This window comes from Ursus americanus, chromosome 1 (genome assembly GCF_024610735.1).
Source record: "Ursus americanus isolate L20-20 chromosome 1, mUrsAme1.1.p, whole genome shotgun sequence".
In the NCBI taxonomy this organism is placed as follows: domain Eukaryota; kingdom Metazoa; phylum Chordata; class Mammalia; order Carnivora; family Ursidae; genus Ursus; species Ursus americanus.
Genome location: NC_142127.1, coordinates 66,754,296 through 67,042,653, shown reverse-complemented (window position 1 = coordinate 67,042,653; position 288,358 = coordinate 66,754,296). Strand labels below are relative to the sequence as shown.

The window sequence follows — 288,358 nt, the reverse complement described above, 5'->3', positions numbered from 1 at the left end:
TTCCAGGATCCTGGGATCGAGTCTTGCATTGGGCTCCCTGTTCAGCAGGGAGTCTGCTTCTCCCTCTGCCCGCTGCTCTCCCTGCTTGTGCTGCTCACGTTCTCTCTCTCTCTCTTTCTCTCTCTCTGACAAATAAATGGATAAAGTCTTAAAAAAAAAAAAAAAGAATCATGCCTCCTGCTTTAACATGTGTTAGACTGATTATATAATTTCCAAAGGATCTACTGATAATATCCAGAAGGGACTGTCCCTCCTGTAGAACATTTTATTAGTTCATAAAAGAGTGGAATTTAATAGAGGCACCTGGGTGGCACAGCGGTTAGGCATCTGCCTTTGGCTCAGGGCGTGATCCCGGCGTTATGGGATCGAGCCCCACATCAGGCTCCTCCGCTATGGGCCTGCTTCTTCCTCTCCCACTCCCCCTGCTTATGTTCCCTCTCTCTCTGGCTGTCTCTATCTCTGTCAAATAAATAAATAAAATCTTTAAAAAAAAAAGAGTGGAATTTAATAAACTACTAATTGTATATATGTATCAGTCCACAGAATACTGATATTTGCAATTACAGAAACTTCCACAAAATGACTAAAAATAATGCTTAACTACTTTTTACACCATGAAACAACTTTTAGAAAATCCTACAATTAAGATTTTGCTTATCATTTTATTATGAAGGAGAATTTTTGGATGCTTACATCAGGTCTTGTTATTCTTTTACTGTGTCTGGTGTTATGGGATCATATTAGAAAAAGCCATGTGAGAAATCTGGCTTCTACATTCCAGCAACCATGCACAAATGGGAATACAAGAGGAGGACAAAAGCCTAATGAGGTGAATGTAGTTGAAATAGTTATTGATAAAATTCAATCAGTCATAAATTTATCAATTGATAAAATTCAATAAAATTGATAAAAGCAGTGTAAACCACATTTTTATCTGATGAAGTTCAGCAGAATATAAACCCCATGTGGGCAAAAGCTTTGAATTTTTTTTAATGACTCTCTTGTTAATACCTAAGTCAATACCTGGCCCAAGGCTCAATATATATTTTTAAATACATGTTGAATAATGAATGTGCCAATAATTTTTCCTGTTTACATGCATTAGTCTATGGTTACTTTAGTTATGACATAAATGCCAAAGGCTGAACATTTTTTTTCCTAATTGGGGAATCAGTTTCCCTATCCCTCTCCTCTTTATTTAGTTTGGAATGATTGTTGGCTGCTTGTCTTCCAAGCCTACTTCTCCAGACCTCCAAAGAATTCAGAGAGATTCTCTGAGCTGGCCAGTATTCATTCTTTCTTTCTTTTCTTTCTTTCTTTTTTTTTAGATTTATTTGTTTATTTGTCAGAGAAAGACTGAGAGAGCACAAGCAGGGGGAGCTGTAGGCAGAGGGAGAGGGAGAGGCAGACTCCCTGCTGAGCAGGGACCCCCCCCCATCCCCATGCAGGACTCAATCCCAGACCCCATCGTGATCTGAGCCAAAGGCAGATGCTTAACTGACTGAGCCACCCAGGCGCCCCTGCCCAGTATTCTTTTAACAAATGCCTTTTTCTTCTTAAATTTGTCAGAGACAATTTTTTTTTTTTGTTGAAAACTAAGAATCCTGACAGAAGATCCCTGTGCTCCTTGGAGCCCAGACGACATTTCATCCCAGCAACGTAGCTAGACTTACCAGCTGGGGCACCTAACTGTTCTTTATTGGAACTTTCTTCTCTTAGGGCAGACGAAAGTATTTTTGAAGAGAATTGCAATAAATTGTGAATCTGATGCTAATAATAATTTGTACTTTCCTTGCAACTTTTGTTCCCCACAGAGCTCAAAATGTTTTACAAACCCAGCATTTTGTTCTGTGGCTATTATTCCCAAGGATATTACACTTGAGGAGAACACGTATTTCTAGAAAAATTGCCAGTGAATTGTTACATGTGAATAGAAACTGAAGAGCGTCTTGCTTCTGACCCACAGTTAAAAGAACATTCTTTTGCTCGCTTGATGATATTAATAATCATGAGGGTGATATTTTAATACTACATGTATGTATTACCCAAGAAAAAGCTCTGGAATCAGACCTTTAGTTATCTCAGCTCTTAGACGAAGAGCCAAGGCAGGCCTATTCTTGCTATGTACACTATTGTTTTGACATTCTGGACTGTTAATAGTCATTATTTCGGTTTTTCTTTCTTTGAAAGTATGCAGTATCATAATACATAATGAAAATGGCCATCTATTTTATGCCTCTGAATATTTTTAGAAAAAATAAGCAATTTTTAAAACAAAATAGAAAAAAAGGATCACATCAATGTAAGCTATAGGATTTGATCCATGTAGACAACTAAGCTAGAAAATTCATTTGGCCTCCCCCTTCCTGCGGTCACAGTTTTCAAGCCCCCACTTTCAACTGTGATAAATCATAGTGTTCATAAGTAATGAACACATTTTTGATTGAATGATTTCTATGGTGGGCAGCTTCCAAGACGGTCCCCAATGATTCCTTTCTCCTGTTATTCATACTCTTACATAGGTCCGCTCTCTCCCACACTGTGGTAGGAATGGCTTGTGAGATCACAATATGTATTGTAATACTCATAATGGTATAAGTATTCCACTTCTGGGATTAGGTTATAAAAGACTCTGGCTTCTTTCTTGAATAGTCTACCTGCCCCCCTCAAAGCCCATGGGGTGAGGACTGCCACCTCTGACCAACAAGCAGCACAGAACAGAGAAACTGAGGCCTGCCAAGAACCACATGAAAATTTTGAGCCCTAACCGCAGTTTCAGCTAACAGTTTGACCGCAACCTCGTAAAGCAGAACTGCCCAACTAAGCCAGTCCTGCGCTCCTTGTCATCAGAAACTGTGTACGAGAATATGCTTTTGCTCTTTTCAGTCGCTAAATTTTGCAATAATTTGTCACAAACATCAGAGAGCTAATATCATTTCCATGGTGCTAATCTGATAGAAAAAACTTGTTGTAAATATTAAAATTGTCCACATACTCATTCGGTTTGCATACAGGGCATGAAAAAGGAGATGCTTACTCACCATCATCAATGATCAATGCCTCTATTCTGAATTTCATTTATAATTCATGTTTAGCTGTTGGTGATATTAACTAAAATTAAATCAAAGGAGAGTGAAAGCAACTTTGAACATTACTTAAACAAAGTCCTCCATATAGATAGACAGATGATAGATAGCTGGATAGATGATAGGTGATAGAGATAGATAGATGATAGATGATAGATAGATAGATAGATAGATAGATAGATAGATAGAGATAGAGATATACACCTTAAAAACATCTTTTGGTTTTAAAGTATAACCAAAATTATTTTAATTTTCTATTGAAGTCTGTGCTTATAAGCAAAGACATTGAGTATAAAGAGGCTATCTCGGGGAAATCTAAAAGATGTTTTACCACAATCTTCAGAAGCCTTAATTCTTGAGATTATCATTATGGGACAAATTAAGCATCTACCATGAGGCAGATTCTGTTCTAGGCAAATGGAGTAAGACAGCAGTATACGCGAAACAAAGCAAAACAAAGCAATCTCTGCCCACAAGATGTTTACATTCTGGTAAATTCTACAAAGTATTTTGTAGGACAGATGGGCAACAAACTCTTCAGTCAACGTCAGGATTATTAGCCCATATAAAGTCATTTTCTTCATAGGACTAAATATTTGTTTATATGGTGCAGCTGTCTGCCTTCCTCTGAGTGACATTCCCTAGTTTCAACTGTTTCCTCTAAATGGTGCACTGCGTCCCTGCACCCTCTTTGGTACTGCTGCCCTTCAAATATCTGAAAGGTGGCTCTTATATTTCCTTGCAGTAGCTCACCTACTCCCTCATTTTTTTTAACCAAGCTAAAACTGCAGTAAATTTATCTATGCTTTGAAAATCCAAATATCTGAAATTTAAAGAACAGCAGTTGCTTCAGCCTAAGCAGATTTCTATGTTTGTACATTTTTGCTCTATGATGAACTCTAAACTATGCTAATACCTCATTGTGAAGGTCTTCCTCTCACACACGTTAATATGGCATGAGCTATCCAGACAGTATCTGCTTTTAAACGTTTCACTGTTGGAAAATGGAATTTTCAAATTACCTGCATTTTGAAGATGCAGAAAAGATGCGCTCTTTTAGCTTGGGTGGGCACAAAGTTCAAGTGTGGTTCTCATGAACCTGTGAAGAGGTTGTTTGGAAATCTGGCACAGACGACCCAATGTTGTGAGAAGGACTCATTCCCTCTGCCACGAATACATAGACTCAATAAAGAGCTGCCCATCTGTATGCCTTGTCAAAGGTAATGTACTGCACCTGGAGGATGGAAAAAGATGTTCAGCTTATACAGTAAAAAACGGTTAGTGGTGAGAGATGAACAGGACGGAAGGAAAAAGAATGGCTTGGATTTAAGACATATTTATCATTGTGAATGGAATACCTGTTCTTGATGGCTGCATTCTTTGACAAGGAAGTAAAACCTTGCGTATTTGGAAGCTGTTGCCAGGCAGAAAAAAAAAAAAAAAGAAAAGAAGAAGAAGAAAGAAAGAAAGAAAAAAAAGGACACTGATCACTTTTCTTCAAAATGCAAAGTAGCTCTGAGTGCATCATCTCAGAGCTTTCCATTGTCTGTCAGTGACTCACGCCATATTCAGCTGCAGCTTTGCATTTTCTCCAAATTTGAGAAGACGGTATATGACTCATTGACAGACAATAGCAAATTCTTCGTAAGATAGCAGGGGCATGAGAAACAAACATCTGGGAACGAAGTTGTAAAGAACTAATTTAAGAGTTAAGATGCTGCTGTCCACCTCCATCTGTACATTTCTTCTGCAACATGTTTATTTGTTCTTTAAGTAGAGAGAGAAAAAATATATATATGTGTATATATATATCATGCCACAATGGAAATAATAGCTTTAGAATGTTAGCACTCCTTTCTCAACGATGTATCACTGGGTTCATATATTTCCCTATCACAGGCAAAGTTGAAATACACTGATTTGTTATTGTTGTTTTTAAGTCATGCATTTATGTTATACATCTTTTTAAATTTTGGGATAAAATAGAACACTGGCAGAGAATTAAAATATAGCAGACATTTGGCCATATTGAAATACTGCTCTGTAACAAAATCAAATTTTGAACTTTATCTAAATCTTAAATATATAGCCTTCTACGTCTTATATTTTATGCAATTCTCTTTATGCTTATATGATAGTGTTTATCTTAATACATGTTGCTTTCATTTGATCTCAATTGAAACCAGATATTAATGTAGTCTGCTTCGCCTGTTAATTTCAAACATATTTTATATGTTTCTGAGAGTTTCTTTTTTTCTATCTAGTTATCATTCAGAAGATATTATATATATACACACACATCATCATATTGATAAAATGCAATTAAAGAGCCATAATTAATTAGCTTAGTTTTTTTAGAGAATTTGAAGATAATCTACATGCATAATATTTCTCTAATTCTAAATAAATTACTTGGATTTGTAATTAAGCTCCTCAGTGTCTTCAGTTATACAGAGGCAGAAAATATACAGAGGAAGAAAATAACTTGGAACTTAATGATTCAAAGCTTCCAGTCAATACTTTCAAAAGTAAAAGATGCAGCTAATATATTAAATGTTTCATTTTAACTTAAAGTGACCCAGTTTACATAGATAGATAGATAGATAGATAGATGATAGATAGATAGATAGATATGTGTGTGTATATATTTAAATATAATATATTTAATTATTAAATATAATTATTAAATAATTATATTTAAATATTTATTTACATATATATCTATAGATAGATACATACAAGTCTTTTACAAATGTCCCATTTTTTAAAGCAGTATATAATAGGACTTATTTTCTATTCAATAATGTGTACTAATAGAGCAAAAAATAAATCTCATTTATTGGTAAAGAAGTTGTTCCAATTCTTGAAACTTTCCATTTTACCATACCAGGTTAGTCGAAAGTGTCTAATGAAGACTACGTTCCATATCACATGATGCTTATCTTCTCTTTCAATGACTTCTCCACACACTAGGCAGAAAGCAATTGTCTCCAGTACAGATGACTTCATGAAAATTGTTGATCCTAATGACTTTCTATGTAGAGACCCTTTTGCTGTTGCTGTAGTTGTGCGTATAAGTTTATGTGTGTGTTAGTGCATATGTAATCTGATTTTCCGAAATTACTCTGAAAACATAAAATCTTAGTGTTTTGCTGACATTCTTGGGAGATTCCACATCCAGACTCATGTCAACATAGCTAATTCCTCTTAGATCCCTGAAAAACCAACAACCGCTTCCTGCACATATATTTTTACACTTAAAAAAAGATGTGGCATCAGCTATGCTCTAGGCATCATCTTATTGTTGGAGTTATCAATATGAATACTGTGTGTGTTGGTTCCCAGAGAACTTGCTCTCTCCTTGGAGAAATTAACCAATAAACAAATAACTAGATAATAGTATCACATGTATCAAAATGGAATCAAATCAATAGAAGGTAAGGAAAGACTATCTCTTCTTTTAAAGTCAGAAAAGATTTTATAGAAGAAATAATATTTGAGGTAGACTCCAAACAATTTTTGCTAAGTGATTGAAAAATAAAGGAGAAAGTGTAGTTCACGTATGCATGGGAGAGGTAGTAAATGCTTAGAAGTGTGAGTATGTATGACAATCCAAATAAATCGAGTTTCCAGAACGTATATGTAAGATGCATGGAATAACTGGCAGAATAAAAGAAGACACTTGAATTGTATTTCTCTCTGGATTGTGAAGGGTTTCAATGTATTTCAGGGTTTGAATGTTATCCTCTAAGTAAAAGGAAACCACTGAAGGGAAACCAAAGGGAAAGACATGCTCATATTTATATTTCAGAAAGTTCTTTTGACAGCAAATAAAGGATTAACATTAGAGTTGGCAAACATGAAGCATGGATGTCAGTATGCAAGCTATTAAAATAGTCCAAGTGAGGGGCGCCTGGGTGGCACAGTAGCTTGAGCAACCAACTTTTGATTTTGACTCAGATCATGATCTCAGGGCCCTGATCTCAGTGTCCTGAGATGAAGCCCTGGGTCAGGCTGCACGCTCAGCGGGGAGTCTGCTGGGATTTTCTCCCTCACCCTCTGCCCCTCCCCGCACTCACGTGCTGGTGCTCTCTCTCTCTGTTTCTCTCTAAAAATAAATAAATCTATATGAAAAAAAAGAAAGAATAGGCCAAATGAGAGATCAATAGGGTCTGTCTTAAACCTGGAGTGGAGGTGGAGGGAGAAGTGGGCAATAAAAAGAAACATAAACAAATCAAAGAAGTAAAAGCAACTTTTAAAACATTATATTTTATGAAGAGTCAAAAATTGCCTCACTATATATTAGTTATTCTGTGCTAGCTGGGATTTCTGCTCTGGGATTCCTACATAAAAATTATATGTATATAATACATATATATGCATATGTATCTTATAGATAAAATTGAGATATATATATCAATATGAATTATTTTTCTTTTAAATCTATAATTTTCCAAGCCAGATATATTTATTCTCTTTAATTATCATATGTCATAATTTTTCCCTTATCATCTTGATGGCTGTCCTCCAGATATGCTCAAATTTTCAAGGTTCTTCTTAAAATCTTATACTCAAGTTTTTATTTTATTGATTCATGCATCCTATTTATAGTGATAGTTTTATATCATATATTTTGATGTCCCATTGTGAGAAAATAATACCCCCTTTGCCTGTTTCAAATACACGCAATGCTAACTTGTCTATTTTCTCTCATTTTCCTCAGATTGTAAACCAGAGAATTAATATCACGAAAGCAATTATGAAAAGAGTAGTTGTAGCAAATGAAATAGTCCATCTAAATAAAAGTTAACATACCTCATCATATTGACAAAATGCAATTAAAGAGCTATAATTAATAATATTTTTAAAGAGCTATCATTAATTAGATAAGTTCTTTTAGAGAATATGAACATAATCAACATGCATATTTCCGTAATTCTAAATAAATTATTTTGATTTTAATAAGTAAGCTCCTTAACCCCTTCAGTTATACAGAGGCAGAAAATAGCTTAGAATTTAATAATTCAATGCTTCCAGTTAATACTTTTAAAAGTAAAAGATGCAGCTAATATATTAAATGTTTCATTTTAACTTAAAGCAACCCAGTTAAACCATCACAAAGTAGCATTTTTGCGGATCACTGACTATGTAGTGATCGGATGAATTTTTATAAATGAATTTTAACCAAGTTTTCCTCTGTATTTCTACATTTTATCATCCTCCTTCCTAGGCCAAGACTACTCTACTTGGTATGCTTTTCTGCTGCTCAATGACTGAAGCTGTGTTTATTGTATCTCCTCCTGACTTTTAAAAATTGATTCCTTAGTTGCAAAATTGGAGTGACTACTGATAATTAGCCAAGAGCACTGTTTCCTCTACATGCATCTGCAGTCCCTTGGCGAGTGGGAAAATGTAGCTGCAAATTTCAGAGTTTCACTTAGTATGGGCAGCTGACACTTTCGGGGAGAAAATATAATTGCTATCCTCATACGCATTCATCATTAAACTAATAATACTGTTATCTCTCAATCTTTGTTGATAAAGATGACCGTACTAACATAGATGTGTAGTTTTTGTCTTTGATTATGGTTGCGAGAAAGGCACAGAAGTTTTCATTTCAAGGGAGCAATTAGAGAAATGCATGGAATCTTAATTTCTCAATGTGCTCAATAGCAAAGGAGGACATCTGGCTGTAAGCAGACCAACATGCAATCAAATTAACATTATAAGAATACCATTGGCGATTCCTATTTTCTTCCCAACATAAACTATTTCTGAATTCTTTGTAGTTTAAAATATGATCATTTTATATAGTTTCTCAGCCAAGAATTCATTTCCAAAGAGCATTAAAGTCATAATGGTTTTGAAAAGTGACTGTCTTTATTTCCCTCAGCAGATCCGGGTAGGGTTGGCCTAGCAAAGTGAAGTTGTCATGATGAGGCTTACATTGCACGGTCTCTGGCCCTGTTTTCCCCTGAGGGAACACAGCCTGCTTGTCTTTAAGGGGGTAAGAGCAAGATTAATCTTTCAAAGGGAGTGAGGCCTTCAGCCTCCATGTGTTAGTGATGCCCTACCATATTTCTGGCATGTACTATCTCTGCATGGGATTGGACTAGCTGGATTTGAGACTAGTCCCTGACGAGGGAAAATAATAGCCGGTCAGAAATGTGATCAACATTGGAAACAAATGTATACAATCACACTTCAAAAAGATTAGTATATTTTTCTCAATAGTGATCACTGATGTCCACGATTCAGAATTTTGAGTATATATATAAAATATATAATATATGCACACACACACATATATATACCAAATCTTTTAACTTTACAATTCATCAATTTGTTAGCAAATATTTGAACAATAAGTAACTGAGTGTGTGCACAACGTAAATATATCTGGAAAACGTGGTTTACTCAGCAAACAAATGTGCTTTACGGCTATCTTGGTAGTTTTGTTATTGTTTAAGACACAAACTTGTATTTCTCATGTCATGTGCTATTCAGTGATCTTCATCATTCATTATTCAGAAATAAAAACCAATTGTTTGCTTTATTATAACCAAATCACTTACATGAAACAATTAATGCCATAATAAATCTCTGAGTCTAGACTCCAAGTCCCCTTCTCAAGAAAGTAGCATTCTTAATACTTTATTGTTTATTCTTCCAGAAATTTTCTATATGGTTTTAATTAGATACGGTATACTATTTTTCTGTTTTTTTAATTTTAATTATTAATAATGCATCTAACATTTTAAAGATATTTTACTTTTATTGTTAATATGATGAAAAAAGTAGATTATTCTATGGAAAATGATAACAATTAACTTAGTCACATTTTGTTTTTGAAAAGCATTGTTGGATACAGTGCCAAGATATACAATGAACATTAGGATTTCAAAGAGAAAGGGAGAACAAAATTAGATTAATTTAATTTTGATGACATGTTCTTGGTATATCATATAAAAAATACAGGTCTTATTTTAGAAAATTTTGTATTAGGAAACTCAAAATCAAGGTGAACCCTCCATCTTAAGGGTGAATTGTCCTACATGTAAAGAAATACTGACATAAATCACGGGAAAAACCAATCTCTGTATAAGTTTATTATTTCCCAGGGGAGGAAAAATGAACAGTTCTAAGACTTAGTACGGGCAGCTGTTACTCCAAAGAACTGAATTTTAAGGGATGCCTGGGTGGCTCAGTTGGTTAAGCATCTGCCTTTGGCTCAGGTCATCATCCTAGGGTCCTGGGATCAAGCCCTGCAACAGGCTCCCTACTCAATGGGGAATCTGTTTTTCCCTCTCCCTCTGTCCCTCCCCCTGCTCACTCACTCCCTCTCTCAAATGAATAAATAAAATCTTAAAAAAAAAAAAAAGAACTGAATTTTAAGTATAAACGTGGTCATGTATAGAAACAGTCTTCTTGTTGGACATGGGGTAAGTTTATAATCATTTGTGCCAAGATATTCTTTCAAACATTTACATTACTTCTTAGAAAATTCCAAATCAGGATCACAGGAAAAGGGTAGGGGAGAGGAAAAGAAATGCAGGAGACAGAGGTATTTTCAGAGCTGAAAACATCAGATACTCAAAATGAAATAGTGGGAGGCACAGAAAAAAGGTAAGAATAATAAAGTGCCTTTCTTCCATTGCCATACTCAAAGCAAGTTGGAAAACAAGCATTGTCTCTTCACTGTTCACCTAAAGCCCAAAGGATAAAAGCCTCATCCCTTGATATTCTTTCCCAGCTACTCCCAATCCTCTACTACCCCGAAGAGCTAACAATTGTTCTCTGTCGTAATATCTTATCCATCCCATCCAATATAATAATAATAAACTGCACCAACACGTAAATGATTTATATTCTAGCCTGTTAGGACTCTTGTTTTAGGCTGAAAATATTCTTGAAAAGGCTGATAGAAAATTTGATAACCATTTCATGTTGACAGGGTTTTGATGAGGGAACAGAAGGCAAGCTGAGGATAAAACAGAAGCTGACACCCCAACCCCCCCCCCCCCCCCATGGGATATGTGTGACCTTCCTCAGGCACTCCTGGCTGCCCTAAAGCTAAGGGAAGGAAAAACAAATAGTTAACTTACAGAGATCACAGTCCTGCAAGACTGGAGTCTCCCTCAGTTTACAAATGTCTTAGCAATTTACAAGAATAAAGCATCTCTATCAATAACCTAGCTTCCAGAAGGAAATGTAGATACAATTAAATGTCCTTATAACCTGCAGCCCATTGACAGATATTTGAAGTGGGCCGAGTATAACGTTCCTCCAGGAAGCTCCCAACTATCTTACTGTTAATGCCTTGCTGGAGGGAAAAACAACCTTGCCTTGACAATGGCAAGGCCTCAGGTATCCTGTGAGTCTTCTTTAACATATGAAACTACTTTCCCTGAAACCTTCCTTTTTCCTTACCTCCCCCAACCCCATAGTATATAATCAGCCACCCCTCACAACCCCAGCACAGCAGCTCTTTCTGCCCATGAGTCCTGTCTCCCTGCTTTAATAAACCACCATTTTGCACCAAAGACGTCTCAAGAATTCTTTCTTGATTGTCAGCTCCAGCTCCACCCCACTGAACCTCACCTATATTCCAAAACTACATCAGTTTCATAATTCATTAACAGTCAAAATTATAGCCACTGAATCAGCCAGTAAAAGAGAAACACCCCTATAATATTTCTCATATAATACCTGTGGTATGAGCCACTATTCAATTTTTAATCCATTAAATATGTCAGGAAGTAGGAATCCTAAAATGTCAAGCAGCATTCATTCATAGTTGCAAGGGAGATGAGTATAAGAGAAATTCTGACTTATTAAGGAATTGTTAATAACGATATGAAAATATAACTATAAAATGTTAAATATTTCAGGAATTAAAACGTAATTAAAATATCAAGTAATTAGTTTGGAGTATCAGTAAAGGGAAAAGGGATTATGTTTTTGTGGTTACAGCTGAGGAAAAGTCATATTATATTACATTTAGCATTGTCTTTTACTTGTTCAATGTATTAGGATAAATACTTCAGATAATGGAAATAAACACACTCTTATACAGGACTGAGTGTCAGGTAAAATCAAGAGCCAGTTTGAACAATGGCACAACAAAGAGTAAAATGAAAAAAAAAAAAAAGAAGAAGAAGAAAGTTCCTTGTTAGGTTGGGAAGATTTTAAATTACAAGAAAAACCTGAAAGCCAGATTGGTAAAAAGAAAGAGCCAAGGAAAATGAAATAACAGGATATAATGAGATAAGAAAGTGTTATAAGGAAGAGAAAGCATGACATTCTACCAAAAAAAAAAAAAAAAAAAAAGACCCATAATATAACGAAATTCACAGGCAGATTTGCAATTTTGCTCCTGAAAATTGGAAGTATCTTCAAAGCTTAGGCAATCAATCAATCAGTGTATGTCAATAATATCCAAACTTTGAAATGTCAACGGAAATAATGTATTTTCATGTTTGCCCATTCTTGGCTAACGAGGTACTTGCATAAAGCTTGTATTTGGAATGAATTGAATACATGAAAATGCATTTCAATTAGAGTCTACTTCAACTGGTACTGATGTTACTGGTTTAAAAGAAGCAATTTTAGCACATCTATTGTCACACTCTTCCCTGTTCATTTAAATGATGGTCGACTTGATAGATTTTAGTCTGAATATATTTGCTGTTTAGCAATAAAGCTTTTAAACTAAACAATCAAGAAAGTTCTTTTAGTGTTTCGTGCCCTCACAAAACATATGGGATATGTAATTAGGATTTGCAAAATACCAAAGAAGTATAAAAACTAAAACAACTTGATTTTGATACTATGCCACATTTGCTAATTTTCTTTCTCAATTTCATATTTAAGGCACTATATTAAAGGTCAGTAGTAGTAGAAAAAGGTTAATTTAGAAGTGGCTCCTTAGGACAACTGCAATAAACATTTATTGAGTCCTTTGGCCTAAAGCAGAATGGCTGTTAAATTGCTTATGGTAGAACTGGTAGTTCTTATTTGAAATAAGTAAGGAAAAATCCACATCTGTTCATGCTTAAACTAAAAATAATGAGCATATTGTTCAGTGATAGGACCTCTGGAAGAGAGCTCAGCAATCTTCATTTTTTCTTTTCTTTTTTTCTGAAACAAAATGTTAAATAACCTCCTATGTAAAGAATTTGACGAATTCACAAATCCTTTAGAGGATTGAAAAGAAAGAAGCAAAATGTATATGCTTAATAAAAAATCTTTGTGTTTTAAAAAAATATTTTCAACGGGAGAGATCCCAATTGATTTGGTAAAGAATGGGGCACTAAGTACAAAGCACATTTTTGAGTGCTGTTAACTACACACAGTAGCAAATTTTAAGATGTGGAATAGCCCATGAGATTCCTGTGAATTCCTGATGGCTCCAGTCTGGCAGTCAATGAATTCTTATTAATATAAATGTGCACAATCATTTTTTTTTGTCAAATGAAAATATAGTTATGGCTGAGTTTGATGCTTGGGAAAGCATACTTAGGTTGGCCCTACCCACATAAAATAGCCAGACTCCAAGTTAGCATTTTTTTGTCTCTGTCGTACACAAAACTACAATATTAAGCATTAAGGAGGGCAAAAAGATTTTGAACAATATTAGGGAGTTCACAAACAGGTGGGTTATGGAAAAGCAAAATTTAAGGGCCTCTCATGGTTTCACTGACCCTCACATCATTTCTGGATCATGACAAGCAGCTTTGGATCTGAGAATGTTCAGCTTTTTTTTTTTTTCCCCCTGATAGAAAGACTCTGACTCATTAGCCTCTTCTTGTTGCTTCAGATTCCAACTTAAATGCTTCTTCGTCAGATGTGGCTTCATTTATCCTTGAGATTAGGCCAGGTCCCAGAAAAAGCTGCCATCCTGGCCCTATTTGCCTCTTCTTAATAGCACCCATCACAAATGTAATAATTTATAATTATATGATTAATGTATTTTTGCCAAAAAGACATGCAGAGGATGAAAAGCATGACTGTCTTATATTCTCATATATGCTATATCTCCACACATGGCATATTCTAAAAAAATAAATATTCTATGTTGGGTGAATAGTTTATTCATGAGAATTTTTACATTTATTTCACTTAATTATATGAAGGGATGTTATTACCACTTATACTAGGAAGAAAGAAATTCTACAGAGTGATTTGTTCATGATCATGCAATTATTAAGTGGCATTGCATGTAGTTTGATCCCAAACCATCCTTTTTTCACCACACAGGTTGACTAAGTTTCTGCTAGCTTGATAATTCTATAATAAATATATTCATAAAGTAAACAGGTCCCAGTTTTCGGTCCAGCATTTTTGTACATTACCTCTTATTTACTTCGTGGGTAATGTCAATTTTGCTACACACTAACCTTCAGCACTTTTAGAACTGCAATAACGCCTCTTTCTTTTTTAAGAATCAGTTTTAGGGGCACCTGGGTAGCTCAGTCGGCTAAGCCTCTGACTCTTGACCTCAGCTCAGGTCATGATCTCAGGGTCATGATCTCAGGGTCCTTAGATCAATCCTTGCAAAAAGCCCCACAAAGGGCCCTGTGTAGGGCCCCACACTGGGCATTGGGCCTGCTTAAGATTGTCTCTCTCTCTCTCTGGCCCCACCCTTCTCTTTCTCCCTCTAAAAAAAGAAAGAAAGAAAGAAAGAAAGAAAGAAAGAAAGAAAGAAAGAAAGAAAGAAAGAAAGAAAGAAAAAGAAAAGAATCAATCTAATCGTCTGGTTGAATAATGCATTTACACTAGTCCCATAGAAAAACTAACAATGGAAATTTACATATCTGAACTACATGTAAAATATTATTGCTATTTAATTAGATCAATTCTTGTTACTATAGTATATGCTGTTATCCATAGTTACCTAATATTAGGTATTAATGATTGCCACTATAAAAGGGTGTAGCTGCTGATAAGGACATTAACTAAAATGAAAGTGATTACCCATCTCATTTTTTTATGGTAAAGTATTTGTTTCTGAAGTAAATTTATGTACTTAGCATTTTCAATTGCAATCCAAAACTCTTTTGAGAGGACATGATGATGTACATTCTCAAAAATGCATAAATTTTGTTTCATTAGAAGACATTGTGTTGATTCTAAGAAAACTAGTAAGCCTAAATTTAACTCTGGATACAACGGATCTCCTAACAAGAATAATGAATTATAACAATTGTACTAAAATAGGTGAAAATTGTCAGCATTCCAGAGCTTGAAGTGAAAATTACTCAAGAAATTGTGAAGTTAAAAGACCTCGAACTTTCATTGTGGAAGACATGCCTTGACAACACATAGTATGTTGCACAGATCAACTCCTTTTTTAAAGTAGTATTTTTTAGTGTGATCTTATGGTCATCAAACGTAAGCTATTGAACGCATCACAATTGAATGCTTAATTTGCAAATATAAAGAAAACTAACCAGCAATAACCTCAGTTATTCCATAGAAAAATACAAATTAAGTGAGAATTTGTAACTCATTACACCATATTCATAAGAGGGAAGATAGAAGCACAAATACAAAGTAACATTTAGATACAGCCGTGCTCACTCCCGAATCTTTCCTTACAGCGCTTGTACTCAGTTCTCTAAATTCAATAATTTTTCCCAGTTGAGATGAAATAGTTACTTGAGTCCAGTTAATACCCATTCTATATTTAAAAGCTTCAGTCTATTCATGATTTCACTACCTCTTTGTACAACTCTAAGAAAGTAAAATAGATTTGCCTGTGAAATGCTAGGGAAACAGTAGGATAACTGACAAAGTAATAATTTGAAGAAAAATAAATAGAGCCATAAACGTCGGAGGTGAACAGAGGCATGAAAGGTATACATCCATACACCATGTCAAGTTATTTTCTCAAGGCTCGAAAAAGAAAATAGCGATACGCAAGGAAAATGCAGGAAATCAGGTATTCTAATCTATTTGTTAGGGTTTTCAGAGAACAACACAGGGGGAAACTTTAAAGCACAGCCACCAAGCTGTATACATAACAGTCAGATCTCAGCAATTTACCCTTTAAGAACACAAAAAATAAAAAGGAAAAAAAATCAAGTGAGAAAGGTAAATACTGGAAAGACCGTTTTTACCTACGGATCTACAAATATCACTAAAGTGGCGTCAGATGCTTGGCATTTCTGTTCACACTTGACTCCACTCCAGTGTAGTATATTAAGACAATACGAAGCCCGGGCGCAGAGCAGTTAAGCATAATGGCAGGGCACGTATGGCAGCCAAGCCTCGCTGTGGAGCCGTGCACCATGCCCTTGGCATACAGAGTCACAATCTAGGAGAATGACTGAGAGGCTCATCAACTTAAAAGAACGCAGAGAATTTAGACAGAGTTCAGGGTAGAATGACAACAATAATGGAGACCTCTAAGGAAACATTAAATAGAGTCATTAGCCTGGAGAAATCTGAGAAGCTTCATATTCATCGATCTTTAAACAAATTATGGCTTATCCCTCAAAGGAAAGTAGTCTATAGTTTTTACTCCATTGAGTATCACAAAAAGGAAATGAATTTAAATTGCACCATGAGATATTTAAGTTAGACATAAATAGATATTTCCAGGTAGAGAGAGAGAGTGGTTTAAAAAATTAACTTTCTCCGGAGGTCATTAAATGTATGCCATCTTAATTGGGTTAAGCCTAATGCTGTCTCTAATTTTCTATCCCATGTTTCCTTCAGTGCTGCGAAATCATTGCCCCTGTGATTTTGGCAATATAACAAATTGTATTTTTATTATGATGGCATCTATTCCTTTCACTGAATGACTTTCATTCTCTAGTTTTAATATGTGCAAAAAAATACAAGGAATAAAATCAAAATGTCTTTGTTCTTATCTGAAGAGATATTTTAGGGAATAGTCTTATCTCGACGTGGATTTCACTTTTAGAAAAGGTTAGGACAGGAGCGCCTGGGTGGCGCAGTCGTTAAGCGTCTGCCTTCGGCTCAGGGCGTGATCCCAACGTTCCGCGATCAAGCCCCACATCAGGCTCCTCCACTGGGAGCCTGCTGCTTCCTCTCCCACTCCTCCTGCTTGTGTTCTCTCCCTCGCTGGCTGTCTCTCTCTCTGTCAAATAAATAAATGAAATCTTTAAAAAAAAAAAAAAAGAAAAGGTTAGGACAGCTTGGCTGCTTCTAGGAAGACTGAAATCTGGAAGGAAATGAAGAGTATTCCAAGTATTCATCAACCTTAGAGTTCTGTAGAGTTAAAACCATTCCTCTAGCCCCTGATTGGTGGTATCGGGAGCAGGTTTGGGGAAGGCTCACTTCACTGTGCCCTCCCATGACGGGTATGCCTGTGGTTTCTTTCCCTCAGGAGTCTACTCCTAGCAAGCCCTGTCACCAAGCTGTCTGGGCAGAAACCGAAGCAGGTATCTTCAATTTAAGGAAGACTTTTGGGGGAAGGAAAAAACACATCTTTCCCCACCCCCCCCCCCCAAGAAAGATGCTTTTTTTTTTTTTTTTTTAAGTTTAAGAATTTTAGGGGGTGCCTGGGTGGCACAGTCGTTAAGCGTCTGCCTTCGGCTCAGGGCATGATCCCAACGTTCCGCGATCAAGCCCCACATCAGGCTCCTCCACTGGGAGCCTGCTTCTTCCTTTCCCACTCCCCCTGCTTGTGTTCCCTCTCTCGCTGGCTGTCTCTCTCTCTGTCAAATAAATAAATAAAATCTTAAAAAAACAAAAAAGAATTTTAAACTCCATTTTCAGGAACTTTGTCCTAGTCTTATTTGTCCTGAGTCCAATCAAGAATCCAGGGAGAAAATAGAAAGCCTTAGGCTATTCAGACAAATTTTGTGTTTATAAAATGTGCTGGTTGGGCAATTTATCACTATTTACAAAAATCTGAGGCTCTTCTATATTATTCACACATATGAATCCTGTGTATAAGATTACATCCAATGTTTATTATCTTTTTCATTTATGCTTTCTTCTGCTTTTACAATTTTTTAATTTTACATGAGGGTATCTTATGGAGTCTTAGTAGCATTTTTCATAAAATGATTGATAAGTTTTAAACTGGTTACTGCTCTTATACAGCTACTTTTTTGAAATTTAAGTGAGATTTTTTTCCCTCTCTCTCTGACCTAATAGGCCAGGATTTTTCAAGTCTTTGTGGGCATCTTCATCCCCTGGAAACTCTCCTAAATGCCTATATTTTGTCCCCATCCAAGATATTGTTTCAGTTGGTCTGGGAGGAAGCCCCACAATCTGTACTTTTCACCAGTATGAGAAGCTGCCTGTTGATGCCTGGCCCACATTTTTTAATTTGAATTTTTAAATTTTCTATTGCTTTCAGTGTTCATTGGATGATGAAAAACTCAGTTTATCCATGCCACTTATTAACATTTTCATCACAGTTGGCCCAATATTCTCCTGTAAAATATTGGTGATATGTTGAACACATTTTAGATATAATTATATTATATAAATGTAGTTTTATTGATGTTTATAAAAACTTCTGTTATTAATAAAATTTAATTTAAGTTCTCCAAAATGCATGTGATGTTATTTTAATATTCTTTACTTGCTTCAATATTACTCAACAAATAAGAAATTTGATGATTCCACATATGGATTAAGAATGGTTGGGAGTCCAGGGTGTTCCTCCATTGTCATTCCTACATTTCAGTCCCCAGACTCTCCAGCAACCTTCTCACTAACTGGTGATCATGCACTAAATTACATTTCTCTGGAAGTAGTTTTTATTTGTTTGCTCTTATGTTTTAGTAGAAAGTCCTAATGAATCACACAGAAACCAAGAAAGAATAAATTCCACAACTGAAAGAGAAAGAAAGTGATGAGGGCATAATGAACAGTTAGGATTATAAGGGGAAAAAAATTATTTTACTGTATGGCCTGATGTGATATTTCAACAAATCAAGACATAGGAGGCTAATGTAGCAAGTGTGTGGATATTAGTAAACCTCAGATTTACTATAAAGACAGAGCCTGAGTCAAAGGTTACATTACCAGTTCTATCGGAACACTGCACTAATTTCACACTACCCTTCCCATTGCAATCCTCTTAGCTTTAGAAGTGATTGCTTGTAAGTTTTGATAAATTAATTCTTGATATTGGTTCCCTCTTGTTCTCTAAGTCACAAAAAAACCTGCAATTCCTGCCAATGAAAACCAATTTCTCGTTTTAATAGGTGTTTCAATTGGTCTTAATCAAGGAAAAGAGGGAAGCGTAATACTTCAGAAGAAGAATGAAGCAAATGCTATATAATCAAAGGATTAGTCCTAAAAGACTAGAAGGACGTATTTATTTTGTATTGGAAAAATAATTTTTATCCCAAAGACAGTTTCTTATTGAAGATAATCAATTTGGGGATGTATTTCTGTTGCTGTTCTACTCCTATCTCTGGGTAATACGCTTTTATCTTATATAAAACAGAAGTCAAAGTTCTCAGTAATATTAAATTAGGTCAAAAATAAAATAATCATCATAATAACTTGGCTTAAAATTTATATTTTAAACTAAACCAAAGATGCACATTTTTATCTGACATTTAGGATCCCTTGGTATCTAGTAGAGAAAGATTACTATTTCTACGTAAATAATTTTCCCCAGTGGAGAGTGAAATGTTCTATTTATTTTATCAAGTCTAAGTTCTTTGTGTTTCAGTAGAATTACCAGCAGACCACTGCTCTCTCCCTGATGCCGACAATAATCTTAACGCCTTCTTCTCTTTTGGTTCAGATAACCTAAGTTGAGTACTCTCTTTTTTTTTTTACGAACACCCCAGGTCTTTCTTACTAGATCACTTCTGTCTTCTCAGGTCATACTAATCCTGGTATCTTCAGAAAACAAGCATACGGGCTTCTTTGCAGGCATCGCATCATCTATGACAAAGGAAAAGAGTAACCACACAGAAAACTCTAAAGAGAGAGAAATTGGCAATGTGCTCTGAAGCGGAAACATGAAGAGGGAACAAAAATCATAGCGTTTCCCAAGGAACTGACCTTGCTTGATTGGATTTGTACAGGGTTCCCACCAAACTAACCAGCTCACTGTCCCCAGGCACATTCAAACCTGCACTTCTCCATGCTGGTGCTCCCAGTTTTGTGCTGTTACCCCACCGGATGGCATCCAGTCTTTGGCTATTGGATCATGCTTTACTTGTTCAGCAGCTGTGGTTGCTCATTTTATTCCCCGAATGAGCTTATTAGCTATTTTTACTGGTAGCTATTTTTCAGTTTCCCCGTACTCCTCTTCTAGTGCAAGCTCCTTCCTTGTTTCTCCTGAACCTCGCAGTTCAAGTCGCACCTGGCTTCATTTCACAGATCCCGCTGTCACTTGGCCAATATGGAGCAACCAGTGTCAGCACCTGACCAACACCAGGCCAATCATCTTATTACACTCCCGTGCCTGGCCAATTTGCTTCCTTCTTGGTGTTTTGTTAGTTGGTACGTTTGTTTTATTTTGTTTTGTTTTTAACTTGGGACAAAAAATCTCATTTGTAACCCATCATTATAGTAAATCTAAGAAATGTGAACTTGGGACCCATCTTTTAGTATCCACCTTAAAGTGGCTAATACCAGAGAATAAAACTGACATGCAGAGAAGAGGAGCGCACACGCAGGCTAAGAGAGACAGAGATTGGGAGTTTTGGAGTACAGTGATTATAATCTCGGTTTTAATCACGTATGAGATCTAGCTATCCCCTTACACCCTTGTGGGTTCTCCAAAATAGATTTCTGTACTAGAAATTACAAGGTAGCAAATTGATATGCCAGTATCATTCTTTAAAGTTACAGGATATCATGCATTTATTGTTCCTTCATATATGGGGGATTTCAAATTCTTTGGGAGCAGCAACTATAGATCATGCAGTTTTTTTGCAACAAAAGGAACTCAGTCATCACTTGTTGGTTGATCTTAGAGGACACAGTTGTAAGGTTGCTTCCAGTCTTTTGAAGTTATACCTCGTCATTCTAATCAAATTCTGGCACTAGTATTAACAAGCTAAGGGGGAAGACATAAGCTACCTCATATTCATTAAAAGCAATGTATTTGGTATTTGGATAGAGCATTAACTTTTATATAAAGAGATCATAAAGGCCAACTCTTCCATCTTCCAAATATGGAAAGTGAGATCCAGGAATATTAAGCAACTTGCTCAGGTACATGCAGAGATGATCAGAATAAGGATTAAAAATCCAGTTCACCCAAACTAGGATTCCTCTGAATCACATCTTTATACTCTCATAATAGTTAAATGAGTTATTAAAATGAACTATTTGAAAGCTGTATCAAATGGCTTTTCAGATAAGTGTCTTCATCACTGACATATATTTAGGTGGGTCAAACATAGTGCCATAAATCAGATAACATAAGCTAGTGGATTTCTGTAATTTTTTATTTCCTACACAAAAAATAACTTGGTGTCTAATGCATCTAAACTCTTATTTATTTTATTTCTTAATCAGCCTTAAAGAAACCTTTATCTTCCTACCAATAAAATAAAATAGAAAATGAGACACCAAATGAGACAAAGAGAACACGGATAATAGCAATAGACCTAGAAACATAAAAATTAGGGACAGCACAAATCCATTTGTTTAGTTTTTCTTATTGTGATTTCTTTAGAATAGAATCACATAGTCAAGTTCACTTTTATCAAGTCAAAATACGAAGGCATATTGATTACTGTTACTAGGATAGAAAGCTTATCTCTGATTGCACACCTGGTCTTCTACAAAGTGTTATGACATTTCAGGATATATGAAGTATACACAAAATTGGCTGATATTCTAATTTGCACATCAAAAAAGATTGCTTTTCATTTGCTTCTTGATGGCAATTGTGTAGTCTGAGATCGGAAATAAAATTTTTGAGTTTGGAAGTGATTTTAATAATCTGAATCACTTTTTTGCAAAGATAATAAGAAGTTGGAAAGGACTAGAAATTAAAAACTTTCATTGTCAGGTTAAAAATAAGAAAATCAACAAAACACTCAAGCTACTAGGTAGATAAGTGTCTGTTCTACTATGTATTTCACCACCGGGAGTCAATTACCCTTGGCTGTGTTTCCTCACAGGTGATTTTCAGATTTCTCCAGGAAATCTATCTTTATCTGAATTTCACTTTTTCTTCTCAATATCCCATTCTGACCTACTTAAGATTAACGAGTACTTAATAATCACTTGTTCATTTCTTTGAAATCGAGGTTAAAACCACCCCTGAAACTCCATGTTGTCTTACCTATAGATGTGGACTTAGTCACTTTCGTGATCATTACCAGTCCTTGAAACTATGCATCGGGGCGCCTGGGTGGTTCAGTTGGTTAAGCATCTGCGTTTGGTTCAGGTCATGATCTCGGGGTCCTGGGACTGAGCCCCATTGTCAGACTCCCTGCTCTCATGGGAGTCTGCTTCTCCCTCTCTCTCTCTCCCTCCCCCACCTCTCGTGCACGCGCTCTCGCTCTCTCTCTCCCTCAAATGAATGAATAAAATCTTTAAAAGAAAAAAAGGTATGCATGAAATTTCATTAGATATATTATTTTAAGACTTCAGAGTGATTCATACATTTGTAAATGCATATGCATATATCTCTCTCCATTATTTTGTCCCTCATGGTTGCATCAAACCCAATCCTGTCGCTTTCACCAGAATCCTAAAACAATGACCTCACTCCTAAGCAAACCCAATAGATAAAATCTACAGGATAGTTTCAATATATAAATAAATAATTAGAAAGAAACAACTAATTGGGCCAGATTAGATAGGGTAGCATTATTGTAATCTAATAGGATTGGATTTAGAAACAAAACAATAAAAGAAACTGAGAAGAACCAGCTACTGACGTAGAGGAAAAACCAGGCACATCATAAAAAATTAATGTTAGTTTTCTTTTCTTCATAAATAATTGCTTTACAACATTTACCATTCATGTACAATATAATAATCTCAAGTAATGCTGCCAATCACTTCTCTTTGTGATTTATAAATCCATTTTGATATTGTCATAAGAGACATCAAAAAATATATAAAATCATATTAGCTTTTCTACTATGATCCTTTGAGCCTTGATTTTAAGGTTTTTAGGGAAGGTATTTTAGGGTGGAATGTGTCACCATCAGTTATATGAGAGATAAATGTTTAGGAGACAAGCTATGACATCATTAATGTCAGAAATATTTATTTAATGGAATATCATGCAACTTTTAATAATTATACACCTACTTGAGATAATGCACTGGAATAAAAAATAAAGTATATTTGGGGACAGTAGATTGAAGTCCCAGTTATTACACTTCAAGTATTGTTACATTTTTGAGCCTCCCTGGCCCAAAGTATAAATTTAGCAAAGAATAGTAGTGACCACACAGCTTTTTGTGAATGATTTTATTGTTTATTGAGATGAAGTTTTGAAAAGCTCTTGGTAAGTGATGATAAGCTATAAGTTGTATTGTTTGCTTTTATATGAAAGTGTCCACAACATGTGGTATTTATATATATTCTAGTGACAGTAGAATTATAGCTATTAATTTAATAATTGAATTCTTACCTTTTTTTTTTTTTGAAGTTTATTTATCTAAGTAATCTCTACACCCAATTGAGGCTCGAACTCACAGTCCTGAGGTTAGGAGTCACATGTTTTTCTGACTGAGCCAGCCAGGCAGCCCTGAACTCCTATTTTTGACTAACTGAAATTGAAGAAGCTTAAAATTTATATTTGGAGTTGATTTGCATTTTTCTGTTTCTTTGTTACCTAGTAATTTTTTATTACATTACAGACACTATGAATGAATGTTGAGTGCTATGTTTTTTGGTATTCTTTTAAGTGATTAATTTTTTCTGGCAGGCACTAAATTACTTGCAGATTACTATGATTTTTGGATCCTTTCTTTTATTATATTTTAGGGTAGATCTAGAGTGACCCTTATTCTAGGGTTGAGTAAACATTTTGTGTAAGACCTGGTCCTTCTAGGATGGCTACTGAATGCCCACGTATTTAACAAGTTACAAGGTAAAATACCCAACCCTGTGTGAGTTCTGGGATTGTCTATCTTACAGTCCCATGGTAATTTTTCTTTCATCAGAAGTTGTGTCTGACTGGCTTCATGGAGTTTCTCCCTATGAATATACAGATTGCTATTCAGCCAAAAGCTCAGGGAAACCTCTTTGCAGATTTCTATAATGCTCTCTGTGTCCTTCTCTTCTTTCCTCTTAGGTATTTCACACTGCAAATTTGAGCTGTCTTCACCTCCACAAACTCTGATCTCTGTCTTTTCAGCTGTTTACCACCAAATTCAAACATGAGATTTCATTTCTTTTAGTTAATGAAGAGATTGAAATATCAGATAACTAAATTATAAACATCAGCTTATTTTAATGTCAGTATTTTATTTTATTTATTTTTTGTTAGGATTTATTATTTTAGAGACAGAAAGTACGCACGTGTGTGAGTGAGTGCAGAGGGAGAGAATCTTCAAGCTGACTTCCCACTGAGCGCAGAGCCCCATGCAGTGCTCAGTCTCATGACCCATGAGATCATGACCTGAGCCAAAATCACGAGTCTGCCACTCAACCAACTGAGCCACTGAGGCGTCCCATTTTAATGTCAATATTTTAAAATAAATACAACTAAATACATTAAAATTTTAAAATAATAGTTGCATAAAAGATTTTTCTTAATGTAAGGAGTAAACATTTTGAAGGTATTAGAATAATTTTTGGCATGTTATTCCAAGAACAAGACAGAATCGAAGAGGAATTTTTTCAGGAAAACTGTAGTTCTGATGGTATTTATGGATTAATAATTTTATCTTATTTATGATATATAAAATAAAACACTGTAAATGTGGTCAGGGACCAATAGTAAAATAAAATGATTCTAAACTAATAAGTCATACTTAAGCCTTTTCTATACAAAAATTCAAAATTATTTTGGAATTAAAATGTAATTTTGGAAATCCGATGGTCATTACAAACCTTACATTATTAGATCCAGGTTTTATGCCACCATTTATCATCTATACATGTTTTTTTTTCCTTCCCCTTTGAAGTTCCTGCAGTTTCTATTTAATTATATAAGTACTACAATATTGATTTATTAAGTAATGTGTACTACTCGTTATTTTAATATCAGCAAAAAGTTGTTAAGTGACTACTATATTCCAGGCAATATGATGAACAATAGAAATATGATTGGGGTCCATAACTGAAGAGTTCAAGACCAGATTAAATTTAAGAAAAGTAAGTAGGTAATTATAATTGAGCATCTTGCTGTCAGGATACAGCAAAGAGAACAATTAAGCTGGCTTTGGAGAGGGGGCTGGATAATATTCTTCTTAAAAGGAACATGCAGATAGGATTTTGAAGAATGAATAGAGGTGATATACATTTGTATATGTCATATATATGTATGTATGTGTTCGTATATTCTCATATGTTAAATATGTATATATTATGTATGCATTTATACAAATGTATGTATATGTTATATGTATGTGTGTATATTTGTATATAAATACAAATATATATATGTTATATATGTGCTATATATAATAAATATCAGAGAGGGAGAGAGATCTATATAGACAGTTATCTATTTCTATATAGATATGCGATAATGCTTGCTGAACACATCTTGATAAAGTGACAATACAAACACATAAGGATCCTTTAGAATTCAGTGTTTCACCTTAAGTATTCCAGACTTCAAAACCCATTTACTACCTAGTGTTGTGGTTCTACCCGTTGCAACATTTTCATTGTTACAGTAAAGAATGTGCTGTTTTCATAGAGGCGAGACTTAAAAATAAAAATTTCTTTACTAAAACATTTGGGTCAGTGACAAGTTTGGAAGTAGCTTCCTGAATTAATAAATCTCATTAGATGAATTCACGTTTGTTTTTCTTAACTGACATGTAAAGGAAATACAGAATTACATCAAAAAGTCTAGATAAGTGATTAAGACTATAAAGAACTAAAGACTACCAGTAGTATGTAAAAAGAATAACAAAACCAATTGACAGCAAGTATTATCAAGAATTTCACAGTATTTTCATGAATCTCATATTTTTTGAGAAACATTATTTCTGGGTTTGAGAGGTACACGTGAGCTTAGCTCACAGGATATGAAAGTTTTAATGTCTTTATTCACAAAACACAATAAAATGCATTGTCCAAGTGTGCTTCAACCTTGGCGTGCATGAATGGCTTTATTCTGCTTTCATGCAATGGATGAATTGTAGTTTATATAATTAACATAACTAGAGTGTCAAACGATGAATGAGTGTAACTGTATATCACGGCAGAAAGCAACAACAATGGGATCAAACCCACTGAAAACACTCATGAGGTATCACAAAGGAGATTGTATTGCCCCTCAGGAATCTCACCTGGGCTTGTCACTGGGCAGGTATGGGACCTGTCACTTAACTTACCTGAAAAAGTGTTGCCTCATCTGAAAATCAAGGGGGTAGGTCTACATCAGCTCTGTATTTCCTTTGGGCTCTAAATTCTATAATGCAACCATTTTTATTGCCTGATGAGTGAATATACGATCATTGCTCAGAAAAGTACTGTGTGAAGTAACACAGAACATATTTTTAATCTCTAATTAATGCCCTAACTATCTTGAGATATACTGAGAAAGACTCTCAAAGTGTAAGGATATAAAATACATTTTTGGTAAATGAGAACCCAAGAGATTCTAAGTTATATCACACCTAATACAAGAGACATTCTGAGACTTAATTATAATGATTTACCCAGTAAGGAAGGAAATAACAGAAATCTTTTACAACCCACTAGTTAATAACAGGACAGAAGTTTACAAAGAGTTGCCAATAAATATAATCATAAATTTAAACAACATATAATCTTTCTCCCTTCTTAAGGAAGTAAGAGATAGCCAAGAATTAATTCAAGTTTAATTCCAAAATAGTTTATCGAAGTATGCCTGTTATTACTGACGCTAGCTTTTAACAAATTAAGTTTTTTGTTGAAAGAGCATATGCAAATAAAAAGGGGGAAAAGCCCTAAATCAAAAAAGAGTGCCTATTAACTGCACCCTAAAAAATAAAACAAAGCCCAAGTTACTGCAGTTAACACTCCATCATTGAGCTATGACGGACAATACTGGGGCTGTACAGATTCGGGCGACATTCGTGCTGTTCGTTTTGTTTCCGAAGACAAAAAAAAGAAAAAGTGCATGAAACAACTTCAGTTCTCACTAAGCCGGGTCTGCGATCCCATCTGTTCAGATTTCATGCTTTCAGAAGAAAAAAGAAATCAACCTCAGAAACAAACCTTCTTCATCCTAATACTATTAAGATATTCAGCAGAAGGACTAGATAAAATCCTTGGGTTTTTATTCAATTGGAACAACTGTGTATAGTGAAGCCGCCTTGGAATATCCGGGGCAACTTGCTGCTAAGGAAGAGTGAGGATGAAGCAGTGAGCTGCACCTGGAAAAAGCAGTGTCACCTCCCCTCCCCGGCACAATCTCAGCGCTGAACTACACAGTTGAAGGGTGATAGCTAGGAATCCTGTTAAGTTCTTCCATCTTACTAAAGGCAAAGAGGTGATCTATTTGAAACCGTAAGAGAGAAGCATTGCGTTAATTTTTTCCTTTTAATTTTTTTCCTTTACTTTTTAAGTAACTTTGAAAAGAATAAATAAATGCCCATCAAAAAGTTTAAGTGTTTGTCCTTTGTTTCTTAGCAGGGAAGAAATTTGATATAAACACAAAATGTTATTTCCTAATGAAATGCTTGCTAAAGAATAACTGATGGGCTAAAAATAGTTTAACTGCAGACTCAATTATTATTATTATTTTTTTTTAGTCTGCCTTTGTATTGGCTTCCCGGGCGCAATCAGTATTGCATTTCTTTAGGATTTATGATATTTGTAAATAATCTGCTCCAAAATATAAAACACAGTCAATGACACATTGTTCAACTTTGGGAAAAAGCTTTAGATTCTATCATTTCTCAGAATTAATATCATTATCGATTATGATAATTTTACATGTTCCAGTAAAGCTTCAAAACAGTGATATATTGATGACTTTACACTTTATTAAATACAGTTAATTTTATGATACTCTTTTTGTATTAAGCTGGGTAGAAGAACTTATTAACTTAATGTTCTTATTATCATGACTTAGATATATTTTCCTTTGCAAATGAAAATATAGAGAGGAGACTGAAGGCCTAAAAGCTCCATATTGGATACAGGAATTGGGTAAAGGAGGAATCTGAAAACACCTGTAATGGATTAAGAAACCGATGCAGGGGCACCTGGGTGGCACAGCGGTTAAGCGTCTGCCTTTGGCTCAGGGCGTGATCCTGGTGTTCTGGGATCAAGCCCCACATCAGGCTCCTCCGCTGGGAGCCTGCTTCTTCCTCTCCCACTCCCCCTGCTTGTGTTCCCTCTCTCGCTGGCTGTCTCTATCTCTGTCGAATAAATAAATAAAATCTATAAAAAAAAAAAAAAAGAAACCGATGCAGTCTCATTTAAAAAATGTGCTGAGTACATTGATCTTCCACTCTTCACGCTAGTTAATAAAACAATATGGCATTCTGTGATATGAATGAAATTAGAGAATTTCGTTTTTAAAATGTTCCTAAGTCTTTGCCCTTCAGTATTTTCTTTAGGATAAGAATAGCAGTTAACATTTAGTGAACACTTATTATGTGCCAGACACCAAAGTCCTTTGGTGTTGTCTGTTATATGTTATTCATTGTGATTTTCTTCACAACCTTCATATTATCCCCATTATTCACATATGAGAAATCAAAAATAGAGAGATTAAGTAGTTTGCACAAAGTCATATAGCTACTAAGTGGTGGAACTTGAAATTCAAACCCAGTCTATATAGAATTTGGTGTTTATCCAAGAATAGTAGAGTGGTTAAAGATTTTTCTTTTCAAAAGGTTTTTCATTAAAGAGAGAACAAAATCAGAAACATTGAAGTATATTGTATGTTACTTATTCCTCAATTTACTGTTTAACTGATATTTAGATGATGTAGAGATTGGAGTCAATGGTCTTTATAATTCTCCAATTAAAAAAAAATCTGTATTTCTACAATTATGTTTGGGTAACTTTCCTTGACTATAAAGGATCAATGAAAAATTGAAAACTAGAATTTGAAGACAGCTACTACAGAAGTCTTCTGTTTGGGGAAAAGCTCAATAAATTTGTTACTCATTAAATATTTATATTTTTCTTTAAGGCAATTTAATATGTAATAAATGTAAGCAGAGAAAAAAGTTATGTACTTATGTTATGCATTATAATCCTTAAAATAGAACATGGGATTGTTTGTAAAAGAACAAAAATAAATAATTCAGGGAACAAAGCAAATAGAAGAAACTAAATTTACCTATTGCCATAGATATTACCTATAGCAATAGTTTAACTTGGAATATTTGCAGTTTTGCTGTTTCACCTCGGCAGCGTTCTATGTGGGTTCAACAAGCCTAATAATAAGATATAAAAAATTATAATAATACAACACATAAAATATGTTTCAGCCTCTCTTTAGAATTTTGTTTTTTCTGTACTTGGTTATAACCTCAAACCTCATATTGGTACTTTGAAACAGATAGTAATATGGAAATTAAACTTATGATGGTGGAGAATTGGTATGTGAAGGGGTGGGCATAATTCTGCAACACAATTGGTATAATAAAAGCTACTTTTTATCATTCCCTTGGATGGATGAATATTTTGACCAAGACACATAAACAACTTGGCATTAGGGGTAAAGATATATTTATGGAGAGAACTTAGGAGCCTGGATGTGTTCTCCTGAGATATAAAGGACACACTAGGAAGGGCCACTTTCCCAACGGAAAGAATGCTGAATTAGGAGAGCTGCCTAAATCTTTGTCCAGACTCTGTTGCTATCAATATGGAAAGTAACTTGACCTCCTTGAGTTTAAATGTCTTCATCTTTTATATTAAAGAATTAGATTAGATTATCTTTGTGAATAATTCCATTTACTTCTCATAAGTTATAACTGCTCTATACAGAGGTTAGAGTGCTAATTTTATTACAGGATAAAAAACATAGTCTATGTAAATAGTCATTCACCAAAATTCATCTTAGGTAGAGAACCATATTGTTTGGAAAAATGTATTGATAGGTGTTTAATTATAGAAGAAAAGACACTGAGTTATTATTACGAGTGAAATGTTTCTAAATAAGACGTGGGAAAACATTACTTTGGCTCCTTGAAAGAGGAAAGATGAGAAAAATGAGATTAAACAAGGAAAATGGCAAAGGGAACTTATTTTGAGATGAGTTTCTTCCTAGCAACCTCCTAGTGCCATGGGAAAGCCACTAGAACCATGTAATGCTTACTGCGTAGATCGCTTATGGAATAGATTCAGGGGTTGAATTGTAAATCCCTGCACTATGTCGGGGAAGAGCAGATACAATCCTCCAGCAGCCTGGAGCACAGAATCAGAGAGAAGCATAAAATAGTAAGCTTTTGAAATTCACAGAGACTGTGGGGAAGGATTTGAATTCCATCACAGATGGAGGAATTGGAACTCAGGCCAAGCCAAACAAAATCTTCAAGAGCAAGAAACTATGATATGACATCTGGCTTACAATTTAAATTGCGAGTTGCATCACTGCCTGCTTGAAACTTCTTCATTTACCCATTGTCCTGAAAATAACATCCAAAATTGTTGACATGAATTATAAGACTACTTCATTTAACCCTAGTCTATCAAAACGACATCATTGTTCACATTGTTCTAGTGATTAAATTCTTTTTAGTAAGCCAGCGTCTGTATAAAATTTCACCTTTTCTTTACAAAAAAGCTACTCCTCCCCCATTTCCATTTGACCCTGGACAGCAAAGTCTCAGCTTAAATTTTTTTTCTCTAGTTGGGCTTTCCTGACCTTCTAGACTAGGTTTAATCTCCATGTTTTATGATGTTCCAAAACATCTTCTGGTTCTAACTCTTTCATATTACTCCTCGTACTTGATTTATTTCATCTTGTCCTTCCTTCTAAACCATGAAGGCAGAGACCATTTTTCTTTTTTTTACCATTTTATCCACAATACTTAAAATAGTGCTTAGAATATGGTAGGAGCTAAATAAATTAGTACAGAATTACTGATTTATGGAAATAGTGAATGATTTCACATTCTAGGACAGGTTTGAAATAGTCCTTACAAGTTCAGAGTTATACTGTGACAGTGCTAGGCCTCAGTCACGGACTGGTCAATATGCTAAATGATAAAAGCATCAGGCATTATGCCACCTGTAAATATCAGTAATTCAAGAGTGGAGATACCACATTCTATCATTATATGCATGATATTATTAATCTGGTTGTTACCCAAAACAGATTCAAACATACCACTTTCTAACCTCCCTTTCTCTGGTCATTTGCCATAGATTGCTTGACCAATCACTCCAGATTCTCTTGTTCAATTAAGAAAACTAAGGAAGCCCTTATAACTGGTGTGCCTACTCCCTTAAAATCCATTTCACACCCACGAGCCACAGGGATCATTTTAAAACATAAATCTAGTCTGGCAAGGCTCTGAATTAAATCTTTGAAAGCATTATACTCAGAAATCAGCAAGCCAAAATCCTTAACGTGATTTACAAGACCATGCATAATCTATAAGATTTGGCTTACACTTAAACTCCATAACTCCTGTCGGTCATTTATTTGACAAATATTTATGACAGCAATATATGCTAGACATTGTTTCAGTTGCTGCAGATGCAGAATTCCTGCCCTCATAGAGTTTGCTTTGCTGGTCAGATGAAGCTAAATCAATCTCTTTATACTACCTCCCAACCCAACGTCTCCTCCCTGAATTCCATCCCATTAATACTGCCCTTAATAAGTCACCAATGAACATCACAATGAAAAATCAAGTGTTATATTTTTAACCCTCATCTTACCTACCATCTCCAAAATCTTTGGCAAGTTGTCCCCTTGCTCCCCCTATAAACACTCTTGTGTCATGAGTTTTCCCTACTTAAACAATGACCTATTCTCCAACTCCTGTAACAATTCACCCAAGGCAGAAGATGAGAAAAGGTTGGAGAGAGAGAGAAGCCCCCAGAAACTTTAACATTTAAGTGAGTGGAATAGGAAAGAATAGATCACTGCCTGAGCTCCCAGATCAGATCAGTTTTCTCTATTGTACATCTCTACAGACTCAAGTGCAGTAGTCTACTACTACTCTTCCATGGAAATTTTCAGAGTTTCTTACCAGTGTCATTACTTATATAATCTTTATCTTTCCCACTAAACCCATTTCCCAATTAAACCCCCTAAAGTTGTCCATCTTGTTCCCTGTGGCATTCTCAGAGTTAGCTTGGGGTCTGATTCATAGTAAACACTTAATATTGTGGAATAAATGAATGCACAGTCCCACCATGTTTGTACATTCATCTGCATACTTTTCAGTGCCTGTTGTGTGCCTGTGTGTATAACATCCAGGTGGTGAAAAAGGTAGATTAATGCCCTTAAATTACTAACAATAAGTCAATATACTGATATTGGAGGAGGTCATCAAGAGGATGTATTCTCTGGTTGACCCTTGAGCTGGATCTGGGTAATTAGAGACTCTTCCTCCTTCCCCTCTCTTTGGAATATATGTTTTGCGCACTGTTCCCACAGTAGGAACTGGTTTCAAGGATGCAGCCTTGAGAATACTATGTGTTGTTGAGGCCACCTTAATGTGACTGAACCCCATTAAGGCCTTTCTATAAACTTTTAAGATTCTGCCTATTTCTTAGGTCTATCTTCGCCCTCCACACATGGAGGCATCTTGGGAACCAAAACTTGGTGAGCCAGCATGGAGACCAAAGAAATAGGCCTTGGCAAAGGAGCATCCACAAGGGAGATCCCGAGTTGACCATCAGCTTCGATGTGGGGAGGGTAGCCCAAGTGTTAGATGCTTGTGGACCACCATAAGTACAGAGATGTCCCCAAAAAGCTGTCTGGTTTCATGCACATCATCTCTATCGATCTGGAGGAAATAGACAAATCCCAGGAATGGGTACAAGCTGTGGGAAAGACTCAAGACAGAAAAGAAACTTGAGAAGTCAAAAGACTCCCCCAATCAGCTGTCAAGTGTCCAGTAACAGTAACTTGGATATAGATGTGATTTGACCTCATTGCTGTCAGGAGGCCATTTAAAAAGATAGACTGGCAACCCAATGTCGTGTTGGTAAGCCTGTGGAAAGCCTAAACACCTGAACAACAGTTAACATCTACCCCACCTGCTTCTACCATCCCTGATGCCCTGCCTGCTCCAGAGTAGGCCTTAGGGATACAGTCCCATTCAGGGTGGGTCCCTCTCATGCTCAGGGCATAGCATATAGGCCAAGATTGCCTCCAGGTGAGGCACTGGAAATCATCGTTCAGTCTCATGTTAAGTTTAGTGTTCACTGGTCCCCCAGAAATAAACAAGAAGTGATAGCTCTGGTTGATACTAGAGCTGAATATACCCTAATACACAGTAATCTCAAAAGTTTTCTGGCCTCCTCGGTGCCATCAGTGGTTACAGAGGACAAACTGTCATGGTCAGGATAGTCCCTTTGATGCTGCATTGGGTGTTCTCTCCCATGAGAATATGAGGTTTTGATCTGTGCAGTACTAGAGAATATTTTAGGCACTGACATCCTACAATGTCAAACTCTGCAAAGTTCTTTTTTTTAAAGTTTTTATTTAATTTCATTTAGCTAACATACAGTGTAATGTCAGTTTCAGGGGTACAATATAGAGATTCAACACTTCCATAGGACACCTGGTGCTCATCACAGCAGGTGCCCTCCTTAATCTCCATCACCTATTTTACCCTTCCTCCCACCTCCCCTCTGATAACCACCAATTTGTTCTCTATAGTTAAAAGGCTGTTTTTTTTGGTTTGCCTCCCTCTCTCTCCTTTTTCAAAATAATTTTTAAAAGATTTATTTATTTGAGAGAGAGACTTCACAAGTGGGGGGAGGGGCAGAGGGAGAGAGAGAGGATGCAGGCTCCCTGCTTAGGAGATGCTTGTGGGGATGCTTAGCAGGGAGCCTGATCAGGGGCTCCATCTCAGGACCCTGAGATCATGACCTGAGCCAAAACCAAGAGTCGGTTGCTTAACTGACTGAGCCACTCAGGCCCCTCTACCTCTCTCTTTTTTTCCCCTTTGCTCATTTGTTATGTTTCTTAAAGTCCACATATGAGTGAAAATATGTGGTATTTGTTGTTCTCTGATTGACTTATTTCCCTTAGCATGATATTCTCTAGCTCCATCCATGTCATTACAAATGCCAAGATTTCATTCTTTTTTATGGATGAGTAATATTCCATTGTATTTATGTACCACCTCTTCTTTATCCATTCATCTGTCTGTGGACATTTGGGCTGTTTCCATAATTTGGCTATTGTAGATAATGTTGCTATAAATATCGGGGTGCATGTATCCCTTCGAATTAGTATTTTTGTATTCTTTGGGTAAATGGCTAGTAGTGCAATTGCTGGATCCTAAGGTAGCTCTATGTTTAACTTTTTGAGGAAACTCTATGCTGTTTTCCAGAGTGGATGTACCACTTTTCATTCCCACCAACCGTGCAAGAAGGTTCTATCAGCGAGTTCTATCTCTGGGTTAGTGTAATCACACCAGCGCTGAGAGGAAACACCAACTAGGAACCAGTAAGTCTACTGGCCCCTCAAAGAGTTGTAACCATCGAATAATACAAACTGCCTGGGAGCATAAGGAGAGGAGAAACTATCCAAGAATTGCATGAGTGGGTATTATACACCCTGCACATAATGTTTTCAGCAGCTCAGTATGGCCAGTAAAAAAGCCAGATGACTCATGGCAGACCACCATGGACTACTGAGGATTGAATAAGGAGGTGTCCCCTCATCTATGTAGCCATGTCCAAAGTTGTCACCATCTTAGACACCTTGTCCATGATCCTAGGAGTGTACTCTGCTGTATTGAACTTAGCATTTTCTTTTTCTTTCTTTCTTTCTTTCTTTCTTTCTTTCTTTCTTTCTTTCTTTCTTTTTGTTCCAGTATATCGTTGAGTATGACCTCTGAATCACAGGATCAATATGCCTTCACAAAAGAAAGGCAAAAAAGGATCTTTCAAATGGTCCCCCAAGGCTACCTGCACAGGCCCACAATATGTCATGGGATGGTAGCCCAAGACCTGTCCCTGTTCTCTCTCCCCACTTCGGTAAAATGGGCCCAGTGTTGATGGTATATGTTAACATGTGAAGATTTGCCTCTATTGCAGAACGCTCTGCAGACTTTCCTGGAACATCTATGAGGGAGAAGATGAGCAGTCAACCACAAAAATTCAAGGCCCAGGCACTGCTGCAGAGGTTGTAGGAGTTGTCTGCTTGGGTAAAATAGCTGCAAGCCGAAAGTGTTGAAAGGCACTACCTGAAACGGAACACACACCAATGAAAGAAGGGAGCAGCTGGGGATCCTATCTCTCCCCCAGTCCATTTCATGCCTGACAGTGCTGCTTCCCCCAGCCAACATGTATGGTGTGCACAACCAGCTCAAATTCCTAAAGCTGCAGCCCCATTCTCTAACAATCAGGGCACAGTTGTAATTTTTTTATAGAAGGAGAATACCTTCCCATACAAGTCTCTACTAAATATCTGTTGTTTGGACTTTAAACTTCCATTGCATCTTATAGTACATATAGAAGTTCTTACTAAATTTACCCACTGAGACTTAAATGATAGCCAATAAAACCTAGGTTTAGCTAATACTGAAATGTCTCTAATGAGAAAAGCTATCCTCCAAAATAGAATGGCATTGGACATTATTATGGGCTTGCAAAGAGGCACCTGTGCCATTTCCCAAACAAAATGTTGTGGGTTCATACCTGATGAGTCTGCTAATTTGTCATATTTGTTAAATCACATGAAGACACAGGTGAATGCCTTGTTTGACCTGACCCTCAGCCTACGGATTGAATAAATCAGCGGTTCAGATCATAGTGTTCTTAGTAAAAAAAAAAAAAAAAAAAGTTACTTATTTTGGGAATCATTATCTTAATCTGTGTTTTCTCTTGCATGTGCCTATACTGTTGCTACGGTATCTGCCTCCAGTGCAGCCGAATAGCCACCAAACCAGCCCCCTCCCTGCTAAATAAACAAACAAACAAACAAAACCCTCTTGCTGACAGTTCAGGGCACATCACAGAAAAGGGGAGCATAAGAATGAAAGAGCCAGTCACAAGGAGTGGAGTGTTGGAGGAGGTCATCTAGAGAATGTAACCACTAGTTGACCCTTGAGCTGCACCTGAGCAGTGGGAGGGTCCTCACCCCCTTGCTAGTCCACAGAAAGTATGTTCTGCCCATTGTTCCCAAAGGGGGCTCTGATTCCAAGTATGCAGTCTTGAGAGAGCAATATGTTATTGAGACCATTTGGACAGTTAAGGTCCCTACATGAACTTCCAAGTTTGTGATGGGCCAATGTGGAGATTTACTCAACTTGAAGCCACCCAAGACAAGCCAAGACAAGCCTTTCTTTGTAGGTTCCCTTGTCCATCATCTGGAGTGGTCTGTCTGCCTGTTTTACTGGTCTGTCTTTGTTTTGGATCTTACTGAGGGAATTCTCAAGGTTGTTACCCAAAAGCTGAAAATAAAAAGTATTCATAAGTTATGGTTACTCCCGCAGCAAAATGGTCTTTCCGAATGCTACCAAAGATCATTGATAAGGGATTTAAGTGTTTGTTATTTTACTATTCTAATAATGTTTCCCAATTAAACCTTAACCTAGAAAGTAAAAACAGATAGTGATTCAAATGTTGCAGAGGTGAGTATATAGAAGAGAAACGAGGCCAAAACTTGAGAAAATTAAATACAAGACTCTGATAAGAGATCCAAAGTGCATTCTCACCTCCCTCTTGTTATAGGAGGTGTTTCTTGGCTTTGCTTAAAAATAAGCAACTCATCATAAATTCACTGGATGTTTTTACAACAAGTAATGTGAATCAAGAAAAAACATGCAGAGTCATATATTATATTTTATCATTGTATATAACAACGGGAGTGAATTTTATGTCTGTGTCCTTGTCATTAATAACTAATTCCAGATTCTGAGATGTAATTTATTCAAAGATACAGAGATATTTTTCAAAGTCACCATAATTTTTTATTTTTTTATTTATTTTATTTTTTTTTTAAAGATTTTATTTATTTATTCGACAGAGATAGAGACAGCCAGTGAGAGAGGGAACACAAGCAGGGGGAGTGGGAGAGGAAGAAGTAGGCTCATAGCGGAGGAGCCTGATGTGGGGCTTGATCCCACAACGCTGGGATCACGCCCTGAGCCGAAGGCAGACTCTTAACCACTGTGCCACCCAGGGGCCCCTCACCATAATTTTTTAAATGGTCTACAAATCCTTTTGGTAACAACATTTTTTTGTTTTTAGTTAGAAATTTTACTTCTAAAGAGAGCACTAGATAATGAAAGAAGTGGGATAATGCTATCAATAGACATGCTTTATAAGCTATACCAGTGTATATATATTTGAAATACATTTGTCCTATTACCTAAGTTTAGATTGATATATACAAAAACATTGAAACAATCATGGACATGTATACAAATATGTTCTTTGGTAATAAGATATGCATTCAACATAGTATTTCTTCATATTTTATTTCTCCTATGTTCCCCAATTTGAAATCTTATGCAATTTAGGGGCGCCTGGGTGGCTCAGTCTTTCAGCATCTGCCTTCAGCTCGGGTCATGATCCCAGCATTCTGGGATTGAGCCCTGAGTTGGGCTCCCTGCTCAGCGGGAAGCCTGCTTCTCTCTCTCCCACACCCCCTGCTTGTGTTCCCTCTCTCGCTGCCTCTCTGTCAAATAAATAAATAAAATGTTAAAAAAAAAAACAAATCTTATGCAACTTAATATCATACCATACATTATATAATAATATAATATATATTGTATATTACTATATTATGTATTTTATATAATATAAATATAATATTATATAATATAATATAAATATATTATATATAAATTATATATAAATATATAATAATATAAAATATAATATAATGCTAAGTAGTTCATTAATCATATGCAACCAACTTTCTCAGGTGAATTTCTTATAAAAGGGCTACTTTTTTTTTTTAATCAAAGAGTAGATGTATATAATAGAAACAAAAAGTGAACCAAGTAATTTGGAAGTAACCTATTAGGTTTCCATACCAAATTGCTTCTTTTTTATGAAAATGGTTTATATAATTTGGTGATATTATTTTCCCCGTAAGTAACAAAAATGACTCGTATAAAATAGAACGTTTATAGTAAGGGTCATGAATGGACTTTGGAAGGATTTTTTATTTCCTGAAAATACATTTAAAAATATTGTGGTGTAAGCTCATGAGTATTTTTTCTGGAAGAAGAACCTTATTTTCAAACCACTTCTCAGTTATGTGATTGTCTAAAATATAAGCACCAATACTATATAGACAATGATCTACGAGTCCACAGTGAAATAGGTAGTGAAATTAATGAGATTTCAGAAGACTTCTTATACACAGCTGTCATCATAATACTAAAATGGGAAAAACAATGAATTTAAAATTTATTTCATCTGTGAATTAACATTATTTAGACTTTCGTGTGTTTAAAATTCATGCTAAATTATTTTAAGGTCAGGAATCTATGACCAAAATAACTTTAGGTGTGTCTATAGAAATCAGATTTTAAAATGGTTGAAATGATTGATTGCTACCTCATGTGCACAATTTCAGAGATATCAAAATGACAAATCAACTGGCTTAAATTGTCTTAAATCTTCTGTGACAGAAGTGGAGTAAAAATAAATAACATTTAAAAATTGAACTGATGTTATATGGAGATGACCTATGTCTCCAGATAGATAACTTAATGTTTCTTAAATGTGCATTTTCATGAAATGTAACTTTCTACAAAACGGTAATGCTCTTAATATGTTTACATATAATACAAATATATACTGTATGCCAAGATGAGGGCATTTTGTTGCAAGTCAATAAAAGCATCAGCATCTAACCCTGTACCTTTCAATCAGATGACACTGGCAAGACAATATTTTATTAGAGAAATAGAACTTGTTAGAGAAATAGGTTATTGTTATGGAATGTAAGTCTATTAATGCTGTAAATTTATCTTCACATATGTCATGTAAGATGCATTAGTACCCATTAGATGCAGGTATAAGCTAAACATTAATGGAGCTATTGTTGAATCTTTTCACCACAATATCCTCCCGGTCATGTGTGCAATGCCTCTGAACAGAGCTTTCTTCTAAATGGTAGACCATTTTAAGTGATATGCAATTAAGAAATGTGCTATTCTACTGCATTAAAGCACAAGCCAAATGCAAGTTATCAGCATCCATTTCCAGTACAACTTGGCAAGTGAGAGAATGCATGCCACAAGGAAGTGATCACTTACCTTATAATAACAGTTTAAAAAACTGATACTTGTGATCTATGTAGACTGGCTAGAGTAGCTTTCTGCCAGTTCTTTGTGGTTATCTTGACAACTCAAAAAGTAAGTTTATTCTTAAAGAACATTGAATCTTAGGCTAGAAAACATTGGATAAATTTTTAGTATTAATTTCCAGTCCACTAACATAGAAATAAAAAATACCTATGTTGTATGGACGATGGGAATTATTTAAAAAGTTTTGTAAGAAGCAAGTGCTGTGTAGATATTATTAACATTAGTACTAATACATAATTAAACAGTTGACCTACAAAAAGTATATTTGGTCATAAAATTAACATTGGCTTTTCCCACATTCACCAATGACATTTTTTCCTCATCGATTCACGGCATCATATATCACAAATATATTAAAGATGCAAAAGTCAAATACAAAACTCTTACCTAAAAAATATTAAAAACCTCTAAATTATTACGTTTGATTACTTAAGGAAAAATCACGGATCAAACTTTCAAAACAATGATGGATTTATGAAGAAAACCCATTATTTTCTGCTTTAGACAAAATGACTTAGTTGTGTTTAAAGTACATAAAGTCCTATCTTATAAAATTTCCTAGTTTTCTAGAATTAGTGGATTTAGTTCACATACAAAAAATGGGAAATATCATTTATAAGATGATTTACAATATACTTAACCAACAGTTCCAAATATGTACATTTCCTTTGATGTACCCTGCTCTGCAATTAGGAGTAAAAGCAGAGTGCTGGGGACTAAGATGTCACCAGTCATTGTCACGGTTTCTGACTCAGACTTCAGCAGCAAAGACCAAATCACATAAACTGCCTCTGTTTTATATACACTTCAGGTATAATACCTGCCCTATTACAGAGAGCTTTGCAGATTACAGATCTCATTTAATCCTCATACTGTAACTGTCAAGTTACATACATAAAAAGGATATAAAGAGAATCAGTGAGATGAGGCTTCACATGGCTTCAAGGGTCAGAGCCAGAATTTGAAATCAGATTCCAACTCAAATTCAGAGTCCTTGCCATTACCCTAAAGCGGCTTGTGTCATTGCTAATCCCTGGGCAATTGTCCACGCAAGGGGAAAGGTGCCATTTTTAAAGATTCTGTAACTCAGACAAAGAAAGACTTAGCTTTATGAGAGGAAAGAGCTAATTCACTCTGTCTACACTGGTGTATCATGTTAAACACTGTCCTTTGTATGTCTCCCAGATGCAACTATCTTTGTATGATATAATTAAACTTCCTTGGAAAGAGTTCAAGACCAACTCACATTACATTGAATTTTATAATATGGCAACTGGTATTACATTAGATTTCAGCAGTGTCATTATGTACTATGACAGCAAATGGAAGAAAATCAGCTGGTAAAAAATTATGTTCTAACTGTAACATTTGTGTGCAAGAATATCAGAATTAAATTTGAAAGATATTTCTAATATTTCCAATATTATACTCAGGTTAAATACATTCTTCACTGAAAGTAGTTAAGAACCAAAATGTGAGGCTTTGTTTCACCTCAGCATTTCCCTCTAAAAACATAGCTGTGCTGTCAGTGTATCCTTTAGTCTCTTTCTTGGGGGAAAGGGGCAGATACCCTTATTGAAAAGACAGTGTATCATATAACATTGCTGCACTAATTTTTATTTGAAAATAAAATAAGTTAAATGTCCATAAACAAGGCCCTGAATAAATTATGAGACATCCAACGTGAAATTCTACCAAGCCACATGAATTAGATCTTGTGTTTATTAAATGAATAAAGCAAGAAATAGAACAGTGTATATGGTTGAGAGACCATTTGGAAATCAAAAGAATACATATTTATCTGTATTTATATCTGTGTGTATTCTTTTGATTCCTCTCTCTGCTATATATCTCTATGTCTGTCTGTCTATCTATCTATCTCTCTATCCGAGGCATTTCAATTTGCTCAGCACATTTTTAAATATGTCTCTACACATTTTATCTGTGAGAGATAGAGAAAATATTCCTGGACAAATCTAGAAGGATTCTAAAAGACTAGTGGCAGCAAGTACCTTTATATAATGAAAAGACCTAGAAGTTACAATGCCAGGATGACTCTGTATAATCTGTTTATGATTTGAATTATCATGTGTAGAGGCCTATGCATGCACACAAACGTATATACACATATATGTATATATTATATACATGCATGCATATGCATGTGTATATATATATATATATACATATATATGGTATGTGTGTAAGAGAGAGGTCCCCAAATACCACCTGATGCCTACCTTCTTCTCTCTTTATTCGTATCACTTGAAAACCTCAAATTTCACATCAAGTAATTGTTATTTGTTTCATGGTCTGATGAATTGAGTGGCTGATCTCCTGACTTGAGCAATGGGAAATACAAAGGTGGTAAAAAAAATAAAGACACAATTACAGGCTGGGACCAGAATAAATTGCTGCCCACAGGGGTACCTGGGTGGCTCAGTTGTTAAGCATCTGCCTTCATCTCAGGGCGTGATCCCAGAGTCCTGGGATCAGCCCCACATCAGGCTCCTCTGCTGGGAGCCTGCTTCTTCCTCTCCCACTCCCCCTGCTTGTGTTCCCTCTCTCGCTGGCTGTCTCTCTCTCTGTCAAATAAATAAATAAAATCTTAAAAAAAACCCTGCTGCCCTCAGGAGGCGCTGAGACTAAGAGCGACTTAGTAGGGAACACCTGGGTAGAAGTGAGAAGTTCAACACCACTGTCCATGGCTGAGGCACTCCCTGTTGTGCTCTAAAGGTCACCTTCTTAGTGCCGGCTGTTTACACCAAAATAAGCCCTGCCTTTTAAAAGAAGGTTTACTAAGAACTTCCAGGTTATTCCAAAGGGATTTCACTATCTTTCTTGGTAAAAGTGTCGGTAGGTTCACTCTTTGTGGAGTGTGTTGATTAATGTGCTTAGCTTTAACATTTTAACTTAATTTAGTATCATCTGTTGATTGCCAACTATGTATAAAGCATTTTGCTACATCCTTAGAATATACATAGACAACGTATGATGTCCCTGAGCTGAAGTTAAAGTTCTTTGAAATTCAATATTATTTGACTAGTTATTGTGCATGGAAAGTAAATCTTACATATAAAAGTCAGAATTTATAAAAAGTAAATAGGGAAGATCGCTCTCTAACGCCAGCGCCGCCTCTAGCTCACCAGGCTCCAGCTTAAGAAGAAGGGGGTTAAGTAAGGAAATCTCTATTCCATGAAAGTCAAAACTGTCTGCAAATCCACCTGTGGTAAAGCACCCAGGAAGCAACCAGCTACAAAACCCGCTCTCAAGACTGCGCCCTCTACTGGAAGAGTGGAGAAACCGCATCGTTACAAGCTTGGTACTGTAGCACCTCCGTGAAATTAGACCTTATCAAAAGTTGACGGGACTTCTGATTCGCTAACTTCTTTTCCAGAGTCTGATGTGAGAATTTGCTCGGGACTTCAAACAGATCTGCGCTTCCGGAGTGCAGTTGTTGGTGCTTTGCGGGAGGCAAGTGAGGCCTATCTGGTGGCTTTATTTGAACACACCAACCTGTGTGCTATCCGTGTCAAATTTCTAACAATTATGCCAAAGACATCTAGCTAGCATGCCACATAGGTGGAGAATGTGCGTACGAAACCACTATGATGAAATACATTTCATTCTTTAAACAAAATTTCTTTTCTTCCTGTTATTGGTAATTCTGAACGTTAGATTTTTTTCCTCCCATGGGAATAAAAAAAATACCTAAATATATGATTGCAAATGGAAAAATAGGGGACAGAAATCAGGTCTTGACAGTTTTTACATTTTCATTTGTGTGTGAATTTTTAATATAAATGTGGGGACATAAAGCATTAATGCAAGTCAAAAATGCAAGTCAAAATGTTCCAGTGAACAGGTCTCAGCAGTTCAACTTTATAACAATTATAAATAAACCTGTTAAATGTTTATGGACAATGCCAGCATTTGGATTTTTTTAAAACAAGTAAATTCCTTATTGACAACAACTAAAAAAAAGAAAGTAAGTAAGTAAATGGGAGAACTTATATAAACTATAAATAAACTAGTTTTATAGTTATTAAATAATTTAAATAATTTGGCATGGAAGCATCTCTTCTCCATTATCAGATGTACTAAAATTTAAAATATATACAATATCACAGTAACAGATAATGTTCAGCAGACATGTAACGCAGGTGAATGAAGTTTATAAACATCTCTGAGATGGGGATGTTCGGATTGCAGAGAAAACTATAGGGAAAAAGAATAATGGAAATAGCTAAAGAAAAGCTAAAAAAAAAAAAAAAAAAAAAAAGATGCTGCTGCCCCAGAAAGATGAAATGAATGTCTGCCTTAACTCTCTGGATGGCTTTCTATTTATAGACTTTAGTCCTTCCTATAACTTGCCTTCTACCTCCTCTAGAGCCCCACCCTGATTCTCCATTTTCTTACAACAAGCTTTCTTGTTACTCAAGTAATAAAAATAACCCTGGACAGGAGAAAACTGAGACTCAGAGAAACAAAGTAACTTGCCCATGAATGCCCAGCTTGTAAGTGTCAGGGCAAGGATTCCAACTCATGCATGCACTTTGGCCCTGCCAGATAGCCTTGCCTTGCCATTATATCAGAAGCTCTAATAATAGTCAGTGAGTGGCTAAGTGTCCAGATTTATGCTGCAAAGCAAAGAGGTAAGTATAGAAGTGTAAAGAAGTCAAACTCTCTTTAAAATCTTGCGAAATTCTCTATTTAAACACTTTTAGCATGTTCAACAATGTAAAATACAGCTTTTCAGAAAGTAGTGTTATTAGATACAATCTGTATCTGATCCTGTGTGACAATCACTGCTCTGTAGGATAAAACATTGTAAATGTTTATAATGCCAGACAAAGTTGTATCAGAAGATAAGAGTTGTAGACTATTTACCCTACTGTGAGCGGGCTTTGCTCCTGTTTCTGTGAAACAGAAGTCAGAGGAAATGACCAGCCTTATCTAGCATGCGGACACAATTTTTTTTAAAGCCTCATTCTTTTAAACTATTGTTACTAATGGTGTAATAAATGAAAATCCATTGCCATAGTTTATTGCAGTGTTCTCTTGCTAAAAGGGATTCCATGATCAAATAATATTGGAAAACCTGAGTTCAATAAACTTAAGTAGGTGTTTAGTTTTATTTGATGCTGTTTTGGTTTGATTTTACTGCAGGGCTCCTCAGCGCCTTTAATATGCAAATGTGAATTGTGAGGCTAAGTAGAGTTTATATGAAGCGTTTCCAAATTTATTTTATGACAGAAGACTTTCCACTTCAATTTTTCTTTTTCTTCTTTTTGGGGGAGTGAAGTAGAGGAGGGAGAAACACTTGGGTAGAAGAAGGATCAAAATAGTTGAGAATGTTAGTTCCTAAGAGACCCAGTCTGCTACTGACAAGTAAGTTGGGCAAAAAACAAACAAAACAAAACAAAAATAAAACCCAAATAAAAAAAACAAACAAACAAAACCCAAAAACCCCACTAAATTAAAACAAAGAGGGACTTGAAAAGCAAATTTCATTCCAAACTGTTTCAAATTTCTGGTTCTAACTGAAAAAAATAAAGTTTCATAATGATTTGAAGAGTCTTAGGCTCTAAGATAAGGCTATGATTAAATTAAATAGCAATTGAACACTGTCTGAATTTGTAAATAAACAGACACCAAATTGTATTGAGATGCCTAATGCTTTTTATATCTAGCTTTTTCAAAATAATAGTGTTTCCCCCCCTCCCCAAACTATTGGCAAGCTAGTGGCAAACATTAACTGCATGTTGCATATTGTTTGGTTAAATATCTTAATCACACAACATCTCTTGTGAGATGTTTATTTTAAAGGTTTAAGTGAAGAACAATGCTGAAACTTGGATACTTGGATAAGGAGGAAATACCCACTCATTTACTTTCCCTATGGCAGTGGCTATCAACCAAAGCTATGCATTGCAGGCATCATGAAATTTGGAAAAACCCAGTGCCTCTAACTCACCTCCAGAGATTCAAAGCCTTGGAGTAAAGACTCCACATCAATATTTTTTAATCCCCCAAGTGATTACAATGTACAGTCATGACTGGGACCCACTGCCTTAATAGGAAATAAACTATTTCTCTAGCACTGAAATTATAAATCTACACATAAACTATCAGAAATAATTAAAGGCACAGGAATAAATTAGGCATTGGAACTTACATTATAAAATGATTTCTTTAAATCATGGCTCGTTATTTACGCATCATTAAATAATTACAGCGAAGAGTGGAAAAATAGCAAATTTATTCTCAGTTAAAAAAAAAATCAACTGGAATGAAGATGACTTCTTAGAGACATTATCAATAGCATTTGATCTACAAATTAAACACTTGATGTACCAATATATTTGTTATGATAATATAATATATACTTCTTATATTAATAAATTATAAATGAAAACTGATGAAATAATGATTTGTGTCTATATATCTTAGGTAGGCTTGAAATTATGAGATAAAATATTAAGGTTTTGGGTTAGATATGTAAATGATACCATATTTCATTATTAGTAATCAACATATTGTGCACTTTAATGTCACACACTTATAACTTGTGTATCCTCAATTATTTTTGATTATATATTTATATATAATATATATAATTATTTATATAAATAATATATATAATTCATATATAAATATATAGCTGACTGAATGCACACATAATTATGTATTCACTCATTCATTTATATAGGGATTCACCCCAAGGCCATTGTCATTAAAGCATATCTCTCCCTTAATCTTTAAAAGAGCCCTTGGAGTTTGATATTATTATTACCTCTATTTTACAAATGAGGAAACTGTCCATGGTCACAAAGCTAGTAAGTCAGACATAATAGAAGCTTACTACATATTTAGTAAACATATTCATAGGGAAATTCAATACTTAATGGTAGTTATAGAGATAGATGCGTATAACAGCTCATTTACACACGAAGTATAAGCCTTATCTTTTTTTTTTTTTTTTTTTTTTAAGTAACCTGTACAGCCAACATGGTGCTCAAACACATGAACTCATGACCTGGAGATTAAGAGTCACATGCTCTACTGACTGAGCCAGCCAGGCATCCCGCCCACCTTTTTTTTTTTTTTTTTTTTTAAGGTATAAACCTTTATCTTGTCTTAGAAACTTCTGCCAAGAGTTCTGTGACAACTGGGCAAGAATCCAGATATTCTTTAATTTGTCATATAGGTAGAGGTAGTACCCTTGTTCTGTATTAAAATACAGATTCCAGGGGCGCCTGGGTGGCTCAGTCGTTAAGCATCTGCCTTCTGCTCAGGGCGTGATCCCCGTGTTCTGGGATCGAGTCCCACATCAGGCTCCTCTGCTGGAAGCCTGCTTCTTCCTCTCCCACTCCCCCTGCTTGTGTTCCCTCTCTCACTGGCTGTCTCTCTCTCTGTCAAATGAACTAATAAAATCTTTAAAAAAAAATAAAATACAGATTCTATAGTCAACCCGAAACTTTCTGAGTTAGCATCCGTCCTAGTGAGACCTGGAATTTGTCTATCTTTGAAAAAGCTTCTTAAGTAATTCATATGAATTAATTCATAAAAATTGCAAGTGTGGAAACCACTGGATCTCATTGCTCATGGTTGGGATTTAGTGTTTGGGTCTTACTGGTACTCCACAGAAAGGACAAAAGGCTGCACGGACAGAATGAGTATGTCCCAGTTCATTTTCTTTTTCAGAGGCTAAGAGGTAGTCATACAGCAGAAAATGGTGATTTAGGTTTTGGGCTCTCACATCAGACAAAATTGTGCTGAGTCCCAACTGTGCCACCGACTCGATTTGTTACATTGGGCAAGTCCCTTGATGTTTTAAAAGTTATATGTCTTTTCTATAAAATGGAGATAAGGAATTCCTTGTCTCATAGGGGTTTTGTGAGAATTAAAAATGTGTTTCCCCTTGCATGACACAAAGTCTGACACGTAAGAAGCACATGATATAGCTTACCATTATCAACATATCAGAAAGTAGTAGAGATCAGAAAGGAGATAGAGTTCTGATTGGCAGTGTCTTATTTTCTCGGGTTCATTTGTTTATCTTAAATTATTTTTGTTCTAGAACAACTTTTTCTCCCTTCTCCCAACTGCACCCCCATTAAAGCTCTGAGAAATCTCAGTTCTTAACAATGCCTTTTCCATGTAGAGGGGAAAAAATGTTTTTAAAAAGTTATATAGAAAGAATTTCTGTGCTGTTTCTCCTTAAAAATATGACAACTTGACTCTACACCCTCTGAGTCAATTCTAGAGTGTGTATGCCACAAATAAACTGTTTTAGCTTAGGAATATTGAAAGAAAATATTCTGTACTCTTTTAAAATAAGAAATTTTGCAAATGCATGATACAATTGGATTGTATAACTAGTATTCATATAATGCACAATGCAAAGTGCGATTTGTAGACCTAGTTTTAAATTCAGTCCTAATAAGTAAACTGATTTGACCCTGTTGGGGGAAAAGTTGAAGCACTCATCCAATCACTAATCTAATCTTCATTGCCATAAAATGAAATTCCTGTCTATTTCTGTGGTACTAATAATGAGGCTAAATAATGTATATATTTTTATTTACGTGTTCGATGATACTAGCTCTGTTCAGTGAGTGATGTTCTTCTGCCACTTGGTGGTGCTTGCCAGTTTCAGAATTTGTTTCTTGGTGGCACTGTAACACTAAGTACAAAGCAAGCTGAACAAAATCACAGCATTCCTATTGGAAAGGTTTTGCTTGAAACTGTTTAATAATTTAAAGAACCTCTGTGGAAGTAACTGCATTTGTTAACCAGTCACAACCAGTAATTAACTCCTTTGGAGTTTTAAGTTACTTTGGGCAAAATGTCTTAGGAAGAGTACATATTATTAGAAAGCATGCCAAAAATTTACTTAGCAGAGAATTCAATAACAGTTCGACTCTGCTAAGAGGTTCTGTAAAATTCTACTTATATAGCCAAGTGCTGAAATCCTAGCAGGTCCTGTCTCATTATCATAATTACTGCATAAACACTTTTAAGGACTTTGCCTTTAGTTTCAAGCATGACTTATTTTCATAAGCCTGATTAGTTACCACACCAGCCTTGCTATGGAAAATGACATGTTCTCACTCTGAACTGGGAGTTGTTAAATCTAGATCTACATTAAGCGAATATTTATGTTGCCGCTTCTGCTGAAAGGGTGCAGCGAAAGACATCTCTGATTCCTTGTTTTTGCAATATCGGCTGGCAGCTCTATCTAACAAGCATTCCGTTTCCTTAAAGAATTTAGCTCCGCTGTCTAGAAGCCGATTTTCTGATGCCTCCAACGTCTGGTCTAATTGATCTGTTTTAATGGAGTCTTTGTTGGTGAGGAGCGAGATGCCACCGACTAGAATGCTGGGATCTGCTGCTTAATTGCCGGAGTGAGAGACACTGAGGTTCAGAAATCTTTGGAAGTGGGCGGGGGTTGGGGGGTAATCTTGGGGCGGAGGCGGAGATGTAAGATAAAGGGTTGGGTTTCACACAGGAAAAAAAGATGAGATTTCTTTGAGGCTCTGAGGTGCTGCACGATCACATCTCTCAAAGGAGAAGTTAAAAAGCAAGGAAGTGGGAGGAGGTTGGAGGTTAAAGTACTTAAAAGGATAGCTCGGGCACAATTTGTTTTTCTGGTGGTGCCTGAGAAAGATAGATAGTCCCTGCTGTCAAAGTGTACTGGTGCCTCTTTTAAGTGATTGGGGATGGACGCTAATTGCCTGTGAGATTCTATCAAACACGCTCTTCTAAATTCGGGGGACCAGAAGAAGAGAAGGAAAGACGAGACTTAAAAAGAGAGAAACAGAGATGAGACCTCTTGAAATAAAGAAAAGAAAAAGGAAAAGAAAAGAAGGAAGGGAGGGAAGAAAGAAGGAAAGAGAGGGGGTAGAGAGAAAGAGAGAGAAGCAGGGAGTTAGGAAGAAAGAGGGAGGGAGGGAGAGAGGGAGGAAGGAAGGAAGGAAGGAAGGAAGGAAGGAAGGAAGGAAGGAAGAGGGAGGGAGAGAGGAAGGAAGGATACAAGGAAGGAAGGGAGGTAGGAGGGAAGGAGGGAGGAAGCAGAAGGGCGAAAGAGGGAAGAAGGAGGGAAAAAGAGATTTAGAAGGAGGGTGTTGAGGGAAAAGAGAGGAAAAAAAATCTTGAATCACTGAGTAATCACACAGAAAAGAAAATTCTTCCTTGTCGGTCATCCAAAACACTATGACCGCAATAACGACCCGGGTCACTACAGAAAGATGCTCCTCTCCATCCGTGTCCCGGGAAGCTCTTGGACCAGTTACTAGCGACTAAAATACCATTAGGCTAAAGAGTGTCTAACTGCGTGAAGAATGCAGCAGGCGGAAGGCGGGTCCCGCTACGCCTTTGCTCAGCGCCGGCAGGAGCGAAAGAAAGAAGGGCACTGAGCGACACACTCCTGTGGAGTTAGACCTTCTCGCCTCCCCAGGTCACTGGCGATCCGGCAGAGGGATCCGCTAAAGCTCCCAGGGCCGCCACCCGCACCGCCAAAGTGAGCCGTTCTTCTTGGAAGCCGTTTCCTGGAGGCTGCGCCTGCGACCCACCCGTTGCCAGTGCCGAGGAGCCCTCCCTGCCTCTCTCTAACCACTTGTCCGGACAAAATCTGACCTCCGAAACATTTACCCGCACCTCCCAGGCAGCCGCCCTGATAGGCTCCCGGCTGGAGAGGAGCGTGTGATGAGAAGGCTCCAAACCTTCGGCTCCTCAGGCAGGGTAGGAGCTGCAGGAGGCCAGGGAAGGGAGGAGAGAGAGCGAGAAGGAAGAGGAGAGAGCCTGGAAGGCTGGCTGAGTCAGCTTGGCGAGCAGCCTCAGGGTCGCAGGCTCCTGTGGGAACTGCTGCTGCTTCCAGGCCGGCCAGAGCGGTTCTCACACCACCGCGTCTCACCCTCTCCTAGTCTCTGCACCTCCCTCAAGAAAGGTCCCTGGGCTCTCGCCGCGGTATTCCCATCTTGAATCCGGTTACAGGCGGCGTGTCCGGTAGGGGCTCCGACAGGACACCCTCTCTGGGCCCGCTCTCCCCTCTTAGCCCTGCTGCTACCGCTTCTCTTCCACCTCCGCCCTCACCAGCTCCAGCTCGGAGAGACGCCACCCAGCCGCGGCGGGTACTCGAGGCCCGGGGTCACGCACCGAAGAGGGGAGCTAGATCGGGGCCCAAGACCCGACCCAGAGCTCGGTAGGGGGCGTCCTGGGGCGGAAAGTGAAAGGGCAGGTGGTATATAAAGGTGTGGGAGTCTCCCACTCTGAAGCCCGCGCTTCTCCCCTAAGCCATCCCCGCGTAGCCCCACTCGGGCCAGCGCCTGGCGAGCTAGCCCATCTGTGGCATCCGCCGTCGCCTCCTCCTTGCACCTCCTCGCCGACCCCTCCCTCCGGGGACCTGCATCCCGCTCCGCCAATCAGCGCCCGATTGCCTCTTCCCACGTGATCTCGGGCGGGCTAAGGACCTGCTGCTTCCCAAACGCCAGAGGGATGCGGGCGGCAGAGCGCGAGAGGCGGCTGCTGGGCTGTGGGGCGCTTTGACTCTCCTTCCACCCAGCCTCCTTGGACTCCTCTCCTCTGCCCTCTGGACTCCGCTCTCCTCGTGATTCCCTGGCTTCCCAGAGCCCCCTCCTTATGGCAGCAGCCCCCCGAGTCTGCGGCTCAGCTTGTCAGCGGACGACCCTCTCGCTCCCGGGGCTGGGCCGGGTCACTGGATGTTTCTGAAACTCTGGAGATCATGCGCGGGTTTGGCTGCTGCTTCCCCGTCGGGTGCCACTGCCACCGCCGCCGCCTGTGCTGCCGCCGTCCGCGGGATGCTCAGTAGCCCGCTGCCCGGCCCCCGCGATCGTGTGTTCTTCGGAAGCCGTTTGCTACTGCAGAGTTGCGCGAACTAGTCATGGTGCTGTGGGAGTCCCCGCGGCAGTGCAGCAGCTGGACACTTTGCGAGGGCTTTTGCTGGCTGCTGCTGCTGCCGGTGATGCTACTTATCGTAGCCCGCCCGGTGAAGCTCGCGGCTTTCCCTACCTCCTTAAGTGACTGCCAAACGCCCACCGGCTGGAATTGCTCCGGTAAGTCCAGAACCCCAGCTGCCGACCCCCTTTAGCTCCGCAGAGGAAACGTGTTTCCAGCACAGACCAGCCTACCTTAGTGCGTCTCGTTAGCCCCTCGATTCCTACTGCCCCAAACCTCTGAGACGACCGACCTCCACCCAGAGGAGCGCAGGGAACCATTCCAGGCCGCTGAGGAAGCTGGGGGCTGAGGGGGTCTGGGGTGGGCAGAAAGTGCAGGTGTAGGGACTTTTGCATCCTTGCACTTAGAACTGCGGATATTTTAAGAAATATTAAACGGGATGTTTTTGTGGATCCATCTAAAAGAGCACCAGTCCTGGGGGGAAACACTAAAACAGAACCCTTCCCATCGTTAAAGAAAAAAGTCTAGCTAAAACGATCGAGAAATAACTTTATGAGAAAGAACAAGCGAGAAAGCAATAAATCAAATAGTGACTGCAGGGGAAACACTGATTCCTGACAAAAGTGCTATGAGGTGCACTGGTCTCGCTTTCAAGACCAGGTCACACGGATTCTAAAGGAGCTTAGGTTTCAAGAGATTCGTCCACCCCTACCTCCCACCCCACACCCCCCCCCCCCCCCGCCGCCAGTCACTCCCTCCCTCCCTCTCTTCTCTCTCACATCCTCCTAGTCTACTTGGCTGCAAAAGACGTTGTTTTTGCAGCCCAGAGATGCTTCTCTCTTGCCTCCCTAAGCTCCTAGATGGTGAAGGGAAGTTGAGAAAAGATTCATTCGTCGGTCTCCCAGGCCTGGGTGGCATAACCGAGCCAGGCAGGCTGATGCGCAGGCGGGTGGAACCGACCCGGGTGGACGCTGACTCCATTTCTGGGCAGGCTTCCTTGGACTGGGTCAGGCGCTCTTCTTGCTCGCTGGGGTCCCTTCCGAGTCTGAACGCGAGAGCTTGGCAGACTTTGCTCTGCTGAAGCCTCCTAATTAAATAGGGCCCGAGGATGGGAGTTGCTGTACTCTGAGCTGGCTTCACATTTCAGTATGACAGCCCATAGTATACCCTGGCGGGATTGTGGTGTGATTTCATTGGCATTTTAAATTGCATTAACATGCCTGGGTATTGTCCCCTAGGTCTGGTCTGTTCTAGTTTTAGCAAGTGTGCATGTAATTTTTCATCTTCTGTAAATACAATTCTGCGGTAGTTAAATCTGGCTCTGAATAAAGTGGCTTCCAGGGATATATGTAAGCTGAAGTGTATGTAACTTTGGAGAGGTGGGAATGACCAACTGTAACTCATAGCATGAAAGAACATGTAGTCCTAGGTTGTTACAGATGTAAATTCCATGAGGAAAATTGTTATGCCTCATTGTAGTTTGTGCTGTTTAAAGACAGGTTGGAATTTGCAATCCTATTCGATTTGGGTCAATACATTGCCTTTGTTCTGTTTTTGGCAATATCTAAATTTGGTATTTTTATAAAATTTAATGTGTTTACTTAACTTATTCGTGGTTCATGGGAGCATATACATTATTTTTGTAAAGCTAAGTTCCACTTTGCAGGTGTCTAATCACTTTTTAGGTGCTTTATCATAAGCGTGTTAAACAACCTGCAAAATCACTTGTTCGAAATGGTCACAGCGTTGTAGTCCAACATGACTGGTTTGCTTCATCCCAAGTATTGTATTGTTTTAAGAAATAACTAACTTAAATGTGAAATTGAGGTTGGCAATTAAGAAATTTATTATTAACCAGATATCTTAAGGAGATCTGCGGAAACTAAAGAGAATAAACTTGTTTTCCAAGCAGATTTTCAAGAACCTGGCACACTCCTCCACCCCTGTTAACTTAGAGGTGATCAATCTTCATTTGACCCAGACAGACCATCACAGAAAACACTGTGCCTGTTTATCTTTATTATTGGGGCTTTGTTTCCTCTTTGTCTGGAGAAATTCCAAATAAGAGGTTGTTCCAGACCTTAAAGCAAAAGAATGATTAAGAATGGAGAAATGGTAAAATGACAACACTCAGAGACTATCACCAGCTCTTTTCTAAAATGTGGAGTTTGGCGATCATAAACTATAGTCTACTTAATAAGAAAAAAAATAAGGAAGCTAGGAAGCAAGTGTTAAACCTTCATTCACTGCAGCCAGTATTAACCCTGGTTAAAATAAAATAACAATATAAAAAAAAAGAATATTAAAAGAGAATTGACTAGAAAAGAATTGTGAAAAAAGAAATGAATATTGATCACTTAACTAGATTTTGGAGGTTATCAGTAGAGAATGACCTTGCAGTTCAACCGCGGTTATTGGAATTAAAATTTAGAGCAGTTCCTTTAAAGCTTCAAGATAGTGCTTTTTTTTTTTTTTTTTTTTTTTGCTATAGTCTATAACATTTTTTTAATGACTGGAGTATTCTTTTTAAATTTGAGGTTATGATGACAGAGAAAATGATCTCTTCCTCTGTGACACCAACACCTGTAAATTTGATGGGGAATGTTTAAGAATTGGAGACACTGTGACTTGCGTCTGTCAGTTCAAGGTAAGAAATCTGATTTTTGCATCTTCTTATTCATTAATGAGACTACAAAGGAGGGATCTCCCTTTACAACCCATCACCTGGCAATTTATAGCTATGCAAGCTAAGAGGAGAGCTGGCACCAAGCAAAAGTACTGTACTGCCAAGAGAGCCAACGGATGTCAAAAAGACATAGTTTTTTGGAGAAATGTGTATGCCAGAGTTACAAATGACACTGGAGGTAGAAAGCTTCAGGTTGTTCTTTTGGTGTGTCAGAGGTAAATTATGTTTATGTGTCCCATCTAGTGTGCATTTTATAAGTCAACTGCTGGGGTTAATAGCCAAAATAATCAATGGATAGGAAGTGTGGATTTGTACTTTCATTCTTTTTGTTTGGGGCTATCATTTTTTGATCATATTGCTCTGTTTTAATGGCTTTGGGTTTTATTATTCGGGCAAGCTGGTTAAGTATTTAAATAAACTCCTTATTAGTGTGACTTCAAAACTGCTGTGCTAGTTTTTGAAATCATGGAACTTATTAATATATATCAACTTTTCATGGGTACCACATTCAATTGCAGCTGACTCTCCCAGGAATCCAAAAGAGCGCAAATAGCTGCAAGTCATTTCATAAATCTTAGAAAAATGTACTTTGCTGCATGTTAGAAAAATAAATAAAACTTAAATAAATATTTTTTTAAAAAGAGAGGGACATTGCAGCACTGGCATCATCAAAACTAGGTTATGAGTATCTACTGTAGATAGAACTCTTCATGTCATTATTATAATCATCATCTAAGAAATGCTTTATACCATATAAATTATAAACCTTCTTTTCTCTCAAAATGTTTATACAAGCATACGTACCTTCACCTATCATAGGTTTCATACTAATGGCTTTTATTCGCCTTTGAGTGTTGCTGAATTTTTTAAATACACATGAAATCTAACACAAGGTTCAACCAAAAAATATGTGCATATACAAAACTATGTAAGTGGGATCAGGGAAAACTTTCCAAGATCGTAAGGAAGACAAGAAAGAAAGAAAGAAAGAAAGAAAGAAAGAAAGAAAGAAAGAAAGAAAGAAAGAAAGAAAGAAAGAAAAGTAAAGAACAAATGAAAACATTAAACTCGAATTCAGGTCTAAACAATTGTTATAGTATGTAGTACTTAGAATATTTGATGAAATTAAATATTTTAAATTGAATTCAACCTCCCAGTGAGAGAGATAAGGGAATTCTTATTTAAATATAGTTTGAATTGTTTGTAGATAAGCTCAAAGCTGCTTGCACATTATTCTTTCTAAGAGAAGCAGTAATACAACTGATATTTGCGAAGTGCACCACCTCCTGGTGGGTGAGTATTGCTATGACCGTGCTACAGTCCTTCAGACCATACTATGGTGTTAGAAACATATTTGTGCATACTTAATATGCATGTGATACCAACCTCTAATGGCTCCAGCCACACTGAACAATGTAATTATGTTCTTTCAATGAACTACACGGGAGAGATGGAGCATGTAAACTCTCCAATTCATACTTTCCCCAAATGTTAACTAAAGAGGAAATACAGGTGGATAAATCATTATTAATTAAAGCTCCAAAGGATTTTGTGGATTTTCCCCCCTTGGAGTTTGTGATTCCCAAAAATTTGTCTTACTTTCCTAATGAAGCGTAGACAAAAGAAGTGAATTCATAAACAGTATAAAATGAACCAAAAAGAATGTTCTTCAGGTGGAAAGCCATAATTCTAACAAGACTGAAACAAGAGAAAAATAACGGAGTTCACAAAATTCTAAATGGATGCATGCTATTAAAAGGGATGTATAGTTTTCTTATTAAAGAAATTGTGTTTGTTTTCCTGTTCCACAAAGGGTTTTGGTAAAACTTTTATCAACAAAAATATTTGTGTTTTTCATGCTTTTGTCAGCCAGTTACATACGTCACTAATTTAAATACTTTTTGAGTGGAGTAGATCCGGGAGTGGGCAATGAATGCAAGTTTGAATAAGAAACTAAAATAAATTTTTTTTCTAATGCCTATAGCATTTAAATTTACTATGAGATTACTACTGCCATTAGCTTGTGCTTTGTGATAGTTGTCAGTCTGTCAAGAGAAAATAAACATTTCCTTCACGGAAAATTTAAACTCTGCACGTAGCAAGAATATAGAGTGGCTGGATTAAGTTGAAGATCAAAGAAAATGTGCAAGTTGTACAAAGAATAATAGGATATTTTATAGGCTAAGAGCATCTTGATTCAGTCCTTTCTAGTACATTCCAATGAATTCGAGGTTTGTTTGTTTGTTTCCTCTGTATCTGATGAAAAGGGAGATGTCCTGATAATCTATTTTCCCATATACTATTCTAAATTAGGTATTCTAAATTATTCCTATATACTATTCTAAAGTAGATCTTCTACTCTCTGTTTCTCCTGTGTTTAGAGATACAGTCCCAAATTCTTTCATTCAAATTAGGATGCAAACTATGGTCATCCTAGCTGAGAGGTAAATTTCAAAGAGAGGTGTGTATGTGATCTATAGTTTTCCAACTTGGAGCACTATAGCGAACATATATTTGCCTTCACTTCTCTTAGAGGATTGAAAATAAACATATTCTCCCCTTTATTTGTTACAACTGAGTGAGGTAATTATTTTCTCCTCCTTTTACAGATGAGAAAATTAAGGCCCAGAAATACAAATAACCATCATTAAGTGGTGATCTTAAAGTAAGAACCTGGGTCCTTTGACACCAAATCTAATTTTCTCCCAAAACATTATGCATGCAAATGAAAATACGAGTAACAGCAACAACAATACCAAGTTATTGTAGACAACTCAATATCAAAGGTAGTACAACTGATTTTTAGGTGATGGTATGAGTTCCAGAAACGGCAGAACCTGGTTCCTATCTGAATATCAGATGGCATGCTGGTCAATCTGATAAATCAGTTGTGGAGAGGGAAATTTAAAGACAATTAGATGGATGGATGGATGGATGATGGATGGAGGAAGGAAGGAAGGAAGGAAGGAAGGAAGGAAGGAAGGAAGGAAGAAAGAAAGGAGCATAGTAGTTATTCGTAGATAGCATTGGTCATACAATGACCAAATATCAGTTTGTAATTTAAAAATGTGATGAAGCCTTATGTTTTTAAGATATTATTTATTTCAAATATTCAATATTTGCATTTAATAATCATGCTTTAGATCTACAGTTGTTCCACTTGCTAAGACTGCATAACAAGTTGCCCATAACTTAGTGGCTCAAAAATAATGAACATTTCTTTTGCTCATGAATCTGCAATTGGACAGGGCTTAGTGGAAACATCTCGTATCTACTTCCCTTGGCATTAGTTGAGGGAGGGAGAGAACTCAAAGGCTTGGTTCTGTACTCTTCTCAGGGCTCCCACTCATATGTCTGACTGTCAGCTGGACACCATGGTCCTTAATGTGGATCTCTCCCTCTGTGCTAGTTTGAGCTTCCTCATACCACAATGGCTGGGTGTCAAGGGCAAGCATCCAGAAAGAGAGAAAGAACCAGATAGAAGCTATACCCTTTAATGACCTATCCTGAGAAGTCACACGGAGTCACTTTCACCATAGCCACAGGCTTGCCCACTCTTCAAGTCATATTTTCTTTCATTTAAAGAAATGTGGTTACAGAGGAGGAAAAGTTACTTATGGAATGATCAAAGGATTGGGACATGTGCAGGTTTTTTATCTTTTTCTTTTTTGGAAAAGAAACATACCATATCCTAAGCCATTATTCTTAAGTCTTTGACAACTGGGAATATAACAAGAATTCACTTAACATCTGTGGAGTACCTTCTACATGCCAGACTCTATGGAAGGTGCCGACAATCTATAAAATATGTTATACATAGCTTTGAGATGCTGAAATCTCAGCTAAAAGAAATCTTTATTAACCAAACAAGCAATAAATCATATGAAAAAACTTCTCACATATATTTTTTTGTTCATTTGTAGTAAAATGAATTCCATATATCCTAGAGTGTCAAGTCATTGAATCCACTAGTGTGATATGTAGCTACTTTCTTAAGCAATGTGGACACTTCGTAGCAAAATCATTCCACTGGAAAAACACATATTTGGAAAATAAACTTAAGATTTTTATAACATCTTAAGAAAAATAGAATCACTTTTCCCCTGAGAGGGAGTTTGTACAACACATACATTTATGGGTCTAACCATCTGGGCCTGAGTCTTGTTTTTTCTCTTACCAGCCAACTATGTGGCCTTTAGCAAGTCACTTAACATCTGAATCTGTCCCTTCATCTGAAACTGAGCAGTATCATGATTACCACTAAAAACTATTTCCAATAATTTGGCATGTTTTAACGTAGTACTTAGCTTATTTTTATGTGCAGGGTTATTCTATTTTGCTTTATTTCTCTAATTTTAGATATGTGTGATCAGTGTCAGTGTTAGACGGTGTGTCAACTACATTCAAATAAAAAAATGTTTATCACGAGAGACAAATAATTTATATTTCTTTTTATAAATGAATATTCCAAAGTATTTTAAAAACATTACTCAGTTAATCCTCCCAAATGCCATAGTTAACCATTTCAAATGGGGAAACTGAGCTATAAACTTGTTAAATGTTTAATAGTTGAGTGATGTACACGAGGCCCCATACCAGAGCAGTGAGAGAAATTGGAGAAACTAGGACCAGGCTTCCATTCCTGAGCCGTAATGATTTAGAGTATGCGTCCTCCTTGTATTATTCATATTAATGCGTGCGAGTCATGGTACCAAAGGCCAAAAACATTGTGCTGATAATCTACAGTTAAGCTCTTTTCAGCTCCATACAAATCTCCCTTTTGGCTTGTGCATGGAACTTGGCAGCTCTGTTTTTCGCACTGTTCACATTTGGCTTACTGCATCCCTCAGAAGTGGCATATGAGCGCTTTATCAGTTTATTCCATATTTTAAGATTCATATCAGCATTGTGTACTAGCACTTGACAGAGATAATAAATACTTCCCACCCCTCACCCCCTGTCCACTGACTACATCTGAGTATTCTGCAGGAGTAGATACGAAAGAAAAATAGAGAGGTTCCAGGGATTGGAGAGAAGAAAACGAGGACCCAAATAATCTACAAAGTGTTGTAGGCAGGTTTGAAGATGGAGATTAAAAGGTAGCCAAAGACAAGAATGCTAGGACCTGAACATGAGAAGCTAACTAGTCCAGCCACCACACTAATTTTGACTATCTTCTGCCTACTGAAAGTGTCAACAAATCTATTGACTATGATATGTTACCAGTTGTTCACTTCTTTCTGATCTCTTCTCCATTAGCTCAGATACCATTTTAGTGTTAGTGGGTCCTCATAAATACTCCCTGGTCCTGAACACAGCACATTTATCAAGCACCTGTCCATCCACCTGCCCCTCAGGCTATGGTTCTGGCATGAGCACCAGTCCCATTTAGCTGGTGTTTCCTCTGTACTGCTCACTGGAGAATTTGACTCCTCACTGACATTTTGCCATTGCCTTTTTTCGTCAGTAGTGATAATGATTTTGGGTCCTATGGTAGGTCAATTCTCAAATGTAAGTTAAAAAATACACGTATATTTAGAAAGTTTGTGGAAGGTAGCCCTTATACAGGTATCACCTGATCAGAAATGAATGTCTATTGAGTTAAAGATCCTCATTAATAAAAGGTTCAATCAAAACAGTTTTAAGACATAGTAACATAGATACGCTGAGTCTGGGAGCTAATAGTGTAACTGTGGAAAGGAAATACTGCATAGCAATTTCCAGAATATCTAGATTAGAAATTGTAGAAATAAAGAAGATTTCTAAAATATGTCATATTTAAAATATTTAAATCATTTTAATTACACGTAACTAACTTCTAAATAGATATGATTAATATCTAAATCATCGTGTTAGCAATTATGGAGATCATAATATGAGTGTCATACAATTTGGATTTACTATTGCAAGAAAAGTGTATCACTATTACTAAGCTATATTTCAGTTTGTCAATAACAGATACAAAGTAAGATTCATAAAATAAGACTTTCATTTCAGAGAACATTGGCTTATCCCATTTCATGTATAAATTACCAGGGTGATTAAGCCATTGTTACATTACATTGTGCAAAGATCAAGAGTTAAATGGTTGATGGAGGAGAAAGTACAGATATTCTAAGGAAGTAGAGTAAAAAAAGTAAATTTCAGATTTTTATTATAAGATTATAACCTTATTGGGAATTTGTTCTTTTTTTTTTTTGGCATATATCTTTGCATTGAATTTAACTTAGGATAGAGTTTTAGGTTTATTATCATATATGTTAAAACTTTCTTTCCCATCTCACTAGATCATTGGTTTATTTTGTATGTGTTATAAATTTACAGCCATCAAAAAATCCAAATATTTTATAAGAACTGGAAAACAAAAAAGTTTTTTCACATGCATGTATATGTATGATTTGCTTCACTTAGTTTCTGGCATAGGTGGATATTTTTAAATAATCATCTTGGTTATTACATTTGTTCCAATTAAATAATGAAACACATAAGTAGTAGTAATCATGAGATAATCACATCTCTAGTGTAATTAGCAGGTATAGGACATAGCCAAGTCTCTCTAATGCCTTTGAGTGTGATTATATTATGATGAGTATACCCTGTAGGTTGCCTAATTTCCGTTGTAAAATGAGTACTTCTTTGTAATGAGGCTGTTTTAAAAATGAACTTTTCTCTTTATGAAATATATATTAATAGTCATACTTTTCAATATTCAATAAAGTTTACATATACTTCAATAATTGTTGATTTCTCCCCTGTATTCTCTATTTTATTGTTTTTTCTTGCACTATATCTGCCAGTATCTAAAGATATATGACAAATTAATTAGTAATCCAAATGTCTTACCCAAATATTTAGAAGTTTGTAAAGACTAAAATGAAACAAAAAAAACCATACTAAGGAGTAACTGGTTTCATTGGCATCTCAGCTATATACTTCCACTCTAGACACAGATAGGCAGTACCTATTTTTAATAACTTGAATATTATAGCATGTTTTGATTTTTTCCACCAAGCCAGATGGGTGTATATCTGAAAAACAGTATTAAATAATGTTGATACATTTGTTGCTATACCTTTTCAGTATTGCTTGCCCGGATCACTTTGTTGGAATTACTGATCAATTTAGAAGCTTTTTTTTCCTCCTGTCTGAATCAAATGAATGATTAGCTGACTTGACATTACTTTTGTGTATCTTTGAAAGATGCCTTTGCAAGGTCAAAGACTTTAATGGATACAATGGAGATTGCTGAAAATGAAAACAAGTGCTTTCTTTGGTAATCATTATTTCTGGTCAGGTGTCAAAGGTATGCAGACTCCAGTACTAACCATAAGCTTCCATCTCTGTGCCCCCCAGTGCAACAGTGACTATGTGCCTGTGTGTGGTTCCAATGGGGAGAGCTACCAGAATGAGTGCTACCTGCGGCAGGCTGCCTGCAAACAGCAGAGTGAGATACTTGTGGTGTCTGAGGGATCGTGTGCCACAGGTATGTGTGTCATCCTAAAGACGCCCTGAAACCTTTGGAAACCATGTCTTGTTTTTTTTTTTTTGTTATCTCCAAATAAATAATTCATACTATATACTGACTGGATAAGTCTCTCACTCTTTTGTACAAAGCATACATTATTCTTATTTTGTCTTTTTTACATTTACATTTCAAATCACTTCTGCCATAAGGATGTTGATTTTAATACATATGTTATTTAATGGAGTGCAGACAGTTGAATAATAAAATTAGAAATCTAGATTTCCTGCTTCGGTGCCAAATATAGAGAAACCTATCTACGCACACACAAAGTTGGTTGGTTTGTTTTGAACAATAGCATCGTCTGCTGGAGGGCAGTTTTGCGGATCTGGGAAGTGAAACTGTGGGTAACCTCAGTAGTGCTATAAAATGTTCTTCTTACCATGTAGCTGATTATATTGAAGAATGTATTTCTGAAGGACATCTATCCTTTCTAACACAGTCAGCCTGGGATTCCACAAAGCTTTGTAGTTGTCTTTACCAAGAATGCTCTGAAGGAAGTGAGGAGGAAGAGTGGCTTCATATGCTCTTCACTTTTTCAGGTTTCCCTTTCTTGTACAGTGATTGTTAGAGCTGAATAGCATTACAGGAAGAAAAATAAACAAAAACCCAACTTGATAGAGCAATTCTTTAAAATAAAGCTGAGTTTACAGGTTAGGCTTGACATATTAAAATCATATATATTAAAGAAACTTTAGTGTCTATGATAGTTGTCTTGAATGACATATAAGCATCTTTCTACAAAGTCATAATTTCCGAGGAATTGGATGGTATAAGTATATCAGGGAAAAATGATAATGACACAAAGTATGAACTTCCTTCAAAAGTGAAAATATAGAATAGTGCCAGGAAAAATCTATTTTATTGGAAAGATAACAAGTATTAGATAACAACTATTTCTTCGATAACAAGTATTTCCATTCTAGGGAAAAGTTACATGTAGTTGGGGCAGGATGGTAAATGAGCAAGGAGAAAGGCTTGTATTCTTTAAAAGATTATCTTAAGTCTATTGATTGTTAGTAATTGATAGTGTTCCAAATTATACTGGTGACTACTAAAATTCCTAGGAATTAGCAGTAGAGAATATTAGTACTCACAGATGATGATGTAGGCTTTTGTGTTTTGCTTTTGGTTTTTCAGTAGTCTTTTCTTTTATATGATTCTTTGCCATATGAAGTAAATGTCCTTTCTGGTTCCCCACTTGCTTCTTATTTGCCAAAGCAAACAGATCATTGCAACTCCATCTGTCTGAGAAGTAATGAGTGAAAGTGACAGCAATGGGTGAGAGTCAGTGGACTTGCTTCCCCAGTAAGGAGGGAGGAGGACCAGCATCCTACTCTCATAGTAAAGATGGGGGAAACAGAAAGAAAAACAAGGAGCAAACTAATTATGAAAAATCAATCTGCCATACCTATGGAGAAAATTTAAAGTGATGTGTTAAGACAAATTGCATTGGGGAAAAAATATGGAAACTCTGACTCTTAGAACTCCAAGAATGTTTGGAGGCAAACACCAGGGAGTACTGAGAAAAGTGTTTGTCTACTCAAGATCATATAGGTACCAATCTGTCTCTGACAGTAGTCAAATGAGAATCAGTGGGCAGTTGTTATAATAGAGTCCTGAAGGTATGGTATGGCTAACACTTGGTACCAAAATTTCTCTTACTTGCCAACCTCCAAGTTCTTGTAGGCTCAGGCAATCATATTCTCCTGATTCATTCAAGTTTTTACATGCTAGTCCTTAATGTTTTGTTTATACTATGAAAATAAATACTTAGCCAAGTAGAACATTTAATCACAATTGAGTAATCCACACCTAGCTGATTCACATACTAGATTTCTGTAGGATTTAATTAGTAAGCCAGTCTTGCTGAATGTGTCTCCCATTGACTTGTAAATCTAAAAGGTTTTTGATCTGAATAATGATGGAGGAACCAAAGTAATTTTGATTAACCAGGTCTGACTGTAAATAAATTAGAGTTCTGACTTTTGATCTAAAATAAATTCTCATTCTTTTCTTTGTAGATTTTCCATTTATTTTTTAATGCTATTTGACACTGAATAGAGATGGCAAATTCTGATCTCTAGGAATAAAAGGCAATAGAAGATATAACTTTATTATATTTCATTGAACTTACAATTTTTTTTTTTTTTTAGTTCAAAAGTGATTTCCTATTGGGCAGCCTGCTCAATTGCCTTGCTGTCAGTTTCACTTTTTTGTGTTATAAGAAATGCATTGACTAGGAGTTCAGACTTTCAGGTTCAAGAGAATGACTTCTTAGGTGTTTCTGTCCCACCAGTAAGACTTCAGTAGGCTACTTATTTATCTTACACTAGAGAAACCATTAAAGCTTCCCATCACTATTTCATAATGATGCAGTGGACTTATGATTATTTTTTCCACCTATTCCTCCTTTCTTTCCTACTTACCTAATCGGGGTCAAATCAAACACAAGTTGCTTTAAGAACCATGCCACTTGATTTTTATTTTTTTTATTTTTTTTATTTTTTAAAGATTTTATTTATTCATTCGACAGAGATAGAGACAGCCAGCGAGAGAGGGAACACAAGCAGGGGGAGTGGGAGAGGAAGAAGCAGGCTCATAGCAGAAGAGCCTGATGTGGGGCTCGATCCCATAACGCCGGGATCACGCCCTGAGCCGAAGGCAGACGCTTAACCGCTGTGCCACCCAGGAGCCCCAATGCCACTTGATTTTTAGAAAGATGCATAAGAAATACAAACCAATATACTACTGCTACTTTTTTTTTTGGCTTTTCCCAAGCCGTATGTATTTATTAGAAAACATATAGATGAATAAGCAAGATGTTTAATCAAAATCTTAGTTTTTATGTTCCAGACACAGTGATAAGCATTTAAAATTTGCTATTGTGCAGTAAGCCTCAAAATCACCCAATGAGATAGACATTACTATACTCATTGAATAGAGGACAAATAAGCTTAGGAAGGTTAGATAACATTCCTTATGCTATCAAACGAGTAATATTTGGAGGTTTGAATCTATAAGCTTTTATGTGTTTCCTCTTATGTGCATATAAGTATAAAAAGCTGAACAAGACATGGTTCTTGATTTAAAGAAGTTTACAGTCATAATGAGGAAGAAAAAAGAAACTGTATACATTCAACTAAAACACATAGAATATATATATTAGTGCTATAATATATAATGTACAACCTATTAGCTTCTGATGGTTTTAAGTAATAGTGAATTAAACTTTCTAATTAATTGAAATAAATTTAGTTAAAATTTTAGCTGTGAAAGTATACAGACATTGACCATTCAAGCATTGTCCCATCCATTCATGGTGCCATGAGTTATGATTAGCAGTTAAGTTGACAGGACTATTCTATGATGGCGACAAATGCTTCAGCCTTTCTTGATTTGTTATCATTAAACAGTCAAGGCATATGATCAAATCCTTATTTGATTTTGTATTTACTAAGAAAGGTTTTTATTATAAATTGTTTTACCAATTAGCTTGCCTTAAGGAAGAAATCTGCTGGCCTAAAAACATATGTCTTAGTCACATCAGCAGTTCATAAATAACTTGGCTTTCTGATTTAACACAGTGTTAGACTCTGTCAATTTAGTTAATATGAGTCTCCACCAAGGCTTATTATTTAAACCGCTGCTCCTTCATGACACTGCTAATGCCTAACATGGTGACAAGCATGACTTCTTCCATATGTCAGCCTTCTGTGGATTTTCATATACCATATCATTTTTTATGCCGTGCCTCTCATAAACTGTCATGGAGGCAAACAAGTAGAAGTAATGGGGTTTTTGGGTTTTGCTTTGTTTTATTTTTTAAATTGGACTAAAGTGTTAAACACAAATTCATAGAAGTGGCATTTGGTGTAGTTCTTGAATCCTGGTTGAGATTTCAGTGTGTGATGAGGGCATTTCAGACAGAAAAATACCAATATTAGTCTTATTCCCCAGTATTAACATTAAAAAAATATGTAGCCAAATGAATTTCAAATGAAAAGAAGTGGGGAGGCAGAAGGAAGATGATGTCTACACTTAATAAGTGGAACCAGACGGAAACCCAATGGTCTTGACTCCCAACTAGAAAACTGGGTATCTCTGGGAACTAAGTTGTCAGAAATAGACAACTTTGACCAACTGCAATTATGTAGGAAGGACAGGAGAGAAGAAATAAAGGGAAATGCAGAAGGAGGGTATCGTTTTTTTTTCTGCCAGCATCGCTTAGTGTGTATCCAATTTTAAGCACAAAGACAAAAGTTAATCTCCCTCTTCTATTGATTTCAAAAACAAAGGATGTTGCAAGTGGCAGATAAACTCATCCACAATTGTGGTATTTGGAACATATTAACAATTATATAAAAAGATAATCATCTATATACTGCTTTTCTTTTTGTGTATATGCGATTTACAATAATATAAGCCTTAATTATGAATTTATTTGCCACATGTCTTAGCCTGCTTAATTTCTGAATCTCACTGTTATAAGCATTTCATTTTCTTTCTTTTTTTTTCTTTTTTTTTTTTTTTTTTTTTTTTTGGTTAATGGCACCAAATTCATCCTGGTTGAAGTGAAAATATGAGAGATTTTACATGGTCAATTTTAGAATATAATAATCAAAATAGTATACAACATCAAAGCTAGATAATAGTTTTTTACAAAGTTTAAGAATGAAGAAGAGAATTTATTTTATAAATTATATTATACAAATTAAATTTGTGTGAATATACACTTTCAGATTAAAAATTAGTAATTTTCTCCATTATATCACTGTATTAATAAAGGAAGTAAACATGAACTAAATAAAGTCATAAATAGTTTTTGAATATGTTTTTCAAACAAAACCAAAGTATTTCTTTTCTCCCTCCAGACGCAGGATCAGGATCTGGAGATGGAGGTAAGATTTGTCTTTTTATATATTTGAAGACTTACATGTGGATATTATTTCTGGATGTTTACTTACGTATTTACCATTACAGATATCTGAGACAAATTCACGTTTTTCATTTGAGGAAAGAGGCAAATGAAAAAGTATCATTCTACTTATTAAGCAAATGTATATATCATGCAAGTGTATTTACTATATTTATGAAACTTGCTTAAGAACTTTATCCCATCTAATCTTTCCTGTTCATTTATTTGTTTGTGCCCGACTTATCCTTGAGATACATATGCATGTCAAAACTTCCTAACAGAAACTTCCAAGATCATTCAGCAGGGCAGAAAGAATTCATGAAGAAATCACTTAAATATTGAGATTTTAAAATATATACTATTACCCTAAATTGCCAGGCATTGATATTAACACATACATAACTATTGTGTAAACAAGGTCTTAATTATCAAATCAATAATTTGAAACTGAAAACTTTCTTTTCATAAAAGAAAGTAAAAATGATAAACAATTTAAGCCAATGAAAATAATATAGTATCTTTACTTCTTTGATTAAATTAATGTATTTTTACTGAGTAAGACATGTTTTCATTATTAAATTATCTGTTTAAGGAAGTACATAAGATAAAAGACAGGCAGAAGCTTTTAAAATTTGATCTGATGTACTGCCTGCCAAATAAGACTTTATTTATGAATTGATTCTTCATTATAAATTTCCTAAAATGCTTTTTCAAATGAAATCCAAACAAAATTCCACCTTTATACACAGCAAGAAAAAAAAATTAGATAAAATTTCAAGAAGAAAAATAAAAAGAGAATGAACAAAAACACATTTTTAAGGCCTTGCTTACGTTGTATAAAATGATCAAATGTATGATTCTAAGTAAATTTTAGTTTTTAAATGCAGAATTTGATAAAAGATAAAGAAAAGAAGGTTTTGAGTTGAGGAAATATCTGATTTATCATACTTTGTCTAGTTTGGGCAATACTTCAAAGATTTATCAAGGTGCTTTATCCAATGAAAGGCTTAACTAGTTTAAATAAGCAATACCCAGAAAACACAATTACAGCAAAACATTGAAGCACAGTTTTTTCCCATAAAGACTAAAACTGAACAGGAGTCAAGATTTAATACCATGAGAGCATAAAATTTGTTTCAATGTCACATGACATTGGATAGTCATTTGATGTTAGAACAGTCTTTCACTACTTCTAAGAAATTGTTTTCCTGCCAACCCCTCTGGCTGATTAACATAGTATTCCTAAGAAAGTTTCTCTAGCTGTTTGAAAAGAAGAGCTTAAAAGAACAGATTAAATCTTAAAAAGAAAAAGAAAGGTAAAAGATAGTTGCCTGAGTAGATATTTCATCATTGGAATATAAAGTAACTATAACTTAAAAACCTAGTTTAGAGTAACCTGCAGAATTCCAATTCACATTTCCATTGGATTGTACATAAAATATATTTGACTCACTACCTCTGCTATGTAGAAGATGGACTTGCCTCTGTATTCTGACAGTTCCTATTACCAAGGTATCAGAGGAGCCAGAATCAGTTTCCCTTGAATTAACCAGAAGTGATTAAATTACCTGTGATTGTTTGGTTAACACATCAATCCTAGCTTGTGATTGTTCTAACTGGTCTCCGTAGAATATATTCTCAATAATGTGTATTTAGTTAATAACTGGGACATCTTTGCAAGCACTTGGCATGGTTAATGATTATTTTTCTAATTTATTTTAACAAAAGTTAATATAATTCCCAACTGGAAAGAACTGATCTGAATAGTGAAGTGAACAAATTTATTTGCAAAACACATTGTATGCATGGCTATTCGATATCATTAAATCTCCAAATCTAAAATTACTTCAAAATACATAAATTTTTTACTTTTTAAAAATTGTCTTGTGTTCTTTAAATGAATGAATTTTATATAAGCAATGAAGATTAGACCTGATTACTTTAAAATAATTTAAGTTTAACCCATATGTACAAGGGCATATCTGTCATTTACTATATTTGATGGAACATTTTTACTACAATAAGAAAGGGATATAAAGGTTTCATAACATTATACATATTTGATAGGGAGTTTAAAAATTTTTAACTATTGATCTATTTATTCAGATGAAACAATTCAAGGGGCTAACTTTATTTAGGTAAAACATGATTACTATGTCTCCAGCATGAACTACAAATGTGTGTTCACTTATAAAGGTGATCTGTAGTGTAATAAGAAATACTGCATACAAATCTTAAAGGTTGGCTTTCCCCATGTCAGTGACTGTATCTTCTTAGTGTTTAAGGAAACTTATTAATACAAAGAATAATTTTGTATTATTAGTTTTGAACATAAGACTTGCTGTTTTCAGACAAGGAGTGTTGGAATTCTGTTTTCAGACAAAAAGTTGGAAAGGCATCCACTTCAAACACCCTTTTTGGATAGACTCACACTTGAAAAAAAATCAGGATAAACTGTAATTAACTATAAATGTGTCCTATAGGAAAGTAATGTGTGATAATATGTGGACCAAATTCCAAAGAATTTCAGAACATAGTTGAAAGAAAAGGGTTGGTGTTTCAAGTACTTATATATATGGAGATTTAATGTTGTAAATAAGAAAACGGGTGTGTGTGGGAGGGATAATAACATCTTATCCACCCACAGACTTCCTTAAGCAACAAATACTGCAGTAAGAAAAAAGTATTAAAGAAACCTCCTCTCAAAATCCAGGGGTGTGTGGGTGGTTAAAGATAATTTTTAACCCCTGATCTTCTCTCAGTCTCTTAGTCATATTATGAAGACAAAGCTATGAGTATTTTCCATTATGCTCTTTTAAAAATATTTCTGGATTGATTAGATTTTTGATAGATTCCTAAAAATAAAAAAAATAAGTCCAGTAAAGTGAAAACTATATTTTAACTATTAAAATAATTGCAAATGTTTTTTCCTGCTATGGGTCTGTGAAAATCCACAATTAAATTTTAATAACATCTTATAGGAAGTTGTATGATAATGTCTATAGAAATGAAATGTCTCCAAGGTATACAGCTTAGATACCATGGGTATATTTTCATTTCATGAGGTTAAAGGAAGCACTGGGCCTTATTATAGAATTTATATAATCACATAGTTTTAAGAGAATTATTTAATAGATGAATGTCAGATATGTATAGTAAATCAATCTTATATCCATTATTAGTATAAAGACTGATTTTTAATATCCAGGTAATTGTGATAACTTCACTGTGAGAAATCATTTATGATATATTCTTATTTAATGCAAAATTGTCCTGTGCAAATTAACTGTATATGGTATTACTCAGATATCCATAATTAAGACATTTACTTTGTATACATTGTGGATAGAGCAAGACGTGTTTACATTACAACGAATTTTAGACCCTAAGCTGCTATTTCTGATCTGTGGCTTGCTAAAAACTAGCAAACGGTATCGTAAGAAGTTTGAGAACTTAAAAATTATTTTTTAAAAATCCTTATGTTTCTAAGCTGAATTTGACTATATTCAGGAATTCAGTTGAACTGAACAAACCTAATATAACCTAGGTATTGTGGCAAGGTTTCTGCGGCTGTAACAATGAATATGACACAGTGTTTTACTCTCGAGGAGATTACATGTAAATTCTCTTCTCAGCACACAATGGGAAAAATTATGATTCTAATTATCAAAAGAAAAATAATCCCCTGCAGAAATAAAATGTTAAATATACTGTAAATAACAAGAAACTGAATATTCATTCCATAAAGTATTCTTATGTAAGGCTAAATAATTTTTCTCTTCCATGTTGCTGTATACATTCCCTTTCCTAACCTTGATTTGTACCTTCTCTACTTTACTGTCATGGTCAAGTTCTAGCAAGCACAATATGCCTCACCATGCATTTTCTCCATGACAGCCAAAGTCTGACAGGCATCAGTTGTAAGCAGCTTCTGCTGAAATACTGATTCGATAAAGAAATTCTACCATGTATGCAAAGTCTGAGATTCTTCCAGGGCAATACACATGGGGAGAAAGTGGAAACTATCCTTGCTTTTGCTGTCCTACACCTGAGAGCTGCTCTTTTGCCTGGAGATGGGCAGACAGCAATCAGAGGTGCAACTGAAATCTTATCCCAGCTTTTCCTGGGTTGCAATCCATTTTACTTTCTCTTTAGCTCAAAGAAAAGCAATATTGCAATGGAGTAATGAAATAAGGCTAGAATGAATGAGGAACATGTAATGGATAATGAAATTGAAAAGAATACAAAAAGCAAACAGAAGTGGGGAAACAGTGAGAAAAAGGAGGAGAAAGGAACCATTGTTATCAACGTGGTTATACTTTGTTTTCACACATGACTACCATCTTAAAAATAAAAATATCTTTTCCCCCTAGTAGAATAGTAATAGTTATCTGAATTTCTAGAGAAGATTGCTTGAGAATGTCAAATGGATGCTACAAACTTTTGTCTGAATCATCTATTTGGGTTTTTTAAAACCATATCTAGGAAAAGAAATTGAATCATTGTGTGCAGTGTGATAGAAATGGCTTTGGATTACGAATCAGAAGATATGTATTCTAAATTTTTAATTGGCTTGAAGGTTGCCTATTTGATCTTAACTCTCGGTCTCCTTGGAGAGTCATTTATCTTATCAGTAAAAAAGAATAATATCTGCTTATAGGAAAGATGATTATAACAAACTAATGCAAGAAACTTTGAACTCCAAAAAATTAAAAATGAAATTAAAATAATTTATATTACCTTTACTCTTTATTCCCATTTATTCTAAGAATATAATTTCTCTGAAGAGTTTAATTAGAAGTTTGAATCTTTTAATCAGTTATTTTTAAGTCCATGGTTTAAAGTATTGATGCTGAGATAATAAGAACTCTACGAATCCAATCACAGTGTTCAGTATTTAGAGGAGACAGCTTGCTCTGCATCTTGCAGGGAAGTGTAATCAGTGTTGATATCAGAGGAATCGCATTTACACAAGATAGGCAAGAAATAAGGAATAATGTTTAAAATTTCAGAAGAGTAAATAATTACTCTTGAAACTATAATGGCAGGCATATTGCCTCCACAGAAAACAAAAAAAGAAGAAATGGGCTGCATTCACATTATGAGGGGTTCGCTACACCTTCTAAGAAGAATTTCCATTAGGATTCTAAGCATTGCATAGGTTTTGAAGGGGGCTTGAGCTTCTTAGAAAGAAATTCTTTCAGAATAGATGGAAAGTTTTTATTATAGTTCCACTTGACGTCAGAGCATGATTAGATAAATCTGTAAGGATGTCTATTCTCATTTATAACTATTTGTAAAACACTATGATTTATAAAAAGCACTATCATAACATTAATTTATTTATACACAACAATAGCCTTTGCATGTGTGAATGATGACCATGAAGGATGAACAGCTTACCCGCAAACCCAGCAACAATGAATATGACAACTAAATCAGTCCTTGTACTCCAAGAATGAAGGAAACTATAGGGCACAAGTTTACCCTGCCTCTTTCAGGAGCAGTTTACCACAACTACACCAGACCCCATATTCTGTGATTTATATAAATCACAAACCCTATCAACAACCATATGAGATTTCATTATCCCATCTCCTTGCCCCCTTCCCACTCTCATTTTTTAATTTCTGAAATCATCTGGTCTACTCAACGTAGTACTCAAACCACTATGGGTTTTGTTGTTGTCTGTTGTCTAAGTTAATCATACTCCTCAGTCCATGGCACATAATGATTGCCATTTATTCTCTTCTGTTAATTTTTCCGCTCATCCTCCATCTTTAGTCCCATTCCTAAGTATTCACTCCAAGGTATTCAATATATTTTAAATTATTGGTATTGGGAAGAGGAAGTATGGTTATGTGTGTAGCAGCAGGCAGTAATGATTAAAAACACAAGCTGTGTAGTGAGAATCTGTTGGTTTGATCCTGGCTCCACCACTTACTAGCAACATGACCACGGGCAGGTTACTTAGATTCTCTGTTTTTGTTTCCTTCATCTGTGATCCTGTCAGAGTTTCCCAGGAAGTAGACCTTGAGGTTGAAATTTGTGCATTCAAGTGTACTGAGTAGTAGTCTCAAGATAAGCATCTGTAGAAGGGTAGAAAGTAAGACTGGGCAGAGGGAGAAGCTGAACAGGTGCAAGTAAAAAACAGCCACAGCAGGGTTGGTATGGAGCTCTCAGGAGGGGAGGGGCCCTATGAGTTGTGCTGAATCAGAACAATGGGGCTGGCCTTCTCATCCCACCATTGATCACCACTGATGTGGGCAACCCCAGAAAGGGAGTGTTACCTTGGGCCAGGTGGTTCTCTTTAGCTGCACACTAGACCTAGGGAGAGATTCAGCTATGAACTGTCTGTATACAGCACTCCCAGTAGGTGAGAAGTGGAAATGTGAACATCTTTTATAACCTGTAAAATTTGAAACAAGGAAAAAAACAGACAACATTTCTGATCTTATAGAGCTTATTTCTTGTGAAGAGACCCAAGCAATAAACAAATAAGCAAGGGAAAATATAGATCGTCATATGGTAATGATTTCTCTGTAGGAGGGAAAAAGCGGGACAAGGAAAGGTTGAGTGTGGTGGGGAGTGGGGGGAGGCTACTAATTAGTTTGGGATGATCGGGAAGGCTTGGACAAAGATAAGGAGGAAATGAAGGAGCAAACCTTGCAGATAATCAAAGAGAGGGCATTCCAGGATTACTGTGAGTGCAAAATCATAGCTGGGTGATCCAAGGGTGTTAGTTGGACTAAAGTGAGGGGAGACGGTGCTTGGAGATGAGAAAGAGAGGTGGGGGTGATCCTGTAGACCTTCATGCAAGCCTTGGTTCTTCCTGTCAGAGAGCTGGAAGCTATTGGGGTTCCGGAGCAGAAGAGGCTGTTGTGATCCCACTGGTGATTTTACAAGATCTGGGTTGAGAACGCACTGCACTGTATTGAAGTAAGGGAGGAAGAAATGAGAGAAAGTTTCTTTTGTCTGGTGGTTGTTGATTTTCAGGAGTTTGTGGTATATTCTCTGGAATATCCCTTGTTTATTTTAGATATATCAGTCTGTTACTCATCTGAGGGACATTGTCTGCAGTCCTTTATTGAACAGATATTCTAAGTTTTACCACAGTCAAATCCATTTTTTCTCTTAAAATACTTCTTATTTGGGGTTTTATTTAAGATGCCCTTCTTCTGTTTTGATATTTTTAAGCAAGCAGAAAATTTCACTTGTTACCAATACATAGGAATTTCTCTGTATGCTGCAGCGCATGCCAAATTGCACTGAACTGGTTTCAAATTTGGATTTGAAAATACAGCTTTTCTTTTTTTTTTTACTATACTAAATGTACAATACGTATTGTAGCATGTGATTTTCAATGTGTACTTAACAAAGAGCAATTTCATTTTCTCTGGTAAATTACACAGTTGTTATAGCTTTAGAATTAAAAAACAAATCCAGGAATAAATAGAAAACAATGTTTAAATAATGTTAGCATCCTGGCTCAATGAGTCAAACCAAAAGAATCATTTCAGAGCCTGTCAGTTAGTAAACTGGTTCTGAAAAATCTTATAGTTTTATATTCCTTACTGATCTCTTTGAGAAGAATAAAAGGGGAACTAACTCGATTTTAAATAAGGTCTGATGCTTCCAAGAACCTGTTCTTTGGATGGATCATTTAAACTGAATCCTTTCTTAATTAAATATGTCTTACACCCTTAATCTTTTCCCCCATTTTCTCATTTTCCAGATGCTTTTCTCACTCCTTAGTCCCATAGTTTGGCTGAATGGGTAACTGTATTTCTATTACCTTCTTTTTGATAAAAGCCACAAACAGAAAGATCATTATTATGAAATCAGTTATAAAGGAAACCCATCTTTATGATGACTTCTAGGTAAAGTTGATGTGCTCTACACATATTTGTCCCTGGCAAAATTGAGAAATTTCTCATGATCTTGTAAGCACTAAATTAGGACAAGAGTCGTTCCAGATACACTGACAGTCCTCTCCAGAGACCGTAGTGCTAACAGAAATGCATGGCCTTCGGCAAGTAGAGTTTCTGACGCATTGATTTAAAGGGTATTGGTTGGAAACTTGGTGAAAAGACACGTTGAGTTAGAGAGCATTATCTTTCCTCAACCCTTCGAGCTTTGTGATGCTTTTTGAGATTTTAAGGGTTGGAGAGTGTACAATGTTGAAGACTTTATTCAGTTACTCAAAAGACAACCATAATAGCAGCTTGAATGTGGTTGTCTTTGAAAGTAGGTGTTATTTTTAAATATAATTAAAGAGAAACACAGCTGGCAGTTTAGAAAAAGAAGGGAATTAGTAGTAGAGTTATTATACTGCATCTTAAATGGTAGGATGATATGGAATGGTTATACTCTGGAAGCTCGCACTCTCACTGCTTTTGAGGTCCATATTGTCCAATGTTCAGGCATTGATTCAGGAAACTCCCTTGGCCTTTGACTAAGACAGAGCTCCCGTATGCCAGGCTGTGCTTTGAAATAGGATGTGGCAAAGTTATAAAGTGAGTCTGATCCTATAAATCAGCACACACTGTGGATTTTTCCATTGTGGATAGTTCTCAAATCTATATCTCCAAACCATCCACCAATCCCCTATCTCAGTCCCTAGTCATTCCTTGTCTATAATGTTGAAAAAAAGCCTCCTAACAGGTCTCCCTGCTTTGTCTTCTTATCCTAAAATTTTTCTTACTCACACGGTCAGAATGATTTATATAAAACACTTACCTGAACATATCATTGCCCTGCTTACACCCCAACAATGGCTGTCCATCATCCTTAGGATTAAAGTCAGTCTTCCAGTAGGAGAAACAAAGACCTCCAGAATTATTCCAGTACCTGGCTCTCCATCCTCATCATTACTCTTCTTCATCTCGGACTCGACACTCCAGCATACCTTTTCATTAACAGTATTTCACTGGGATACAATGCAGTTGATTTCATGCCTCTTTGCTTTGCCAATCCTCTTCCTTCTTCCTGAAACTCTTCCCATGCTTTTGCTTAAATATTATTAATCTTCCAAGACTAAATCAGGGATTATATTCTACAGGAAGATTTCCTTCTATCCCCTCATTGGTCTAAATACCTCTCATCAATTCTACTTTGTATCATCAACCTGATTCATTGAAATAATCTGTTTGTATATTTGCCTGGAGATAATTGTAATTAATACCCCTATACAGAGGCCAAAAGACCTGGTGCTTAGTAGGATCTCATTAAGTATTTGTTCAGCTGAAATAGGCTCTGACACTAACAGCAAAAAAGTGTGCTTGAATTTCAAAATGTTTCTATTCACATTTACAAACTACAGATTAAATTATTTGAAATCTGAAATAAAAGTTGAATGTGAAGGGTTTTGTGTACTAAAATAACCTTAGAGTTATTTTAATTTCATAGAAGAGGACTGAAAAACCACAAACAAAAAAATTAGAGCATAACCCATCCCACCAAGAGTAGGCAAGAAGATGATATTTACAAACCTAAACCAGCTTCAAAAATAAGCACCTGCTTATATATCCAAGACCCAAAGAAAATCAAGATAATCAAAGAGGAGTCTAGCGAAAATAGGCTGCAAGCTTATTTTTTATTTTTTATGGAAGCTTTTTTCCTTTGCATTTTCTTTAGTTTTGAAAAGCATGATCTGATACTAGTATATCAACTTGTTCACTTGTGATTTACTTCATTCTCCTAAAAGTGGTGTGCAGAGAAAAAAAAATTGAAGTTATTTTAAAATTCTAGTTAGTTAGTTGGTAGGTAATTGAGGTAATTTTACCCTATGTGAATACTTTATTTCACATCCAAATTACTTATTAAAATACCAAATGACTTTGGCCATAGAATAGAATCAATTGGAAATCTATTTGATGCCTTCATTTATTTGACATTGAACCAGTGAAAAAATCCTCTGTTTTCTGAGTTTTCAAGGAATTACAATGATTACCCCATATAAAATGTACTTTAGCATCAAAGAATATTACTTGCAAAATAAAACACTGGATGTTAGTTCCTTCCATCTAGAATTTTTTCTTGAGCTAATGAAATAAGGGAACAGAACTCTGAACTTCAGCTGTTATGAAATATGCAACAATCTAGGGAACGGGAAGATGGAGCCTCCATGTGATGCCATGGGGATTCTAGAGCAATGATTTTAGAGTATAAAGAAAAGATGCAACCAGCAGAATTTCATAGAACTGTGCCTGGCATGTAGTAGGTGCTTGATAAATATTGGATAAAATAATGGACAGATGAATGAACTGACAGGGCAATGATATCAACTCCTACAATAGCAATTAATTGATGCATATGTGAATATGGAGTCCACTCTTCTCCTTCACAGTAACTGCTAAGTATGCCCTCAACTTACTTAGATAAGGCATTGGAAATGCCAGGAGAGACATGATTCCTTAAGAAATGAAGAGAGAGTGATTCTATTTCTTTTACCAACTCTGAGTCACAGCTCTCACCCCATCCTTTTCTATCCCATCTATTTCCCCCCATAAATGAAATTGGAGCAATGTGGGAACGCTGTGCTCGGACATAAAAGAAGGTATTTATGGGAGATAAAAAGAGAAATAAGTTAGGGGAGCAATCTGATGAGAGCAAAAAGGATGTTTCAATGCAAAATGTCAGAAGAAGAAAGGAGAAAGCAATGATGTTTAATATTTTGTAGAAACAGAGTTTTAGTGTCCAAGTAGGAAACAAAACGGAATTTTAAGTAGCTTCAGGCTTGGGTAGCTGTATTGTTTTTGTATATTCCAACTCTTAACATTTCTTTCTATTATTAACCCATATAATATTTACTCATTTAATGCACTTCCCCTCTCAATTGTTTCTACACCCCTAACACATTTGTTTTAAGAAAACCAAGAAAAATGTGGCCCAGCTATAGATTTTCTTCTTAATTCTACCACATACACATTTTCTCCACAATCTAAAATAGCATTTAATGCTGCCAGAACATATTTCATTAGGAAAAAATCGGTTTCATTCTTGCCAGACAAGACAAAGATTGAAATCAATGTTTAATACTGCTGAGTAGGAGGTTGTCCCTCCCCTGGCACTTTTGAAAACGTGTTCTGTGGAACTTGAATGCTTCAGGATGCTATTAAACAGGAGGGTATCCAGGTAAGTGAGACTGGGAAATGCAGTATATTTTCACCCCTTTGGAAGAGTGACATGTAGGATGACCAACTTGTTTCCGTTTGCCCAAGACTTTTCCAATTTATAACACAGAAAATTCAGCAAACTCCTCAGTTCTGCTAAAACTGAAGTCATTGCTTACCTTAGTCACATGAGAAAGACGGAAAAATCTTCCAGTAAGAAGCACGTTACATTTTGTTTAAACAGTGTTTACTGGGGCGCCTGGGTGGCTCAGTCGTTAAGCGTCTGCCTTTGGCTCAGGGTGTGATCCCAGCATTCTGGGATCGAGCCCCACATCAGGCTTCTCCACTGGGAGCATGCTTCTTCCTCTCCCACTCCCCCTGCTTGTGTTCCCTCTCTTACTGGCTGTCTCTCTCTCTCTGTCAAATAAATAAAATAAAATCTTCAAAATAAATAAATAAACAAACAGTGTTTTCCAAGAACACCTGACCATGAAACATTTTTCTTAAATAAAGTTATTAAAAATCAGGAGAGCCTGGTGGCTCAGTCAATTAAGCATCTGACTCTGTTTCGGCTCAGGTAATGATCTCAGGGTTGTGGGATCCAGCTCCGAAGGGGTCCACGCTAAGGGTGAAGCCTGCTTTAGATTCTCTCCCTCTGCTCTTCCCCCCACTCAAAGGAGGAGTGCCTGGGTGGCTCAGTGGGTTAAGCATCTGACTTTGGCTCATGTCATTGTTCTTGGGGTCCTGGCATCGAGCTCCGGTTTGGGATCCCAGCTTAGCAAGGAGTCTGTTTATCCCTCTCCCTTTTCCCCTCCCCCTGCTCATGCTGTCTCTTTCTCTCTCAAATAAATAAAAAATCTTTTTTAAAAAATCAAAGGAATTCACAATCTATAATGCATACTTCGAACTCCAAATCATTGGCTGAATGAATTTATGAAAGGGACATCATTCTATTTAATGATGTATTTGGTTCATCAAAGACTAATTTTTTTCTGAATTCAGAGATATTTTTCTAGCTTTTTCTAAGTAGGTTTTAGCTCTAAATATCTGAGAATTAAAAAGTACTATTACTGACATTTCTAGCACACAGTATTTACTAATAATGCTGAGGGAGCATTTCTTTTGACAAAGTTTCTAATTTTTGTATGTGGGACAAGGCCAAGCAGAAGAAAAATGCAATAGTTGCATACTACTCCCTGAGCTTACTGGGAATGATAAGAAATAGATGGAAAAGTGCTTCAAGTAGAGCATTACTTTTAGGTATGCTGCTTCAAATTGAGTAATTACAGAAACGCTGATAAAGACACATCACTGCTAATTTACAAATATGTATGTAGATATAATTACATGAACCACTAACATTCATAGAGCTAATCTTCTCCAGTAATTGATAAGCCCAGTGTAACACTCCAAAGACTAATTCATACTTTTATTAAGAAACTTATAATGAGGGGGCGCCTGGGTGGCACAGCGGTTAAGCATCTGCCTTCGGCTCAGGGCGTGATCCCGGCGTTATGGGATCGAGCCCCACATCAGGCTCCTCTGCTGTGAGCCTGCTTCTTCCTCTCCCACTCCCCCTGCTTGTGTTCCCTCTCTCACTGGCTGTCTCTATCTCTGTCAAATAAATAAATAAAAATCTTAAAAAAAAAAAAAGGAAAAAGAAAAAAAAAAAGAAACTTATAATGAGGGGCGCCTGGGTGGTTCAGTTATTAAGCGTCTCCCTTCGGCTCCGGGTGTGATCCCAGGGTCCTGGGATCGAGCCCCACATCAGGCTCCTCCACTGGGAGCCTGCTTCTTCCTCTCCCACTACCCCTGCTTGTGTTCCCTCTCTCGCTGTCTCTCTCTGTCAAATAAATAAATAAAATCTTAAAAAAAAAAAAAGAAACTTATAATGAATACCTACTATGTGTCAGGTATTTTATAGCCATACAATAAATACTTGCTATACCTCTTTAAGAAAGACATATCACCTCTATTTTTCCGATGAAGAAAATAAAAGACACAAAGATTGAGTTACTTGTCAAGGACCATGTAGTTAGTGGCACAGCCAGCGTTTCAACTCAAGCCCCTGGTGGTCCGATTTTTCCAATTTGTCCATTGTTTCATGTGCAGTCTGCCATATATTTTAAAGTCAGGGATTTAAATTTAAAAATTGCAATCTTTTATGTGGAAATATATTAAACATTTATTATTTTGATTGAAAGGAAAGTGTTGCTATTAAGTAGGAATTTTGCACTCATCAGAGGAACATCTGTGCTATTTGTTTCGTGTGATGTGACGTTGGCTTATTAGTCCCCTACGCATGTGTGTGTGCACACGTGCGTGCACACACACATAGATTTTTTTATTCAAAGCATTTATTCCATGTGTTTTTGATAACATAGTGCTTATCCCTGTGTTATACCGTATATTCTCTTGGTATTGATAATATAGCATAATGCTATTAGACTTTGTGCCAGCTGTGCTTTAGATGCTTGAGATACAGAAAAAGTCCCTGTCCCATGCAGCTTAATTTGAAAGAGAAGAAGGAGACGTAAAGTAAGCAAATAAATAGATAAGAACATTCCATCCAGTGATCATTTCTTTTAATAAAATAAAACAAAGGGATGTAGTCCAAAGAGACTGGGTTCTGTGGGAAGAGAGAGATTTGCACTGAACTTCTGAATTACAGAAAAGGAAGGTGCTCTAAGATCCAGAGGCAGGGCATTTGGAGCAAAGAAGGAGAGAATGTCCATGCTCTGAGGGAGATCTTAGTGCAATCCAGAAACAGAAAGAAACTAAGTGTAGTTTGAGCACAGTGATTGAGCAGGAAAATGGTAGAAGCAGAAAGTGGAGAAGTGATAAGAAATTGGATTTTACTCATAGTGTCAGGGGAAGCCTTAGACGGGGAGTAATATAATCTGGTTTATATTTTTAAAAGACTACTCTCTGCTGTGTGGAGAATATGTTGCAGATGAAATAAAAGAGGAAGCAAAGAAACCAGTGAAAAGGATTATTGTGGTAGGACAAGTAGATATGACCTTGACCTGGCCAGGGGAGTGGCAACAGAGATGGTAAGAAGATGACAGATGTACTAGTGTCCCAGATCTACTCCAATTACTTTCCACTCCTTTCCATATTGACATTGGGATGAACAAAAATGTTACATGGCCAATGTAAAGAAGGAACTGGAAAGGGGAAGGAGAAAAGATAATTGAATTATCTCATTTTGTAGTCCTCAAATTCTCCATTCACATTCAGTATGAATGGATGTGGAACTTTACTTTTAGGACATGAAAATGTTTCATAAAAAGTATCACTAAAAAAATAAAAATAAAAAAAAATAATGAAAAATAAGCCCATGCATTGGGCCTGTTATACTCATTTAAGGTGATTTTCTCAGACTTCAAGAGTGAAATGATTGATGTATTTTTGGGATTTCAACCAGTGGCTTTTCAATAAAGCCTTCATATATTCATGCTTTTGTTTTTCATTTACCATTTTTAATTTATACCCCTTAAGCATCACCACTGGTATGGCAGTAAAAGGTAAAATATAAAAATAGACAACTCTGTAATTTGGCCTTTAAATGGCTTTATGTATTTATATTCTATGTAGGATATGTAACAGATTGTGATAACAGAATCCAATATAATCAAATTGCAGCCTTACGAATATAGCAAATATCATGAAACAGCTCCCTTCTGCTGACTCAAAGAGTGGGAGTTCCATTTCTTTCATTATATTTTTTTCTGTAACAGCTTATCACTAGCAACACCTTTGTAGCAGTTCTCCTGCTTTGTCAGTGCCACTGTCCCCACAATAGCACTTTTACCTATATTTGCCATGATTCTCACATTGAATTTTTTTTCTCTGGGGACAACTAATTTGAGTGGCTTGAAATATAAAACTTACGACTTCCACCTTTAGCTTCCCAGGTCACACAGCTATATATTAGAAATCACTTTCAAATTCAAAAAACCTAAGGCCCTCAGATAGACTTTGTTGAACCTCCATGGTGCTACCCTATTTTTCTCTAAAGCCTGTAATCTTTCACATGTGCTGTTGGAGGGGAAAATCTTACATGTGCTGTTGGAGGGATATATAAACACCTCTACAATTAAACTCTGCTTGCTAGGGACGCCTGAGTGGCTCAGTCAGTTAAGCGTCTGCCTTTAGCTCAGGTCATGATCCTGGGATTGAGTCCCACATGTAGCTCCCTGCTCAGGGGAGCCTGTTTCTCCCTCCCCCTCTGCCTCTCCCACTGGTTGTGCTCTCTTGCTCTCTCTCTCTCTGTGTTAAATAAAAATAAATAAAATCTTAAAAAAACAACAACAACAACTCTGCTTGTTGATATTTCAGAAGGCAGATGGGGACACCAGAACATCCTAAGAGTGACAGTCATTTCATTCACTCTCCTTCCCCTGTCCTGTCTTGAGTGGGGACTTAAAAGGTTCTGTCAAGTATTTGTAAAGATGTCTTTTGCGTGTTTCTTTCACAGAGACTATTTTAGAAGGAGTATAGTTGTTTTTCTGTTTTGTTTTGTTTTGTTTTGTTTTGTTTGGAGTTGTTACTTGGTTCTTTAAAACTTGTTTAGCTCCTCCTCCTCTTTAACATTTGATTGCAATTCTGTTTTACCCTGAACTCACAGACGTGATCCTTAAACTAGATTCATGAAGTGGGAATAGTGTTGTACCAGTAGGGGGAGCTCATACCATGCCTATTTTGTGGGTTGTAGAAAAGTTACTTTGTAGATTTGTATACTTAGGGTGGAGCTATTTTAATTCTAAAGCCAACAAAGATTATGGATTGGGATAAAAAGTTATTTGTTCCAGTTGAAAAGTTAAAACTTGCTAAATTTGTAAATCTCAACTACAGTAAAAGTTTAGGTGGCTTTGGTTAATGAAATTGCATTTAGTGGCTGAATTTTTTCAAATAGCTGAAATGTGCATCCTTTAAAACATGTTAAAAGATTTCTTTCCTGGTGCGTATTATGAAATTACTTTCCTCCATAAATAACAGGCACAGCACCTGATTTTAAGGGTTTGTGTTTGTTTGTTTGTTTGTTTGTTGATGACTATAGGTCAATATAAACATGGCAGGTCACAGATGAAGTGGCAATGGACATAGGGTTGAATGGATACTGCTTACACTCTTAAACTTGTTTTTCCTCATAAATGTCTCTTAAATAAGTTTACTTTTGGGCTATTTGCCTTTCTCACTAAATTAGTATCAAATATTATCTGACAGACAATGGGATCATTATTAGCTAACTTTTACCCAAATCAGTAAGGATGCAGGGACTGAATCATCCTTCTCCCATTTTTTTTTTTCTTCTTCAAGGTTGTTATGTCCTTCGAGTTATCAGCACCCTTCAAATTACCCTCTGTAATTTTAGAATCTCTAATAGGGTGGACATTGAGTATCTCGTGCTGAATGTGGTTTTTTCTTCTCTCCTGGCATTTAATGTGTTCACAGGAAACGTTCATTTCTTACACTTTATTGAGCACCCATTAATGCCACACTGAATGAGGGACCTGAGATTAAAAAATAAAAATGAACAAGACTGGTTTCTACCCCCAACAAGCTCATGATCTAGGCAATTCACTACCTGGTGTGCTGGGGAAAGAATGGCTCCAAAGCCTTTCTTCTTCATCAGAAGGAAAAGGCATAACTGTCTCCAAGCTAGTCTGAATGTTTGACTTTCAAATCATTTCTCAGGCCACTTGACTAATTGCTTACATTATGTATAACAAATTTGGAAGTCTTTGAATTTGAAAGTGTACAATGCCTGCATCTGGATGGACTTTACCAATGTAACCACTTCTGTCATATAATTTTCATCCAAAGGAATGTGCTATTTCATAGGTGGAATCCGTGTGGAAACATTGGTGTGGAAGTGGCAGGACAGGAGAAAGAGCAGAGAGGAATGTGAGGTGAAATGGACGGTGGAAAAATGTTCCTAAGCATTGGCTCTTGTTTCCTCAGGGTGAGCACCGCAATTGTCTAGCAATTTTCTAGCAATAAAATAGCTGTCCTATGGTTGATAAGACTTTAGCATGACAGAGGGATGACCCTAGACTGGATTCTCAGATTTAAATAGCTCTTTGGCTCCCACAAAGCAAAGCTCTTTTTTCCTGTCTCCCCTCAAAATAGACTTTCTTCTGCTGTCAGAATTACTACTGTGTATTGTTCCCGCTTCAGTGCTTAATTACCATGGCATCATTGCTGCTACAATGCCTCTTTCCCTATTCTTCCCACATTTCCTTTTCCATGTGTATTATTTTTCCTGACTTGAATTTACCTGAAAAAGCTATTCTATAAACATTGTCAGTCTTGCATGAGCAGACTGACCATGGCAATGTGCAAGGCTATTACGTCGTGAAATGGGCGTAGCTTCAACTTCCGGGCCCCTTCCAGTCCTCCATGCATAATTGTGTATTTGTAATATTGTTTTGTTTTGTTTCTAAAGAGGTTCCACTAAATGATATATGCTCAGGCTGTACAGAAACTTGGATCTGTCTCTGCCCGTGAGTTTTAATATTCAGATCTTTGGTTCACTTTTCGGTTGCTTTGTGGTTTTGTTTTTGTTGTTGTTTTGTGGTTCTGTAGGTGGCTTGTGGTGGTGCTGGTTCTTTTCTTAATGAATATTTTTAATTTATTTATTTTTCTCCCAAACAACTTTTTAGTCCAGAGTTGTGTCAGAAGCTAGGTTTTCTAATGAAATTTAATGGATTTTTCAACTATTCTTATAAAATGTGGTATTTAAATCTCTAACACTAGATCTTATAATATAGGCAGTTCCAACAAGGTGCACACTTCCTAGGCGGTAATATCGCAGTGGAAAATGTCCTCAGAATACTAAGCCTCTGGCAACCATAAAGCTTGTCTAACTCTTTGCTAAAGCAAATGGTGACCCATTATTTCTCACTGCCCCTGTTACTTTTCAACGTTAGCTCTGGTCTCAGATAAAACTGAAGTTCAAGTCCTTGGTTTAGACTTTCAGGTCTAGAACTGATCTAGCAAATGATTTTTATTCATTAATTCAACATTGTATGTATCGGGCACTTGTTCTGGGGATATAGATGTGAAAAACAAACAATAATCGTGTTAACGTGGCAGTGATGTTTAGTGGGATAGGGCAATGTGGTAGGAGATATTGAAGGATGGGGAAAGACTTTTTAATTACCTACAGTATTTCCTTGAGGCAGATCTACAAACTTTCAATACCAAGCAGTTACAGTAGGCCATTGCTCAAAGGGACTGCTACGACAGGTCTTTGTATTACCAAATTTTATTACATGTTGGGTCCATACAGAGGTTGTGCTATACAATGGCAGTAAACTGAATATGAAGTCATTAAAAATTAAGTTTTATGTTATTCTTCTGTGTGACATGAGAGTAACAAAATTAGCGCATTCAGTTCCCAGAATCACAGCTTCATCATAAAGATGAGTCATGGGGAACTAAAGGGACCATATTTTAATGAACCAATCTGGTTACTGTAGCTCATCTATGCTCAGCAGCAGACTGCCTAGGGAACAGAAGACAATCTATTTTTCAAATGATGAATTAGTCCCTGATGCTATTCTTTCTTGACTCCCCTCACAAGACTATCTGCTCTGTTCCTCCTTGAATACACTCTTGCCTTGGGGGTTTTCCTTAACGACAAATAATAGTAGTACAAAACAATCTCAATTATTGTGGTTGCAATTCCCCATTTGGCATTTGTTAACAAATAGGAACCACCAAATATTTATTATGTACTTACTGTGTTTACAGCATAGTGGGGTTAGGAAGGAATCTTTATAAGATAATCTCTTCTCCTTGAGGAGGAGCTTATAGTCCTCTAGGAGAGCGAAAACATACATATGAGAAATAATCAGACTGAAAGGCATGATGTGTATGTAGTCATTTAGAAAGGAATGATTGATCAGATGGTAGGGATAACCTCAGAAAAGAGATGGGACATGAGTTAAACTTTGAAGAGGAGTTTGGGTTTTGAATAATTTGGCATTTTTTGTCATTTTCCAATTTGCTTTTTTTTTTTTTAATTCACAAACTAACCATTTCCTATTGGCAAATGGATAATGAAAAATTATTTTTCTTCCTGGTTTCAGCTGATCATTTTATGAATAGTTTTAGTTATTTTTCTTTTTTTAAGATTTTATTTTTTTATTCTAGAGAGAGGAAGTGAATGTGGGTGGGGGGAGGGGAAGGGGGGAAGGAGAGGGAAAGAATCTCCAGCAGACTCTGCACTGAGCGCGAAACCCAGCCTGGGGCTCCATCTCACCACCCTGAGATCATGACCTGAGCCAAAACAAAGAGTCGGATGCTTAACCAGCTGAGCCACCCAGGCACCCCAGTTTTATATTTTTAGCTCTAGGAGAAAATTTATACTAGAGGTACTACCGTGCTGAGTAATAAATTCTAACATCAGGGAACCTTACTGAGACAAAAAGGTAAATTAGCAATTTCTAGTCTCATCATTGTAACCATAGGTAATTTTTATGACTTGTGATATTCTGATATAAATACTTTAAGATAGATTTTGAATATATTATCTTCCATTGAGTAACATGTAGTAGTATTTTTAAACTATATTAATAGTGCCAACTATGTGCCATGTAATGTACTTTATTGATGGTTAAAATGCTTGGCTAGTATTAGATCTGTCTAGTTTTCACATTAAAAATAATGACTCTAGATTTAAAATTTTTGACACACAATATGTTAGAGGTTTAATCATCAAAACATATGCAAATAAGGATTGTCCTTCAAATTTGATCCTTCATGAAAATATAATTAACAGTTGAACAATAATTCTTCCATCGGCCATTGGATTTTCTGAGTCTGTGTTTCTTTCTTTTGTAGAGAGCCATTTTACAACTGCACAAATTCCCTTACATTATTATGAAATCTATTAAAAACAAAAATGGTATTGCCCTGCTTGACTATCTTCCTCATTCATTCCTGTGACAAACATTTGCATGGTCCTCATACTCTCTATGTTCCAGGCACTGTGCCAGAAAGGCATGGATCCTGCCTCTTGTCAGCTTTGTTAGTACAGGGGACAGGCAAGAGTTTGGCAAATGAACAGGAAGAAAAGGGCCATTTGAGACAAAGGAAATGGCATGTAAATACACGGAAGTATGGAACACCATGGTATTTTCAGGGAACAACAAATGGTTTGGCATAACTCAAACATAAAATGCAAGGAGAGGAAGGGTGAGCATAATGCTAAAAATGTTATTTTAGGCCAGACCATGAAATATTTTTTTAAGCTTAAAAAGACTTTGCATTATCAAAGATTTTATCTGTCTTTTTTGCCGTAGTCTAGAAGAAAGTTCTAATAAGCTGCTCAGAGATACTTTTACTAAAATTTGAGAGATTTAGGACAGGAAGAACCAATGGTACAGATAGGCCTAGAAGTGCAGCATATGTGGCATCAAAGTGACGTCTACTTTTTGTGAGCTAATTATTTCTCTTTTTTAACCACAGAAGCTACTGAAACTCAATTTTTGTGTATTTTTATTGTTTTAGTACTTAAAATGCATGTCCTATTTAATTTGTATAGCAACCTGAGTAATAGACATTCATCTCTCCATTTTACAGATGGGAAAACTAAGGCTAGGGAAGAAAAATTGCCCAAGATTTCCAGGTTACCGAGAGACAAAATCAAGATTCAAGCATAGTTCTGTTTGACACCAAGTTTAACGATTTATACTGTGCTGCCATTTTCCCTTGCTCAGGCCTCATCTATGTCGGATCTGAATGTGAACGTTATCTGTTCTGAAGAAAACTTAAATCCTTCATTAAACTGTCCCAAGAGTCAGATAGGAAATGTTGGCATTGACTTCCCTAAGTCACCATATTCATATTAAACATTCTGGAAATTATCAGAGAGAGAATTTCATAGCTATCTTATCTTCAGCTTTCTATACAAACTTTATCTTGGTCCATTAATTCTCCAACTTGTTTAAAGAACAAGTGGGATGTCTCTCCATGGAATGAAGCTCTCAAGTGTGACCTTAAGAAACCTCTCTCGATCTCAGTTTCTCATCTCTGAAATGAAGGGTTTGGACTAATAATCCCAATGGTCCCTTTGCTTGGCCTCAGGATTTTGCACACACTCCAAAATAAATGGCATTTAATTCTATAGATACAGTAAAAGCTGGCATAGAGGTGAGAGAACACTTTAAGTGTAATTATTTATAAATGCCAAAATCAGAATCAGATTTGAGAACTGTGATTTTTGTGTTTATTTTTAAGTACTCTCATGGCCTGCATATATTTCTGGCATATGTAGGATTTGTTACTGTTGACACATGCAGTTTATAAACAGAAAGTTGTTCTTTAAAAACAAAGTACCAATGTGTTTACTATTTAAATCAATAGAAACAAATAATCAGGAATACCTACTAATAACACTGAAAACTCTTTATTGTCACGAGAGGCAGTAGGGTGGAGGGGTTAAGGATGCGGACTCGTTCTGTGACCAGACTGTGGCTTTAAACCCTTTAAAGTGCTGCTACTTCCTAACTGTGGAAGGTTAAGCAAGTGAATTCCACACTCTGGGTCTTCATTTTCTCACCTGTAAAATAGTTTCTGCCTTGTAGGTTTGCCGTGAGGAATAAATGTACCAATGTACGTGTAGTATGTAGAACAGTGCCTGGCCCATATGGACATTCATGAGATGTTACCTGTTGTTAGCATTTTGGATGAGACATCATTCATTTGAACTAAAGAAACTATAGGATTAGTGTATGAAATAAAAACACCGAAGGTAAGCTCCAAGAGGGCAGGGGTTCTCTTTCTTTCTTTCCTAGCTGTACCTTCAGTGCCAGCCTAAGTGCCTGGCTCAGATTAGGTGTTCAGTAGATATTTGTTGAATGAAAGAATGGGCCAAGAGTAAATGGTGCTGAAGATTCTATTGTTCTGTTTATTCTCAACTTTCCTCTGTATCTTAATGTTTCTTATATTCAAATGCATTATCCTGTATGTTATAAATCCTATAATATAATGAGTGCTAATGGCTTTGGTCTCTAGCCCAATGTCTGTTCCGGTTTCTTTGTGATATTGCAAGCAGAGATATCTGAAAATCTTAGATATCATAGAAACACTTATTAGGCTTCATCTTAAAAAAAAAAAAAATCAGACCTCTTCTTATTTAGACATTTCCTGGGTCTTGGCCGTCCTCTGTGTTACAACAGTAGCTGTATGGATCCAGCTGCTGCAGTTGCTACTTGGGCAGCTGCTGGGCAGCATGGCCAACTACCTCAGATGGTTTTAAACTGATTTCAGAGAGAAAAACAGCATAGGAATTCCAGAAATCCTGGGAAGCCTCCCGTCCCTTGCTCAATTAGAAGCTATGCCCTAGAACATAGATTCCAAATTTAAGAATCCTGCCCCTCCCCATACAAATCCATGCCTATCTTAAATCCTCTAAGTTTGAGAAAAACCTTACACACAGTCTCAGTTTTAGCAAAAAAAATTTCAGAATTACAGTTATGTATCCAAGTGTTTGTAGGATTTTCACAATTTTTATGTTATTTTATTTAAAAACCTATGTTTTCTGGGCATCAGAGTGGCTCAGTCGGTTGTGCGTCTAACTGTTGGTCTCGGCTTGGGTCTTGACCTCAGGGTTTTAAGTTCAAGCCCTGCACTGGGTTCCACACTGGGCATGGAGCCTTCTTTAAAAAAAAAAAAAAGGGGGGTTTCTCCTCTTTATTCTTTCGTACACAGACATTGTTCCCAAGTCACTGTTGATCTGCCAGAATGACAAGGACAGTCACTTTAGTTAATGAAACTAAATTACTCCTCCCAACAGACTCAAAGTCAAAAAAACTTGCTGATATTTAAGGTGTCTTCCAGTGTTATACTATTTTAGTATTTTATTGTTGTCTAAATGATTTTATTGGAAGCAGAAACTTTGAAAACAAAGAGTTACATATAATACCAAAATCTAATGGTTGTCATCGAGTGGGGTACATTAACCAATGAAAGAAACTTCACTTTTTGTTACAGGAAGAGCTATAGATACCCAATTTAATGTTTTTGGGAAGGCTGTGGAAGACTTTACATTAGGATCTCATGGGCTTTCTGGGAGGAAAAGGACAAAAAAAAAAAAAAAAAAAACCCAAAACCAAAAAACTCTCTTCCAAAGCCATTCTTTTAAGATGCAATATTAGAGAACCCTGTCAGACTGGAGGAAGATGCTTTCCAAAGAGGAAAGTGGCAAGAGCAGGGGAGGCGAGGCTTTAAAATCAGCTGTAAGCAGAAGGTAGTGCACTGTCCCCAGCCTCATGAGGGTATCCCTATGTTTCACTAGACTGTGGAGGTGGAATCCAAGCAGAGCCAAGCCTCTAGAGACTGCTGGAACAGTCTCCAGACAAAACAGAGAAGAGAACATAACTGCTATCAGCAATATGGAGGCACACACAATTTAGATAGATTATTCAAAAGAGATACTACTTTACTCATTGCCGCAAAACAATAAATACATGATGAAAGTAAAATGATAAAATTTATTAAAGTTGATGTAAAGCTCTATCTGTGGTTCTCACAGGAAACAGAAGCACAACGTAGTTTCTAAATAGAAACTCTCCACTATTCTTGATCTGTAGAATTTGAGGAGTGAATATTAGTCATGTCTAAGTCAGAAATTTAAATTAGCATGCTCATCGTGTTAATGTGTGAAGTGTTCATATTACTGTTATGTCCTCAAGCCATATCCTCAATCAGAGCCATCTCTTTCCACAAAGCTCCAACCAGTTCTGCCCTGTTCATCAGAGATAGCTGATACGGGGTCATATTACTTGGTACCTCCCCATCCTCACCCACACGCACCTACCACTTCTCTGTGAGACAAGTCACTGCAGTGTGACACGGCCAATTCAGATCTCTTTTCCTTATAGTCTTAGACTTCTCTAATCAAAGGAACCCAAGAGAGCCACTGGAAGCACCCAGAAAATCTTCCCCATTTTCAAAAGCAACCATATCTCCAATCAAAAACCAGCTAATGGAATTAGCGTTACATTTAATTTCTTCTGCCTTCAAATTTAAGATACAAGCACTGTTTTGTATTCATCCCTCCCTCCGCCACCATGAACGAATATAAGCTGGTTTTGATAAAATTGTATCTAAAAATGAAAAAGCTGTTTTATGTTTATTTACCGATTGAACCCGTGCCAGCAGTCCTGCTGCATTCCCAAGTAGGCACCAGCCACCTCATGCATATTTGAGCAGCATCAGCACTTTTACCTCTAGTCGGGTGTACAGTATTTCAAGTATTACAATGTACATCAGCGTCTGTGGCAGATCAGCATCTTTCAAAACAGAAAACAAACACCATAGACAGTCCATAGTATGCATTTTTCATACCACAGGTGTTGATTTCTCCCCTAGGAAATATAAGAATAGTAAATCAACAGACACTAGCCCTCATGAGTTATGATCTGTCTTCTGAATGTCAATTTTAAATAGTCTAATTAGAATGTCATATGGTTGGCAAAATACATGGTGGTCAGTCTGCTCAGTAGTTGTTAGTCTATCACGGTCAGAGTAAGAGTGGACACGGGCACCTCACCATTGGCCCACATCAGTGAGTGCACACAAGTGGTGATGCATCAGCACATTATGCAATGGAAAATTGACAATGCATCCATACACGAGCAGATATGAAATGAATGTATACCAGGAAAACGTATACTGGAAAAATGGATGCAGAATCATCTGTGAAAATTCTTATTTTTTAAAAACTTACCATTATCCAGGAATACCCTGTTGTATAAAATGCTTTCAAATTATTTATAAGTGTTAGCATTAACAATTATATGAACACAGGGGCACCTAGGTGGCTTGGTTGGTTAAGTATCTGACGTTTGGTTTCTATTCAGGTCATGATCTCAGGTTCATGAGGTCAGGCTCCGTGCTCAACATGGAGTCTGCTTGAAACTCTTTCCCCCTCTCTCTCCCTCCTCCCCTGCTCCTCCCCCTGCACACATTCTCTCTATGTGTGAAAGAAAGAAGAAAGAAGAAAGAATGAAAGAAAGAAAGAAAGAAAGAAAGAAAGAAAGAAAGAAAGAAAGAAAGAAAGAGAGAGAGAGAGAGAAAGAAAGAAAGAAAGAAAGAAAGAAAGAAAGAAAGAAAGAAAGAAAGAAAGAAAATCTTTTAAAAAATATATATGAAAACATAATTTGGTTTAGTCTCCACTTTTTTCTCATATCTAAAATGTTAATTAATATTTTTAAGCATAAGATTCTAAATTGTAGGGTTCTAATGAATACTGACATATGACTAGTTCATTCTTACTGTGCATTCTAATTAATTCACTGAAATAAGGTTTTGATTAACTATTTTCTAAGGATAGTTGTCTCTGCTTATAGCAATAATTAGACAACAATTTTCTGCATTTCTCAACTTTTAATATTTGTGGCTTGTAGGTTATTCTGACATAGTTCTTTTGTACATATCAGACAAATGCAATAGTTAAATAAATCAGATATCATAAAGGATCAAATGATTTTAAATTTATTAAAAAATTTTTCTTTTTACTCATTCATGTTCACTTCTAATAAAATATTTGCTATCTACTATGTGCAAGCACTATACTAGCTACCTTCATAGATGTTATATTTTGCAATCTTTACAACAACCCTCAAATAAGAAATTGATAAATAAGCAATTGATAAGTGTGACTGTATTCCCTGAGGCCATTCATTACTTTTACAGCAGCATCAAATCTTTTTTGCATGACTTCCGTATTATATGATATCTTGGTCTCTTTCTTGCTTAACTATCTTCCATGAGGTTAGAAATAATTATAACAGCAATGATGCCAAATAATGTATTGCCTGTACAACAAAGTGGAAGGAGGTCTCTGACTGTAATGCCTACTTTAGTCCTTTGAAAATGGTATAGATATGGAAGTGAAGGGACCCTATGGCTGATTATCTTATCTTACTCCAAGCTTGCATTAGTATTTAACAATACAAAAGATGGCTCTTCACAGTCACTCACAGTCACCTCAGTGTAGTCCTTAGCTGGACAGTACGGATTACTGAGTTATGTATGAGATAAAAATTGGCAGACATCCTAGTGCACTCAGTTCGTGATTATGCATGAATGCATTCATTATTCTTTTGCGGGTAACACATGTTTCTTTGGATTACCACCCCCTAATTGCTATTATGGGACCTCCAGCCCTCTTCCTCCCTGAACAAATCTTTCCCAACTACTCTAGTGTCCCCTAAGGACATGACTCACAACATTCCTGAACAATTACCCTCAGCCAATGTGGAACATCTACCAATTTTCATCCTCTTGTGCCTCTCATTGGTCATAAGGCTCAGAATACCCGCTGCAGGCTGGCTAGGAATACAGCTTCATCCCACTGGTATTGTCACTTGTTCATGCTACCCCAAGGTCAGACTTTGTACAAACACATCACTGAAGTCCCTCTGCAGGAGTGGGGAGAATAAGGAGGCCATGACATGATGCTCCCTAACAAGTAGCATTTCCAAGCGTCAAAGTTTGTGTGAAAACAACTTACTCTTTAGTTTCTAGGTATACCTCTAGTCTAGGCACTGATCTTTGAAATTAACCTCCAAACTCCAATCATCTCTTCCTTGATTTTCACTAAAAAAAAATCTCACCTTTCCCAGTTTTCCCCTTAGTTCCTTAATAGTTGTGGACTAGGGTTTCAGATATCTCACAATTAGCATGTAAAAACAGAATGCTTGGTTTCTCTAAATAGTTCTCCATACAATAGCCATTGTGATCATCTTAAAATGCCACTTGGGTCAGTGGTTCTTAAATTTTGCTGGACATTGGAATCACCCAGAGAGCTTTTAAAAAAATACCTGATGCCTGTGTTCTTAACCTAAGTAATAAGATATCTTTAAAGGAGAAAAACTCAAAGGATATAATGAATGACCCACCCCATCCATAAAGTTTTAGAACTTTCTAAAGAGAATTAAAATGTAAACTCAAGTGATGAGCGCTGGTGTTGTATGTAAGTGATGAATCACTAAATCCTACACGTGAAACTAATATTACACTGTATGTTAACTAACCATAATTTAAATAAGAACTTGGGGAAAAAATGTAAACTGCATGTACTAAATTCAGCATTTTCTCTAAGGCTATGGAACAGGAGCTAGAAAGTGTACCTGAAGACAAAAGAGAGGCTGATGAGGAGAGGCATGTTGAGTGGGAGGTTCTCCCCCCCAGCTCCACTTGCTCCCTAGGGAGGACTGAATAGGACTGATTGTAAAAGGAAGGTATGAGGTATCTGCTGCTTGGACCATAGTGTATGGTGCCCAGGGATTACTCTCAGTGGCTTGAATGTGATACACATTAGGGAGAGTGACCCAAATAATAATGAGAATGGCGCAAAGAATTTAGGATGCAATGCAAAGGTGGAATATACCCTTTGGGCATATCTCTGGGGAATAATTATGCATTGTAGGCTATATCAGAATCACCCTCTAAATGATAATTTTGGTTTCTGCTACTTAGATTTGTTTCTTAAACATTGCAAAGAGCCTTGACCTAGACAGTGTTGGGCTGAGCAAGTGAGGGTTTTTCCAAGATGCTGAGTCAAAGCTTAATTAAGACAAATGACACTTCCCACAGTGGCCCTTATTCTCAGGGGCATGGTGACACTTGGCTACTCCTTTTATCCTTTGGTCAGTGTAGGTTGACATTTCATTGCCAATAATAATAATTCCTAAGCATCACTGTCCTTGTTTGTCTATTTTTTTTTAGAGATACAATTTGGTAGCTGAGTTTCCATTGAGACAAAAACATAAATTTATAAAAATCAAAAAGGCAGTATAGTTGGTTGATCTGCTCACTAATTAATTTTTTTAAAGATTTTATTTATTTTAGAGAGAGAGAAGGGGAAGGGGCAAAGGGAGAGGGAAAGAGAGAGAATCCCAAGGAGACTCCATGCTGAGTGCAGAGCCTGATGGGGGGCTCCATCCCAGGACCCTGAGATCATGAGCTGAACCAAAATCAAGAGTTTGATGCTCAACCGACTAAACTGCTAAGATGCCCCACTATTAATTTTTTAAAATTAATTTTGCGGCCGTATAGAGATGAGCAAAATATGTCTCAAAAATCACACATGGAACTTACTAATATCAGCTTTACATAGTGTATGGCAACAAAACATTGGTTTCCTGAGCTTTACTTTTTGGGGGGGCTTTTTAAGTTTTTATCTTAATTCCAGTTAGTTAACATACAGTGTTACATTAGTTTCAGATGTACAATATAGTGATTCAACAATTTGGTTTCCAGAGCTTTAAGTGGGATTGTTCTATAATGGGTTTTCTGGAGCAGTCAATACTAGGTAGAGGTTGTGTTTCATAAAGGCACCAAAATACTACTTTGTTGTAGTTGAATGCTAGTCATGCGGTTATACAGTATTTTGTTTTTGGATTTTGTGTTTAGTCACTTCCTTCACCAAGAAATTAAATAAAAACACATGATGGTAAGGATAAGATATACTTACTTTCTCATTGGAATGTGTGATTACAACACAATTCACCTCCGGTTACTCACTGTTCTTCAGGGTATAGCAGTGTAACCATCACTATCATGACTGTAAGCATTAATTTTGAGTCCAATTACATGGTGCAAGTGTAGAAAGAACTTTACCAACTAAGCTCCTATTCTGAACTTCATATTTGGACAGTTTTTCAGCCATCAAAAAAAAAAAAATGAAATCTTGCTATTTGCGATGATGTGGATGGAGTTAGAAGGCATTATGCTAAAGGAAATAAGTCAGAGAAAGACAGATACCATGTGATTTCACTCATATGTGGAATTTAAGAAACAAAACAGATGACTATAAGGGAAAGGGAAAAAAGAGAGAGAGGGAAGCAAACCATAAGAGACTCTTAACTATAGAGAACAAACTGAGGACTGATGGAGGGAGGAGGGTGGGGGTTGGGCTAAATGGGTGATGGGGATTAAGGAGGCCACTTGTGATGAGCACTGGGTGTTACACGTAAGTGATGAATCACTAAACTCTATTCCTGAAACCGGTATTACACTATATGTTAACTAAGTAGAATTTAAATAAAAATCTGAAACAAAAAAAAATAAAGAGAAATAGGAACAGATAAAAAAAAATAGATTCAATGTGCCTCCAATACTTCCTTCCCATCTTCTCAGTTCAAAGCTCCATTTCTTCAAATATTAAAACCTCCCAGGAGAGTCTTTAATAAGCACTGCTTTCTAATAAAGAAAAAGCCCAAATGAAGCTTGAAAGATGGAACAAGCATAATTTGAGCTTTTTCTTCAATTCCTCCTTCCTCTCCCTTCACTATGCTTGTCTCTCTCGCTCTTGTATACACACCCACTCATACATATTTTTGGAGGCAGAAGATCACTGCTTGCTTTTTGTGCAAATTAAATTGAAAAAGAAAAAAAAATGTTGATGTGAAGCTGAAATTCACCCATCAGACTAACAAGTACTTCTGGAAAAGCTTTCACTGAATGCCATTCCGAGGAACGCAGCTCCCTTCCTCTCGAGGCCCTCCACAGGAACCACGGGACCTCCCAATCCCCCAAAACCCGTTAGACAATAAACAGGATTTGAAGGCAAAATTAAAGGCCTGAAAATTGTAGTCACAAAGTGATTGGTGGGTTGTGATTGTGGGGAAATAGGAGAAAAAAATAAGCCATTCTCTGTTCCTTCTCTCTTCTCTTTGTGGTTTTCTTGTCATTCTAAAAAAGCTGGCAATGCTGTGAGACTTAGGGACCTCCTGGACATAGAAGATAGTCTAAAAATACATTTGTTTGAAAATTTTTTTTTAAATCCACTCTAGAATTTGTCTTCTTTTGAGGTAATCTGTTACACAAGGCTGCTATAATTTGGCTTTCAACCGTAACGACTAGTTATGCCAAAAACGGATCATAAATAAAGTCTAGACAAATGCAGTGTTTTTATTCCAGAGGCAGCCAGCAGACGCTTTGTGTACCCCGTGCTCTTGCCGATGAGATTAATTTTGCACCATGCTTTTACTCTATAATGCCTTGGAACAAAACAAATTAAAAATGTGTCCTTTGGCCATTTGGACCTCCTCAGATCACTCACTCACTATGGAGAGTAAACTGTCTTTTTAAAGGCTCCTCTGATAGTCAGTGACTTACTACACGGCTCCACATAGGCAAGGAGATCTCAGGCAGAGTAATCAGTACTCTAGAGATGTTCTTCAATTGTCAAAATTCTGTAACATGTCAAGTGTGGGAAGAAGGACAAGGCAAGGAAACAGAAACCTAGGGGAACAGAAATCTCAAGTTTCTCCATGGACTGTCGATCAAGTCTATGATTATAATTTCTGATAACCTCAGCTTCCCCTTCTATGACATTCATATTATAGTGGAAGCTGAAACCTTTCAGATCTAGCACCTTCTCCCCAGAATACATGTTCTATTTGGACAAATAACATGGCTGCTTTTCCAAATGGAATAGTAACAGGATCTCAAAAATCAGGCTTTTTTCTTTTCGACTGAACCAAAGCATCACTGCTGATGAAAGGAACAAAAAGGTCAGTGGAACTTGTCCTTGAAATATAGCCCAAACTGATAACTCTATGCAATGTAAGCATTAGCTGCAGTGATTGTGGGAAACATGATGGAGCTTTTCACTCATTACAAGCAATTCTCCTAAGCTCGATAGACAGACTTTCCTTAATTGAGGAACAGGCATTACCAATGAATTTTTATGAGTTTATTCGTTCTGGAATTTTTTTTCATAATGCAGTCAGTTTATTATATTAAAAATGTATATCACAACTGAAGCAGTTTTATAAAACAGGCATTAATACAGTACTGTATCTATTTATTTGCACCTTAGGGATGTAAGGCAAAAAAAGCAAACTGCTTACTGCTTGAAAAACATAGGCATTCAATAACTAATGGCTGTTGTTCTGGAAGTCCAAAAAAAATGCTTCCATTGGACCTCAGTCAAGTGGTTGGAATTGGTTATAATGAGATAGAAGGGTTAGTTGAAATGGAATCGAGATATAAGCACAATTGGATATTAATTCTCTTTAACGTTAGTCGAAAACATGAAGGAAGAGAACTGAAGTGCATTATTTGTCATTATAAGCCTTTTAAACTACTGTATGCTACTTCTAGCCCCACCGTGTATACCTGAGTATATGTATACCCACTGTGATTTAGTCTTTACCATGCCATTAGATATCAATGCATATTTTTAATATATATACAAGAATTTCTACTTGTTTCTATGACTATTGATACCAATGATACTAGAAAGAGAAATCTTAAAGTTATTTAAAGATGAAGGGTGCCCCCCAACAGCAGTAGCCTAAAGCAGAATCCAATAGTGATCTTTATATCCCCACAGTATCTTAATGATGTCTCTTAATATATTACTCTGGTTAAAAATAAAACCTGCATGTTAGGTCTTGAAAATTAAAACTGAAATGCTTATGTTTTCTTTATTGCGATTAAGGTTCTTCCTTTGTGCTTTCCAAATAAAAAACTTCCATGCAGGCTCATAGAGTATCAGCACTACCTAGCATTCACTAACCTATAGATAGGGACACAGTAGTTCAAGGTTAATCACCAAGCCATTAATATAGTATTGGGTGCTCTTATGCGAGTTTCTGTAGCCAGTATTATCCAATACTTTATCGGAAGATTTTTTTTTTTTTATTTGAAAGAGTTGCTGGAAAATCTGCAATTGGAAAATAATTTACACAGACAGACACACACACAAATTACAGGCTGTCGCTACGGGGCTCTATAAAGCTTACAAATTCAGAAAATAGGATATTCACATTCTCTCAATGAATCAGAAATGTAACAGTCCACATGACTAAGCAGACACTCGGGAGAAGAGCTTGCAAATCGGGCTGTAGGGAGAATGCTGTCATCAGACTCTAAAAATCTAACATAATTATCACTTAAGGAAAGTCAATGTGGAAAATTAATTAAAATATTTTTAGGCCATTAATTTTTCTAGTTCTCATACTCCTTCCCCCTTCCACACCCACCCCCTATAGTGTTGTAATCTAACCCAGTACAAAAAAACAATATATCAAATGTCAGACTCTTTAAAAACCAAATCTGGAGTTTGTTATTTTTTTTCTTCACAGTATTTTTATTGGCCAGTAGCCTACCTTCTGAGAATAATCTAGTTTTTCCTAACAATAAAGATTTTTAAATTTTCCTTAGTTGCTATAAGGATGGCACCTTGTAAAATGGCAAGGTTTCAGTTTTTGTCTTGTGTGGTATTTACATTTTTGCAAAGATTCTTTATGGTTATTTTTATATCTTGCCTTAATGAGCTCATTCTTCTGGATGTCCCAGGATAGTAAACACAGAAGTAAATGTACTTTATTTCATTCACCTGCTACCATTGGATGTGAGGGCTTTTCACTTATCAGTTCACTTACACCACTGAATTACTTTTCAGTTTTTTCTCTTCTTCAAAAGGATTCCAATTTTTAGAAGTGCCACATTGACATTTATATGGTACTTGCTATATCCTGCTCTCTATTGTAAATTCTATAGTTAAAATAAAACATTTAATCATTGCAGCAACTCTAAAACATAGATGAGAACCGAGGCATAAAGACGTTTTCCAAGACTGTACATCTGGTAATTGGACAAGTCAGGGAGTGAACTTAAGCATTAAATTGTTATTAATTGTAGTTGTTCTGATCTCTAGCATAATATAGATTTTAAAAATGTTACTATCAAGTTCATATAAAAATAAATATCTTATTTTAAATGAAAATTATCTTAAGAGTTGGTACTATGGGCTATCACATTCTTCTCTATTGCTTCCCTTTTCAGCTAAAAATTTTATAGTAAGAAATGCATATGTATTTAAAGGTTCATATGTACAATGATAATAGAAGACATTCATTAGGAATTTTATAGAATACACCAGCAGAATCATAGATACACAATTACACACTTTTTAGTGAAAATTGTTGGTTAAATTAAAATACTGGGTAACTTGCAAAAAAACACAAACTCAGATTCCTTGCATTAAATGATGTTAATGTTAAATATTGTTAAATAATTTAATGTTCTACGTACTATGGCTAGCACTATATAACATATTCTTTTACATCCTTAGAAAATGGGTTTTGCTCTGTTAAAAATGTTTTTCCAGGGTTGCCTGGGTGGCACAGTTGGTTAAGTGATCGACTCATGGTTTTGGCTCAGTTAGCGATCTCAGGGGCCTGAGATAGAGCCCTGGGGGTTGGGCTCCAGGCTTAGCGCCGGAGTCTGTTTAAGACTTTCTCTCTCCCTTTTCCTCTGCCCTCTCCCCTCAAATAAATAAATAAAATCTTTTAAAAAAATGTTTTCCAATTTTCCTTAGAGAAAGGGAAAATATTCCAGAAAATAATATCCATTTATTTCAAGTGTATCAACTCATAATGATGACTTATGTATGTTATTGTTTTAACTCATTAAAATTAGTATTTTTTTGAAACTTCCAGAAACTTCCGAATCTTAAATTAGTCATCATTTGGCCTTTAATTACTTTAATCTTTACACTAGAAGAGTTGACATTCATAAAGTCAAGTTGGAAATAATCACACAAGTGAATATGAAATTTAATAGAGAAACCATACGTGTTAAACCACCATTTTCAACATGTACACGATCACTATTTTGTCTTTGAATAAGGTAACATAAAAGCTGAATGACAGCAAAACAATTCTGCATTTGACCTTATTACATTTAAATAAGCTGTTTAACCTGCTGTCATTCACTTTTTCTCACTTTGGAATGAGACTCAAAGTATCAAATCAACTTTAAAATACACACACACACACACACACACACACACATATTTATTTAGCTATCTAATGGTTGTTTACAAAACAAAGGACAGAATCAAAATAAAAGAAGTATGAGAAACAATTCAGTAAAAATAGTGCTGGCTGAGGGATGGGTAAACAAGAGCTGAGAGTGACCTCTGTCTCTGTTCCACTATTAGTGAACAAAGAGAGTGGGACACTCAGAGGAAACAAAATGGAGTGGGAATAGAAAGATGGAAATGTGTAGAGTCAATTTTTAAAAATAAATCTACTTACTTATTCTCCATCATATAAATATCATTATCTTATTATCATTCACCCTTGAGAGGAAAAATTAATTTTTCATACCAATCTTTCAAAAAATATATATTTTTTTTAAAAAAAGGAGGAATGGGGCTCCCGGGTGGCTCAGTCAGTTATGCATCGGACTCTTGATTTCAGCTCAGCTCATGATCTCAGGGTTGTGAGGTGAAGCCCCAGGTCTGGCTCCGTGCTCAGCAGGAAATCTGCTTAAGCTTCTTGCTCTCCCTCTCCCTCTGCCCCTCCCCCTGCCACACGGGCATGCGCTCTCTCTAAAATAAATAAGTAAATCTTTTAAAAAACAAAAATAAAATAAAATACAGAAAAAGGAGGGGAAGTTTTCCCAAGTGATACTTAACAAATGAAATCAGACAACGAGGAGGGCGATGATGATGGTGACAATTTGGGAAGGAATACAAGCCTTGAATGTGTTTTCTTTGTTCTCCTCAGTATACTTGAACAGAAATTTAAAACAAACAGGAATTATATGTTTTTCATATCAAATAACTCATGATTTATAATTTTGTAAGTGTTTTTATATCAGTTGAAGTTTCAAAATAACCCAGTAACACAGGCAGTGTTATTTTTTAATGTAACTGCTTATATAAACACACAGCTAATAAATGTTTAAATGGAATTCAGACTGGCTCAACTAAGAACAGGATATTATGCAGAACTCAAGAGAAATAAACAGTTGTAATGCACGTATGATCATTCATTCTAAATTAAGGGTGACTATTAAAGAAATATCACTAAGAAGAGACTATAGATAGTTCTTATGTCTTTCAAAGAAACAACTTGATAAATGCAGAGAATACTATAGGAAGATGCACCTACTACTCAGAAATTAGCAAAAAAAATGTCATTGTCATGGAGGTACTTAAATTACAAAAAGAAATAAATCAGGAAATGATGAATGTAATTAATTTTTCTTGAAGTTCAACTGATGCAAGGTAAAAGCATATTTATTATGTGAATGTCTAGCCACCCGTGAGATTAAAAAAATGAATAAATACCATATTTGCAATAAATGTAAATTAGGCAAATTTTGTCACTGAAGTTCATAGCAAATACAATAAAGTGTAGTTATTCACTGATGACTTTAATTTTCTCATGTGAGTTTGCATAAATACATATATAAGTTACTTATAAAAACAAAAGTCTAAATTTTTGTTACTTTTTACATTTTTTAATAGGAACAAAATAAATCAAAGTGAATATAATAGCCACATACAACACAAGTCATCTGATGTGTAAAAAATCGCTACAATGCTGAGCTCTAGACCACAACTTCAGATGGAATTAGAGCAGCTTTCAAATGCCCAACTTTGCTGCTAATGTAAGAGAGAAAAACAACAATATTAGAAAAATAGATCAGGCAAATAAGTGAATACTGTGGGAGTTTTTCAAAAAAAAACAAAGAAATAATAGAGATTGGTAGAGCCCACAGTAAACTAGAGTTTGTGCCTTGACCAAATGAGCAAGTTAATTTTCTCTTATAGTTGTTCTGTGTGAATTTGTACCCATACATGCCAGCTCTGATTTTTTTTTTTAAGATTTTATTTATATATTTGACAGAGAGAGGGAGAGAGCACAAGTAAGGGAAGCAGCAGGCAGAGGGACAGGGAGAAGCCCTACACGGGGTGGGGGCGGGGGGTGCTCGATCCCAGGACTCTGGATCATGACCTGAGCTGAAGGCAGACACTTAACCCACTGAGCCACTCAGGCACACCTGCCAGCTCTGATTTTTCATGGGAAGCCAGAGACCAAGGTTTTTATTCAAAACCTAATTTTTGTATGTGGGCAAGTAATATAAAACATTGAAATCATCTAATGGGTCACAAAAGAACAGCTGCCAGTAACTACTCTGTGCCCTTCTCAGAGGTCTTTATGTACAGTTGTCCTAAGTAATATGTTAACATCTGATAGAGAATTTGTTGGTTGGAATCTGGTTGGAGTCTTGTTGCATTTTCTCAGCCGTAGGTTTATGAATATGAAATAGCTCACTGTGTTTTATCAGTACAGGCTTTTAATAAATGATAACTGTTGCAGTCTATAGGTATAAGTGTGCATTTATGAGGACACTGGCTCTCAGATGCATACCAGATAAACCCTATCTCTTAGTTCTTGTACTCCAGACCATGGATTTTTTTTTTTAGTTATCAATCAATTGTGGTTCACAACAGAAATTTAAATAGATTCCAATCAAAGAATTTACTAATTGTTACTTTTATTGTCAATCTTCGGACAGAATTTTTGCCTCAATAACAGCAGGGAACCACTATCTTTGTGATACAAATTAATGTAAATTCACTCATTCATGGCTTTAGAATAAAGAAAAAATAAAGGTGCTGTCTTCAATATTGTAAAGTATATATGATTTTAAACCAAAGGGTACCATATCTGGCCCTCTCAGAAGTAATTCATTCACTAGTGATCTCTATATGCCAGGTTAAGTTCATCGTTTCTAGGAAAACCTGTTTTCAATCTATATATAACAAATGCACGGTATCCAACATTTAGATCATGTTCAAAATTTAAATTTGCAAACGTACATTCTCATATAAGATCCTAAATATGATATTTTGATCCTAGATATAATAAAAACACACATGAATCTCTTCCTTTTCCTCTTTGACTCCCCAAAGAGGGTCTTTCAAAAGTACCCTAATGAATTGCTTTCTTACGTTTCCTGAGAAGACTTCATTGCCTGAAAGTTACAGCTGTGTTTCTGGTTTATATTATCACAGTGTGATAACATATACTTGATTCTATACCATTTTTTTCAGTTATATTTGCTCATATAAACTTTTGGGGATTAAGAGAGATGTTTTTATGTGAAGGATCTTAGTGCCCTAGAATATAGAAGATATTCGATAAATACAAGTATCTATAGTTACCTTTATTTTGGCTGCCTTTTTTCCGCATGCACCCATTGTATTCATCTTGTCCACATATGCCAATTCCTAAAATAAAATTCCAATCGTGATAATCCCATACTCTAACATGTTAGTGGATGATTCCTGCCTCTGGAAGATAGGACATATCTTTCAAGGCCCTCTCTGAGCTTATCTTTCATTCCTTCCCTTTTACCATCATGCTTTATCCAAACTAAACAACTTTCTCTTTAGCTTCTCTCTCAGGTTGATATCTTTACTACAATTTTCCATCTACTTGAAATTATTTTACTACCTCTTTCCCACACCAATTACAGCCTATAAAAATCTTACACATCCTTGGGTGCAGTTCAATGGGATACTTCTACACCACTTCCCCTTCTCTACTTCGAGTACTGTGTGGTTTTAAAATCACTTATCTCTAAGTATTACCACCTTAAAATTAATGAAGTACACACCTCAGCTCTATTACAAGATCACAGGTATGTTTAGGATAAAGTCTTTATCCCGTTCATTTTTGTATACTTCCAAAGGGAGAGGTTGCCTTCCACATAGTAAATGTTCAATAAATATTTATTGAATTGATTTGGTAGAAACCATGGGAGCTGTTAAGATCAGCTTCCTAAACCAATTTAGAAATCCCCTCTACGCCTTCCCCACTGCTCAGCCCCTGGCGGAAACATGTGGAATCTCATTACTTCATTACATAGTATTTTTCCTTGTTGGAAAATTGAAATCATTAGACAGTCTTTCTTGTTTTGAACTGAAATATTTTTCTTTTCTTACTTTGCTCTCAGCTCTTCCTGTAGAATTTACATATTGAAAATTTCCCTTTTCCACATGGCAAGGCTTTAAATATTAATATTGTGCTTATCCTAGTCATGCTCTTCTTCTGTTAAACCTCACCCACCCCTCACCCCCACATTCTGTTTTCCTAATATGATAACATTTCAGCCACCCCTTCTAAAATATTACTTATTTTATCAGTTTACTTCTTTTAATGAGGAACTCAGAACTGGGCAAAATGCTCTGTGAATGATAATGACCAGTCCAGGATGCAATAGAAATATTCTCTCCCCCATTGTGGACACCTCACTTCTGCAATTTAGCCGACAGCTTCAGCAGCCAAGTCATGTGGTTGCCTCAAAGTGAGATTCAACAAAAAATGACTATTTAGTGAGTGCCTGCTATCTGCCAGGCATCATAAAGCCCTTCCATATACGTTGTCTCGGTAAATTTATAGCTGATTAAAACTCTGAAGTCATTGTCACCCGAATTGCTGTTAAGAAAAGATCTTCTGTCTTCAGCACATATAATTGCTATCCCAACACAAATCTAGGACTTTTCATTTATCCCAGTTAAATTTCATTATGTTGGATTTGCCTCATCTCTTTAGCCTGTCGAGACTGATTTATATCCTGTTTCTGGTGTCAAAGATAGTAGTTTCCCTAGCTTTGAGTCAACTATGTATTTGATAAGGACACCATTTAGTTTTCAGCTAAGGTATTGATAGAAAAAAGTTGAACTGAGTGGAGCAGAGACCTAAGGAGGGAAACTAGCTCTCTAGAGTTCATTCTTCTGATTCGTAACTAGAATCCCTAAGGAGAGCTCTTCTGTAGCAACAAATTCACCTAAATGGTCTGGCATTTGTTGTACATTCTCTGTCATAGCCACAGGGGCATCAGGAAACTATTTTAAGTGTCTTAATTAGAGTCTGATAGAAATCCCATGAAATATGAAGTTGGCTTGGTGTGCCTTAGTCTGAGTGCATTCTTGATGTTGTTTATGTACTTATTTATTCATTCATTTATTCATTTGCATGTTCACCACCTACTAGAGGTTCTGAACTAATAGTTTGACAATATTTTATGAAATTTTTTTAGCTTTAGTAATTATCTGACAACGCTGTGAATTCCATACTTTGACTTCTATCCATTTTTGAAAATTGGATTATTTGCTCATCTCTAATCTTATGGGATTTCCTCTATTCACCCTCATTTCCTACTGATTACTCAGAATGATTTGTTTCACAACCTTTCAAATGAAATTCATCTGTATCTGGACTTGAACATTCATTTAAAGAGGCTAAATGCTCTCATAATCTTTGCTTTTATTTTGTGCTTCAATTACCTCTTTATGATGCTATCATTCCTAATGTGAAGATAATTCTCCCAGTGGAGGGAAATTGAAGGAAACCACCATTTTATCACATTTAACAGTATATCATTTTTCCTAAGCAGTGATTGTATCCATCATTTAAAAAATATTTTTAGTCTGATCCTGTATTTATCTCATATATACACATATTCTATGCACATTTAAGAGAAAACTCTTCAGTGTACTTAGCATAGGTAAGAAATATCAGATATTTTAGCCTCTTGGTCCTATTCTTAAAGATTATTGCTTCTCTTTTGTATTCATCTTTGGTTATATGTTCTTCCCTTCATATTTTACACACGTCTCATTTAAATTGGAGCTCATCAGAAAGAGAGCCCTAAGCAACCACACTGGTTTCCTTGGATACTGATTCTTTATTTTCCTCATCAGTATCATTTGTGATTGTATTATCAGATTTTCAATTTTTATTCTCTACCTCCTTTAAATTTTCTGGCCATGGAACCCCCAGGGGAACTATAATAGCTATTTCTTCTTAAATTGTTTTTTGATATAATTTCCTAAAAATTAAGATATGCTTAGTAGCCTTTTCTCGACTACTAAAATATCAATGTATGCTTTCTCTAAAAGTTTCCATTATTTTAGATTCAAGACTAAGCTCTTCATTGCCAGTAAAAATTAAATCAGGAATAGAAACTATCTTCATTGTTTTGTTTTCAACCTGAAGAATGCTATTTCAGCAAGACAGCACAATTTTCTCATGTTCTTTATTAGGAGAAAGGGATTTCTAGTAAATGTCTGGGTGTTTTAAGTTCCCATAAGTTGCCTTTTTTAACACCTGTGTGACCTTTGTAATAAAACATCAACATTATTATTAGAAATATTAATAGAAATTATTAGAAATGTAAATTCTGATGCCTGTATCAGAAACTGTGGGCATGGATCTCAGCAATCTGCATTTCAACAAGCCCTTGGGTTAATCCTTCTGCCCCCTGAAGTTTGAGAAGCACTGTTGTTAAGCATCATCCATATCTTCTGACTGAGGAGCAAGGCAGAGTACTAACCCTTAACCACTTATGCTGGCTCAGGTATTGTCTATTAACCTCACAGGTTTTAAGCAGAGGTACTTATTACCACATAGGAGAATGTTTCTGCCTTTCCTATTGACTTACTTCTTTTGAATAAAGAGTCTTCTATATCACAGATATAATTGCATCACCCAAAATATTGTGATACTTGTAAGATAATTCAACTTCTAATGTTAAATTGCCAGTGTTTCCAAAAATATGTTACCCATCAGACTCAGTGTATAAGTATGTAACTGAGGCCTTTCAGTTCATCTGACTCATTCAGATTATTTCTTCCCGAGAACTTCTTGTACCCTCTCCCCTATTGGTCTTGCTCAGACTATAACAGCCACTCTATACCTACTCTCTCTACTCCCAGACTCCTTTCGCTCTGATCTGTTGCACTACAAAAACACAGCCCTAATTATGTCATCTCCTCGCTGAAAATTCTTTGTTGATTTTGGGCTCCTCAAACTGGCATTTGAGGCTCTCCATAATATAACTTCAACCATTTTCTCCAGAATTTCATTTCATGACTCCCTTCTTTATAGCCAATATTCCAATTCAGTGGGACTAGGTATTGTTCCTGGGACTTCCCTGCCTACAGGCCTTTGTTTATGATTGTCCTTCCTCTTGGCATGGTATGTACCATCCTCTTATTTCATATCCCCCTGGGGACCCCACCTTGTGAATCCTTTGCTATGTAACTTGGTCAGATGTCATCTCTCCTCCTCTCCCTCTGGTGAATACCAATAGAACACAAAATGTCACACTTTCTGTTCCTGATGAACTACTACCTTGTACAATATATGATTGGGGACTTATATATACTTCTATTAAGAAGACATTTCTGATACATGCTTCCTCCTTAACCATATTTATGGAATTGAAGTAAATATCATGCTGTAGCAATACTGTCATTTTTTCTATGCATCTTTTTCTTTCCTTTTTATTCTTCTTCGAAAATTTTCTCAAATGATGTAGTTAATGTGTCTAAATAGGAAATCCAGGGCTTTGCTTCTAAATTATTTCAACTTAGTGATTCAAAACAATAACGTATTATCTTTTTGATGAAAGTATAATGAGCGTAATGTTCTTTTGATAAGTCTAAAGTTAATTGTTCACCTTTGAATGACTTGCTTCTGGTGGAAATAGATGAAAAATAGTAACTTTAAAAACTTGATGTTAAAAAATGACATAATAAATGTATATGTGTGTGTGGGTAGGGGAGTAGAAGAGGAAGAAAGGAAGGCAGGGAAGGAGAAAGAGAAGAAAAAAGAAAGAATTCACAAAGACTGAATTGGCCACAGAGGTCTTCGATCTTTCTGTCCCCTCCTGTCAGTAGTATAACTATTACACACTTAATTTAAATATAAATATAACCTATTGAATATAGGGACAGAATTATTTTATTCCACATTGGCATATAGGTAAGTGGTGGTTATAAGAGTTATAAATTATAAAAAATTATTTGTTGAAGAGACCATGTATTTGGACAGTATGTTGTAGAGTGGAAAGGTTTTATGAACCGTAAAAAAAGCACAAGATAAGGAAGTTGGCTTAATGAAAATAGGGGAAAAGGCTTAGCAATTAACCTAGGTTGAAGTATCTTTATCTTTCCTTTCTTACCATGATCAACTCACATTTAAGTCTTTAAATGGAAAATGACTTGTATTTAACCTTTTATGATTCAGAGAGCCATTTAATTGTAATTATAGCTAATCCAATTAAAGATGGATTATAATAACTGCTGAATTAATAGGTCATGAAATACTGAGTTTAATTAGTAGATTCCTATGTATTTTGAAAGAATGAAAAAATACTTCTTGAAATATGTGAAAACTTGAAAATTTTGGTATAAACTTAAAATTGTGGAGGTTGTATTATTTAAAAACAAACAAAAAAATAGAAGAATCCCAGGAAAGAATGGCATAACATAAAATTTGGGGAAAAAAATCTAAGTTCCTAATTTTATATTATTGAATTTAAATTATTATATTATACCCTCAATCTTAAAAAAAGTATAGGAATTTTTAATTTCTCCTTTCCTTGGATAAATTAAGATTATTAATATATATAATACAGTAATAATTGAAAATAATAGTAATAACAGTATTAAATGACAACTTTACTTTTAAGATTACAAATCACAATGCAATACAATCTAAGTCAACAATAGACATTTTGTATCTGTTTGTTGCATATTTATCAAAATCATGCAGTTTCAGTTAAATTAGGCCAAGTGACCTGTGTTAGCATCAGATGTAATACTTTAATGTTAACGTGTGTTTTTTAGAAAAGCTGTGGAAACATATGAATAAGAGGGATGTTTAAAAAAATTAATGACTCTTGGTATGACAAATAATTACACAACTAAAATTAAATGACTATTTTATTATGTGCATAAGGTAGATTATACAGTGTGGTGTGCCTCAATCTTTCCAGCTACTTCTACGAGCATATCAAAAAGGACTGCCTTCCCATAGATGTACACATTAAGGCCAAGTCCTCAGATGGTGCAGTTCTGGAGCAATACGGGCAAATCCTTAATCATAAAATCATATTTCCTTAAATCAATGCTACAGTAGTTTCATATTTTTACATTTTAAAAATCAGGATGACATGTAAGAACAAATACGAGGTTTTCAAACTCTTATCCCACCACATGGGGGTTTTTCAGGGTGACAAGAGCTAAAAGTACTAAATAAAATGTTTCCCTCTAAAAGTGTCCTTTTTCCTTGAATAGCCCAAGGACTCCCTACTTCATGACCAGAGAGCATTGCTCTGAGGATAATGCTATTGATATAAAATAACAGGTTGGTAAGAAGTGTCAGGATATTTCACTTTTTCCCCTTACAAATCTACCACTGGGTTAAGTTTTCAAGATGATTAGAGGTCCAGATGAGAGAATTTGTAGACCTGAAAAATTATCCAGAATGTACAGTTGGGGAACTCTCAAAGAGCTGATTCTCAGACCTGCAGGAGGATTGCAGGAGTCCTAGTAGTTTAGTCAGCCTTGCCCATCTAGCTACACAGAAATATAAACTGGCACCAGAGCTAACTTACCTAATTTAGGAGCCCTAGGCCAGAACAGGTTACGATTACTCTGCTCTCAACACACAGAAGGGGTACCCAGGAATGTCCCAGAGGAAATATATGGCTCCTGAAAGATATACAATGGCAATATCGATCAGATACACAAATTATCCGGAATGCACAGCCTGTGCTGCACACTAGAGTCCCACTAGCTCCTGGGGGTTTCCAGAATGTGCTGCTGCAGCCCTCGGAATGGAAACGCATTTTCTGTGAGCAGCAACCTCCTATGAAGAAATTGCCTTCTCCTGTAGCATTTGGAAGCTGTTGAGAAACCCATAATCAAGGTTTTCTTAATGTTGTTTTAAACAGGCCCATTATCAAAGCTACATCTCCCCGAAAGCTTCAGACTTCATTATACTATTAGAAAAAAATTAACATATTTTACCTGATAAGCTTCTGGCATATTCAAAATATTGCAGCCTTACTAATGCTGACTACCCAGCACTTTCTTTCTTATTGAAAGTGAGTTTCACAAGAACTAAAATAGATGCTGTTTGTCTACTTTTTTCTTGAGATAAAGCGGCAACAGTTCACTTGTTCTAAGTTAATTTTCTACTTGTAAATTCAAGTATTCATTTTTAGCATACCCTTTCTTTTGTCAGAATATAATATCTGCGTGAGAATTTATAAAGGAAAACTAATTTGGGCATATTTAGAATAGGTGATATTAAAAGTAAATTTGAAGGTTAAAGTGATTTAGGATATTTGTCAGTAATCTAAATAAAAACTAGGAATATCATCATATTATGCTGATGCTGGGTTGCTTTTTCATATGTCAGTTCTTAGATATTTTTAAAATTGAGAGATTTGGAAAAAATGAAAAATACATGTATAGGCATTGAGTAAAATAAAATTTTTAGCTCTTTGAAAATAGGCTTTATCTGAAATGCTAAATTAAAAAAATGTGACAGATGCAATTTATTTGGACTTAAGTTTAATCAGTGAAAGGCTAACTTTATATAAAAGACTAAAAATAGCACTGATCTGAAACCTAAGGTTTCAGTGGCAAATCACGGCCGCAAACATGAATCATATCAATACTCTGCCCAGTAGAATTGTGCAACTTTGCACTAAGAAATACTACAAAGTAGCTCAGAGGTATGTATCTCAAAACTTTAAACTAATGGGCTGTCAAAGAGTATGTACCTATGATATCATCATTAGAATTAAGAGTTGATGGATGTAAGTTGTATTGGGCAACTTTTCTTATAGTTTTAAGGATTTTTGCTAAGTTTCTTCAGGAGAAAGAATTTTCGGGAGATTATCTTCAGGAGAAAGAATAATATACAAATATAAAGAGATTATTACTTAAAATGCCCCAGATTTCTCAAACTAGCAGATTTAAGATTTTTAAAGGATTGAGGTTTTCAATTAGTGTAAAATAAAATTAAGATTATAAAGTTGAACTGCTGACCCTTTTTTTTTTTTTTTTCACTTTAGACATAGCTCTGTTCTTGTCAGGCCTTAGCACAGGCTTCAACATTTGCCCCAAATAACTGTTCCATGCCAGCAAGTCACCGATTTCTCTAAAATAAATAGAAGGACTTCTAAGCTAGTTTAAATAAACAAAAACTGCTTTATTGATTTCTCAAATGTTCCCCAAAGGAATAATTTTTTACATTTTGGATTTAGGAAAGAAAGAGGTAGGCGAGAAAGCAGGAGGGGCAGCACTTAAAGACAGAAGGGGAACTATTCTAACACCATCAAGAATTCACAGAGATAACAGCTGTGAATCAGGTGGCTTGTGATATTTAATGAACCCTGCATAATTTGCTCTATTGTTAGTCAATATGTGGCGTTCTGTAAGCATTTACAAAATTATACCTTGATGAGCAATAAGGTCCGGTAAATTTTTCTTTCTCCTTGCTGATAGAACATCATATGGAAATGGTCTGAGGCCATCGGGACGCCATCAGTGTGCCAGATTCTCTCAAGACTGAGGGAGGAGGCTCACGCTCATCTGTCAGAAAGCTTGGTGGAGGGAAGAGTTGCTTGGCGATAATAACCTCATTCATGTACTTAGCATTATAGCGGTCAGAGTAAGAATGCTTTGTTGACATAACATATCACTAAATACAGTAGTTCTAAATTATTTAGCAAAACAACAAAATTTTAAAACCCAAAGCAAGAATTACTCTTTTACTTATAAAAATAAATCCATAAATACCCCAGAAAAAGGGAATGAATTGCCTAAGTGAAAAAAGGAGGCATTCTTTTAAAGCAGCCAAAGCAAGTATTTCTATGTCGTTGGGAGATAGCCCCACATAGTGAAAGAGGGTGGGTTTTAGGTGTAAGCAACATGGCATTTACTACCCTGGAGAACGTACACAGCCTCTATGAGCCTCAGTTTCCGTAATATGACTGTGAGGAGAAGATACCAAGGTCTTAAGAAACACCAAATAATTGAGTAAGTGTTAGTTAGTTTCCCTTCCTTCCAGTTGCAAGTGTGTCTTTTCCTTTATCTCAAATGCGTTTAGCATGACAGTATCTAGAGTGCATCAAGTTGTGACACGAGACCTGAAAAATGTAGTTAGTATCTGCAGATCACGACTGGCAGTTTTAGTTGTCACCTTTTGTTCTCATACAAATCCTGGTGATTTTTTTTTTCCTGAAATATATCATATAGATCATCATACAAATAATTGAATGTATTTGAGATACTTGAATAATTTATAGGATGTTCTCTGTTACCCAACCTGTCATATAGACTTGGCAAATGTATTCACAATGAGAACATTTCCATAGAAAAGAAATGGTGAATTATTCAGATTGTACTTTTTCCCCATCACCTAATTAATTAGCACAGCATATTAAGGATTTATATTATGCATAAAGCAGTATCCAACTAGATGTAATGAATGAAGATAAAAATGTCTCAGAAAATGCTCTACAAATACCTCACCTTTTTTGTTTGCTTCTTTCTCAGATATTTGAATAATAGACAGAATTTTTCCATTTCCATCTGGATTTTAGGTAGATATGTCTATGTTTATTGGTATTTTCTAAAGCAAAAATTATATTAAACTTTCTCTAAAATATTTTACTTTTGTCTGAACTTAAGTGAAATTAATACCTTACTTCAATTGTAAGGATATTCTCAGTGAATTTAAAAATTAATCCTTTAGAACGATGTCTAAATGAAACATTCAATACAATGTAATATTGATTATAGTACAAGAACATTTATATATCTATAACTTTTTTTTAATTACAGATATACTTTATAAGTTGAAGTTGTGGTGAATTTTTCTTCTTGCTGCATAAGTAGACTCTCCTTGTGTAATAGCTGAAGAATAATTTTATCTGTTTTACTTATTTATCTCTTCTGCATATATTTTAAGACCAACTTCTACTTTAAGATAATATTCAGTTAGAGCTAAGACAAGGAAGGTAATTTCTCAAACCTTAGAGACACACTGGTTTCTAAAAGTGTTCCTTCCAAATAAGAAAACTGAATAAAAAAATTTCTGTAGTATATAACTTCATTCAAGTGATGTTGTTTGGGATAATAAATGGGAATGGCTCTTTTATGGTATGCTTTCCCAATTAATTAATGCCTCGTCTGTGAGAAGTTTGGTCATTACAGCTTTTGAGAGAATATAAGGCCCTACTAGCTAATGGGAAAGACTTAATTCTGGGTATATTATGGATAAAAAAATTTAAAATGTCACTACTATGCAAGAAGCAAAATAGTTCTAGAGTGACTAATATCTAGTCTTCAGAAGGCATGAGTTTTTTTGGGCAATGAGAATGGATGTTGGGAAATAAGGAGGTACCCATGACTTGTGACAAAATTTGAAATACTGGAAGACTATATTCGTGTTTCCTCTTAGTTTTACAATCAATAAGAATTACTCTCCTGTCCTTACATGTTTAAACTTCATTTGCCAGATGTCAGCCAAGAAACCCATTTTCTACCTGCTTATTCCTGTTTTCTGTCATCTGGAAAGTTTTATGTGTTCTGTCTAGTTCTCTGAGGTTGACTACATAAATTTGAAATACTTGCTGATCTTACCCATTCAGAAGATCATGACATTTCACAACTGTGTACGGGATACAGATATTATTCTCAGGAGTTCTAATTTGACCCAGGGAAGGTGGAAAGCATCCAGACCTACAGAAGGAAGAATACAGCATCCATCACTTCCCCCGGCTTTTGTCAGGTGACCCACAGAGCCCCATTAGAACGTCTTCAATAGGGAAAAGCTTGACTGCATTCTCAGGTTAAGGAAAGGGGATGCATTTTGTAACTGCTGAGACAGGGGAGATGAGAAAGAGCTGCATAAACCCGTTCAGATGAAGCCACAAATAGAAAAGAGCATGAGCTCTTGCCCCTGTGGTACGTACTCCACAACCCCTCCAATCTGCAGACTAGACATTCATTTTCATGATTGCATTCATGTATGTTTATCTTAAAGTGGTGGAAGTCAGGTGATTCCACTAAATGCTGCTGGATGAGACTCATTACCCAGTAGCACTGTAGGCTCAGACTGCTTCAGTTAGGAAAGAGTGAAAGGTACATTTAGAGGAGCAGCTGATCAGATCTTGGCAGGCAGGGTACCGCTGAAGTAACAATTTGCAGTAGTTTTACACTCCTGTCAGTGCCAGTTGGCAAACTAATGGAGATGATGGAATGAAAGAACAAAATGTCACAACAGAAAGAAGTGAGTTGAAAATTCAAACATTTTCTTCCTTCTCATAATCTTCCTGAATCAAAATTAAATCAGTCTACAAATGAACCAACTCGGTATTGAATAAAAGGCAGCTATCTGCACAGTTTTTTTCCAAGCAGGAAAATCGATTAACATTCTTGTGACCATTAGCTTGTTCAAAACATCATCATGATTTGTAATAACTCAGAGAACTAGTTTATAAACAAGAATATTGATTTTAAGAGAATAAGATTTAGTTGGGAATAGCAGTTGATACAGATTTTGAAACCTTACATTAAGGATTCCCATGTAGCGGTGTAGTAGGAAATCAGTGCCATGGAAGGAAGGTCCATTTTAAACCATGATTTTCTGGGGCGCCTGGGTGGCACAGCGGTTAAGCCTCTGCCTTCGGCTCAGGGCGTGATCCCGGCGTTCTGGGATCGAGCCCCACATCAGGCTCCTCCGCTAGGAGCCTGCTTCTTCCTCTCCCACTCCCCCTGCTTGTGTTCCCTCTCTCGCTGGGTGCTGTCTTTATCTCTGTCAAATAAATAAATAAAACCTTTAAAAAAATAAATAAACTATGATTTTCTAACAGCAGATATAATACGTCTCCTAGTTGTCATCCTAATAATGCGCATGTGGATTTACTACATGTTCGCCTGTCACTACAGCCTACACTCGGGAAACCAATTCTGTATGCACACTGTAGGTCATGTTTCTAAACTTCAAAGGTTTAATAAGTGGTGTTGACTCCCATGAGTCACTCAATTAAAGTGTTTTTGTAACCCAGAGAAATTACCTCAGCTTTTGACTCTAGAAAAAAAAAAGTAAATTTATTTATCAAAACAAGTAAGAGAAAATCAAATTAGCGCATCATATCTGAAGTTCAGCACAGGATAACTAAATGTGAAATAAAGACGCTGCCAAATATCACAAATATTGCCTCAGTAAATCTGCTAAAGAGCAAATCTTTACTCCAGAACTACAAAACAGTAGCCGTTAGCACATCAAGAATGAGCTACACGTAACTTGCCAAAGGTTGAAAAGTCATTTTCTCCTTTAATATAATTTTACAGTGAAGCTATAGGGTAGCTTAGTCACTTTTCTCCCATTTGGCATAAAGGAGAAGTTGTTTTAACATTCACATAGAAAAACAGATAAATAGCTTTATCTATTGCATCGCTGCTATAAAGCTCAGAGCCCAATCTGTGTGCCTTGTTATTACATATATATCTTAAAATAATATGCATTCCTTAATTTCATTTCTGGATTCCAATCTGTTTCTTATACCCTCACTTTACATTTTTGCCATTCTGTTATGTTTTTCTGTATTTGTAAATGATTAAATTACATTGAGTAAGGCAAGCATATAGCTCTATTTATTAATACCTGATAGTATTCTTTTAAAAGGTATATAAAAGAAAGGATAGTTTTATTTATACGTAGTGTTTATATGCATATTCATTCCGTAAGGGTAATCTTCTGATCTCATTATTCTTCACTAAATTAGTCTTTGTACCAAACAGATGTATACAGATAATTTCATAAACAAGCTTGATTTCATTGCCTATTGATCACTACAGAAGCCCTACAGTGAAGTACCATGCACTGTATTTAAAAGGACGGTAAAAATCACACAGTTCTTTGGCAGAACTAAGCCACTCCAAAAAGAGAAACGCCTGTCCCATTCTTAAGAAAATCCACATAATTTACCATCTGAATTTTTTTTCTGAAACCTTAAAATAAAGCTCCTACTTTGGCAGAGTCTAAGTTCCTCTGACATCACTTTTAGCAGAGTGGAGGTTAGCTATTATATGCCAAAATATTTTTCTTGTATATATCCTGTTGGAATGAGTCCTGTTACTAAGTACTTTTTTTTAGCGCTGAGGAAATCAAATCCTGCTTTTGCTTTTTCACTGGAGAATAGAGGGGTTGGCATGGAGTGAGGCCAGATTTTATTATGGCTGCCTGATGAATATTTTTCAGGGAACACTGCTATTGCTACTTCACTATTTTTATCAACCCATTCCACATCATTTGCATGTTTACCTGTTGAATGTTTTTACAATTTGTATCATCATTATCACATTTTACCGTGGGCTCTCAGGATTTCTCTCTTGAACAAGTTTCTCTCAGCAGCTCTACCTTATCCTCATTCTTTTCCTGCATGTGTCCTTACTCCTTCTAGCTACAGTTTTATCTTTGAAATTCTAGAGTTTGATTGTGTTACTTCCCCGCTTAAAATATCCACAGCATTGCATTCGCTAGCAAAGGGGGAAAACTCAAACCTTAGCGTTGTATAGGGTCTAGCTATTCAAGTGTGTGGTATGCTCCTCCAGCCGGCAGCATCACCACCACCTGGAATCTTGCTAGAAAGGCAGAGTGGAGGCCCCACCAACTGGATTGGAAATTACATTTTATCCAGATAGTCCAGGTGATTTGTTTACACATCAAAGCTTGTGAAACCTTGGTTCCCCAGACCACCTCAGTGACCTCTCTTGCCTCACCAGCCACAACTTTCACCCACTCTCTTCCTCTCCTTCCACGTGGCTTCTACTGGCTCTCATTTCTCTGGCATCTTTTCATGCCTCTAGCCCTGTATATACAAAGTGGTCTCTTTGTCTAGAGTTCCCTTTCTTGACTTCTCAACTTAAGAAATTACTACATTTGTATGTCTTCTTTGGAGAAGTGTCTGTTCATGTCTTCTGCCCATTTTTTCACTGGATTATTTGTTCTTTGGGTGTTGAGTTTCAGTTCTTTATAGATCTTGGATACCAGCCCTTTATCTGTCGTGTCATTTGCAAATATCTTCTCCCATTCTGTGGGTTGCCTCTTTGTTTTGTTGACTGTTTCCTTTGCTGTGCAGAAGGTTTTTATCTTGATAAAGTCCCAAAAGTTCATTTTTGCTTTTGTTTCCCTTGCCTTTGGAGACATGTCTTGAAAGAAGTTGCTGAGGCCAATGTCGAAGAGGTTACTGCCGATACACAACTAATGAATCATTGAACACTACGTCAAAAACTAATGGTGTACTATATGTTGGCTAACTGAACATAATTAAAAAATTTAAAAATAAATTAAAAAAAGAAATTGCTACAGATGCTTTATGACCAAGACCTGATATCTTCTCATTTGGCATTTGATTCAAAGTATAGACTGATAAATCTGATAAATCACAATTAATTGGCTTTCTCCTCTTTGCTCCTATAGTACATTTGCCTATTTCTTTTTAACACTTACTATATTATATGGGAATGCCTGCTGCCATGTCTCCAACAATGGACTGTGTTTTTAGTTCCCTGACATCTAGTAGACTTCAAATAACATGGTAGGCCCTTAACAAATGATTGTTCAAGAAATTCATGAAATAATGGCCATTATAAGCGTTCTCTGCATCTTGCTCAAGGCAAATAAAAAATAATAAATATTTACAGTGGAACAATGCAAACCATTGCCTTTGGTATCCTTTAGAACAGGGGTCTAAAACCAACAACCTCAAGGTTAAGTCTAAACTTCAGCCACTGTGATTTATGCCAAGTTGGCCTTAGAAATTTTTGTTTGCTGCAGATTTGATAATGTTTCTTAATAAATTCAACCTAAAATTACAAAGCAAACAGCGTCCACATATGACACATACACTGCTATAAAGTAATTTTGAGAACACTGATGTTGTTTGAATCACAAGTAATGTCAAGGTGCTTTAGCCACTCTTGCTATAAAGTTAAATCAACAAGTGAGATCTCCATTTTCACACAAATTTGTAGCAGATATATTTTCTGAACTCAAACTATAGTCCCACAGCACTTTTCAAGCCTCTATGCCAGTGCAAGGGAAATTTGCATTTTTCAAAATGCATTTTACTTTGCAATTGAGGAGTTTCCACCTAACCTTCAAGTGGAAGTCATTAATCTACAATTTAAAGACAAGCTAAAAGGCAAATATGAAGATGATCTAATAGAATTCCATAAATTCCTTCCAAGAGATAAATATACTCAATTAAAACAGTGTGTTCATGCATTTATATCAGCATTTGGCATTACCTACCTGGGTGAAAAAATATATTCAAAGAATTAATACATGAAATCACATTACAGAAGAACATTTACAATTAATTTTGATGATAGGGAACACTAAGTTTGGACCACAATTAAGCAAATGTTATCTTCCTCCCAAAGAAAAATTACATTTTCTCAAGAGTAGATCTGTATTACACAAAACTGTACTCAATTTTTATTACATTTTGAGTTTCATCAATAAAAAATTGTGGAAACTTAGTTTCTGTCTTGTCATGTAAGTGCCTATATAATGTCCTTGATTTTGCCTTGTGGCCCATGATTCTAAAGTACTGACTCTCCGGCACCTTACAGAAAAAAAATTGCTGACCTTTGCTCTAGAACCAAAGACAAAGAGATTAGACATTTAAAAGTGGGTAACATATTTAATAAATCTGGGAATAGTGTGTAGACATTCTCACCAATTTAGAAGTTATATTACCACGTATTCCCTAAATAATCTTGGTAAAATATGTAACAATAAAAATAGTATGTTTTTAAAGATGTATTTGAATTATTTTCTGAGAATAGTCATCAAAAGAAAGGGCTATAAAAACTGTATGGGAAGCAAACATGGAAATAAACATAAAGAATTTCCATATCTGAACAACTCAGGTCTAGATGAAACTGACTTTCCAAACATTTTAAATCTGCTATATAAAGGAAACCTGTCTTCAGAGAATTTATCTTTTTCAGGCATAAATTGTTATAATTTTTTAAAAGCAGAAAACAGTCTTCAGATTTAGTTGTGCTGAATAAGCTCCCAGTTCCTGAAACAGCTTATATAATTAAACTCAGCAAGTATCTCTTCACTGTTTACTGAGCATCTCGTCATATGGAGGCATTATGGAACACACGCTGAGGGCTCTTCAGAGCTGGAGAAAGAGGAAAGGTGTTTTGTTTCACTATAACTTGCATATATCCCTTAAACATAAAACAATTTTCTGTGTTGAAACTTTGATTCTTTTAGAGCTCTCATAGTGGATTAGCTGAGTCGTTCCTGAACTTTTCACCACAAAGTGATGGCCCATTAGACACAGGATTCTCAGAGAACCTGCTCAAAAACTAGTAGCCTCTCGAGGTAGACAACTGAGGAGGATCCAAGGCATCTGTTGGCACATGACTTCTGTCACGAAGTAGCTCTAGTCTAAAATTCTTGGTACGCGCCTTCCAGTTTGATTAGAACATCTGAGTTTGTAGAGTTGAAAGTGAAAAGGCTCGTAGTCTTTCAGATGTAAATCATAGAGGCATAAACGCAAAGTATTCTCTAGTGGCTTGGATTTAATCCAATTCTGTCAATTTTATCAATGGAAACCAAGGGCCTTCCATTTATTTAAGCCCTTTTAACTCATTTTTTCTTTCCTAATATTCAATTTGCATCCCTAGCTTTCTTTTTTTTAAAAAATTGCCATTCCTCCCCGCTTCAAGTGTCTATCACTTCTACTTAGTAGTCAACCTATTACCAATATTTTTATTTTTCTTATGACAAGTTTATAGGAGTATATACCAATTTGATGTTAGATCATTTTTAGGTCTGCTTATCATTGAGTTGATTATAGTTCTCAGATGATATTCCATATCATCTATAGTTTATGAAAAATATCTCTAAATGTAGCTTTCCAAGACTTTGAGAGAATACCACACTTACATAAGATTTCTGAAACAAATAATCCTTTTGCCACCTTAGATTACAGCTATTCTCTAGTAGCCCCCATCTATTGGTAATTATATTTTAAAGTGTCATTTGTCATAAAAATAGTTGGTTAAAAAAATCACAAATATCAGAGCTAAGAAAAAGAAGGACTGTTCTTAACCACAAACCATCTATTGGGAATATATATAGCAGCACTTTTTAAAATGGAGCTGTTAGATAGTGATGAAAGTAAGAAAAAAATACTTTTTCAATAAAATAACTACGTAAATAAAATGTTATTGTTCTGAATGATTATAGAGCAATAAATGTTTGATCTCTTGCTTAAAAGTTTTACAAATGTATATCAGCAATTGTAAATAACATGCTGCAATGAGATTTAACATTTTTCAGAATTCTGGTTTTCATGTGAGAACTGATTTCTCCATTTCTTACGTCACAGTATTAGCAATAATGTTAGCTTATATCAAAATATTTCTAAAGATGAGTCTCCCACAGATGCAGATCAGCTCTCAGGGAGTACTTTCTTTGATATAAGTTGTTCCATTTGAATAAGATCATGCAGCTCTTTTTTCAAACTGTTCAGATTGTTAACATCAGCAACAAGAATTACAAAATGATTTCCTTTATGGTTATTCCCAATAACTAATAATATCAACATATAATATTCTTTTGGTAAAATATAGAAACTTCACTGTATATGCATTGAATTGATTCATTTCTTTACTTTCATTTTGCTTATTGAATAACATTCAGACTTCTATCAGGCAAGTCTTGTGATTTACCTTATTAAACATAATTATTAAATTAAGATTACATGTATCATTATATTTTTAATTTTCATTTTATTTACTCCAAATATATTTTCAAAATTCAAGATTAAATATTACATGATAATGTAAAATTATCTTCTACAAAAACAGATAATTGTATGTGATTTTTATTTTCATATACCTTAATATAACTCTTTTGGACTAAGGACCATTTTCATGTTGTCCATAATGTGAGCTGTTAGTTTGATATTTGCTTTTGTGTTTTTTGCTTTTTAATGAAAAATACCCCCAAACTTAGCATTGATTAAGGTCTATAATACACACACACACACACACACATACACACAAATACACACACACATACACACACACTTTCGAAGCTTAATTCTTTCCTGTTCTCAGGGAAAAGAGTAATTCTAAGAAGAAGCCCTGTATCAGCTTTGGTTGTGAATGTTACTAAAGCATCGAGGATAACAGCCAAGCTTTGAAGTCAGATCTAAGTCCAAGTGCCTGCTCTACTGCTTATCAGTGATGTCCCCTTCTCCAAGCTTCAGTTGATGTCAATGTATAGGGATAATAATAATACCTACCTCATTAGGAAGTTGTACATAAACAATGAGATAAAGTATCTGGTGAAAACTAAGTACTCAGCAACTGTTAGCTACTCTTAATGTCACTTACTTTTGAGCAACTGCCCATATTAAAATCACTATTTCAGAACTTGTATTATGTTCATTTTATAAGTTTATTATTTATTGAAAAATGTCTTTCATTTTATTCTACTATTCTTAGAGATGTTAATTGTATTTGCCATCATATATATTCAAAACAAAAATAGCTTGTTAGAATTAATTTAATGTGGTTAAATGCCATATACTTATTTTATATCATTTCTATTAAGACAAAAGAAATTTCTTAATGAAGAAATACCCAAAACAAAAACATGTTTTATAACCTGTGCATCCATTTACTTTTCATAATCATAAGACTAGTATTAGTTCATATAAATTAGCTTTCTTGTTTCATATTAATATATGATATATGATAACTAAGACATTCAAAAATATATTTAAAAAGTCATCTTTTCTATAGAACATTGTAATTTACCTGAAAAATAGCAACATGATGACTTGCCTATTCAAACTACCCAATGATTAATCTTTTCATTATTAGCAATCACTGGTAGAAATAAGAAAACAATTGGAATAATCTTTCTAACATTTGTCGCAGTGCTGATATTTTTTCAAACATACATAAGCCTAAACATTTTGAAATCAACAAATACCTTTAATAAATGGTAATATTAATTTTAAGTGCTGTTGTACAACTTTTAGCATTAGTGAAAGCAAATTAAAACACATGAAATTATGAAATATGTATTTACAGTTATTATCCAAGAAAAGCTATATGTATACAGAATAACAGACAAAGCATCTTCAAAAAATTGATTCAGCTATGCTAGAAAGAAAAGGAGTAAGTTCTCAATGAATGAGAAATTAATACAAAGGGGTGTGCCAGAATTGCAACAAATCTTAAAATTTTTTGTTTATAATGAATTAGCATATAGTAAATACTTAATAAATGCTATATTTCCTGGAAAAGGTAGAAGGGTTGGGCAAGGGTTTAAGAAGAGATTTGTTGTTTAGACAGAAAAGAAGATATAAGTATAGTTAGCTTTTGGTGGCATCTGGGTGGCTCAGTTGGTTAAGCAGCTGACTCTTGATTTCGGCTCAGGTCATGATCTCAGGGTCTAGATTGAACCCCACATCAGGTTCCACACTCATCAGGGAGTCTGCTTAAGAGTCTCTCTCTTCTCCCTCTCCCGGTGCTCTCTCTGTCTCTATCTCAAGTAAATAAATAAATCTTTTTAAAAAAGTATAGTTAGATTTTTATTCTAAAGATGAAGGACACCAGCTAAAAACAACCAGCAAAATCTCCTTCCACCTCTAGGTACCAATCCCTTTTCTCTCCCTTTTTAATAGTGTTTATACTCCCTAACTCAATTACTTCACCTCCTACTCAACATGCAACCCACCGCAACTTGGTTTTCTACCTCATCTTGCCACACAAACAGCTCTCTATAAAGTTACCAGTGATTTATGGGTTATGGAAGACAAAGGACATTTTTCAGTTCTCAATTTGAGTGCTAACAAGGAGGTGACTCCACTGGCCTCTTAGCTTTTGAAAACCCTCTGTTTCTTCAGTTTCCACGGCTTGCTGGGCCAAGTTTCCTCCTGCAGCTCCGATAGCAACTTCTCTGTCTCTTTTGCTGGCTCATCCTTATCATCCAGGCATTAAATATTAAAGTTCCTCAATGGAAGGTTGACGATGCTCTACTGTTCTTTCCTCTGTTTTTTTTTTTGTTTGTTTGTTTCATCTCCATGTTTATTCTAAAATTTCCTCCTGAGCTGTATCATCTATGCCTATGACTTTAATTGTGATCTATATGCTACTGGCTTCTTAATTTTTGTCTCTAGTACAAAATTCTTTTGAGTTTTAAACTTGGAAATGCAACTGCCTACACAAGATGGCCGTTAGATATATCTCAAAATTTCTTTAAAAACACCTGCAACTTAGTATTTCCAAATCCAAATTTATCTCCCCCACACATACACACAAACATATTACACATATCAAAATCTGGTTTTCCAGAATTTCCTATTTCAACTCAATTCTGTAAGCCAGAAACCTAGTAGTCATTATGATTATCTGTCCCTCCCTCATATCTCCTTACCATGTACATTGTAATGTTGTGTCATATGGACCTGGCACTCAAATTCTATCTTGAAGCTGTATACTTCTTCCCTTCTTCATCATCCATAATAGAGATAATAAGGAGAGTGTTCATTAAGTCCAGAGGCATCTTCAATAATTAACCATTTATTATTGGTTAACAATTTAACATGTCCTGTTCAAATAGAAGTGGTTAGAATTAAATGCAATGAGGATCAGTGCACTAGGAAAAAAAAATATCTTGAGGAGATGGAAAAATTGGTAAAACGGCAACCAGCAATGCGTCAATATAGCAGAAAGGGATTTGTAGATATTAGCCTGCAGAAGATTATATATGAACCAACTGTATGGCTCTATTGATTTTTTAAAAGTACACTCTAGGATCCATAAATAAAAATACAGTGCATGGGCTCATACAAATTATTTATTACACATAGCTTTCATTGATGCCTTTGTGTGTAAATGTAAACTATGTGTAACATAAAATTTGCCATTTTAACCATTGCTAAGTGTACAACCAGTGCCATTAATTACATTCACAAAACTGTGCAGCCATCACTACTTTCTATTTCAAAAACATTCCCGTCACCCTAAACAGAAACTCTATCAATTAACAATAACTCCCCGCTGATAAACGCTAATCTGCTTAGTGCTGTAAGAATTTGCCTAGATATTCTAAGTATTTCTCGTAAGTGGAATCATGTAATATTTGTCCTTTTGTGTCTGGCTTATTTCACTTGGCATGATGTTTTCAAAGATTCATCCATGTTGTAACATGTATCAGAGCTTTATCGCTTTTGTATAGCTGAATAATATTCTATCTGTACATATATGCTACATTGTGTTTATTCATCATTTGATGAACAATTGGATTGTTTACACCTTTTGACCTTCGAGACTAATGTTGCAATGAACATGGTATCCAAGTGTCTGTTTGAGTTCCCATTTTCAATTATTTCAGGTGTATACCGAAGAGTCAAAGTACCGAGGCATATGATAATTAGGCTTAAGTTTCTAAGGATTTGCCAAACTATTTTCCACAGCAGCTGCACCATTTTACATTTGCACCTGTAATGTACAGTATCCTTCTCACTGATACTTTTTCAAGAATAGTATTAGTTTAATGCTTAACAATTTAGGATTGCCATAGAGAATTTGTTGCAATGGATTAACAAAGATTATTCAAGAATTTAAAAATGAAAGTTATAAGGTATAGCACAATGACCTGGAAAATTCTTTTAGTCTAGAGAAGGCTACGGAATTGTCTAACATTCATTTTTATTACAAACAGATTTATGTTTAAATAAAGTCCTGTCCTTCCTAGAAGTAGATTATACTAACAACCTTTATGAGTATGGTATTCAATTCAAGTTGTTGTTAGGGTTATCGAAAAATTGTTTTGATTTAGCTGTTTATTTTATTTGTTGTATCCAAGCTCTATTTAACCAAAAGTACTCATTTTGATCTTGCTGGCCAGATTAGTAACCTGTTTGTGGAAATGAGCAGTTAATCGCCTGCCTGGAAAATCAATTTAAAAGGCTGACCTGCTTGAATTAACTAAAATAATGGATCACCTTTATTAGAGGATTGGCTAACTATTTTCATTTCCTCACTCAATTCCAGAATAACAAGTGAACTTATTTTATAACACATAGTCATTATAATATTATTAAACAGAAATGATCTGTTTTGATTATTTTCTTAAAAAGAGGTCACATGGTTTCTTTGGTATAGCACCCAAGAAGATATTGATAAAGCAAACAGAAGATGAGCAAGATGATCTGTTAATTTCCCTTGTTGCCTTGTGATTTCTTCGCTATCCAACACTACTTATATATTGAGGTAATTCTCCTTGAGATACAGAAATGTTTACTGCAGGATATGCACTCATAATGACATATGTGGAGAAGTCACTTGAATTATTTTATTTGGGAAATTAACAGATCTCGGTGTCTTATAAACATAGAATAAATACCTTTTGAATGCATGCACATTTTCCAGGTCCACAAAAAATACTGACCCTTGTTTTAATAGACTGTTTTATCAGCACATAATATCATACCCTTTGGGCAGTTCTGCTTTAGAAAACCTATTTTTTTCCTTATTATGGTTCTTAATTATCCACAAATGATTGTGGCTAGCATGAGTATTTGCACTGATATTCATGGTAAGGTTAGAATATTGTTTAAGTCAGTTTCAGAATCTTTAAAAGAAATCCCTAGTAAGAGAACAGATTATTTTCTACATACTATAATTGAAATAAAGAAATCCTGAAGATTTTTCTCTTTTACTTTTGTACCGATCAATCAAGATATCAAGATTCTTATTTCAGGTTATGCTGAAGTACTCAGAATCTATGGCTCAGTTGACCTGTGTATGATTTAATAGTCCCTTGACGCTAAGTATATTTAACCTTAATATTATTTATACTTAACATAGGTAATGTCATTTATTTATTCAAAATTTTTTGGTAGTTCTCTGATCAATAGATAATAAAGTCCAAACAACTTAGCCTTTCCCCCCCAGAATATTTAGAACTTACTTTAACTCCCCTTCCAGCCTTATATTTCACTATCACTTATCAAATATTCACTATATAAAACAAACCATTCTATTTACTCTGATTTCCTCCAAAGTATTTCTCATGTAACTCCCACCTTCTGGAAATGCTGAACTCCTTGACTTCCTCTATAAAAGCCCAATCCTTTCCTCAAGTCCAACCTCAAGATCAAATGCCATCATCTCTATTATAGTTTTCTTGGTTCAATGATTGGAAAATGTTATCTCTCTCCCTGCTACTGAAAGACTTTTAATCACTATCGACATACTTCTTATGTTTCGTCTGAAATTATAGTTAGGTTTTATGTGTCTTATTTCTTCTTCTATTTATGAGCTCCGTAGAGGCTGGGGCCGTATACCCTTGATCTTGGAATCTCCCAAAGCACTAAAAAAGCATCATACAGAAAGGAAGTACTTAAAATAAAGTTTATTATTTTGAAACAAATGGATTTCACATTTTCAAGTATAGATTATTCTTTAAAAGTCATTTTAAAAAGGGTATAATTTATTTGTCATTCTGTAAGATAATTAACAAACAAATTAGTAAATCATGGACCTCTTTTGAAAATGATACAAGCTGAGCAGTGGCAGTGTTTCAGGAAAGGAAGACACATGAAATGGCGGCTTTCTTAAAATAACTGGTTTTATTGTCATTAACTGTTTCTTGTATAAAATAATGAGAAACAGGGGCGCCTGGGTGGCACAGCAGTTAAGCGTCTGCCTTCGGCTCAGGGCGTGATCCTGGCGTTACGGGATCGAGCCCCACATCAGGCTCCTCCGCTATGAGCCTGCTTCTTCCTCTCCCACTCCCCCTGCTTGTGTTCCCTCTCTTGCTGGCTGTCTCTATCTCTTTTGAATAAATAAATAAAATCTTTAAAAAAAAATAATGAGAAACAAAAAAAATCCACAAAAATAAAATTACTTTTACTGGCATTACAAAGATAACCCCCAAATATACCAAGATACATTTTAAACCCCCAAAGAGGAACATAGTTTATATATTTTTCCATGGTTTGTGTTTTTCTAATAATGGTTTGTTGCGACCTTATTTCTGTATCAATAAATACTCTTCTGAAACATTGTGTTTAATGAAGGCCTAGCATTCCTTTATTGTTTATATAACCTCTGTTCTTAGAAATGTCAGATCCTAGTTTTTCACTGTATCTAAATCACTTTAATCTACATCCATGGGATTTAATCTTTATGTTCATCTTCGTTACTTGGGATAAATTTCTAGAAATAGAACTATACTACTCGGGATATACATATAGTGTTAAAGCTATTCATATGCATTAATAACTTGTCCTTCAAGCTTTTTTGGTCTTGTTTGCCAGTTTCTACTGGTAGCAGGAGTACTTCAGAGTGCCCAGTAGTGACTTTCTTAAACTTCCTTTTTCTGACTCAAGCCGCATTTTCTAAAGTATTCCTCAAAATTGGGACATATTATAATTCTTATCTGCTTGGAAGACGTTAGCTCAAGCCCTTAAAAAGCAATGGGATTAAGGATGTAATAATGAAGTTCTCTTTTATATTTTCTGCACATCTGGAAATACATGTTTTGTAGCTGCATCATGACACAGTCCTGGTAGATAGTATATGGTGACTCAATATTGCAAGTTCAGAAATGCCAACTGAATTAAAGAAGCATGCCATTGTATTTAGTATTTAGTAGTCCAATTCTGGAGTTATACTGCCAGTTAAGTTGTTACCTACTACCACTTACCATTGTGTGATGTTGGGCTGCACACTTAATAGCTCTTAGCTCCCATTTCTGTATTCACAATATAGAAATAACAAGGGTGTCTTCTTTGAAGGATACTGTGAAAGCTGGGTGGGATAATGATAGAAAGTGCATTGCCCAGTGCCTGCTACCTAAAAGATCTCTGCAAAATAGTAGCCGTTATTATTTTTACCTACAGTTTTGGAAAATAGCTGCTTAAAGTACAGGTTCATTACTTGGTAGATACGTTCAAGAAATGATTATTTTGATTATATTGATTGTAAAATGGGTTATATTACTTTAAGGGAGAGAGGGACATGCAAAAACAATATTAAACTTGAGGTTCACTTCCATAACAGTTCATGAAATGTATGTATGTAATCAACTTCTATCTCATGAACATTGAAATAATTTGGTAAAAAAAAATTGTGTCATTTTGGGATAGGTCAAATGAAAAGAGTGTGTTGCTTGACATTACAACATCAATTAGAATTCTTATGAATATTTAAAGCATTCTGGTAATAATTCATGTGGTAAAATCCAAAAACAGCCTTTTCAATAAATGAAAAGTTTGCAGGTCAAATCTCTTCATGATATTCATACATATTTTCTTGTCTTGAGTTAACATGAGGTAACAATCAGGGTTACAATTTCACCTATAGCTAACTTAAAGAAATAAGACAGGTAAAAAGAAAAGAACTGCCTTTCATAACACAAATATAGAATTAAACTGTCAAGATTTGAAATGTTCAATAAACTACATGTAGAATAAGATTTTTTAAATTCAAATAATTTTCTTTGAATATGATAGGAAATGAATGTATTGGCCAGAAAATTGTGACAATTAATTGCAGAATGGCTGAATTTTAATGAAGGTCTCTAAGAAAAAAATGATAAAACTAATGTGCTGTTTGCTTTTAAATCATTTACAGTTGAATAATTTATGTTATCTTTAATTCATCCAGTTAAATTATCCAAGATGAATACAATATGAATAGAAGAGATTTAAAATTGTCAGATTTTTGCATTAAAATGTTTGCCAATAACCACTTTCTGTTTTTTTTATTGCTATTTAATGATTTTATATATTGCAATATGAATTAGAAGACTAAGCTATAGTACACAATATAATGAGTTTGCAGGGTTGTAAATACTTGACCTATATCTTCAGACATTAAAATAAAATCTCATATAAGTAGGTTTATGTTCTTTCAAAGAAAACCAACATAGCTGGAAATTATTTTGATAATCTCCCCCAAATTTGACCCACCTTATTCTCCCAACTTCTGTGTCTAAGGGCATTCTCCAGCTGTTCATACCAAAAATTTTAGCCCAAAACACTTACCTTCTTTTTCCTCTCAAAATCCACATCTTATCTATCAGGAAATCCTATCAGAAGCTATATACAAAACATATACAGTATTCTCACAAATGCTTACAGCTACCACCGCTACCTAAGCCACCATCCTTCTGTCTCTCCCTCTGCCTCAGTCTCAGTCTCGATCTGCCTCTGTCTCTGATTCTGTCTTTCTCTCTTAAAGTAGTCTCTTAATGTTTCTCCCTGCTTTGATGGTTGCTATCCTACAGCCTCTTTCCAACAGAGCAGCCAGAATAAAAAAATAAGTTTTATAAATGAATATAATAAATTTATAAATAAAAGTCAGAATGTGTCAATCCTCTACTCAAAACTTCCAATGGCTTTCCATCTCATTCAGATAAAATTCAAAAGTCATATAATGAACTTCACAACAATTATCTAACCTCTGCTACATCTCTGATTTTATCTCCTACCACTCTTTTTCTTTTTTCCTCAGCTCTTTCAGCATACCAAGTATGCTCTCATCTCAAAGTTAAAGCAGCTCTGCATTTAAAACAAAGGCATACAATTTCATTTTCATTCTCCTTCTACTAGTGACCTCACCATTGATTTGATTTTCACCAAGAGAACCTGGAATCCAACTCTAAATGCTAACATTATGACAGACTGCCTGACTCAATATACATAATAATTTATGATTTATATAGCACCATACCAGGTATTTTATTTACAGAATTGAAAGCAAGGCTATCTTCTTAAAAGCTTCTATTAAGAATTAGATACTGAGTCACAATTAGGGTTTTGTTAATATATAATTGGCGAAAGAACCAGACAAGGTACAAAGGTTAGATCTGACCCCTCATGAAACTAAAAGATTGCTGCAATTTCGAAATGGAAGCAAAACAAAGACCAATTGTTCTAAGGACATACACATGAGGACACATGTGTGAAGGTGAACCCCAAACCAAAAGGTCCATATATTGGCCAAGATCCAAGCATAGGTATGACAGGATATGGGAGGAAATCTAATAATCATGCCATTGATAAAGGTACTCATTGGTCAGTTGATGCTAGCAAATGGACATAAGGAAAGGAAATACAGGCAGCAACTGTACCCAGTTTGGTATATTCCTGTTCAGTAAAAGGATATCCCTTGGAATCAGGAATAACCATCAGAAAACAGAATTTTAGGAAAAGATAATATCCAGAAAAACCATAGTCAATGAGAAATTGAGTTATAGGGCAAGAAAGATGGTTAACAGAATAATAAAACTCAGTTTCTGAGTTTTGGGGCAACCAGCTCTAATTTTAAATTAGTAGGATATCACTATTCCCATTACTTAGGTCCCGAAGTGATCTATCCTAGGATTTGGAGAAAAACTCAAGGAGACCCAGCTTCAATATTTCACACCACAGAATGCTCATAGAGAAAAAAAATAATGATTTTTGTGTTAGAAATACACTAAAGGTTGCAATTTCCCATAGGATGGTTAGAAAAGCCTTCCTGAGAAGTGACATTAAAATAAAAACTTATAGATGTGAGGAAGAATGAGCCATGGAGATATCTGATGGGCAGAGCATTCTAAGTCCTGTTTGAAGAATTACAAGACTAGTGTAGCTGGAGCAGAGTGAAGGAGAGAAACATGGAAAATGAGGTTGGGGTCAGGGCACATTCTGGGGGCCTTATACACCACCATTGTGTGTACTCTGACCTTTATTGTGAGTGAGATAGAATGCCATTAAGTGGCTTTTAACAGAAGAATGCATGATCTATGTAATGATGGTAGGCTCAAAGTATGACCTTCATTCTTGAACTAACCATTGCAAAATGACTAAAAGCTAAAAGAGAAGCAAATGACTAATTTTGTTTGTTCTTATTTTTTATGTGATACTAGTGTCTTACTATATAAATTCAATAATTTCTGTGTGGTATGTTTTATACACATCTCCTTGACATGCTATATTACTTAACATTTCAATTCCTTCTAATTTTTTAGATCAGTTGCCCTAAAGCTAAATTAAATTACATTTATTGAGTCTTTGTATGTACCAGACACTGTGCCATATGATTTACATGAAGAATCTCATTTATTTCTCCAACAACTTAGAATAATCATTATCTCCATTATGTTGATAAGGAAACTGTAATGCAGAGAACTTAGGAATTCCACAGCATGTGCTTTGCCTAAGGTTGACATAATACTTGTTTTTGTGGATCTGAGTTCCCTCTTCAGATGTTTTCTTTAGATTGACTAATATTTAGGTAGGAGAAAGTACATTAACCATGTTTACTAGATTTCTAATCAAGAAGACAGAGTCTGCATCCTCAGATGCTTGTTACAGCCTGAGGTACTGCCCGAGATGCAGTACAGTCCAGTGATTCAGCACATGTGCATTTGAATCGGAACACAGGGGTTCCTATCCCAGCTTGTCCATTTACTACCTGCATGACTTCCCTTCCCTTTTGATTCTTCTGTAAAATAATAGTACCTAAAGTAGGATCCAAGCCTATAGCTCAATTATATTTGACATACAATATTAGTTTCAGGTGTACATGATAGTGATTCAGTATTTTTATATATTATTAAATTGTCCTCAACAAAGTATTAGTAAACCAAATTCAAACTCAACTTAATACATTAAAAGAATCATACACCAAAATAAAAAATAAAAATAATAACAAATAAAAAATAAATTTAAAAATTAAAAATTAAACAAATATAAATAAATAAATAAATAAATAAATAAATAAATAAATAAATGGAGCATACATCATGATCAAGTGGGATTCATTTAGAAATGCAAGGTTGGTTTTACATCTGCAAATCAATCAACGTGATATACATACCGCATTAACAAAACTGAACCATAAAGATCATATGATCATCTTGATAGATGCAGAAAAAGAATTTAACAAAATTTAATGTCTACTTATGACTTAAACTCTCAACAAAATGTACATAGAGGGAACATACCTCAACATAGTAAGGGCCACATATGAGAAACACATAGCTAACATTGTATTCAACACTGAAAAGCTGAAAGCTTTTCTCTAGGATCAGAAACAAGGCAAGGATGCCCATTCTTGCCACTTTTATTCAACACAGTATTGGAAGTTCTAGCCGGCACAATTAATAAGAAAAATAAATAAATAAATAAATAAATAAATAAATAAATAAATGGCATTCACACTGGAAAGGAAGCAGTAAAACTGTCACCATTTGTAGATGACATGATACTACATATAAAAACCCTATAGTCTCTACCAAAAACCTATTAAAATAAGTAAATTCCATAAACTTGCAGGATATAAAATTAATATACAGATTTCTGTTGTATTTCAATAAACTAATAAGAAACTATCAGAAAGAGAAATTAAGAAAACAATCCCATTTACAATCACATCAAAAAGAATAAAATACCAAGAAATAAATTTAACCAAGGAGGTGAAAGATCTGTATTCTGAAAACTATAAGACATTGACAGAAGAAGTTGAAATGGAAAGATATACTGTGCTCATGTATTAGAATAATTAATATTGTTAAAATGTCCATACTACCCAAAGCAATTTACAGATTTAATGTAATCTCTATCAAGCCTATAAGATTTTGAGTTCAATTTTAAAAGAAAGCATACGAAGTTAGTTACAAGACTGAGTATTTATTGAGGTGCCTGGGTGGCTCAGTCGGGTAAGCCTCCAACTCTTGATTTTGGCTCAGGTCATGATTTCACAGTCTTGAGATTGAGCCCTGCATTGGGTTCTGCACTCAGGAGGGAGTCCACTTGAGATTCTCTCTCTCTCTCTCCCCTGCCTACCCTTCCCCCTCTACTACTCTCTCACTCATTCTCTAAAGAAATAAATAAATCTTTACAAAAAATCTTTTTTTTTGGTCTTTTAGGGCATTTACTAACTTTGATAATAAAAATGTGAACAGAACCATAATCCATTATTAGTATAATATTTCTTCTTCTGTGAACATTTGTCAGAAACTTCTATGACATAGAGTGGTGTATAAATTTATAATACACTTGAATATGAGTAATGCTTATAAAAACATTTTGAAAAATTAAAAGTCGTCTACCTTTTTTCCATTAATTAACCTATTTTTATTCAGAGGCATTGTGCAACCAAAATATACTGTTACTCCTAAGGTGTAAAAAAAGTGATTCAGCTGTTACCAGGTGGTATGGGAAGACATAGGTATGGGAATAGGACCCTGGCTTCTTATCCAAGCTTGATTTGTACTTGCCGATGTAATTTTGAGCAATTCATTAAATGTTTTGTGACACAGATTCCTTAGATGTAAAAGAAGGCAATGGGATTGGGTCTACCTAATGAAGTTGGGAAAAATAAATTCCTGAAATGAACATGCATGTCTATGTGCTTTTAGTGCCTGAATCTGTTGGGTACCAGCATAGTTTGAGGCATATGACGCAATTCTGCATGCCAAACTGAGAAAATTGAGTAGAAAACCCTTTTTCCTTTAAACAGCCTTTGAAGCTGCCAGTAATTAATTTGACATAGTTGTTAAAAAACTGAAGCCAATCTCTCTAAGTTGTGGGGATCTGTATATGAGCCATCTGGAACTATCAGAGAATTGGGACAATTCAAGTTATGCTTACATAATTGTGAATAAGGAAACTCATGTTGGTGTTAGTTCAAGGGTTTAGGAAAAGGGAACGTTACCAATCCAAGTGAAACACAATAGCAACAAGAGACGTACAATAATACTTGGTTTGGGGGTACCTGGGGGCACATTGGGTTGAGGTCGGACTCTTCGTTTCAGTTCAGGTCCTAATCTCGGGGTCATGAAATTGAACCCCACGTTGGGTTCCATGCTCAGAGCGGAGTCTGCTCGAGATTCTCTCTTCTTCTCCCCCTACCCCTCCCGCTCATGCTTCCTCTCTCTATCTCTCCCACTAAAATAAATAATTTAACCTTTTAAAAAAAATACTGTATTTGAATAAAAACATGGATCTGAAAGCTGTCAGAGTCCCTAATGTACCAAGCTTCCCAAAGAATAAGTTCATGGACCTTCCTTCAAGGAGTGAAACCTAATTCAATATTATTCAGATACTAAACATACAAACCAATAATCAAACAAATACAACAGGCATGTTGACTACTAAAGAATGTAATTTACTAAGAATATTGCTCAAGTTCTTTCAGTTCCTATTTCTAGTGAGAAGAAAAAAATTCCATTTGTTTGTTCTAAAGATTGAAGTAGAAACAACTGGAATAGATGGAAGAAGGAGAGAGAAAAGAAGGATGGAGGTCTATATTGATTTTTCCTCAGTTCCCAATGTGTATCCCCCAGGGCTGCTATCCGGCTGTCTTTTGAGAATATTAACCAAATGCTAATGTAGTTTTGAAAAAGTTGATATTCTTGGGAATTTCAAAAATATAATACCTCTGTTTTAAAAACCAACTCTAAACACAATTTGCTGCCTGGTTTCTATTCCTGAAATACTCTGAAAAATTCATGTCAATTCCTTTTGCATAACTAAACTGACTAGTATTTTACCATTGTTTTTTCCAGTACTTACTCTAAGAAAAATCTTGCAATACTTACTCAGATACATGTAATGAATTATGATGATCAGCTGGCAGAAGATACGCTTTTAGAGTTCCTCCTCTGATACCCTTCAGACGATGGCCATTTACCCATAAGAAAAAATGTTCAGGAATTACAGTTTTACTAAACTGTTACTTTAGCTAATTTGTCCTTACTTTTCAAACTTTACTTTTATCCTCCAATAGAGAGAAGAGCAGCAGACTGCTTCTGCTTCTAGCTCAGTTGCCCTGCTATTTACGTGATATTGGGAAAACATGGTGGAACCTTGGTTCACCCTTGCTTCTAAAACTCTCCTGTCTGTCTAATCAGGAAGCATCTACAAGGAAACTCTGTTTCCTTAAGACTTGATTTCTTAATACTTTACCTACTGTGATTTTAGCACTTTTGGAGCAAATTATTTTAATTCTGAATGGCAAGGAAATTGATTAATTTGAAAACATTGATTTTATATTGACCAAAACTTTTAAAATTACACATCAATAAAAATTTTAAAAAAGAAGGGTTTGTTTGTTTTTTTCACAAAGGGAAATCATGGGTCCATTCAAATGAGATTTAGATTGAAAGTGTTTTTTCTTAGTAGAATATGACCTTAAATTGCATACTACCCACTGGGTAAAAAGTCACTTTGTTTTTAAAGAGTATATGTTAGTGTTTTATTTTGCCCTGCTATTGTGGTTAAATTTAAGTTAGATATTATTATTTGGGGGGCCACTTCCTACCCTAAAGGATTATTAAATGATATTAGATGCTATTAAATGCCAAGCACAGAATTATACACATTTCACTCTTGTATTTGGTTAATTGAGGCAGAGATGCTTGTGACCTTTCTTCATCTTTCTTTTCCTCTAAGCTGTTGTTTAAACAGAGTGTGTTATTACCATTCTGATGAAGTCTAAAGGTGATAACGTGTAATGTACCTATAATCATAGCCTTGCACCTTCTTCACTTCATTTAAAAGATTTTTAGGCTAACAGGAACTCTGAATAGGAATATATTTTGTCAGTGATAGATTTCCATAACCCAATTAACTATAGAAATAAGAGGACCATAAAAGATACTAATAATGGAGGTCAAAGAGCACAGTGAAGTACCATTGAGATATGATGACCTGTAATTGTCTTACTCCTTCTGCTCTACCACAAGAACAAAAGGCAGTACTTAGAATTGCAATGAAAATTTATTCCATTTTGGTTAGATCTGAAATGAGCAGTCAAATGCTTATTTCTCTGAGAGAGGAGTGTATGGTAGGTCAACTGAAGGTATCTGTTGTATCTTAAAATCTATTTGAAATGTTTGAGTGAATTAGTGTCTAAATTGACAGGTGATTGCTATCCAAGCTAACAATATATTTCTGTTAGCATAGATCGAAAGAGACTATGTTAAAAAAAATACGCTCTTTATAAGCTTTGGCTGTAGATAAGATGATATGGTACATGAATTAGGAAACGAATAAACTGGAATTATAGCTAAATCCACATAATTCTATTGTGAAATGTCTTAACTTTCAATTCTTTGCAAAGCATGCTGTGCACAGTGTGGTAAGTGTGCTTGTAATAAACAATGGAGAAATGTACAAGCAATTTTTTAAAAAATCATCTCAAAAAATACCTAAGGTGAAGTCAACATGATTTTCTTAAGTTGTTTAAAAATGTATGTGCTTATAACTATTCTGTCTGCAAAATTTATTGTATACACAAATCTGATAATTTAATTCCTTACCAAATATTGTTCGTACATATAAATAAAAAATAATAGTAAAAATGATGCAAAAATATATTTGTGTTTTTAGAACACTTTCAGAAGACTCAAACTTAAAGATGCATCCAAATTTTAAAATATATTTTCTTTTCATAATTTTCAAAATAATGAGTACATTTGTAGCCTGAAATTGTTTATAAACATAGAAGACTAATTTGAAAGAAATCAGTCATGCAAGAAATATTCTCTTATATGCAGAATGTGTATCTAATTTTTAAATGGCAAAGAATAAGCTTTGGAATAGTACTCTATAAACCATTAAAAAATCACCTGTCTAATGAATATAGTCACATTTCTGTTGTTTTATATTAATGCTTCATCTACATTTATGTATATAAAATTTTCAATTTCAGTTGCAAATTTCTTCACATAAAAAATTCCAACTTTCCTTTGGAATAATGCCCAATTAATGTTCCGTTGGTTTCATTGTTAATGGATGACCTGGTCACAGCCCAAGCAGAAGAGAAAGTTATATAATGTCAACTGCTTCCTCTTTCAAAGCAGTAGAACATCCATCCAAATTTTATCTTCTATGTTCTGTGGAGCAATGTCTCCAAAAACCATAATGGAACAGAAGATTAAGCCATGACAAATGTCCAAAGCAGTTTTTAAGTTAGTCATATCACCTATGAATATAACTTAACCTCTAAGTATGGATTATGTCAAAAACTATGAAGCATATTTATATTATATACATTTCATTTTTTGGTTGTGGCTTCTAAGTATTTTGACAGTTTATTTATTTATTTTGTGTTTAAAGTATGTTACGGAAGACTTTTATTCCCAGAGTGCAGGAAGCACTAGGCTTGAATTAGAAGCCCTAATTAAATACTCTGATGATATCTGGCTTTGCCATTAGCTTATCCCAGTACCATTATGGAAAGTATTTTGGTCTTTGTCTCCAAAGTGAATTAGTGACAAGATTCTCTATATTGACAAGATTCTCTGTATCATAAGGATTTGTGTTATTATTGTTTCTTTATTTTTGCTTTTAAAAATTGTTTTCTATATTTCTTTTTCTTCAAGAAAAGTGTCAGGTTTATTGAGTTGTCCCCTTACTTTATAATTTCAATATTACTATGAACACTTTCGAAAATAAAATTAGGACAGTTTGTGACCTTGTCATTTTAAAACGTGTGATTTTATTTTTAGAATTTATTTTCAAGGCAAGAAGGATAACTGCATTTTTCCCTTACTAATTCCATGATGTTGTTATTTCAAAATTTCCTTAAGTACTTCCTTAAAAACTCTCTATAAGATACCTATAGATACCTATAAGATATCTATAAGATAATACATGGAAGCACCCTGACAAAAGTGTCTATCCAATTGGAAAGGTATATTTCTATCCATTTCTGTCCTTCATTGGGATAAATTTTTACTTCCTCCATTTATATTTATAACATTTCCCACTGTCTCCAATAAATATGGTGCTGAAAAGAATTGAATTATATTCCTCTTTAAGCTGTTATTTAAAAGAATAGTTGATCATTTAGGGCTTTGGCTCAGTGGAAAAATAAGCAGCAAGTTCTGAGTCTAAATAGTAGACTGTGTATAATTAATTCTACTGCTGTTTAGGATTTTAGCTGTAAAATAATATAAGGCTCAAAACATGGACCTCTTTATGTCTTCAGCTCTGTCCCCTCATTCCAAGTTCCCGTCTTTGTAAAATCTGAGCAGGGGAGTTCAGGAGGACTTTCCCATCTACGGTGAAATGAAAACAGGTTATGAATGAATCAGAACCACATGGCAAATAAATAAATAAATAAATAAGTATTTATTTATTTATCATTATTATTTACATATATACACACACACACACACACACACACACACACACACACACACACACACGTTTATAATGTATATAAAGATACACATACATACACACACAAAATGAAGGGAGACCAATAGCAAACCTACCCAGGACAGAACAAAGGCAAAAAAGAAATGATGAGAAAGATAATTTAAATTGGTAGACCATTTGTCATTATAGGGAGCCATGTGAGTTTGAGGAAAGTTCAACTCTGATGTTTAAATTCAACTTTTGTCATCAACTATTATGCTTAATATAAATGTGAAAACTGCCTTACTCAAGTAAATTATGAGCTTTCAGAATATGAAAAGCAGCATAGACTCAGTTTTGTAACAGGTGTAACCAGTTAATCTGGTAAAACTCAAAGGAATATGTTGACTCATTTTTTAAGAGAGTCGTTGTTTAGAGAGTCATTGGGTTTTAAGAGAAAATACTGTATATCCATTTCTGTTGCCAGTAGGATGCTAGAACACAGATTTTCAAAAAATTCTTTATCTGAAGCAAAAAAAAAGTTATTAATAAAAGTGAACATGAAACTTGGTTATTGGCACCTCAATTTCCCCCTCTCCAATATGTGCATTAACTAATGCCAACTGATGTCAACACAAATTATGAGCATGCAAGAAAAACTAATTGTTCCACACTATTTTACAGTTATTATTGATTACCATGCCCTTTGCAAGTCAAGACAGAAATAGAAACTATAATAATTTTTAAGGATGAATTTAACAGTTAGTAGAGGGGAGGAAGGATGTTTCCAAATACTTTCTTAATTACATATTAAAATTATAGGATACATTTAAAGGGCTTCAGTTGACTGTAAGTAAAATCTGACTAAATGTTAGAACATGATGTCCAATCAAATCTATGCTAATGTATATTATGAAGAGACTTCTCTTTTTAAGTTTGAATATTGTTTCTTCTTTCCATCAGTGTGACACATCCTCTTCAGCTAGAAAGAGCTTAAAAGCAACATAAAAATTGCGATGGACATATCAACCACACGCACACACAACACACACAGAATTGCTAAGAATGTTTTTCCCCTGGGTATGTGGTAGAATTTTATTTTGAATGGTGGATGTTAAAATACCACTCAAAATGTGTTTGGGTCAGTGTCTGTGGAACTTAGCCTTTTGTTGCATTAAATGGAACACAGGTGGGTGGAGAGGCTTCATTATACATTAAAATGAGGACATAAACAAACAAAGTAACATGAAAAGCAGTATAATAGAATTCATATAATACGAAACTTTCATCTGTGTCCTGGGCCCCAACTTTACTTGACCCTCTTAGTCCCAGTAGACCTCATAAACATCAATTAGGATACAGTCTGTCAACATTCCTCCTTTCCAAAAGGTTATTTAAATAAAGCAGATAAGCTTGATTCAAGCCAAATTAATAGTAAGTACATTCAAATGTAACTGCCCAGAAGATCAAAGTTCAAGACACATGAATGTACCATGTAGAGAATTACCATGCCCTACTGCTACTACCATGAGTCTAGAAACAATCCAGAGGTTTAGAAAACAAACCAAACCAAAACAGAAACCTAGCCTTGGGCATAATACTTGTGCCTGTAAGACCAGCCCCTACATATATGAAAACCCAGGACTTCCCTCCTTTCCTTACCTTTTTCTTTTCTTCTTTCCTTTATTTTTCTGTTTGTTCTGTTGATTCCTTCTAACTTTAGAGCTTTCGGGATTTAAATACTGTCTTTCACCTTGGGTTTCCACTCTAAAATCACTGCAGTTGATCTATAAGTGACCAATAAGATCTGATTGGGCCTTGGTTGACATGTCATGAAATGGCAAATTTTACCTGGAGATCTCTTGCACAGTCTCTTCCTGTCTGGGTCCCATCTTGCCACTGCTAAGCCACCAACAATCAATTGTTGATACGCTGTTGCAGTTGAGGCCTTGAAATTCAGATGTGGGACTTGTATCCAAATGATTTGTTGTATTGTTTTCTACATGTCGAATTATGGCTAGCTCTTACGGATGAGGTATACCTAGCCTTTCAAAATCTGAAAAGTCAGTGAGATGCTGTTTAAGAAAAGGCAGGAGTCTTAGGAGTATCAAATGAAGACTTCTCTATGGGCAGATAACTGATAATTTAGGAACAGAATTTGAAATGCATTCTAGAAAAAAAAGTTATTAAACCAGATCAAATACTGTCTCCAAAATAAGTAACTAGGACTAAAACTTGCTCTCCTCCAACTCCTTGTTTTGATTTTTTTTTTTTTTTGCACCTACTGTATCCAGTACCTATTCATCCATCTATTTCTTCGCAGTAAAATGTGAGCTCCATGAGAACAGGGACACACAGTTCAGGGAAAGCACCTGCCTTAAAATGATCCCTAGTCTATGAATAAAGCTGGAGAAGTAGGAACAGCTCAATAAGCAGCAGCGATGTGCATCTGCCCAACAAAGGGGCAGCTGGAGAAAATATCAAAAGAGGCTTTCCTAAGTAAACCCTTTGTTTTTTGGATTTATATCAAGTTTCTATTTCTGCTGTAACAAAGTACCATAAACTTAGTGGCTTAAAAACAATTTTTTTTTCTTATAGATCTAAAGATCAGAAATCTAAATGAATCTTATAGGGGCTAAAGTATGAGAAAGACTATGTTTTTTATTGATGCCGTAGGGGAGGATCAGTTTCCTTACCTTTTCCAACTTCTAAGGCCACCCACCTTTCCTGGCTCATGGCCCTGCATCACATTGACTTTTCATTCTGTTCTCATTGTCAACATTGCCTTCTGCTCATTTGTTCTGCTGCGTATCTCTTGCAAGCACCCATGTGATTACATTGGGCCCACCTAGATGATCAAAAGGATCTTTCCATCTCAAAACCTTTAATCAGATCTACAAAGAACCTTGTGCTATGTAAGATAACACGTTCATAGATTCTGGAGAGTAGGATGTGAACATCTTTGGGGTGCCATTATTCTATCTATTCTGTCCCAGGTTTCTATACAAACCTTTTTCCCAGTGATTCCCCAGTCAATGACATGTTTGTCCTTGGGGACACTGAAGGCTTCTCTGAAACATGGAACATTCTTTACTTGGCCATTTATAAAGTCCTCAAATTCTTTTTAACCGGATCAATATCATTTGTCTTCAAATACCACACACATTTGGGGTGGTGGGTGGCTCAGTCATTAAGCGTCTGCCTTTGGCTCAGGGTGTGATCCCGGCATTCTGGGATCAAGTCCCACATCAGGCTCTTCCGCTAGGAGCCTGCTTCTTCCTCTCCCACTCCCCCTGCTTGTGTTCCCTCTCTCGCTGGCTGACTCTCTCTCTGTGTCAAATAAATAAATAAAATCTTTTAAAAAAAACAAACACACATTTGATAAATGCCAATTACCATATGGTAATATATAATATAAAATAATATTATATATTTGAAAATAATTGAAGGATATTGAAGAGAATTTCTGAGTAGCAAAGTCAAATTTTATCATGATTCCACTTTGTTTACATTGATTCAATAAGAAACAGGAGACAGCATCACACAGAATACAAGAGGAATTGCCATTACCAATAAATAACTAGACAACATTCCAGGAATATTATTTTTTGTAACAGAGCTTTAATAAGACAGGAAGAGCTAGGAATTGAAAGCTCAAATCCTGTGCAAATACCCGGACTTCAGATATTTAAGTTTCTGACAAAAAAAGCAATCCATGTGTTTTTAAAACAAACTCTTAAGAGAAAAGAGTCACAATATCATAAACAATAAATCATTCTGAAGAAGGAGTAATGCACACCTGTTGGAAAGAGAGCAGAGTAGTACGACATAGATATCACTGGACTTTAGACATTTTATCCCCATCTTTTTATTTTTTTCCCCAGTTTTTGAATACTTGCACATGAAGTGCACATTTCATTTCATGGTTTTTAATGAGTTGGAGATTTACATTGAAATTCAGTACTGTGATAATAACCTCCAAATTAATATTTTCCTTCAGATAAATTGCATTTGAAAAAAAAATCTAATCTTATTGCCCATAAAGTCACATAATAAAACCAGAATGCCAACTACAGCATGGAAAACTCTCCCAGCAAATGTTACAGAGACAGTCCACTTTCCAAGTGTTTGTTCTTTGTATTTAGCTATTAAAATAAGAGTTTAATTTAAAATGTATGAATAAACTTACTCGATTGCAGATAAGCAAAGGAAGTCATTTTCTCTCTTTTGGAGAGCTAGTAGTCTATCCTTTTTTTCTTTTATGAATTTACAAATTTCGTAGGTACCGTGAGGGTGTGGAGATGGGGGTAGGGCAGAACAGGAGGATGTTGAGTGTAACTGCCCAGTAACTACTCCACTGTCCTAACCATCTCCATGGTTTTCCTGATGTTGCTGCTACTGTGTGACTCTTGCTTTGGCTGGGATTTATAATTCTGTCATTCAGGAAGAGGTGTTTGAAAGGAGCCATTAAACAACTATCAAAGCATTAAACAGCTACACATGTGGGAACCTACCACAAGTACTGCCATGAGCTGGTCGTAGAGAATCCCTACGCTTTGCAGCAGGTGTGATACTACTTAGAGTAGGAGTCTTGGGAGCTGGGTGTTGACAACATGTCCAAAGGACTGGAGGCGAAAGAGCATGTAGCTTGAGTGTGTGAGACAGATGCTGCTTCCTTGCTGCGTTCACCCTCTCCCACGTGTGATATTCCAACACATTAACAGAGCATTAGAGTTCGTGGCATGCTTAGTGACAGGAATAGAACCATGAAATTGGTAATGTCTTGCCAGTTTTAAAATGTAGATGAATAACTTCTTGTCAGAGCAATGAAGTCTTTCTTATCCTATAAAAAATCTGTGTATAACTAATGAGACTCCTGGGCCATCATACCTGTTCAATTCAATTTCTTACACTAGTTCGGCTGTTCAACTACCTGTGGCACCTGGGCTATATGAGGTAGGCATTTTCAGAATTCAGTAACACTCTAATAAATTAATAGACAAATGCCCACATCTGAGTTGCATCCTGAGTTGCAAATTTGATGTGACCATTTTTAAGCTATTCCTGGTGTTTCTACGTCAATTATCAGATTTCCTTGATTCTCCTCTATATAGAAAACATGTAAATTATCTTATGTCACACATTGTGGAGGGAGAGCCTGGGGATGGCAAGATGTCAGAGAACTGCCATTTTGACTGATTGTACTCCTGGCAACTTATTATGATAATAGATTGCTTTTTATTATATCACTGCATTTGGCTGTGATGATATTTAACTACAGAAGATTAAAGACATGTCACGATGCCAGAGAATTTTATGAATGGGCTAGTGCATTTTTGTCACGCTTAAAATTAGCAAGCCAGAACAGTAATAAACAATCTTGGGAAATCACAGTCATTCCACTAAAGAATGCACAATTTTTGTCTTTCGGCATTTCTTTCAATTGTCAATAAATAAATGTTCGTGACTGTCTACGTGCTAGCACTGGGCTTAGCCCATGTAGAACACTTGACCATACACATGACCCTGTCCTTAAAGATCCTGTAGTCAAGTTTATATAAGGCAACATGAGAGAATACAAGATCATACATACCATTTCTAATTTCCATGCTACAGAAAATAAGTGATGCTTACAGAAGAGAGAAACGGATCAGTAAGGGTAGAATTATATAGGACAGTCTGACAGTTAAGTGGTAGATGAATAGGATTTTGTTAAGAAAAAGGAGAAAGACAACTTAAAGAGATCAATGCAGGGAGGACGAAAAGAATGTGGTTACTCAGGGAACAGGTGAGACCATTTTTTAAGCTTAAAGATGACCTTGTTCTAGGTATTGTGCCAACTGATTTACATGCCTTTTCTTGTTTAATCCTCTCATAAAGTAGACATTATCATTACCATTTTATAGGTAAGGAAACAAAACCTTAGGAAGAGTTCCCACAGCTGGGAAGCAAAAGAAGCCCAGTCTATGCATGCCCTCTGAGAGGAGCACAGGGCACATAGTGGGTGCCTGCAGGCTCAGTCTAGGCTGGAAGCTGTGAGAACCCAGAAGTGGACCCAGAGCACAGCTGCTTTCTTGGGAAAATGTTCAGGGCTCTCTGGATATGGAGGAAGGCAAGGGGATTGTCAAAGAGGACTCTAAAAATTTTAACCTGCAAGAAGAGTGTTGACCATAAAACTCAGAAAGAGAGATAAGAGTCTCTTCTCTTAGACCCCACACTCTTTGGAGTTATCAAGGAACTTCAAGAACAGGATTCTTTGCCACTTGGAGACTAATATTCAGTCACCCTCACCTTTGGGAGAAAAAAAAAAAGGTGAGATGATTGGTCCCCAGACTGCTGACCTAGTTCTTCTATCATAGTAACTAGGTCAAGCAGGAGGAAGAGCGGACAAGTGGGGGTGGGGAGAAAGGCCTTACCTGAACCTAGAGAGATTTAAAAAGAAAAGGAAAGGAGGTTAGGAAAGACTGTGCTGGAGCCCAGGGAGCTGAGGTTTTGTCTAGATATCCTAAACTCAGTGACAAATTGCAGCAATTAGTTGATTCAATTCCCAAATGTCATTTTGTCTTGATTCTCAATATGTGTTTGTTAAACAAAAATCATTGAGTGCCTACTATGGTAAGTGGCTTAGAGGGTACAAATATAAGCTAGACACAGATCCTACCCTCAAAGAGTTCATTGAGAATTATGAGCACACATACCTATAATTAATCCTCATAGCCGATGTGTACATGATTGACAGCCCAAGTTAAGAGCTAAATCTCCCCATTTCAGAAGAGGAAAACCTACTTTGAGAAAGAGGACAAGGATAGATGGAAGCCTAAGCACAAAAGCTATTTTGGAGGTGGTATTTGAAATGTGTGTAATAGACTTTGGGCTTTCAGAGATGGGAGAAGAAAGCCAGTTTTTGGCAAAAGGAATAGCATGAGTTAAAAGACTGAAAGGTAGGAAAGCATGAAATATGAATAAGAAACGGACTGAGTACTTGGGTTTGCCTAGACAGCAAAGGGTACATGAATATTTCAGGAAATATCAGGATAATTGATTCAATTTTGTGCTACATTGTGCATGTCTGCTGTTTCATTCAAAACAGCTGATGCTGACACCACCAGTAATGTTAGGAGGGTCAACTTGCCCCAAGCCAAATGTCACTCACTGTTTCTGCCAATACAAAAATACATTCCTGTGGCTAATAGACCCTGTAAATGGCTAGTGTTAGTAAAAGTAGGAGCCTCTCCTCTTCCACTACCACTTCAATTTTCCATGGCTCTTCATGGACTCAGTCCTTTCTTCAGTATTGGCACAATTCAGCCTCCTTGAATGTGTTTAAAAAATTTATTTATTTTGACCTAATAGAAAGTTTCTAGATGCGGTGGAAGGAATTGAAGTCCCAACACCTATATTGCCTTGCACAGCCTGTCTATGGGAACTGTTTTCTCACTGTTGAGCTACAGACGGAAAAATCCAACACGGAAACACTACAGTTCCCTATTGAATCAGGTAGCTATAGGGATTGAAGCCATCCTGGAAGGAGTTTGCCTTTTCTAAATCAACATTTGGATCAAGTGGAAGAACAGGAACTAATGTACTAAATATTGCCTCCCCGCATAACTTCTTTATAAGTAAATTCATTTTTGGTTTAATAAGCAAGCTACTTCGTCTTTTGTATTCAAACATACAATTGAAATATGCAATGTAGAAAGATAGTGAATGATTAAAAATTTAGTTTTATTAATAAAGATATGTTCATAGAGGAAGTCAGCAGACATAATACAGGGATCTGAGTCTATCAGGGATGATTTAAAGAACTTCCTCAGAAATATTATTTGTCAGCATCACATTACTGGACATTAAACAGAAAAGTTTGTAATATCATCTGTAGTCTCTTTCATTGCATCTAGTTATAATGGATCAGTTCCCTTTTTGTTTCTTTTTTAATTTCACTATGGTAACATGCTTGAGTGAGCACAGACATGGTACATTTAACCAATTTGGCACTATGCCTTAGGTTTATTAAACAAACAAAAATTTGTTGGGCTGTCTCTAAACCCTAGCCCCTCAAGTAATTCTTGCAGCTGTAATATTACCCCTAAGGTGACTTTTCACTCTGCTAGTGCTGAGACTTAGGACACTGCGAAAGTGGAATCCACACACTTTGAGACCAATGTTTATTCCTTAGATTTTTCGCTTCTTTCCAACCTGGATATTGTCTTCTTTCTACCTAACAACTTCCACAACCCTGACACTTTATTGAATAGAATTATAGGCTGTTTTCTCTCAAGGTATTTCATATACTTCCTTAGAATCACTATGGCTGGGTATTAACTATTTTGTGGTTAGGAAATAAATGAATGAATGACTGTTTATTTTTTCCCAACAACAAGCAAAGTCTTCCTCATTGATTAAAGAGCTAGATTTTTTCCCCTAGTGTTCTTGCCCAGAGTAGGGTATAAATATCTACCTATGAGCTCCCAGATTGAGTTTTATGTATAGTGCGAATTTCTTTAATGTTGAGAAGATATACATCCCAAGTCTTCCTTTCTCGAGTCCAATCTAACAAGTGATGCTTAGTTTTTATTACACATGTCATATTAAAAGAGATAATTGGCTTCTAATATATTTTTCTGTCATGTATCACAGTGAGGTAATAAATTGCAGCACTATATGTTAACAAAATAAAAATATTTCAAGGCAAGTGTCTTCAGAGTTTGCATATAGACCAAATGCAATGGGAGGTGTATTCCATAAGGAATAAGACATGTGAACTTAAGGTTCCTTGTCCCTTAGTAGATTTGTCAAATTTTCTGTTAGTTTGGCATCTACCATGATATAGAAGGATTATAAAGTTGAATCGTTACTATGAACATTTTATCTCATCAGCTAACAGCCTTTTCCTTTTTTGGAGTGTTACCAGAGTGGTACGTACTACAGAACATGCACTACTAAAAAAAGAATTCTAGTAGGAATATTTCATGGGCAACCAGATTGCAGGCAGTTTCCATAATCCGTGATTTGAAATAGTCTACGTAAACTTTTACTCAAGCAAAACCTTGTCAGAAGCCTATTTTTTCAAAAAAAAAAAAAAGGATAAATTACAGGATAATCGAAATTACCTTTACTCATGTATGATTTTTGAAGGAAAAAGAAACACTTTAAATGGATTTTTATACAGTTTTCGTGGCAGCTCACTGATACTGCATAAAGATTATGAAGGCAAAAACAAACCCACAAATAACTGAATGTACCAAAAGCTTAAATGCTCTTAGTCGTGGAAAGATGTCAATGAATCCAACAACCAATTACTTATTAAATATTTCTTTTTCTGATAGTGCTGATGATTTATATTGGCCAAAGATGCAAACATTTCATTTGTCATTTGTTAAAGCCTTTAATCTTGACAATGGCCTGTCAAATTTCAGAGGGTCCCTTTTTCTAGTGAGGGAACTGACACACAGAAGAGATAACGTGACCTATTGAAGTCCACAGTAGCCATTTTTAAGTGGCTCTGCTTCACACTTGGGAAATGGCTCCTGCCCTTGTGAGTAAATCCTTTGAAATGCAGAGCTCTCTGGAGTGCTAATTGCAGGATGAGGCAATGCTGGGAGGTAATGGTAAAAGTCTCTCTTAATAGCTTTGCAAGCAGCTTTGCACCCTTGCACACTTGCCTTTTCTGATCCAACTAGTTTACTGAATCCTGAAGTTACCTCTTTAGCGGGGTTTTTTTTCCCCCTGCTTCTATGAGTTCATCTCTCTGTCTCCATAGATATAGATTTCCCCTTCATATTTCTCCTAGAAATGATTGGTAGATATATGCTGAAGATTCCACTGCAGAGAAAGAGATGGAGCCAAACATACTGTTTCGAGGTCCGCATCCTCCCAATTTACCTCTTCATAGACTGTCTGAGATGGGATTACGTTCCTCAACCTCTATGAGAAAAGCCTTTCAGCTGCTGTCAGTTTCATTTAAAGAACTCACAATGAGTGACGCCTGACTGCATCGTGCTGTTTTATGTGCAAAAAATCCCGGGGTGCATAAGGAAAGTATAGCCCTGATGCCTTGTTTATCTCATTTTGGCCTCACGCAGTTGGTTTTCAGCGATGTGCTGCCTCTCCCTAGCACTCCATCTCAATTTACTGAGCAACTGTGAGCTCAAGTAACTTATCCAAAGTCACACATGAGTGGCTTACCAGAATTCATACCCCAGAACTGTCATGGTTCCTAAATCCTTTATTATGAGCATTATACCATACCATCTTCCAGGTCTCAGTATTAACATCATGTAAATTTATTCTCCAGCATGATTCATTAAAATGAAAATGGGCCATTTTCTCTGATTCTCCAAGCACTTCAGAAGAAGCGTTACATCCTGAATACAGATTTCATTTCTGAGAAGGAGACAAGAAAAGAAGTTAAACCTTTAGTTGTATTGGAGGCTGGTTCATCTTAAAAGGACTTTTATTCCAGTTTTCAGTTTAAAATATTAAAAGGAAAACCAAGCAGTATTAGGTTAAGAATAGCTACAACTGCATTTTTTAGCAGTAGGTAAAGCAAGGAAACTGAAAAGTGCCTGTAATTCAGTGGCAAAAACCTAATGAATCTCCTTCAGATTAAACGTTAAGGTAAAACTAAATTAAAAAAAAAAAATCAACCTGTGCTAGACACCCACTCACACATTTTTAAATACTTGCTGCCATCAAAAAATACATAGCATCAATTCCCTTTTTTGGCGGAATCTCATTTTCCACTTAAATAGAGAATCGAAATGATAATAGAGTAACCAATATAGAGCTCCAGTACAAAATAATATCACAAAAAATAAAAACTCAACATCTAAGTGTTTAAGATTGAAGTCAAGGGGCAGAAAGGTGAAAATAAAAGTGGAGAAATTATAAAATGTGACTTTTGTCCTTTTCTTCTCTTTCAATAAAAGAGTTCTCCTCTGGATCCATTCTTCTTTTATTTTTTAAATATGAAGAAATTCCATTTTCTTTCAAACAGGTACTTAGATTAATAATTATCCTCAGTAAGAATCACTTACTAAGCACCCACTATGTGCAAGGCATCAGCATTGGCACTATTTGGGTAATAAATATCACCTCCTCACTCAAGAAGTTTACAGTTTGGTTGTGGAACAGAGCATACATCTCTGATACAAGCATACGTCTGTGATGGAAAGAAGGGAATGCCAAGTAAGGGGCACACACAGTAAATAAAACAGGTGTTTAGATAGGAAATAACTAATGTCAGAGCAAACAGTGAACCTTTCAGATCAGAGCAGAGGCACAGGAGACAGTGAAGGACAGTAAGAAGAGCCTGACTTTAGGATTATAATGGAACTATTTGCAAATTCCATCTCTACCACTTCTGGCTGCATGCCTTTAAGCAGGACTTATAACTGCTCTGATTCCACATGTATAAGTAGGCACGATTATGCCTACCTCGTAGAGTTATTTTGAGTACTAAATTAGGAGGTGCACGTAAGTACCTACTCCAGGGTTTATCTCTAGGTGGGTGTAATTCAGTGGTACAATGGTTCTAGTGGTAATAGTATTGAGAGCATTTTTGAAATGCCTGTGACCAGAGTCTGGCAAGAAAAGGCCCCAAATAAAATTTAGTTCCCTTTCCTAACCCTTCTCTTCACTTACAATATAATCTAATTCTCCAATTGCTTGAGTTGAACACAAAGTCAAAATAAATCTTAGAAATTCAGAAATGGAGATAGTCAGGGGCACTTGGGTGGCTCAGTCAATTAAGCATCTGCCTTCTGCTCAGGTCATGATCCCTGGATCCTGGGATCAGTCCCACATGGGGCCCCCTACTCAGTGGGAGTCTGCTTCTCCCTCTCCCTCTGCCCTCCCTCTGCTCGTGCTCTCTCTCTCTCTCAAATAATAAATAAAATCTTTAAAAAAAAAAAGAAAGAAAGAAATGGAGATGGACATTTCAGATGTGAATAAAGAGTGAACAAACTCTGCAAGCTGAAAATGTAATTAGGGCATTCAAGAAACAATACTGGATTTTTATTTTATTATGTTTATGTCGGGGGGAGGTGATTGTGTAGAGGAATATTACGATATCCATTTTGAGAGGTGATGACGAGCTGTTTCTAAATACTACATGTGGTAACTGTTAGGTAGAGGGTTTTTCCTCCTACTTTTTGACTTCAAACAAAATAGTAACATCTTTTCTCCTGTAACTCTAAAAATTTTGCTAATGTAGACATGTTCCCAAATGCAAGAAACGTAACTGTTACAATGCAATGTTCTGTTTAGCATTTTGACGTCTTTTACTGTCTTCTACTTTTATTTAATTGAAAATATTTTATGGTTAAAAATAAGTCATGTTATTCAAAGTGAAAAATAGTGGTTTTTAACTATAACCTTTTAGGGAAATGCACCAAAATAAATGCAGGTGGAGAAAAGATATATAAATCTTAACTACCAAGGAAGATCATTCATCTATAGAATCCCAATAAATAGGCAAAACAATTTTTTTTTTTATTACAGAGAGAGAGCGGGGGAGGAGGGATAGTGGGAGAGGGAGAGAATCTTAACCAGGCTCCATACCCAGTACGGAGCCCGACACAAGACTCGATCTCACGAGCCTGAGATCACAACCTGAGCCAAAATCAAGAGTCTGATGCTCAATCAACTAAGCCACCCATGGGCCCCAGGCAAAACAATTTTAATAAAAATTCATTTCAAAGTAAAGGTAATTAGCAAACATACATATACAAGAAAGTTCATCCTCACACGTGGTGCAGGGAATACAAATGCAATAGCTTTATGATAGAAGTGATGTAAAGTTTAAAAATGATAAAAAGTGATAAAATGTTAACAAAGTTTCAGTGATGTTGCTAAATTCATTTGTTTTCAGTAGCATTGAAATTTGGATGATTGTTTTAAAAAATCATAGGAGAAAGATGACAGGTAATATTCAGCATGCTAACTCTGACTTTCTATATAACTACAGTGGTTGTTTGGAACACAATGCTCTAAGAATTCTAAACCACATGGGGTCTTAGAAGGAAAGAGCACTAGACTTGACAAGAAGTGACTACTATGGGTAAGGGCATAAAAATAAATAGAGATAGAAGATTTTCAAATTCTTTGATTAAAAAACCTCCACTCCTATGCACATGTTTCAACACAAGACAAAACAATGATGTATTTATGAAGGTGTTTATCACAGAATTAATTATAAGGGCCAAAAAAAGAGAAAAGGACAAAAAAGAGCAATATCAAAAACAAGTAAAATGGTTAATGAACTATGAGCCTCATCATTGAGTTTTATGCTTCATTGAAAAGTATGGTTTTACAGACCACATAGAAAACTCTAACACTTCCTTCTTTATATTTTCTCTATATAACATGCCCATGGTAGGCAAACAAAATAATAAATTAATTCAAAAACATTGAGACTGTTTTGCCACTGAGATCAGTTTTATATCATTTCCCTCCCCCTTGGCATTTTTCGTAATAGTTATGATTTCCTGATTCTTTGGAAAAGAAAGCTTGATATTTTATCACAGTTAATTCAGTAGAAATTAAATTTCAGGTATATGAATTTAATAAATTGGCATATCATCAGGCTGATTGTTCTATCATTATTAAATTAAAATTAATAAGACTAGAAAGAAATGGCTTCCATCTTGTGCCTCTTTATAGTGAAATTTACTAATTAAACAAAACCTCAGACTGCTTAGGAGCAAAACATATTTTTATGCCCTGCATTTACAGTCTTAGAGTAGACAAGGTTCTTTGCTAAGACATTTTTCAGAGAAAGCTGCAAGACTGTATTACGAAGGATACTGCATTTTCGGCAGATTTGTGGTAAACCAATAAGCTATGCACAGGAGGCTGCTGGAAGAACAGAGTTCCACTTTATTGTTCCAGTACTTAAAATATTTTGAATTAGGTCCTAGGATTACATCTGAAAATACCTATCACAAGAAGCTCTTTTTGCATTCTTCATCATCTGTCATAATAACATGTGTTTGTTCTTACAGCATTCCTTTATCATCTTTTTAAATACCACTGCGATGTTTATTTTTTCAAAATATATTTTATTTAGGTAGCACAAGTAAAATTATAAAAGATAGGAGTTTTTTGTCTTTTTTAAAAAAGATTTGCTTGTAAATATCACATCTATTTGATTAAATATTCTGCAAAACATTTTGGGGAATGAGAAGCAGATAAAAATTTGGCAGGCAAATAAGCTTTCAGGTATATAAAACAGTAGCCTAAATGAGGACATGTTTAGGGTTTGGCAAAGAGATTATACGGTTCAGTTCTTTATTGTTATCAAAAAAGAAAATCAGCGTGTAGCAAAACTGGTCATTTAAATTGATACATATAAAATTTGTGTAGTTGCTGTGTATCTGGAAATACCAAAATGAGTTACTTTCACTACCTCAATCAAGGCGCAGAAAAGTGTACAACAAATAAATGCTGTAAAAGTTCCTGAATGACTGACTGTAGAAAGTCTATATGATTGTAAATGATTTTGTCATAATATAGTCTAATTGATGTGAGTTAACAGACTCTGTGTTTATAATCAATTACTCTCTAGCATATGCAATCATCGTTTAGCCATTGTAAAATTAACTTTGTTTCCCAACCTCAACTACATCACCACCATCACCATGTTTTTGGGTAAGGTAGAGGCCAGTTCTAGAAATAATGGTAAGATGTTTAGAATTAGAGGGAGTTAAAATAGACTTTATACTTACTATGATATCTCAAATTTACGTATTTCTCTGTCTTCCTAGGTGTTATTTGTGCAACATGATATAAAGTAGCAAGCATTAAAAAAGGTTTAGGTTTTTAAAAACTAATAAACAACTGAAGAATTAATTTTTAAAAAACTGGTCACGTGGGGGCGCCTGGGTGGCACAGCGGTTAAGCGTCTGCCTTCGGCTCAGGGCGTGATCCCAGCGTTATGGGATCGAGCCCCACATCAGGCTCCTCCGCTATGAGCCTGCTTCTTCCTCTCCCACTCCTCCTGCTTGTGTTCCCTCTCTCGTTGGCTGTCTCTGTCTCTGTCGAATAAATAAATAAAATCTTTAAAAAAAAAAAAACTGGTCACGGGTTAGAGGAAGAAATGGCTGAGTTATATACAATTTGGGGAGGAAGGGAAAATCATTTTAATCTTTAACCTTTTACTTGTTTGTACACATATGAGCTAGGATCTGTTGCTATAACAGCAAGACACAACAACACAGTGGCTCAGAAGACAAAGAAGTTTATTTGGTCTCATATTACAGAACAGGCCTGCAGGACAGATGGATGGCTTTGCTCCACATGGTCATTCAGAGACCCAGGTTTTTATCTAACTTGCTGAACTGCAGTCCTCTAAACCAGGGGTCAGCAACGTTTTCCATAAAGGGTCAAATAGTAACTGTTTTAAGATGGTGGGCCATATATGGTTTCTGTCATGTATTCTGCTTTTTATTCTTTTAGCAATAGTATAAAAATATGAAAACCATTTTTAGCTTATGGATTGTACAAAATAGTCCACAGGTCAGCTTTTGCCTGTGGGCTGCAGTTTGCTAACCCCTTCTTAAAGGAAATGTCCTGTATGCTAGAAGCTTAATCAATGCCGCATCAAATACCAACTTCAGGAAAAGGAAAACAACAGAAGTAGAAAGCAAGCAATATCCTCTTAAGGAATTAAAGCAGTCATTCTACACATCACTTTCAGCCATATTCCATTGCCAAGGATTTAGCCATATGGCCATATCTAGGCATAAGACGGGCTGGCAAATGAAGTCTCTACGTAGATTTCCACATACCCTGCTGAAGCTCTAGTACCATATGTGTGCGTTTGGTCCTCCGGGAAGTAGACACCAAGACGAATTTAGGAGTGCAAGAAGTTTATTGGAGAAGTGAAACATAAAATGTAGAGGAAGCAGAACGGGGCTGGGAAAGTCCTCAGACTGACGCAGATCTAATACCTGTGAAAGGAAAGAAGGGAAATGGGATTGGGCAGGGCAAATCTCAGACCAAGATGCATATCCGGCAAAATTAGGTCAACCCTATGTTCGTATCCAGGGCAAATATTGCCCATTAGGGGAGTCCTATGTTGGTCAGGAATTGCCAGACCCTAGTGCCCCCGTTATGCTTGGTCTTTGGCTGTTGCTGCACAAGAGGAAAGTGGCCTGGGCTTAAAATCTGAGGTGAATCATGAAGTTACTAGCAGCTGGAGGTTCCCAACTGACTGCATATCTTCCAGCTAACTGGCAAGTTCTTCCTTAAAATGAGATCTGAGATGGGAACTTCCATAGCTGCTATGTTGTATAATAAAAGCAGACTGGATTTAGGGAACACCAGTAATTGACACAGTACACACACACACGCACACACACACACACACACACACACACACACGATTAGTAGAAATAGAATAAAAAGAAGTGTGGATTCAATCACTGGATGAACCCTGCTAAACCTACCAACGAGAGAACAGTGTCACGGCAGGTAGTATCATACCTACTCTGAGTTTGAGCAGTGTTTATATTTTTCCTCTTTTAGACCAGAATTTATGTAGTAGATTATAGGGTGCACTTTGTTGTCAAGTTTGTGATTTATTTTTTATTTATAAGCTGACACTACATAGAATATAATTGTAATTGTCAGTTTGTATGACGTGAGATTCAACCGAAACCCTGAGAAAGATCTAATGAGGACCCTATGCCTGAAGTCACCACAAATAATTTGTAATATAGATATAGAGAATCAGCAGGGATAAATTGCAAATTTTTCTGATTCACATCAAAAGCGCTACTGCAGTATACCTTTAACACCCATGATAAAAAGGTGTTTTTTTTAAGAATTCTTACTCACCGTTGTTATCCAAATCCAACAACGGGAATTAATTTGGATGAAAGGGAACACAAAAGAGTAGGTTTGAATATAAATAGCTTTGTCCAGATTCAATAAATGAATTCAGTAAAGAAATAGCTCCCCATTCAGAAGGGTAAAGATAATAATTTCTATCATTTACTGAGCGTCTTACTATATATCAAGGTCTGTACGTATGTTGCATCCAATCTTGTAACATCCCTGCAGTAGTTGTTGTTATCCCCATTTTGCAGATGATGGAACAAAGGCTCAGAGAGTTTCAGTGACTGCACAAAGGCATATGACTAGTGTAGAGTTTACCTGGAGTTGAGCTTAGAACCCATGATACCAGCACCCATCATTCCTCAGTAATTCCATTGTCTTTCTAAAATCAACAATCCTTGTGGGATAATCTTTCTTTTAAGAGTTTTTACATTTAGTCATATTTGGAAATTATTGCTGTTCCTAAAGGACTTTAGTTCAATAGAAATTGAGGTGAAAGAACGTTGTATGTAGCTGTTTCATAAGCTCTTTACTTGCTACTGTATTTTCTGGAGCTCACACGCATGGGACCAGATTCAGTTTAGGAAAAATACTTGAATTATATTTTAAAATACATGTTTTGTTGGGAAGCCTGGGTGGCTCAGTCAGTTAAGCATCAGCCTTCTGCTCAGGTCATGATCCCAGGATCCTGGGATCTAGCTTCTCATTGGGCTCAGTGGGGAGCCTGCTTCTCCCTCTCCCTCTGCCTGTCTGCCACTCCCCTTGCTTGTGCACTCTCTCTGTCAAACAAATAAATAAAACCTTTAAATAAATAAATACACACACACATATATATCTTTCTTATAAGAAATCAGCAAGTTGTGTGTGTGTGTGTGTGTGTGTGTGTGTACATGAATGTAGCCAAACTTGAAACATACACCTAGACATCCAGGATACCTTTCTGTATCTTCTCACATATCATTATATAATTGGCATTCCTCATTCTTACCCTAATTATTGCCTGATCTAATGATCAAGAAGTAGAATAAAGACATCCTTGGAAGGTTAATAAGCCATCCAGAAAATTAGATTAGCATGATCAAACCTTAATGATTATTATTTCTCATTATATTAGATCATCTGAAAAGTTTGAGAAAGAAAAATAAATTGGCATCACTGGGCAATTATACTTGTAGTTTTCCACAGTAGGTTTTACAGATGATCACCAGTTATGAATTCTTTTCATATCTAAAACCAGAGATTTTTTATTAATTATTCTACCATTATTATAGTAATCAAAGCCCATTTATTTGATCATCATCATAATGGAGTACTTGAGGCATTTTCTCCTTTGCTAATTGACAGTTGGTCAGTTAAGAGGTGCTTTTCACAAAGTCGTCCATAACCCTAAGGGTTTGAATTCGCGTCTAATAAATGCCTGAGAAGCTCCTCTAGATTCTTAAGTGCATCTGCTAAAACTCCCAACTGCTATTTTCCACCTTCTGGTCCAGAAATCCCTTTGATCTGCCATCTAGCTGCCTTTCTTGCTTGTATCTGTCTGTCTCAAGCGTTGTAACCCTACTCATCAGCACAATGACACATTGTCATTTAGATAGCATTTCCTGAAAACAGATTTCTCTGAGAAAGAAAAAGAGTAGGGAAAGGGTCAAACTGGAGCTTGGATTGCCCTTTTTGGAGAATTATAAGGGGCGGAGTGTGGTCAGAAGACTGAGCCTTGAGTTTGATCCTCACTCGTACCCTAATTACACACCTAGGCCCTTTCTGTGCAGACTTTTTGGCTCCCTGGCTCCTCCCTGCTCACCACATGCCGCTTCACCATCTGTGTTGGGACCCTCCAGAGCCCAGATTCGACAATATCAATGTTCAGTTCTGCAAAATTGGTCCCTTCAGCTTCACTCTCTCATCACGTCCTACTAAGGGGGTGATGGTGAAGTAGGGGGAGTGAGTAAATGAACTTACTGATTTTTAAAAGAGAGTATGTGCAGTCTTAATTATTCAAAGATGTCTTAAAATATTTCCTCACAATAGTCTAATTTCCGTGATGTTGGAAACTTTAGTTAGCTCACTATTTTGTCCCCATTTATACCGGATAGATGGTATTTGGTAAAAGTTGGTGGAATGAATGAATGTGCTAAGAGAAATAGGTGATATCACTGAATTAAAAATTCAGTATCTAGTTTTATCTTAATTTCTTAATGTCATCGTATTTTTAAGTAAATCAACATTTGAAGAAGATATTTTTGTGGTACAGACTTTCCGGATCAGGAATGTGATTGATTATCTAAAACTCCCGTTGATAATAGAAGAGGGAGAGAAAGGATTAGAGAGAGAGGGAAGGAAAGGAGGGTGGAAGGGACATTGACGCATGCTATTTTCTCAAATGTAAGAAAGCAATATATAGATACATATACTTGAGTAAGGAAACATTATAACTAAAAATATATACTTGTAAATATTAAATTTAAAAATGACTCTTTTTCTTGTCTCAGATGAAACCTATTCCTTCTTTTATTCCTAAATATTTTCTAATTGCTTTACCATGTGCCAAATAATATGTGAGTCCTAGGGCACAGAGCAAAGTATAACCGTTCTTACCCACAGAGAAACCATAGAGGTAATTTCTTCCTTCTTCACATACAGAATACAAAGTAAAAAGTATAAAGGATAAAATGGTATCCTTAGTATCTCTCACACTGAATTAATTTAGAAAAGTTAGCAATTGAAAAATCTTCTTTTCACCAGCTGAGGTTAGTTTCCTCAGTGTGTTTTCTAGTGTTTAAAATAAGTATTTTGCAATTAGGGTGAGATATGTTGGTGACAGCTGCAGAAACCAAAGGCTTCTATTTATTCAGATACCCATTTATCTCTAAAATATCAAGGTAATGGCAGATCCCCAGCTTATCACTGCTTCTAGATGTGAACACAGAATTAAATCCCTATATGCCTTCATTTTGCTTTAATCTCCCTCCTCACACTGCTAGTAATGAAAAGCCTGTTGATGTCAGTTGGGAAGATAATTCTTCTGTAGGAAGATTTTAGCCTCCAAAAATCAAGCCTGTTCTATTACAAATAATATACTTCTCAAGGCTCCCATGTTGTCTTGGTTTAAACTCACATGGCTAAGGTTATATACGGAAGAATTAGGCCCCCATGAAAAGGAAACTTTTTTTTTTTTCAAGGATCTATGCTAAGCAGTATATATATATATATATATATATATATATATATATATATATATATATATATATATATAAATCAGTGCTGAACTCCAGGCACAGTAATTGTTCTTGGTGTTTGAGGTAGGCACGCTAACCCAAATTATAGATAAAAGTGCAAGTTGGTAGCCAGAGCCTTGGACAGAGGATCAAACATACTCATTAAAAACACATTCATTCCATCATGCTAGTTCTAACCTGTTGAGCTTGATGCCATGGGGATCCTGAAGCTCATCATCAGTATGTTTAGAGACTAAATTAGAAGATAGCTATGTTTTGAGCATTTGAGATACAGTAAGAAAACAAGGCTTTATTAATTAAGAATTTCTATTGTGTTGAGGCGCCTGGGTGGCTCAGTTGGTGAAACATCTGCCTTCGGCTCAGGTCGTGATCCCGGGGTCCTGGGATCAAGACCCACATCGGGCTCCCTGCTCAGCGGGAACCCTGCTTCTCCCTCTGCCTCTGCCTCTCTCTCTCTTTCTCTGTGTTTCTCATGAATAAATAAATAAATCTTTTTTTAAAAAAGAAGAATCTCTATTGTGTTTATTTATTCATCAAGGGACATATATCAAAATTGACACACATAGTCGTACCACACATGTATGCATCATGGTAAGATATTGTCTCCAGGTCATGGGAAGATGAAAATGACAGCGATGCCATCTCTTATTTTATATAGGTTGAAAGGCTCTAAAACAAAAGTACTGAACAGGAAAAACTGATTCATCAATACAATCGTATGTCATATCTGAGTCGCATCTTTCTAGAGCAGTGTTGTCCCGTAGAACTTTCTGTGTTGAAGGAAATGTTCTGTATCTGGCCTTTCCAATACAGGTCATCACTAGCCACATGTTGCTATGATTTCTTGAAATGGAGCAAGTGCAACTGAGAAACTGGATTTTTAATTTTATTTCATTTTAATTTAACATATATTTAAGCACCTATAGGGACGATAGGATCCTACAGCCTCTGGTTTCTGGTTTTTTAAAGATGCATTTTTACTATAGTAATTTAAAATACTGCTTTTAGTCAAATGTTAACCAAGAAGTTACATAAAATATAATTTTACCATCATTCAATAAATGTTTATAGAATATTTTAAGATCACTCCACTGAAGTGGATTTTCTATGTTTCAATAAGATCCCTTTAAGGTATTTAGAGATGAAACTCAGTACATTTCCAGCCTTCTCACCATGACCTTTCCTTCAACATATCAAGGTTTTGAAATTTGTGGTTTAAAATGTTAACATTAGATATATTTATTGCCTAGTTGGTCACACCTTCTCAGAACCAGTAACAGCAACTTGATATTTGGAGTTGGGTACACCAAGTAACTGTTAACTTCTCTACTGGCTTATTAGAAGAAAGATTTGATGTCTGAAAGCAAAGACATGAGATGACTATAGGCTCCCACTCTTTTAGCCAGCCAACTATTTGATTTTTTTGACAAGTGATCTTGGACAACCCTTTCAGGCACTGAACCATTGGAGAGTTATGTTGTTGGGTGATAAGAAACCTTCAGAGATACGTAAATCTTTTACCACTGGGAGTTTCATCTGTTCTGGAATAAAGAACATTTATATATATGATGTTTCTATCTGATAGCTATAGGAATATTCAGAAAAGGTTCACAGACTTAGTCAAATTCATTCGGACGAGGACCTTAAAATAGTACAATAATTACCAAGAATATGTTAGACAACACTTTATTTTTGTTTTATTTGTTTCCCAAAGGTTTGAAAGGGTGGTTAATGTATTATACATTGAGAAGTCCATTAATCTTTTGATTAGCATTTGTTTTCCTGTATTTTCCTTAGAGACAAACCAACAAATGAGGAATGTTCTTAATTTGATCTCTGGAGTAATCATGGATATGGATATTGTATCATTTAACAAATGCACTAAACAAACTAGTCGTTTTTTTAATGTACATTTCTATGCACTAAGAATGCAACATCTGAATTAATTTTATTGAAATTTTATTTCCAGTCTAATGTGGCTGTTTATCATATATAGTCTTGGGCTTTTTAATGGTAGTAAAATCCAGGTAATTTGTCGTAAAAAAAAAAAAAAGTTGAAATCCTTCCCAGTTGCATTAAAACTGATGTGAAGCCTGCTTTTAAAAACATATACTATCAAAGTGACACTCTTGGCTGTTATATCCCACCCACAGATCTCTCTCAATATGCAGCAGTTTTCACTAAGAAGACTTCATTGTTTCTAGTATACTCACCTTGCCCTGTGACTCTGCCAGGTATAGCTGATATGTCGTAGAAGCTGTCTTTAAAAGACATCTTCCCCATTTAGAAAGTCTTCACCTGAATATTTTTCCATCCCTTCGCAAGAGCTCATCTGTACACAAACAAATCTCTGCCTCATCCGTCTGACCCTCTTAGGAGTAAAGCTAAAGTACGTGTTTTTTTTAAATCCCTTTTTAGGCAAAGGAATGTGGTTTACAACCTTTCTCAGTGACCTGCTTGTCAGGCAGTGTGGGAGCAGAGGAGGTGTGAAACTGCTGTCATGAAAGACAGCCCATGTTTCCTACACAGAATTTTATAACACAGGAAGGGTCCTCTTCCTTTTGATATCTGTATTTGATTTGTGTTGATGGAAAGTATTTCTTGATGGAGGTGGTTTTTCTTAAAAATGAATATAACGCAGTAAAGATATGGTAAGTCCCTGAGTACTACCTCATATTTAGGCATATTTTGAAAGGGATGGTGTTTAGTACACTTAAATCCATTCTCCATCCGCCTTCTCTTCCATTTAAAAATGCTGTCAATACCAGTGCTTGTACAGCTACATAATTCCGTAAGAACAGTGCTTCAGACACACAAAGAAAAAGCAATTGAGTACAGAGACAAAATTAGTTGCTACATATCAATATTTCACAAGACTTTAAGTATTTCATTTAATTAACATTTTCTTTGAATCACACTACATATTTTTCAGGGAAAGAAACTTCTATTCATTTTATCTGATCTAAAAATACGAATATGCATGAGGAAATCTAAGCAGCGTTGGGGAAAATGAAAGCAACAGTACAGAATGTTTTGTGGGCATGAATTTGGGCAGGCAGCAGAATGTGTTTTGAGATAGGAAAAAAGTGTTTTCCATTTGGGGATACCCCGAATCAGCCACAATCTGACCTTTATGTCAAAGGGCTTGAAGGCATTAAGAGCATGCATGTGAGCATAGCTTTTAAAATACCAATAATTATTAGGAAATATTTCCTGTATGCTCCATGAAAGTAAAATAGGGCCTATTTAAGGGTACAAGAACTTAGTATATTCTTGCCCTTTTTGGATAGCTATTATCAGTATTAGCTCTAGTGAAAGAGTAAGGTTAACTTGTCCTAAATATTTCAATAATTCTCCCCAGTGACAGCGTAATACCCCTCCAAACCTTAATTACTTCTCTACATTCCCATATAAAGCTAGGAAGAGGCCATATATTTCTGGCTTCATACCCTCATCTTCAAACCATCATCAAGGAAAGCTGGCATTATTACCCAATAAACTGCTTCTTATTCAAAACTCATGCTACTTACCGATACCACCCTTTCTCATATTTTAGGTATAAGGTGCTGAACCCTACATCACTGCCATTTTCCTCAATGAATCAGTGCTTGTGTCACTTTCATATAGTCTATTCCAGGGTAACTATCACTTAGGTAACTGGGAGTTGGTGAATTCAACACAATGGAACAGATTGCATTCACACTTCTTAGCCTCGTCTTCTGACATAGTCACGTTACGCTAACTTACGCCAGGGTATGCGGTAGAAGCAAACATCTCCTGAAACTTAGTGGCTTAAAAGAACCAAGGTTTATTTTTTATGCTCACTACATGTTTACTACAGGTCGACTGGATAAGGCACTGAGTGAGGGTTCGGCCCATTGCAGTCTCTCAGGGACCTGGACAGTTGCAGCAGCTCTCTTGAATGTTGACTTTATACTTGCACTTAATCCATCAGTAGACCTTTTCAGTTCTCTCTCCAAATTCTGTGCCAAGTCTAACAATTTTTTACTATTCCTGTGCCATAGCCTCCTCATTTGCCTCCATTCCTGCCCCTCTTGGGCACTCTTCAATAGTAGGGAAGGTCTTCAACCATCAATCACTTCTACTCAACAATTCTTTAGCCAGAACTGGTTCCAGGCCCTAGTAACATCTGGGGAAAGGTCATCTTGCCCTGTGCCCAAACATTTTATGGACAACATGTAACTACCACAAAGTCTGTCTTACGCTTTTTCTCAATGCTGACTCCTCAACTTCATTTGAGCTGACTGGAAATATGGTCACACCTTGTCATTACCTGGAACTGCTACAACACAAACACCTCAGATTTTGGAATTCCACCCTCTGGCCCCTGCTTCCTATCATTTCCCAAGTCCTGGGCTAAGAATAGATATAAAAGCAAATAAGGCATATGACTTGGCCTTGTAGAACTCACAGGACTGTTGGGAGAATCAGGAAAGTAACCCTACTTCTACAATGTGATAAGTAGAAAGAATGTGTTGGGGGCACAGACAAAGAGCTTTACCCAGCCTGGGGGTACAGAACAAGGGAGGAAAGCGAGGGCATCTTTTCTGAACAGTGTGGTGCTACAGCTGAGTCTTCAAGTTATCAGAATCAGCTGTTGGACAATGGAAACTGCATGTGTAAATCCCAGCCAAGAGGCAAATACAGCTATAGCATGAGGAGCATGCCAGGAGGCTAGAGAGGAAGATGGAGTGACAGGTTGGTGGGAATTCATAAAAGACTTTAAATACAGTGGTAAGGACTGGGCTTTTATCCTAAAGGTAATAGGAAAACTTTAAACTAAACAGAGTTGTAACATAATCAAGATTTATATTTTTAAACATAATATGTATCATTCAAGTTTGCTTATTGACCAGTATTTCATAGTCATTAGAAATACTTTATTGACTTCAAAACTGAAACTACAATCTTAAACTAAATGAACAAAAGAAAAGCTCTACAAAAATATGATTTAAAAACAAAATTTTGGGGGCACCTGGGTAGCGCAGTCATTAAGGGTCTGACTTTGGCTCAGGGTGTAATCCTGGAGTTCTGGGATGGAGCCCGGCATCAGGCTTCTCCTCTGGGAGCCTGCTTCTTCCTCTCCCACTCCCCCTGCTTGTGTTCCCTCTCTCGCTGGCTGTCTTTCTGTCAAATAAATAAATAAAATCTTTAAAAAATTAAAAAAATAAATAAGTGATAAAAACAAAATTTTGTTATTAATTCTGTTAGTGTAACCCCCAATGTCATAATACAAATAGGTTGTCCTTTTAAAATATTTTCTTCTTGGGTCTGTTGTATTTATTTACCAATGTGTTTTTATTTATTCACAAAGTTAAATCATATTTTTATTCCTGATAATTTTAGCATACATGTTTTTCAATACTATAATTATTAAAACAAAAATTAAACAGAAGTAATAAGCTACAGTCCCTATTAAACTTAAATCTTCATGGTTTAGGCAAACAGCAAATTTTCCTAAAACAGATTTTTTCCGCAAATCTGCAAAAACAAGGAAACTAATTTAGTTTCAATTATCTTATAATGCAGGTTTAAGGTGTTCAAAAATAAAAGGTCCATGAATCTTGATGAAACTATAAATGAAAGTGGTCTGAGTTTAAAACCCTGGAGTTGAGAAAATTGGTCTCATTATGAAATCCCGAATAGAACATTGTTAATTTTAAAAATTTTATCATTTTCCATTTATCTCTGCATATCTTTGGCAATCTAATGGCAATAAAATTTTTCCTAAAGTCCATGTAATTTTTAAAAAAAAAATCTAGTTGTCCTTTCCACAATTATTCATTCTTTCCACTTGGCAGATTCAGACTGAGCTAATGGTTCCGTAAGTAGACGTATTGATTAGCTTGAAGTCAATTTCTAACCTATTCCAGCATTTAGCTTTCTTAGACCATTTTGTGGGTTTTGTTTTGTGTTTTTTTTTTTTTCATTTTGTGGAAGTCATTCATGTCTTATTTCACACCTCAAATTGGATAATTCTGACCTTTCTATCCTCAACACTTTTGAGAATCCAGTTTTTCTTGTTTTCTTTTGTTGACCGGAAGTAGAGTATGTGAAAGCACTTTTTCTGGAAGGGAATGAAACAGAGGATAGTGGGGCCTGCCTAGTGGGGCCCTGCTAGCAGGGGCTGATTCCAAAATGGGGCATCACAAGAGAGGCCTTCAAGAGTGCTAAGGAGTAAGCAATAAGCTACAGATTGAGAGACAGCTGTAAACTGGAAAAAGAAATCACAAGAGTAACCAAGCTCCACCAACTAGAGCCTGTAGGCAGAAGGGAAATTGTAGAAATGAAACAAGGACTCTCAATATAGAACAAGTGGGGGTGGAGGAAGATGTGTTTCTAGATCGAGCTCAAGACCAGTCTAATCACAAACTAATTACAAACACTGAATTCCAGCCCTGACATTTTCCTGTTATTTTAGTGTTTGTGATTCCCAAAATTAAAGACTGGACCTTATAGCAAAACTAGGCTGGAAAATAGTACAGGCAGTTCAGAAAAATTATTGCTTTATTGCTTTAACTACCAATTTTATGAAATGCTGTGACCTCTTCGAATTGGCTTTATTATTACTGCTCCTCTTTTATTTCATTGGCCTATTTATATCAATATATTATATATTTAAACAAGTCTTGATCTTTATAAATTTCATTTTTAAGTCTCATTTGGACTTGGAAGTCAGAACCAGATGGAATATGTTTTTCAGACTTTCAGTGAAAACCAAAGCCCATCGCAAGCAAGTAGGGGGGAAAAACAGATAAAGCCCTATTGAATTCTTTTCTTCACCAATAAAAAAAGAAATAAAATACCACTTTAGTGCTTTCTTTCTTCTAAGACCCAGTGTACTAGAACAAAAAGGCATGGAGCTCTGGACAATTTCTGAGCATATCTGTCAGGGACTTCCCATACACTTCTCACCTGTACCCTCTTCAACCCATTTTACTCCTTAATATAAGAAATTAAATGAGGATGTTTTGGTGCAGGACTTCCCCTATACATTCCTCAATATTCTTCTTTCCCTAGTTTGTTATATTGTTTGGGATTCTTATTTCCCCACTCCCACAAAGACTCCTACTTCAGTATCAGTACAAAGCCACTAACAAGGGGCAGAAATTCATGTTTGTGATGTTCAGCCTCAGACATCCTTCAAAGAACTTTCTTGCTTGGAATAAGATAATGACTTTATTCACCTTTAACACTTTCTTACCGTTAACACCTTAAGGTGACAAAGCAAGTTAGAGGGTGCAAAACGCTTTCACACATCCTCCCATTTCATCTTCACATCAGCCTGTAAGCTGAGCAGGGCAGGCTTCTCATTTTACAAATCAGCAATCTGGGGATTAGGAAAGAATCTAGACAACCCAAATCCAGCTATCCCAGCCCTAGGCCTGAATTTTGTATATCATGCAACTGCCTTTAGATTACTTCATGTCATTTTCAAGTTTAAATAGTACGATCAGATTTGCATCTCAAAGAGATACATGGAGATGTATTTAAGAGAGACAAGTTTGCAAGTACAGAGGTCAGGTAGTTAGAAGTTTTGGCAAGGCGTGACGCAGATCTCAACTAGCTCAGTGATGACGGAATGGGAAAATATTTAGAAAATAAACATAGCATGTAAGATGTTACCAGATTGTGAAGTCCCGTTACCAAAACAAACATTAAGCAGGTTCAAGTCAACTCTGTTGCCAGGTTAGTCTTTATGTGATGATTCAAGTGAAACTTTGATGTCACAGAATGCCTTTAAGTTATCAACACTAATGGGGCACCTGGGTGGCTCAGTCGTTAAGCGTCTGCCTTTGGCTCAGGTCATGATCCGGGGTCCTGGGATCGAGCCCCGCATTGGGCTCCCTGCTCAGAGGGAAGTCTGCTTCTCCCTCTCCCACTCCCGCTGCTTGTGTTCCCTCTCTCACTGTCTCTCTCTGTGTCAAATAAATAAACTCTTAGAAAAAAAAAGTTATCAACACCAAACCTCACGTACTAAATACACACAGAAGTGCAAGTTAATAAAGATATATCTTTATTCAGCAGATATTTGCTAATTGGAAGAATTAAACACAAAATTGGAAAGCAACAAATTAGTATAAGAAAGATTTAGAAAGCCTTTGGTCTTTATTTTCCTTCACTCTCCTACAGTATTTCACCTCTTCTCCTTTCTTATCACATCCTGCCAACCGCCGGCCTTTCTCTAAAGTGAACATATAGTAAAGGTAATAAAGACAACCAGAGAAGATCTGTTTCATCTTCCCCTGTCCAGTGTCACCTCCTCTGTACATCTGCACCCACAGACTTGCCATCCCTCCAAGAGTGGAAGACACGTCCCTGCCTCTGAGACCAACCACTACACCTACACGTAAACCCAGCCCTTCTCAGGAACGTTGCTTCCCTGATTGTCCTCTTTCTCTCCTGCATACACTTGTTCCTCTCCACTCCATTATTCTTGTCAGCATATAGTGATGCCTCAGCTCCAGCCTTCCATAAAAATCCGTTTCTTGACTACACATCCTTATCCAACGGATGCCTCATTCTGTGTTGTCTTCATCAGCAACTCTGTACAAAACTGTCCCCCACATTTGCTGTTTCCACTTACTAACCTCCTAATCTTTCTCAGTCTCCTCTCATAGGGATGTGGTATTCACCATGCTCTATAGGAGCTCATTTAGCCCAAGCCAGTGTTCATAATTTACTAATGAAAAATAAATTTCTCATCTTTTAGGCATATAATAAGAAAAAATTGAAATTATTTATATGGATTTGCATAAAATAATTAAATTTAATTATACTGAGAATAATAAAAGTATTTTTGTTTATAATTATCATATGATTGATATGATAGAGTTTCCTGAAGTCTGGCATAGTAACTTGCTCCTGTGAATTCTGGCATGCATGATATCAAACTAAACAAGCATTTTTCCTTTTCTCTTTTCTTCCTTTCTTTGTCCCATCCTTCCTTCCTTCTCTCATTTCTTCTTTCTTTATTTCTTTTGTCTGTTGCTTCTTTTTTTCTAATCAACTGAGTATCTTTGGTTCTAGCTCAGATAGGACTGAATGAAATCAGTCAGACTTCAATGATGGCAATAGAATTGTCCTCAACATAGTAGCATCGTACTAATCTCTTAAATTATTTTTAGTTGTGCAGAAGATAAATTATGTGTGATTTCTAAAGAAGCTTTGTCAAGCTCTAGCAAACTAGTTTAATTATGAAAAATTAAATTTTCTGTAATGATCTCTTCTTTTGAGTGTTTAACATAAAATTACATTTGCTCAGTCATGAACTTGCTTCTTAGATTTTCAAGTGGTTTTTAGAATTTTGAATTATTATGTGTAATTTCAGCCTTCCTTTAGTTTTTGGCATTTATCACTTAAAAATTAAAAATTATCAGTGGAATTGTACCTCTTTTAATTAAAATGAAACAAAGATAATGGATTTCCTCCTTAAAATCTGAGTACATCTTACTGCATTGTGGCACTAATACATATACATAATTAATCTGTGTTAGTTTTATAAACAGCAGACCAAAATGCTACTTCTCTTGCTTTAAATGTCAATAATATGATATAACAGTATAATTATTATTCATATAACAATATCCTCACGTTATAATATGAACAAAAGGAAAATATTTCTTATTCTCATTTTTCTTTAAAGTCCTATTGGGGTTTCTAGGGAAATGTTGGAAAATATAAAAGGGAACATTACTTTGGCTCAAAAACCATGGCTTAGAATTGTCTGAGCCTCTAAGAACTATCAGCAACTCCCATCATTTAAATTCAACTTACATGTGGGAAAGGCACATGAGAGGTAAAACTGGCGTACAAAACGCGAAACAGACAAGTTGTACCAATTAAAGAATAGAATGGAGAGTTTTTATTTAAAAATTTATTTCTATTGTTTAAGTAGAATGTTTTCTTCATTGGAAGGTAAACTCAAAGTTCAGCTTTTTGGTGATAATGAAATAATAACTTCTGAGCATTATTCAAAATGAAAAAAATGCTGTTTATATTTGAAAATATTGCTGTTTATAATTTGGTAATTGGAGTAATTTTAGTTACAACAGATACATTAAATATTATCACTGATAAGTCTTTTTTCTATGTAAACAAAGTGGAAAAAATTAAGTCTGTCAAGAATTACTTTGTCATCTTACCTACTTAGGGGGAAAAAACTGAATACTAGGTTGGTATTAAGTATAAAATGGAAAAAAATGTATTCTAGGTTTTGAAAAAAAATCAGATATATATGGATCATATTTAAGCTTAGAAGTCTCATTCTTTTTGTTGATACAGTCTGATGTTTCAGGGACTGCCTGCTTTATTTCAGACAATGCATGTGAAGGTTTCTATTCATACATGTTTATACTGTGTTTAATGTTTATGCTCTGCTTAATTTAAATGGGACACCTTATATGTCTGTCAAAGAGATATACTAGAGAGCTACATGGTGAAGAAAATGGGAACCATGCATAGACTGAGATACATACTGTTATGTGGTGAAAAAATGAAAATATAGAAAAGAAACAAGCCTTAACAATTGCAGAATATCCGCTGGTATAGAAAATAAATAGTAAAAAGTTTGAAGGCAGATTTGGAGAAAATTAAAAGAATATCTAGGGTTGCGTAGGTAGGTAATACAACCAAAATCCGAGGTGTGGAAAATGATATGAAAATACATTTCGTTAGAATTTATTAATAACATTAATTGGCGTCTTATTATTCATCTTTCACTAGGTAACACCATAGTTACAAATGACTTGAAAATCTCAGAGGCTTATAGCATCAGTGGCATAATTCTTGCTCTCATGGCTTGCTCTCAACTGTGGCTCTGCTCTAAATACCATTTTATTCTGGGATTGGTTAAAGGAACCATTCCTATTCTGGAATATGCCTTTTTTTAATGCAAAGGGAAAGAGCAAGAAAGTAGAAATCCACATGATGGCTTTTATATAGCTTCTCATTTCCATTCACATTTCAATGGCAAAAGCAAGTCACAAGACCAATAGTGGTATCATGGAACTCAATGGAAATATGACTATGAAAAGGAATATATGATCCTTTTATCAGAAAGGGTAGAAAAATAATGGAAAAAAATAGAACAATCTACAGTAAGTTTCATTTGCCAATAGTGTCTTCCATGAAGAATGTGAGACTATAGGTAAGTTTGAAAAGTTAGAGCAAACACGTGTCAGAAGTCAATCACTTAACAATGACAGGCATGAATCTTCATTAGTACTGAAATCTCTGGCTTTTGCCTTGGAAATTAACAAAAATGAGTAGGGCAGCTGTGTAAAGTAAAACTAATTTTAAAAAGGAATGCAAATTTTACATCATAGGTTGAAGTATGATACATGACAATAAAAATACAAAGTGTGAATTACAGTAATTAAAAATATATTGTCATAAAGTTCTTAAATTGCTCATGAAGCAATAAAGATGCATATTGTAATTCTTAAAGCAACCATCCAAATAAAACCAAAAAAATAATTAATAGATAAGATAAAATGAATAAAATAGAATAGTTGACTCACCTAAACAAAACAAAACAAAAAGACAGAAAAGAGAACAGAGAAACCCAAAAAGATTGGCCAAATATGAATCAAGCCCAACATGGTAGACTTAGAACCAAACATATCAATAATTTCATTAAAATAAATGGACTAAACATCCTGATTAAATGAAGACGTATTCAGACTGAATAGAAAAAACCAAGATCCATCTCTATGTTGCTTTCAAGAAACACCCTTTAAACATGTTAACAAACATGTTGGGTGTAAGTGGATAGAAACAATAAGCAAACAAAAGCTGGTGTGGTTATATAAATATCAGAACGAAGTTGACTTCAAGATGAATAGTGTTACCAGAGATTAAAAGGGGCATTTCATAATGATAAAAGTGTCACTTCTTTAAGAAGACATAAGACTGTAAAATGTTTATATACTTAATATCAAAGCTTCTAAATACAGGACAAAACAAAAGAACAAAGCAAAAGAGAACTAGAAACAATTTTACAGTCATTGAGAGAGATTTTCACACTCCTTTCTCAGGAAAAGCTAGAACAATTAAACAAAAGCTCAGAACACTTCTGGATGATTTGAACAATTCTGACCATCAGCTTAAGCTCAGTAACATCTATAGAAACTTACTCTCAAAATAGGTTACAACTTCTAAGATGCATATAGAATATTCAATAAGATAGACCAGGTTCTGAGCCATAAAACAAGTTTCAATATATTTCAAAGGATTTAAACTAAACAGACTATGTTCTTCGTCCATGATAGAACTATTAAACATGAATAAAAATAATATAACTGAGAAAACCTGCAAATAGTTGGGAGTTAAAAACATACTTACAAAATAATCCATGGATCAGAGAAAAAAATATCATGTAATAGATATTACATGATATCATGTAATATCAAAAGATATTACAACATAAGTTTTGAACATAAATACATGAAAACACAATATATCCATATTTGTGGGATGCAGCTAAACAACCTTTAGAAGGAAATTAATAGATTTCAATGACTATCTTAGGAAATAAGAAAGATATAAAATCAAGCTTCCATTTTAAGAAACTAGAAAAATAATAAATTAAACCCTAAGTATATGGCACAAAGGAAATTATTAAAAAAAGAGCATAAATCAATAAAATAGAAAATTTAAACGGCCTTGTATAAAGAAATCAAATAATAATTCTATCATACCCAAACTCTTTCATAAAACAGAGGAAGTGGGAACACTTGGAGCTCCTATCATGAGACAATTTTAAGCCTGATAGCAAGACCAAACAAGGACAATATAAGGAAAGAAACTTACAGCCAGTATATCTTATGAACGTAGATTTAAAAAAATTGAACAAAGTATTGCCAATGAAATCCGGCATTACATAAGAGGATTATATACCATGATTAAGTTGGGCTTATCCCAAGAATGGGAGGTTGGCTTAACATAAGAAAATCAATCAACATATTTTACTACATTCATAGGTCATGACAGAAAACTCATGTCCATAGGGGAAAAACAGAGACAGAACCTCAACCTCTGCTTTACATCATCTGACAGTTTTCACACCTGACAGAAATTGATACCCAAAATATATTTAAAAATTCCTGCAACTTGAGAATAAAAAGAGAAACAAGATTAATTTTTACCTTGAAACCCAGTTATACCACTGCTAGATATTTGTCCAAAAGATATAAAAACTAATATGCACAAAAGTCTTTAATATTTATGGCAACTTTATTAATAAATGCACACTTATTGTTCCCGGCTAGTAACTAAAAGCAATCATGTCTTACAACAAGAAAAGGGATAAATAAGCTACGATATTTTCATTCCTTTGAATACCAAGCAGTACAGAAAAATAAACTACTGATCCACACAACCACCTGAATTAATCTCAAAATCTATGATGCTGAGTGAAAAAGGTGGGCACCATAATTAAATATTGTGGGATTCCATTAATGCGATATTCTAAAATAGTTAAATCTGTGGTGACAGAAATCAGGTCACTAATCTGTCTATATATAGAGACAGAGTGGCAATAGGATAATGGCGGGGAGGGGCACAAAGGAATCTTCTGGGATGGTAGAGTTGTTCCTTGTCTTGATATGCTTTCTTCAAAATTGATTGAAAGATACACTTAAGATCTGAGCATTTCAATGAATATAAATTTTACTGTAATTTTTAACAAAATAAATGGCATTGAGTAACTGAACATTATATTTCACCGTGTTTTCGCAAACAGCATACACGGGTTAGGATATTGTAAGAGACCCAGGAGGCACTCTAGTGGATCGGGAAGAGAACAGGGTCCAGCTGGCACATCCGGTGTGAAGACCTATAATGGGCCAGAACAAGGTGGTAATAAAGGAACTTTCGGTAACCGCCAGATGAAACCAATGGGGCAAGGAGAGTTGAGAGAGAAGTAATTTGCTTATCTCTTAATAATCTCCCAATCCAGAAACTTAAAGGATTAAATCGGTTCTAACTAAAGGCAGCACATTTGATGGAATATGCTTTCAGGAGCTCTGCCTCCTTTACCCCTCCAATTTCCCTCAGTCACTTGCTGAAATCTAAGTTTCTATCAAATAAAGGGAAATAATTATTTTACTTCACAAAATAAAAGGACTAAAATGCAAATGCATAGTTGAAATAATACTTTAGGATACATGAATTTTATTTCTGTGTAATCAGTGGATGAACGCAAATGATGAAGAACTGACCCTTCTCATTTCTGATAATATAGAAAGAACAGGAAGAAACAGTCCAATTCAACACACATTTACTGAGCATCTACCGTGTGCTAAATCAGTGGTTTTCAAGCTTTTATGACTGTGACCTTTAGTAAGAAATGAAATTTATATTGCAGCTCTGTGTAGCTGTACATATGGGTAACTAAAACAGTGTTATAAAATGAAACCTGTACTTGCTAAATGAGATGCACTCAGTGTTTTCTATTCTAGTATATTCTATTTCACGTTTACAAAGACTCTGGTAAGTGACCCACTAACTCCATTTCATTACTCACTAATAAATTGTGAATTGTGGTCTGAAAAACACGGTGCTGTCCTTGCTACCCAGAATGTGGTCTGTGGACGGACCTGCAGCGACAGTAGGTGGGGGCTGGTAAGAAAAGCATAACCTCAGGCCACACCTCACACCTGCTGAATCAGAATCTGCATTTTAATCAAGCCTCCAGGTGCTACCCGTGCACGGTAACCTGTCACAAGTCCTGTGCTAAACAATGCGTGGAGAGAATGCTTGAGACAGACGAAGTCTACTTGGTATTATTTAGGGCTGAGATTCTTACACAGGGATGGTCCGTCTTTTAGAATATACACATCCCAGCATCAAGGTTACAATTCAGTATCTCCAAGGATACCCCAGGGCAGTTATGCTAAAAACTAAATAAATGAACACACAAAATTTACCAGAGCTGCTGAGCCCCACTAAGAGCAACTGGTCAACTTGGTTAATTAAAAACTATGTACTGATTTGTTTTTTACAAAGGTGCAAACCTGTGCTGCAGGTAATATGGAAAGATTTCACTTTAGTTTTCATTGTGGATGACTTCATAGAAAATCATTTTATTCCTGGAATACTTATTGATAGAGGCATTGCTACTGCTACTTCTGAATTTGCCGCTACATCCATATGTGAGAATTTGCAAACATCTTGATTCTACTGTTAACTGTCATTTTATAGAAATGTAATTTGATTTCCATTAGAAATATTATTAGTTGTGCTGAGTTAGCACAACTCATTCCCTAGGTTACTTCCAGTAGATCCCTAACCAAGGATCTCTACTGCAAAAGAAAATGGGGCTGCCCCTAAGTGACTGTAACTGCTCATTAAGGACCTTCCCATTGCGTTCGTATGTTTCCTGAGTGGTGGGAAGTTTCAGTCTGGAAGCTGCTAATCTTGCTAACACTAAAAGGCTCTCTCCCATTAGCAGCTTCTGTGTTGCATTAATAATAAGAAAGTAATAAAGAGACCGCAGCTGTTCAGTCTCTCCTGAGGAGAGGCCGCAGCTTCCTTCTTATCCCCGTGGTCCACTCTAATGGTCCTGCCTGTATTAAAGTAATAGAGTGGATAATAAGTGCAGGCTATTCTATCAAAGTCTAAAATGCCTTCTTCTTTCTGGGGAGGAATACCTTTTCTTAAGATTTCTAAATTTAAAACTATACCATCCATACTTGCAACTGAAGTTGATCTGTTTATTTAGTAACTTTTTTGACATGTAAGTGCAAACCATCAAGTACGGGGAGAAAAAAGGTTGCTTTAGAAAAAATAAATATTTCTACCTTTCCTGGAAAAACTGTAAAGCAGAGAACTTTCTTAGATGTCTTCTTGTCTTTTTTTTTTGGTAAATTAAATCACTTATCTGCACGCAGTAAATTAAAGAAAATCAAGGAATAAAGACGTCTACTTTTGTAAATATTAAAATCTCTCTTGCTAATTAAAACAAAATAAGTCAGATTGGATTTGTTAGTTTCAGGGTGCATGTTAATATATGTGTCTTCGTTAAAGAAGTTATCTTATTAGGGCTCATAAAGATTGGAGCCAATGCCATACTAAATAGCTTATGTTCTTTTTCTATTGGAAATACCAACCTTTCACAGAAGTACACTTTTTAAAGATTCTCCTGATTTAAACATCCATTTTTAAGTATATTATCTGTCCCTCACAGAACGAAATTATCTATATGGTAGTTAGGTTGTTGCAATTTTTCATCTATAACCAAAACTATTTTTTCTTTTAACTACATATTTTTTAATTGGGTAAATAGTAATCCATCATCGCAACAGTGCTGCTCAGAGTTTCATTCCTGGGAGTCAAAATATTTGAGTCCAACTTACACTATTGTGTCCTGATTTTGAAAACTTAATTTTATAATTAAGTTATATATTGCATATTTCTATACTTGTAATTTATAGGGAAAAAAGGTCAATATCAATAATCATCATCAGTGAGAATATATATTTTTAAAATGAAATATATGTTCATAACCCTCCTAGAGGAAATCACTATGATGGGCTCTGTGTAGTATTTATATAAAATTCAAAAAATTACTGTATAAACCAACTGAAAGCTGTTTTCTAAAAACTTATAATCAATATATTTTCCTTATAAGTATGAAACATTGTGAGAAAAAGAAGAAGACATATTTAATGTCAAACTGCCCATCTAAATATTTTTAATTTTGTATAAAAGTCTTTAAATGAAAAAAAATCTATAATTTAGGAAAGAGAAAATGCTAACTATTGTTTATAGAATAAACACTAGATACTTCCTCCAGGCAAGTAACAATCTAAATCCCTTTTAATTAATAACTCTTTCATATAGTCTACTTATTAGCCAACCTTTTTTGATAAATCCAGTAAACCCTCTTGTTTGTTGTTTCCTTTTGCTTGTAAAAAGCTGAAGTGTTTCCTAAATACCAACGGGTGGCATATTATTGCTAGTGTTTTCCTTAAATTTAGGGAAGAAAGGAGGTGAATAAGACATTCTTTGAAGCCCCCAAAAGCAAACAGGTCTATTGAAAAAGTAGCAGCTTTGATATAGAATAGTCTTAGAGTGTTGGTATTAAGCATACTTACCTGAATTCTTTTTGTTTACTTTCTTCTGTTCTCTAGTTCATGAAGGCTCAGGAGAAACCAGTCAAAAGGAGACTTCAACCTGTGACATTTGCCAATTCGGTGCGGAATGTGATGAAGATGCCGAGGATGTCTGGTAATGTGGTCTTTTTATTCTTTAAACAAATTATAACAATAATTAATTTCTTTTTACTCCATCAACCATTTCCTAAAAGATATTTTCAGCATCTTTTTTTATCCAGTTCCTAAGGGGGGGGAAATGAGGGCTATAATAACAGCAAGGAATTTCTGAAGCTGAATTAAGAGCTGGACTAGCCAGGCAGTTGCTAAAAGCCTTACTTGATAAGATACATTTAAGGTACCACTTAGACCCCCAGATACTGTCAACATTAAGAGATGGAAAGAAAAATCATATTTATTAGAACATCTCTCAAGAACCATGATCAATAAACAATAGATAGTTCCTAATCTGCTTTCTAAGATGGTGGATCTGGGTAACTGCAGAGAATTTATTTAAGGGTCTATGCATATGCACACCCATAGCTGAATTGGGAGGGCAGTAAAGATAACAATGACTTCTGGGCTTCTGTCTAGGATCAACTTCTCTCTTCACCTGAGCAATACTCAGCATCTTCTGTAAAGATATGCTGAACAAATAGTGAATAACATTCATTATTTTGCATGAGTCCCATAATGTTAGTATTCTAGGGCATCCACATGTTTTGGTCCTACCCTAATCATACCCAAAGGGAGCAACCCAAAGTTCAGAGTGAGGTCTTTGTGGCATGATAGCGGAAAGAGACAGAGTTACCCCTTGTTTACACACCTCACTCTTACACATATATCTTTCAGGAAAACAGCCAAGTGCTCTTTGTTTCCTTCATTGTGCAGACTATGTTTGTCTAGAGGAGTTTATGATCATTTTGATCAAGTTGGCTAAGAGATTAAATCCTAAATGTTCTCACCACAAAAAAAGAAATAGTAATTATGAGACATGATGGAGATGCTAGTTAACACTATGGTGGTAATCATATTGCAACATATAAGCATATCAAATCAACACGTTGTACACCCCAAATTTATACAATGTTATATGTCAATCATATCTCAATAGAGTTGGCGAAGAAAAACAGTAATTTTGATCAAACTTTTGTGGGTGGAGAGAGCAATTCATCTAAGGGACAAGTAGAGAAAACTAAAGGCAAGATAATTTTTGGCAGGAGTAAAACAGTCTGCACTTAAAATATATTAAGGATTTTAAGGATTCCAAAGGAGCAACTGTAGTTCTTGGGGTAAATTAGTCAGGTACTTATAGGTAAACACTATAGCCCAGTGAAATAGCCACCCATTAATAAAGGCAGACATCAGTAGAGTTTCCATTTCTGTCAAACATTTGTCACTAATGGGCAGCTAGCAGCCAGGTGAGAGTTTATGTAATGATTTGACCATCCTGAGGTAAATAAATATATATTTTCCTCAGAACATCTTGGACATCTTAATGGCTAAAGAATATATGGTTCCCAAACTTGGCTGATCATCCGAATTACTTTGGAAATGTTTAAAACACACTAATTCTTTAGTTCCACTTCAAAATTAATGAATCAGAATTTCAGAGAAGTAGGGCTTAAAATTTTACTTTTTTAAAACTCCCCAAAAGACTATGAAACACTGCTCTAAAATAAATGACCGACTCAAAGAATCTTTGCTCCCTAAATGCTTTAGGGCTCCATATAGTCATAGTCATTATATATTAAGACACACAGATAGGAAATGTTTCCTTTTGGGTCACCTGGGTGGCTCAGTCGTTAAGCGTCTGCCTTCGGCTCAGGGCATAATCCCAGCATTCTGGGATCGAGCCCCGTATCAGGCTCCTCTGCTGGGAGCCTGCTTCTTCCTCTCCCACTCACCCTGCTTGTGTTCCCTCACTGCCTGTCTCTCTCTCTGTCAAATAAATAAATAAAATCTTAAAAAAAAAAAAAAGGAACTGTATCCTTTAAACATCCCATTTTAAATGTTTGCTGGTGACCACATCTGTATTTCAACATCATTTTTAAAGCTGTTAATTATCTTGCTGTCAATTATTTTACTTTAAAAAAAAATTCACACAGTTTCCTGATTTTTTTCTTCAGAATTTCCATTCCCCTAGTTTCTTGTCTCTTCAGTGATCATCTTTAGGTAACATAGTTCGCTTTGCAAATGCAAAGATTGAAGAAATGAGATAAATAACAAATAAAAACTACTGGTTGCTAACTATGGATTTTGGTCCATCTGTATACTTTTTCTTCTTAGCTACCTTCAAAATAACCCTAGGGGTAGATTCCACCATTATTTCACTTTGCGAAGAGGAAACTGAGTTTTGAAGTGGTTAAGTGGTAGGGCCACAGTAAAGATATGAGGTGAAAATAACTAGAAAGTGTTAGCATTAACAATTCAACCAAAGATGTAATTAAGATCATATTTCTTTCCTGCCATGTCTGGAATAATAAGATAGCCAGATTGCGAGCAGCTTAGATGTAGTGACTCAAGGCCTGCGGGGTTAGAGCTGGTGACAAGGGAGATGCCTGCAGCAGGCAATGGGAAAATGTCCAGGCAGGTAGTGTCACTCCTGGTAGGCATTCTAGCAAAAATTCAGATCTATGGTATGAGGGCAGGTGGAATGACGAGATATGGACAAGGCTGGTGGCATCAGAAAGATTCAACACTAGGTCATAGGTCCCAGTCTTCAGAAAAAGAAACTCAATTACAAAGGGAACAAGGAGAAGGGCAAAGGAGAACTTCAATTATCAAGGAACTGGTTATCAATCAGGGAAACAGACACAGATACGGGCAAGACTGGATAGATAGCCACTTGCTGGAACTGGTGTAGAAAGCCAAACCTTGGTTACAAGGGGCTGAGACAAGCGTCTAGATCTCAGAAATAAATTACAAGGTCAGAATAAAACCAGCAGCAAGGCTGACTGGATGCTGAATCAGTTAGCTTTTGGCTAGGACATCTTGTACGCCCCCAGCCTAGAGACAAGATTAGTTCCAAAATGCGGAATAAAGCTGAACCTCCAGATGGGGCTAAGTGGCTATAGCTGTGAAGATTAGAGGGATGCAGGGGGCAGGGAGCCAAGAAGATCATTATACTTCCCAGGCAAGAATGAAAAGTTGTTAGCATTTAAATAAAATGTACTTAAAATGTCCAATGTAAGCAAGGAGGAATGGTGCTAAAAATGGTAAGTGTATTGATTCTCATTTACATAAATACCTTTGTATGTTAACACATTGTATTTAGTTATGACCATGAAGGGCAGATTGGAACAGCTGAAGGACACAAGAATAAATGAAAGCAATAAATGAAATTAAATAGGCATGGAATGAAAGAGGCTATAAAGTACGATAGGAAGCAGTTGGGGAGTGATCTGACTCTAGTACTAGTCAACTGAAGCAGGGGAGTTTTGATGTGCTGTTGATTTTGGATGAAACCATGACCAGGTCCTCTCGCAAACATAAAACACTGCATATGCTGTGTGGCAACAAAGGGTACAACTTAGTCTTCAATTTTACTTTTTCCTTTGATACTAACTAACCTACAGTTTTATGCATACAAATCTCCTCAATCCTGCATTATGAAGCAATAAGAAGATATGAAATACTATTATGTTATTATTGTATCTGCAATATTGAAACAAAGATGAAAAATTAATTCCTGATCTTTTTTTAACCCTGGCTGAAAAAATTAATATTTTACATTTCACCGCAAAAATTAAGTCTAGTTATTCAAAAATGCTTAGGTACTTTCTGGATGAAGTTAAATCTTTGTTAGAATTAAAAAGCCAGTTGATCAATTATAATCAATCGGTTGATCTTCTTTTCATAGTTAGATGAGTTTTTGAGTTACACAAGTCACACTGGACATGGAGAGAGATAGATGATAGAGATAGATGATAGAATAGATAGATGATAGATAGATAGTAGAAGGGTAAGGAAAATGGAGGAAAAGGAGAAAAATTAATAATTAGAGGATGGCATTGATAAACCATGATCCTAAACACATGACATTTTAATACCTTTGAGAGACTAGATGGTTTATAAGCTCATATAAGCCCCTCACTTACATTCTCTGATTTCATTTCAAGGTTTTTCTCTTGCCTTTTTCTTCTTATGGATAACATCAAGGCTATAGAAATCAGAAGACAGTCAGGTTTTCTCAATAGCAAAGTTCTATTTATTGACCTAAGTGTAGGAAAGAATTAAGAATTAAGCTTCCAAAAGAGAAAATTAGAAGTCCACATGGGAAATGGCTCACCACACAGATATACCCACTCCTATATGGAGGCGTCACTTTCTTCAGGATGGGCTTCAAACAAATGCAACACCTGTGCAAAGAGATGTGCAAGCTTATTCACAGGGAAGGGGCTAAGAGGGGAAGGAAAGAAGGGCTTAAAAGATTGTGTCTCTTGATATCTACACTGAAAAAATTCAAAACTAATATGTTTATACATCAAAGAGACTCTCAAATATATCCTGCCAAATATAATTTATAAAGAAAAAGAATGGCTTATAAATAAGTCAAACATAATAAAATTGACTCATTGCAAAGTAATAAAGCCCCGTCTGACAGCACTGGGAATACCAACTTATGATTTCAACAAATACTTCTGATACTTGGTTAGTTTTAGAAACAGCTTTTTATTCCCTTAATTATCTTACCTGATAAATTATTTCAGTAAGTCCAAAGTAGGTCAATGGTAACTCTCTTTGCACTGGGAACTACTCCGAAGAAGTAATTAGCCTAGAACTTTCTGTTGGTCCTGTCAGTCAGAAATAGTTCAGAGCCCCGGGGTTGATACTTGATTTAATATAAGAAAAAAGCAAGCTGATAGCTGGGTCTGATCACAGGAATGACTAGGTAAGAAATTGGCTGCATGCCTAACATTTCCAGGGTGTCAGGATAGATCAAGGAAGGGAGCACAGGTGCAAAAGCAGACGTGGCTCATGACAAACGATATAAAGGGACAATTTAAATAATGTGTATTTGCTTCCCATTTTTACCTTTGCTTTTGTATCGTTCTCTACATGCTACTCAGGCGCCATTAGCAAAATCATATTGGCTAAAATGCTATTAATTCCTCAGTAGTCATTCATTTTATCTTTGAAAACATTAATCGTGTTTTCCAGTTTCACTGCATCACACCCTTGAGTTTGACTGCAATGGGAAGAAAGGAGAAAAGCAAAGCAGTAAAATGAGTTCAGAAAAACTGAATGAGCATCCATGTTTTTCTTTATTTCATTGATGTTTCATAACTGAGACAGGGTGTGGGCTTTGGCATTCCATTTGTGAGTGTCTCTTACAAAGACAGTTTAGTTTGAAGTCTTTAACATCTTGCTTCTTTGATCTGAGAAGGCTCCTTGTCACTAGGAAGGCTGTGTGTTGCTGGCATCGTTCCCACTCTTAATGCATTTTGGACTGTGGAGAATCATGAATATTTGAAGCAGGGCAATGGCCATGGATGATCGCCGGCACTTGATTTCACCATACATATAAGCAAATTAGGCATCAGGTCCTGCTGACTTTAGTGCTTTTGGATTATGAGTTTGATAGGGAAAATTAAGACATCTCTGAGGAGAATACAGAAAATTATTTCTTTTAAAACTACTACCAGTCAACAATTGAACAAAAGGATTGTGTTGCATTTGGAAAGTTTCCAGTTGTTTTCTACTAAGTGAAAAGAAGATTGGTTAGGATTATATATGGGATATCTAAAGAAGAGGATGCTGATTAGTCACAAAATTTTAGTGATCTAAGAGTCCATTCATTCTCCCCTCAGGGTGTTTGCCTTTTATGGATTTCCTTTGCTCTCTTGCCCCAGAACTATAAATGTGCTTACCATAATTAGGACTGACTTCTAACAGGAGTTTACTCATGGAGAGACTAAAAACACTCACACAACAAGAAAAATAGGTCTGTTCTTGAAAATCCAAGGTTTTTGTTGTATGTAAATATGGCTTCACGAGAAAACCTTTTTGATTTCAAGTGTCCTATAGTTGGGAGATTGCCTCCCTCAAATTGCCTCTTCTCCTCCACCGTGAAGACAGTGCAGTCACCTCTGAAAACTGCCATGGCATTTTCTGTTTCTATACGTGGGTGGGGAACTGAAGAGTAAAGACAAATCTCTTTCCTTTTTTTATTTTAATTTTAATTTTTTTTAAGATTTTATTTATTTATTTGACAGAGAGAGAGCACAAGCAGGGGGAGCGGCAGGCAGAAGGAGAGGGGCAGGGAGCCCAATTCGGGACTCAATCCCAGGACCCTGGGATCATGACCTGAGCCAAAGGCAGATGCTTAACCAACCGAGCCACCCAGGTGCCCCTTTTATTTTTTTTTAAGATTTTATTTATTTATAAGACAAATCTCTTTTCTCTTCCATGCTTCCATTTGCCCAGAAAGTTTTTCCAGAGACTGAAGTATGCAGCTCTTGATTTGGGGTAACACACATATTTCCATTCCCACAATTTAAAGGGAAAATGCTGATATTTTTAGCTAATCCATAACCAAATGTAAAAGTTTGATTTTATTTCCTTCTTTTATTTCTCTACTTATCTGAATCAAGAAGGGAAAATCTTGTTGATTTTTTAAATTCCGCACAATGAAATATGATCTAGAATGCAATTCGAGTTAAAGAAGACTTGTATTTGTTACATGGTCTGTACAAAGATCTGTGCCGACAAATACCTTACCTGTGACCCAGACTTCCTTCTATAGCAGCTGCCAGAAAGTAGACAAACCCGCAAACAGAATCTGAACACTTTGAGTGTCATTTCGAAAGATAAATGAATAATAGTGCCACTTCAAATGCACAACAGGCAATCTCAAAAAGCAAGCAACAAATAAACAACTAACCCACTCTCCAAAAATGGAGCGTTCTACTTTGTGAAAAGTAAAACTTAAAAAATAAATTTGAAATTTGAAAACAAACCAGGGTCTTTAAAACGAAGGCTTATCTCAGGTCTTCGGTGTTGCTGGGCTCCTTGGAAAGGGACTGGATTTTCACTTAAGTTCTGAAGCCTTTTGAATTTTTCTCAGTAACGATGCAACAACTGTGCTATCACACAGTGATTAAGGGAATTTAATTAGGGTATGACAGATAACAAACACGATCTGGGGTGGACTGCCCAGAAACACAGAATAAAGTATTCTCAACTTTCACATATGTTGTATATATATTTTTTTTATCATTTTTATTTAGATCATGCAATATAAATCACATAACTTACATTTTATATAAAAATAATGAAATACTGCACGAAGGCAGAACAAAGGAAACAAAATTCCTAAGTACATATTGTGTTTCTACCACTACCACTAACTTAACTGTTTTTGTTACTTGTTTCTCTTTTTACTTGCTGTTTGAATCTTGTTTTGGTCTGTCCCCTGCTCATGGGATGTTGCCTTATTTCCAATGCTCGCTCACCAAAAGCTCACTCTCAATTTTCTCTTGACTTTTCTGAGTCTCAGTTTCTTTTCTTTTCTTTTTTTTTTTTTTTTTTAAGATTGTATTTACTTGAGAGAGAGACAGAGAACAAAAGGCTGGGAGGGACGGGGAAGGGGAGAGATTGAGGGAGAAGCAGACTCACCACTGAGCAGGGAGCCCGATGTGGAACTCGGTCCCAGGACCCCGGGATCATAACCAGAGCCGAAGGCAGACGCTTAACCGACTGAGCCACCCAGGCACCCCCTGAGTCTCAGTTTCTAGTATACTCTGAGTCAAAGATTCCTGTTCCATGTTCCAGCATCACAGTGTAATGCCCCAGTCTCAGAAATAAAAATATAAATCTCATAGTTATCAAAATATCAGAACTTTCAAAAGTTTGTTTCCCATGTGGCAGGCACCATTGTAATGTTTACATTCATGGAGCTATTTAATCCTTTTCATAATCTCGTGAAGTTAGATACACTAATAATTCCCATTTTATAAGAAAGAAAACTGAGGCACAGAGTAGTTAACCAAAGTCGTTTGCCCAAAGCCCAACAGTAAGTGGGAGTGGTAGGATGTGAACCCCATCAGCTTGACTCCAGAGACCACCACTCACTGTCTTCTCAGATATTTAGTGACATAAATTGTGTGTGTGTGTGTGTGTGTGTGTAGCATACATTATGTGTATACACACATATACTGAATTTCACATTTTTTTCTTGAAATAGAATATGAAAACCAAGACTTAAGTGATGAAATCCACCACTAACAAGTCCACATTGTCTATGATGACCTCAATGTATTTTCTTTCTCACTAAGTGTATATACTTTACTTCCTTAGAAACTGTGTGCTTTTCCTTTTTTTGTTGTTGCTTTGTTTTCATGGAAGCATTGAATTATGTGTGGAGAACATCCTTAGGACAATGTGCGTGCCTAATTAGATGAGGTTATTAGGCATAAGGGTGGCGAAGAACAGACAAATCTTCACCAAAACCTGGTTATTTTGAGCGGCTTCAGCTTCACATAGCTGGTGTTGAAGTGACAGCAGCAACCCTGATGATGGACCAGGGTGAACACTATTTATACAGTAACTACTGATAGATTTCAGATCCCTTCTTTTCCAGACAGGAGGCATGCAACACAGCTGTTAGAGACGAGCCATTGAACACTCCTCTTTCTTTCAGTGCTGGTGTGCTACTCTCAGCATCACTTCAAAGGGCAGAGAGCACTGAGGAGCCCTGAGGAGCAAGGGCCCTGTCCAGTAAGCCATCTGCCAAGTGAAGCTGTCCTTAGTATATCTGGGAATAGCTGACGGGCTACATGCCCCTTTCTGAGTAGCAAAAGAGAGTTTGTTACAAATGCATATTCTTACAGAACAGAAATTGTGATATGTAGAGAAAGAGGGAAAAATCACTAAATTAAAGGGCAACTAAAATGGCCCATATGCCTGTGGGTTTTAATCCCTGTCCTGGTGGCACTGCCCTGCTCTATCTTTCTATTTGGCACTTAAACATATCATGTCAAGCCTCTTATTTCTCAATCTAATGTATCTTCTTGAAGGTTACATTAAAATGGATTTTTTTTCTAATTATAAAAATGATACATGTTTATCACAGAGAATTTGAAAAAAAACTAGAAATATAAAAACTCCATTAAGATGTCAACCCATCATCCCACCGTTCCAAGATAACCACTGTAAAAGGTATATTCCCCTCCCACGTCTGTGTTTATGTATGTGTGCATACACATGTCTATATATGTTTTCAATGAAAATTGATTCATATTTTCCACATCAACAGAGCCTCTCTCTTAAAAATTTTACTTAACATTAAGACTGAGTTTGGAGATCGTTAGGAATGCTAAACAAATTGATGAAGAATATATTTAGATTTTAACATGATTTATGTGGTCCATATTCTAATTATCCTTTTAAAATTTATGCACTTCTCAAGACAAATGGATTTGAGAGTAGTGTCCTAACATTTTCGATCTAAAAAATTTACCAAAACCTCAATCCCTTCTAAGTCTACATTAGACATTTTTCTTGGTTAACTCCAAGAGACTGGATAGTATGTGTACTGAAAACATTTCATTGTCTGTATCCAGAGCATTCATAATAAATAGCTTTCTGAGGTATAAGCATTATTTACAGAGAAACTGTCCTCCCAAAGGTGTTTTAAATTGGGTAGAAACTATTGCTAGTCTTCAATGGTTTACTTCCAAATAGTAATATATTGTATGTGTTGGTTCATCTAAACAACAAATCAGCAAGCCATCCTCGGCAGCCAGCATCAGTCTGCTCCAGACACATTCCCCTACAAACAGGATGTATACTACCTAATAGTGATTGAACAAATTGCAAAATAACATGCAACACCCAATTGAACAATCAATATTACTAAAGATCTAAATGCTTATTATAGTAAAAAAGAAGGAAAAGAAATGGAGGAAAGGGATATCTGATTTTTCCAGCCAATGCCAAGTAAAATTACTCAGGAGTGGATCCATTCATCCCTTCATCACTAAGCTGTGAATGAAACATAAGAAATCAGGATGATGCACTTGGAACAGATGATCTTCTAAAGATTGTTTACCACAGCTCTTTTTTTATTCATTGCAGTCTTTTCAAAGTCTTCGACGTAGTAGTTTACTCTGTTCTCTGAGCTCATTCTAAAATGAGCTTTCTACAATCAAAATTGTGCTATCCAGGAAAATAAAAGTAATACTAGACCACAACTAGCTATAGTGTCTATAATCAGCGGCTATTAAGATGTGTTGTACACAAAAATTGGGGGAAATGCAAAAATAATAAAAAAAAAACTACTAGCTTCACATTAGTGAAAATTAGTGATATATTTCTGTAATAAACATAGATACCTACATAAACATAGTACTTTATTTATTTTTAAGATTTATTTATTTATGAGAGAGAGTGGGGGGAGGGTCAGAGGGAGAGAATCCTCAAGCAGACTCCCCACTGAGTGCAGAGCCCAATGTGGGGCTTGATCCCACTAACCTGAGATTATGACCTGAGCTGAAACCAAGAATCCAACACTCAACTGACTGAGCCACCCAGGCACCCCGTAAATGTAATACTGTAAAACATTCAAATACAGCATTGAATTGTCAATTATGACAAAGAAATAAAATAATATATTTGATTGAAATGTGCATTTTAATTCTAATTGATTATACTTTTCTTGAAAATAATAACTAAGCATTAGTGAGCACTTACTTTGTGCCCTGTACTCCTCTAAGGGCTTTGTGTTTATTAATGGATGTAATCTTCATAAAACTAAAAGTTAGGTATTATCAGCATTCCAGTTTTAAATATGATGAAATTGGGGGCGCCTGGGTAGCGCAGTCGTTAAAGTGTCTGCCTTCGGCTCAGGGCGTGATCCCGGCATACCGGGATCGAGTCCCACATCAGGCTCCTCGGCTATGAGCCTGCTTCTTCCTCTCCCACTCCCCCTTCTGTGTTCCCTCTCTCGCTGGCTGTCTCTCTGTCACATAAATAAATAAAATCTTTAAAAAAATATATGATGAAATTGAAACACAGAGGTATTAAGTAACTCATCTAAATTTACTTAGCTATTAAGGTTCTGTCCAGGTTCTGTCTGAGCCCTGACAATACTGTGTATGACACGAAGTTCCGGCCCATAAAGAACTTACGTTTGGGAGAGGTTCTCATCCAAGATGGTGACATAGACATGCTAAGAAGAGGAAAGGTGGGAGAGGGGGATAAGTGATAAAGAAATAAAATAGTAAGCAAGCAAGATACTTTCAGTTAATAAATGTTCGAAAATCAGGGTCCTGGGAGAAGGAGATGCTGCTTAAGATTGGGTATGTGGGGAACCCCTCTCTGAGATTGCCACTGGAATCAAATAGGTGGCAAAATCCAGCCTCGCAAAAATCTGTAGAAACAAAATTCTGAGCAAAGAGAACCTTTGGTCCAAAGGCACAAGCGTGCAGGTGAGCTTGGTGTGCTGAAGGAATGACTGAAGCTTAGTGCACCTAGAGCCAGAAAATTAAAAAGAATGTCTTAGATGAAGCTGAAAAGGAGCCTAATCCTGAAGCTTCCAGCAGGCCTTAGTGACAAGTGTTGATTTTATTCTAAGTATACTGAGAAGCCTTTAGATGTGTTAACGTGGAAGTGATATGATTTAGTCATCTGCACTGTCACTCCCTCCTGAACTTTCCTAGACCACTCCAGAACATAGTCATTGCCCCCTTCTCCCATATCCCACAGCACTTTCCCTCATTTCCATCTTGTCAGTACCTAGTTACCTGAAAGTGTAGCTGTGTGATTTCCTCAAATGAAATGTAACCTCCCGGAGAGACTTGTATACAAACTGTGGCTCCCTCAGTAACAAACACAGTTCCAAGAAAGCACTTAGGGCCTGAGTAAGTACATGAATACATGAATGATGAATAAATAAATGAAGGAAAGAAAACCAGTTAAAGGGATAAAGAGCAATATCCCCTTGTATTTGGAGCCTCTGATGGGCTTTTCCCTCTCACCGTGTCACTTGATCCACATGATCACAATGGGTGCGTGCGGAAGAGTCTGCTTATAGCACAATTATGAGAAGCAAGAGATTAGAAAAAGAGCCAAAGAGAAATTAAGATTTTTGAGGCTGAGCACTAGGGAAGAATAATGGGAACTGGGATCAGGAGGTAGAGTTGATTTGGACATGAGAGGAAGGTGGTGAGAAAGTTACATTCTGATTCAGCTGATAAAAGGCGGAAACACGTGGAATGCCCCATAGGCAAATTAAAGGTTAAGTTGTGTGGTGCAGACGGAAAGAGCTGCAGGCATTCGGAGACATCTAATAAAGAAAGTGAATTTGGGAAGGAGCAATGAAAATAGACCCTGGACTAGCAAAACGTGAGACTGCTAGATAAAAGGACACAAAATATTTATGAAAAATAATTACTGGTACAAAACTCTGCCAAGTTCTTTCCTTTTTCTGGCACAGTAACTGGCAGTGTTCAAGTAGGGGACTGCCTCATCATCCTGGGCCCTTGGGTGAAACATAACATGAACAAGAAATAGATCTTTGTTGTTTTAAGGCACTGAGATGTTGAGGTGGGATGTTTATTACTGCAACATAACATCTTATCCTAACTGATAAACATGACATCAGTGAGAAAACATAGTTGTGGAGTGAGACTGACTCTTGAGACAGGAAACAATGGGGAAATTAAGGGTCATTAAAGAAGACAGAGACTCCAAGTTGGCAGATGATACTTACTGCTGTGGTCTGAACATTTGTTTCCCCCCAAAATCATATGTTGAAATCTAACCTCCAAAGTGATGGTAATAGAATGTAGGGCTTCTGGGAGGTGATTAGGTCACAAGAGTGGAGCCTTAATAAATGAGATTCGTGTCCTTATAAAAAAGAACTCAGAATGCTAGCGCACCCCTTCTGCCTTGTGATGTTATAGCAAAAAGACAGCCATCTGTGAGGAAGTGGGCACCACTGGACACTGGTACCATGATCTTGGACTTCTCAAGAACTGTGAGAAATTAATTTCTGTTTTTATAAACTACCCAGTTTCTAGTATTTTTATTATAGCAGCCCCAATGGATCAAAACATTGGCTAAGCTTCCAATGTGTTTATCCCAAAGGCCTGGCGGAAGGGTGGCCCTGTAAACTTGGCCGTAGATATACCCACTGCCCATCCACGCTCCACCCAGTGAGAAACAGGCTGTCCGTCTTCTTTAGGGGGGACTGGTGAAGTCCTCCAGCTGGCCGGCTGTGTCACCCTCCCTGCCTCCTCTTCAGGCCTAACATGCATTAGGTTGACTTGCTGAGGATCAGGAAGTTGAGAGGACAGTTAGTGGTGCTTCCAGACCTCCAGCACCATAGTACCTATGAAAAAGGAGGAAAAAAGCACTGGAGATAATCAGAATCAGAAGCATAAAATAGGACAACAATTTATAAACAGGGGAGAGCAAAATGCTTGTTTGGCTTCTGATGAGAGGGATACGTTTAGAGAGAGAAAACCAAGCTTACAAGAATAAAGCAGAAATTAATTTTCCATATGAGGCCTACAAATATAGAGACTAGTAAAAGAAAAAAAAAGGAGACTAGTAGAGACGAGAGACTAGTAAAAGGAAAAGAAAAAAAAATTTTTTTTTCCTATAATGTGCAACATATTCGTGATTTTTTCCCCCTTGGAGGGATGAGAAAGAGGGAGGAAGAGGGGGGAAATGAATATCTTTTTAAACTCAATCTTCAACTACTTGTAGTGACCTAATTTTAAATTTGAGGAATTATACTTAAAATATATCTGAGAAAACTATATTCATTGGCCATGAGCCAAGAATTCGAATCCTGCTGGTCATATTTTAATAGACAAAAGCATGTTTTGATGGATGGATAGATGGACGGGTGATTGTATGAATAGATATGTACCATATAGGTAGATAGATAGATTGAGGCAGATCAGTGTCTTGAGAGACCATAGACTATGTGTAAAACAAACAGAAGGCAGAAGGCTGAATGAACTTTCATGCTAAAATCGGTCTGAGAGCTCAGATGCTGAAGTCAAACTGTCTGACCTTAAATTTTGGTGTTGCCACTTACTTCTGTGTGGCCTTAGGCAAGCTCCTTAACCTTCCTGAGTCTCAGTGTTTTCATCCACATAAAGCGAATTGGAACATTTATTATATAAGGGTGTTAGGAAGGTGCATAAGAATATTCTTCACTAACTTGAGTTCTGTTTGAATTTTTTATTCATAAACATATATCTCAAAAATGTTCCTCTTTGCCTATATCATAATACCTTATTATTCAGACTGTGATTTGGAGAAATATTATTCATTTTCTCATTATTGGTGACTTGTGTGATGGTGTCTTAGCTTATCTCAGAAATTCATAAGTCTCCAAAGCAGCCTTTTAAATAGGCCTTGAATCCTAGCACTTTTTCTACTGAAGTGGGGGATGGGAAGAGAGTGAAAATAAACTGATTATTTGGGATTGAATAAATGAAATGAATGCTTTGAATTATTTGTTATACTTCAAAAAATAGTATAGGTGTTAAATAGATTAAAGAGTTTAAACCATGAAAAATCACACCATTCCAAATTCTTAGGAAAGTTATTTTTTGTTGTTGTTGGGGGGGAAAAAGAGTTTAATTTGCAATATAAATAGCAATTGTTCACACTATTGTTTGTTGATTTTGTGTTAAATCCAATGCTAAATAGTTTATAAAGAAGATTATGTTTAATATACAAAAGGATCCTATGAGGGTTGTTATCCTCACTTCACCAGTGAGGAAACTGAGGCTTACAGGGCCACGATAAACTGTATGTCATATATTATGGCTCATAAGTGGAACGAAGCAAGATCTAAATGTAGGCAATCTGGTTCCAGAGCCCAGGCTCCTCACTACCACACTAAATTGCCTCTCAAATAATCATAGTGCGTTAAATCTGGCTGGATGGGACCTTGGAGATCATATAATCCTGTCTCTTTGTATTACTGCCTGTAAATGTAAAGCAGACAGAAGTTAAACGATCTGCCCAAGGTTATACACTTCCATCTTTTCCTCTACATAATAACACACCTCGTTTAAAACTCATTTCTAGGATTTATACAAACTGATGGTGAAGTCATGACATTTTTTAATTGAATGCTCAATAAAAGAATCATTTTCATCTTGTTTTTCCATCTCCTGTCCATGAACGAAATGTAAAAACATGTTGTGAAGCCAAGAGTCCTTATCTCCACTAATAGCCTGCTTTTTCATGGGAGGAGGAAAATCATCCTTATGCTGAGTCTGTTTTAGACGAAATAAGCGTGTAGTCATTTTCTTTGCGAAGAACACCTCTGAGGCATTAAGGGAAAGGATGTCAGGACTGACCTTCTAAGTCAGATAACTTTAACTTACAGCCAACACATGACTTTAAGAAAAGTGTAATCTCTCTTACACGGCTAGTAGTACACCTTTTCGAAGGTCCTCCAGGTCACTTCACTACAGTTCCAGGTGGCAAACCAATGGGGCTAACAGTGCTCTGCCTCTTCAGTAGACCGATTAATTTTAATTTTATTTTTGAATGTTCATTTTTTATTTCATCAATCTTTACAGTTGCTTTATTCAGACTTTAGAAGAGATGTGTACAAGTATGTATAGTTATCTGAATAATCTTCTGATTTCAAAGATGGGAGTTACTTTCCCTGAAAGTTTACAAAGGGGTCACTGCTACCTTTTACAAAGCCAGAAAGCAGGAATAACTCCAGATCACTTTCTTCGAAAACTACATACATGGCTGAACACAATTTAAAATCTGTTAGAGGTGAAATTTCTTTTTTTTTTTTAAAAAGATTTTTTATTTATTCGACAGAGATAGAGACAGCCAGCGAGAGAGGGAACACAAGCAGGGGGAGTGAGAGAGGAAGAAGCAAGCTCATAGCGGAGGAGCCTGATGTGGGGCTCGATCCCATAACGCCGGGATCACGCCCTGAGCCGAAGGCAGATGCTTAACCGTTGTGCCACCCAGGCACCCCAGAGGTGAAATTTCTGTTAAAGCTTCTCCACAAGAGTTTATTCTGGTCTTTTACATACAGGCCCAGCTCCCTCACTAGTTTTGTGATGTTAGTTGAGTTATCTAAACTTTCTTGAACCTCAGCATCTCCATCTATAAAGTGGGAGAGCTAACTGTCTACGCACAGGATGTTTATAAATGTTAGATGCTAAGACGTCTAGGACAATCCTTGGTACTCAGTAAATATCTGATACTATCTTTGTGAGTTCAGCATCCAATTATAATACATTCATCTAGTCCTGAGGCTTCAATTGCTACCTTTAGGCATGTGATCGACAAATATTTTGCAGCTCTGACTCCCAGGGTCTGAGCATTCGTTTATTTATTTAACACGTATTTATTATCTGCTATGTGTCAGGTGTTGGTCTAGGTGCTGGAGTTACAGAAGTGAACAAAACAAATAAAAAGTTTCATTATTGAGCTTACTTTCTATTAGGAAAACATGATAAGTAAATATAAGTAGTTTATTAGAGATAAAAGCACAGGTTAAAAAGAGAGCATGAAAGTAACGTGGAACTTAATTAGGACATATTGAACACACGTTAAGAAAGTGGGGAGTGAATATTATACTTTTAGTATAATATATACTTTTTCATAAGAAGGCAAAATTTAACAAAATGATGAAGGATATGAGGAAACAAACCCTATAGATATCAGATCGATTATGTCCGATAGTATGACAAACATTTATTAAGCACCAACCATGCGCCATGTATTTTAGGTATCTCCTTCACTCTACATGTCCAAATTTTATCCATCATCTCCCCCCTAAACCCATTACATCTGCAGTGTTTCTGGCACCACCGTTTTTCTAATCCCTCAAGTGAGGAATTAACTGTGTCATTGTTGATGCTCCCTTTCCATTCCCCTGTCCATACACACCAATGTCCATCTACTCAGCTGCCAAGTCCTACAGATTTTCTTGCCACAATTTTTTCACATTTGTTCTATTCTCTTTTGTTTCTGTTGATACCAGCATATTTCAGACCCATATTACCTTTACTTGGACTATTTTAATAGCCATCTATTTGGTGCCTCAAATCCAATCCATGGTGATCAGTTCAATCTTCATAGACATCAAGGGACTTGTCAGTTCATAGTTTCAAAATCTTCAACAATTCACTGCCTTAACAATATCCAGGATCTGGGCCAGCTCTCTCAGATTCCCATGGGCTTCTCATCATTAAATGGGATGGTTACCGCAAGCTCATGCGTCATATTCTTACAGCCCTGCATCCAAGGGCAGGACGGAGGAAGCCTCTGTCTGAAAGAAAACTTACACATTGCCATCACCACCTGCAATGGCAGACTTCTTTTCTTTACCATTTGTGTCTCATATTTGGGCTTCTAACAATCATGGGAAAGGGAGAAGACCAAACAACATGCACCCCCCCAAAAAACATGAGCTTGCAAAATCTGAATAGGATCAAGCATTCTTTAACAAGAAGGAGAGTAGGAGTAGATTTTGGATAACAACAAAGAATTTCTGCCAAACCCTCTACTGAAGAAAATATTGAGTATGATACTCAAGCCTTCTGAGATCCATCTTCCTGAGATTTTTTTTTCCTTTTATAGCATGCTTTAACCAGTATGTACTCTGATCTCTCCTATCTCCATACCTTAGATCAGTTGTTCCCAATGTGCAGTCCAGGAACTAAGATATTATTTGCCTTTTTCATTCTCATTTTCACGCAAATACACAGTGGAGCTTTCTATAGGCTACTTAATATGTGTTATTCAACAGATTCAATTAGAATCTAGCTTTCTTCTATTAAGTTAAACATTATGGGATTTTCAAAAATGTACACATTGCCATTTTTCTCACTAATGTTATTCTTAGAAAATATTTTATTAAAATGTTATTTATGTCAATAAGCAATAAGTATATTATTGTTTTTAAATGAATTAATAAACATGAATTTTTAAATGCCTCAGCTTTAGTTTCTATTGTGGTAAATATCAATAGCTATAATTTGCATAAATCAAAGTTCTTTGAGGCCCTCAGTATTTTTTTTTATAAAGATTTTATTTATTTATGTGACGGAGAGACAGCCAGTGAGAGAGGGAACACAGCAGGGGAGTGGGAGAGGAAGAAGCAGGCTCCCAGAACGCCGGGATCACACCCTGAGCCGAAGGCAGCCGCCTAACGACTGTGCTACCCAGGCATCCCGAGGCCCTCAGTATTTTTTAAGACTGTAAGGGTCTTGCGATCAAAAGATTTGAGAAGTGTTGCCCTAGCCTAGATTGCATAGACTCCTCTACCAGCAATGCCATTTCCTCCATCACTAAAGCCAGAATATTTCAATATCCTAATTTTAGAAGTGACATGCCATCATCAAGTTTGTCCTTTGCAGGGCCTGATGCAAAAGGAAAATGTGATGTCTCTGGTTCGAAAAGCAGAGAAAAGTTCTATTAAAGGCATTCTTCCTTTCTTCTGTTAGTCTCTCTTTCTTGTGTTGTCATAGTGATGTCTATTTGCTATGTCATTCTGAATAGAAAAAGATTAAAATTTTAAATTATTAGTATGTATTTTACTGTTAATTTTTATATTGTGCAAAGCCAAGTTTAAATGCAAATATAAGAGCTTTTAATTTGTATATAAAGCCACTAAAATTATACAGTCGTACTTTGTAGCTCATATACGCACGTACATCTCATTCTTACCACAACAGTGGAAACTGCTACACAAAACTAACTCAACTGCTTTTATTTTATGTCTTGATGCTCACACAACCTACCAACCCTCTCTACCTTTTGTTTACTGGTAAGTAAGAAAGGACCAAAAGGACAAGGACATCCAAAAGGACATCCTTTCTTTTTCCTGCTAAGTCATAATTTTTAGTGCAAGCGGTCAGTTAATTGAGGGAAGTAACATGCAAAAAAATATATATGATGGAGTTCCTTGGTCATTCATGCTTCTTAAGATGCTATTGCCTTTTTCCTATGCTCTAAGCAAGCTATTTGAACAGAAAGGACATCATGTCAGGCTGTCAGTGTCCCAATTACTCAATTGTGGAAGTAAACTGCTGACTTTGTACTTGCTTTGAGGCTCGCTGAACTCCCATGAATCAAGGCTCCACTGGGATACTGTGCTCATGGAGCATCACAAACATTTATATGGGAATTGGGTGGCCAAGAAAACGAGACACACACACACACATACTGAATCTCACCTTTCTGCTCATGTGCAAGCTCCAGGGTGTCACCGAATTTCACTTATTGAAATTCGAAGATAAAATTTCAAGTTGATGACAACAGAACATTAAATCAAGTGCAGGGCCTGTGTGGACAGGTCATATATCCATGAAACAAGCCCTGCCCATCACTTTTGCTAAGAAGAGTTACTGGATCCAGCCCCACACTCAAAGGGAGGGGATTACACAAGGAAATGAATTAACAGGTGGCTGGGGTCATTAAGGGCCATGTTGGATGCTGTCTACCACATTCATATCATTTTTTTCTTTTGACTTGCTCCTGTCTCCCTTGTATTCTGTAGTTACTTATGTGCATATTATCTTCGGTACTGTACTAGATGGCAATCTCCTCAAGGGCAGGGTTCCTCCCCAATATGCATCCTGGCACTCCTTTGTTATATGTAATATGCAACCCAGAGCAAGCACTGAAAACATGCTTATGGAATGAGTGAATGGATGAATGAATAAATGACGTGGAAGCTTGATTTATATTCTGGTGAGTGATCTTTGTGAAAAACAATCAATAAGAGAAATTGACCTTAATGTATTCCTCAAATGTTGCTAGATCTTATGACTGGTTGCCTTTGTGATTTCAGATTCTTATCTTTCCACAAACCACATATACTGGTTTCTTTTTTTACCCTCTCATCATGGACCATCTTTCCCTTCACGCATGGGTTCTTTCTGACCTCTAAAAAGTCTGACTTAGGTTATTGTCATGAATGAATCATTGTATTTGAGAAGGGAATTAATGATATAAAGGACGGCTGGAGCGTATCTGGAGAAACCGTTCCATTAGCATTTACATTTTTATTTTGGACTACATCAAAATGGCAGGGGAACTACGCCCTTTTAATGGTTTGCACATGTGGTCAGGCATTGTGTGAGCAAATAATGCTTCCAAGAGCTTGTATTCAATTTTCAGAAAAAGAAAATAAAAACGAGCAGAAGGCTTTGTAGATCTAAGCATTTTCTTCAGTTTTCTTCATTGGTCTAGCCCATAATGCATAAGCTTTCACTTCCAGATCTGTTTCAAGGGTCTTTTATAACGACAGAAGCTAAGTCTTTGTTTCCACGGAGCAGAATACAAAATGCATCAGTGTGCCATTTAAGAAAAACTACTTTGTCAGTCTTGTTTATGCACTCAAGATAATACACTGTTTTTAAAAAAGGCTGGACCCAGCCTCTGCCTGTTTATTCAGGATAAACAGAAGCATCCCTTTTGACGTTGTAAGAACAGGATGTGTGCTAATTTCACCAAGTAAAAGTCACTGCACTTGGCCATATAAATCCTTGTCTAGAGCAACCTGCTCCTTCACAATATTGTGAAGGTACACATAAAGGATAATACGATGATGCACATCAAATATTAATGCCCGTCGACACATAGTCATCTATTACAGCTGCAAAGTGCCCACTCCAAGCCACGGTAGGGTTATGCCTTTCTTCACCTTTGTCTTCACACTTCAGCTTTCCCTCTTCCTCTGATGCCCAAACAAAACAAAGCACACTGTACCCTAACCGACAACTCCGGGGAAATTCTGGCGGCAAAGTGACTGGTGTCCTCACAGTGGTCTATTTTCTTATGATAGAATACCTATTGGCTAATGTGTGATCAAGAAAGGAATGATATTTTCTGTTTCAGATTTATGATAATGTGAACCGAGCAAAAGTGAGAGCCATGCAGGAGCTTAGGGGGATGGAGTAGAGGGCAGAAGTTCACAATGTGTGTTTATTTCTTTACCAATTTCTTACCAGCATTTGAGCAATAAATGCATTGAATTTTCATCATGTTTCATGTAAGAATGTATGAATACCCAAGCAACAATTCAGCTCTGCAGTTTAGAAATAAATGTGTTGGTTAAATAGTTCAGTCGAGTATATATTTTTCTCTTTGTACAAAGCTACAAAAGCTGAACTGCTTCGGGGTGCACTGCACTCAGACATTGCACCTCCCCACTGTTTATCACGCCCCCTCGAGCCAGCACCCATCCCATATCCTGCTTCATTTTAGACTAGTACCACACCTAGATAGGAAGGAAGTACTGGGAAATCTGTTTATGCATTTCTAAATCTCCCAATTTAAAAAGACATATGCCAGAAATCAAAGTATTGCTTCCAGACAGATTTTCTATTACACTGGCACATCTTCAGATCTTTTCCTATAGAAAACGCAAGTACTGAATTTTATACCATGATAATATGCTGAAGCAGAAATTTTGCTTTTCATTACACAAAAAAACATTTCTACCCTTTATAACTGATGGCTGAGAGAGTCACCAAATTCTTGGATTTGAACTGTGCTGTTTTCTATGCCTTCCTCAACCAGCATGCTTTTTTCTTTTTTCCTTTTTTTTAAATTTATTTATTTGAGTGATAGAGAGAATGAGGGGAAGGAGCAGAGGGAGAGGGAGAGAGAAAATTTCCAGCAGATTCCCCACTGAGCGCAGAGCCTGTCTCAGGACTCAATCTCACCACCCTGAGATCATGACTTGAGCCAAAGTCAAGAGTTGGAGGCTTAACCAACTGAGCCACACTGACGCCCCAACCATGCTTTTTTTTTTTTTTCAACAAAAATCCTATATTATAGTGAAAGGCTTTCCTGTGTGTTGCATTTCTTTCTCAGATAAGATGTTTCACGGCACTAACTTAACCAGTAAGTTCACAACTTGATCGTAGGCCCATCATTATCCCCTACTCAATAATTCAGAAGCTCAATAGAAATGCCTTAAATTGAAACTGAACCACCATTAACAGTCCTAGAAAAGTGGGCATCATTCAAGCAAAACTACCATAGGCACTTTCTCAGTCACCAACACAACACCTGATGTAACTTAAAGTATGGATTTCTCACTGACTGCCGGTACATTTTCTCCAGATCAATTATTTAGTCCCAGCTGCGTAAAGGATCTGATCACCTCCCTTCATGGGGACATTAGGATCTGACCACTTCCCTTCGTGGGGACATTAGTCTATCTCCTTTTACATTAGGCAATAGTACACCTCATTCCTCCCCTCTTTGTGCATGCCTCTCTGTTCCTCGTTAATTTTCTCCCGATCGACCAGCCAGCTCTGGACCCCTGTGGTTATAGGAAATTATCCATGCAATAAGCCTCATTTAGAAAACTCTGTGCATAAAGAGGTGGCAACATTATTCTTCTCAGAGTCCAATATATGTTTATTTTTCATGCTACAGCCTTTCCATGGTCACTGACATAGAAGTAGACACTGAATTTAAGATGTGTTTATAGAAACCATCGGACAACTGTTAAATAACACTGAGGATAGACTCTAAATTAAATGCTTGAAAAAGTAAACGCTAGCATCCATCTTCCTATCCTTAAGGTAAAAAAAAAAAAAAAAAAGCACAGGAAACACTGACCCTGTATTCAGAGTGTATATTTTAAATTGTGTCTTCAATATTAGAAAATAGGTCTGGTATACACAATTTATAATAAGTAAATTCTAACACAAATTTTTAAAATTTTTTTGTAGAATTGCTTTTAGAATTCCATTCAAGAACTACCAATGTTCTCTACATGCCTGACACAGCTCTGTGGTGTATGACACTAACATAAGGAAGCATTCCACTGAATTTGATAAATTTCATAGCTTCTTTTTTATTTTACTCATAAAAAGACAAGAACCCATCCAATTTAAAAAACACAACAAAACAACAAAATACTGAAGGGCATCCATGAATTTTTTACAGGCTACAATCTTATGCTGTATTTAAATTGAAATAATGTGTTGCTTTAACATAGCTTGTGTTGACTTAATGTAACTTGTAACAAAATGAAGAATGGAAAGTATCCATAAAATATAATTCCCTTTCAGTATGTATGATAAATCAGCTAAGAAAGACCCTCATATATGGGAAACACATTCAAAATTATTTCATGAATAAAGAAATATGGGACTATTGTGCTTTCACAATAATAAGTAAGTGCATCTGGGAGATTTGTTGCAAATACTTCTGTGAGCTGGTCCAGCTTTGGTCCTGAAGCCCTCCCATCTATAGTGTTCTTTCACAGAATTTCAGAGAAAAGACTATTTAGTGTTCCTCTTCCTTTAACATGACTCTTAATCACTTTGAAACTTGTGATTATCTTCCATCAATGCAAGTTGCTAACCCTTCCTTCAACAAGTATAGCCTGTCCCAAATTCAGGTAATCTAAGGGTAACAGAAACATCCCTAAAAAGGGGATTCCGGGTGTGGTGAGGGGAAAGAGCTCTCAGTTTAATATTAGGTTTGGCTAGCAAAGCTAATGAAAAATTTTCCTAGTAATTAAACAACAAGAAATATAAGCGATAGACAGATTAGATAGATTAGATAGATTGATAGATAATGATAGATAGATAGATAGATAGATAGATAGATAGATAGATAGATAGATAGATAGAGAAAAGGTCAGGGAACACATATCATAATCCACACACCTTGTATATTGGCAACTAGATTGAGGTAAGTCAGGACTTGTTCATCAATGAATAAGCAAGCCAAAACATCAACCAAATAAAAATCCCCAACATCTTCTCTATTTTTCATACTCATGACATTGGGAAATCTAACATAATACTTAATATGCTCATTGGGAGATACCTACCTCATAGGATTATTGCTCCTGGCAAATAGTAAACATCCAAGAAAGAGTAAGTGTTCTTATTGGTAAACAATTGGAACTAAACAGATAATCAGAAACTACTTTCTTGAGTTGTAAACAAAAATCCAAAATCTGAGTGCTGATTAAAAGAAAACATTCTCAAGCAGAATCAATGAATTAGTGAAATACGTGACCATTCCAAAACATATTCTGGAAATGCTTTTATTAATAAAGATAGAGAAAAAAAAAAAAAAAGACTTGATGAACTCCTAGGTGGAAAGAAACAAGTTACCTACTCCCTCAAAAAGGGTCAGCCAAGAAAATAGCACCACTATGAATGTTACAGAATGAGGGATTTTATATGGGAATAAGACCTTGCACATTTGTGGAAACTGTGAAGAAGTAAGAAGAAAGATGGCTGTCTCTGCATCTAGTGTTGGCGCTGATATTACTGTAGGTCATCAGGGTCATGAGTAAGAAAGAAAAGCTGAGTAAGAGACAGGAAGACAGCAGGGACATTCTGGAGCTGTCAGGGACCAACTGGAACACACATCTGTCGCTTAACGCCTCCAGCCTCACCAACACAAGTGATCTGCAGAAGTTTGTACCTTTTATTGTGGAAGTGCACATCCCCCTGCTCAGGACCCAGAGAAGCGATGGAGGGAGTCTCGTGGGAGCTTGAGATGCTGCCGGCTCCGCGGCGGCCCCATGATGACGTGAGGTAGCAACAAGTCAGTAACAATCAGTGTGGCCCGCAGCTGCTCCTATACTTTCTGGGTATTATGGCTGCTGCTCACTTCCAGCTAGTTTTCTTGTGGCCCAGAACCAACGCAGAAAAGGGATTTCTGGGAATCCAGAACAATGGAACAAAATGAGAGTGACCTCAGACTTCTCTGAAAATTTTAATTCCAGAAGACAGTGGAACGATAATAACTGAATTATGAGAGCACTAAGCTATAAGCCAAAGATATGGTTTCTGAATTAGTTTCATGTTTGAAGATATGTGTCCTCTTCAGTTCACTCAGATTTTCAGAATATTGTTAGGTTTCCCATACCCCATCCAACACTGTCCTTTCTCTGTTCGAAATCCTCCACAGCTCATGGTTATGATGATCCTTTGGGCAATTCTCCAAACTTCACATGTCTGCTTACATTTTTTCACTCTTAGCTTTGGTACATGGAGTCCTGAATCTTAGACTCATAAACATTATTTTTATATCACTTTATTTCATGTCCAGCCATAGTCATCCTTTAAATTGGCCTGTGGTATACTATGGTTCTTTCTTTTTTCTTTTCTTTTCTTTTTAAGATTTTATTTATTTATTTGACACAGAGAGAGAGAGCACAAGCAGAGAGAAGCAGCAGGCAGAGGGAGAGGGAGAAGCAGGCTCCCTGCTGAGCAGAGAGCCCAACATGGGACTCTGATCTCAGGACCCTGGGATCATGACCTGAGCTGAAGACAGGTGCTTACCTGACTGAGCCACCCAAGTACCCCTACTGTGGTTCTTACGATCAGAAGCCCAGGTTTACCACAAAATCAATACCTAAAAAGACAATCTTTAAGGTCATCCAAATCCTTGTTCATTAGCAAAATTCCAGGCCCTCTTTGATCCCAATTCGTGCCATGCTTTTCTTTTTTTTCTTTTCTTTTTTTTTTTTAAGATTTTATTTATTTATGTGACAGAGAGACAGCCAGCGAGAGAGGGAACACAAGCAGGGGGAGTGGGAGAGGAAGAAGCAGGCTCCCAGTGGAGGAGCCTGATGTGGGGCTCGATTCCGGAACGCCAGGATCACGCCCTGAGCCGAAGGCAGACGCTTTAACCACTGCGCTACCCAGGCGCCCCATGTGCCATGCTTTTCTTCATGTGATTCCTAAACTTTGCTTCCCAGTTCCAGTCACCAAATTGAGCCCACAAATTGTAGGTACTCTAGAATATGTTAGTTTTGTTTTTGTTTGTATCCTCCTTAAATCGGTTAACTTAATGTATAAGAAGTTAAATACTGAATTTTAGGGGGGAAAGAGCTAACAATCTCATCCCCTGTTAATTAAATCAATGGTATACATAGGCAAGATACCGGTAACTAAATCTTCCCTTTTTAAAAAATAACAACAACAAAAAGGAAAATAGAGTATAAATCAATTTGGTATGATCCTTGTTGTAACACGAACTTTTATTTATATAATACAAAGGCTTAGCTCTTTCTTTGGCTGTCACTTGAGAGCTATGTTGAAGCTCTTTTCACCAAATTCAAATGATTTAGACTGTCCACTGATAATAAATGAAAAACTCATGGCTAAGTTAAATTAACAAAAATATTCCTAAAGGAGTGATACCCTCCAGGCAAAGGATCCTAGCTAATCAGTCTGGAGTCCCCGTGCCTTACACTGTTGCTTCCATGGGGCTGACCCCGCCCATTTGCAGCAAACTCCCAGAGGTCCTCATTTCATCCTCTTTGCAGACCAGACTTTGAGAAACACTATTGTGAAAGCAGATTAATGGTATATTTGTTCACTGATCAGCAGAGGGTAGGAACTGCTGAGTCTGCTTTTAAAAATGACAGCTCTCTGCTCACCAAACGTGTTTCATCTGTTTTATCCTTCAGTTTTTCCTGTATATTTTCATTTTCCTTCTTTTCAAATTTTATTCTGTTTCCTTAATTTCTATACTCCTTCAAAGGTGTGGCAAACTCTGGAACTTTTAATAATTAAAATTCCTTTTTCTTTCTTTGACATTCTGCCTTAGCCGATTTCTTCTAAGAATCCTGTGATCAGCCCTCCTAAGCCAGAGACTGGTAAAATAAAGGGAAGTCCACTAAGCAACTCTTCCAATCCCAGAATAGTATTAGTGTGATAATTTAAGAAGAAAGACAACACCTGTATTGGGTGAGATGCAGTCTCTCTTTAAGACGTGAATAAGGACTATGTATTCCTAAACTATTTAAAACACTTTTTCAACCACTCAAAACGCTTGTAAAATAAGAAGACAAATGCTTATAGTTGAGTGTTACACATTGGAGAGGTCACTTTAAAATGGAACAAAAGTTAAAAAGTAAAACAAGACATTTATTTTGCCCTTTAAGTGTTCACATAGAATTTAATATGCTGTTGAGAGCACAGGGATGGTTGCAAGTCAAATGAAGGTTATGTTATAATTGATACTCTGAATTGTTAAGGGGAAGCAAAGGTGAAATGGAATGCTTTTTATTATTATTTTTTGTTGAAATCTTATTAAAAACTTTTAATGGAATGCAAACCAGGGACCATCTTCAAGGTCTTGAGTTAGATTAGATGTGCAGCCATTAATAGTGTCACTTAACATAAAGCTTTTTGAAAATAATTCCCCAACACAGACATGAGTTCATGTGTTTTCTAACTTCTTTGTATTTTCTTTGCTATTTCAGAGAAAATGTTGAGCTCAAACAATATAAACTACTGTCATCATACTTAATCATGATTCTCAAATATAGCTAAAAATCTCTGGATTGCAATTTACACTCAAGAACATTTAAAAATCCAATAAATAAATTTAGCATTTTAATTCCGTATTCTCAGTTGTGCTTAAGTGCTTGGGCACCCGGACATCGTGACATTCTTTGCAGATTTCCATGAAACAATGGTATTTTAATTGAATTGAAAGAACTAGGAGGAAATTCACCTGCAGAAACATGACTCTTTTTATATGTATGCAAGTCTCAATACATAAAGAATAATGATTTCTAACATATATTTGAGAATTAACACGCACAAGATTTGTGCTTTCTAACGGATGAATTCTTGGTTCATTCATTTCATCATCACATAGCAGCCCATGCCAATTACAAATTGAAGAACCAAGGAAACTAAAAAGAAAAAAAAAGAAGTAGAGGAGAAAAACTTACAAATCAGAGAAAAACATTCTGTTTTTCTCAGAGAATTGGAAAAAAACCTGTTATTATTTTATTTTAGTGGCAGAACATCTTGGTTGAGCTCCCAACAGAATCGTTTCCTAGAAGCATAGTATGAAACCTACTATTTTAGTGTGTATCGGCTCAGACACATTTCCAAAACAGAACACTTTCTCTATATGAGCAAACAAAAATAGTATTACAGTAAGTTTCTTCATATTATGAAACCTGAAGGCCTTTAAAATAATTCTCATCATGCAAAACCAGTTCTCCATGTAATGTTCTGATCATTTTGAGCATAATTTATGTATTATTCTAATTATTTGACTAACCTTTTCTGTCCTCTTGCATTGCCATCTAGCAACTATTAATTGCTTTTTATTCCCAGTAAAGAAAAATGTGCAAACTTTCATATAGATAAACCATCATGAAAAGTCAATACGAAATTCAAGAACCTTAAAGATTAAAAAAAGACAATATTTATAAATGCAATATCTTGTGCATGTTATAATCATCATTTCAGAGGAAGGAAGCAATTCTGAAAACAAATTTTGAAAGCTATTTTTACACTAACATTATTTTTTTCTAAATGTACAACCATTATGGTAGAGTTATCTTTTCCTTCCTTAAGCTCAGAATTGTCAAAGTTAATTTCCTGGTATGCAATGTGTTTTTATTTTTTGTTATTTAAATTGTTTAGCCAAAGTTAGATGAGAGTGCCCTTTATTCAAACATCTGAGAGTACTGTGAGCTGAAAAGACAAATTCTATGTAGCATATCTAGGTGAAGGTATTCTTAATACTTCTCAGTGATTCTGTGTTCAGTAATCTATTAACATCTTTTATGTTAAGAGTTCCAATAATAAATGTAAAAAAAATGGCCTCATCTACTTTAATGGCTCTCCTCTTTTATAGAAATCAAACAGTTGGCAGGTAATCATTAATATAAAAAAATACTCATTCAACACAATATTTTGCGATAGTGCTAATAACCATCCAAATAGTGACAAGTAATAAAATGTTAGACTTCTAGATATTTATTTACTTTTTTTAACTTACAGGAATACATGTTGTTATAGGGGTGCCAGGATGGCTTAGTCAGTTAGAGTCTGCCTTTGGCTCAGGTCATGATCCCAGGGTCCTGTGATCAAGCCCCTTATCATTGGGTTCCCTGCTGAGGGGGCAGCCTCTTTCTCCTTCTGCCCCTCCCCCTGCTCATGCTTTCTCTCTCTTTCAAATAAACAAAATCTTTTAAAAAACAATAAATGTTGTTATAAATAAAACAAAGTAAAAGTTAGCATAACAATTTCACCAGATTTTTCCTTCCAGAAGAATTACTTCCAAGAATGTTTTGCCTTAAAATAAATACCAAGAATTATAGTAGATGTTGTGTGAAGGTGTGTAATAGAGAGTAACAATATTATGTAATAATATTGCTGTTGTTGTGGTTAGAAGGAACTGGTTTGATTCCATAGGTACAGTGAATTAAGATTAAGATCTCAGTATATCCTGGTTACTTCATAAATGTAGCAAATTTAATTTTTCTACCTTAAAAAATACTGCAAATAAACCAAAAATATAATTTGTCTAATTTCATGGAAAAACTGTAACTGCAATTGGATCAAAGTTTCACAGAGAAATCATCACAGGACTTGAGTGGGGAAGGGCAAGAGTAAGAGAAAGGAAAGAGATTTAATGGCATTTCCAGCCAATCCCCATCTGACATCGACAACTTCAAGATGCCAATTCAGTTGGACAAAGCCAACCAAGTCCCCTTTTAAATAATGATTGAATAAAATACAATGATAGAAAGAAAGACAAATACACTAGATTAAATGCTTAGAGTGTGAATAAACAAAAACTGTTTGCAAAATTGAGAAGAAAGGAGAATCAGGAAGTGGTTAGTTATGGTATCTTAATGTATATAAAGTTAAAAAAATAACTGTAATAAGGATAAACTAAAGCCTTATAAGCAAAGGGAAGATGTTGACCCACTTTAATTTTTTTCTGAGTAAAAAGTCTAAAATAGTTATATAGAATGTTTTTTCTGGCTTTTTTAAAATGACTTTACCAATTAGAAAGAATGTTTATTGACTGAGAGTAGTAATCTGAGGCTTAGAGAAACTAAAATTGCCCCTAACAGAGCTTGTGTTTTTCAGACTTCAACAGAACTTATTATCCTCACAGAATCAAACAGTGAGTCCCCCCCACCCAGCATCCCCCCTAGTCCCTTGCTCTCACTCTGCCAACAAGCAGAGGTTTGTCATCTCAGATAAGCTTGCCATCTTAGGTAGCAGAGGGGAGAGTGAGGAGTAGTTGTGGTGAGAGGCAAGAGAGAAAGTAAGTACCAACCCTGCCGCCCCGGCTCTGGCTTGCCCATGTGGTTGATGTAGGTGGGAAAACTGAAGTAGAAGTAAATTTCTGGAAAAAGAACTAGAGTTTAATTTTTTAATGTTAGTTTATGGTGCCTGTGAGACACCAGGGGTTGGATTTTAGTGGATTCTGGGCTGAAAAAATAAATTTGAACCTGTCAGGTGGTGAATAGAAGAGATTTCCTAGAGAAACACCATGAAAGGAGAAGGAAGGGGAAAATAGGACTGAGCTTTGAAGAACACCAACCTGTAGAGTGTGAGAGAGAAAAGGAGAGGTTAAACAGGCTCAGAATGGGGGCCCAGAGAAGTACAAGAAAACCAGGAAAGAACACTAACATAGAAAGTGAAAAGAGGAAAAGAAGGGTCAGCTGCTTACAGAGGTAATCAGATCATTCGGGCCTTACCATTTCTTCTCTGTATGGGCGCGTGGCTTTTGAACGGGTCTCCCTGCTTCCTGGCCCCATCTTTGCAACCCATTCCCGCTACCCCTGTTCCTCTTCTGCTTCCATTCTGCAAAGCTCTGTGAGCCTTCCCAGTAAAGTTTAAAGTCCCTAGCCCGTCATGGATCTACCCATGATCTGGCCCCACCTACCTCTGCAACCTCACCCTACTCCTTTCTTGACACACAGGCCACCTGCAGCAACTCGAGCTGTGGCTTTGTTCCTCTGTGCATGGGCACAAGCTCTTCCCTCCAGTTTGCAGATTTGTCTCCCACTCCTGTGCCCAAGTGCTACCCAACTTCCATTCTTCATCAAGGAAGCCTTGACACTCTACATCCACGCTCAGTTAATCTCTCAACCTTGTTTATGCCTCTAGAACGGCACTCTCTAATTAATATTTTGCCCTTTGCCCTTAACCGTAGGTAGAGGCGTCTTTACCTTTGTACCCGCCCAAAAAAAACACAAAAAACGAGAACAAAACAAAACAAAACAAAAAACCAATGTGGCCACAAGTTAGATGTTCAGCACAAGTCTAGTGAGTAAATGACTGAACAAATGAGTACATCAAGATTCTGCCTTTTGTAATTTTTTTTCTTTTCCAGCTTTCTGCCATGCTGCCTTATTATTACCCAGTGAAAGATGTAGAATTTGATAACGTTAAAGAAAATATAACCTAGTTTCTTTTTTCTTCCTTCAGTTGAGCGAAGCACCTTTTGGACTCTGAATCTCACTTGCTGGCTGAAATAGAGAAATGTCCAATTTCACTGAACTTCTAATAACCAGCTGGTAAAAGAGATCATGTACAAAAGTGTGAAAGGCCGTGAGGTAAACTCACAGGGTCCTAGGTGCATCTCAGTCTCTTAGTATCAGTGATTCACAGTTCATGTCCCAGTTGACGAGGCATGGGATTAAAATTATATTAGTTATTTGATTAAATGCTTAATGCAGATAGTTGTCAAAGAGTTTTGGGTTACTGTGGTCAAGCTGTAGTGTTCAAAAAGATTGAAAGTGTAAATGGCCCTTGACCAATCTAATCTAATTATGAATTGTTAATAAACAAAGGTAGATATATATTCATAATTAGATTATGTTGACCAGAAATGAGAATCATCCCATTCAGATCCCTGTAGCCTAATACCTCTTTGCATGTTTCTAATAATTTGTTAACAGAGTTAATCATATCTCTCAATTCATGGGATTCTATCATCTTTGGTCCATATGCGAGTTCTTTTTTATGGTATGGCCACCATTCCAAAACTTGGTACCATCATCATTCTCCCTTTAAAGCAGTCTTTAGAATTTATAGGTTAAAAAGTGAGTATCCTCCTATATGACTCAAGACATGGTATAGATATATTGGTTCATCTCTGTATAAACCTTATATTCCGCCAACATTCATTTTAAATGTCTTGTCCTGTGAAACTTTTCATTATCTATGACTGCGAGTGTACACTGCCGTTAGGTTAGGCTGACACGGTGATTGCTTGAACTATGACACTCTGCTATGATATAGTGAGACAACACCAACATTTTGTGACACTGGCATTATGCTTCAAGGAAAAGAGGACGGACCCTAGTCTCTCAAGCTACCTGACAGCTCTCATACCACTTTCTTGAAAATGATACCAAGTAAAATGGTGTGTACCTTCCATAGAAAGGAGCCGTCTTCTAAATGTCACACTTATTATTTATATGTTTTGATCTGCTTATTAAATGACCATTGTTTCCTGCATATAGATTATTCTTTTAAAAATATAGTAGATGTTTTATTTAGTATAGGTTGCTTAAATAAGATTCCTATATTTAATAGACTTGTTTCCTGCGATTTAAAAACATTATCAAAAAGATGATCATTCTTTAGCCTTTAAAGAAATAGACTATAAATTGTGCAATTCTGCCCCGGTTTCAGCCTTTAATCATAAATTCTTTCAAAGGGAAACACATGTTGCAGAATATGTAGCCAAATGGACCACCTTCAGAATTAACATCTAAAACCCTGTAACCAGTTTTTAGTCCTTACTAGCCTGGCAAGAAGAGTTTGATGACAGTCTCCAGAATGGTGTTCAAACATCTTAATGTCCCTCTGTCAACAATATTCCAAAAAGTCATAGTTATACTTTTTAGATTTAACTTTTTAAATCATTTTTGTAAATATAGCTTTATATAGTCCAATCCCTAGTATTACCTAAAAACCACCCTAGCAACATGCTGTCTCCCTAGGCACAGCATATGTATCCAAAAAGTAGATCATTGCTGTTGCCTAAGAAATCTTGCTAGGCAAAGGGAGGTATTGTCTGCTTTGCATTTGCTTGTTTGTTACCCACATTAACTGCAGAGTAGACCCTCTAACTAGTAGTCTCCAGAAACCATAGTCAAAATAAAAAAATGTCTGTGAAAATGCAGTCTTTCACTCCAAGATATTTGTGCAGTATTTAACATGCCTCTGGATTCCTATTCATGATTTAGTAATGGTTGCATATAATATAAGCAATACATTGATAATACATTTGTCCCCTGTTCTGTCTAAATTTTTGAACCTACAGAGAGCACTTTTAACCAGTACAGACCCAGTTATTCAGTTTCAGTAGTTGCTGCTGCATCTTTAAAATGAAATAGAGCTGTTGATATAAGTATAATTGGAATTCAGATCAGAATGATCAAATGACCAAATTACTTAAATCAGACAAATAAATTGAATCACTTAAAGATGAAGAAACTGCTTGATTGGCAAAGGCTTATGGCAGACAGTAGCCTTCAATCATTCTCTACGGCCACAGTAAACACTGACTCATACTTTAAAGGATAGATGATGTTAAAGGTAGTAATAACAAAGGTTGGTACAAATTAAATAATCATTAAAAGAAAGAAAGTTGATTTCAGTTTTTTTTCAGAATAAGAAGATTCTGACAGATGGGGAGTCCACACCACCTTAAGCATCACAATAAAAAAAAAAAAGATTGAAATTATATAATATGGATTTCATCGCCAAAAATGTAAAAGGCTAATTGTAAGCACTGCATGAAGCCTAAGGCTGTCAAACTGTAGGGGCCTTTACCCTTACTGAAGACTGGTTCTTGGGACATGAAATCCATCAACATGTTAAAAACAACTTAATCCACCTAACAGGCATACTTAGCCTTTTTTTTTTTTATATATATATATATATAATTAAGTACCAATGTCTAACAATTTGTACACGGTGGCACTCCATTTATTTAGCAAATATTTACTGCACATCCACTGTGGGCTAAATCTTTAACAGACATTAATAAATATTTATTGTATATAACAATCAGAAATACTTTTCTTGATAACCGAAGCAAAATAATATACATTGATCTAATTAATCTTATAATTCAAATCAAAACTTTGTCTAGATCACTAAAATATAAGCACATTTTAAAGTCAGAAGTATATTTATTTATTTATTAATTTACAAATATTTATTGAGTGCCTATTATGTGTCAGATATTGTTCTAGCCCTGAAAAAAAATAGCAGTAGACAAAGCAGACAGAGTCACTTTTACACATAGTATACAGTGAAGTGGAGAAAACAGACAACTTAAATATGCAATGTAATGTCAGGATTCGGAGATGGAAGTGTGCTGATTTTGATAGGGTAGTCAGGGAGGACTTGTCTGTAAAGGTCATTATTTAGAACATGCCAGGCAGAGAGAAGAGCGAGTGAAATATCCTGGTGGCAGAAGCATAGATGGTGTCTTCGGGAAGCAGTAAAAATCCAGTGTGGTTGGAACATCGAAAGGGTGGAGCAGATTGACAAGAAATGAAATTGGAGAGGTAACCAAGGGCCAGATTATGCAGGACCTCATCAACCATGGTAAGAACCATAGATTTTATTCTAAAGTTGATGGGGAGGCTTTGCTGGGTTTTGAGCAAGGAAATTATTTGATCTTATTTACATTTTAAAAGCATCACCTGGGCTGTGCTGTGAACTGACTCAAGGGAGGCAGAGAAGAAATAGAGCAATTGAGAGGCCCTTTCATTTCCCTGGTGATTTAGAATATAGTGTACGTGTGTACACATCTTTAGCTGTTTTTCGATTCTGAGCATCTTAATGTCCTAATTCTAGATTAGCCCCTAATTTTTTTATCTGTGTTCAGAAAAGAGAATTTTTAATTTGTATACACTCTTACTAATTTTTCTTTACTTTGGTATTCCAATTTATATGCTGATAATTTTTTTCAGTACAAGATTTTGATTTTCTTGCAATCCAAGTTACTCTCTGATCTATGTGTATGAACACAAAACTAAAGTCGTCCCATTTCTTTCTAGATGTTTTATGTATTTTTAATTATATTATGTTATCTTGATTAGAACTTCACATTTAAAAAGTGTTTTTTTTCATATTAGAAAAATCTCAAATTAGAGAACAGAACAGTTTATTTATTTAGGACTAACATTTTATCAAGGAAAATATAAGCTTGAACTCCAGCTCTTGTAGAAGGGGCCCCTGACTGATACAACATCTGGATGAGTAATGAGAGCATCCTGTATGGATCGTTGGCATTGGTCCCAATGGTGCCTTGATAGGAATCTGATAATGATCTCAGCAAGCCCCAAGTCTGCCTGCCTGACAACTGGCAAACCTCTGTAGATCATTTGTAAGTGAAAAAGGCGTAGGATACACGTATTCAATGATTTTAAATTATAATCAACTATAGGCTGATTTATTTAAATAGAATTTATTTATGTTTTATGATATGCTCATTTATGCTGTGGCACTTAAAGATACTTATTTGAAAAAATAAAAGATAATATGTGATAGTAAGTATTGTATTGAATTCAAAGAGATTGTAATATAACTTGCTTAAGATAGAAGATTGACCATTTATGAAATGGATATATATATCATGGGTAAGGATAAATCAAATCCCTAATATATGCTATATATAATATATAGTCAAAAACAAAGTTAAAATAATGAATCCATTTACAAGTTTCAAGTAATTACTTATGATAATTCTAGTGTTTGTTATAGTCAATAGCTTATTGATTTCATTAAAACAATTTCTCCTCTTAGAAGTAATTCAAAATCCTCTTTTAAAAAATATACTGTGTTCCTGTAGTGGCCATTTGCTATTACTGAAAGAAAGTCCACATTTGATTATACAGCTTAAAAAACCTTCCAAGATGAAACCAAGAACAGGACCATTTTGCACAGCCACGCTTAAGAACAGAATGCAGACATTTTAATTAGAATAAAAAGAATAGCACCATTAGCAAATAATTTTAGCATGAAAAAATGAATGAGAGTAAAAGAATTCAGTGTGACTTTTTGCATGTTGCTCTGTATATTTATCTAAAATCTATAAATTGAGTTTGTTTCTACTGTGCTTAAAAACGACTAGATTCATCTCTTTCATTTCATTAATTTTGTCTCTGCAAATAAATACAATACATTTACATCATCTTAATAGACAACATATTTAAAGTATGTTTTTCTACATTATTAGCAAGAATTTTGAACCTTTCCATGTTCTGAACAGTAAGCTTCTCTGTTAGATGGTAAGCTCCATCAATGTCAGGAAATGTTTTCCTAAGAACTTAGACTGTACACTTTAGAGAGAAAGCAAGTAGAAAGAGAATAAGGTAAGGAAGAAGACAGAGATAACAAGGGCTAGAAAAAAAGGAGGAGAGAAACAAATTTATTTTTAACATTATTCAGTATAATGATATTCTAAAATTTTACAAGAGTTTATAATATTTTTAGTAACTCAAATAAGTAAATTTAAAATAATTCAGGTAAATAGGTTTCTACTTTTTGAAAGTTACATAAAATTCAATGATGTTAAAGTTGAGAGGACAATGCCAAATATCTCATCTTTAAAACAGAATACATTAGGGGCAGCTGGGTGTCTCAGTTGAGAGTCTGATTATTGATTTCGGTTTAGGTCATGATCTTACGGTCATGAGATTGAGCCCTGTGTCAGGCTCCACACTAAGCATGGAGACTGCTTAAGATTCTCTCTCTCTGCCACCTCTGCCCCCTCCCCTCCCAAAGTAAAATAAAATAAAATAATAAAATAAAATAGAATACATTAGCTACAATATTAGAAATGATATCTATTAATAGCTTCTTTCTTTTTTAACCAAAAAAAAGAGAGACATTAATCTTTTTGTACTTCCAAATAAGACAGAAAAAAAACCTCAATTTATAGATTTTAGGTAAATATTCATGCCAAGTAGTTCTTTCATCCACACTGGGTCAAAGGTTATCTTCAGTCGATCAATTAATTGTATGTGGAAAAATATTGTAGTTTGGTGGCCAGTCTGGCAAGGACTAGACAAATTTGATACAAAATGAAGAATGAACTCTCCATGAGCAAGGGAAGCAACGGAACCTGCTAGGCACCAAATGTCCCGTGAAGTTGCTTCCATTTTTTCTGATTTATACTCTCAGAAAAACCTTTTCAGGTAGGTGTTATTATGAGCCAGGAGTTATTTTCCACCTTTTATGAATATGTCAAGCAACTTGCAGAATTAAGATTTTAATTTAAGTCTATTATTTATTCATCATGCATTTATTAGATACAAACAGTGGGCTAAGGCCCTTATCACATGATTCATGAGTCCATGTTCTTCCCACTCAGCTGTCCTGTAACACAAGACAGGTTGGAAGGCAAGTGGGTAAGGCTGTAGATGAAGAAAGAGTAAACAACCAGTAGCAGAAGCATCAGCCCTAGGAAGGAAGCATTCTGATGAATGTCAAACTCATTTAGAAGAGGCTTTAGCATAAAAGAAGCAGCAAAGACTATAGGATGATAGGAAGGCAAGGATGTGCTAGATAAATAGAAATAACTAATAATAGGAGTATCAGGAAACAAAGTGTCAAAATTTTAGAGCGGTCCACCCTGGACATCATCTCACTGGGTCAGCTTGTCCTTCAGTATCCTGAAGCCAGAGGTCCAGCAGCTGGAGAATGAGAAGGTCCAAACCAGAGCCCAGAGCCCTGACTCCTGAGTGGGGTTCTTTCAATGGCCTGGCCTGACTTCCAGAAGCCTCTGTGGCTCTGGGCCCTCAAGAGGACACAATGGCTGTCATTTCTGACATGGAATGTGACACAAGAGTTTTAGGGAAAGAGAAAAATGTTTTGATGTATCACTTACTGTATAAAGGAAAACACAGGAGAGGCATCCACCGAGGGACGAGAGTGAGAAGTTAATTGTTAGGGAGGTATCCTCAGCGGAGTGACGGATTTCAAAGTCCTCTTGCTACTCGTCATCATGGAAACCATCTGCAGAAATTCTCCTCCCCCTTAAACTTCCAGGTCAAGAGTCACAGTCTCTATGAAACCTTTCTAGAGCCTCTAGGTAGAAGTCATTATTCCTCCTCAGTGTTCTCAAAACATGCTGTTCACTCCCACAAAGTCTCACCCTGATGACACCATTTTATAGATACTTATTTTTCTCCTTTAGTGGTGATCTCTGCTGCCAGTAGGAATCACCCAGGCCATATTGGCGTCTCTGATGTTTAGCCCACTACCTAGTACCAAGCAGGTGCTCAACTGCACTGAGGGGATTCGACTGAATTAAATGAGCTGTGTGATAAATGAAAATGAGGGGAAAGAAAACAGAAATGAAGAAAGCGTGGCAGCGATGGCTACATCCCTCCCAACACCTTTGACAGCAGAACCTTCCCCGGGAGCTGGCCTCAGGGAGGCAGTCCCACCTCCTTCCCCTTATTACTTTTTAAGCTTAATATTTCTGAGAAACTACAGTATTCTTATTTCAAGGCAAAATGTTCAAACATTTCTAACTTAGAGTCCTTCATCCCAAGGGTTTCAGAATAGCTCATGACTATTTCTGGCCGACAGCACCGCCATACAGCCCTGCTTCAGAGCAATCAAAACTCACCGGCAATGCTGCAGGAAGTCAATGAAGAAGGCTGGCTTGGGCCCGTTAACGAAAATGCCACCATGTGTTCACGAGTTTCACATTTCAGTGGGCGAACAAGTAAGATGAGGAGAGAGGAAGAAACACAGAGATGAGTCTCTTCGTATAATAAACTCTTCTTGAAAGTCATTTTTATATGGACATAAGATCGATTTTAAATAGTTATTTACAAAGAAATGTGATTTTATTCCCCTGGGATTTCTCTCTCTCTCTCTCTCTCTCTCTCTCTCTCTCTCTCTATATATATATACACACACACACACACACACACACACACACATATATATTTTTTAACTTTGCTTAAACAGTTTAGAAATACATTAACCAGCTCAAATCAGTGCAAAAAATATTTACCAAGCTTGGTAATTTAATCATTTTAAGCAAATCTAATATTTTTATTTTTAATTATATTTTGAAATTATCAAAAATAATATAACATTTGGATATTCACCACCTAATTTTAACAAACACAAACATTTTACCATATTTGCTTTTGATTGTTTCTTAAGAACCATAACATTACAGATAAAGTTAGGGCATCCTCCTTCCTCAGTCATGTTTCCCACCTCCCCTTTGTAGGGTTACAGCATAGCATCCCTATGAATATTTTTTTTAAGATTTTATTTATTTATTTATTTATTTATTTATTTATTTATTTGAGAGAGAAAGAGAAACAGAGCATGAGCTGGGTGGAGGGACAGAGGGAAAGGCAGAAGTAGACTTCCCGCTGAGCAGGGAGCTGGGCTCAGGGCTCCATCCCAGGACCCCAGGATCATGACCTGAGCCAAAGGCAGATGCTTAACCTACTGAGCCACCCATGTGGCCCCCTATGAATATTTTTATTATATTTTTTCACTATTCAAATAATGAAATTTTTGATATCATGTTATAATATACAGTTACTGTTATTTTAAAAGCAAATTTAAATTATATTGACCCTTTGATTAATAAATGAAAAATAAAGGATGACATAAGCATAAGGGAGATCATTTAATGCACATTTTAATTATGAATGGAATGAGTCCATGCCAGCACTTGAAACCATCATCATGAAAACCACCTGAACAATGTATTGGACAATGTTTTCAAACTGCAAGTTTTATCACAATGCAGAGCTATTATTCCTCTACTTTTTTTATATTTCATGGATGAAATCCAAGAGTATGATATTAAATTGTAGTTTTGTGGAAAATCTAGACTGTAAAGATGTTCAAACATATTTACTCCTGAAAGTCCTTGGTCAATTGAAAGCCTACTGGAGGGCCAATTTGCAAAATATAAACATGGAGCTGGTGGAAGTGAGGGTAGGAGTCCCACAGCTGGGCCTGAAGGAAAGTGCTAGAACATGCAACAGGATCCTGACGGAAAGGGGCGACTGGGAATTCAGTACATCTCCTTATTCAAATGCTGAGTTCATTGTATTGTTTTAACTTCCAGCTTCTTATTCTGGGGTTTTCATGCTTTCTGACTTCACTGTGTAGTAAGAGCCATCCAGTCAGAGCGACCGCACTTCTTAGTAATCACAGAGTCACCCTTGGTTATTGAATATGTTTTCCAGCTTAATGAGCAAGAGCGTACACATAATGCTAATGAGGGATTTTTGCTTCAAGATACTTTTAAAAATGTATATGAGTAAGAAGAATTGTTTACTTTGATTATTTTAAGATGTAAATGCAGCTGCTTCAAAAAGGAAAAAATAATCCTGAGAAAAATGCAAGTATGATACATGAAAATGGAGCTCCAGTCAAAGCCTGCTTCAGCTGTATTGTCTCCGTGGACGAGGGGCGTGGGGCCACTTGCTGCCTTGGAGGAAGCCTTGTTTGCTCTCTAAGGCAGCAGGCGTTAATAGACACCTGCTGCCAGTTCTGTTGCAGTTGTCTTAAATCAGTCCTAGAATCGGGCAGGGTACACATTAACACAAAGAATCATTCTGCTTAAACTGCAGGTAAGGATGCTTACGTGATAATGGCTATCGTGATGGAACTCTGTTTGCCCCTGTCCCAACAGCAAAGAAAGAAAACTCTCCCTAACAGGAAATCGTGTCTTCCGGAGTCCCACACACAGCTGCCTGGCTGCTCCTCTCATCAGTTTCCTCTTTGGAACACAACACAAATCAGGAAAAAAGCAGGAAAGGGTAGAGCAGGAAGGGCATGGTGGTGACATTTGTGCCTTAGTACCTCACTATAATACACCTGAAGTACGGAGCCACTAGGCACCATCAATTCTTCCTTTTCTTCATTGGAATGAACACCGCTGCCCTGGGTTTTCCTTGCTAGCCCCCAAGTTTGCAGCAATAGCCTGGTGATTAGTCCCTCTGCCTGCACTCCCCTGCAAGTGTAATCTCCCTAAAACACCCCTTCCATCATGTTGACCTGCTCATCACCCCGTGCTCTAAAAGCTTTCAGGACTCTTCATTGTGTAGAGGATAAAGACCACTCCTTAGATGGAATTGAGCCCCTTTACAATCCATCCAGAGTGCTATATCCTGCCACTTTGGTTGAGAAGAGTTCATGCCAATTAGACTGATCTATTTGCAGCTCCCCAGCTCCCCGGTAGGGTCTGTCTCTGCACATTTCCCCACTTCATTTGCTCCATCACAGATCTGCTTCACATCCTTTCCCACCACTCTACCTTGGTTTTACTTGGTGAATCACTTCTGCTGACTGCTCCACCAGTGATGTTTTAGTATCAGTGCATTTATCCACCTGTCCCTGTCACCTGACACCACACATGTACCACCTGTAGCATGTGGAGGAAAACCTTTTAATACATGCCACTGAATCATGTACACTAAACAAGAATATTAAGTTCCTTCTGATGGAATGAAGGGAAGAGAGAAAAGGGTGTTTTGGAGCCAAAATAGTTGGGGTTTTCCAATAAGCTATGCAAGCTATTTGCCTTAGAAAGAGCTAAGGAACTTGCTGAAAGTGCTGATTGAGTCCTACCGCAGACCCAGTGCATCAGAATTTCTCACGTGAATGTTACATACACTAAATTAGAAAATCTCTTAGACTTAGAGGGTGAGAAAGAGTATTTTCTGTAATTCTGCACATCAGAATCCCCTGCAGCAATTTTGACAATTCCAGTTCGTTACTGCAGCCTTACACAAGACCTCCTAAGTGGAAATCTCTGGGTTGCTGCCCAAGGTTGAACTATTCCACAGAAGATTTTTCTTTGCATCTAAGATTAGAAACCGCTAAGCCAGAAGTTAATGATGACCAATATTTATTGGGTAATTACGACTTCTCAGAAACTTTATTAAGTAATTTATGTGCATTATTCCATTTAACCCCTACAATCTTAAATCTCCATTTTCGCAGGCTCAGAGAAGTAACTCGTTCAGTGCCATACAGCTAGTAATGATCAAGCCTCAATTAAACACTGGTCTATCTGATACCAAATTCCAAGCTCTAGTCACATTCCCCATCTACCTTTATTGTATTAGACATAATTTTGATACATGGCCGTCAGTCTTTTACCCAAGAATTTCTCCACTTGTTCAATAGGTGATTCTGTTTTTGAAGGTTCTGACACCACCCCAGGGAAGGGTCTCTCAGCTTAGTTTTTCTTCATTCAGACACCCATCGACCAGCTCTTTGTTGGCCTAGGCTTTTCCTCAATATTCCCAAGGCGTTCCATCTAATAGACCAGCTGCTATATTTACCTCCTTATAAAGAGATAGATATTAATGACAACTAAGCCTTCTCCGTGTACAAGATAACCCTGGTCCCCCTTGGAAAACCCCACTGTAGTCCTTGGTAATATGTCTGAAGAAGGGCATTATTCCTTCCTCCTACATTTCAAAGCTAACAGAATTGCCCTTCCCAAATTTAAAGACAAAAACAAAAAAATGAACAAGCTCACATATATCGCCTGAGTAACAATCGAGTAGACTTACTAGTATTACCTCCCAGTCAATGCTTTTCCACACTCTGTATAGAGGCTTTTTGTTTTTGGTGGATTTTCACATCTCTTATTTCATTTTTTTGCCTCACAACCCAGTCATTTCTGAATTGTAGTTTCTTTACAGATAAAAAATTATAATCAAGTTCCATCAAAAGGAGTTACATGAGAGTTAATGAGTAAATGGGCTTAAAGTATCACAAGAGTCTTGAATGAAAAATACACACTGTTTCGCTGTTATTAATATAATGCTGCTCATCCATTACAGTTCTGATGGAGAGCAAAGACAGTGGCTCTGACCTCATTTTCTGGCCGGTCCAGAAAGGGTCTGCATAATAGCCTCAGAGACAACCCGGCTCAAGGGGAACAAACCAGTCAAGGTTCAAAACAACCCAGAAAGCCATCCTCACTGCAGTACAATTGGGTACTTTAAAACTGATTAGGGATGTTGTATGGACAATATTTGGAATGGGCAAGTCAAGGACCTTGAGAGAGGAACAAGTGACAGGCATGTTTAATAGATGAAACGAAATCTAGTGAAATCTGAGGGCAGCCACCAACCAGACACATGAATAAGTAATTTGCTACCTGGCAGCTTTTGCATCCGTACACCCTGGAGGACAATGAGACATTCCTAAATGTAAGGGAAAGGTTTCCTTAACTCATTGCAGATCTTCTCGGAGGACACATCTCAAGAGAGGCAGGGAACTAAACTAATGTCAAGCCCCCCAAAATATTCATGAGATAATTATAAATGCATGTGGGCCATCACAGACACCACCTTTTACTTCCTATAATTTCAGTTCTTTACTCCATCAAGTGGTCTTTTTAAATTATTGGATGCTTCTCTTCTTTCTTACAATTCAGAGAACTAAGGTTTTCAGTCAATGTTAATTTTCTTTGAAGGATTTCAGAGGGTAGTATTTCCACATACAGACCCCTAAAATTATTATTTTCAAGTAGGGCTGATTCTTTTTCTTTGTAGCCTAGAAGAAAAGAGATCTATGTAATCGCAGTGTCAAAATGTCAAAAGACTGAGATAGGTTGGAAAAAAGAAGAAAAGGAAAGAAAACACACACACACAAAAAAAAAACCCTTAAAGGCATCCGTGCAGTCCTCAGCCTTACAAATCCTTGGCTCACATAAAATACTTGTGACATGCTGTAATTAACTAGTTACTCCTCTCAGAATGAATAATAATGCAATTATTTGCCAAAAGCAGTGAAGAAGGGATAGTTTCTGTTTTAAAAAATATCTGCCTTTCATTTCTGTAAAAAGAAAAACCCTGGATTAATTTACATAAACTGCTAAAGCACAGAGTGACCTGCAATTTCACCACTACACTCTATGATAATTCTGTCACCTTTTTATTGGAGCCTTGTATTTTTCAATGGTTTGAAACAGCAATAAACTGACAAGTCACTACCATGTTTAAATTATATTGGCTCTTAAAAACTGCACCCAAGTACCACAAAATATGAGTAGTGAGTTGCATGGTGAAACATGTCCTTTTCGCAACTGTATTCTGGTGACATTGAGGTCGCTAAGGGCTAGTGGTCTGTCTCCTTTGTCTGTGGGACACAAATTAAAGGAGGCAGGTGGCCTTCTTCAAGTGGAGAGTTAGGCGAGAGTTTATATGAACGTATCACTGGTTCTTTCTTCTATGTGTTAATGTTTAGACAATAACTATCTCTTTAACTTCATCCAAGTCCACCCTGCCATTCTCTCAGTAATTCATTCAACAATCATTTATTGATGACTTTCTATGATGCCCTTTACTAGGTTCCAGAAATTCAAAGACAAAAAAGACATATTGCCTTTAAGAATGTTGTAAAGTGAAGGTATATACCAATAAATAGGCACATGAAAAATGAAGTAAATGCCACCACAGAGCCCATTCTCCACACACACATACACAAATTCATATAATCATATCAACATGCAAAATCTCTCTGCCCCGTGAATCTGAACTTTCAAAAATTCCAGGGTCTCATAAAGCTTTGAAGGAGAAACTTGGAAAAGATTTGGTGCTAAAACTTAAGAGTCAGCTGGAGTGTTTGTGTGTATGTGTGTGTGTGTCTGTCTAAATGTGTGTTTTTATAAAAAGTAGAAACAATTTTATATAGAATTTTGTTAAGGATAAAATAGTCTAAACAAGTGGTCTCTTAAGTAGTCAGATTAATTTAATTCATATCGATTTGTTATTCATTCTAATAACTGGGTATTAGTTCAGAATGCCTTCAAATGAATAGTCACTGATAATCCCTATGATACTAAAAAGTCTGGATCACTTGTTTGGGAAGACAGAGACTAAGAGACATTGTGACTTAGTCATGAAATCATGATAAATACTCCAAGAGTAGACATAGTCTTCTTTTTTCAAGTCCTATTCATTCAAAGTATTCTTTTAATTAGTTAATAGTAGGAATTTGGGTTTGCCTTATTTTTCATTGTACTGAACAGTACGTTGAACGGTGTAGGTTCTGGCATCAAACTGCCTATATTGGAAATTAGCTTCCCTGTACAAGCTATGTGACTTCTCCGAGCTTCAATTTTCTCATCTGTAAGATGGAGATAGTAATAGTAGCTACCTCATAAAGATAGAAGGATGAAAGGAGTAATGGCATATAAAGCATGTAACACTATCATTAAGAAAGCTAGTAGTATTATTGTCATTATTTGATCTCAGTAAGAACATTTAATATCTGCCAAGAAAATTATTTAGCTACCCTGTGTCTGCTTTTATGGCAATATAGTAAGGATAATTTATATTAATTTCATCCTTTTTTAAGAATATGGGATCATGTCACTATATTTATTCATTTCATTCATTTATCTACTACATGCAGTTACTGAATAATGAGTGTATGCAAAGTATTGGGTGGTGCAGGGAATACAAAGATAACTTAGCTACTATCAATAAAGTTTCAGACTATGGTCCTGGAATCCTGCATGATTTTCTAATTAATGAAGTTTAATAAACTCAGATACTAAAAATAATTTGAAGATACCTGCAGAGCCCTTGTATCCTATATAATTTACTCTTTAGATAGATGAGAAAACATGACTTTCTCTCTGTTCTGCTGTTAGTAACAGATAATTATGTTAGTGTCTTTCAAGGAGATAGTCCCCAGAGTCCAACACCACAACAGTAAACGGGCTTTAAGGTAAATGGAACCAACTTTTAAAACACACACAATGTCAATCTCCTCACCTCTTTATTTACTACAAATGGTTAAGGAGAACAAGGCTGACCTACAAAGTCACTTCCCCAAATGCACAGTGAAAAGGACCAAAAGCTCTTGAACATGTGGGCAGCTCTCAGTCTCAGGTCTTTCAGACGCCAAGAATCAGGCCAGGTAGCAACGTTGTGGCCCCAGTAGCAGCATCGCGGCCGAGGTGGGAGCACCACTCCTCAATGACTTAAGCGTTTGCACGTGGTTACCATCTGTCCCAGCTATTTGTTCCTAAATATGTGAATTAAAAATAACCAAGTGTTCCTAAAGCAATTCTCTTACCAAATAAATAAATAAATAAGTAAGTGCATTGGCACAATTTCTGCCAGCACTTTTAACAGAGATCTAGCTAATTCTGATACAGATGGTTTAAGGACTACACTCTGAGAAGCACTGGTGTGTAGACAAGGCTTCTCTCACTTGATCAACAAATGGATCAAGCAGTGATTCCCAGGAAGTGAATGTGATGCCAGGCTGACTGCCTAAGAAGGCAGAATCCTAGGCTCTGCCCCCAGAGTTACTGGGGCCCAGAAACCTACTTATAAATCAGTGTATTTAAAAGTTTTCCAGGAAATTCTAATACACAGCCTATGGTGAGAGGAAAGGGGTTATATGTTACTTTAACACATCCGTAGGCGGTCCTTGTTCCACAATTTACTAGGTCTCTGACCTTGTAATTGTGCTATCATTGGTTTAGAAAATGGCTTTTGTAAGATTAAATAAAGCAATGCATGTTAAGAACCCAGCATGTAGTAAGCTAGTTGTTATAATCATTATATTATATGCCCAGCTCTAAGTAGGATCTACAGAAGTAAAATGAGTGCTTCACCACTTTGGGAAGCATATAATCTATTTAGAAAAGAAATGTAAATATTAATAGAAATTTAAAATATGAGTTTATATTCTAAGGCAACAACATATTTACACACATATGAAAAATATTCTGAGTAACAAAATAGATTGTAAAGTACAGAGAATTATAAGAACATAGGAAAAGTCATATAAAGTTTGCTTGAAAAGGTCTAATTCAGGCAACCTAATTCTCATTAATTTGCAATTTTTTATGTATACTGTAGAAAAATATTAAAATCATGAGTGGTAATCAACTTGTATTTATTACTTAAAACTAGAATTAGAAAAAAAAAATAGTGTGTATCTGGGAAAGGGGTCGATGAGACAGGCATCAAGGGGCCCATACTCTGGAATTTTATGCAAAAAAGTTGTTTCATGCATGAGTATTTCTGAAGAGAGAGCCATACCTTTCATTTGATTCTCAAAGGGTTTTGTACCCCCCCAAATGTTAAGGACGACCAAAGATTCCTGCTAGCACATGTCATGTGCATCCTCATGTAGCTGAAGAAATATAACTCTTGATTGCACTGCAAATAATCTCCTTGCTCACTTTCTTGCAAATGTCCTCTGAATCATTTTCCTCATGCTCTCACCATTAGAATATCCTGAGAATAGAAGTAACACTGTAAGATCTCATTTGAGAAAATTGTAAAGCAGACTTTCATGGCTACCTCAGCCCTATTCAAATTCTGCTGCTATCAGCATGTAAGTTTATGTACATGTTTTGAAAGTTCCAATGGCAGAGATTTACTGATGATTATTTTCTGAATTTTCCCTTTTTATTTATTTTTTATCCATTTGTCAATCTTTTGAATTATTTTCAATTAGTTCTGTGCTTCTTTTCATTTCAGGTAGAAAAATGAAGGAATTTCCCTGGAAGGATACAATTCAATTTGCCAACTTGTATGTTGCCAACCTAGCAATTCTTCCACTTTCTGTTTTATGTATAATGTGATAGCAACACTATTGATGTTATGGTTTTTTGATTGAAGTAAATTGGTATATAACATGATATACATTTCAGGGACATGATGTTATAATTCGATATTTGTATACACTTCGAAGTGATCGCCTTCGTAAGTCTCCTTACTGACCATCACCATACAATTAAACCCCTTTACCCATTTTTATTTCTCTCTTCCTTTAGGTGTGTGTGCAACATCGACTGTTCTCAAACCAACTTCAATCCCCTCTGTGCTTCTGATGGGAAATCTTATGATAATGCATGTCAAATCAAAGAAGCATCATGTCAGAAACAGGAGAAAATTGAAGTCATGTCGTTGGGTCGATGTCAAGGTAATGTTCGTACCAAAATTCATTTCAAAGAATGTTTTTAGTCTTAGTGTAGAAATGAAAAGTGAAGATAACTCCTTATTAGGCAAGCTATTTCCTTTCCAGAAGACAGGTCTGATTTATAATGGATAGTAGAGTCTACTGTAGCATTTATGGTGATTATAGGAGTTTGAGAGCCTATCAGCAACAGTCCGTATCTTTTTCTATATAATGCGACTGTATCTTCACAATGCCGTAAACACAGAAGCCAATATTCAGCAGACATTCTCTTTGCACAGGGAAAAAAAAAGTCAAAATCATCTTTAGCAAAGAAGCTGAGGATTTACTAGAAAACCTTGAAATTAAAAACAAATCACACCATTTTTATGTTTTCATTCAATAGAAATATTTCAAGAACATTTTTTAAAGCAGGATGTATGAGAATGTTCTATTTTGTTTCTTATTCAGAAACAAACATTTTCTTGGTTTTTGACTTGTTATTCCTTTTTCCACCTTATCTCAGTTATGATTGTGAACCTTCTCTTTGCCCCAAACTCTAGAAAGCTGATATCGTACTATTATACGCTCTCAAGCAAACTGATGTAAATCTATCTTTGCATAAAGGTAGCTTAGAACAATAGTTGTAAGATTTCCTTAATCGCACTGAGGGTACTATTGGTAGAATAATATAAATTTGACATTAGATGTTTAGGAAGCAGTTAATCAATCTTAATTGTTAATTTTTTTAACACAGATAACACAACTGCAACTACTAAATCTGAAGATGGGCATTATGCAAGAACAGATTATGCAGGTACATATAATATTTTCTACTACAGAATATGAGCACTTCTATAAAATAGTCCTGGGGGAGTCGTTTTTTTGTTTTGTTTTGGTTTTTGGTTTTTTGGGGGTTTTTTTTGTTTTTTACCATTGATCCTAAATTCAATCTTGCAAGACTTCTGACATGTGCTAATCTTCTCTTGCTTGGTTCAAACTTTCAATAGGCAATAGTGAATTTTTGTTGAAGCAAATAAAATCTTTTTTTTTTTTGCCAGAGTTAAAGCAATTGTCAAAAATGTCAGTGAAATATAACTAACTTGTTTTGACAGTGCAAATGATACAAATGACAAAACATTTATCAAATTAATGGGCATGAGTGGAAATTAATGCAGTTTTTGGCAGTATATTGTGATGAATGCAAACATTCTTGTTTGAATTTTCATTGAAGTCAACAATGAAAAAGTTTGCTAGTCTCTAAAATAGCTAGAAAGGACGGCTATAAATAATATAGGCTGTCTTTAAATGCAAAGTTAAAAAAGTATGTGTAACTTATTTTTAAAATAATAATTTATTTTAAAAGTACAATGTAGCTTTTGACTTATGCAGAATTATCAAGAATTTATATAAAAATGTAAATTCTATTTAGCAATTATAGAATATTATTTCGAGAACTGTTTCTATCTAATATAACTCTTGTAGGGTGAGAAATAGTTTATGGGTATGCAAATAGGTTTTTAACAAATTGGTAATTTTTTAAAAGGATTAAAAATATAAAAGTAAAATTATTGATGTTGATAATATATGTAGAGTTTTGTTTTTTAAAGAGCTTTTCACTTAACTATTAGACAGTTATAACTACATTTATGGTCAACAGTCAATCAAGAAATGCTTCTTATCTTTCAAAATATGTATTATCATTCATTCTTTTCTGAAATTGTGTTTTAACACTATTTCTGACATATTTATATACAAAATTAATCTCAATGAAATTGAAAAATGTTAATTGGATGTTGTACTATGGATATGTCACACCTCTCAGAATTTGGAAATAACAAAATTTTTTTTTTAATTTTTCATTTTTATCTTAATGGTTTTCAACATGTAAATAAAACTTTTCATGTGCTAGAAGCCTGAAATTATCATGGACAATGATACATGGAAAAACATTAGTTCTACTATGGGATAGCTATTCCCAAATGTCCAGGAGAGATATTAGCAGGTATTCCTTGAAAAGAACAGTCCATGGTCAATAAGTTTGGGAGAAGCCCAGATAAACAAATGGCTTTCTTACCCAGAAGACCTCACAGCTCTTGTGTGTACTGTAGAATTTTTACAAGATATGCATCTTTTATTTATTTTTTTAAATTTTTGTTCTAATATATACAAAATACACACAAATGTAGGCTGGGTAGTATAATGAACCACATTTTTCATCACTCAATTGCAGTAACATCAACCCATGGCTAACCTAACCCCATCTCCAACTGCATCCTCTTTTAGCATTTTCAAAATATGTGCAAAGAAATCCCAGAAATTGCATCATTTTATTCATAAATACTTTAGCTGGCAACTCTAAAAGATCAACCCTTTTTAAATAAAATTACATTATTATCACACCTAAAATAATAATGAATAATTCCTTATAATATGTAGCTTTTATCAATTATCTGATAAATAACACATGCTTTTGCGGCACTTTTGCAGTACTGGTATTCCCAAGAATGCACTTTGGAATATGCTGATCCACAGGGAAGTATTGAAAGTGATAAAAGAAAATGAAAAGTCAAGGTCTGAAGCTAATAATATACATTTTAAATGTTAAATGAAATCAAATTTAAATTCTATATTTTGTTATAAACAATAGCTATATCTTGAAGGTATTATAAGCCACTACCTGGTCTATTTAATTTTACTGTAGCCTAAAGTATTCGAAGATTTCATAAGGATTTTACTTTCATATAAAGGGTAACTTAAAATACCTTTATACTTGTTTTGCAAACTAATTCACTTGGAAAAAAAATCTTCAAAAATGTATATGTTATATGAATAACTTCTCTATTGAAACAGTCATCATTGAACTCATAGGAAAATCAAGCTTCTCCCTGAAACAAAAAACTTTTCAAGTTTATTAGCATCAATATGCAAATATATGTAAGTTTATAAAATTGTACATTACATATCATATTGGAGTTTATCACTCTGTCATTATCACTCATATTACCTATGTACAGATTGCCCATTTTCAAAGAGTTTGGGAGTTGAATTTTTGTTCCAAAAAAATTCATATTTGAATTTGGTTTCAAACAGATAATTTCTGACCTTCAATGTCAATATTTTTAGTTGGCATTATTTCCTATCTTATCCCTTTATTGAATATGAGAAGGAAAGAAATGTGTTTTTAAATCCGTGCAAATGAAAACCGTTCAGACCCTTAGTGTTGTCCAAGGTGTGCTAGTTTGACATCAGATTTATCTAGTAAATTCCATAGAAAAACTTTTAAGATAAAAGTAAAGTTTATACATACTTTTTTTTTGAAATCCAAATTTAAGACAGGAACAAAGATAATATCAATTGAAGCTTGCAATTTCTAATTAAGCATTGATTACATACTTTAAAACTCCCATGGAAGTTAATTTAGATGTCTTTATCTTCATTGGTAATCTTATTAAAATACGACGTATACCCCTTGTTAGACAATATTTAAATAATAGCCACATCCTTCAACATTTCCAGGCTTTCAGTGGTATTTGCATTTTCATAAATTTTGGGATACAAACTTTGGAAAAATAAAAGGAACCAAATGGAGGCTCAGTATGTCACTCTCCTCTTAATTTCTGTTTCACATTTTCAAAACTCCCCAAGGAGGGAAAACAGGAACTGTGTGACTCACATTCCTAGAAGTTTGCTATCTGCTCACAAGCTCATTTAATGTCGCAGTCACTTCCCTTGTTAGACAAACATGGATAGATGCTCCCACTGGAGGGAAGTACCGATCTTAACACACTCTCATTTTTTTCTTAGATGTTGTTAATACTAGAGGTTAAAAACCTTTAGCAACACCCCCATTTTTCCCATTTGAGCCTACCTTAACGCTGTTAGTACAAAAACCACATGTTACTGATTACAAAAATGAAAAATAATTTAAAGAGAGCCGAAATCTAAAAATAAATATGCCATGTCTCATATTTAATATCATTTATAAAATAGAGACTGCTGTAAGGACGAGCAAGGGCCGATTCACAAAAAAGCAAATACAGAGAGCCATGCCTCCAATAAGACTGAGGGGAGGTGGACTATAGGGTGACCAAACTTGTGCAGAGCTTTGAATTGCAAGATACATCTGAAAGGGGCTCTAGGAAACCAAAGCATTTGCCAGATCATCCCAGCCAGCATTCCTTTCCGGTTGTGCTTGACTTGGGTCTCTATTTTGCCCTCTCTCCTGTAACGAGACCCAAGTCCTGAATCAAGAGCTTTGGATCTCTGTTTCAAGGCAGAGTGACAGGATCTCTGTCCGATAAGCTAAACAGGCTACTTAATGTCATTCTCCCTTCATCAGTCTAAGACTTGGGCTTAGATTGAGGTCTTTCTCTTTACTTGCAGAAAGGCTCAGAGAGGAAAATTGTATAAAACCACAGAGCTGGAGCTTTCAGGGATTTCCATTGTTTCAAAATGCTAATATTAAACTTTCCTTCTGGAAGTTTTTATAAATAGCATATTTTATAAATAGCAAATGTTTTACACTTCTTGAAATCTGCAACATTTTCTTTTTTTAAAAAATTTCCCCTCGTGTCTTGGAATGAAAAAATGAAATTCAACCATTTTGTTTTTCTTTATCTGGTATGTGTCTTTTCTGATTGTATTGCTTTTCTGTCTAAAAGTCTGATCATGCTTCAGGAAAAATAGCTGCATATTTTCCCAGTGAAAAATGTACTTAATTTTATAAATTGTTAGTTGTAAAAAATATACAGATACACAGAAACACACACACGAAAAGCAAAACAAACCATGAATTTAAACGATTTTGTCTTTTATCATCTAGAAAATAAAATGAATTTTCTTTTATGACATTTTGCACCAGTTTCCAAAAGGATTTGTAGTGGCTTATAATTAAAATATATTCCATGAGTTCGTTTAAAGAGAAAGTGGAAACATAAGGCAGAACTGTAGAGGGAAATAAATATGTCAGCAACACAGACTATTACAGCTACTGCATTTAGCCCTAAGCTTCCTTGCAACCAATGTAAAAAGAGAAAATATGATTGAATCAATTCATTCGGCAAATATTTAGAGTCCCTGCTATATGCACTCCACTGGCTTTACAAAGGTGAACACATCATTCTAGGGCTCTGCCAAGATGGAATTTAGGTTTCCATTGCCTGATAAAAAAAATGAAAAAATAATTAGTTCAGAAACCAAACACATAACTTCTCTAATGCTAAGTTCTCAAAAGTATTTGGCATAGATCTTCTTATCTCTGGAAAACATAGAATGGATAATATCTTCAATAGTGATTTTTATAAAATATGCCAAGGCTTTTCACATGGCTGGGGATTTTTTATAACAATTTTTTATAAGATTCTAGAGCACTGCATTAAAATATGTGTTAAGTCAACGATAGTCTTTCTGTGGCAGATTAAATAATGAGTTATATTTATGTATATTTCCAAGTTGGAAAAAAATAACACAGAGTACCAAGGGAAATGGTTATGAGGTGGAGTGCGTTCAGCTTATCTTCCTCAGGTATCTACAGGTTTAACAGGAACTGGATTAGCAGAACAGTCAGAAAGTCTGAATAAAAATAAAGAATATGTTAAATTATAGTATGTACATGGGGAAAAGAAATTTCCCCTGCTTTTATTAGCAGTTAATGAGAAAAGTTAGTCCTGAGTCATCTCCACAGCCTTGGGAGGCAGCCAGGGTTCCCCAGCTCTGTGTCTAGGTACAGGCATGCATGGAGTCTGTGTGTCTTCTAATGGTGCATTACACTGTGGCCATTCACCATTTCTTGTAACATTGAGGGAGGCTTAATTTGGGGGGAAATGTTCTCTTTAGAAACCTCTTCCTGGGGCGCCTGGGTGGCGCAGTCGTTAAAGCGTCTGCCTTCGGCTCAGGGCGTGATCCCGGCGTGCCGGGATCGAGTCCCACATCGGGCTCCTCCGCTGGGAGCCTGCTTCTTCCTCTCTCACTCGTCTGCTGTGTTCCCTCTCTCGCTGGCTGTCTCTCTGTCACATAAATAAATAAAATAAAATCTTTAAAAAAAAAAAAAGAAAAGAAACCTCTTCCTTATCTTTAAGCAATAGTTTAGATATATTAAGCTCAGGTCTAAAAGATGAAAGAAAGAAACCAGAAATATACATTTAAACCAAATTCCATACATCCTATTATTCCATCGACTCCTTTGTTCACACTAAGAGGAAACTGACATCTTGAAAGGGTATCTAGTCTAAGTGAATTGTCATAATAACTTGTTCTCTGTGGAAGCCTTTGCAATTTACAAAGGCCTTTCACGTTATTGTCTCCTTCAGACTTGATGACAGAAATGTGAGGGAGATATTATATGCATTTGACAGGTGAGAAATGGAGGTTCAGGGAGATTAACTAAAAAAGGAGTACGTGATAGAGCGAAGGTTCAAACCATCATCTCTAATTCCAGAATCCAGCAAAGTGTGAATGGTATGGGACCAGGGGAGAAGTGTCACTACCTAACATTCTTAGAGACTTTGGGACCCACTCTGCACCTTCGAGGTTAACCCCTTGAGAGTTCCAGACTCAAAAATGTTTCACCGTGACACCTACATTGCTGTGAAATGCTCCAAAGAGTTACTCCTCTCTTTGATTTGTCTATATCTCACAAGCATCATTTAAGCACTATCTTGTTTGATTCTTAAGTTTTACTCTTCTGTTTTCTATTTCCCCACATGGACAAGAGAAACCAAAGAGATGTGTTTGCTACCAAGTAATCCTACATTAATAGAAAATACGTGTGTGAGACTTTCTAGGTTTACAAAGATCCATTCACATTACCTTATTTGCTCTCACGTCAATCCAATAAATCAGGATTACAAATACTAGGGGAAGTAAAATTGTAGCTCTGAAAAGCTAAGTGGCTGACCCAGAACTGGACACAGTATTTTGGCACATTGACCACCCACCCATGCAAATATAGCACTTGCTTGATTCATCTACTATTTGTCTTGATTGCTCTTCCACTATAGATATATTGACATGACTATCAAGTGGTTACATATCATATTTATAACATGAATTAATTCAGTCATGTGGAAAAAAATCTGCATTTAAAATGGAAGTTTTTTCCATTTGCTCATGAACACAAGGAGCACTTCACCGGAAAGCATGTTATGTCTAGGCCAATAATTTGATCTGTAGGAAAGAAATAAATAGGAGCAAATGCAGGCAGCAGCTTGTAGCACAAATATTGGTATCAACAGTGAAATAAATAAAAATGTTTGCCCAGGCTATTACAGTGCCACCAGACTAGCCTAGAATATTTAAGCTCAGGAAATGAATTAAGATGTCAAGATTTTCTCAAGATTTCTGAGGGAAAGTGTCTCAATTCAAGTATTTTCCCCTCTGGGATTTACATTAGAGTGCTGCAAAATTCATAAAGCTTTCTATGAACTCTAGCTCACAATTTTTCCTGCTCTCTTGAACTTCTGTGCTTTCATTGTTTTCCCCAAAAAATCATGTAGCCAGTCATCTGTAATATTATGCTATGTTCATGGTTATAGATAAACACAGAAATAGTATTTGCAATACAGATGAAGGTTTTCTACTGAAGAGTTGCCTTGGGCCCTGGTAGGCTCTGGAAAACTTTGTGTTTATGCCCTAGTTCATAAATGCATTCTGCATCATTTATGTGCACTTTTTCCTATTTGAAACGATCCTTCCTGAAACAAATTGTTCACCTTGAGGTGTTACTCATCTACCTTTCTCTTCCATAAAGGTGTGGCAGACAGTTTAGTCGTTAAGGCCACTAAAAATCAGACAGCGCTGAGTTTAAACACTTGCCACGCTTTTGTTATTTAATGTTGAGCCAATTAATTGACCTTTCTGAGCCTCAGTTTCTTCATCTGTTCAATGGACATAATAAGCCTATTTCCTTAGGGTTAAAGTTTCAATTAAAAGACATTATAGATGATATTAGCAAGAAACTAGTAAGCCAGCTGTTATTATTTTCCTTTTGGTCTGACAATTGAAAATTTATTTATGGGAAATATAACACATTTTTTATGGGCTATGGTCTGTCCATATGATATATATTCAGTTTTTGTACAAATATTTTCATTTATGAACTCATACAATTACAAAAGGTTTATTTCTTTCGTACTTAAGACATGTAACAACTTGTTGCAAGATATTCTGGTTGACTTTTTGATTCATCTATAAAGAAATATTCATTGAGCACCTACCATTTACAAGTCTTTAGCACACTGATGGGTCTAAATTTTCACATGACTAACTTTTCAGTTTTCCTCCAGTCAACGTAATTTTATGTACAGTATAGTTTGATTACTTTAAAATAACATGACCACCAGATTATTAAAACATGAGTTTCAAATAGAAATTTAGTAGGAGGACATAAGATTTGACAGAACTGCAAGATCATGATATCACATATGTTTCTTTTCTACTTGATCTTTAAAATTAGTCATTTATATCCCAGGATATTTGTATGAAAGACCTACATATTCATTATTTAAAAGAAACCTGTGTAATGGGCGATCATAGTGATGGGAAGGTATCAAGCAAAAATAACAGGAATGTGGTATATAAGAATTTATGTCTGCTATGAAAACCATTATTTCCACTCAGAAAAGTTCATGTTTATATATCATCAGTTAGCACACACACACACACACACACACACACACGCACACACACACACCTAGAAAAGCCAGAGCATCAAGGTCAAAAATAAATGCTTACAACCAAACTTGATCATCAAGCGAAAGAGTTGTTTTTCCTTGATGATCAGTTTTTGTTGTTTTGTTTTGCACAGGAGGCAAAGAGGAAAAGCTGGTTGACCTCAAACATCTAGATATCACTAGTGAAGGTGACATACTCTCCACCTTAACTTACCTTTTTACCTCAAGCATGTTATTTCCATTCCTAGGAAAACTGGTATAAGTATGGCCAGAACATGAAAACCTGGAAGAAGAGTAGGATATGTCTTAAATGTTCTACATAATCGCAAGACACGCTGTTTTCCATAACACTAATAAATAGAATTCAAGCAGTTTCAAAAAATTGAAATATCCAGAGCACTTTGATTGCTGCTTTTGTTAATGAGTCTGATATGCTTCACATCTATGAACCCACATTATCAAACACATTAAAAATTCAGTTCTCACATCTTGATGATTTGGGACTGTGTACAAATATAATCAACTAAAAATATTTTTAAATATCTGTGAAACTAAAAATCTCTCGGAAAAATTGTGTTTCTAAACACTGTTACTTGTTTCATGGGTCAGAGCTTGTTCCCCCTGGTTGTTCATTTGGAAATTGCTTAGACTTTTAGTTTGAGTTCAAATGCAATCAAGAGAAATCTAACTTGTGAGCCAAACTCCAGGCATAACAATGTATGGAAATCAGTGATAAAGCTTAAGGGAAGAGGTGGTCCAGTAATAGTAAAAAGGACGCAAAAGGTCAGCACCCTCCTCCACCTCTGAGTCCTGAGATATAGAAGAGGGTAGAGAATATGGCCATGTTGTGAGAAGACTAAAGGGATGTGGTGTTCTAGGAGAAAGCTAGTACTTCAGGATGCAAGAAGAGAAATGAGAATTTCAGCAAAACTTCTGAAGATAGAAGGGAGTTTGCTGATTATGGAGCACAGGTCCTGGTGAGCTTTGGGAAGTGGCTAGAAATTGGGGGCAGAAAGATAGGCTTAGTCTAGGGTAGAGAACCAACGATGGCAACACATCATGGACATGGTGATTCAGTGGAGATGGACAACTGGGACAGGACAGGGCAGGAATTGGATATTGACTAAATTCATTATAAAAACTCTTGGACTTGTAGACTTAGAAATCTAAATTTTCAACACACCAAGAGTAAGCTGTTGTTCAGCAGTGAACTCAAATTAACCAAATTCAATGTCTGTGTATTGATTTGTAATGAGAAAGCATTACCTGGACGACTTGGGTCCCATGACCAATGAGTTCTCTTCTTAGAGTTGAATTCTCTGAGAAGTCCAGTCATAATGAGTGAGCATGAATAGACGATATATTTTTCAGATGTTTAAGGTATCAAGCTAAGATGCAAATGACTACACAATAAAGATATCCCTACCCTCAAATCAGGACAAGTACCTTTAGCCAGGACACCCTTGGAGCTTACCTAACACTACTGCCCTGTGTTATTCTCTTTTGTCTGAGTTTCTATGTCCATTTCTAGCTAATGCTTGTCTAATCTACCTCTTTTCCTAGATATAATCAGTTTAATCAGGGTAAAGTTAGACCTGTTGTCCCAGAAGCATTTCATGACAGTAAGGCATTCTGGTGCTCTTGAAAAGTACACAGCAATCTTGTTCTTATTTCTGAATTCCTCTGGGATCTCACTCAATAACCCTAGAAATGACAACATTAGTACAGAATGTCAGCATTAGCCATACTGGATTGGTAGGTCCTTCAAGTTCACTGTGAAAACTACAAAAGTTTTTACACAAAGTTAACTTTGAAGGCCATTCTTTAATATATAATCCAAAGACATCTGACCAATAACAAAGAAGAATGAATAAATCTTAAAAGGCAAGTTTGATATTTTTGGTATTTACTAAGATAATTCTTAGCATCTATGCTAACAAATGTCCTTTATGGTGACAATGTTTTCAAAACACAAATAAAATGAATTTATTAATTATCCCACACAGAATGAGATGGAGAGTTCTGCAGAGTTGTGAATGAATTATCAGTGTTTGATAGTGTTACATAATAATTCCTATAATATATATTCCAGGCCACTAAAAAAAAAAAATCCACTGTTTCTCCGCTTTCTTTTACATTTTCTAAGATTCAAAGCTGTGTGTGTCATACATCAGAAAACTCCTCCCAAGAGTATTTCATTAAAATTTTCATTTGATAATGGAAATAAATGTCTAATTAAAAAAAATTTAAATAAATGTTTAAAAATCACTCAGAAAATGAAGCTTATAAGCAAGCCCCATTTGTCCTCCAGAAATTAAGTATTCCAGAAAGAGCATGTTACTAGTCTACAGAGTTTAAACCAACAAGCAATTAGTGTTTTGTCAGGCAATACACATCCAAATTCACTTTTGCCGATTGACTGTTCATGTACTGTCACAATTATTTTACAAATCTTGCACCACTGGTTTTTCTTCCTATTTATTTTTCTGTTATTTAAAGCGCCCCAGGGAAGCTGGAGGTTTCCAGTTGTTTGAAATAATCTCTGAGCAAATCCCACGCCTCTCCCCACATCCCTAGCTACTCATCCTTCCCCACAGTTGGCAAAAATACCTTTGTTCTGGTTTCTGATTTTTAATGAAATCTAGCGGTGGAAGCATGAGAAAGAGCTAACAGGCCAGGGAAGATTATCTATGTGGTAGTTTTAGTAAAGTAGCCACATTGTCTTCTATAAGTGTAATAATCAATATTAATCATAACACCCCATCAACAACAATAAGCAGTCATTAACTCTCAGTTATCGCAGTACATTATCAGGCCTATATTCTAACTTTCTAGCTGGCTGCTTTCTGCAATTTAGCATGTTTCTTAGCTGTTCACTTTGGCCTTGAATTGGTATATGCTTAGGAAACAGAGCTGATTGTAATGTTACCCTAAGAAAACCATTGTCATCTTCATTGTAATAATGGTCATCATCATCATCAGGAAAATAACACAACTGAAATAAGATTACTTAGTTTATTCCAAACTCAATGAGAAATTATGTTTGTTATCTATTGTTTTGAATTCTCCAAAAAATTATTATCCAATAGCATGAGTGGTCATATTTATTTCTTAATTCCTTTGAATTTCAGAGCACATGACTTACAGATAGCGTTTTGTAGAAGAAAGAGGCTGGAATAGGAATGCAGAAACTTTTGGCTTAGTCTCATCTCTAGTGCAAGCGAACTTCAAGCTAACTTGAAACTTAAATAGGTATTTAGCCTCTCAGAACCTCAGTTTTCCCATGAGTAAAATTCGGTAATAATATTGCATATTTTTTTCTGGGTTTAGGATTCTATAGCCAAGTATACAGCTTTAGTTCAGAAATCACGAACTTGAGGGCAAGTTGTTGACCATTACCTTATGACAGAGGTTCCCAGATAGGGTGACATATGACAGTGTCTAGAGACATTTTTGATTGTCTGGGAGAGAGGGGGTACTGCTTCTATCCAGTGGGTGGAGGCCAGGGAAGCTGCTAACCATCCCTCGATGCACAGGACAGGGCTCCACAACAAGAGTTATCCAGCCGGAATGCCAATAGTGCCAAGGTTTGAAAATCCTGCTTTATAGTGTTAGAAATTATGGTCGAGCATGTATGACATGGGTTCTAGAAATTAAGTGACACTAAGAAGTCCAGAGCTGAGCTTCCTGAGCATTTTTCAATTCTCCTGTGCCCCAAAAGGAGATACAACCCCAAACCGAGGATCATTCGCTTAGTCCAAACATTTTATCTCACTGCTTCAAACACACACATTCTTTTTCTAAAATGACAGTGGTCCCATTAATAGAAATGTGCTTCAGGGTTTCATAAATAAGAGGGAATATCGGTTTCTGAAAAGCCTTATCAGAATAATAAAAATTCATCTAGCTAAAAAGAAAGTTATATTCTTAGTTATCATAGTAATTGAGGAAAGTCTCAGTCATAATTGGACCTCTTATCTTATTCACTATTCCTAACTATTCACTATTCCCAGGTTATCCTAATAACCTGGGTCCCTGCTTTGCTTCTGTTCAAAACTCCATCACCTTTTAGTTCACATTCACTGTTCCTTACAAATTTGGCCAAATTGCTGACCTGTTTGAAAGATCTTTAATGATATTCTTTGAGAAGCCAAAAGTAACTATTTCAAAGCCTCTTTTTATTATCAGGCACTTTCACAGAATAAATATTTGTAAACCTTGGTTCACAGGAATATATGTAAAATCAACTGGCTGAATTCTACTAAAGTATCCAACAGCAGTTCTTAAGACTAAAACCTGCTGTTCATGGAGCAAAATGCTTGAGAGGACGTTAGGTCTCGGGTATTCATGAAAACGTTCATAATTGAAACGGGAGGAAAACTGAAGGTGTCTCTTAAAGGTAACTTAGTGGTCGACTAGACTGTGCCACACTCCTCAGGAAAGGACACTAATGGGCAATACTGTTTAGAAGCTCCCAGGCACAGAAGCTCCTTAGAATGGGGAATAAACCTGCCGCATCGGTTTGCTGTTGTAGCTAGTAAAATAAAGTTATTGGTTTTGTAACAAGGACAATGAGGATATTTGTTTAAAAAGACAACTTGAAAAAATAGCAGAGACAACAGGAAATGATAAATGAGCAAGTCTTTGCTACAGTAATTACTTTAGTATTGAAACAGATGAATAACTTTCACAGCAATGCTATTTTCTGTCTTAGATTATACTACTACCAATTCATATAGCATGTGTACTATTGGCCTTTATACTAGAACAAAAAAGTATGTAAGAAAGAGGAGTTGGTAAATAAATTGACTGAGAGATTTGTGTAAATGTTTTTTGAAATTTTATGATGTTCATTTTGGAAACAGACTATCTCTGAAAGGTGGGACGATTTTTTTCATCTACATTAGCTTTATGCTGAAAGTTAATTGTTAAAAGAAAAAAATTGAAGTAAATATTTCCAGAATGGACAAACAAAATAACATAGAAGTATCCATTTATAGAAATCCATTTATTGAAAGTTTTTCTGTATATAGTTTGTTAATTCCCTACTGAAATGTTTTGATTTTGTAGAAAACACACTGGGCAGGGTATCAAAAGACATAAATTCTAAACCTAGCTGCTCAATTTACAAATGTTATACAATCTGGGAAAGTCTCCTAGCCTTTCTGAGAATCTTTAAAATGATGATTATATATTTTCTGCCTTTTTCACATTTTTAGAAACGAAAGTCCTTTTGTGAGATGTGACTCACTATGCAGTTATAAGGTATTATTATTGGCACAAATTTAGGATATGAAAACTTATTCTGACATGTTTTCCATATTGTCATTAAAGTTTTAATTATTTTTCAGATTGAAATAGTTATCTAATTTGGATAACATAATTTGATCTAATTTTAACAAAATTCAAACTGAAGATTTTTAGGTTCTAAATTTCTATTTTTTTCTATTTCTGCATATGGATATATTAATTGAGTGATATAAAAAGTAAATAAATGACAAGGCTGTTCGACTCAATCTTCTTTTGACTATATCTAAAGCTTTGAATTTATGCCCCAGGTAGTTCTGTTCCCTGCTGATTGGCTTACGCCTTGTTCAAACTCCATTTTCCAAAAGCACAAGGGCTATTTGGGACAACCATTCATATTATTACAACGATTTCCACCCCCCCTCAGTATGTTCCTAAGTAATGAAGAGTTCATTGTACTCAACATGTATAGAATGTTTCAGAATTTGAGTAAAAATTGTATTTTTCTAAGGTAATGTTATTTAGCCCTGTTAAGAGAACTCTATTACAGAGTTTGAATGTAGCAGTATGCCAATTAAAATTATGAGTTAGAAATGTTAAGGGCCTATTCCAGATAAGACACACTCCATCATTCCCACATTTTGGTTATGAGTTTTACCTACTGAGAATTTCATCAGTAAATACATAAATATTTCTAGTAAGGCAAAGGATGGATTTTAAGTTGTAACTCCTATCCTCTCTGGGTAAACAAAAAATAAAGAAACAATCTAGTCCCTTGACTTCATAAAGATTCTCCTCATATAAATGAGCCTCTATTCTGTATTTAAATTCCTTTGTAGATATAAATTGCCTGCTTTTTTTTCTTGCCTGCTTTCTTAATCACCTAAATCCATTAGCTAATAACTCCCAATATAAAAAAAGAAAATGCTTTTTTTTTTAATAAACAAGTTTTCCCCACATTGGGACTTGATTTCCACGGTTGCCCTTTAGTCTTTTAAAAAGAAAAAGAAAAAAGAACTTTTGTCGTTTGCGTCCATAGTTTATATTTACCATTACTTACCATGATATTTTTAGTAGATAGGCTACTCAGGGTTCAGCAGAATACATCTACAAACTATTATTAGACTTTGTATTTAATTTTGAGCCTTGAAATAGCATAGTTCATTCACTGTTCTATGTGACATTTTAAAAACCTGAGCAAACAGTATTATTCTTGGAAAAGAAAAGCTCTTTCTCACAGGATTTAGAAACAATATTGAATTGATTTGAATCAGAAAATTGTCTCTGAAAACCTGAAATGAATACAAACATTAGGAAGATGATCTCACCTCTTACTTCCTGCCTTGGTCTTGTGCTGTTTCTTTTGAGTGGTTCTTAATATTCACTCAAACACCAAACACCGTATGTGATCAGATCCATCCCAAAGCCACAGTTCACTTTCGGTTTTGCCAGCGCCCAGGCTCCCTGCCCTCCACATTTCACAGCCACGCAAGGCTTCTACACCCTGGGGTAGGACCCTGTTAATAAGGGCATGTGATAATCATCCTCTAGGAACTATCGCCAAGATCACTTGTATATTTTACTACTATTTCTTCACCCCCCAAAAAGAAATCGTGCTTTTAGGTGAACAAAGCTCTCCTGCCTTACCCTTCAGGCGGAATTCTTACATTCCTCAGGGTGACAAAAGTTCATCTCCCTTTCTGCCCCTAGGAGGAAAAAAAAAGACTAAGATGCATCATTAATCATGCAAACTGTCTACTGCAACAGTGTCAAGAAAATGATCATTCCCATACCAACCATCAATATTCCTGACACCTGTCTAAAAACGCAGGTCATGCATATCTATCTGCCTTTAAAGAAGTGTCAATGTGCAAACATCCCTTCACTATTTTTAGGGTCATGTTAAAATTATTCATCACCTACCTGTCAGTTCATCCAATTTGTCATATTATCCTGACCTACCAATGTCTATTACTGGTCATTTCCCTTTTGCATTGTGTTTTTAGAGTATTAGGGTATAAGATGTTTTTCAAAGTGTCAGATATATATAAAAGGCAGTGAAATCCTGCTATAGGCCAGAGTTCTCACCAGGAAATTACTATGCTCAGTGTCTCCCCATGCTTAATGGAAAATGCATATATTTGGGGTTCCTGTGTCTATTGCAAGTTCTATTGCCAACTAATTTCTGGTAAATGACTTTCATTATAAATTCCACAATATTCCTGTCTTGGGAAATGATTCCAAATGATTAAAAGCACACCTTATAAATGAAACAAACCTTTTAAAATTAAGAGGTTAAAGAAAAGCTTTTCTGGTAAAACTGTCAACATTCAAATGCCTAGAAATATTATGTTCTACGAAAAATTTTAAATTAAATTAAAATTTTAATTAAAAATACGATTCAGCATCAGAAACTTTAACAATATGATGGTACATCTCAACTATTATTCTTAACATAAAATTCATAATCCCTAAAATGGGCAAGTCAAATTTTTTACTGATCCTAAATCATTTTAACACTTTTCTTTTACATCTAATATAATTTTAAAACTAGTATAACTCTTTATACTCCTCACCTTTTCCCCCCTCTTTTACCTGTGTCCGTTATCTCCTGCTATCACCTGTGAAATGGGTTATCTTATCTTTGAATAAGAGAGGCATTTCCACCCAGGTGGGAAAATCGCAGGATTGGGATTTACTGCACCCTTGATCCCAGTCTTTGCTACACAGTAGTCCCCAGGGACCTGTGTTAGCTCCTGCATTTGGTCATAACTTCCCTGAGCCTTGGTGTTCTTTCTGTTTGTTTGGTTTTTGTTTTTATTATTAAATTTAATTAACATATAGTATATTATTTGTTTCAGAGGTAGAATTTAATGATTCATCAGTTGCATATAACACCCAGTTATATGTATATGCTCATTATATCAAGTGCCTTCCTTAATACCCATCACCCAGTTACCCTATCTCTCCACCCAACTCCCCTCCAGCAACCCTCAGTTTGTTTCCTATAGTTAAGAGCCTCCTACAGTTTCTTTCCCTCTCTGATTTCATCTGATTTTATTCTTCCCTCCTTCCCCTATGATCCTCTGTTTTGTTTCTTAGCTTCCACATATGAATGAGATCTTAACGATAATTGTTTTTCTCTGAACTGACTTATTTCACTTAACATAATATCCTCTAATTCAATCCACATCGTTGCAAATGGTAAGGTTTCTTTCTTTCTTTCTTTCTTTCTTTCTTTCTTTCTTTCTTTCTTTCTTTTTTTTTATGGTTAGCCTTAGTGTTCTTATGTGTCCATCACAGGTCTTATAGAGATGATCTCAGTGTCTCCCAGGTAAGAGTCTCTTCTATACCCTATACAGTGATGATGTACGAAGCCAGAGACGGAAGTGTTCAGTCCTAGCTAAAGAATGACTTTCCCCAGAATTTGCATAAATATGATGAAATTCCTGAAAATGATTAGCCAATTAGTACAGTGTCTCTTCAGAAGCATTCTTGCTATCGTCAACATCGTTGCCCCAAGTTCATCAAAATAAATTCTAAACCAAGAACAGTGCCAGTTATTTTCAGACACTATCAAGTGATGTAAGTTTAACTGTGACACCCTCGAGGTAAAGTGATCTGGTTCTTGGGATGGTGGTACCCAGGACTTCAGAATGGAAGATATAACAAAACAACCTGAGACCCACAAAATCTGCTGTGTGAAGACAAAGACTGTGATTAGTTAGTTATTTGTATTCAGAATTTTAATTGATGAACATCTTATGAGCGGTGATCAGTTCCTCACTGATACTGGTAATGTTTTCTTCTTTCTTTTTCTTTCTTTCTGTCTTTCTTTCTTTCTTTCTTTCTTTCTTTCTTTCTATCTCTCTCTCTTTTTTCTTTTTGGAAATAAGGAAATTCAGAGGCAAATTATACCCAAGCCTCTCTCTAACTTTAAATTCAGAGAGGCATGTTACTCCAATAAGCACTCTTATACTAAATGATGATTATGCAAATAACTTTTTTACAGCAAATAGAAAATAAAACATTAAAAGTGTTGAAGTAGAAACAAGATAATAGAAAACCATATTTATTTTTATTTACTTTGTGTCATCTATTATATATACAACACACTGACTTATCTCCTCACAACCTGCCTAGGAGGAAGTATAATGAGTCCTTTCTAGAAATAAGTATAGCTCAGAGATGGTTATGTAATAGAGCAGAGATTCAAGCTGATGGAGTAACTGTGACTGGCAATATGAGAAGTCAGGGGTGTCATGGAGAAGGTGGTATTTGCGTTGGGCTCACCTGGCAGAGGAGAGAAAAGATCATTATAAACATAGGGAACAGCATTGATAAAGGCAAAAAGGCTTTGATGAGCAGGCATTTTTTGGGAATGCAAATACTTGGGAGTGGCTGAAGCATGGAATAAGGAGGAGGAATAAATGGATTAAAATTGGAATAGTGGTTTGGAGCTTCAAACAAGGCTCTTTACTCATTTGCAAAGAAAGTAGAAATTTGCCCTCTGCTCAATAGAGGTATATTGAGATATCTTAAATGATGTTGTATTTTTTATTAAAATTTTTTTTTAATTTTTAAAAAATTTTTAAAAACTACAACACTGGCAGCAAAGCGAGGAATAGGCTAGAGGGGAAGGATCCCTCTAGGCAAGATGAGGTAGGAGTATTAACCACACGGAGGTTAATGAAGCTTGAATGTTGTAGACGGTCATGGCCGCAGAGAAACAGACTTTGTGTGGATTCGGGAGATAAAAGGTCACCAGATTTGCTAACTGACCAGATATGAATGCCAAGAGAAGGGGAGAACTGATGTGAAGTTTCCTCGGCATGAGGAAGGGGAGAATATTTCATCGGTTTTTCCCCTGCTTTGCTTGAGGGAATCAACATCGAAGTAAGCATATGAGGCTGGAAGTCTGGACAGAAGTGGAGTTAAAAATAATGAAGTAATAAACCTCCACTAGAAGTTGAGTCTGAGGGTGCCAGAGAACTCAGGTACAGGGAGAAGCAAACACTACCAAGAATAAATCCCCGGAGAGCAAGGGGGCCTGTAACGGGGAGATCTGGAAGCAAGCGGAAATTGTGACAACACTCACTATCCTCTCCCCTTTGTTTCCTTTTTTTTCCTTTCTTCCTTCTTACTTCACATTTCTTAAAACTCTCAAGTCAAATAAATGGTCATTTCACTTTGAGAGTTGTATTTAAAAACACGCTTCTTATTGCAAAACCTGTTTTTCTGGGCAGTTATGTCTAACTTTGCCTCTTCTCTGCTCTCGGAGATGCCCCTCCCTCTTACCTTCCCCTAGCAGGACACTTCTCACCGTTCAGGAGAAAGCCTGCTCGACTGCCATACTTGATGTCCACTTGCACTCTATGCATTCTCTCTGCCAATGTTATGTTTGCTTTTCTTCACAGTGTTGAGTGAGAGCAGAAATGTATTTGTGTTTTTACCTTTTTGTTTTCTCTCTTTTTTTGGTACAATATAAACTTCATGAAGGCAGGGAATTTTTCTTGTTCTGTAAATGCAGTCTGGAAAAAAATGCCTGGCGTATAATAGACACTAAATAATTATTTGTTGAATAAATAAATAAGACTGACAGTCATCTTTCTAGAAACAAAACTATGTGAACTTTTAAAGGAAGTTCCATATCAAATTAATGTCATTTTTGCTTTGTTCTTAAGAAATTTTGATCATATTAATATTTTTATCATTTTACAGACCTTTTAGAGCAATACTACAGAAAAGAAGATGCTGAAGGATATATATAAATTTTCACCCCCCAAAAATGTATTCCAGTTTGAGGGTTTAATTTTTTATCTCTACTGGGCATTTAAAAAACATTTTAAGGAAGGACCTGTATGGAAAATATAATTCTAAACATTGCTTTGGAAGTAATACCAAAGACTGTTTACTAAAAGGGGAAGAAAGAGACCTTCATATGCAAATGTATGGCATTTGAAAATGTCATATAGCTACATCTACATATAAATAAGCTGCTCTCTGAATTCCGGGGAAGGGAGACTTTGTATAGTATCAGCCAATTTCTTTATCAAAATAAAATAAACTGATAGAGTAGCAATGACTCAAGACATGGAAGAACACATCTTCACTACCTCTTAATACATTTGTGGCACTTCAGGTCATAGACCACCTGGCCAAATTCAAACCAAAATGAAATCAAATCCCACAATACTTGACTAGTAATAGCTAGAAGAAAAGGGACTCACAGATGAAAAAAAGGGGGGGGGGGAAGAGAAAGAGACAACTTCTTATCAAGTATTTGCTTCCTTCCAAATATTGACATAGAAATCAAGGGATTGCCATAGAAATCAATGGCCTTGTGATGTCTTCTATACTTAACCTCTATGCCAGGAGTTGTTTTCATGTGAAATTTTAAAGGTTGTACCAGAAAAGCAAAAACTTCTAATTCTTACCTCTTTCCTATTTCATATTTGTACCATACCTTGGTACAAAATGGTTACTTTGGAAAAATCCCTCTGGTAACCCACAGCATGTAAACTACCAGATGGGGATAAATAACTCCTTTATATTAAATGAATTATCCTTCCAGGACACTAGGCTACCACTCTACAACGTATATTTTTTCTGCATTGTTAGGGTGTTCCTTGCTTCTGGAAAAGTTAATTAGCCTCATCCTAACAGGCAGCCCATTCATGGGGACCAGGTACCCAGGTGTTATTTTTACCATAGGTCATCTGTTCCTTTCCAAGTTAAGACTATAGAATTCATCACAGGAAAAAAATAATAATAATAAATTCTCTTATGCAACTCTTACTTTCCATTTTATGGAGTCCACATGGGAATTGTGTTTCCCCAACACAGGAGCGGCTACCTATAATCTGTCAGGTAGTGCCTAGATCACAATTTCATGTTGGGCTCATAGCATATTTATGAGGGTGCTGGGGCTCACAGAGTAAGCTTCTAGAATGATCACTGAAAGGAAACACTAGGAAAAAAGTTTTTTTTAATAGGCTTAAGGTATCAGTGTGGAAGAAAAGGGAAAATGCAGTAGTCAGAGGAACCCAAGAAATCAGAACCCAAGAAATCAGAATATATTATTCATCTTCAGGTGAATAATATATTTGCTACCTTTTATTGAATATGGCTGAGTGCTTGGCATTTTATTAGTGCTTCTGTTTGAAAAGACCCTCCAATGAAAGAATTATTATCACCATTGTAAAGATAAAGAAACGTGGGCTCAGAAAGTTTAAGCAATTTTCCCAAGGTCACGTAGCCAGTAAGAAGTTGAGAAAATGTGTAAACTGATACTTCTTTGACCGCCAAGCTGGCTGATCTCTTTCCATTACACCAGCCTGCCTCTTGGCATCTAGAGTGATAGGGAAAAGGGTAGCAAGATGTACGTTGGCTACATTTGAACTATGCAGTCAGTCTCTTGTGGCAGATATTAAGGAAACCAAAAGCAAATCCTTTATGAGGATTAAAAATATCGTATCAAAGAACATGTTCAGAAAACTAAAAAAGGAAAAAGAAGTAGACAAAATTTTGTTGACTTTTTGCTGAAATGTGCTGACATTTGGAGATATTTATGTTTTTCCGAACATCTGGTGGATATTAGTATGTTTTTATTCACAGTCTTCCATTATTAATGATAAAAGGAAGCTGAGTAATTATGATACACTGCCACAATGAATGAATATTATGCGTGTTTTTTCCAATGTATTACAGAATCTCATCATTCCATCAAATAAGAAAACATAAAGTTATTTTTAAAGAGTGGAATATGGATGTTATCTTCTTGTAACAAACTCGTTTCCATCATAATAGATCGTATTGAGTCAGCAACTCTTGTATTTAAGACATAAGAATACATTTCAAGTCATAAGATTTGTTATTAATAGGTGATTCAAATTACACGATCAATATTGCCTTTCGTTTGAAAAATGACCTAAATCTGTTATACATTTTTTTTTGTTTTGCCAAGAGATAATTCCATTTCTTTCATAAGACTTCATGGAAGAGAGATTATTTTATTAGAGATAGAGACACCATGGCTTTGTCTCCTTTGTAGACTGTCAAAGTGAAGTATATCTTTCCCGACTCTATAATCCTACCCCCTGGCTTTTATCGAGGGCTCCTTCATCTACGCAGAGCTCTTGCAAGTTTCTACTACCGAATATAACTGAATCTCTTCCATAAAACACCAGCGACAGCATATCCTCAACGGCTGGCTAAGATCAGCATGACAGTGGAACGGCAGTTCCTGACGGAGAGGCAGCCTCTCCGTGAGCGGGAACACCACACGCATTTGCACGGGCCGGTCGGTGAGCGCTTACTTCAGAGCAGGCTGCTGTAACACCTGGTATGACATGTACTGCAGGCCTTAATCCGTACCCCCTACCCTCGTTTCCTTTACCCTATGCTCTAGAAACTGCCAGTTTCCCTACAAGCCATGCTCTATCTGCCATCTGGGTTTTTGTATATATATGGAATACTCACATGCCTCTCTCGTTTGTCTAATTCTTATGTATTCTTTTCGCTTCAACTTAGATAACCTTCCTCTGGGAATGATGATGATTAAGACACTCACTTTCATTTACTGAGCACGTATTATGGGCCAGGCACTGTGCTTAATAAATGCTTCTTTACATTTAGAAGCTCATTTACTCATTATGCATATTAGTTAAAAATAACTATAATTTATTGAGTACTTACCATGTTCCAGATATTGCTTTAAATGTTTTACAGACATTTTACAGACATGCATAAAGGATAAATAACTTGGTTGTGGTCATGGAGTTGGGGAGTGTGGTGTGGGGGGACCAGAACTGAACCCAGACATTAAGTCAAGCTCCCAAACCTGCAATCTTTTTGCCTCACAAGATTCTCAGGTAGGACTGTCATTTCAACCATTTTAAAAATGATGAAGCAGAGGCCCCTTGCTCCCCACCTTCACGCTGGAGTCTGGACATAAATTCTTCCACGTGCTGTTTGGCCTCTCTCCTTACCCAGTCGTCATGTCACGTTGTATTTGCCATTTTGCTTTTCTGTTTCCTTCTTTCTTGATGAGGAAACAGAAGTCTTGAGGAGGGAAGTCACTTGCCAGAAGACCACTAACAATATTAAATGTCCATGCTGAGATTTGGGTTCTCTCTGTTCCAAAGTCTGCATTTTTCCCTCTGCTGAACAATCTCTTATAAATGTGTGAACCAGAGAATCTCTCCACAGATGTGCATGCGAGTAAAAACAAAAGCAGAATGACTTGCAAAGATACAGAGAATATTTCCAGGTCTATTGCTTCATTCTTGTTTGGTTCCTTTAGATAATATGTTTTTAAAACATGACTATGAGGACAGGTGATGACAATAACTAATAATAACTTAAAAGTTTATTAAGTGCTTATTATTTGCTAGCTATTCTTCGGAGGGTTCTATTTATTCCTCATTTATTCCTCACAGTAACCCTGTCATGCAAACCCTATTATCATCCCCACCTTGCAGGTGAGGAAACTGATCCACAGAGAGGTATGTGGCTTGCTTTAAATCCACAACTGGTAGGTGCAGGATCTAGATCTTAAACTTACTTTGACATAACTCCTCATTTGTAGGAGAAAAGACATTATTTTCCATGTTACCAAAAATTCAGTGTCATTTACCAAAGCACTTTGACTCATATAACATATCAATTGTATGAGCCTAACAGCAAACGTGCCTTATGTTCACTTATGTTCACTACCCTTTAGAAAAACTGATAAATCCTTAGAGAATAAGAGAGAAATGAGTGTGCCTAAAGCACTTCATGCTCATATTTTGCTCCTAATTTCTTTAGAATGACCTAGCTTGAAAAGATGATAAAGGGTTTGTATGGGTCCAACTTTGTTTAGCACAAAGATAGATGGGATCTTGGGATTCTGCAAAGCTGTTCCTCTGCTGGGCATACTTCATCTCCTCTATATAAACTGATCTTCTTTAATTGGTGTGGAAGATTCATTGTTCTGACTCTCAGACAAGGATCCCCACACTGTATGTGGTTAAGCCTGGCAGAGCTCTGAAAGGACAGTCTTGTCATGTCTAAGCACAGTCGGGACACTGTAGTATGCTTCCAGTGACCTGAGACCAATAAAAAATAGAAATATGAAAGAAGTTCTGACCCTCAAAAACAATTAGTTCATCCCTGGCACTGCCAACTATGATAGAAAAGATTGTGGAGTTCCAAGGGCATGGAAATACACTCAGTCAAGTTTGGGAACTAGAGAATCTGTTTTCTAAAAACAGTATAAGGACAAGAAGACAGTGAATATTGAAGTTTTAATAAGCTAAAGGAAGTATGATTTCACACTTCTACTCTGAGAAGTTGTTAATAAGTAATAAAAAGCTTTAAATCTATGCTAATCAAATAAGAGTAAATTGTATAGAGATAGAGATGGAGTTGTTATTTATTTATCTGAGAGAAAGCACGAGTTGGGGGAGGAGCAGAGGGAGAGGGAGAGGGAGAGAGACAAGCAGACACCCAAGCCCCTATGTGGGGCTTGATTCCAGGACCCTGGGATCATGATCTGAGCCAAAGTCAGATGCTTAACCCACTGAGCCACCCCAAGGTGCCCCATAAAAGTAAATTCTAAACTCAAAGACCAAATCATTCTTTTTTAATCTCCCCATTAAAAAAAAAAAGGAAGAATCACTTGATACTTTTTTTATTAGTGTACTTTTTATAAAAATAAAATATTTATATTATAGGGAATTATCTCTGCTACCCAGAGATATTATCAAAATAACTGTCAAAATTCTGGTGATTTCTTTCGAGATTTTTGTATCTTCCACACATTATATATTTTAGTATCCTACTCATTTTCCTGTGTCCTCAAAATTCTTCACAATTTTTTCTACTTGAGTAATATTTAATCATTTAGTTATGCTACAACTTACTTAACTATATTATACTGTTGCTGAAAATGTTGGTAGTTTCCCAATTTTCATTTTTATAAAGGATGCTACAATTGATTTATTTATAACATGAGTCTTTGCTTCTGAGCCTCCTGATGGATAATACCATATTCGTTTTTGAAAGTTTGTACATTTCCTTTTCCACCAATGATATCTTAAATTCTGGTCTCTGCACTATCAACTCCTGCGCAACTAACAGAAGCTATGAACTTCCAATTAGTACAGTTCTCGTCCAGATAGACTGAAGGGCCTACTTAACCAGATACCGTGCTAAACAGTTGAGCTGTCCTGCTATTTGCTATCAGCTCTTAGACACAGCCTGACATAAAGCTTAAAAAAAAATAATGTCCCATGTATCATCTAAGTAAACAGACCCAAACAGTACATGTAGTAAAAAGGCTAGAAGTAAATAAATTAAATGTTGACAGCGGTTGTCTTTAGGTTGTAAACAATGAGGACTTTCTATCCTTCTTTTACTTTCTATATTTTCTACTATTCTTAAATCAATGTGAATTGCTTTTATAATGAAAAATACCCAATATACTTTATTTTTAAGAAAAAATATAGAAACTAAGCAATTTAGCCCTCTCAAAAACCACACATTCTTCCCATTGAGTGATACACAGTTTCCTATTAGTAAGTGAAACACCTTCAGTCCTAGCTATACCTACAAATTCAAGTGGGGGAGTAAGGCAATCATAGGGATCTCTCCAGGCAAAAAAACATTTCTGTCTCAATTATCTATATCTTTCAGACGAAATTGTTTTCTGGCCTGGAATTATCCAGATGACTGCCTCTTTCATTTTTTCCCCTAACTCTACATGTACAACTCTAAGACAATCCTTTGCCATTGAAAAATTGAGAAGAAAACTCCAGATTAAGAAGGGAAACACAGAAAAATTGGGTTGTGGGTATATGAGAATTCTTTGTACTATCTTTGTAACTTTTCTATAAATGTAAACTGTTCTAAAAAAAAAGTTCTTTTAAAAAAATGAGAACACATGGCCTCTGGAGCTAGTTTTCTGCCTTTGAGCTACTGTATGACATTAGGGAATAATTGAATATTTCTGGCCTCTACCTCCTAATATATCAAGGAAAATACACACACACACATACACACACACACACACACACACACACACACACACACATATTCATGTCCATTACCTAATGTTTAGGGGTGTTGCAGTCACGTATAAAATAATAGCTACAAAAAAAACTTTAAAAATGCAAATCATTAAACAGAGTAAAATAATAATATAATTTAATAATCTTTTGGCCAAAATAGAACCTATTTTATATAATGGAAATTGAAGACAGCAAACTTCTTATCTTTAAATTATTTATATTTTCTTGTGATAATTTTTTCAAAAAGAGAGAAAAGTGCTTTGCTTAAAAGCATTCCTCAGTGATGTTTTTTCACAGTCTAATTTTTCCCTTTCATTTCATGATATTTTTTATCTTGCCTTTAAATTTACATCTTCAAATCCCTTGTAGACCATAATAACTGTCCTTCTTCCTACTTTAGATGTCCTTCCTCCTACTACAGATTTCCATTTAATAAACATAAATTTGCTTAATATTATTAATAGACATTTCACTGTTTCACCCCTTAATAATCTTCTTACTAAACTATGAGTTTATTCCAGTTAACATCAATTATATAGTATACATACCCAAACATAAACATAGAATTTTCAAAAATCATAATCAGAGATCCATCATGTTTATACATCAGAGCTTAATTGATTCTCCTCCAGTCTTCTCCTTTACACAAAAAAGACACTACCCAGATATTCAAGCCAAAAACCTAGTCATCTTTGATTCATTCCTCCCATATTACAGGACACAAACAAGTCATATTCAGTCTACCTTAAAGATTTATATGCAATGGAAGTTTTGTTGTTTCGTTTTCTCCCTTCATTGCTGCTACCCAGTTCGAAGACTTAAACATTGTCTTTTACCCACACTACTACAATGGTCTCCTATTTGTTCTTTGTCCTTTTTCTTTCCCTTCAATGATCTATTTTTCCATATCAGTCAGATGTGCTCAAGACTATCCAAACGGTTGCCCATTGCACTTTTTTTTTTTTTAAGATTTTATTTATTTATGTGACAGAGAGACAGCCAGCGAGAGAGGTCGAACACAGCAGAGGAGTGGGAGAGGAAGAAGCAGGCTCCCAGCGGAGGAGCCCGATGTGGGACTTGATCCCGGAACGTCGGGGTAACGCCCTGAGCCAAAGGCAGACGGTTAACGACTGCGCTACCCAGGCGCCCCCCCACTGCACTTTAAATCAGTACTCCTTAACATGGCTTACAAAGTTCTATGTAAAAAGGAACTCACTGATTCTCTTATTCATCCTACTTCTCTCTCTACTCCACCTCTCTCTGCTCCGCTCTAGCCACAATGCTGGTTCCTGGAACACCTCTTCCCTACGTTAGAGTCTTTTCCCATTTGTGTTATTCACTCAGGCCGGGAGTCTTCCCAAGGCTCTTCTGGCCAGCTCTTTTTCATTCTTCCTTCTTTACTATACCTTCCCTTACATTCAAAGTAGGTCTCCCACCCTAGTCTGCTATATCTGAACACCCTATTTTTCCCTGTAACATTTCTAATTGAAATGTTGGGTTTTTATTTGTTTTTCATTTTGTAGACTGCCCATCTCTGCCTCTCTAATATGTATGCCCTTCAGGAGAGAAATTTTGTCTGTTTGACTCACCACTGTATATCCTGTACTTGTAGTAATTGGCATATAGAAGGAATAGTCAATATTTTTAATTGAATAAATAAATTGATGAATTAATTAAGCATAGATACAACCAAGATCTAGTAAATTTCAAAACATCATAAGAGAAAATGTTTCTTATCTACTGTGGATCCAAAGGTCTACACAGTCACACACCAAGAGCCAAAAGTCGTGGGCTGATACTCATAGCATTCATTATAGAACAAGTGAGGTGCTTTGTTTGAATTATCTATGCCATACTCCACTCCCATCTCTGGACACAGTCATTTTGCGCTTTTTCTATTTCAAAATAAATAGTTCCTTATAAGCTCCAATTCTAAATGTCAGCTGTTTTATTTCTAATGGATAAAATAGGTGTTTGACTTTCTCCAAATTCAAATTTGTGCATGTTTTATAACCCCTATTGATTTCTTGAGTGGTTAACCGTGTACTTGGAGAGTATAAATAATACACTGGGAGTGTGTTAGACCTGTTAAAAGGTAAACTAACACTTGAGACTACAAAGTACCATTTACTTAATAACTGATTTCAAGCCCTAAATGCTGTCCAAGTGGAAAGAAGCTAAGATCCACACCTCATCCTTAACTATTTCGAGAGCAGTTTTTTGTATTCAAAGTTATCACTGATTAGAAATTAAGGAAGTACCAGAAGCAAATCAGTTATTCAAAACTGGGAAGAAAAGGAAAAAAAGAGAGTATAAAACCACAGCTATTTAGAATATTTGGGGAATGAATTGTCCTAGATTTAAAAGATTTGCATTTTACTGAAGGATAACACTTCAAAGAACATTTAATGTTCAAATTTTCTTAATGGAGTACTATAAACTCCCATCCTTCTTAAACAGAAGATACTAAATAAACTAACATTTTCTTAATGACTAGGAATTCCATAAGGCATTAGCTCTTCAGGCATCCTGAAAACACAGACAGAGATACTGTGGGAGATCATACCCCATATGTGACCTGGAATCTTTTTGTTGAAAGGTCATTGGTATCAGTTTGATTCTTGGTCATTTGCTTCTTTCTAATAAAGGTAAAACACAGCATCATTAGTTGTATAACAGTGATTATGTAAGATAACTGCCTTTCTTACAAGATGAATTAATAAATCAAAAATGAATGTAGCGCCTTCCATGAAGTTTTCCTCTCCCCTCAAAAATTCTTCTTTACTGGAGTTATTAGCATCCTTAGACATATCAGCACCTTTAAAACATGGTTTTTGTGTTGCAAATGCAATGAACTGCAGATGTCTCAACATAAATTTAAACTAAGGTAATCATATCATTTATCACCCAAACTCAGAAACTTTGAGAGTAAAATTATGCTGGAAAAATAAACATAAATTGAGACTGCCAAAGTCACATACTAGTTGAAACCAATCTTTCAGCTCATTTTCACTGATTCCATATAGGTTATTAGAAAATATATTTCATTAGTGTAAGTGTTTGATTGCTAGACTGTAACTGTATTAGTTTGCTAGGGCTGTCATAATAAATTACCGCAAACTGGGTGACTTAAAACAACAGAAGTTTATAATCTCATAGTTCTGGAGACTAAAAGTCTGAAATTAAGGTGGTGTTGGCAGTACCATGTTCCCTCCAAAGGCTCAAAGAGAGAAGGAATCCTTCCTTGCCTCTTCTGGTGGCTCCTGCATTCCTTGGCTTGTAGCAGTATAGCTCTGATCTCTGCTTCCATCTTCACATGACTCTCCACTTGTGTGTCTTTGGGTAGCCTTCTTACAAGAATGGTCATTGGATTTAGGATTCAGTCTAATTCAGTATGAACTCATCTGAACTGATTACTTATTTCCAAATAAGATCGCATTCTGAAGTTCCAGGTAGGCATGAGTTCTTGGCGGGGGCGGGGGGGGGGGGTGCTGGCATTATTCAACCCAATACAGTAACTAATAAAATATCTGGCTATTGTATTACTGGATAATCATTAGAAAGTTTTACTGAGGGTAAAAAAAATGTATAATACTGGGCTTGAGAAAGACTTGCTCATTTGTGTTATCATGTCTCTAATGTAACAGGCTAAATGGAGAAACTACATGGAAATCTTAGATGGATTATCACATCATTAAAATTTTTGTTTTAGGAAAAAATACCACCTTTATTAGCTGTCTTATTCTGCTTAAACACAAAGATACTTGATTTGTAGACGTATACTGAGATATAATTGAGAAATACCATCAAAACAGAATAACTTTTCAATGCCATTAAACTGTTCAGGGGCTATGTTATGTTCAGAAATTACTTCTTAGAAAAACTATAAAATTCTGCTTAGAGTTGACTCCATGACTTTTTTATTCTCAGTTTTATTTAGAATGCTAATTTGAAATGTTAAACCAGCTTTCAGAAATACTCATAGCACAATCAGCTACATTTGTTTCTTAAAATTATTTTGTCTCATCGTTGACTATTAGAAAAGATGGTGTACCTTCTAACCCTTTCAATGAGAATCACTCACATTAATTTGGTCAGGTACCAACATATGGCAGTACTCCAACTTTGCAAATGAATCCAAATCTACACTATAAATTCTCTAATTGCCTTTTCGGGCCATGACATCATTCAGGAGAAATGTGCAAACTCATCAACCCATCAATTGCCTATATTTGCACTTTCGAGTCATTTATAGGTGTCTTTCTTGTCTTTTATGGTTAGCAACACATTTTTGCTCTCCAGCCTTTTGTCTTTCACTGAAGAAGACTGAAGAAGCACAGCAAATATGGCTTTTACTTGTGCATCTATTCCTGTCATACTGAATATATACATTTTAGTGAGTATACCAGAGTTGTCCACCATATTGCACCTTACCTGTCATTTTTTAAAGATTTATTTATTTATTTATTTATTTGAGAGGGGGGAGGGGCAGAGGGAGAGGGTGAGAGAGAGAGAACCTCAAGCAGTCTCCCCACCTAGCACAGAGCCAGAGGCAGGGCTTGATCCCAAGACCCTGGGATCATGATCTGAGCCAAAATCGAGAGTCATTCAACCAACTGAGCCACTTGAGCACCCCCATTTTTTTTAAGTACTACTAGTTTTATTAATAAAGCTGTTGTGGGTTGACCACAGTCACAGCAGTTTCTCTGAAGGGGTGACCAGAAAGCAGTGGGTAAATAGTGAATGGGAGTTAGTGCAGGAAATAAAGAACAGGAGTGGAGACAACACTTATATGAAGTTTAGCTTCTTAAGAAGAAGAGAAGGGAGATAAGAGGCCTACGAAGGCACATGCATTAAGAGAAGTTTGTGAATTCTTATTTTAAAAAGGAAGACACTCAAAAATGTTTAAATGCTAGTGGCAAGGAGCAAAGAGTGAAAGAGAACTGAAGATACAGGAGAGGAAGGAGATCACTGATGGAGAGAGCCCTTGAGGAGGATGGAGAGGTTGGGACTCATGATGGTTTGGCCTTGGCCAAGGTATCTCTCCCGGGACAGAAGGAAAAGAAAAGAAAAGAAAAGAAAAGAAAAAAGAAAAGAAAAGAGGAGAAGAGAAGAAAAAAGAAAAGAAAAGAAAAAGAAAAGAAAAGAAAAGAAAAGAAAAGAAAAGAAAAGAAAAGAAAAGAAAAGAAAAGAACTGGTTTTCAGAGCAGGAGTAGGATCCAGGTGGGATAAAGAATCAGGAATCAAAAAGGACAAACAATAAATAAGATATGGAGGCCTGGTATTGTCTTCTGTTTTAATGAGTTCTTAACTACATGGTCTGCGTGTTACATTGGCAAGAGCTGGATTTGACCCTGGTTCTGCTTATCCATCGTGCAAATCTCTAAGATAAGCATTCAACCTATTTGAGCTTATGTTTCTTCATTCAACCTATTTGAGCTTATGTTTCTTCATTTCTACAAAATGGGATTTTTATAAACCTACCTTAAAGAGCTGTAATAAGAAATATTTTTATCATGTGAAGTATTAACACAATGTTGGGCATGTTGCAGATTCTCCAGTAAATGTAGATAATATTTATCATCAGCTTGTCTTGCAAATCTGTTTTCTCGGCTATGTTTAGAAGATGACAAACAAAATTATGGGAAGACAACCAAAAGATAGAGTTTATTACATACAGTACATAGCAGAGCACCAGACACATAGTAGGTACTCAAGAAATATTCATATAACAAACTACCAAAAGCCATTTTTGTCCTATTTACATTATTAAAACCTTTATTTCTGCTGTATTTCAGTGAATGCTCCAGCCTAAATCCTCCTCACTCTCTGTTGGCTAATAACTTCAGAGTCACAGAGGAAAACAAATGTGTCACCTAGAAAGGTTTCTCTGAACGATTTAACCATTTCTGCAAATGCATCCTATGAAGGGAAAAATAGCTTGACTCACATAGCCCAGAAGGCGGAAGTGAACAGGACCTGAACCCTCTGTCACTTGCTCTGTCATTTTCAGCATTGTCACCAAACAGGCTCACTAAGAACGCATGCCCAGTCAGCCATTGAGCAAATAAATATCGTCAGAAATGCATAGATTTAGTTTAAGACTAAAGAAGGGAAGAGGAGTATCCTTGACATAAAATGGCTTCCCGTACTTTTTTCTTTCTCTCACGTTTGTAGTAAACTTCATCGTCGAAGAGCAGCTTGGAAATAAGAAGGGTTGCTGCAGCAAAAGCTCAGTGGGGAAAGCTCTAGCAAATTGTCCCAGATAAGCTTAAGGCAACTCCAGCTCTGGACTCCTGAGAGGTTAACGATCCCTACCTCTTCTCAAGGCCTGATATTTATGAAGTGTTGTCAAAGACATCTAAAGTTCCATAAAATACTATATTTTTAAAAGGTCTTCAAGCTAAATCCTCTAAACCTATAGGAGTTACCCACTTGCTGAGAGTTAATAGGCTCTTGACTGAATGGTGAAGTTTGAAAAGGACCATTAGAGGCCGAGTACAGTTTCTCCCAGTAGCCTGCTCCCTTCACGCTTTTGAGGGCTCTGCCATCCGAAGCCAGGCAGGGCATTTCAGGGCAGAAGATAGAGCAAATGGCTAAAAATCTGCTTATTTTTCTTTTAATAATAAGTAGATATGTATATATTTATTTTATATAATATATGTGTGTGTGTGTATAGATATAGATATACAGATAAAATATATTTTTGGAGGTCCAGAATTTATAGCTAAATCTGTGATTTAGCCTTGTGACGCCAAGTCCTGGAATTATAATAACTGTATCTGGATGTCATAAGTAAAATGCTTACACACAATTTCTTTCCCAAGATTGTACAGATTTCTTAGCTTTTATCTATGTAAATATATTACCAGTAGGAACTGAGATAATAAAGCCCCATGCAAATAATCGTGCAATATTGTGGCATTTCAATCACTCCAGTCCCCAAATTACTATTTCTATTTCAGATGCTAGTACTTTTTCCAATTTAAATTCAAGCAATTCTTGAATAATGTCATTAAGGCCTTGCCTGAGAATGTAGTAACGTGAAAATTAGTTTTCTTCTGCTTTATTTTAATTTGTGTGTCCAACAGGAATATTTATATACACAAGAGGTAATATGGATAATCACATTTCACATCTTATATTAGTGCATGATTGATGGTGGGGTAAGAAAGAATTTCTCCCTATCTCTGCCCATCCTACTTGCCAACCCAGAACACTGCCTAACTGGCAAAATTTTGGATCCAAATAGTTTCAATGACTCTTCTGGGAAAAAAAGTAGGTTTGACTAGTAAAAGAAATGCTGCATTTGTAGCAAAGGACTTGGTTTCTGTTTTGAAGTTATTTTCCAAATCTTTAACAGAGATTAAATAACTAGGAACATTGTGACTGAGTCTCTGCTCTTTACAAAACTTGAGAATTGATTGTGTCCTTAAATGCTTTCGTGTCCCTTGCACTCGCCTGTCACTTGTAGCTGGCATTCTCATTTGAGTCTCTGTCTTAGAGGCTTAAAAAAGGAGAGACTCTTCTCATCTACTCGACTGTGCCTTGAAGAAACTATGACAGCAGGTGAAGCTATTATGGAATTTGTTAAGTTGCAAGAACTCCTATTGCATTACATTCAGAACCTGTTCAATAGGAATGCTTTTCTGGTCTTTAAAAAACTTCTATTGCAATTCAAGCTAGATATGAGGCTTTACTGCCACCTCATATGTTTATACGTGATAAGATAAGGAGAGGAAATCCTAAGAATTATATATCTTCTCTGAAACCAACTCTAATCAACAACGGGGACAATCATGACTTCACTTCCAAATTCATAATTTGATTCTGTCCCTGGCACAATATAAATATAGTAGAAAGAAAGACGATTTTTTTTCCTCGTTAGTTAAATAAACTATTTTCAAATGGCTTTGGAGCTATGGCAGTAAGTAGGGGACAGGTAAGATTGAGTACAGATGTGCAGGTACATGAATACTCCAGGGCTGGGGTTTTCTTTTGTCATTATTAAATGTAAAAAAAATAGAAGTATTATATAAACATATTAAAAATGGAAAATTTTAGTTTTCTGGAAAAGTGTGGCACATTTTGTGTGCCCATGGGAAAAGCTTGTTAAAAACATCGTAAACAAGACAGTACCACTTGTGTGCCTGCACTTGTCAAAGATAATTGGTGATGTTAAAGCATGATGTTAAAAATTGAATTTAATCCACAAACACATTGTTCCCCCAAAGGAAGGTAATGCATAAAAGAGCTCACTTTATGCTAGAACATCTGGATTATAGACATTGTAAATATTGAAGATATCTTATGTGCTTTGATAAAGTAAAATGTCCCCATAATTAAGCCAAAGTGATTTCCTTTATTTACTATACCTAAATAATGTTCCTACTTATCTAATTCTTTTTCCCAGAGTATCAAAAATAATATTTTACAATAAATATTAGTATGTATTTATTGGTAATTTATTTTGAGTAAATATTAACAGTAGAAATAAATATTACTATTAGAGTTCAAAGAACCTAGAGGTCTGAAATAATCAAATCTCCCACACAGGAACACCCTACAATATCTGAGCCATAGTAAGAAGGCTTCTTTTTAACACCACCAGAAACTCACTACTTCACTATACCACTCACTCACTTACTGAACAGCTCTAGTTGCTTAAAATTGTGCAGTAGAAATCTGGCTCCCTCAAATATCCAGTGAGTCCTCCATGTTACCTCTAGTTTAGGATCTTTCCAACTTACTCTGAAACCCTTACACAGAAGCAGACCACTCCTCAGGAATCAGTGGTACAAGAGATTTGTAGATATCCCAAAGAAAGGCCTGATTAAAGCTAAGTAGTGCTCTCTCCAGAGAAACATCATCTGACCAGCCCTCAAAAGGCCTCCCAGACTACAGTGCACCACGGGTATGGCTCGGTTTTCTAGCTTGTAGGTGCAGAAGTTTGATCTTAAAAAATGCCAGAACTGAGTGGGATGGAAAAAGCTGACTTATGCCAAAAAAAAATACACAGAGAGTCAGAACCAATCAATTTAACTCATATGAAATATGTAACTGTCAAATGGATGAGAACTCCAGGTGGTACTGTAGGCTACATAGAAATCAAATTATTTTAAGCCTGTTCAGAGAACAGAGCATCAGAACAAGGGAAATGGGTTGACTGAGTGAATAGCAGCATCAGACACTAATAGTTTTGTGCATCCATTTCTGCAACTGGGACTCTAGGTTCGCAAGTTCAGGTTGGCTTCTCAAGGCAGCACCACCCTGGAGAGCACTTGAATAGAGAACATGGCTTTCAGAAGCTTCTTTTGTCAAGCTCTAACCCTTGTCAGGAAACATTCTTTCTTTGGCTACATGGATAGTTTTAGGCAAGTTTTATACTGTCATATTTCTGCTTCAGTCCATAATGTGTTGCTTTGATAGATTAATTCTCTGAACAACATCTTATTTCCAGCTTTGGGGGGAGAAAAAGGCAGGGATAATGTTAAACACACACACGTACACACAGTGTGGGCTGTATTGATTTAAGGCTCTGAAATGCTATGCCCCGCTCTGTCCCTTTTCTACCCACTTCCCTTACTTGAGTTATGATAAGGTAAAACCTTGCCAGTCCTCATTCCCTCTGTTTCTTGCCTCCCTTCCCCATCTCTTTCCCTGAATGTGCCAGGATAGAAACAATACATATAGCTGTGCTTTAGAACAACCCATTTCTATAGCTCTTGACTAAAGCGTTGACTAGCGATGGGCATGTAACCCTGTTAGCTCTGCTGCAATTAACTCATGTTATACCAGAAATGGTTTCTTAAAAGGGTCAGGATCCCTTTCAGAATAAATCATTTGTGAGCATTTAGTAGGAAACTAGTTGAAGATTTTAAGCAAAAACATGGAGAGTTTCTACCATTGTCACTATCTCCTTTAGCAGAAAGAGCACAACCTTTACATTAAATCTCTTTCTCAATGGAGGACAGAGAAATGGACGTCTAAATCATCAGCCACTGTAGGAAAAATACGGACTTCCAAAGTATCATTTTTAGATGATTTTCAATCTTTAAATGCTTCAGAATTGCTTGAATACCTAGGCATAAACATCAGGATCACAAATACTATCATCCATACACATATTTGGTTGGAATATTAGATTTTCTATGTTTCTATTCTTAATATGCTCAAATCTCATTTCTAAAATATGTCTATTGCATTACTAAAAGTGGTTATATATTCAGGTTTTCAATCAACTGGTTTACTTGGTTGGATTGACTATAAATTTGTTGACATATATTGATGATTCCTCATTTTCTTGCTCAGGGATCATTTCTTCTACTCATTTATTTTCAATCTCTCTACCTTTCTTATTTGACAGTACCCTATGAGCAGCATAACAGGGCACCCCAAGCTCATAAGGAATGGTGTAAACTAATTAGCAGATTTTATGATGGAAACTATTCCCCTCACACGTGATCATCCTGTCTGGATAATGAACTTTGTGAAAATATCTGGTTCCTACTACACTAAAGCAGCAGCCTCCCTCAAACAAGCTCTTACGTTGCCCTTGGACTTTGGTTTGTAACTGTGAACATGGTACAAATCCAAAAACAAAATCAGTATGGGACGAGAGATGGAGTTAAAAATAAAATAGCCTAAAAATGGATTTTGAGTTAAGAAAATTCTTGATCTTCTTTCATAACTGACAAAAAAGAAAAATAGTCCTAATAAGATGTGTTTGAAAAATACCATGCCTGAAATCACAATGTATAACTGAAGTGTAGGCAAGTTACAGAAAATTCTCCTGCATGCAGGTGTGCGGAAGCACTGAAGGGTTACTAACAAACACTAAATAGAAGTGTCGAATAGTTTGTGATGGGGAGAAGATCCAGGGAGAAGAATGAGAATCAGTGCTGGTCCGTTACATCAGCAGTGGGGCTGGCAAACCTCCCTGTGAAAGTCGCCTCTAAACGGCAGGTGCATGGTTTGACCACTGTAGCTTGTAGCCTCCTGGCAGCGGCAACAAATGAGCCTAGCCTTCGCCAGAGATTCACGAATGGCCACAAGCCACCTTAAGGTGCCTCAAAACAGCATGATCATCCTGCTTCTGTTTTGGTCACATATTCCCATATTGGAAATTTCACCCAACATTATTTATTTCAGTTTTTGTTGCCTTGATAGATTAATTCTCTGAACAACATCTTATTTCCAGCTTTTGGGGGAGAAACCAAAAGAGAAAACTTTGTATATTTTTAGCCTTTTCCATGGAAGGTGGTTCATTCATTTTAACAACATTCAACAAAGTAGAAATAGAATACAAACAAAATATCACCTAAATAGGTAAAGAGACACAAATATAGAACAAATGAATGATTTAAATGCCATCTCCAGTCTCACTAGCATACTTATCATAAATCCTTTATTAATTAGAGTTGTGATTTGAAATATTACCCATCATACAAATGTGCATAAATATTCCTACACAGGAAAGCACTTAACATATTTAACAATATACTTCAAACTTAAAATTCTGCAGATGACTAGCTAGATCTTAAAATGTATAGATATTTTACAGCTCTGCTTAAACATAAATAATGTATTTGTCCGATTCACCCATATTAAAGGTATTTTTTCTCCTGGTGAATGTATGCATCAACCATGACTGCCAGGACAAAACTAGGAGGGTGCACTGTAATAGAAGCTATACCTGTAGGTGAAATCCTAGGAAATAATCTATTTCATAAAAATAATAATTCATTTTTAATCTTCCATTACTGCTGCTTCCATTACTTCGCTTACCGTGGGGTTGAAGAATATCTCAGACTGAAGTCAAGAAAGTTATACTTTTCATGTGTTTAGGCAAGAATTTTAAAGTTTGTTAGGTTAGGTCACAGATTATGGAAAAGACTCAAAAAAGGCAAAACTTTATATTATAAGATGAATATCATCAAAAGACTATTTAGAGATAGTATTACAAATATGAAGCAAATGTATTTAGGCTAAAGGTCAGGAAAAATATTTTAATATCTTTGTAGAAACATGAGAAAACAAAACTTGTTAATGACAGAGGAGAGGGTTCACTTTAGAACACAAATTTTTTCATTATCATTAAGTTTAACTTTCGCATCACGTTGTTAACATAGGCCAGCTATTATGCATTGGAATACACTTAGAGCATTCAATATGTACTGTGTTAGTATCTCCATAAATGATTCTGATATAACATTTGCTCTTTCAATATCTTTATTTTGGCAATAAGAAAATGTATGGGTGCTAGTAGAATTCCCCTTCACAGTAGATGAAAAAAGCCTGAAAGAATACGTTTGTTGCAATTTGCATTTAGTTTTGGAAAACGTCTGTTTAACAACTGAACACAGCCATATTTTAACTTTTAAGCTCCCACACTGAGAAAGTATCAAGGTATTGCAGCAATTTACTCTTAGGGACATTATGTTGAGCTTTGAAATTCAAAAAATAAGATAGTTTTTCTTGAATTATTTTATGATCAATGTACAGTCTCTACACAAGGAAAATTAAAGCTGTCTGACAACTCATAGAAGCATCACTGGCTATTAAAGATGGAAGAAATTGCATAAAAGCATGAAAATCACTTGGTAATTTTGCAGTTTCATCTCTAAACACAATTGTGAAGATGTCTGTCTTTCAATTCCTCGTCTTTCTTCTGAAGCATGGCCTTTTAGTTCTTGCCCTTTTAAATATCTTTGCCCACTATAGCTTTGCTTCTTAATGCACTGGTTGATCTTACTGGGCTAAAAAGTATTTACAAAGGGTGCCTGCTTTTATCTGTATTCACAGAGAATGCTAACAAGTTAGAAGAAAGTGCAAGAGAACACCATATACCTTGCCCAGAACATTACAATGGTTTCTGCATGCATGGGAAGTGTGAACATTCTGTCAATATGCAGGAGCCATCTTGCAGGTAATGTTTTTACTCTTTAACTTTTAAAATGTATAAAGTAAAAACAGAGAACTAAATTCTGGATGTTTGCAAAGAATTGCATGACATTTTGCCTGACTGGGTGATGAGCAGCAAAACTTTTTACTGCCTCTCCTATACACACACACACACACACACACACACACACACACACACACGAAAACCATGAAATGTGTGTGCCTTACATACCCAAGTACTATGTAATATACCATTATGTATACTCTTCTGGTAGAATTTTAAATTGTACTTTGGGCATTACAAGCTTCTTAAAGACTCAGCCTCCTCTGTTTTATTCATCACTCTTTCCCATGAACATAGAATAGCTCTTGGCACATAACAGGTGGTCAATAAATATTTCTGAAATGAATGGATGAAGACTTAATGTACCTAAGATAACGTCGTTGCTTTAGGGAGGTCATCTTTTCCAAAGTCCTTCAGGTGTTCTAATCAATACTATCAGTCTTGGTTTTGCTGAGTACATACTCTTTTCTGTGGATCTGCTATCCTCATGCCTTGTAGAGTGAGATTATTAGCTATACCTCCACAGATTCTAACTCAGTTGAGACACAAAGAAATTGCTTGTCTGGACTTAGTTAATAAATATAAGTATCTGCTGAATATTCATGAATAGAACATAATTATTGAGATGGTAAAAAGATGGTAAAGTCAAGGTGGAAAAACAAATGTATTTGTATTAAAAGAATCTATAAGTGGCATATGATGAAACAGGCTGTGTATTGTTATACAGCGAAAGGAATTTCTCTCTCTCTCTTCTGCTTCTCCTCTCCCTTACTCTTTCTTCTCTCTATCTCTCTCTCCCCTCAAGAACTGTCTTCCTTTTATGTTTTCCTTAACTGAATACACTACCACCTTCCAGTGAAGCCAGGTAGAGTGAACAAAACTGAGAGGTTGTTCCTGCTGCCCTGCCATCCTTAGCAGGGTCCCCGTTATTAAACCCTTCGAGGCAAAGATGAAAGACCCCGGATGTAGAAATTCCAAGTGAATACTAAAATAGTTGCACAAAGCCACTGACAAGTTGACCCTTGTTGGTATTGTTATGTGAACAGTTCCTTCATTTCATTGTCAAATGCTAATTTTAACACGTTGATGGTTGACTGGAGCTTTCTGATGAGGGTCCAGTGAGTGAGAAGCAATGTTCATTCTGAGATGAATAGCACATGGGTTTACTTTGCGGAACTCTATTGTCTACACCATAATTATTTTTTTCCTACTGAAATTTAGCTCTCTAACATAAGTAGACAACTTTATGATCAACAAATTAAAGAAATCACTTATTGTACCCTTGTGCTAAACGTTTTTCAACATTTATTCTCACTGTAGCATAGAGAACACTTCATCCAAAAATAAGCAATAGCTCTGTTTTACACCCATATCCTCAGAAACAAACCTTTTCTCAAGTAATCATGTCGATTTAAGTTGATTAAAGAACAAGTTAAATAAAAATTCACCTGAAAAAAATATAGAAAGAACGAGTATTTCTGGACATCCACTGCTTCTCTGTCCTCAAAATTTACATACCAACACTCCTGTCCTCAAAACTTATTAGTAAGTATAAAAGTAAACCTCATATCTTTGAAACCAAAAACACAAAGAAATCTTGTTGAAAATAAATAGTCAAAAACCATATCTACAAAGTAGCATTTTTTTAAAGAGGGAAACAAACAGCCCCGATATGAAGATAAATGTGTATGGGCCAACTATAAAAATGAATCCAGCAGCTACAGGTAACTGGACACTACCATTTCTTCCAGGTGTGATGCTGGTTATACTGGACAACACTGTGAAAAAAAGGACTACAGTGTACTGTACGTTGTTCCCGGCCCTGTACGATTTCAGTATGTGTTAATCGCAGCTGTGATTGGAACCATTCAGATTGCTGTCATCTGCGTGGTGGTTCTCTGCATCACAAGGTCAGTAACTGTGCTCAATGGCCACGGAGATACAGGAATCTGTTGCTCCTCCTTGCCTTACTTAGATTTCTCTGCTTAGGAGTCCCTTCGTGGACTCTGCGGCCAGCTGTTCGCAGGAGTCCTGTTTCCTCATCATAACAGCATGTGAATAGCATCGATTTTCATGCTGGAGTGCTACAAAGTATTTTCCTTATTTTTGCATATCGATGAGGATTGTTTATTTTTGAAGCAAAGATTTGTTTTTCTCTACTATGTGATGCCAATCTTTGTTTAAATATGCTCTTCTCTTTTGGCTGTAGAAAGTCAGTCTTCATTCAGACTACTAACAGACTATTTAGATGACAGTGTTGCCTTATTTACCCAGATCAGTATGACAAAAAGGGTTAGAAGAGATTGTATACAAGGCCTAGAAGAGTGTTAAAGTATAGCGTTCATTTATGGTACCTATATTTCCAATTATAACTCTGATATCATTTTTAACACATTTGATATAAACAACAGGTACATTTTTATCTTAAGTTAAAATAGCTTTTAATCACAAAATTCAAAGAAAATAGCTATAATAAAAAAGACTATGTTGTAGTACATGAAAACCTTTGATATATGGAAACATGCAGCAAATATGACAACAAGCGTTTATATCAAACCCCCAGAACAATCAAATGGTAATTGCTTCCTGGAGAGCTAGATTGAGAGGGATCCAGAGACCTCAGCCAGTTTCAATAGGAGAGAAAATCATGGTTAATTAGTGACGTCTGCCACTGTGCTTGGAGTAAAGGAGTAAGGCCAGGTATTTACTTGCTTAACTTCATCAGTGTGTAAATTCATGGCAACCAAATCCGTATTATTTATGCCCTGCCTAACCGGAAATATTATTGAAGATACTTCTTTCTGACCTGATTTCACTCTCCTTGAGAAAAAAGTTCCCAGAAAGTTTTTCAAGGCTTTTGCCAAATTCACGAGACATTTTAACTTTCATTCATTTGTACAGCTCTACAGTAAATCAGAATGTTTCCCCCCAAATTATTTTTCTAAAGACAAGAAAATAAAAGAAAGTATCAGACCTTTAGAAAATAAAGGCCATAATACATCTCCGTAGCCGTACTGCACTATCTTCTTTGAGGACAAGTGTGGCATTTGCTCTTGAAAAAGACAAAATATGGTTCATAAATCCTTGCCGGGCCTAAGAGCTTAAGGGAAGATCATTGACTGGAGCTCTGTGCTGCTCCAAGCCAAGTTGAGCTCATAACTAGACTCTCACGTTTAGATGCCAAGTGAGTCAATGGATTATATGAAAATAGATTCTAGGGAACATAAAGATAACTCAAGACACCAAAAATACTGAGTCTAAAGGAAAGATAGAAAAGAATCTAAAACACAAGCAGTGGTGCCATATACGCTAAGGGTCTTGAGCCTTCTGATATGTACACAATGTCAGCACGCGAAAAAGCAAATTCCCATTTAATAGATCTCCTCTCATAATAATTGGATTCGCATGTTTCCATCTCATAATAAGTTTTATTATGACAAAAATGCAAACCTTTCAGTACCCTAGCAGATGATCTCAAGTTTGTTATTGATCACAGTCCTGTTCCCATAGGTTAGAAGAACAGCTGGAATACGTAGGGTCCCTACCTCACCAAGCGTGGTGTGTGTATATGTTATATGTGTGTACCATACATGTGTGTACACGCACAGATACATTTAATACCATATGAGGAAGGAACAGTGATCCCCATTTTCAAAATAGGAGCCCTGAGGTATGAGAAGTTAGCGAATCGCTAAGTGGGCACAGCTGAGTAATAAGGACAGCTGTGGAGTCCAGGCGGCCTAGCGTCGGCGCCTGCGCGCTTGCGCCCTGCTCATACTGCCCTGCGGCTGGTAATAATGTGTATTCCTACGCTCAACACAACCCACGCTGAGCTCCAAATCAGAAGGAAGCCATTTTTTCAAGGCATATGGCTATTTTCATTTTACATGTTGAAACAAAACAAAACCTATTCTCTATTTACTTTTGAGGAAGAGTACATGAGCTAAATTAGCATTATTGTAATGCATTTTATAAAGCTTTTTTAAGATGTCCGAGTCTTCCAAAGTCTTTCCAGGAGCCACGCTAGTCCGTAAGCCACACTTTCCCCAGTGTGGATTCATTCTATTCACTTTGAGAATGTTCTACTCAAAAACCAGATTTTTCCACCCAGCTCATCTGCCCCTCCCCTAACCCTCCCCTTTTCTGGCCACCTTGACCACACTTGTCTGTCAAGACCTATTCTGACACATCCCATTGCTGAAAGATTGACAGACTGCACCAGGCAGAGGTCCCTTCATTCTCTTCAATTTTCTTTTAATTTCTCCATCACCTGGTCTCTCTTCTTTTCTCTCTCTTCCCCTCCTCCCACTTTTTTTTCTAATTGCTTCCTTTGTTTTTATTATTTTAGTCTAACATCTGCCCTCCTTCTAAATACAGCATGTGTCATAAAAATATAGACATCTAGAGACATGCTCTGGAATGAAAAGAGTTGAGAAGATGGATTTTCAATCTTTTTGTCTCCAGCTCCTACTTGCATTTGACTTTCAGCTCCATGTTCATTTTAACAGATCTACCACACTTCTGTAAAATATATATGTATATATAATATGTATAAGTATTCATATATGAACATACATATGAATATATAATCTCTGAAACCCATCTTATTATAATAAGATTTTATATGAAATTTATATTGTTGTTCTTATTTGTGTCATCAAAGCATTTGTTTATTGCAAGAGAAAAGACACCAGACCAGAGCTTTTCAGGTAATTTGACTGAATTTAGCTTTTTATAGAAGCGAAGTAGTTGGCACCAATTAATGTTTCCAGCTTACGGTATTAATACATAAAAATGATACCAGGCTGAACCAAAACAATATCCCTTTTCATTACATATCAGATATTAAGAGTTGGCTCATTCTCTGGTTGGATAGGATTTAAACTTTTAGCACTGAAATGTCAATATAACATTCATCCTGAGGACATTTAAAATATAAAATTGTTGAAGACATTTAAAGTGAGATTAGATGAGCTCACAACTCGCTTGGTTGCCTTGTGCTGAGTCATTCTTGTGCCTTCCTGAGTAAGCGATTGAGGACCAGGTAAATGTATTCCTCTTCACCTTCTGCCTCTGCTCTGCAGTGCTCCCCGACAGACGCTTAAAGACAACCGCAGGAAAAGCAAAAAAAAAAAAAAAAAAAAGTCTTCTAAAATAATCCCAGCTTCTACTAATAATAAATTCTTTTGTCTGAAATATTTTAACGATTGGCTTAATCCACAACTTCACTCTGTAATTGTAGGACCCAACTTCAGGTAACAGCACTGGACTAAGATTTGTAAACTTTCCAACCTTCTAGGAAATGCCCCAGAAGCAACAGAATTCACAGACAGAAGCAAAATACAGGGCACTACAGTTCAGACAACACAACAAGAGCATCCACGAGGTTAATCTAAAGGGAGCATGTTGCACAGTGGCCGGACTTCCGAGAGCTGGGACTACACAATACAGTATTATAGACAAAAGAATAAGACAAGAGATCTACACATGTTGCCTTGCATTTGTGGTAATCTACACCAATGAAAACATGTACTACAGCTATATTTGATTATGTATGGATATATTTGAAATAGTATACATTGTCTTGATGTTTTTTCTGTAATGTAAATAAACTATTTATATCACACAATATAGTTTTTTCTTTCCCATGTATTTGTTATATATAATAAATACTCAGTGATGAGAAAAAATTGGCATTCTTAAATTTGCGGTATCTCATAACTGTCACTATAATCAAGCCGGTACAGCCTGTACAGGCATCAGTATTGCATCTTTCCCCACATCCTGAGACAGAGCATTAGTTTACACAGGACTCAGTGGCTAGGTTTTGAGTGATTCCGAGATCAAGGGAAATGATGGTTATTGGAAAAGAGAAAAAATAATTTACTTTATATCGAGTGAGGATAAAATATTTCAGATCTTTGAATCATCTCTATTTCATCAACTTTCTTCCCTGGTCTTCCATTTTCATCCCCAGAGCTGAAAAATCTCTGGCACATAACTTAAATCAAAGAAGAAAGGGGAGGGAAAGTGTTTTATAACTCATAAAAGAGAGGGAAAGAAGATACTGGTTTTTATTTGGAAAGCATCTTAGAATCTCACTGTTAAGTGCATATACCTGAAGGGTCGGGAACAAGTTACACATCAGGAATACACAGAGCACGAAATCTGTTCCATTTAGGTGAGTGGAATTAAGAACTTGCAGAAAAATTTAATAACATCATTAAAAGTGAAACACCAGAATCATAGATTCTCAGAAGCTCCTTGCTACGTTTACAGCACGGAGTTCTTTAAAAAGAAGTTAGAATTGCCACCAAATTCCTTATGAATAGCTTTATGGCTAATGCTGACCCATTATTTGAAGTGGAACTACGGTGATGATGATAGTTCATAAAAAAACAGAGAAATACATTGTAAGCATATTTATATGCTGAGATAAGAAAGCAAAATTAATCCCATAGCATCTAAGAGAATTTAGTGGGAAGTTGATAGGAATTCTTGAGCATATAAATAGGTATGATCACTTTGGGAAGAAATAAAATATGAAAATTCTCAGAGAATAAGAGGTCAATAACAAAACAAATAATTGCCTTATTATCACTTAGTTCTCCCCAGCTTTCCGTGGCTAATATAGTAAATCTAGAGCTTTCTTTACCTCCTTTCAATGACCTCTGCATAAACTAAAAGGAATGACACTCCTGTGTCCAAAAAAAAAAAAAGAGACAAATATCAAATCAACACATTCTGGATATAAAATATTCAGTGAAAAATACGTTTCCTGAAGTGATATTTATGATATTTATAAAAACATTTAAAAAAAGGTGACAATCTAAATAGGATTTAGGGCTCTGAAACACTTGGTTTTCTATGTTAGTCGGCACTCCGAGAAGCGTGAATCTACGGGCATAACCATCGCACAAGGGTTTCCATAAGTCGGTCTTGTGCTACTTGTGCAAAACAGACGCCATTTGAACGTGTGCGTGGAGCTCTAGCTTGATCAGCAAGCGGAGAGGTGGACTGGCAGCGGTCTCCTTGTCAGACAGCAGCCGATGGCAAACACACCCTCCCCTAAAAGAAGAGCGACAACGGCGGCGCACTACAGAGCTTAGCGGAGCTTGAAGGAAAGGCAATGCCACCGACCTTTCCCTGTTGAGTATGAAATGACTTGCTTCGCTAAATATCGGCATGCTGTTTTTGCAGGATTTTTTATCAAAGAATCATAAACCCAAGTGTTAGAAAAGTCCATGGAGTTATTAATACGGTGCATTCCTATTCACCTCCACGCTCACCTACCCCATTTGGGAAGTCCTTTTAAAGGATACCCAGCGAGTCCTAAGTGAACATACAGTATGCGCCAAGCACTATTCAAAGTCTTAGGGAAATACAAGTAAAGCAGGATCTTTACTTTAAAGGAACTCACAATCTAGTCCTGACAGATAATCATCCATATCATCTCTGCTTGCATATTTCTTATAATTTGGAATTTACTCTTGGTCAATTCTAATCTTGAGATATTATTTTTCCTCTCAGATTGAGTTTAAATTTACTTCTCTGTGATTTCTACCCATGGCTCTTATTTTTCCTTTCTGGAGCAAAGGAATAATGACTCATGTATTTAAAAATATTCAAACAGATATGACCATTTTTCCACTCACCCTGCAGCCCCTTTGCAAGTACTTGCTTCTCCAGGTGAGACATCCTTGATGTTCTCATCTGATCTTCGTGTGATACAGTCTCCACTCCCCCACAGCATCCGCAGCGCCCTCGGACAACTTCTAATTTGTCTACACAGTTCTTTAAGTGTAGAGCTCAGAATTACACAGTTGTGGTCTGGCCAGAAGAGAATATAGTTGAACTTGTAAAAAAATCGAATTTAACTGAGAGCCACGATCTCTAAATTCAAGTTCCTACTCCGATCACAAATTTGTTGTGGAACCGTGAGCAAGTCATTTCACATCACAGGCCTTATTTTCCTTATCATTTCTATCTCTGTATTTCCAAGGTTCTAGATATTCAGAAACCAGACATTACCCTTTCGTTGTTGCTACCCAAGACCACATTGACTGTTTTTGCTGCTTGTTCTCAACTTAAATTTAAAACTTTTTAAATAAACTACTATTAAGCCATGTCATTCACCCATTCATTATATATTTATTTTACGTGATACCTGTACCGAGGGCCACCAGTTAGCAGCACCATACTAAACTATGAGAATGCGAAGATAAGTAAGGCAGAACCCCCGCCTGAAAGAAGCTCACTGTCAGATTGTCCAGGTTCTTTGCGTCAAAGATCTCACAGTCCTAGCAGGAGCCCGAGAACAATTATGAAGAATGTCACGAAAGCAATGCTAATGGTCAGTTCAGAGTGCTTGGGGACGCTGCAGGAGGACTCTCAAGGCCAAGCAGATGTGGCTTTTCACAGTGAAATACACAGGATGACTTCCTCGCTCTCTCTACAAATTCTGACTTCTTGCTTCTGAGATTTTATCCACTGCTCATTGCTCTCTTTATACCCTTCTTTTCTCCACAATACCCAGAGCAAATAGCAGCTTCTCAGTGAAGCCTCCATGATTCCCTTGGCAGTCTTCCCAATTCTCTTACAGCACTTCCCATGTTATTCCTGAATTGTCCACACAAGTCTGTCTTTCCTTTAGCCTGGGAGCAACAAGAAAGCAGAAAATTAGCACCTTGCCAATTGTTTCCATTTATTCAACAATCATTTATTGGGTGCCTACACCACACCAGACATTCTTCTAGGTCTGTTATATAGCGATGAAGTGGATAATAGGTCTCTGCTCTCAGTCTTACATTCTAGCAAAGGAGAAAGAGAAGAGGATTAATTAAACAATAGAGGAAAAACAACAACAAAGCTATAAAGTTATCAGTTCTATTTAAAGAATCCAAGATACAAGGAGGTGATTCAGGGTGGCTGGGTGGGGAGGGGGATTGGATCCCTCCAAGGACAATGTGGTACTTAAAACTTGGCTTCTGAAGCAAGACAGAAATGGGTCCCAGTCTAAGTCCCACTTCACTAACTACTCTACCTTGGGCAAGTTGCCTAATTTCGGTATGCATCATATTTAAAATAAAATGGAGAGAAAGATGTTTTCCCATACTCAAAATCGCTACTGTGAGAAGTCAACAAGACAATCCGTGTCATAGAACAATGACATGCACAGAGTCAACCTTTGATATCTGGAACTTTTTTTCAGGGATATAATAAATATTAGGTGTACAAGGAATTAAGAAGAAGAAACCATATTTCACCAGCTGTGTGAAACGTAAAGGGAATCATATAGCTAGAGTTAGGAGGCATCAAGCTATCACACTTACTCCAAGGATTGTCTCTTGTGGAGACAAGAAAGCTGGTTCTGGAAAAATGAGGCAATATAGAGTTAAGAAACAGTACAGCCCCTCTAATTTTTTCCAATGGGTTCACTGGCATCATGTCTGAACAAGAGGAGGGATCATTCTTTCATTTTAAAAAAGGTCTAGCCTGATAAAGCTCATACTGTTAAACCTCTTGTGTGTGTTTCCAGGCACAGGATGAGTGAGTCAATATTGCAGTGACTTTGCGGGGCTGAATTCTTTACTTTCATGAATCCTTGAGGAGAAGTCAGTGCAGACTATCAAAATATGACAGAGATTATCGCAGAGTCATACTAGACTCTCTGCTAATGTTTATCTTCAGAGGCTACCTCCTTTCTCCAAAGTCATGCGGCACCTGCACTGTTACTGTTCCCCGATTAGAGTTGACATCTTGTTGTATAATTAATCATCTGGCTATCAGTAACAAAAACCTTTTCATTTAAGTAATTGCTATCTTTATACGAGCATTCACATGATATGAAGGACGAAGGATTATATAAAGTAAGGGTATTGGTTTATAACTAACGCGTAAACATACAAATGAATATGGCCCTCTGCGATCAGCGTCGGGAAGGTAGGGGTGAAGTGCAGCCCAGCTGGTCATATTCAGGCCTCCTTCCAGCCTCGTTCTGGACAAAAATCTACTTCATAATTCCACCTACTCTGGGAATGTGACCTTCATTGATATCTATCTCCAGTAATACTAATGAGTTATTCTAACTCAGGTTTTTCATTTACTTCTAACTTTTTAATTATTTCTCATGATTTCTCTTGCATCAGATAAGAAGTGAAGGAAATGATGTCTTCCTTTATTTTCCAATCCAAATTCAGTTCAGCACAAGAACCTAACTCAGAGTTAATGAGAAGTCCAAAATCAGGTGTTATGTGAGAGAGAGGACAGGACCAAGAACTGGTCCGCTGTCCCTAGGACTCCCATTGCCATCTGTGCCCTGTCGCTCTTCCTGACCCACGGAGGCTGAGCCACAGTGATCTCTGAGGCAGTCGATCTCCAGACACACACAGTCAAGCCATTCTGCCGGGCGTTGGAGGGCTCGATGCCCCTCCTCTCTGTGAGGGTCCCCACTGGCTGGGCTTTCTCCCCTTCTCTTCTCCATATCCTAAGCACCTTTTTTCTTCACTTCACAAAGACTTCACTTCCCTGTTGCAATCTAGCTTAATTCTCCTCCACAGAGCAAAGGCTTGAAAAACAGGCCTTTTTAGGAGTCCAGCTATGAAAACAAAGCACAGATTAATGTCCTGGGTTGTCACCGCAGTGCACCAAATTATGAGTACATGTTCTAATAAATCACATTTAACTAAAATTAGAAAACACAGATAAGCCAGAAACGTAAACACCACGGTGTTTGCATATATCCTTCCAGATAATTTCTGTGAATATATGTTGAGGTTTTTATAAGACAATAAAATAATTTTTAATGAATGGAATTCTCACTAAAGGATAGGCTACAAAGTGTCACAGTCACGTAAGCATCATTTATGGAACTACACACACACACGGTGTGCTTCTCGTGGAAGGTTTAACCTCTCCGTCATGAATCAGCGAGGCCCTCAGAGCTCAGCGGAGGATCCCAAAGCATCCCTCTGCATCCTTCTCTTTGTCTCCCAGACCACTAACTTCCACCCCCTCCCACGCGACTTGCCAGGGCCCTTCCACTCTCAACGCGCCGGGAGCCCTGGCAAGGGACTCTCAGCCTGGTGCTCAGCCGCCGTCCAGAGTGGGCCCACGAAGGGTGGGGCCAGATCGACAGTGTCTCCTTAATTGTCCCTCCGCCTACCTTGCATCTGCCTGGAGCTAGAGATGCCTGACAATTCTACCCTCTGCTCACCACGAGGGAGTCCTGTTTCACTGGCACTCAGGAGAGGCCTCTGTCTGAGTCCCGGCCCAAGTCACTGTCACGTGCCCACAACTTACCGGGCCCATGCTGTCATTCCCCGACAATTTGCATTTAAGTCATTTTCAGCTCGTGATGGTGCAAGCCTCTGAGCTGGGTCCTCCCCCAAACTGGGACTCTCCTTCCCTGCCTTGATTGCTATGAGTAAGAAGCCGTTCAGTGGCATCAACTGAGGCATTCAATTTCTTTCAGAACCAGGGGTTAGTGTAAGTAGTGTAAACTGAAATAACAACAGCAATGACTAAGCTAAGAAATGTGCTTATTTTTACTTTTATCCATTCAAAAATGTATTATGTGACTTTTTTCAAAATACTTGAACCAACTTTCAAACTTTACATTGGACACAATGTAAAACTGACTAATTAAAAATACCGTAAGAAAGTTGTATTATTTCCCTAATGCACAAATAGCAGCCGGTGGTCACTGGAGCTGAAGTTAGCTACTGTGAAAGGACAGAGAATTTTGCTGGATGAACTCGTCCAGTAAAGACCGTCTATTCTTCTAACAAGTTCTGCTACATGTAACTTCAAGAGTCTGTTTACAAAACAAAGTTGAAAACACTGTGGTCACTGTGGTCCTTACTACTTACTTGACAAAATAATTCTTAACTAGCCGCGATCTCACCTGTTCATATCCATAAGCTCCGGACCAATGGCATGTCGAGCAAGACACCCTCCGAATGCAAACTGACCATATGAGGGGTGGGGGGGAGAAGAAAACAGGGGAGAAAGAGCTAAGAGAGGCGCCAAGGCCCCCAGAAGGTGAGAGGAACGGAGACAGCAAATAACTGGATTGGGAGGAGAAAGGGTGGTTATGGGAAGAGGAATTTAGAGATGGTTCATGCGAGTAGCCCTTCAGGACAAGCGCGTCTGCAGCACGTAAGCAGGGTTGCGCGATTTGGGGAAGGCTTCAAGAAAACGGGGAGCAGGAAGGTGACGCCCGGAAAGGCCTCTGGCCCTGAAGCCTCGGAAGGCCCGTGTGCTGCAGGTCTGGGGTTGCTGGGCGAGGCGCTGGCTGGCAAGCTGGGCAGAGTGAGGCCAAGGCACGGCTCTCGAAGTGATTTCTCGGGCCTCTGGGTGAGGAAGAGAATGTGTTTAAAATAAGAGTTTTGTCATGTGCATATTTTCTTCCTCACAATTCTTGACCTCAAGATATGCAGATTAGATTCTTTATATTCTGCACAACAGCCTGTCCCCAAGCCCTCGATCGGCTCTCCAGATAGAGAATAAAGGAACAGTTCATCCCCTCCACCCCAGGCCGGCCCTCGCGCTCGGGGACACAAACGCAGGCCGCCCGAGAGCATCGATGCCGCTACACCGCGACACAAAGTCCCGGCGTCTCCGAGCGGCCCTGAGCAGCAGGAGAGGGGAGGACGAAAGGGAGCGGACGAGCCCCTGCTTCCAGAAGACAAATCCATCTCGGTCTGCCTGGGGAAATAGGGGTCAGAACTGCCGAGCAGAGCAAACCATGGGCTAGTATTGTTTGGGTCTGAAAAGACGAGTAGCACGAGAAAAACGAGGGCTCTGTAAGCGGAGGTTAAGAAAGAAATGGGAGGGGGGCCCCGGGTTCCAGCCCTGAGCCCCTCCGAGGGAGGGCACACAGCGCGGTTCTTGGAAGGACAGCAGGAGCGGCGTGACTCACGATGACGCTCACACCGGAGGCTCGGAAAGAGCCGGTGGCGTTACCAACGTCCCCCCAGGGGCTGAGACTTCCCTGCACCAGCATCCACAGAATAACATTATGTTTCCCTTTTAAACAAGATGTACATGAATGTTCAGTGGCGCCCAATTACAGTAATGCATGATTTACATACAATTAACTCTCCTGCTTAATTACAGTCACGCAGGGATTAAGGGAGAAAGGGCTTTTACTTTGGAAACGTTATAGGCTTCAACACTCAGCCTCCCTAGGAGATCTTTCTGGCCTGACCACAAACAAAAACGAGTCTGGCAGTCTCTGGGCTTTACCCGACGTTCTCTTCTCTCCTCTCAAGATTATGCATCACCCAGGTCACCAGAGTCTCTATCTAGTTAGAGCAAAAGGATCCCAAGGCCTCCTCTGAAGTGGGAATGTATAAACTGGGGGGCTTCGTAGGGAGGCTCTCCCGTCCGGAAGTCTTGCATACGGTGCGGACTTTAACCGTCTGGTAAAGGAATCTGCAAAGGGTGAGAGAATGAGTCTCGAGTTTTCCAGAAGCAGCAAAAAAAATGCTTTCTTCAAAGGGCGATCCAAAGCTGCTTTGACAACAAAATGATTAAAGGCTGCCTCTTCTCTCATCGTACATCTGTCACTTTTCTGCATTCCTTTTGGCCACAAACATGAACGCAAATTTTCTCTGAATAAGACTTCAGATTGCACATTAACAGGGAATTGGAAGTGAACTTCACTGCAGCCCACACCAGAAGAATTTTTTCCCCAAGCCTCTGCGGGACCTGGTGCCAGAAAACTGGAGTTGGAAAAAAGTCACCGAGCTGGCACAGTAAGAAGATGATTGAAGGCAATGGGGGGGCCTGAGCCTTCGTCGTTATCAGTTCAGTGGGGACGTGAAAATCCTTCTCCGAAACGCCACGCAAAAACACCTCAAGGGGACCGAATGCCCCCCACGCTGGCTAACCACAAACGGTGGCCACGCTGTCAACCCTCTTTTCATCCAGTACTCAGAAGAGCCGAGCACCATAAGCAAAGGCTTCGAAGGGGCAAAAGGGACACCAGATAACCTGTGAGCTCCTGCAAAAATTCATGGAAGAACAAGATCCTATACTCGGAACAGATTGCATTTGCAAGCAAGGGACTGTAAATTGAAATTAGGCAAATTGGATTTCATTTTCAGAAAATAGAAAAATAGAGAAACATACTCTCAACTCAGTGCCTGAGTTCATTTCCTTAGCAATACCTGTAAACACTTCGCCTGGTCAACCAGCTCCCTGCAGCATACCAAGAACTTTCAGGTCATTAGCCCCAAATTGCATGTCATCTGTGGAAGCACGTGGTATACTCCACAAAATTATTTAACTTGATAATCCCTGCCTGTTTATTTGGCAGCAAAACATAAAGTGAAGAGACCTGCAAGTCCTCGTATCCAGGAGGGCGCCTGTGTGGGAGATTTTCAAAGACCTCTCTGGAAAGGCTGGAAATAGTGTGCCATCGCCTGGTCTTGTGAGGAAAATTGGTCTAGTCATCTGTATTTTGCTTCCTTCTTTTCATCACTGCAAATTTTTTTCTGTCAGAATCGGAGGCATTAGAGAGATTAAGTTGTTGATTTTTTTCTCTCTTTCTTTGAAACAAGGTCTTTCTGTTCTCTCGAGTTTCCATCTCCCTGGCCCTCACTGCTTCACATTATGCCCCATACTATAAGACATCCTCACTTTAAAATTCATGAATCAACCTTGAATTCTCCATCCTTTGATCCTTCATTGAGTTGTTGTTTCACAGCATCAAAAAACCTCAAAAGCTAACTTGAATAGTGGCCATACTCAAAGGAACACTGTGCCGGCATTGATCCTAAACACACAGAACCCAAACTACTTCCGTTTCAGACCTAACCCCTTGGCGGACCTGATAGTAAGGAGCGAAATTGTCCTGAAAGGACTGACTTTTTCTACCTAATGATGTCAGAAGAGTTTAAGAATTGATACTATGGTTTACTGCTTGTGGTAATGTATGATGTATATAAAATTATCATTTTATAATTGATAAGATAAAAACAAGACTTGGGGCACCTGGGTGGCTCAGTCAGTGAAGCGTCTGCCTTCAGCTCATGTCATGATCCCAGGGTCCTGGGATTGAGTCCCACATCGGGCTTCTTGCTCCGCGGGAAGCCTGCTTCTCCCTCTCCCTCTGCCTCTCCCCCTGCTCGTACTCTCTCTCTCTCTCTCCCTCTCTCTCTCTCTGTCTCGAATAGGTAAATAAAATCTTTAAAAAAACAAAAACAAGAACAAGACCCACATGTATTAATTTCCTACTCATCTTTTATGGGAGAGGTATAGTTTTGGGCATTTTATGAATACTATTTCACTTATTTCTCACAATAAGCCTCTGAGATACGTCATTATTATAACAGTTTTGTGATGAAGTAACTGTAAAGTAACTTGTACAGGTGTAGATCATTTGGCCGAGGTCATGGAGCCAGGATGGACTGCGGTCGAAATTTGAATCCCGATCATCCCAAAATTAATTCTATTCCACCATCTCATGCTGTTCCCATTACTTTCTATTTCATCCTAGCATGTCAGAAATTGTACATTTTTCAGGGTTACCTATTGGTCAGCCAGATGCTTGTTCCAAGAATGCCTCCATTGCTCCTATTATTTTGAAATTTTGCTACCAAAATTATCCTCAGAGACAACTTATGAGTCACACCAGAACACGTGTTTCAACATATTAAAAGGATGCTACTTTTAGGTTCCTGTCTTTCCCTCCTGTCAACCTCTCCTCCTTATTCTCCCAATTTTGGTGAACTCAGCTGTCCACATAGCTCTTTCTACCTAAAGTATAGATGCCAGGGGGAAAAGTTGAACAAGGTAATTTCAGACTTCTATACGTGATATCATATCAGACATGAACTTGTTCATGTATATGTTTATTTGTTTCTCCATCTTTTTTCCATCTCTGGCCTCTCTACCCCAAAGCATGTTAAGCTAAATGAGATCCAGAAGACTGTCTTGTTTATATGACCTCAGTGTTTAGAACATTCTTGGAACACTGTAGTTACTCAATTAATACTGAATGAATGAAGAATGAATGAATGAATGAATGAATGAAAGAAATTAAAATCATCTCTCAACTTCTGCCAATCTACTTGGAATACTGGCTATTGAGTCATGAACGAAACTATGTTATTATGGCATGAATTGTCAGAAGTCAAATAAGACATGTTTGGACATGGTTTGAAAGTTACTAGTCTCTGAAAGAGGCCTCAAAGTCTCAGCTTCTCAACTGACCGCATAGAGGCTGCTAAAAGGATCTTGGAGTCCTGTTTCCTTTCCCCTCTCCTCCTTCCAGCCCTCCGTAGGCCATACTAGCTTCCAGGCAGCACCCTGGTGGGTCAAAGCGTGGCATGCAGCCGGTGTGCCATAAATTGCAGTCATTACAACACGTCGGCAGCCCCCCAGCTGAGACCTTTAACTCATTGCTAGGAGAGCTTTCAAGGGCATCCACTTTCAGAAAGGTTTAGGAGAATTAAATGCCTTTTGCAACCCTCCAGGTTTGTTTGTTTTTTTTTTTAACTCAGGTGAATCTGACACGTATTGGTTGCATTTTATCTTACAATCAATTTAATTAGAATCTGTCGGTTTAAAAATTATTTGTTTCTGAAAGACACTGGAACTCTAAGATCCATCTGTAAAGTTGTTTTCTGCCTCGTCTCCCATTCTGCGCTTTCAGTACAAAGCAACATAACGCCTTGTGGCTACCCTGACTGCCAGATAAAGGTGCACCAGAACGCTAAGAAAATGAGGGGACGTGAAGTCCTTCTCGGAATCTACAGCTGTCATACACGTTCCCTTTAAATAGGCAGAATGGGAACATGTTCTCGCTTTATTTCTTAATATCACTTAGCTCTGATCTGACTTTAAAGAAGGGAAACTTGTTTAATGGCTCTGCATGGCAGAGCTCAGAATGGCCCAAAAGTGACCTGCTATGTAGGATGAAACTCAAACACAAATCTAGGCAGGAGTAAAGGAACAAGGGAGCATCTCGTCTGATTTCATTTGTTCAAGACATGGGTCTTGATTCTATCATTAGCCATTCATGTGAAGGGATGCAAGTAAAAAAGAAAAATGTTAGCTACCGAAGAATAGTACTTCCAAAGCTACCGAGGTAGAAACTGTAAAATGAACCCTGCTCTCCACGAGGTCAGTGGTAAATGAACGAGATGTATTCAGAATAAATTACCACCAGCAAAGGCAAACAGCGAGCACTCCCTGGTGAGGTGAGCTGGTACCTTTGGATTTTACCCACCAAACCTTGTCATATGGAAAATTGGAGAGAGAGAAGGGGAAAAGCTTTGTATGCGACCTAATCTTAAGGGTCTGTATTGCTACCCCTGCCTGTTTTAAAAATCGAAGTAAAAAGAACCTGCTTTGTTAATGGTTCGTAGAAACGATGAGTAGGAAGAAGGCACTGAATCTGTCAGACCCAAAATGTGCGAAAGAGAAAAATCTATAAAATAGTATAGGAGATTAAACTGTTTTTAATTGCATACATTGCTATTATGTGTTTGCACATTTATTATTAAAATTTGATTACTCTTTCCCTCCTTGGGATAAGAAAAGTAAACTGGAAGTCCAGTGAGATCTAATTGGGTTGTATTTGTTATCTGGACTGGGTCCACTCGAATCTGTCCTGGGTCCAATGAACTATTCCAAGAGGAGGCTATAGGGACAGAAGTATATTAGGAGCTACAAATTCAGGGCAAGGACAGCCGTAGCTACTATAAAGGGATTTACCGCAAAGACCTCCACATCGAATACATGGGAACCAAGGCGAAATGTTAGCTATGCGCTTTCAATCTTTGCGTAGAGACTTGCTCTAAAAACAAATTGCAAGGAGATCTATGAAGCCAAACTGCCTATGAACAATGCACACTGGGTCCTTTTTAAAAAAATAAACAAACATCACTATATATAGTTTTCTAGTTGAAAAACAATAAAACTCTCTGAATAAATAATTTCTAATTGATCGTGAACATTTATAGTTTAACATTGACTTGTGTTTTCCATTCTTGGTACCATTCTTGAGAAGTGGGGAGACCTGGGGGAAGGGGCAAGGAGGACCAAGTCTGAGAGCACAAATACCAGCTTGGGGGACGTGGATGTTTTGCACATCCTTTGAGAAGTCTTGTCTGGGCACCGTGGTGGCCACAGCTATCGTGGCCCAGGACTACACCGCACTGGCATTTTGGCAGCGGGGTGCCTGGCAGGGAAGGCAAATCCCGAGTGAAGCACAATCCGCCTGGTTTGATGCTGCGTCATAATGAGTTGCCTGTCCTGATCACTTTTTCAGGTGTGCTGTAGTCTAGGAAACAAAGAGGTCTGAGGACTTAGAAACTAAAAATCGAAGCTTGCCAAGTGGTGAGGGGGTGAGGCCAAGCATGTTGCTTAATGTCTTGGATAGTGTTTACCTTTCCTAGGAGAGATGTGCACTCTGTGAGTTACCCTAGATACTCCCACATCACACAATCAATTTCTAAGTTTGACTTTGAGTCTCTGAAGCCCTAAATAGTACATACCTGTTGAAACCAAGACTGCCTGCTGCCCTGTGTCTCATTAAAGGCACTCTGAGCAGCAGGATTTGACTTGCTGACCATCCTGATGAATACTTGAAAGAGAAGAAAAGAAACCAAGAAACTCTCCCTCAGAAATCTCTTTACTAAAATCTTTGTAGGGCTTTTAAAGTCTTCTTCAGGATGGGACTAGAAAACTTTTCCCCTGACTTACGGATCTGAATTTTATGAAATGTTGCTCAGATGATATAACTTAGGTTGAAAGACATCCTCTATTCATTTCGGATTAAAATAGTACCTATTTAGTTCCGCCATCTTTGTTTCAAACTACGGTATAAGACAGCAGTGTAGCGGGACACTTACTGGCAACATTATGCTATTGTGTGTGTTTGTGTCCTTGCACGTGCCCACATCCACATGCGTGTGATCAGTGAGGCCCCTTCGCTGTTAAAATGATCAGTGGGCTCAAAATTACTATAAATGCCTTTTGAAGGTAACTTTCAAAAGTGACACACTCTTCGAACTGAAGAATTGTTCAGAGCTTTGAAAAATTAAAACAACAAATGAAGTTCAGGATGAGAGTTCAATAGGGATGAGAAATAATTCATGTAGATACAAAAGATTCAAGAAGGTTACCTCAGATTTTAACTATCCTAGCATTATTAATTTAATTTCCAGTCATTATGATAATACCAAGCATTTAGAATGCAGTTAGTGTTTATGTAGATGGAATCACTCCTTCTCAAAATTACAATTTTGAATTAATATGCTATTAAAAATGTCACTAGAAAGTGCTTTTATTATTCTGCTAGTAGAATAACTGTTCCCTGTTTCTTTTGATACATGAAATTTCAGAATTTATTTTTTGATCGTCCTTAGATTTTGAAAACTGTAATGTTTCTGTTTAAGAATTCTCCTTATGCTGCATTAGTGCCGTGTTCTTTGACAGCATAAAAAATATGCAAATATAGCCTTTTTAATGGTGATTTTCATTTTGTTACTGTCATTTAACTAAAAAACAACTGATGATGTTTCAACTTATCACTTACAACAGCGAAGTTACTGAATTGATATTTATGTTCAGAGCAGATGACACAGAAACAAATATGTCTGAAAACCATCTGTACCATGTTGATTTCTTCCTTAAAGGCACAATGGAGCTCTTGAAGTCTAGCCTTAGAGGGAAAATCAGACTCCAGGGCAGAGATGGCCCATTCCTGTCCAAGAAAACTGGGCAACTGAGGGTTGCTGGATTGGGAGACGGGCTGTGGAGAAGAGGGGCAGAAGGGGAACGTGAGAGTGTGAAGTCTGCGCCTTCACAGGAATCTCTCCATTTTGGCAACAAGAGCTCCCTGCTTTCTGGCCCTGCATCTCCCAGACTGCCCACTTGGCTCCGGGCCTCGCGGCCTACCTCTCCTTGCAGCCTCTCCTCTGTATTACGCAGCGTCTCCATCTGTTGCTGGTTGCCAACCTGCTGCTTAGGAAACCCCAGAATACTCCGCGCCGAATTACGTGGGAGTGGCACCTTTCACAGCTATTTGAACCAAGAGAAGCAGGCAGCTGGGTGGGAGGAAAGTGGGATAGAAGAGCTTTGCTGGAGCAACACGTCCTGCCGAGCAAGACCGACTCTCAGAGGTGGAGCTGCAGGCTTATCTGGGGAGTTGTTAGATGGCGTGTAGGAAGCGTTCTGTTCTTCCAAGATGATCAGAAATGAGGACTCCTCTCAATGGGCCAGTGGGTAGACTAGCAGACTGAATGGGCTTTGCCTCCTGACCCAGCCTCAGTAAATGCTGCTATAGGCAATTCAATAAACTCCACTGTGCCTGAATCTCCTGCTTCTGGGAGAGCCACACCTCCTCTTCCTGGGGAGAAAAACTAGGTTTCTTGGGAATCTCTCTGCCTTCTCCCGCACACACATTCTACCCAGTTTATCTCCATTTATATATCCCATTAGCAGGCAGTAATAATTATAATAAGAGTTCACATTAACTGGGCACTTACTCTTTGATACCATTGGCATTAAGCTCATGTAAGCCCTTCAGAGCCACTCTGTACAGGTCATCACTGACCTCCCGCCCCCGCCGGCTCTGGGCCCCCCTTTTTGTGCCCTGGGAGGCTGGCCATTCTGGACTGCGTCTTTAGGCTCCCTTGCCCTTTGGATGGGCTCTGCTTACAGATACAAGTAACAGGCAGCAGATAGATGGAAGAGAGAAAAATGAGGTCAGGGTATTATTCCCTTTTTCCCCTGTCACGGCAGGTCGGCAGTGTCCTGCTATGAAAATCCCTAACCAGCAGCCACCCCCTATAGCTACAGATTCTTCTCCTTGCCCCTTAAGGCCTAGGGGTGATAACTATTCTGTTCCACCATCTCCTGTTCTTTCCCTCTATTAAACTCTTCTCAACCACTTGACTTGGATGGGCCATCTTTTCCCTACTGGGACCCTAAGTGATGGATATGCATAGAATCCTCTCAACAACCCCATGAGGTAAGTACCCTTTTTCAGGTGAGGAAACCATGACTTCAGTTGGTTTAGACCTCACCCCAGTTCGTGTATCTAGTAAACGAAATGATCACATTGCAAACCCATTTTGCCAACTCTGAACCTGTGTCCGGTATTGCCAAGATGATCAATGCTGACTTCATAATAGCCTATTACTGTATAAAGTGGTATTTATTTCAATTAAGCCATCTCTTGTCTTAATCATTGCAAGATCCCAGTCTCTTCCTTAGACTTACTTACTGCGACCCTATAACTTTAGGGAAAATTTACTTGCTTATTTATGTAACAGAAGACTTATTAATAAAACAAAGTTTACGTATTTGTATAACAGAAAACAAGTCAAATTAGCATAAGAAGAAAAGAAAATTAATCTAAGTTTGTTGTGGGAAGCCTCAAATTGCCCCCATTATCCCCACCTCCTGGTATTTATGCCCTTGTCTAATCCCTTCCCCTTGAGTGTTGACTAGAATTATTAATTCTAATGAATAGACTGTGGCAGAAGTGATGTGATGTCACATCCAATAGTAGGTTATTTAAAAAAAAAAGAAGACTTCGATCTTGGCTCCTGGGATCACTCTCTCTGGGAAAAGCCAGGTGCCCTGGGAAAAGGCCTAGGTAGCAAGGAACTAAGGCCTCCAATAGCCACAAGAGTGAGCTCCAAAATGGATCCTTCCCTAGTTGACCCTTCGGATGAGTACAGTCGCAGCCAATATTTGATGGCAGCCTTGTGAGAGATTCTGAGCCAGAATCTCCCAGCTACACAGCTCTGAGATTTTTGACCCACAGAAATTATGAATTAATAAATGTTTGTTGTTTTTAGCCATTCAGTTTAACCAACATTTGTTTATTCTCAGCTACCAAGTTTTGGGATAATGTATCATGCAACAACAGATAATTTAGATTTTGATTCTTGAGAGTGGTTCCAGAGGAACAGAATCTTAAGGATGAGTTCCCTGAACTGGTTCTGGGTTCAGTGAATCACTCAGGAAAGCTGGAGTGGGGACAGGAGGCAGCAGCCAGCTACACCACTGCACCCCTGCTGACCTGCCAGCTCACCCGTCGGCATGAGGCAGCAGCCAGCCTGCAACTGCTCTGCCTTCCCCCAGATCTTCCCTTTCAGCTTCTCCGAATCTTGGGCCAGTGTGTGTGTGCTTAGTTCATTGCCTCATAAAGACTGCTTTCCCAGATCTTTCAATTGTGGAAGGTCAAATACCTTGAACTTCACAAATTAAAGAAAGGGTTTAACAAAAAGCGTAAGCAAGTCAGGAGCCAGAGTAGTCGGCAACGGGAGTTTGTTGAACTTTCTTCTCCAGCTCCACCCTAAACCCAACTGTGGTCTACCAGTTTCTCTTCTCAGGTCTTCTAGTGCCAAATTCCATATTCTTGAGGGGTATTCTAACTGATCCGGCTACGGTCAGCTGTCCTCCCTTGACCACTAAGCTGAAGGTTGGCAGTATGACATTGTAAAAAAATAGAGAGACATAGTTTCCAAAGGAGAAGAGCAAGGCCAATAGCCCTCCAGACCACTACAACCTCCCAAAGCTCTCCCTGCCTGCTCTGATTTACCCTACCCCGTCCCCGGGGTCACACCTTCCCACCAGGGCTCATCTCAACATGGCTCATCTCAAACTACTGTTTGAAGTTCAGCTAACTCACCAATACGCTCCGTAATCCACAATCCACAGCTACCAGGCACAGGCCGCTTTAAAGCCCCATCAAGCTACATTCATACACAATCCATGACAGTTCTCACTGTGTCTTTTGTTATAATTACTCATGGACTTCAAATCTGAGTTAAGCTTTCAAATGTGTTACCCGCTCATCTCACTTTTATTTAGTAATACACCACACTTTCGTCACAGCACTGTAGGCGGAAAGGCTACCTGGGGATGCTTTCTGACATTACAGATTTCATTAGATTTTTTTTTTAATTAGATTCCCACCCTTTTGCTATCAGTAATGTTTTCTCACCCAGTGAATAACTGCTGGATAAGAAAGAAGCGATAACCCCCTAATAAGATCCTTTGCCAGATAAGGGCAAGCGCAGTAGTAATGGGAAGGACTTAAACGTACTTCCGCAGGCACTGAAAGGCTTTCTTAAGACAAGTCATTCAGTGCGCAGACGGAACCCTGTACATTTGCTTGAATGCGTACAACACATTCGTGGTGTTTTGCTAAAAGAACGTTCATTAAGTGGTCCTGTCTTTACATTTCCTAAGCATCACATAGGTATTTTAAGTGAAAAAAATGAGTTCTGGAAACTAGAACCAGATCTCATTATTTTGTGTGCATGAGAATATCGTCTGAATTAGTTGTTTGGACGAAAGTCCTGAGCTCCAGAACTGAAAATTCAGATTCAGTTGGTCCAGGATGGACCTGGGAATTTAAATATTTAAAAAGCACCCCCAGGGAATCCTGACAGTGGATATCTGCCTGCCCACACCTTGAAATAAAAATTAAAGTAAACTCAGAATTTAAACCAGTCATCTTTCCACTGAATTAGCACCAAAAAAAACCCTCCTAATTCTCGTGAACACAGTCATATCACCAGGCCATCCCATAGTCCAAAGGTGTTCCTTCTGACCTGGAGGCTCGCACTGAGTGAAAGGGGAGTCAGGCCTAGGGTCAAACAAGCCAAGAAAACTCTAGAAAGGAGAAAAGGTCAGAATGAGCACGAGCACCTTTTAGCCTAAGTTTCTGAGCACCTTGATCGTGAGGCCCGTGCAGCTCGGTGGTCGCCGAGGAACGTGTTCTAAATGCTAGCGAAATAAGAAAGACTGTTTTGTTTTAAGAAACAGTTTCTGTTTAGAATGTTTGGAAAATCAGCTCGTAATAGCATCCTTTTATTGGTATCAACTCCGGAGATTTGGTTGCTTTTAGAATGATGTTATCAAACAACTTCCCTTAAAACCCGCAGCCCTGTTGCTTTGCGGCGTGTCAGGCATGATTTACCCTTCATTATGTTCTCGGCAGAGGTGTTTGTATGAGACACTGTGATCTCCATGCATTGCTTCCTCTTTTTGTTCTTCCATAGCCGCGAATACAGGTGCTTTTTGGAAAGCCTGTGGTTAGTACAACTAACCTATCGGTTTTACCCCAGCCCACCCGGAGGGTGATGGCTTTCAATGGCCGCGTAGGTTTTGAGGATGACAACGTGGCAGAGAATGCTGAAATGGAGGTGATTGCACTGAATGACAGATGGGGGTCTAAGTGACCAGGCTTTCTGGCCAAGCATACAGGGAAACTCAGGGATTCAGGTGGGAGGTGAAAGATAAGACAGACGTAGTCAGGAGCAGGATCAGAGGCCAAGGGCTCCACGCTGTGTAAAAAAGCCATTGGAGGAAATGCGTATTCTTGTTCCGCTAGAGACAAAAAATGAACAAGTAATCATAGTCAGAAAGTCAAGGTCAATTACTAGAACAGTTGAAAAGGTAGCAAGACAAAAAATAAAACCTTTCACACTAGTCAGCTGCTAGAGCCAAGGAGCCAAGACAAAGGAATCCTGGTGGTCTTTCTGCTGAACTTGGCAACGTTTCCCCTGGGAGGTCTCTGTGTTACTGACTTCCTCCAGTGGGCTGATTAAACACGCAGAACCGCTTGCCTCTACCAAGACTACATGAGACCCTCAGAGCAGGACGGAACTGCTTCTGTGTTCACCCATTCACCTGCTCTAGCTGGAGACGCCCTGTGTAAGCGGCCTTGCAATGGCCTTCAGTCCACCCTCCCCCACCTTCCTAGCTCATTTCATACAATTACATGTCAGCGTCTTTATCACAGGGCGCACATCTATTTCCTTTGAAAATTAAATCTACCTTAGGGGAGGTTCTCAAGGGCATATAGATTGTTCGCTAAATATTCTCATAGACCGAAAGTTACGGGACCAAGTATTACAGGCCCACAGTGTCCTAGCGCCTAGGAAGAAGACATTCACCCACATTTCCAGAGAATACTATTTTCTTAACTGAGTATCAAGGCCTTACCACATTAGTCTCTTGGATTAATGTAGCAACTTTGCCCGAATGAGCTCTAAACGGTTCCATTAGGATATATGTAAAAATAAGACAAGAAAAAAATAGAGTCATCCAGAGCGGGTACTAACGATTAGTAAAGAGGGATAGAATCCAGTTCTCTTAGCCCTCAGCACATAATTGGTGTATCTATTTAATATCAAGGGTGGAAAATTAGGTAAAACAGTCATGTCCCCTCCCCCAACATTGCTTTCTGTCCTGAGAAAGGAACATGAGAACCGCAGTGAGGCAGGTAACAAAATAGTATTTACTGCCCTACAGAGCTCTCTTAGTAGAGGAAAGCAGCGGTTAAGTACACACACGTGTGATACATGACCGGAAAGGAGAGAAAGAAGGAGTAACTACACTCGTCCCACCAACTGCTTTGTGAAGTGATACGAAAATTCCCAAGCCCCTAGTACGGGGTTCCCAACTCCTGCACACACGGCCCTCGGCCCCTGGGGGGACCGGAAGCCAAGTCACACTGCTCTCCCTGAAGCCCAGGACAATGACTGGAAAACACTATTGACCCCCGCTTTCCTCCCTTTCGCACCCAGCCCTACGTGGATGGCTTTCAAGTCCTATCTCAGAGTAAACAAAACTGTACTGGTACATCCTGCCAGTGAAGGATTTTCTAAGTCCTCAGCTTCATGGAGCACCCGAGTACGTTCAAGTTAAAGTCACCTTGCAAGTCTTACAATTCTGTCGTTCTTTAAGGAGTTCCTATTAAGTCTTAAATGCTTCAGAGATTAAAAGGGTATATTAACGTTATTGGAGACTTGAGATAAAATGCCATGCCTTGCAGGGTATCTTAGCACTTAATGAAAACATTTTCATCACATTCTGAGTCTATTATGCCAGATCGTCATTTCATAAGTTGTAAGATAATCTTATTTTAATTAGAGGAGATATACCAAGTATAT

At 36.5% G+C, this 288,358-nt stretch overlaps 1 protein-coding gene across 1 annotated transcript; it reads left to right on the top strand.

Moving 5' to 3' along the window:
* The first annotated feature begins 51,094 nt into the window (after positions 1–51,094).
* On the top strand, positions 51,095–268,082 carry TMEFF2 (transmembrane protein with EGF like and two follistatin like domains 2). Its single transcript, XM_045806120.2, has 10 exons — positions 51,095–51,678; positions 54,058–54,167; positions 61,560–61,689; positions 66,603–66,629; positions 175,844–175,940; positions 223,364–223,512; positions 224,243–224,302; positions 262,262–262,385; positions 264,176–264,334; positions 267,724–268,082. The coding sequence occupies exons 1-10, from the start codon at positions 51,507–51,509 to the stop codon at positions 267,818–267,820; spliced, it is 1,125 nt and encodes a 374-aa protein (XP_045662076.1). The 5' UTR covers positions 51,095–51,506; the 3' UTR covers positions 267,821–268,082.
* Positions 268,083–288,358: the final 20,276 nt, after the last annotated feature.

Bases quoted from the DNA above. Each gene is read 5' to 3' on its own strand.
- TMEFF2 (XM_045806120.2), top strand. From the start codon at position 51,507: ATGGTGCTGTGGGAGTCCCCGCGGCAGTGCAGCAGCTGGACACTTTGC. The intron at 175,941-223,363 runs GTAATGTGGTCT...CTCTTCCTTTAG, and splicing joins GAAGATGCCGAGGATGTCTG to GTGTGTGTGCAACATCGACT. The intron at 264,335-267,723 runs GTCAGTAACTGT...CCAACCTTCTAG, and splicing joins GTGGTTCTCTGCATCACAAG to GAAATGCCCCAGAAGCAACA.